This window comes from Ambystoma mexicanum, chromosome 6p (assembly GCF_040938575.1).
Source record: "Ambystoma mexicanum isolate Mex_15411 chromosome 6p, UKY_AmexF1_1, whole genome shotgun sequence".
Taxonomy (NCBI): domain Eukaryota; kingdom Metazoa; phylum Chordata; class Amphibia; order Caudata; family Ambystomatidae; genus Ambystoma; species Ambystoma mexicanum.
This window is the reverse complement of record NC_090935.1, coordinates 28,584,680-28,873,037: the sequence shown is the minus strand read 5'-3', so window position 1 is coordinate 28,873,037 and position 288,358 is coordinate 28,584,680.

Here is a 288,358-nt window from a genome sequence, read left to right as displayed (position 1 = left end):
CTTCTCAATAAAAGGAATATCAACAAAAATAGCTTCTTAAACATCTGTGGCAGTGAATGGAGTCACACCACGAGCACAGAACCATATTTTAATGAAGAAGCATATAAACAAAAGCAAACAAACCCAATTGCCGTACATAGTAGTGGACGAGGGTATGAAAAGCTTAATAACACCATTATGGAACAAGAAACTCTGCTCACATAAATATCCACAGAAAATTCAGAATCACCTTTCCATTCTACTGAACCAAAACGTCCTGTCTACAAATGGCCATGCACATCAATGTGTAACGTTGGCAAAAAATCTTTCAAATCTTCACACCAGATCCTCAATCAGTATGTAAAAAGCAATGACAAATTGAAAATGAAACTACTACAAAATATGGATGCCTGTCCAGTGCGCAAATACACAGGACTACAAGGACTTTAATTAGCCTACATTTCAGGACCTATTTGCAAAAGCACCTTCCATCATATTAAAATGATATTAACACATCATTAAACTATAAGAAATCTGGAACATAAACTCTACTATGCTAAAAGTCTGGCTTTAGCACAAGCCAATTTCAATAACAATCTTCTACATGGTACAGCCAAACAACTACTCGAAGAAATAGAGCATATCCAGAGAAAATATTTTGGAAATGAAAGCCACTTACAAAATGCAATAGCTTTACAACAAACTAGCAACTACTGTACAAATAGCAACCTTCTATTAAACACATACAAAAAGAAATACTAAAGTTTAAAAGTACCTCCACTGAAGTACCAACCCATGTGTGTGTGTGTGTGTTGCTGCAGGGATTTTTATAAAAGAAGCACAAAAACTGTAGACATAACGTACAAAATAGAAGACAGTGAAGATTCCAAATGTTTCTAATTAGCTCTCTAGCTTATAGCAGAAAACAAATACGAAATTACTGACCCCTTAATACTTTGCAATTACTGCACTGCAAAACTTGACAACAACCAAACACCTTCACGTGCTATCACAAATAACTTGGAATTATCGCCAACTACCAAAATCCCTGCAACAACTACATTTATATGAGAGCATCAAAATTCAAACAGTGCACCCATTTCAAGCAATAATACGCCTTCAACCATAAACAGCAAAATTACCTCCATTCGTGGCAAAGTAGTGTATTTACCATTAGATCTCAAAGAAAATGTACACACTCTAGGAGTGCAACAGCCAATAGATCAATCTTTAATTATCTTAGTAAATGGCATACCTACAAAAGACAAAAAAAATTGCCAACAACTCGTGGACTTACATAAAGTTAGACAAGCCCTGCAATATCTAAAGAACAACAATGAATACTACAAAGAAATTAATATTGAAGAAAACCTGAGAGAAACCATTGAAATAATTCAAGATTCACCAGAAACTGCTCAATTTCAACTTCTAAATCCTGCTACAGAATCCAATATTTTAGACCATTATACAATTCATCCTTATCCTTTACACTCTAAAGACCCTATAGATGATGCACTGGAAACGTACCAAATGCGACAAGCCAAAGGATCTCGAATCAGCATATGAGAAAAAAGTTATGGTTACAGGTAAAACTGAAAAACCCCAGAAATTCGCCAGTTATGGTAAGCTAAGCAACCATACCTTGCGGTACCACTGTGCACAGCAAGGACTAACACCCATGACTACAACGATGACATCACAAATGTCATTGATGACATGACTGCTGACATCACATGTGTACTTAGTTTTCATGAAAACCCTCCACAAGGGATTGCATTGTAATGTTGGCAGAAAACTAGCAGAGATCATTGAAAGAACTATTATGAGATAAGCAGTTCATTCACCAATGCATTTCTATAAATACCATTGCATTACAGAGTTCTTTCCAGTACATGACCCAACTCATGTAGAAACGTAGCATCATACAGGTGCACAATTCAAAATCTTCCCATGTTGGATAGTGAAATGATGAATGCTTCCCTTTCAAAGTTTTGTGTACTGTGCAACATGTAATAAGTAGCTACGAATGCCTCACTTACTACATAATGGTACTACTGTATACAAAACATAAAGAGACGACAATGCACACAAAAATGAGCATGTATAAAGAAATTACAGTTAGCAAAACAGTAGCAGAACTGCCAGAAAGTGTTCATCCCATAACTGATTATCTTCATGCACAGAAATGATTGTTGGGTTTCAAGTTTACTTCTTCCCCTATGTACATGTATCATATAAGGTGCGTGAACCCTGCAAAGGCCCAGTCCCCGTCTTATACGTGCAATGCAAAGAAGTAAGACACACCCCAACAGGGAATGAGATTAAGAGAACAGGCTGCGAGAGTTAGTTTTCTTTTATGTAAAATTGGCATCCAGAGAACTCTGCTGGCCGAGAGCGCTCTGGCAAACAATACACGTACAATTAATTATGAGAGCAAAAATCGTCATCAATGATGTCAGACATGAAGATTACAAAGTATGTTGTGGTTGAACACAAGTTTGCGTTGCCTATGGACATATAGGTGCTGCTCCTCCGTGGTTGGCTGCTTGGTTGGCGGGAGGGTGACCGTCACAAGGTCCATCTGTCTGTGTCCAGGCGGGGCCAGGTCGCGGTGAGGCAGGGCGGGCCCTGACTAAGCTAATGTGAGATACTACCATCAGACATGCACTAAATAATGACAACTACAGTTCCTTTGAATACATCATCATACATCTTATGAATCGAACACATACAATCACAGCATTACACCTAGTGGCTTATGTGGGGTGCCGGGGTTAGGGTCTTGGTCCGAAAGATAACATTGACTGTGGGGTGGATCCTGGCGCATCAAAAGGGGCTATAAGACATTCTGACATGTGTTAGTTCTAGGGTGCAATATACTATGACAGAGGTCTGATATTAGTTGGGGGCACACTGGGGCAGGCCTCACAACAGGGTTACGTGTCTGGTACATTAAGAGAATACCTTGCAGGGACACAGGGTTACACTGGAAGTAATTTTCCAACAGCGGGGGTAAGAGGGCACAGGGAGGTTTGTGGAGATGGATGAGCTACAAGGCATGGTTTGAGCCGGTTCACACATAGGACAGTGATCTCAGACAAAGGGCGAGATGTTACATTTGTCTTTTTCTTGCAATTATCTCCGGCTCAATCGTGAGAATGGAGCTGCAAAGCTTTCAGGCATAGTGAGAAAAGGTGGGGGCCATGAGCGCGGTGTGTGGTGCTGCAAAGGGGAGAGAAACCTTTTCGTATTATCACAGTGAGGCCTAATACAAAGATGGAGCCGAGGGTGCACAAAATGGATGCCACGTGTCTCTCGCAACAGCCCCACCTAAACCAATGCCAGCATAAGGCTAATGTTAGCATAAGGGCAATGGAGGCGTCCCCCATCATTGGTTGAGCAAGTGGTCCACGTCGTGCTGAATGTATGAGGGGGGTCCAAATGACCCCTCACTCCCACACAACCCTAAGGAAAGTAGTGTAAGACCATATGAGAAGGGTACGTTCAACAAATACAGTACCTTTTCAATTTTTAGTTCCTGACTCTCAGTGAACAAAAGCACCCGGTGTACATATGTCACTGAACAAAAAAGAGGGAGCCACACATGTGATGTCATCAGTCATGTCATCAATGACATTTGTGATGTCATCTTTGATGTCATGGCTGTCAGTCCTTGCAGTGCACAGTGGTAGTGCGAGTGATGGTTGCTTAGCTTACCATAACTGGTGAATTTCAGGGGTTTTCAGTTTTACTTGGAACCATAAAGTCCCTTCAAGAAAGTTTTTTTACTGAATTTAATAGGTTTTTAGTAGCGTAACTTAACCATAACGTCCCTTTAACAAAGTTATTTTTACTGAATATATATATTCTGGGTGTTAGTCTTAGCAGTGCGAGGTGGTGGCGTGAGTTATGATTGCATGGCTTACCATAACTGGCAGATTTCTTGGTGTTTTTTCAATTTTATATATGTTCAGTGCTTAAAGGGATGTTATGGTTACAAGTAAAATCGAAAAAACACCAAGAAATTTGCCAGTTATGGTAAGCCATGCAATCATAACTCACGCCACCACCTCACACTGCTAAAACTAACACCCAGGACATCAAAGATGACATAGCAAATTGTATCATTGATGACATCCTTGATGACATCACATATCATATGAATTGTAATCAAACGTCCCTATAAGGGGTTCTGTTTCGAGAGTTGCCACTTACATGTCAAGTGTGATCAGGAGGCCTCTCATAAACTACTCCTTGTATCAAAATTGTTCTCATTAAAACCAAAACATTATATTGAAGTGTTGCTGTTAATACAGCAACGCAATAATACATACACATAGGCAATGGCCGCAGCATGCTCCACAGAAGTACAGTATTTTTAATCTGGTAATATTGGCCAGTAAAATAATAAATGCAAACCTATCAGAATCTAACTAATGTTAGAATTAACAGCTAACAATACAAGACTTACGACACACATGTTAGTACAAACAATACATAGGAAGAGCTTCAATGCATACAAAAGTAGTAACTAGAAAAAAAGTAGGTGTAATGATCAACTATTGCCCTAAAAAGGAACCATAAGTCTGGGAAGTACAAAAGCAAATGACATCAGAGAAGTAATGAAAGTAACAGAAGTACCAGTAGAGTCAAGAGTAAGCACAAGGGCAACAAGAGAGACAAACAAATGCATTGAAAAAATAGGTGCCTTGAGAGCATGTGAACTCAATGAGTTATTGTCCTGCCTGGCAACTTATCTAATCGAAACTGTACTTATGCCAACAACAAATACCAAAAGAAGTGAGGTACCAAATGTTCCAAAAAATAACCCCTATCTAGATGACAAAATTATTATACAGGCACAAATTTGTGCACCTCCTGCTAGTAAGAGTTTAACACCCAAGGCAAGCTCATCAATCATAAGGTGTCCTTGTCCAATGAACAGACACAAGGAGACAGTAGACCCAGCATCAGAAGAAAATAACATAGAGGCCAATATATCATTATCAGATGTAACATGAACATGAATATGTGCAATGCGAAAGCCAAGAGAAGAAAACAACTGAAACAATTGATCAATGGAGACAATGGAGACATATAACGTATCGTCTCAAATCCAAACCATGACTATGATATTTGAGGATCCCAATGAGAATCTCAATGAGAACCCAAATGAAAACCTTGAGACTTCAAACATCAGCACAACGAGCATGAGGTTTGAAATAGTTGAAATCTTGCTCGTCATTCAAAATACTAAATGAAAAAGATTAGAAAGAAAACTTGATGTCCAATCCCTATTGCTCCATAAGAGGATACATCGCACTAGAAGAGTGTACAAATATACTGCAACAAACACCAATGTGTGAATCCAAGAGACCCAATCACGGCTAGAAATAGTTGAGACTCAAGAGATAAATAGCCAAGTAGTAACTCAAAGTAAAGCAAACAATGACAAAAAAGTGTTAAAATGTAAGAAAACAGTGACAAGAAAAAACAAAGTAAATGAAAATAAGGATGCGAATAAAAGAGTGGAAACAAATATAGTACAGAGACCCTCTACTATATCTAAAAGTAAAGGAAAATTAATTGAAAACCAAAAAGCAAGTAATAGCTCAAGCAATAACGTATACCTCGAAGGGCCAGTCGAAAAGGGTGAATGGATATATTCATAAAGAAGAAGTAAATGCAACTAAGATAACACAAGAAATCTGGAAGATTGAATGTAATGATAGTATTCCACTGGGTGGACATAGTATACACAATGAGAAGCACATACTAATTCATGAAACTGAAATAAACACAAATAAATCTGCCTTAAGTAAAGAACACATTTCCCAATATGCTATTTGAAAGTATATGTTTAAGCTCATGTCTGTATCTCACAAGCAACTGAATAAGGACCACACCAAAACCGTAATTGAAAGTGAAAAAGAGATCAATAAGAATACATGCCACCTGAACCGTGTGGTGTGTGAAAGCGAAGTGCTATTGATACACAGAGCACGACAAGTAAAAGACGCCAAAAGAAAAAGTTAAGAATATGCTTGTACATGCAAATACCATCCCTAGTGGACCAATGAAACCAATAACATCCCCTGATAAAACATTGAACATTTAGGACAGTAGGCAGAAAATGACTAGCGATAACGTAAATAATATAGAAAGTAAAAAGCTAGCCACAATACAAGAACCAAGTGAAGAAACCAATGCTGACAATGACCCTATTAAAATAAGAGCATTACAATTAAACTCAGTTATGGGGATTGATAGACATCCTCCCCTAAATAGAACAACGGTGTTATGAATATTACATGAGATTATAACCCTTAAAGTAATAACAACAGAAGATATCCAAATCATAGATCAACTGGATGACAAAATGAATATTCCATCCAATATCTGGCTAAAATCGCAACTTATAATGTGTTATATCTTTCAGTATGAGGATGAATTCTTCAAATTGGGATGCTGTTGCAAAGGAATTGAAATGAAAAAATGAATAGATAATCCAAAGGCTACTAGTAGGACCAGCACCGCCAAAATCCTAGCCCAACCTAGTAGCTGTACCCTGCTACAAAAGCCTCAGACGATTACGATTGAAGCTAATATACTTCCAAATATAGCAACTAAGGCAGTGTAAATCGATGAAGAACGTGGGATAAAGTGGGATATTGGCAATGGCTACCCACTGTCTTTAAGGCCCATTTTGAGAAATATCACGATAGCAATAGCGTACTGTGTTCTTGGAATACAAGAGGGTTTTTCGTACCTTTCAGCAAATGGAGGGCTTTTGGATAAAATTGATTTGTTTAAGATAGTAGCAGTGCAAGAGACATGGATGACTAAACCCTGTGAGATTGATGGGCGTAGCACACTCCAAGTGTTGGCAACCAAGGGGCCAAAGGGTAGACCACGTGGTGGGCTACTTGTGACAGTACGCCATCCATGAGTTCTCACATCCATGCGCAATACATCGATAGTACAAGCAGTAACAATCAGTTCTCACATAGAAGGGTGTGATTGATTGCTATTAGTAAATATCTATGACCTTCCTAACTATATAGCAGCAAAATGTAACATTGAAAGAGTGAAAAGAATTCTAGAATCCACGAACAGAGAAAGCCCAGTGTTAATTATGGGAGACCTCAACGCCCGAATAAATGCCCCAATGGACTGTCCATTGACGTTAAGCAAATCTGGACCATTGAACATATGCAAAACCAGTAGGCGAGGCAATAGCTGGATTGAGTTGTTTCATTTCTTTAACTTCTCAATGCTTAATGGCAATTGTAAAGGCGATTCTGATACAGCATTTACAATAATCAGTGGGAAAACTGCCTCAACCATCAATTATGTATTTACTAATGAAGTGGGAAGAAATCTTGTGAAGGACAAGGCTATATTACACCGCGAAGAAAGCAATCATCTCCTGCAGTGTGTATTGTTGGATGCATGTGAGAGCCACAGTGAAGTCGATTTACACGGTCATATCTTTCTTAATGCCGGTAATAACCGCATATGCTGGAATCCTGTTAACCTAGAGGAAGCTTGTCTAATAGCTGAAAAATCTCTCCCCCATTTCACAGATCGCTGGCAAAATGAAACGAAAGGTAAAGCTATGTTAAGCAATTTTTCTAACATAATTGAATCTATAAGAACAGTCAATCAAAAAGAGAAACAGTCTTAAAACCCCAAGTGAACGGTGAAACCATGCCTTGGTGAAAAGAGACCTTCAGGCTTTTTGGGAACTAATAAACTATCAGGACTTCCCAGCAATAATCAACCAGTTGAATGCGGTCTCGGAACCCAATGGGTTCGCTTCTTCACAGATATATATATGGCCCCAATACTATTAGAAGCTGAGAAATTGGAAGTTATGAATGCCAAAGACACAGCAGGTTGGAAGTTGAACATAGTTTATGAGGAGGTATTAAAGCTCATTCAAAATATAAAAAATTGTGGGGCGGCTGGTCCAAATGTGTTAACCAATAATACCTTCAAAGGGATTCCAGACGCCTGGGCGAAGATCCTCACGGCCCTGTATAAAAGTATCGAAAGAGATGGAGCCATACCCAGCAGCTGGCAAATTGCTTATGTAGTACCCATTTTTAAGTGAGGGGAACGGGATCAAAACAGAAATTACCGGCCAATTTCCTTAATAGACGCAGACTGTAAGATGGTTGCGTCTCTGCTATTAGTACATGTCAATGACTGGATGGCTAGATCTCACCGTCCAAGCAAACAACAGACAGGATTTAGAGTGGGACATTCAATGAACTTGAATGGGCTGGTGATAAGGGCAATGCAGGAATCCGCCTGGGATTCCCCGGGAGCAGAGATATATGCAGCATCAATTGATCTGTCAACAGCATTTGACCGGGTGATTCAAAGCAGACTCTGGGCTAAATTGACCAAGTGGGGCATGCCAAGTGGCCTGATGAATATTATTATGGCCCTCTATGAAAATGCTGGTATATGTGTCCACCTAAATCTTGAGGGCAATCTATCCAGGCGAATAGGTCTTAGGCTGGGATGCTCTCTAGCTCTGTGTCTTTTTAATCTGTATGTATCAGATGTTGGAGACTTTTTGCAGGAGGCAGGCTTGGTCACACCCAAACTAGGGAACCTACATATCTCTTGGCTGGCTTACGCCGATGATTTCCTTCATTTGGACCGGACTAGTGTCGGGCTGCAGAGACTGATAAATAAAAGTGTGGAATATGCAGTCAGAAACCGACTTACTGTAAAGCCTAGAAAGACCTGTGTTCTGATATTTTCTAAAGGTAAAAGAAAGAATAAAATGGGATGGAATATTGGTGGAGTTCCCATAGAAACCACCACAGAGGTAATGTACTTGGGCTTCGCATTAATGGCGCAACCATCCATTGGCGGACTACGAGTTTTTCTTAAACAAAAAGCCGAGCCGCTAGCTAACCGACTGATGAAATTAGACTATAGATGTGGTCCCTTTTCGATTAAAACTGCTATTATCTTTTATGAGGGGAAAATAGTTCCAAAAATTATATATAGACTGGAGCTACATTATAATGAATTGTTAACAATTTGGGAAATTCTGGAGGGTAGGCTGTGGAGGTTAGACCCTCGGGGTACCTCAAAATACCCCATGGCTGAAAACAGATTGGAACTTGGCTTGGCCTTGTTGCAGGTCCGGGTCGAATGGTGAATGATGTCACTATTCAGAAACATCATTGCGCCTTTGAAAAATACACTATACGAAGAGCTGAACAGGCTCTCTCTACTGGCATGATGGGATATTCCCCTTGTAAATATTTGACCATACTCCAGGAATCATGCGATAAGTTGTTTGTGGATCTGGATATGGACAGATTCACCTTGATAACGAACCCTGATAAAGTTAAATCACTACTATATGAAAGGAATTGGATTATCACAACAGAGAAATTACACACATATCCGTCTCTTAGCCATTTACAGTGGGACAACAAACATTGTGGGGCTGCCTCCTTTTTGATGACCCAATTCCTGAACCAACATATCTTAATCTATTACTTAGATTACGATGGAACATTTTGCCAATGAGAGAGGTTCTATATAGGAGGAAGATGGCATACGTGGTGAACGCATGGTGCCGTTATTGTGAGAAAATAGGAGAAACAGAATCTTTGGAACATTTGCTACTACATTGTCCAGCACTGCAGGCAAGGAGATTGACTTATCTGGAGAAGTTTATAGAGTGGGGGACAATGGAGGATGTCAATTACATTTGTAGCAGATGTATTAATATTCAGAATATATCAGAAGGCCTGGCAGTAGCATCCTTCATTAAATCCCTAAACCTCTCAATGGCCTTGGAGCAGATATAAGAAATAGGTCTTCATCTCTCTATGAAGCTCTCTCTGTCCTGATTATCAATGGTGGTGGGGCAAAAGTATGAGGGTTTTTAACTACCTCTAAATTTAATTCGAACGCCAAAATAACAGCCAAATCCTCTTAAAGACTCCTTGATATCATCACTGTCATAATAATATGTGATGTTTTGCACGATATTGCTTCATTAACTTCGTTTTACTGAATGTTATGATACTGCTGCTGTGCTTTTAATAGGATCATAGTCTACAATCTTTTTTTTCTTTTTTTCTCTCAGCATACTGTACGTCACGAATTTGCTGCTTTTTTATTAGGATTTTAGTTTTACAATTTGTTTTCCCTGTTTTTCTTTTTCTTTTTTTATGCCTGATGACTGTGCTTGGATTGACTTATGCGTTTTATATGATGTGATTTATATATATATATATATATATATATATATATATATATATATATATATATATATATATATATATATATGTTCAAATTGATGTGATATGTTATAAAGGTTTCTTTGTAAACCATATACAATAATAAAAAAAAGTAAAACTATGCTAAGCGATTTTCTAACATAATTGAATCTATAAGAACAGTCAATCAAAACAAAAACAGTCTTAAAACCCCAAGTAAACGGTGAAACAAACCCCAAACAAAATATATGCAACATGACCATAACATCCAATTGGCAAAAACATTTTTTAAGAGAAGATATCTCACATGCACTAAAAAGTGAGCGACAAGACAAATTACAGCACGACATACTAAAAACTATTAAAATCCTTAAAATGAAATATCGTAGCTGGCTGCGTAGAAATAGAGCAAAAGCTACATCCGAACTTTGGATGAAGCTTGCGCACCATGCTAAGATGAATAATCATACAGGAATCTGGACCACATTGAGAGGAGCTGAAAAGAAAAACATGCTGATAAACAGTGTCCCGGAAGATGGTTTATGGTGCCACATTAGGAACACCTTAGGGGCCACGTCACCGCGAGATGAGGAACGTATAGTGAAAAAAGCAACATGAACCTGCAAATCATCCATCGATAACATCTTGATGATGATAGCTTAATTACCCACATCTAGGGCAACAGACCCTGACGGCACATGTAATGTCTTCCTTAAACTCTCCCCCCATCTCTGGCCGAAAAGGCCTTCATTCACTATTCAGTAAATTAGGTTCCAGTGGAGCTGTGCCAGACTCATGGAACGAGAGCACAATCCTCTCTGTGTACAAAAAAGAAACTTCCATCTATTTATCGCATGCTGGCCATGTTGGATATTCCAGCAAAAATTTTGCATGTATCCTATTGAAGGAACAGAACCAGTGGATAAATGATCACCAGATCCTACACTCTAACCAGATTGGTTTTTGGCCAAAATCGAGTACCAGCCATAATTTAATATGCCTGACCTCACCCATCAAATATGCCTGGGAAAAGCGTAAACTCCCAGTGTATGAGGCATGCATTGATATTAGAGCAGCATTTGACACAGTCATAATGAATAAATTGTGGAACAAATTAGTGACATGGAAAATTCCACATGGCCTGTTATACACCATTCAGCTGCTCTACACGGATACCAAGTTCCGAGTTTGAGACAATACTACAAGGCGAGGAGTAAAACAGGGTTGTATTTTAGCTGGAACTCTGTTCAGTCTCTATCTGGCTGGCTTAGCAGAGGCACCAAGACTAGAAGAGCCACCTCCAGTAAAACTTGGGGCATTTACTTATAACTGGTTGGGTTATGCAGACGACCTCTTGCTCATAGACTGAACGCCAAAAGGTCTGCAAGCATTGTTAAATGCTCTGGGAGATGAAGCCACCAAAAATGACCTTTGATAAATATTTTGAGAAAACAAACATAGTATCATTTTTAGGTAAATCCAAGAAGAAAAAGACACCTAACCAAAAAGGGACACTAGACGAAAAAGAGGTTGAATGTGTAAAGTATTACAAATACTTGGGGATACCCATTGAGAATGAGCACAGTTGGTCACAACAAAGGACAGCGAACAGCAAACAAAGCAAACTGTATGAGAATCACACCTGCACTAAGTTACTTCATTGGAAAAGAAGGAGGATGTACTATCAAAACAATTATATTGCTTTACTCCTCTAAAATTATCCCATGTATGATATATGGATCAGAAGAGTGGAGTTATAAATATCGAACTGAACTCGCCAAACTTGAGGCAAAAATCTTGCGATTATTATTCAGGATGCCCAAGTCGTTGTCCTTTGAGTATGTCCTACTAGAGTTTGACTTCCTGAAAGTAACGGGAGCAATTGACCATAAAATGGTGATGAGCAGCGAGAAATTGCGGCAAATTGAGAATGGCACCATAATTAGTAAACTCATTCTTGGTAATAGATATAATCACAAAAATTTGGGACACTTGGACGGCTGCACGAAATTCATAGTCTCTGGCTAAAAAAATGTGTTCAAGTTGATATTCCATGTTCCCATATGATGATAAAGATGAAAACAAAAGAAAAAATAAAATATGTATACCTAGAAATTGACATGGTTAAACTGGGAACAAATGTTAACAGTGGCACCTTTATCTTATATTGGATGAACCCTACTACGAAGCCAAAATATATAGATGCTCATGCCAACACAGCACCATACGCAACTATCTGCTGTGCACATTTTATTGCTCGGAGGTACTTGAAATAGTATGAGCAAAAATTGGCATACTGCGTTGGTTGCGTTATTGTCCCTTTGTGTGGGGAGATGACTACTGAAACGGCCGAACATTTTTTGTGTGATTGTAATAGTCTAAAAGCGCTAAGAATACATTTTACCGAGCATACTCTGAGGATGACAACAAGGATTCACTATGGGCCCAAAAAATGGAGGATAATGATGCTAACTTAATTCACCATATCATGGCATTTTATACAGTAAGCATGAAGCTTTTAGACGAAATAACTAATGAACAGGGTGTACATATTTTAGGGTCTATGCTGAATTACATATTAATGATGAAATGCCAGGAGAATCATTGTTGTAATCTTATTAATCCTTGAAAATTGTAGATTTTGACAAAATGTGTATTGTCTGCAGGATACACAAAGCTTTTAGCAGAAGCATGTATGAAAAGGGTTTTTAGCGATTAGGCTGCATTTTCCATTTAATGATGAAATGCATGGATGTAGTATTTGGAATTGTTCTTACCCCATGTAAATGTAAGATGTATGTAAATTGCCTGTTCTATACAAAGTCATGGTTGGCTGTGTGTACAATGCAAAAAAAAATTTAAAAAAGCAATGCATATAAATCTGAGACACTTATAGGGAAACTCCAGTAAGGAGAAAAGAAACAACATCACCAGAAAATGGCAATAACATTTCATCATCTATATAAATATATTCACTGTAAACGGCAAATAACTGTTAAAGGGACGTTATGGTTAAGTTGCACTAAGAAAAACCTATCAAACTCACTGAAAAAGCTTTGTTAAAGGGACGTTATGGTGAAGTTGCACTAACAAAAACCCTTGAAATTCAGTGAAAAAACATTGTTAAAGGGACGTTATGGTTACAAGTAAAACTGAAAAACCCTTGAAATTCGCCAGCTATGGTACGCTAAGCAACCATAACTTGGGCCACCTCCGGGCACTGTTAATACTAACACTGAGGACATCAAATATGACTTCACAAATGTCATTGATGACATCACTGATGACCTCACCTATCTAGCCCACTTCTTTTTGTTCACTGACATACGTAGGCCATGTAATTTTGTTCACTGATAGAGAACATTAAAAGGTGTCACATATGTACACATTACCTTGTATGTTGCTAAGGCACTTTCCTTAGGATTTGGCCTCAGCTCATGGTGCACATACATGGGGAACTAAGCAAGCCTCAAACACACAATTCATTTGTATACTTGATGGTAACGTCTAATGTTACTGTCATATTTTAGTGGTGTTTCTTTCCTCCTTACTGAAGTTCCCCTGTATGTGCCTTAACGTTTTAGGCATTGTAGGTCTTGATATGTATTATTTGTAGTAATATAAGTATGTAGTAAGTCTTCAATTATTAGCTATTAGCTATTTATTCCATGATTGCCATTACTCAAAACTCTGATAAGACACCATTAACTTACTATCCAAAATAACCAGATTAAAAATATTGGACTTCCATAGTTCATGCTACAGCCATTGACTAGGTTTTTGTATGATTAAGTTCCTATATTAACAACAGCACTCTATTATCATGTTTTGTTCAAATGAGTACATTCTTTAATACATTAAGTAGTTAATGATAGATCTCCCGATCACCCCTAACATTGTGTTACTAACATTATAAACATAACCACTTTTAGAGATTTTTATCAAACTTAATTTCATATGTGATGTCATCTTTGATGTTGTGGGTGTTAGTCTTAGTGATGCACGCTGGTGGCGTGAGTTATGGTTGCTTAGCTTACCATAATTGGCGAATTTCAAGGGTTTTTCGGTTTTACTTGTGACCATAATGTCCCTTTAACAGCATTTTCGCAGTGAATTTCATAGGTTTTTACTAGTGTACCTTTAATCTGCTACAAGTTCCTTATATAATACTTCCGCCATGTTGCAGATATGTAGTCCGCGGTCAGTGCGGCAGTCCGCAGACATCGGACTGCATTCACAGAACTCAGAATCATAGGTCTAAGGAACACATGGTGGCAACAGTAAAGACATACACAAGTGATCACAGTTCAAGGGTGTTTATTGAACCTTATAATGGGCGAGATAAACACCTAATCTAAACCTAATCTAAGATGGGAGCAAGCTACAACCGTCAAATAATAATAAGGCAGTCCTAGTGGCGTCTTGTCAAAATAATAAGGGCCTATGCAAAAAAAAAAACAACTTCTTAATTACAAAAAGAGTGTGGGGAAATGTTCACCTGAAAAAGAAGAAGTGTTCACAAAATGATAAGTCAGGATGGTGTGGCTGGTTCTCCCTTTCCCATGTTTGGAGCACAGGTCAAGGTGTGACATTCAAGCACAGCACACTCCTGGGACTTGTCAGCAGGAGGTTGATAGTTCAGTTCAACCATATCAGAACCCTTGAGAGGTTATGTCTCTTTCTGTCCAAACTCTCTCACCTTGAAAGGTTTGCTGATTTAAAATAACAAACAAACAAAAGTTCTCTCAGTGTTTTATCACCTTGGGAGACTGTTCTTCGCCCCGATTTCACAATGACAAACAAACAAAAGTTCTTTGGGCGATTGCTCTCTGCCCCTGGGATCACCCTCTGCCGGACTTGGATCCTTCTTGCAAGAACGGACCTCCCTCCGTCAGTTTCGCTATGGCTTCTCAGATTGCGCTATTAATCTTTATGAGCTTTAATGTTCATTTAGACATACTGCAAGGTACCACACTTGTTTATACACCATTCTTGGATGTATTATTCTTCACCTCTTTTCACAGAATGGAAAACAATTGCTCTTCGCCCTTGGGATCTCCCTTTGCCAGGCTCAGACTTTCTTGCACAAACGTGCCTCCATCCTTCTGGGTTCACTATCGCCTTTCTTCAACACAGTTGATGCATTCTTAATACAGTTTATATATCACTCAGAAAGCTTGTTTCCTTTCTTCTCCTAGCTTTCTTTCCACAACCCTTCGTCAGGTTCACAGACTGACTACAATCCTAACATTCCAAACCTGGGACTCTGTAAACAGCACCATCTTGTATCTTTGTAAATAACTTCTTGTACATATTCTATGTCTTATTATGTAACAATGTGTTTGAATGTAACTTGATTTGTATGCAATGTAACTAAGACATTGAAATGCACCCAGATACCTCCGAGTTTAGTGCGCTTTATAAATAAATAAATAAACAAGCAAACAAACAAACAAACACACTTGCCATTTTCCACAGTTCACAATCCTGTTGGAAAGCGGGGTTCGCTTCCCATAGCTTTCCTTCTGGACTTTTGATTGTATACGGGATTCGATGTGACACTTATGGGACCACTCTGACGCCTCATGCCACCCTTTCCTAGAGCCTTCTAGTTCTTGTAGTTTCAAAAAACAGGTCTTGGCCAGAGTCTTTCGAATCTGCGCCCACGTGGTGCCGGACCCTCTGCACCTGGACCTCAACTGGGCTTTCTCTAAAGTTCAAACATACACAAGTACTTTCTTTTTGCGTTCAAAATGTTGCTACTCGCAGTCTTGGACTTCACACAGTTCAGTTCAGGTTGATGTCAGCTTTCTCTGACTCACCGGCTGTGCTGAACCCTTTGGCTTCTTTGTTCTCTGGAGTCAAGGTTAGTACCACAGTAGACATCTTGCCTCTCCACCTGCATAATCAACGCAGGAGGCCCCTGTGTACCATTGTTGTCTGCTGCTTTGCACACCGGCTGCAACTCCGGGTCTTAAGCTTTCCTTTTCGGAGGCTTTGCAGGATTGAGTGGAAAAGGGCACGGGGAACTCCTCCTTCGTCGTCCTTCCAGGTTTCCCTGCCTTTCTTCTCCATTTGAACTGCCGGTTTGGTGTAGCTGTCTCCTTGTGCGTTTGGCCTTGCTCTAAGTGTGTTCTTGTGCTCCGCCTTTTATCCCTGTGGGAAAGGTAAAGGGCCGTCCGTCAGCTGTGCATGGTTATTGTTAATTGCCTGACTTTGCCTGGTCCTTGTGTCGGGACAGGCCAGGAAAACCACTTTGGTTTTAGTCCGCTGTCTGTCACAGAGTGAGAAAGTGTTTGTAGTAAAAGAACAAGAGGGATTGTGGGAACGGTAATGTTTGGTTAAAGCAGACGGGGGCTCAGAAAATAATAATCAGAAGGACGGTGAGGAAAATTACTGGGAGGGTTAGAATAGACAACAGGAGGACAGGGATTCTGGGAGATGTAGTTTCCGACGGTCATAGGGTGTAGTTACCTAATAGGTTTACCAGGTGTGGAGGGGTTGTTGAATACAGGGAAGGGAGTTTCATTGGGTGGAAGGGAGGTTGATCTAGCATTACCTATAAAAACCTCAGAGACTATTCTTCCACGTCTTCTTCCCCTATGTCCTACCGCATCTCTCCTGGGGTCTTTTCACAAGTACATCCCGGGTGCCCCTAAACAGGTGATCCTCCCCCACTGGCCCACCCCCAGGAACTGGATCCAACAGCGTTGGCCATATCCTGGACACCTGGATAATGGATTTCTGGGTCCTACTCAGGAGACCACCCTTAGGTTTCTGACACAGGGGAGACCAGAAAAGGTTTTACCCATCAACCAACAGAGAGATGTACATATAATGATAACTAATGTTTATGTCAAGCAAATATACCTTTTTGTACAAATATTTACTTGAAAAAATATGAATAATTATTTTATTTAGCACACATTACAATGGAATGCACAAATCACAAACCATAACTGTACCCTTCATATAATCTCCTCACTACAACTCTGCATCTGCATACAGATTGAGAAACAGCAAGTGCTTATTGGACAACAAATTCTCACTAAATAGTAAATCTACTGTATTTATTTCTCTATTATTAACTTTAATTATATAAACATGTGTTATAACACAGAAGAGCTTTCCTTTCTCACAGAAATGGCAAGCACGCTTGAGTGGTTAGAGGAGAACTTCACAAAAGAGGAAATGGACGACGATAACATCTCCAGTGGTATACTATACATATTTTAATGAAAACAAATAATGTATTTTGTACACACCATACTAAAATAATAATTTCTGTTTTTCATACAGTACGTAGGTTTCATGAAGAAACCACGCCGCAGTTTAATTATCCAAAATCCCCAGATTCACAAACAGAAGCCCTATGCCCAATTGTAAATCATCAAATCATGAACTTTTCTAACAAATTAGATGAACCAAGTAATGATTTCAAATAACCTTTTACAGTATGTTAAAAATCATGTCAATAAAAATGTTCCCTATCACTGTCCTTTTTGCACCTGCCCCCTTTACCCCCAGCAATCACCCCCATCAAATTCTGAACATTTTAATCAAAGACGCTTTGATGAAACCTCACTCACTTCCTCCCCTCATGATTATTGTACAAAACGCACTAATTCTCCCATTTATGTTTCCCATTCGGATTTCCCATCCATTTCTTGAATAGATATAATTTGTTATAATATAAATGTTTTGTATACTGTTGTGTGAGATTTTATTTATGTTTTAAACTCCCCTTATGAGTCCACAGACACTACGACTGTCCGGGGTGTCCGCGCTCAAAATGTAGGTACGAGGTCTGGACATGCTCGGTTTTGTGCCTGTTCTACGGACACCTAGTGCATGCGCCCTTCGATTCTCACCCAAAGAGTGTCTGCAGACGGCCATGGATATCATCATGTGACCGCACCCATGTGGCGTGAAGGGGTGTCCGCGAACGGTGATCATGACTGCGGACAGTTTAAAAGTGCAGTTTGTTACGCCAATCTAGGGTGTTTCAAGCAGAAGCTTGACCCTTCCAAAGCTCCCAGTCCCATTCTTGGTTGATCTTCCAACGTTTTACAACTTTTTAAGGCCTTTTAGCGACTCTGTAGTTTGCGGGCACCACATAAATTCACGGACAGTTCCTCTGAAGGGACCCAGCCATTATTTTTCCGCATTCTCAATCTGGCTATCCAGGAAAGAGCACTTGCTTTACTGCTTTGCAGATTTGTTTTGCACAAGTTATTGGAGACCATGTCATCTTTTATGGCCATGGCTTCTTCCCAGTCACGCCCACCACCACTGCCACCATCACCACCTGGAGGGTCTGGTTATACAGAAGGAGCGAATAACAAGGAAGAAGAGGATGAGGTGGAGGAAGTCCCTGTCACCAGTACTAGGAGTTAGTCCTGAGAGTGGCTATTTTTTACTACCGCTGGTAATGTTCCAAAGGCTTGTGCAAGCAAGGTTCGATGCACTGAGTACAAAGTTCTACTCAGTCGCGGGAAACCTGGCTTGGCTCCTACGGGACAATTTCCAAAAGGCGCCACACCAAATCTTACCACCCAACTGCTCTGAGAAAGGCGATACCTTTCTCAGGTAGGGTAGGATGTCTTCCTCCACCCCATCATCTTCATCTGCTCCTGTTACCACTAAGGATACTCCTCTGGGGCAGAGAATCCCAGCAGCGGCTTCACAGGCCATACACAATGCTGTTGACCCTTACCTTTTGAGGGCCACAGTGCTATGTTTGTACTGTGAAGCACTGATCTGTAGGGGGGAAATGTTTCAGAGCGCTTTTGGGGCTGCAGTCAGGGAGCATGGGAAAGACTGCCACCTACCTGATGAAGGCCCACCCAACATCTTACTCTCTCCACCTGCCCCTTTATCCCTTTGGTTGGTGCCCCCTCACTTCTCTCCCCTTCCTTGCCTCTCCTGTAAATAAAAGCCAAATAAATTACAAAACCAAAAAACACACAAGCCACCTTTCACAGTTAAAAATTAGAAGTGAGAAAATAAGTCACAGGCCCCCCATGAAGCCTGCACAGTCCACGCACAGCTCAGTAGTCTGCAGACTTCCAAAATATTCCAGGCTTGGGGTGGGACACTTGAAATCATTTTAATTGTTTTTCATGAAAAAATTGTGACTTTTAAAAGAACCTTTTTTCTGTTTTTGGCGTTTATATTTTTTTAATTTTTGGTTTTACACACTGTACTAAGAAAACATTTTACTGAATTTAATTATTTCTTTTCACTATCACAAAAACTGCTTCATAGCATTTTGAATGTTTTCCATGATTATCCAGATCAGTTAGATAGACTCCATCTCTCCGAAAAATGTTAGCACTATCACATTTAATGTTCTCATTATCAAATGATGCCAACATCTCACAGAAAAGCACACACAGCTTTATTGACGTTGTGCCTCGCTTTTTCCATTTGCAGAACAAATGAACTTGAGCGCATCCACATCTGTGTCTGGGCAATGCAAGAAAACAATATTTTCAAATTAGGGACCATTTCCTTCAACTTTCCCAATGTCTCCTTCTTTGAAAACTACAATGAAATTCCAGTCACGTTCCCCAAACTGTTCCCTCCACAATGAACAATAATAATGTCTAGATGTTTCAATTGAAGCAAATTTGCACAAAATGGGAGCAAGTCCATCCACTTCATGTCTCGCACTCCATACCAGAACACTTCCAATCCAGGAATCCAAGATTTTTGGCTATTCCACAATGCTCAGCATAAACCGTCAACCAATATACCCAAGAGTCCCCCAAAAGGAAACCCTCTGCCTGCTATGGCCATTTTCCATCCTCTCACAACTCCTACTAACAAAACTCCTCACACCACACCCAGGAATCCTGATTGGCTGATCCTTTGATGTCTGCGGACACCATTACTGTCCGTGGTCTCAGCAGTCCCCTTTCCATGCCAGGAAACCTTTAAAGGCCCGAATGTAACATGTGCTATCCGCGGATTGGCACGGTGTCCGCGAACGTCACAGCCACTCAGAGGGATGTGTGGGAAATGAAACACAATTTAAGTAATGTAATCTTTAGTGGTGGCTCTGAAAAGAACCATTTTTTGTGGGAGTTTGTTAACAAACAACTTATCTTTCTATTTTCTGTTTTGCTGATATGTACAGTACTACTGTACACACTACATCTTTCCTCAGAATTTTCTTACAGGAACTTTTTCAATGCATTCCCAACATTGTAAAGGAAAATTGCATTTCTGACATCTGTGACAAAACAAATTCATACCATCAGAAATTATATTGTCATTCTCAAAAGATAACATTCATGCAGCATATAAAAAAGCAGATACAGCTTTATTGACAAGCTGACATGATTCTTCCATGCAATGAGAGGAGGTTTGTAATAATGAACATTTGATAAGGTTATGCATTCCAAAAGTGTGTAAGGAACATGTAAATTCAGTTCATGAAGAATCTTTGGTGCGAGCGCAGTGAGCGTTACGGTCTGACTTACGCCAAGACCATGGGAAAGCTGAATATAATGTACGTTTGATTTTGACAATTGTATACCGGAACGAGCATTAACTTATTACTATGTGAAGATTCATTTTGGGTTATATTCTATTCGTCTGTTCTGTGTGGATTATTTCAATGAAACGCAAGACATATTAAAAAACACAACATTGCACTTGTTAAACTTATCAAATACTGTCTGGGGAGGTGAGGGTTGATGCGGATGGGATGGGATATGGCAGCAAGAAGCAAATAACGGGTGTTTTTTTGTCACGAAAGTCAGACGCTACATTTGGAGGTGTTCCACAATATAATGTGCGTAAAGTACAGGCGAAGGACTAATGTGTCTGTGTTCAAATGTATTTAAAATAATAATGGAGTCAGACTGCCGCCCCCTAGAGTCTGGCATCTGAGGCAGCCACCTGCAGTGTCTGATACAAAGAGCGGCCCTGCACGTGTGAGAATAACAGTTCTCATGGACGCGGTGAGCCTTGTTGTTGCAAAGTGAGAATGTATTTAGATTCTGAGTGAAGGTCACCAGCTTTGAACTTTTGGTTGCGAGCTAAGGAAGCCCACGAATGGGACACAAAGTGTAAGGTTCAATTGTTTTTTGACCTTGAGAGAAAGGGACTATTCCGTGAGAGGGGGTTTGTAGTAATGAACATTTGATAAAGTTATGCATTCCAAAAGTGTGTAAGGAACATGTAAATTCAGTTCATGAAGAAGCTTTGGTGTGGTGCGAGCGCAGTGAGCGTTTCGGTCTGACTCACGCCAAGACCATTGGAATGGTGAATATAATGTAAGTTTGATTTTGACGATTGTATACCGGAACGAGCATTAACTTATTATTATCTGAAGATTAATTTTGGGTTATATTCTATTTGTCTGTTCTGTGTGGCTTATTGCAATGAAACGCAACTACCCTATTTTTGTGTAGTTCTCTTTTTTACGTGGTTATGGGTTATGGGTAGTGCAGCATCGAGATGCATGTAGACCACCACTAGGTTCACCCAGGTTCAATGCTAATATTTCATTAAAATGTTATGTATGATCATATCGAATTGTGTATCAGTTTCCACGTTGTTTTTGTCTTTGTTGAGATTGTTTGATGTCTGTGCTAATCGTTAGTTTAAACGCTATGCCGAATTAAAAAGTCAATAGATACATTGTAATAAAGTTCGGGTATTGAGACACATTTTCTGTTATGTTTTTGAAATAGCTACATCCTGCCTTTCTGCGATTGTCATAGATTCCAGATGCCAACTGACGGATTCTTTAATAGGTAGCTGCACATAGTTGTCAACGCCTGGATCACAGTGACTGTTTTTTGGGACGATCGCCCAGGGCCAATGTGCCCGTACGCTGTACTAGCGATTAGGAGCAACATAACATCCTTTATGGTGGTCTAGGCCCAAGTTGATGCAGAAGCCCTGGAATTCACTGTGCGAACCAAGTGGTACTTTTATCAAAAACAAACACTTTGTGTACGGAAAAAGAACTATGTGTGCCTCACGATTAACATTTTTGATCACGAGCGAAGAAACAAATTTGCAATTTGATTGCATATGGCAATATTCAGATGTTCTCGGAGCGTTTATTGTTAAATAAAAGTACTTTAGAAATTGTACAGTGTTATTGTTTTCTTTTAAAGTACGGTTTAATATTCCGAATTGTGAGGTGCTGTGTTGTTAGTGGATGTGTGTTCATTTTCGGGTTCTGCGTCACGTCACGTAGGTGATGACTGGGCGCGTTTGGCCACACTGAAGAGGAACGTCACTGAGAAAGGTGTAGAATATCACCAGGGTTGGTGATGTGAGGCTCAGGGGCGGGGCATATGATTTAGTGACGTCAGGGCAGTTTACCTTAGGCAGATGCAGCATTGGATAAGAATAGCACAAGATGGATGCGCCCTGCTGCCAGATTTCGTATGTTTTCAAAAGAGGAAAAGTGAGGTAAGGTGAATTGGAAATGTTTGAGATAGATCCACGTATGTATAAGAATACATGGCCGAACCCTCGGGACAATAATATTTTTTAGTATTGCACTTGTGAAATTTATGAAATAATGTTTGGGGAAGTGAGGTTGATGATGATGGGTGGGATATTTCTGACATGATTTCAATTGAGTTTACAAAGTTTGGTGGGATTTTGTGCAGAGCTTATATGACGATTGTATGTGCATTCATTTGACAGTTTTGAAAAAATAAAACATGGGTAGATTTCTAGCAGTGATGTCATCAATGATATTTGTGATGTCATCTTTGATGTCCTGCGTGTTAGTCTTAGCAGTGCACAGTGGTGTCGCGAGTTATGGTTGCTTAGCTTACCATGAATGGCGAATTTCAGGGGTCTTTCGGTTTTACTTGGAACCATAACGTCCCTTTAACAAAGTTTTTTTACTGAATTTCATAGGTTTTTAGTAGCACAACTTAACCATAACATCCTTTTAACAATGTTTATTTACTGAATATATATATATATAGGGTTCTTGCTACTTACCCTATAAGACACTTCTCAGTAAGCATATTCTCATTTTAACCATAGCCAGAAATACAACAATATTCCAATCTTGGCAGGCAGACTGTTAAAGCTGGAAGAAATCTCCCCTACAAATGATATCCCTTTTCTTAGTTGTTGCACTCTTCTGTGTATGTGGAAATCACTGACACGTCTGTCAACTATTTGCAGCATCCATCTGCGTAGAGTTGAACTACCTGAATGGGGCTCTGCAGAAAATTGGGTATTCATTGAATGCACCTCCGCATCCGTGGCAGAGCTAATATGTACATGTATCGATAGCCTGAACTCTCTGGGCTTCTGCCTCACTACACCTAAGAACGGAAGAGAACACAGGGAACAGGGACCACCGATAACATATGAAAATGGACTTGTAGGGAGGAGCTTTGTTACTAATAGTGAGGATGTGACTGCTGTCAATAAATGTGCGTGTGTGATTGGTCAAGCACTTATTAAGGGAGACTTACCTCTGCCCAATGCTGGGCCCGTCCTCTGAATATGCTGGAATACTCGTGGTTTCAGATCATTCCTTTTACATCCATTTAAAATTGATGGATATGATATATTATATTCCCATGCAAATAAAGGTGACAAAGGTCGACCTCGTGCTGGGTTGGCTATTGGAGCCCAGGTCAAATACTCGCTAGCACCATTCAATGCAAAAACCACCTCTCCTTTTATCATGGCTGCAACACTACTGGAAGGAACTGCAAAGACCCTAACTATCAACATTTACAACCCACCAGGGGGAATTTTCACCAAATTAAATTATTAACAACATTGAGTACATTCTTGAAAAATTTTATGAATTATGCCCTAATGTCAAAATTGTGGTTGGTGGAGAATTTAATGCTCCTAAACTGATACACTCCTTATCTACCATATCGGAGGATACTGTTAATCAGTGTGGCAAGGGAAAGCTGACTGCATATACTGTGGGATCTAAGAAGAATAAAATATTTGAAACGTATTACTTATTGTGCTTAAAAATCAAAAATAACAATATTGCTGCTCCCACACTGACTTGGAGTACTGGGGTAGCTCTGCATGTATTGATTACATCCTGGTTGATAGAACCACTGAAGATAACATCATTCATTTAAATACAACATTAATTTACCTTAGTGACCATGCCATTGCTAGCTGGTCTACCAGGTCTATCACACACAGAATCCTGCGATACATCAATACAGGTGCCACTGCTAATATACAGGTCTCCCAAGTCTATCACACACATAATCCCACGATACATCAATACAGGGGCCACTGCGAATATATAATGGTCTCCTAAGTCTATCACCCACAGAATCCCGCGGTAAATCAATGCAGATGCCACTGCGAATATACAGGTCTCCCAAGTCTATCACGCACAGAATCCCGCGGTACATCAATACAGGTGCCAATGCTAATATACAGGTCTCCCAAGTCTATCACGCACAGAATCCCGCGGTACCACGGTGAATATACAGGGAAATGGTATTATTTGGAGTGAAATTAACCGGTCTAGAATAGGTAACTTTGTGCATCATAATGAACCGCTCTCGCCGAATGTCTTGAAGGTCAGAGTTGGGATGTTTCTAAAATTATGCCTATGCTGATTAGCAGGATAAATTTGCACCATCATAGTTCCTTTTCAAGATCCAACCACACCAACAACTCTGATGCAGCTATTCTCCATGCAAAAGAAAATCATCGTCAGCAATGCACTAAAATAAAGAGAGCCTATTCTTATTCCACACAAGAGAAACATATCTTATTAACTCATCTCTCAACGAAGTATAAAAACTGGTTGCGTAACAACAAATCCTCTATCAGATGTGGCAACTGGAAGCTTGTATTTATATTCCTTCAAAGTAATGATAATAGAAAGTTTTGGAATATGGTTACAATATTTTTAGATGGCCACCGTGAAATGTAACTTAATCCTATCAGTATGTGCAGATGGTGTGAAGCTATTGCAACACTTTTCTATAGTCCCAAGTTTACTGAGAAATCTAATTCTTATACGCCTACCCCTTACTTCATGACTGGTTTTGGGGCAGAGGATATTGAAATAATAATAAAGTCCTTGAACGGTTCAAAGATAATACTCCCTTCTGTTCCATTGTACTGGAAAAATTGTATTGTAGGATATTGAAATCAGGGTTGATCCCTGAAAGTTGGAGGTAATCAATACTTATACCCATCTATTAGAAGTGGGATCAGACTAATCCTAATGATTTCAGATTACTAGCCATGAAAGATATTAGATCAAAAAACCTTTCTACTATCCTCTCGAAGAAACTCTCTAAGTGGGCCCTTTCAATTAACCTACTTTCCCCATTCCAAACTAGATTTTGGAAAGGCCCTAGTACACTCCACAACATAAGTGCACTACGCGCTATTATATCATCGTATCTCAATGACACCAAAGGCAATTTATATATTTGCTTGGTGGATTTCACTAAAGCCTTTGATACTGTGTCACTTTCCAGACTTTGGCCTAAATTGGGCAACAAACCCACACTGCTGTATTTTTTTTAACTCTCTTTACTCTGAAACATCAGTGATGGTGCGAGCAAACCAGTCAGGTGAACTCACGGAAACTGTAATCACCAATATCGGTCGCAAACAAGGATGCGTATCGCTCCATTGCTCTATAATCTGTATGTCTGCGATATGGGCTTAATCATTGAATCCTCCCAAAATGTTCCTCCCCACATCAATCGAGTTTCAGTTTCTTGGGTATGCTGACAATACCATTCTCCTTGACAGAACCCCCATTGGATTACAGTGGCCATTGGACTCATTAGCTATCTATGCTGAGGCTAACTCTCTTAAAATCAACAGTTCAAAAACCAAAATTATGGCATTTGGAAAGAAGCCTACAAAAATAAGAAGACATTTGTTTGGACTGTGAATGGCTCTCACTGAGAAATTGTTGATAGCTATATCTACCTGAGTGGCCCTATTCCTAATAAACCGACACAGAATTATTATGGAGACATTGTGAAGACAAAAATCTGGAAGAAATTACTGGTATTAAGACGTTTTATCAACAATAGGGATGGGTATAATATTGAGGGACTCGTCTCTATTTACCAAACTAGTATTTTACGGGGGATCATTTATGGCTTGGCAGTCCTTCGTGAGCCTATGCTAAGGTGTATAGAGGTTAACATTTTGTGCTCTCTTCTCAGAATGCCCCCCTCTGTCCCTGTGGAGGCACTACGTTGTGAGCTTGGTGTCCCCTGTATTCGCTCCATGTGGTTTCTCCAGCACTTACAACTTATTCTGGACATCTACATGCCCCCCCCATGCGAATAATATTTTTAGTTACCGTGCAAGATTTTACCGACAGACTGGCTCTAATCCATTTTTAATCCAATTAGGAGCAATGGCTAATAATAATTTTAACAAGATTGATGTAGAGCTTGATGAAATTATGTTAATGCCTAACTTATGTTTACAGAAGAATATTAGTGATGTTGATTTTATATCTAATATCGACTATTTAAGTAATAAGTTAATCTATGAAATGTACAGTACTCAGAGCTTCCGACCCAATCATCTCCATAATTATCTGACTGTACTATGCTTGTATAATAATAGTGGATTCATCACATACTTGCCATTTAATTTCTTCCGTCTAGGGAACATACCGGGCTATGGACTAAATTGGCACATAATGATAGGATCTGCCATCTATGCAAAATGGAGATTGACACTGCCCGACATCTACTTTCCTTGTGTCCCTCTCTTGTGAACTGTTATATTAGAGGTTACAGTGGGATAGTCTCTGATGTCAGATCTATTGAATGCAAACAAATGTGGAGTATGATGTTTGTGGCTGAAACTATTGTTACTTCTGCAGCGGCATACTGCAGAAAGAAGCTGAAAGTGCCATCTCTTCTCTCACTCTGATTTCTTAAATACTTAAATTATATTTGTCAATTTTATTTGCTGAAGACTATATACACCAAGTAAAAAACAGTCTAGGAAATGCCATGCATTGCAGCATTCAACACCTGCTCACATAAAGCAGCAAACAATTACAATGCTCTGTGTTTCAAAATGTTTCTTTTTACAAGCATTGTGATGGAAGTTAAAAAATGCATATGTGTATGTACAGCAGCACTGCGTCACTTTTTCATAAAAGAAAAGAAAAGCACATAAAAGAGATCTTGCCACCATCTTTAAGTGGCACTTACAGGCCGATTCATGGAATTAATGTGCGCTGAAAATTCCCGCGCAAGCATGCAAAAGTGTGCGAATCACAGTGCAACTGCGAAAATCACAGCGAAACCCGCGCACATCGATTCATGGAAGTCTGTGCGCGTGTAAATACTGGGATGTGCGCTGAAAAACTGCGGTGCACGCCGGCGCACAGGTCATCTAACGGCGTGCGCTACGCACACAGCGAAAGCACACATAGCGCGGCACACACAACAAAAGTAGGCGTAATACGGGGCGTGACACGTGGAATGGGAAACAACGCATGAAAATGTGGGCGTTATGGGGGAAGTACAGGAGGCAAGTGCGCCGAACGCCCACACGCTCGCTAACAACACGTATTCATGGAATCGAACGGGGCTAATGCGTGCGCCAAAAAAGACGCGCTAATCCAGAAAGATGTACGCCAGCAGGAAGCAGGCGTACGTGGACCCGCGCAGCATAAAAGTGTGTGCAAACGCCAGGATCAATATACCGTTCCTAGCAGCAGTGACCGTGGGATACCGCAGGAGGAGGAGGATAGTCAGGCCCAGAATTTTTACACCCAGAACCAGCCTTTTTGGGAGGTGTATGGGAGGTACGAGTTTCCACCTCACATAATACTCGACCTGGTGAGTGAGTGGGAGGATGACCTCACATCACCCACCATGTGCTCCCAAGCACTCAGCCCCCTGGAGAAGGTCCTTAATATACTGCACTTCTTGGGCACTGGATCATTTCAGCGGAGAAGTGCCATAGTGGGGGGGGTCACAGGCCACACAGTTACGCTGCCTACACCAGGTGTTGGCCATCATCACTGCACGCCCATCAGTCCGCAGGCACATATACCTGCCCAGAACACCTGCAGAAAGGCAGGCTGTCGTCCAGGATTTTTACGGGGTGGCACACTTCCCCAAAGTGCTAGGTGCCATTGACTGCACCCATGTGGCTCTACGTCCTCCCAGGGCATCTGAGCACATCTACAGAAACCGCAAGCACTGGCATTCCATCAACGTCCAGGTAGTATGTGATGCCAAGGGAATCATCACCTCAGTATATGCCAACTATCCAGGGTCCACCCACAACAGTTTCATTTACAGAATGTCAACCCTAAACCGGGACCTAGAAGCTGGGCGGCATGGCGATACATGGCTGCTTGGTGAGTATAAATGCCACTGCACATGCATGCATTTCAGAAACTGAGTAGTGCCACAACCCCACTAATGATACCCATCACCACCTCCCCAGGGGACAGTACCTACCCTCTGAGCACCCACATGATGACGCCAATTCGGAACCCCACCAGACCACACGAGGTAAGATACAACACAGCCCATATTGCAACCCAGGGCATAGTGGAGCGCACATTCGGAGTGCTGAAGTCACGCTTTCGCTTGACCGTTCTGGTGGGCAGCTGCTATATGCTCCCCCAGTAGTGTGCAGGATCATAGTGGCAGCATGTGTCCTACACAACGTTGCAACACGCCGGGGCCTGCCGGTGGACATGGTGGTGCCCCCACATCCCCAACCACATGCACGCCCGCTGCGCATGGGAGGTGAAAGGGCATGTGGTGAGGCAGCCTGTACGCAGCTGGTGGCCAATTACTTCACATAAAATCACACCCCTGTGGAGTGCACACAGCCCTGGCACATACCAGCTGACAATCACTGATGATGACATAAGGGACCGTCAACTGTCACAACCATACCAGCCTGAGATTGTTCACCTGGAAGTGTTACATTGTGTGCATCCCTACCTACCGAAACACCACCAATGCTGTGTCATCAAAAGACACACATCTATGCTGCAAAATTGATTACCCCCTTGCAAAATACAACATGAAAACAGTGCCATGTCACCCAAACCCTCCTCAGCTCCCCCACCCAACACACCATGGCATGTCATGCAATGTGAAAGCAAACAAAGCAATGCACAACAACTGACACAAGTGTTACAATGTACACTGTCCCAAATGAAAACAGGCCACAGACAATATGCTCCCAGTAATCAATAACAAACAGCACACATGACCAAATACTTACCACCACCCCAATGCACCAACACATCCTTAAAAATTGCAAAAACATGACAGTACTAAGTGAAAGTAGTTGTAGTCATACAACCTGAATAAGCCAGCACATCGACCCCTTCCAACTGTAGAGTGTTGCTGCCACGCAAATGTGCCAGTGTACTGCATATAACATGAACTCCATCTGCAAAGTAGACGCCCTTGTGAAGACATGAGGAAGGAACCTGCAAATTAGGAGGAAGACATGGATGCACAAGCACATATCAATACACCATGCAGTGTACAATACAACAACAATATACACTAGGGATGTCTACACAGTATTGACTACAGACTGCCCACACAGCTCATGGGAGCCCAATGTCACTGTGTATGTCACTGTCACTTGGTCACACCCTTTGCAAGCCCATGGAAACGGGAAGCAGGAGGGTTGTGTGTGTCACAAACCCAAGCATCTAACCCAAACTCAGGACAAGCCAGCATGTGCCCAGCCGGAATACAGTGGAGGCCCACGGGAGCCACACAAGGCAACACACTGTAAAAAAAAAAAAATCAAAAATCAGAAATGGCCATGTGGGCGGCAGGGGGGTGGGGGAGGCCACCCAGGAGGTCTGAGGAGAGGCTACACAGCAACAGCCACCTGTGTGGATGTTGGGGAAAAAAACACCTCCATGGGCTCATGGCCTGCACGGCTACGCTAGTTTGGGAGAATTGCTGCTGTCGCTCTCATCACCCTCTGCTGCTGCATCAGGAGGTGGTGGCGCTATGGGAGGCAGCCCACGCAAAGCCCTGGTATGGTCCTCCATGACAGCAAGCTTGCAGGTCTGGAAGGTCTGATTCAGGAGGATTAAAGTGTGGAGATCCCCATGCAGCACCTCACGGGTTGCATGCATTTCTGCACGCATGGCCTCGCGTGATGCCCGGATCTCCTCCCATGTTGCCTGCAGCTCAGCTGAGAGCGAACATGTGAGCCGCTCCAGCTGCTGTTCTGTCCTGAAATTAGTGGAAGCCTCAAGGTCAAGAAGAGTCTCCCTGAGGTTATGGAGTTCTACCCTCAGGGCTTCCCTGTGGCCCTGGGACTCTAATGATATGGATTGGCGCAGAGTCTCCAGTAACGCCCGTTGGTCCCTGTCAGACACCAACATGTCTTCCCTGTGTGATTGGCAAATGGAGTCTGTTGCCTGCTGTAGTTGCCCCATCTGCCTTTCAGGGGGGACAATGGAAGTGACCACCCTCTCCATTGCTTGAGCCATCATCTCAACTGATGCTGCCTGTTGGGTTCCCATACCGTACATGGATTGTTCCCATACGGTATTGCCTGGTGGCGTACGGCCACCGCGTCAGAGGGTACCACACCTGTTTGGGGCAAGGCGATCTGCGCCTTGCTGTGCCGGCACTGCCTGAGGCTGCAGGACTGCATTCCCCCTCTGATCTGCTGGCCCAGGAACAGGATCAGATGTTGTGGAGTGTGACCCTGCATCCATAACCGCCAAAGGCAGACTTACCAACACTGACATCCCCATAGAGGGTTCTACCCCTGGTGCAGGTGGGTTGGACAGAACAGAATCCCTGCCAGAAACACTTACCTGCGATGGCACATAGGTCTCATCATCCGAATCAGCACCTGAATAGAGGTCTGGGGAGGTGCACCCAGAGACACCCCTGGACAGAATGGTCTGCGGCAAGATTGGGTTCTCACCCCCCACCACACCACGTCCCCCACTGGTGTCCAGTTGTGCCTGAGATTCCTCCTGGGTCTGCACCATCTCCTCAACCACAACAGCATCAAGTGCGTCATCACCTGCAAAAACATGAAAGACAAAAAATGGAAACAGGCATTAGCACCATAGCACACAAATAGGCCTAACAAGCTAGAGGACCAATACATGATTTACACATGTCCCACATGACTATAACCCTGCCATGAATGCACTGTCACTGAGTTGGAAGGGGAGGCAAAAGGCAGACACTGATGACACCAAGATGGAAGAGCAACACATTTGCTGCATGCTGGGTAGCACTGGCATCACACATTGGCCTGTGAGTGGCATGTCCAAAACACATACATGACACATGGAAGCACACAGATGGCATGTAGCATAGCCATGGTACATTTGCCAAGTACATCCATATGTCAGTGAATGAGTACTGTCACCCATTCATGTGAGATGGACATGATGAGATGAAAAATGCTACATAGTGTTACAAAATACACATGTGCCACTCACTGCAACACATGCAGCTTACAAGAATACAGTGATTGCAGGCAGAAGTACACATCAATGGTTGTTCACTTAAACTTCCCATTAAACAACTATCATGTACCACATACAAACAGGCCCTAAAAATCAATGTTAGCAGGCCAATACTCAATCAGCCTGAATGCTCTACTCATTCACATGACAGGTCTGCCAGTGTGCCCTACGTTGACCAGGTGTGGTCTTGCACCCTGCAGTCACCACCTTTTTGCGGCTATGTGCTGATACATAGGCCACAAGTGCATCAAGTTCCGGCGGCTCATTGAAGGTAGGCTTCATTGACGTGCCGGAGTGTGTAGCCATGTCTGGGGTCTCAGCCTGTTGTGCCAGAGCACCCTTCTTCCTCTTTTTCAAAGGTGGAGCTGAGCCTGAGTGGCTTACGCCGCTCTGGTCAGTAGGGGCAAAAGCGCAGGTGGACTGGGTAGTAGGAGTGTGCGAATGCACAATGACCACAGGACTTGGTGCAGGCATTGGCTGAAGTGTGAGGTTGGCAGGGGGAATATCAGTATGATGGACATGGACCAACACCGTCCTGGCTGGGAGAATCAGAGCTGGGGTGGATAGAGCTGCAGCTGCCCCTGCAGCCTCCCCACCCTGCCTACTTGGGGCAGCAGATGACATAGCTGCCCCAGATCCACGTGGCCTGGAGACACCAACTTGCACCGCCACACGTGGCCTAGACTTGCTGACCTGGAAGTCAGCCTGGGAGTCATCCTGTGCCAGGTCAGGTGCCACAATGGGCTGGTCTAACAAGGGCTGAGCTAGGATGGTGTCAGCCACGTTTCCCTGAACCATGGGGGGGGCATGGGCATCCCTGATTTCTCCTCCACACCTGGGGGTCTAGGGTCACCCTGCAAATCCTGGCCACGTCCCCTACCGCACCCACCACGCCCACCTTTTGGAGGTCGGCCACCTTTGCCTCCCTTACCACTTGGTCGCCTCCCTACCATGGCACTGATGTTGTTGTGCGTATGGGAGTTGCAGTAAACTATTGTCCTGGGCAATTGGGGGTCAAAGGGGTAGGGTACTAGATGGAATTCGTACCCTGGTGCTCTAGCAAGGCTTCTGTGACCCCTGGGGGAAGATGACAGGTCACGCAACACACAGGCACCCCAAAAACAAAAAATAACGTGCATGCAACCCCTCGTAGACCACGTGTGTGGAAAAAAGAACCCGCACTACACTGTGGCACCCAGAAACACAAAAATAAGCGTATGCGTGTTACACGCAGCCTACAATGACCTCTGAAGGGGTACGCGACCACGGGTCAAGCACAGTTGGTAAATATGTGCGCAACTCACCATCTGCCTGGAAAAAGAGTGTGAAAAAGACGCGCGTGTGCGCGTTGGCAACACCCCCACCAAAAGAAGAATTGTACGCTGTCTGAGGAGACAGGACAGAAGAAGAAGTGAACGCTGTTTGAGGAAACAGGCCCAAAAAAAGAACTAGAACGCTGTCAGAGGTAACAGGGAGTACGAACTTGAAACGCTGTGAAGTAATCGCGTGTGAACCGACAAGAAGTACAGAATTCACCCACTCGCTCTCCACGAAAAGCACGTACAAGGAAATGGCGTCCTACACATACCTTTTAAACTGGCCCACACGTCCAACGTCACTTACGTGTGTACGCGCTAAGGCCCTTTCCTCCAATTACACGAGCTGACACTCGGAAGTGCAGTTTTTGGATGTGTACGATGAACATGCACCCGTGTTCAGGGAAACGCCCGCGCGCGTCACGTCACAGAAGCGCTTACGCGCTAAGGGCCTTTGGTCCAATGAAATCGCGTACGTGTGCTGATGCGCTTACGCGCTAAGGGCCTTTGGTCCAATGAAATCGCGTACGTGTGCTGATGCGCTTACACTCTAAGGGCCTTTCCTCGAATTACATGCTGACGTGCAATTTTTTCACGTGCCAAATCACTCCATATCAAGCTGGCCACGCGAAAACACACAGAAGACCACACTCCTGCCCAGAAGGCCAAATTACTGCCCCCCCAGAGCCCCGAGCACGCTCCCACCTGCCATCTGATGCTGCCTGACTGCCTGCTGCCCACGTGCACTGCTATTTGCTGCCTGCACGTCAGCCAGGGGTGCAGTTGCTGTGACCACCCCTGCTGGAACCAAAGACTCCTGACTGGGATACCATCGCTCTACAGCCCAGCCCCAGGACCCAGTTGCCCACCCACTCCTGCCTCTGGGGTTGCCATGTCAGGCACAACACCATCTGGCACCACTGGCAACCCCCAGCCAGAGAAGCAGAGGGCCACCAGCTTCACTGCCAGGGAAGTTGGTGTCCTGATGGAGCAAGTCCTGGGGCAGTATGAGGCCCTCTTTGAAAGTTTGCGCGCCGACTATGAAGGACGGACCAGGATCTGGATGGACATCGTGACTGCCATCAACGCGGAGGAGGTGGCAGTCCGCGACTTACAACATGTCAAGAAGTGCTGGGAGGACTTCAGGTCCAGGACCCTCAACAAGGCCCGGCACCTCTCGAAGGCAGTGGATGCCAAGGGGCACCAGGGTCACCTGTCTGAAAACCAAATGAGGGTCCTGGAACGCATATGCCCAGCGCTCCACGTCCAAGTCCTTGAGAGGCAGACCCGTCTGGAGTCGAGCGGTAAGTGTACATGCATACTGATTGAACGCTGTGCGCGTCGTGGTGTGCCAGTAGTGTGCAGGTTGCACATGTGTTTTTGTAGGGCCATGTAGGGATGTGTATGAACATGGGCGTGAGGCTACCACATGTGAGTCCTCTCAGATGTGAGACACATTGATGGTGTATGTGTTGGTAAGCATGCTGGGCAAATACAGGTGTGGGAGCACACAAGTTTGCATTTCTGTGTATGTATGTTGGCATGGTTGTGGTGTCACACATGGATGGTGGTTCCTGCTGCATGTATCTGCACTGTGTACATGTCCATGTGTGTGTATTTGACAAGTGTGCAACTGTGATGCAACATGGATGCATGTGACACTGACATGCAGAAGGCAGAATGCCAGATGTGACATGGATGGGGATGTCATGACTGCGACAGTTTGTGGACATGTACACATGCATGTAGGTCTGGTGGAGTTTGTTCATGTGTTGTGCACTCCCCGTGTTTCATGTGACGTCAGGCTCACCTTCGGCTGCTGGTGCTTTTGTTTGTGTATGGATGGTGCTGCCTGGTGCAAAATTGCTGTTGAATTGCTCATGTGTGTGAGTTGAAATGACATGTGTGTTGGGGAGTGTGATGCCATGTCTGAAGTTTTACACTGCCACTCATGTACAACTGTCATGTGTGTATCAGTCCATTGTACAGTGCCCTGATGCCTGTGTTCTATCTCTCCTTGTCTGCAGCGTCAACTGATGAAGTGGTCGGAGAGGGTGCTGTGGAGCAAAGCGGCAAGGATCGGACCACCAGCCGGAGACGCAAGGCCCGGCTCCCCTCCCAGATTGTCATGTAATCGGTGAGTGAGGAGTCTGGTGCCGTGTCCCAGGCCGCAGCTGCCGAGGGTAGATCCAAGAGGCAGAGGTCGGAGATGGACTCCTCGGCAGCAGAAGGGGCAGCTGAGACCCCACAGGGTCCGACGGAGGAAGATGGCATGGAGTCATCCAGGTTTGTGGGGGGTTTGGTGGAGGAGGAGGTCGTGGAAAGAACACACACAGGGTCTGGAGGTGGGGATTCCACTGGTGCTAGTGGTGCAGTGCAGGGGCAGGGCCAGGAGGCTACACACGCCACCACAGAGGTGTCTGTGTGTAATCCTGTCCCCGATCCTGTGACTTCATCATCCTGCACCAGCAGGGATGCCTACGTCCAGACCCGTTTTCAGGGAGGGAATCCGCTTACAACAACTGGCCTTCCTCTCCCTGCGGACGTGGCTATCCGGGACCGGGTTGAGCCAGTCCTGAGTGGGATGGCATTGCGTCAACAGGGCATGCAAGGTGACCTGCGGTGTTTTCGTGAAGACACTGCACGTCATCTCGAATGCCTCGTTGGCTGTCCAGTCATTTGGTCGACAGACAAATGGTCGACAGACAAATGGTCGACGCAATTTGGTCGAAAGACAAATGGTCGAATTTTTTTATTTATTTATATATATATTTTTCAGGTTTTCATTGAGGGAAAAGAAGGGTTTTTTAGCAAAAAAAGGGGGTTAGCAAAAAGTGAAAATACAAAAAAAATGGACCATTTGTCTTTCGACCAAATTGCGTCGACCATTTGTCCTGTCGACGATTTATCTTCGACCAAATGACCTGTAACTGCGTTGACCTACTGGGACTGGTCACCAGGGCTGGATTCCTCCGTATGCTGGACCTTTTTCCGAACCCCTCCTCACCTGAACCCCCTACCTGCCAGTCGTCCTCCATGCCATCTTCCCACCCATGTATCACCTGGGTACCCTGTGGATCTGCCTCTGACCCATCGACCAGGCTGGTGGAGGACACATCCCTGCCATAGTCGGGAGTCAAACGTCCAGCAGGGGTGGTCACCACGACAACTGCACCCCAGCCAGAGGAGGACGTGTAGGCAGCAAGAGCCAGGGCAGAGGCACAGGCACAGCAGCAGCAACATGGTGGGAGCAATGATGGCTCGGGGCCTTCAACATCGGAGGGGCAGGCATCGGCCGTAGGGCAGGAGGACCCAGGTTTTCAAGTGTCTTTCGTGTGGCAGCGGTTTGGCCATGCCATAGAGGCGGAGTGGCAGTGGGCGGAAGAGGCACAGCTCACAATGGTCAGGGTGGAGAACTCCATGCAGAGGGCCCTGAGGCGGGCCGAGTGCCTCGAGGCATTTCGCAGGGAGTGCCCCTGCCATTGTATATAGTTAGTTAGTGTTAGGTTTCATTTTTGTTTTCAATATTTTTTGGGGCGCTTGGACAATACCCCACTTTTTTGTATATAGTTCTTCATTAGTTAGTGTATTTTTGTAGGTTTCATTTGGACAGTTGGGCTCATGGACCCAGGATTTCATCCTTGTAAATAGTTGAAGTGTTGATTTGTGGACATTTTCATTTTATTATTTTTCCATGGAGCAATGGATATTACTTTATCAGTTTGGTTTGGATTTGCTTTGTTGGAGAGAGACTTTGGAGACATTTTTGATTTCATATTTTTTGGATTCTTATTTCCTTTTTTTATAATTATTTGACGTTCTACATTGTTTTCCTTATGTCCATAGTTTGTTGTTTTAATTTGTTTCACCACAGTTTTTTTGGACAACACATTTTTTCACGTACTTCAATGTCTGGTATTGTCTCATTGTTCTCATGCATGTCACGATGTGGGTTTTCACATTCGCTGGCACCCATTGTGTGTGTGTAACGGACATGTGTTGATGTACATACATGCCGTTTGGGATGTTTCATGTCATGGCCATTTCAATGTGGGGTGTATGTTATGCTTGGTTGGTTATTTGACCAGGGGTGGCGTGTGGTGGGATTTGGGTGCCATGAGGGCCTTGATTGTGTGTCATGCTGACGTGTTGGGGGGTGACATGAGTGGGGTCCTGCTGGCAGGTGCTCCTCAATGCTGGGGTGTGGGGGTGCTGGGGGACATGAGTGGGGGCCTTCTGGCAGGTGCCCTTCACTGCTGGGGGGTGGGGGTGCTGGGGGACATGAGTGGGACATGAGTGAGGGCCTGCTGGCAGGTGCCCCTCACTGCTGGAGGCTTGGGGTACTGGGGGACATGAGTCGGGGACTGCTGGCAGGTGCCCCTCAGTGCTGGGGGGTGGGGGTGCTCGGGGACATGCGTGGTGGCCTGCTGGCCAGTGCCCCTCACTGCTGGGCAGTGGGGGTGCTGGGGGACATGAGTGGGGGCCTGCTGGCCGGTTCCCCCACACTGCTGGGGGGTTAGGGTACTGGGGGACATGAGTGGGGGCCTGCTGGCAGGTGCCCCTCACTGCTGGGGGTAGGGGTGCTGGGGGACATGAGTGGGGGCCTGCTGACAGGTGCCCCTCACTGCTGGGAGGTTGGGGTACTGGGGGACATAAGTGGGGGCCTGCTGGCAGGTATCCCTCACTGCTGGGGGGTGGAGGTCCTGGGGGACATGAGTGCGGGCCTGATGGCAGGTGCCCCTCACTGCTGGGGGGTGGGGGTGCTGGGGGACATGAGTGGGACATGAGTGGGGGCCTGCTGGCAGGTGCCCCTCACTGCTGGGGGGTGGGGGTGCTGGGGGACATGTGTGAGGGCCTGCTGGCAGGTGCCCCTCATTGCTGGGGGGTGGGGGTGCTGGGGGACATGAGTGGGACATGAGTGTGGGCCTGCTGGCAGGTGCCCCTCACTTCTGGGGGGTTGAGGTACTGGGGGACATGAGTGGGAGATGAGTCGGGGCCTGCTGGCAGGTGCCCCTCACTGCTGGAGTGGGGGTGCTGGGGGACATGAGTGGGGGCCTGCTGGCAGGTGCCCCTCACTGCTGGGGGGTGGGGGTGCTGGGGGACATGAGTGGGGGCCTGCTGACAGGTGCCCCTCACTTCTGGGGGGTTGGGGTACTGGGGGACATGAGTGGGGGCCTGCTGGCAGGTGCCCCTCACTGCTGGGGGGTTGGGGTACTGGGGGACATGACTGGGGGCATGCTGGCAGGTGCCCCTCACTGCTGGGGGGTGGGGGTGCTGGAGGACATGAATGGGGGCCTGCTGGCAGGTGCCCCTCACTGCTGGGGGGTGGGGGTGCTGGGGGACATGAGTGGGGCCTGCTGGCAGGTACCCCTCACTGCTGGGGGGTGGGGGTGCTGGGGGACATGAGTGGGGGCCTGCTGGCAGGTGCCCCTCACTGTTGGGGGTTGGGGGTGCTGGGGGACATGAGTGGAACATGAGTGGGGGCCTGCTGGCAGGTGCCCCTCACTGCTCGGGGGTGGGGGTGCTGGGAGACATGAGTTGGTGGACTGCTGGCAGGTGCCCCTCACTGCTGGGGGGTGGGGGTGCTGGGGGACATGAGTGGGGGCCTGCTGGCAGGTGCCCCTCACTGCTGGTGGGTTAGGGTACTGGGGGACATGAGTGTGGGCCTGCTGGCAGGTGCCCCTCACTGCTGGGGGGTTGAGGTACTGGGGGACATGAGTGGGACATGAGTCGGGGCCTGCTGGCAGGTGGCCCTCACTGCTGGGGGTGGGGGTGCTGGGGGACATGAGTGGGGGCCTGCTGGCAGGTGCCCCTCACTTCTGGTGGGTTGGGGTACTGGGGGACATGACTGGGGGCCTGCTGGCAGGTACCCCTCACTGCTGGGGGTGGGGGTTCTGGGGGACATGAGTGGGGGCCTGCTGACAGGTGCCCCTCACTGCTGGGGGGTTGAGGTACTGGGGGACATGAGTGGGACATGAGTCGGGGCCTGCTGGCAGGTGGCCCTCACTGCTGGTGGTGGGGGTGCTGGGGGACATGAGTGGGGGCCTGCTGGCAGGTGCCCCTCACTTCTGGTGGGTTGGGGTGCTGGGGGACATGAGTGGGGGCCTGCTGGCAGGTGCCCCTCACTGCTGGGGGTGGGGGAGCTGGGGGACATGAGTGGGGGCCTGCTGACAGGTGCCCCTCACTGCTGGGGGTTGGGGTACTGGGGGACATGAGTGGGGGCCTGCTGGCAGGTGCCCCTCACTTCTGGTGGGTTGGGGTACTGGGGGACATGACTGGGGGCCTGCTGGCAGGTGCCCCTCACTGCTGGGGGTGGGGGTTCTCGGGGACATGAGTGGGGGCCTGCTGGCAGATGCCCCTCACTGCTGGGGGGTGGGGGAGCTGGGGGACATGAGTGGTGGACTGCTGGCAGGTGCCCCTCACTGCTGGGGGGTGGGGGTGCTGGGGAACATGAGTGGGGGCCTTCTGGCAGGTGCCCCTCACTGATGGGGGGTGGGGGGCTGGGGGAAATGAGTGGGGCCTGCTGGCAGGTGCCCCTCACTGCTGGGGGGAGGGGGTGCTGGTGGACATGAGTGGGGGCCTGCTGGCAGGTGTCCCTCACAGTTGGGGGGTGGGGGTGCTGGGGGACATGAGTGGAACATGAGTGGGGGCCTGCTGGCAGGGGCCCCTCACTGCTGGGGGGTGGGGGTGCTGGTGGACATGAGTGGGGGCCTACTGGCAGGTTCCCCTCATTGCTGGGGGGTTAGGGTACTGGGGGACATGAATGGGGGCCTGCTGGGAGGTACCCCTCACTGCTGGGGGCTGGGGGTGCTGGGGGACATGAGTGGGGGCCTGCTGGCAGGTGCCCCTCACTGCTGGGGGGTGGGGGTGCTGGGGGACATGAGTGGGACATGAGTGGGGGCCTGCTGGCAGGTGCCCCTCACTGCTGGGGGGTGGGGGTGCTGGGGGACATGAGTGGGGGCCTGCTGGCAGGTGCCCCATATTGCTGGGGGGTGGGGGTGCTGGGGGACATGAATGGGACATGAGTGTGGGCCTGCTGGCAGGGGCCCCTCACTGCTGGGGGGTTGAGGTACTGGGGGACATGAGTGGGACATGAGTCGGGGCCTTCTGGCAGGTGCCCCTCACTGATGGGGGTGGGGGTGCTGGGGGACATGAGTGGGGGCCTGCTGGCAGGTGCCCCTCACTGCTGGGGAGTGGGGGTGCTGGGGGACATGAGTGGGGGCCTGGTGACAGGTGCCCCTCACTGCTGGGGGGTTGGGGTACTGGGGGACATGAGTGGGGGCCTGCTGGCAGGTGCCCCTCACTGCTGGGGGGTGGGGGTTCTGGGGGACATGAGTGGGGGCCTTCTGGCAGGTGCCCCTCACTGCTAGGGGGTGGGGGTGCTGGGGGACATGAGTGGTGGACTGCTGGTAGGTGCCACCTCACTGATACGGGGAGGGGGTGCTGGGGGACATGAGTGGGGGCCTGCTGGCAGGTGCCCCTCACTGCTAGGGGGTGGGGGTGCTGGGGGACATGAGTGGGGCCTGCTGGCAGGTGCCCCTCACTGCTGGGGGGTGGAGGTGCTGGGGGACATGAGTGGGGGCCTGCTGGCAGGTGCCCCTCACTGTTGGGGGGTGGGGGTGCTGGGGGACATAAGTGGAACATGAGTAGGGGCCTGCTGGCAGGTGCCCCTCACTGCTCGGGGTGGGGGTGCTGGGAGACATGAGTTGGTGGACTGCTGGCAGGTGCCCCTCACTGCTGGGGGGTGGGGGTGCTGGGGGACATTCGTGGGGGCCTGCTGGCAGGTGCCCCTCACTGCTGGGGGGTGGGGGTTCTGGGGGACATGAGTGGGGGCCTGCTGGCAGGTGCCCCTCACTGCTGGGGGGTTAGGGTACTGGGGGACATGAGTTTGGGCCTGCTGGCAGGTGCCCCTCACTGCTGGGGGGTTGAGGTACTGGGGGACATGAGTGGGACATGAGTCGGGGCCTGCTGGCTGGTGGCCCTCACTGCTGGGGGCGGGGGTGCTGGGGGACATGAGTGGGGGCCTGCTGGCAGGTGCCCCTCACTGCTGGGGGGTGGGGGTGCTCGGGGACATGAATGGGGGCCTGCTGACAGGTGCCCCTCACTGCTGGGGGGTTGGGGTACTGGGGGACAAGAGTGGGGGCCTGCTGGCAGGTGCCCCTCACTGCTGGGGGGTTGGGGTACTGGGGGACATGACTGGGGGCCTGCTGGCAGGTGCCCATCACTGCTGGGGGGTGGGGGTTCTGGGGGACATGAGTGGGGGCCTGCTGGCAGTTGCCCCTCACTGCTGGGGGTGGGGGTGCTGGGGGACATGAGTGGTGGACTGCTGGCAGGTGCCCCTCACTGCTTGGGGGTGGGGGTGCTGGGGGACATGAGTGGGGGCCTGCTGGCAGGTGCCCCTCACTGCTGGGGGGTGGGGGTCCTGGGGGACATGAGTGGGGCCTGCTGGCAGGTGCCCCTCACTGCTGGGGGGGAGGGGTTGCTGGTGGACATGAGTAGGGGCCTGCTGGCAGGTGTCCCTCACAGTTGGGGGTTGGGGGTGCTGGGGGACATGAGTGGAACATGAGTGGGGGCCTGCTGGCAGGTGCCCCTCACTGCTCGGGGGTGGGGGTGCTGGGAGACATGAGTTAGTGGACTGCTGGCAGGTGCCCCTCACTGCTGGGGGGTGGGGGTGCTGGGGGAAATGAGTGGGGGCCTGCTGGCAGGTGCCCCTCACTGCTGGGGGGTGGGGGTGCTGGGGGACATGAGTGGGGGCCTGCTGGCAGGTGCCCCTCACTGCTGGGGGTGGGGGTGCTGGGGGACATGAGTGGGGGCCTGCTGGCAGGTGCCCCTCATTGCTGGGGGGTGGGGGTGCTGGGAGACATGAGTTGGTGGACTGCTGGCAGGTGCCCCTCACTGCTGGGGGGTGGGGGTGCTGGGGGACATGAGTGGGGGCCTGCTGGCAGGGGCCCCTCACTGCTGGGGGGTGGGGGTGCTGGTGGACATGAGTGGGGGCCTACTGGCAGGTTCCCCTCATTGCTGGGGGGTTAGGGTACTGGGGGACATGAATGGGGGCCTGCTGGGAGGTACCCCTCACTGCTGGGGGCTGGGGGTGCTGGGGGACATGAGTGGGGGCCTGCTGGCAGGTGCCCCTCACTGCTGGGGGGTGGGGGTGCTGGGGGACATGAGTGGGGGCCTGCTGGCAGGTGCCCCTCACTGCTGGGGGGTGGGGGTGCTGGGGGACATGAGTGGGACATGAGTGGGGGCCTGCTGGCATGTGCCCCTCACTGCTGGGGGGTGGGGGTGCTGGGGGACATGAGTGGGGGCCTGCTGGCAGGTGCCCCTCATTGCTGGGGGGTGGGGGTGCTGGGGGACATGAATGGGACATGAGTGTGGGCCTGCTGGCAGGGGCCCCTCACTGCTGGGGGGTTGAGGTACTGGGGGACATGAGTGGGACATGAGTCGGGGCCTGCTGGCAGGTGCCCCTCACTGCTGGGGGTGGGGGTGCTGGGGGACATGAGTGGGGGCCTGCTGGCAAGTGCCCCTCACTGCTGGGGAGTGGGGGTGCTGGGGGACATGAGTGGGGGCCTGGTGACAGGTGCCCCTCACTGCTGGGGGGTTGGGGTACTGGGGGACATGAGTGGGGGCCTGCTGGCAGGTGCCCCTCACTGCTGGGGGGTGGGGGTTCTGGGGGACATGAGTGGGGGCCTGCTGGCAGGTGCCCCTCACTGCTAGGGGGTGGGGGTGCTGGGGGACATGAGTGGTGGACTGCTGGTAGGTGCCGCCTCACTGATACGGGGAGGGGGTGCTGGGGGACATGAGTGGGGGCCTGCTGGCAGGTGCCCCTCACTGCTGGGGGGTGGAGGTGCTGGGGGACATGAGTGGGGGCCTGCTGGCAGGTGCCCCTCACTGTTGGGGGGTGGGGGTGCTGGGGGACATAAGTGGAACATGAGTAGGGGCCTGCTGGCAGGTGCCCCTCACTGCTCGGGGGTGGGGGTGCTGGGAGACATGAGTTGGTGGACTGCTGGCAGGTGCCCCTCACTGCTGGGGGGTGGGGGTGCTGGGGGACATGAGTGGGGGCCTGCTGGCAGGTGCCCCTCACTGCTGGGGGGTGGGGGTTCTGGGGGACATGAGTGGGGGCCTGCTGGCAGGTGCCCCTCACTGCTGGGGGGTTAGGGTACTGGGGGACATGAGTTTGGGCCTGCTGGCAGGTGCCCCTCACTGCTGGGGGGTTGAGGTACTGGGGGACATGAGTGGGACATGAGTCGGGGCCTGCTGGCAGGTGGCCCTCACTGCTGGGGGTGGGGGTGCTGGGGGACATGAGTGGGGGCCTGCTGGCAGGTGCCCCTCACTGCTGGGGGGTGGGGGTTCTGGGGGACATGAGTGGGGGTCTGCTGGCAGTTGCCCCTCACTGCTGGGGGTGGGGGTGCTGGGGGACATGAGTGGTGGACTGCTGGAAGGTGCCCCTCACTGCTGGGGGGTGGGGGTGCTGGGGGACATGAGTGGGGGCCTGCTGGCAGGTGCCCCTATCTGCTGGGGGGTGGGGGTCCTGGGGGACATGAGTGGGGCCTGCTGGCAGGTGCCCCTCACTGCTGGGGGGGAGGGGGTGCTGGTGGACATGAAAGGGGGCCTGCTGGCAGGTGTCCCTCACAGTTGGGGGGTGGGGGTGCTGGGGGACATGAGTGGAACATGAGTGGGGGCCTGCTGGCAGGTGCCCCTCTCTGCTGGGGGTGGGGGTGATGGGAGACATGAGTTGGTGGACTGCTGGCAGGTGCCCCTCACTGCTGGGGGGTGGGGGTGCTGGGGGACATGAGTGGGGGCCTGCTGGCAGGTGCCCCTCACTGCTGGGGGGTTATGGTACTGGGGGACATGAGTGGGGGCCTACTGGCAGGTGCCCCTCAATGCTGGGGGTTGGGGTACTGGGGGACATGAATGGGGGCCTGCTGGCATGTACCCCTCACTGCTGGGGGCTGGGGGTGCTGGGGGACATGAGTGGGGGCCTGCTGGCAGGTGCCCCTCACTGCTGGGGGTTGGGGGTGCTGGGGGACATAAGTGGGACATGAGTGGGGGCCTGCTGGCAGGTGCCCCTCACTGCTCGGGGGTGGGGGTGCTGGGAGACATGAGTTGGTGGACTGCTGGCAGGTGCCCCTCACTGCTGGGGGGTGGGGGTGCTGGGGGAAATGAGTGGGGGCCTGCTTGCAGGTGCCCCTCACTGCTGGGGGGTGGGAGTGCTGGGGGACATGAGTGGGGGCCTGCTGGCAGGTGCCCCTCACTGCTGGTGGGTTAGGGTACTGGGGGACATGAGTCGGGGCCTGCTGGCAGGTGGCCCTCACTGCTGGGGGTGGGGGTGCTGGGGGACATGAGTGGGGGCCTGCTGGCAGGTGCCCCTCACTGCTGGGGGTGGGGGGCTGGGGGACATGAGTGGGGGCCTGCTGACAGGTGCCCCTCACTGCTGGGGGTTTGGGGTGCTGGTGGACATGAGTGGGGGCCTGCTGGCAGGTGTCCCTCACAGTTGGGGGGTGGGGGTGCTGGGGGACATGAGTGGAACATGAGTGGTGGCCTGCTGGCAGGTGCCCCTCACTGCTGGGGGTGGGGGTGCAGGGAGACATGAGTTGGTGGACTGCTGGCAGGTGCCTCTCACTGCTGGGGGGTGGGGGTGCTGGGGGACATGAGTGGGGGCCTGCTGGCAGGTTCCCCTCACTGCTGGGGGGTGGGGGTGCTGGGGGACATAAGTGGGGGCCTGGTGGCAGGGGCCCCTCACTGCTGGGGGGTGGGGGTGCTGGTGGACATGAGTGGGGGCCTACTGGCAGGTTCCCCTCATTGCTGGGGGGTTAGGGTACTGGGGGACATGAATGGGGGCCTGCTGGGAGGTACCCCTCACTGCTGGGGGCTGGGGATGCTGGGGGACATGAGTGGGGGCCTGCTGGCAGGTGCCCCTCACTGCTGGGGGGTGGGGGTGCTGGGGGACATGAGTGGGACATGAGTGGGGGCCTGCTGGCAGGGGCCCCTCACTGCTGGGGGGTGGGGGTGCTGGGGGACATGAGTGGGGGCCTGCTGGCAGGTGCCCCTCATTGCTGGGGGGTGGGGGTGCTGGGGGACATGAATGGGACATGAGTGTGGGCCTGCTGGCAGGGGCCCCTCACTGCTGGGGGGTTGAGGTACTGGGGGACATGAGTGGGACATGAGTCGGGGCCTGCTGGCAGGTGCCCCTCACTGCTGGGGGTGGGGGTGCTGGGGGACATGAGTGGGGGCCTGCTGGCAGGTGCCCCTCACTGCTGGGGAGTGGGGGTGCTGGGGGACATGAGTGGGGGCCTGGTGACAGGTGCCCCTCACTGCTGGGGGGTTGGGGTACTGGGGGACATGAGTGGGGGCCTGCTGGCAGGTGCCCCTCACTGCTGGGGGGTGGGGGCTCTGGGGGACATGAGTGGGGGCCTGCTGGCAGGTGCCCCTCACTGCTAGGGGGTGGGGGTGCTGGGGGACATGAGTGGTGGACTGCTGGTAGGTGCCGCCTCACTGATACGGGGAGGGGGTGCTGGGGGACATGAGTGGGGGCCTGCTGGCAGGTGCCTCTCACTGCTAGGGGGTGGGGGTGCTGGGGGACATGAGTGGGGCCTGCTGGCAGGAGCCCCTCACTGCTGGGGGGTGGAGGTGCTGGGGGACATGAGTGGGGGCCTGCTGGCAGGTGCCCCTCACTGTTGGGGGGTGGGGGTGCTGGGGGACATAAGTGGAACATGAGTAGGGGCCTGCTGGCAGGTGCCCCTCACTGCTCGGAGGTGGGGGTGCTGGGAGACATGAGTTGGTGGACTGCTGGCAGGTGCCCCTCACTACTGGGGGGTGGGGGTGCTGGTGGACATGAGTGGGGGCCTACTGGCAGGTTCCCCTCACTGCTGGGGGTTTGGGGTGCTGGTGGACATGAGTGGGGGCCTGCTGGCAGGTGTCCCTCACAGTTGGGGGGTGGGGGTGCTGGGGGACATGAGTGGAACATGAGTGGTGGCCTGCTGGCAGGTGCCCCTCACTGCTGGGGGTGGGGGTGCAGGGAGACATGAGTTGGTGGACTGCTGGCAGGTGCCTCTCACTGCTGGGGGGTGGGGGTGCTGGGGGACATGAGTGGGGGCCTGCTGGCAGGTTCCCCTCACTGCTGGGGGGTGGGGGTGCTGGGGGACATAAGTGGGGGCCTGGTGGCAGGGGCCCCTCACTGCTGGGGGGTGGGGGTGCTGGTGGACATGAGTGGGGGCCTACTGGCAGGTTCCCCTCATTGCTGGGGGGTTAGGGTACTGGGGGACATGAATGGGGGCCTGCTGGGAGGTACCCCTCACTGCTGGGGGCTGGGGATGCTGGGGGACATGAGTGGGGGCCTGCTGGCAGGTGCCCCTCACTGCTGGGGGTTGGGGGTGCTGGGGGACATGAGTGGGACATGAGTGGGGGCCTGCTGGCAGGGGCCCCTCACTGCTGGGGGGTGGGGGTGCTGGGGGACATGAGTGGGGGCCTGCTGGCAGGTGCCCCTCATTGCTGGGGGGTGGGGGTGCTGGGGGACATGAATGGGACATGAGTGTGGGCCTGCTGGCAGGGGCCCCTCACTGCTGGGGGGTTGAGGTACTGGGGGACATGAGTGGGACATGAGTCGGGGCCTGCTGGCAGGTGCCCCTCACTGCTGGGGGTGGGGGTGCTGGGGGACATGAGTGGGGGCCTGCTGGCAGGTGCCCCTCACTGCTGGGGAGTGGGGGTGCTGGGGGACATGAGTGGGGGCCTGGTGACAGGTGCCCCTCACTGCTGGGGGGTTGGGGTACTGGGGGACATGAGTGGGGGCCTGCTGGCAGGTGCCCCTCACTGCTGGGGGGTGGGGGCTCTGGGGGACATGAGTGGGGGCCTGCTGGCAGGTGCCCCTCACTGCTAGGGGGTGGGGGTGCTGGGGGACATGAGTGGTGGACTGCTGGTAGGTGCCGCCTCACTGATACGGGGAGGGGGTGCTGGGGGACATGAGTGGGGGCCTGCTGGCAGGTGCCTCTCACTGCTAGGGGGTGGGGGTGCTGGGGGACATGAGTGGGGCCTGCTGGCAGGAGCCCCTCACTGCTGGGGGGTGGAGGTGCTGGGGGACATGAGTGGGGGCCTGCTGGCAGGTGCCCCTCACTGTTGGGGGGTGGGGGTGCTGGGGGACATAAGTGGAACATGAGTAGGGGCCTGCTGGCAGGTGCCCCTCACTGCTCGGGGGTGGGGGTGCTGGGAGACATGAGTTGGTGGACTGCTGGCAGGTGCCCCTCACTACTGGGGGGTGGGGGTGATGGGGGATATGAGTGGGGGCCTGCTGGCAGGTGCCCCTCACTGCTGGGGGGTGGGGTTCTGGGGGACATGAGTGGGGGCCTGCTGGCAGGTGCCCCTCACTGCTGGGGGGTTAGGGTACTGGGGGACATGAGTTTGGGCCTGCTGGCAGGTGCCCCTCACTGCTGGGGGGTTGAGGTACTGGGGGACATGAGTGGGACATGAGTCGGGGCCTGCTGGCAGGTGGCCCTCACTGCTGGGGGTGGGGGTGCTGGGGGACATGAGTGGGGACCTGCTGGCAGGTGCCCCTCACTGCTGGGGGGTGGGGGTGCTCGGGGACATGAGTGGGGGCCTGCTGACAGGTGCCCCTCACTGCTGGGTGGTTGGGGTACTGGGGGACAAGAGTGGGGGCCTGCTGGCAGGTGCCCCTCACTGCTGGGGGGTTGGGGTACTGGGGGACATGACTGGGGGCCTGCTGGCAGGTGCCCATCACTGCTGGGGGTGGGGGTTCTGGGGGACATGAGTGGGGGCCTGCTGGCAGTTGCCCTTCACTGCTGGGGGTGGGGGTGCTGGGGGACATGAGTGGTGGACTGCTGGCAGGTGCCCCTCACTGCTGGGGGGTGGGGGTGCTGGGGGACATGAGTGGGGGCCTGCTGGCAGGTGCCCCTCACTGCTGGGGGGTGGGGGTCCTGGGGGACATGAGTGGGGCCTGCTGGCAGGTGCCCCTCACTGCTGGGGGGGAGGGGGTGCTGGTGGACATGAGTGGGGGCCTGCTGGCAGGTGTCCCTCACAGTTGGGGGGTGGGGGTGCTGGGGGACATGAGTGGAACATGAGTGGGGGCCTGCTGGCAGGTGCCCCTCACTGCTGGGGGTGGGGGTGCTGGGAGACATGAGTTGGTGGACTGCTGGCAGGTGCCCCTCACTGCTGGGGGGTGGGGGTGCTGGGGGACATGAGTGGGGACCTGCTGGCAGGTGCCCCTCACTGCTGGGGGGTTATGGTACTGGGGGACATGAGTGGGGGCCTACTGGCAGGTGCCCCTCAATGCTGGGGGGTTGGGGTACTGGGGGACATGAATGGGGGCCTGCTGGCATGTACCCCTCACTGCTGGGGGGTGTGGGTGCTGGGGGACATGAGTGGGGGCCTGCTGGCAGGTGCCCCTCACTGCTGGGGGTTGGGGGTGCTGGGGGACATAAGTGGGACATGAGTGGGGGCCTGCTGGCAGGTGCCCCTCACTGCTGGGGGGGTGGGGGTGCTTCGGGACATGTGTGGGGGCCTGCTGGCAGGTGCCCCTCATTGCTGGGGGGTGGAGGTGCTGGGGGACATGAGTGGGACATGAGTGTGGGCCTGCTGGCAGGTGCCCCTCACTGCTGGGGGGTTGAGGTACTGGGGGACATGAGTGGGACATGAGTCGGGGCCTGCTGGCAGTTGCCCCTCAATGCTGGGGGTGGGGGTGCTGGGGGACATGAGTGGGGGCCTGCTGGCAGGTGCCCCTCACTGCTGGGGGGTGGGGGTGCTGGGGGACATGAGTGGGGGCCTGCTGACAGGTGCCCCTCACTGCTGGGGGGTTGGGGTACTGGGGGACATGAGTGGGGGCCTGCTGGCAGGTGCCCCTCACTGCTGGGGGGTTGGGGTACTGAGGGACATGACTGGGGGCCTGCTGGCAGGTGCCCATCACTGCTGGGGGGTGGGGGTTCTGGGGGACATGAGTGGGGGCCTGCTGGCAGGTGCCCCTCACTGCTGGGGAGTGGGGGTGCTGGGGGAAATGAGTGGTGGACTGCTGGTAGGTGCCGCCTCACTGATAGGGGAAGGAGGTGCTGGGGGACATGAGTGGGGGCCTGCTGGCAGGTGCCCCTCACTGCTGGGGGGTGGAGGTGCTGGGGGACATGAGTGGGGGCCTGCTGGCAGGTGCCCCTCACTTTTGGGGGGTGGGGGTGCTGGGGGACATGAGTGGAACATGAGTAGGGGCCTGCTGGCAGGTGCCCCTCACTGCTGGGGGGTAGGGGTGCTGGGAGACATGAGTTGGTGATCATTGGCTGGGGGGCTTGCCCATGGTGGATGGGCTGCCTGCGGGACATGACCAGGGGTGCAGGGTAGACCCCTGTGGTGTGGGCTGGCTGCAGGGGCCGTGGAGGGGGTAGAGGGGACACCTGGGAGGACCCACACTGCCAATTCATGTGTAGGACACCCCGCACACCCCCGAAATACGCGTTCCCGCTCGCCCAAGGATTATCGCGTGTGAAACTTCACGCGAACCCCAGAAATTACATTGCAGACAATTATACTGCACTTGCAAGATATGTCACAGCCTAGCTCACCAAAGCTGAGAAAACAGTGCTAAAAGACCTCTGGGATGACATATCATCTGACAAATCACTATCATAAAAATTCTACAGCTTCAATATAAAAATGCTTCCACATAGAGAATGCGGGTGCTACAAAGCTGCAGACCATTTGACAGGTACAGTCTTATATGGAAAATCTGAACACATTGGGCCTCATTACGAGGTTGGAGGTAGCTGCCTCCAAAACACTTCGACTCCTCCCAGATGAATGGAGCAATTACCGATTCAATCCGAGGTCAGAGGGACCGTTAATTCCCCATTCACCAGGGCCATTCCCCATTCCCATTTTAGACCCCATAGGGCTCAATGGGAATGGGGAAGGCGCTAATAACGGTACCACAAATTGCGGTACCGTTATTAGTTCTAGAGTCCCTTTGCAGGTCCCGTCCTTAACACCTGCAAAAACCAGGCATTAAGGAAAGACCTGCAAAGGAAACTTGTAGTAGGGAGGTAAGGGATTACCGGCACCGGTGCCCTTACTGGTGCCAGTAATCCCTTACCTCCCACCTCGTAATGAGGCCCATTGTCTGGCAGAACCTTGGACCAGCTTCATCCCAAAGTAGAGTACTATGAGCCTACCAAGAGATAGAAATCATAGCCACAAATGATTCAATAGTGAGGACATTTTAAAAAACAATGTAATTGACACATACCAACATGAGTCTGTACGACATTGCCCAAAACTACGCCTGCAAAAACAATGTCACACCAAATGAGACAACTGGTAAATAATCAGTCTTAATTTGTGAAGGAAGCCCAGTGAAACTCACCAAGCCCGGTCTAATTAATGATATTAAGTTATTTAAATCTCCACAACATAGAGAACTATATTACATGGCCCTACTCCAACTTTTTAAACCTTGGAGAAAAAAAGAATTACTAGGTGGCTATGACTAATTTGAAGCTGCTTTCAAAGCAAATGAAAGCAGGATAACAAATGACAATTTCAAACAATACAAAGAAATGTTGGACAAAGACCGCCAACAAGAGGAAGAAATTGAAGCTCAACTAGACAAAGACAGGGCTGAGGGCAGACAACCTTCCCTTACAGGAAGCCAAGAACCACTTTGAGGACCACTCATTCTAAATGAAGCAGAAAGAGCCATGACTAAGATAGAAAATACCAGTATCAATATAAACAATCTGAAGACTTGTAAGTGCTCGAATCACAGCTAAATAATTAACAATTCACCATTTATCTAGAAGTCACTCAAGAAATTGAACATGGTTTCAAACATGAAACTAAAACCTGTAGTTGTAAAAGTTATACACCTCTGCTCATGTATTTAAGTGGTGAATCTGGTTCTGGTAAAACATTCTTAATTAAAAGAATGAGTATATTTCTATGAAACTTAACAAACAGCAGTCTTTCGGCTGCAGTAAGAGCCCCCATGGGTTTAGATGCCTACAACATCCGAGGTGTAACTTTACACCAACTACTGCTCCTAATGGTAAAACAACAAAATAAAATAAAATACTACAAATTACCAGCAGAAGCTGCTACTGAAATACACAGAATTCTAAAACAAATTAAAGTACTCCTGGTAGATGAAATAAGCATGTTTTACAACCTTGTATTGGCCTTAATTCATCGCAGAATGCAAGAAGTCCTAAAAACCAACTACTAAGAACTTTTTGGATGAAAACATGTTATTATTTTTGGAGACCTCCTACAGTTAACACCAGAGAAAGGAAAACCTTTTTTCAAAACCGTAGGACACAAAAAATGCAGCAATACCATCTTCAGCATTGAAAATGTAAATCTCTGGCAACCTTTTCACTACAGAGGACTAACTCAAAATATGTGTCAGTCTGCATACCTCACATATTCTAACATTTTAAAAAGCAGTACAACTGGTCTGCTTACTGAAGTTGCAAAATCCATCTTAAATAGTAGACTAAATCATGAGCTTTATGGTTGAAACACATCTGCTCCTCATGTCACAGAACAATTAACTCAACGAAATCTAAAATGCATGTCCTTAATGCCAACCCTTGCAAGCTGTGGTCAATTCAACAAGACAATGTTGAAAAATGAAATGCAACCCATAAGGCATATCAGCTCCACAGACAAACTAGAAGTGCAAGGCATGACACTTCCTATGTGTCAACAAGCAACCGCACAACTAAATAGCTTAGCAAAATGCATCTCCAGCTGGATTGGGGAAAATATTGACTTTGTGTCTAAACTGGAGAGTAACTCTAAAACTTAACAATGATGTAGAACAAGGTTTAGAAAATGGAGAAATTGGTACAGTTGTTGGCTTCCAAACATATCCACATGACAACAACATTCAGTTTGTCAACAACCACTTCGACAAACTCTCAGAAGTTAAATAAATGGGCCGGGCAATAGCACATTTCCTTCTTTTCATAGACATGTATGTATGCAGAGAGCAATTTTCTCTATCTCTGGCATATGCTGTCACTTTTCACAAATCACAAGGTCTAACCCTAGATCAAGCATTGATTGACATTGGAAGCACAGTATTTAAATAATGCATGAGTTACGTAGCACTTTCACATCTGTGTACACTCAATGGTCCATTCCTAGTTAACTTTGATGCAAACAAAGTCAACGTGGGCATTACTTGCATCCTGGAATACAACAGGCTATGGGCACTCTACACCCCCATCTCAATATGTACACTGTACCTCAAATAAAAAAAACATTAAAAAGACAATTAATGTAACACAAGTGGCTTTAGATTGAAGCTGGTCTGTTTGCGACACCTTATTTCAGATTCCTGGTATCCTCTTGTAAAGGCTTTTTCCGCCTACTTGTGACTTGTATACAAATGTTCTGCATGTCGCACCTCTGCGGGGTTGTTGCGGTGTAAACCCAAACACTGCCAAAAATGTAAACTGAATAAAGAACTCCTGGAGGTTTGCGCCAGTTGGTTTTAACAATCTTTAATTTGCATTTAACAAAATGCCCCTTCTCGTAGAAAAGTGCCCTTCATAACGCGTTTCAAAGGGAACTTTTTCAAAAATGGGCATTTACAAGATCATTGTTCAATTCAAATTATTCACGAACTTGAATTGGTCATGGGTCAGATCCCTTAGCTCCTTTCACAATCTTGCGCGTCAGCTGTCCACTCGTGGACTGGAAAAGTGCCCTTCGAAACGAGTTATGAAGGGCACTTTGCTATGAGGAGGGGCATTTTGTTAAATGCAAATTAAAGATTGTTAAAACCAACTGGCGCAGACCTCCAGGAGTTCTTTATTCAGTTTACATTAAAAAGACAAGTAATACAAACAGAATCTATAACAGATAACAACCAACCCCTTCTGCATCAAAGAATACAACCACAAAACTGTCTAGTACAAAGTCAACTACACATCCATCAGAAAACAAAGACACAAATGCGTCTTCTCCAGTAAAATCTGCTGGCCTATCAAACGATCCACACACAGAACTCTTTGCTTTGGTCCATTTAAATTTAGCAACACAACTGGAGTAAATTGTTATGCTAATGTAACAATGAATCTTCTCCTTCAATTGCCACCAAGTATTCACAACATTTACTTAAACAGCTCAGACCAGTTGTGTTTGCAAATGCTCATTCTTCATAGAAATGCCACAAATAATCCTGACAACACTTACAGTGTCTCAGGTATAAGTCAAGAATTTGACTACTGTGCAGGAAAGGTAGAATTCACCATAAACACACAGGAAGATCCACAAGACTGAGATTCTACTCATCGGTACTCCCACTCCCTCCTTCCCTGCAGCTCTCTGGCCTGCCTCCCTTGGCCCCCTCCCTGCTCCTACCTGCAAGGAAAAAAACCTTGGGGTCATCTTCGACTCCACACTCTCCTTCTCTCCTCATATTTCTGACGTCGCCAAGAGGTCACACTACTAGCTGCACCTCCTCAGAGGTATTCTTCCCTTCCTCTCCTTCCCCCAGAAGCTCACTGTCTCCCGAGCCCTGGTTCTCTCGAAGCTGGACTACTGTAACAGCCTCTATCTTAATCTGCCTGCCTCCACTCTCCGCCCTCTGCAACTCATCCAGAACAGAACTGCGAGACTTGTCCTTGGCCTCAAGCCCAGGGACCGTATCTCTCCAGGACTGAAATCTCTACACTGGCTCCCAGTGGCTGCGAGGATAAAGTTCAAAACCCTCTGCATTGTCCACAAGGCCTTCTGGGGCCTGGGTCCTAAATACCTTCAACTCTCTCTTCCCAAATATCTTCCTTCCCGAGCCCTTCGCTCATCCGCCTCCAATTCCCTCAGGGTTAGCCGCTTCTCGAAGCAACGAGCTGGGGGTAGATCACTCTCCGCGGCAGGGGCCTCCCTCTGGAACAGCCTTCCTGCCTCCCTGAAACTTGAGGAGAACCATCTCCGGTTCCGGAAGCACCTCAAAACCTTCCTCTTTGCTTCTGCTTTCTCTCTCCCTCTCCCCTGCTGAACAGCTAATTAATTCTTCACTGAAACTGCACTTATCCTGCAACTGGACCACTCTAGACGGCCTCGGTCCTTGGCCCAGCCACTCTCCTCTTGAACTGATGCCCTGGAACCCCTTTGCACTGCGGGACTGTCTCTGTATCCCTACAGCCCCCCCCTTCCCCAGCACTTGCTCTGCACTTACCTCGCACTTGCCACCAGCTGGCCCTATTTATTTATTTATTTATTACTTTACGCCACTTACCTTGTACTGCACTTCCCCCCCTCCCCTTCCCCTTGCACTTTTCCCCCTCCCCCACCCCTGCACTTGCGCGATCTGAATGACACCTGGCCTAGTAGGATCGCCTTGTCCCTCCCCTCCCTGCCTCGTCGCGCCTTGAAACACCTGTGTATAGGCGCGTTACAAATACCATATCATATCATATCATAACAAGAATTTCTAATGTACTTACTACAAGTACTGGAAATGAAAAACATAATTATAAATGAAATCTTCCAGATGTCATACAAGTGGAAACATACATACTCTCTCAGCAACCATGCTTCACAAGACCACATCCCTAATTAATGATTTGTATACGTATCCATTCTGAATCCATTCCATTTCACCAGCTTCTGCAGAATGTGAATAATGGCATATTATGCCCTTTTTGCAATTCATACAATTGTTCCACCATACAAAGAAACTCACATAGCCAATATGTTGTACAAATGCTTCTATGGTACAATGCAGATGGTACCAAAAATAACTGTAAGCTTACAGACTTCACAAACGGCCAAGTGTCTCTTGGAAAGAAAAACTTCACAACAGTAGGTATAGCCCACACTGATGTCACAACCACTTCAGGGCACTACACTGCATATATCAAAAAAGAAGTGGTTGGTTCAAATGTAATGATACCTGCATTACTCCAAAGCATAGGTTACCAGCAAATTTAACAAATGCATACTTAATATTCCTTCAAATAAAATGTTGTCACTAAACTAGAGCACAACTAGCAGTTAGAATACACCAACAGGTATCTAACTGCATCCATAATACTACAATAGTACTTTTGAAAGCCAATCTAGTTAGAATACGCCAACAGGTATCTAACTACTTGAAAAATACCCTTCGTTCCAAAACACTTCAAATACACCATCGCAATTCTTATACAGCAAAACATCTTCTAACCTCTTATGTACTTAGAATACACCAACAGGTATCTAACTACTTTAAACATTCCCTTAATCACAACATATCTGTAGTGATACCTGCTCCTGCAGTCCCTTGTGAAATGCCCCACCTTAAGCAATGCCAACATTGAGACTGTCCGAATCCACTGCCCCTGGGTACAAACCCTCCTCCCCCTGCTCCTCGAAATCCCTCCCTTCCTCACTGTGCCCCCCCTTGATGCAACTGTGGGCCGGGGTACTGTTGCCACCAACCCACTGTCATTGTCATCTTTCAGCCCAGAGCGCCGCAATAGTGGACCTCACCACTTGCTGGGTACTCTATGTTCCTTCCCCTGTACTGTCATCAGTTCATGCACCTTTCCCCAATTATTTCTCCACCAATTTTGCTTCTTCTCCCTGGCGTCTTCGGGCTGTTTCCTTTTCCCACTCCTTAATCCTTTTACAATGATGCACTATTATACACTGTATTTCCGCCCCCCTTCGCCTCAATACCCATGATCTTATTCAACGCCTTCTGCACTTCCTTTGGAAAGCCCCTCTTTTCAATAACATAGAAGAATAGTATTGATTGATCCCATGGCCCACCTGTCTCAGCTCTCCACTTTTCTTGCATTTTTAGAATACATCGAGCCGGGTCCTCATTATCACCCAGAGTATACTGCATCAAGGACTGTAAATCAGGGGTATCTGGGAAGGCGCTCCCTAGTGCATCCCATACCAATGCTCTAACTTCATTGAATGATGCTCCATCATGTGCATCGTTTCCCAAAGTTACTCTCGGGGATCCGGCCTTAACCCACACGTCCCCAGGTTGGTCCCCAATTACAGCAACCAGCAAGCATTTAAGGTCCCCTATTGCCAGGGGCACACTTGCTGTTTGCTTTTCAAATTTGTACATCAACTTACTCCCACTGTGACCTTGGAGAGTGCCTTAATTATCCATTTGGGGCCAGGGCACATACTGTGTCCTCCCCGACCCCTCATGTATGAGCAGCATTTGCATCTTTGCTCTACTTCCCAAACCCTTCCTCACAACTCCTCTTCTCTTTGCTAATGCCATCCAGCCGGCTCTGTTCCTCAACCTGCCCCCTGTCCATAGACATTCTACTTGTGGGGTATTTTCAGCAGCCTTTTCACCCCTCCCTTTTCCTTCACTCTGATCCTTAGTAAACGTATCAGCATCTCCTTCCTTCCCATTCTCTCCCAACACCGTATTCTCCTCTCCCTGGATAATCCACCCACCCGGGCTTCTTTCTTTTTCAACACCTTCATGTCTTATTCCTTCATTTTCCAACTTAGCAGCACTTACTGTTCCTGGGGATGTCTGTATGCTCCTCAATTCTGTTATTATCCGTGTCAACCTATCCTCGAACTCCCTAGACTTGTAAACCGCTGATGCCAGTACTTCCAGCGGGTGGGCATACGGAAGCATACGGAGGTGGGGGAGCGGTAGCCTGTGGTATTACCAGCACTGCAGGAGACCCTACCACAGCAGAAGGGGTCCCTATTGCAGTGGGTACATAGCTTGGATTAGTATACCCTTATGCTGGATATGTTGTTAGGGGATATAATCCCCTACCCTCCACTGGCACCCCGTCTTCTCCTTCTCCCTTTCTGCACTTCCCATCTTCCTACCTCTGCACCTCCACTCCATTCCCTTGATCTTCTGTGTCTTCGAACATACGCCAGAGATCAAGAATTTATTTTCTCTTCTGTAGCTACTTCCCCTTATATTTTGCTACTAGAAATGTGGAAATGTGCTCCAAAATGCTCTTGCTGTGTGAGCCCTGCCCTGGCCACGGGCAGGGCATCCCCCTCCTCCTGTCTCCACTATCCACTGCTTATGATACAGTGGCAGGCCCTTGTACCCGTGTTCTATTGGTGTTCCTCCCCCCATGCTAGTGATGTCTATCACTTACTGACTCCGCAAAGCCCCTCATACGCGCTGCACACGGTGTTGCTTGCTTGTAACAACAAAACAAGAAAAGCAACCCCCACCATTCTCTATCACCCTTCCTTGCGTGCACACACCATTCCACAAGATCATCCATCACCACACCACGATGCACACAATTACTGTCCCTTCTAGGGCCTGTTCCTTACCCAAAAAGCATGAAGACAATAAATCAAAACAATACGCTAAACTAGCAACCACTGCTTGTTCCAGGCCTCCTGCTTATACGAGACCACTACTCTTATTTTTATATTCCTCCTTTAAATAATGTTATCCTGTAGTACCACCTTCCCTCGCCTTCTGAGGAGGGGCTCCCTCCCTTACCTTTGCCTTACCTTATAATTCCTTATCTTTTAATACGTTACCGAAACACTCCAATCATAATACGAATCTTAACAAATAACCCTGACCTCATCCACGTCACATCGATGACCTCGCTCTCCACGTACTCACACCTTTCACACTTCCCCATGCATCTGTCGCCTACTTGTTATCTCTTACAAGAGTCTACTCACGTGTGCGTGCTCACCTGAACTACTCTGTCACAGGGTTCCAACACCGGCCTGCACTCTCCTCGGAGCCACGCCCCGCTTCAGAGAGCAGAGCAGACTTTTCTCAAAATGGCTCCTGCTAAACCACTCGATCTTGTAAGGATAACAAGTTTTAATCTCACGCAGATGAGAGCAACAGTGAAGAACTCTGCTGCTAAGAACGTTCTGCCAAAAAGATGTACAAGCAGAATCTTATATAGGAAAACATTGTCGTAGACGAAGCAATACATACAGTGAAAACCCATGCGACTGATTGGATGGACCCTACACAGGTACCACCTTTACCCATAAGGGATTGCAGTTTATTGGTCCCAGACTGTCCGTTCATCTTCTATCACGTGGGCGCTGCAGGGCTCATCTACTTCTCGGGTGGAAGGTCAGAAAATAAATTAATTATACTCCTACTATACAGCTTATATTACTGTGCATTTGGCAGGCCTTAATACAGACACACTGGAGGTTCTGGGACACTCTAACCTTCACACACAAATTTCACTCCCTCTCTCAATGCCATCCAGCTTCAAAGTCTCCACCCTCGTTTTGATCTATAATGTTTCCCTCCCAGCACCTCGCAATATAAATCACACGATTGTCACTTTGCCAATGTGTCCTATCCGTCCTCTTTGAACATTTCAGGACTTGTTGCTTTGGGGTTGGTGGTCAAAGGGCCCCTGGTTGCATGGAATTAAGCGGTCTTAAAGTATAGTCAGTTATATGGGTTATAATTCATGGTCACCCGAGAGTGAGCTGGGTCATGCTTTGGCCAGTGGGAGATAAAATGCACACCAGGCAAATGTCTGTGATCGCAGATCCTCGGTGAAATAACACCTTTTTGCAACACTTTTAGAACAATTAATAGACTTGTGGTGGTTGGGGGTGTGAACTGTCCTTTTGGGAGCTCAGGCAAGGCTCAGGATTTCTGTGGTCTCGAAAATTGGGGCCTAGTACATGCAATGCCGGATTTACCGCACAGGCCATCCCTTCTACCTATCATTATTAAGAACTACGCAAAATAGTGATGTCGCTCGCGCCATATACTATACTTTGTAGTTAAACTATATTTAGTTATACTGAAGTAAGGCCCTGTTAAACAGGAAGGCGTCCCTCCCCCCTGGCCCATCATAGGGCCTCATTACGACCCAGGCGGTAAGTTACTGCCTGGGCCGTGACTTTACCACCATGGCGTAAACTATGTTTACGCCATGGTGGTAGGAGGACTTACCGCCCCATTCCAACCTTGGCGGGGCGGTAAATCCCCATTTTCCCATTTTCCCTTCCCCATTCACATTTTGCCCCATAGGGCATAATGGGAGTGGGGAAGGCGTTAATTACGCCACCGTAAATTACGGTGGCGTAATTAACTCCATGGTCCCTTAGCGCCATGGATTTTAACACCTGCTAAAAGCAGGTGTTAAGTCCGCCATGGCGCTAAGGGACCTCGTACTCAGGCGGTAAGGGTCGGCGCTGTTTACGCCGCCGTAAAACCCTTACCGCCTGAGTTGTAATGAGGCCCATAGTGTTTGAATGCATATTGCCTCACTCTAAAACACAGAGGGAGGGGGGCGGGGCTGACCCCTTCCCAACAATACGTATCCATGGGAGAAGTGCAATCCAATGAAAGACCCCTTGACCACAGGAACCCCTGCCATGCGTGAGCAGATCTTGCATGAGACCTATCCATGCGAGAAGTGCAAACCAATGAAAAACTCCTTGACGATTGGAACCCCTGACATGCCACATTTTCTGATTTCTTAATTCTGTGGGGCATTTTGTAAGGAGATGTAAGTAGTATCCTTGAATGTTGGTAGTAAATGGCAAGAAGAAAATGAGGACATACAAAACAGCATATATTTACCCCCAAGCTAACCTGAATCCATGGTTATAACCCCTGCAACACAAGCACAGTACCTTTGTGTCAAGAAGGACAAGTCTACCTTGCCTGGTTCAACCATCAACCTATTACCTTCCAGTGCTTGAGATCCTGCTGCAAGCTCCCGTCAACACTGGCCGTTCCAGACATGAAGCCTGATTGATGCATGCTGTGTAAGGCGTGCGCCAATGCATAGACAGCAGTGTAAACTTTGAAGGGATATCGAAAGTTGGTGACATCGTACATGTAGGTGCCAACGCTTCTCATGCTCTCATTTCCAGAGCAAAACTCTAGATTAGAAAAGTATCTGCTGTTTAAATTATTTCGACTCTTCAGTTTACAATGAAACCATTTCTGCCATAAAATTTCCAGAGCGTCATGTTCTCGAAACATTGAGGGATTGACGTCATAGAGGAAGTCCTGAAAGCCGAGAATATCCCCTTTCTGGATAGAAAAGGACAGCGTCCCATTGAATATGTACACATTACTCTTATCTTCAACTTCTTCTTCAAACGGTGTATTCCCATATATGATCCATGTTTTATGAGGAATGTCTTCCATTAATGCCATCAACAAGAATGATAACATTGATGGCCCGCTACCATATAGAATAATGACCTGAGCTGTGCATTTCTTGATAGATTTAGTGATCTTGTAAAGCTTTATGATTGAAGAAATCGAATCAGGTATCGTAACGGAGAACTCAATGCAACCTCCACTCTGGTGGACTGCATTCAGTAGTCCACGTAGACCTCTCTCCCCGCTTTCATCTCCGGAAGTCACAATCCCAACCCAAGTCCAACTAAAATGCTTCAACAGCTGAGTAATTCCTGCAAACAGCGAGAGCTCACTTGACACAGTCCGATAAAAGGAAGGAAATCTCATTTTGTCACTAAAGATAGAATCTTGTGCCCCAAAACTGATCTGAAAAAAAAGAGATTAAAATGAGTGATCTGGTGAAATGTTTCAGAGTACCCATAAATAAACATTTCTATGGTACTTTGACTTATACCATGCACCATTACCACCACTGGGGCGGTCTTCAGATGCTCATGTGACTCTGCAAGAAAGAGGGTGGGGTGGGTTAGTGAGGGAAGAGTGATAGGATACGTCCAGAACCAGGAGAAACTGGTGTCTGTGTGTGTTGGCTTGCAGATGGATTGATTGTATTCACTGTGTGTGTGTTGGCTTGCAGGTGGATTGCTTGCATGCACTGTGTGTGTGCTGGTTTGCAGATGGATTGATTGCATGCACTGTGTGTGTGCTGGCTCTCAGATGGATGGATTGATTGCATGCACTGTGTATGTGTTGGCCTGCAGGTGGATTGATTGCATGCACTGTGTGTGTGCTGGTTTGCAGATGGATTGATTGCATGCACTGTGTGTGTGCTGGCTTGCAGATGGATGGATTGATTGCATGCACTGTGTGTGTGTTGGCCTGCAGGTGGATTGATTGCATGCACTGCGTGTGTGTTGGCTTGAAGGTGGATTGATTGCATGCACTGTGTGTGTGTTGGTTTGCAGATGGATTGATTGCATGCACTGTGTGTGTGTTAGCTTGCAGGTGGATTGATTGCATGCACTGTGTGTGGTGGCTTGCAGGTGGATTGATTGCATTCACTGTGTGTGTGTTGGCTTGCAGATGGATTGATTGCATGCACTGACTTGTTGTATCCTTAAGTGTGAGTTCCAATGCATGGGTGTTTGTTGTATGTGAATGTTTGTTATTTTGCTGTATGTGTGTGTGTTTCATGTGTAGTTTGGCCATTAGTTTCAATGTTCATACTGGCTTGGTGTATCCATAGTGGTAAGGTCCAGTGCCCGGGATCGTTTGTTGTATGCAAATGTTGGTCATTATGGTGCGTGTTTGTGTGTAGGGCATGTATAGTATTTGGAAGGTATGTTGGAGGGGGGCAGGAGCGGGTGTTTAGTACATTGGCTGCTCTCAAAGTTCTTCCAAGTGTATCCGCAGAGCTCATCTAGTTGCAACTCAATAGTGCAAACCATTTCTTCAACGTACAATACACTGCCTTCCCACCTCCCCTCCGAGTTCAGTCTACTAGTGTAAGGAAGGAGGGGGTCAGTTTAGCACCCCCCATACATTCTACACTAAAAGGACCACCTGATCTTGTACTAGTGGAGGGACGCCTTCCTTGCCCTTCTGCGGCCTCAGGGGACAAGTCCCTGGCACATGCAGAGGTGGGGCTATTGCTTTTTTTTTTATTGGTTAAATACACATTTTCAACCTTTAGTGACCTATCCCATTCCCATTCCCCACCCTTCACTCGGGACCTCGCCCTGCTCTCAAGAATCGTTGTTGTCCTCTTTTAGTCCTTTTAGAATTGATTCTATAAATCTTAGCGCTTCCAGGGTGGGTCCAATTTTTTGAACTGTCGAAATTCTTTCCCAGTATTCCTCGTCCGTTGACATATTTATATTTATCACCCACTCTCCTAAATATATGTTCCTTTGGGTGTTTAATACAGGACAAGAAAACATCCAATGTTTAATTGATTCCATCGTCTCTGGGTCCTTGTAAAATCGACAGGTAGCCTCTTCAACTGGGAATTGTTTCCTTGAGTATTGAACCTCCCTGGTTGGCAAGATGTTTAGCCTACATCTCATCAATAGGTCCCTGTATTTTGCTGAGGAAACCTACGGCAGGTGGTCATTCAAGGCCTATCGTTCCCAGATAATGTTATGACAGTCGGTATTTTTGCCTCTTTAGATTGTCTGTTACTTCCCAGTCTTTTTCCCGTAGAGTTTTCTTTGCTTTATCCGTGTTGTCTTTAAGCGTGTCCGTTTTGATATTGTAGTGCTCTAGAATTTCAAGGCAATTCTGTTTCCAAGTGTTGAGATTGGGATCTGCATTTCTTACCTCTTTATTTGCCAACACTTCAAACGAGATAGGCGGTTTGTCTAGGATACACTTTCGAAACAACGAGAGTGTCTTCCACAGCACTATTGACTCCATCGATTGCAGTCTCAGTTCATGCCTTATTGTGGATACAAAGAGACAATTTGGAAGCCTAAGTACCTTCCTCCAGAAAAATGCCTCGAGGACCCCCCACATCTTCCAATGTAGAGTTAACAAGGATTCTGCTCCTTAAGTCAATATCGCCACAACCTTTTGTTTATAGAATAGAATTAGCGGCATCATTGAAAAGGTTCCGTAGCATCGATGGAGAACGCGGGCTTGATTAGATAGTTTAGTGAGTTTTTCTTTGATACAACTCAATTGAGCCTGCTCATTGATATTTTTGTTAATTTGGACTCCGAGGTAAACTGTTGAGTCAACTATTTCAAGAGGTTGCTTGTCCAGTGACCAGGTGAATCCTTTTTTTTTTGTTGTAGTTTTGGATCCTCGAGCTGACTGCATTATTAGGACCATAGATTTTTTCATGTTGACTTTTAAGTGATTTTTACTTAAGAAGGTCTTGAATTCCATCATTCGTCTTTGTAGACCTATTGGGGTTTGGTCTATAAATACGACGTCATCTGCATATAAGATCCATTAGAGCTCCTCGTCCTGAAATACTGGGGGAAATGCTCGTATTTGTTCCTGGGATTCCTTCATGTATGCTAAATACAGAATGGACAGAAACGGTGCCAAGGCAGACCCTTGCTTTATGCCTTTGGAGGTCAGGATCTTTTCTGTCAGGTCACCGCCTTTGGAGACCAGTATTTGAACTGAGGTGTTTGTATAAAGTTCTTGGATAGCCTCAATCAAATCCTCCGGACAGTTCCATTTTCTTAATTTAGCCCAGAATAGGTCCCTACAGATCCCATCAAAGGCCTGTTCGAGGTCGATGAAGCCCAGGTATATGTTCTTTTTCTGCTTTAATGCCTGTAGTTTTTTTTAGCATATTCAGGATAAATAAATTCAAAGATGTTCTGACACCACTCATAAATGCTGTTTGCTGCTTATCTAGGATTCCAGACTTTATTGGCCAGCACTTTAAATCTCTCAACAGGATGGGGCAGAACAATTTTCCTATGGAGTCTAGGGGGGCAATTGGCCTGTAATTCCTCGAGTTATTATGGTCCCCTTTTTTGTATATCGGCACAATTAGAGCCTCTTTCCAGGACTGTGGAATTGTTCTGGTTTTTAGTATCTGATGGAATAATACTAAGATAAAGTCTGCCCATTCCTCCTTATTTTCCTTTAGCATGCAGTTCGAGATACCGTCTGGGCCGGCAGCTCTTGATGAGATCAGCTTTTGTATCCTTAGTAATATGTCTTCCTTATCAATGTTAATACGCCACTCATTCCCAGGTCTTTGCTTGGTCTTAATTGCCTCCTTCTCCTGGAAGAGATCCGTGTAGAATTTTACCCATTGCGCCTTTGGCACATTACTAGATGTTAGTGCTGTCTGGAAGTCGTCCCCCTTGTTAATTATCTCCCATAGGGACCTTGAATTAGATGTACTTATTGCTGCCATCATTTTTTCAGCATCTGCTTGTTTTCTCCACACTCTGGAGGATTCTAACCAGTTTTTGTAGGTCTGCTTACACTGCCTTATGGATGCCTCTTTATTAGGGTGGGTGCTTTTGTGAAGGCATCTCAGTGCTGAACGATATTCCCTTCGCTTTTCCACCAGGGCTTTGCTATATGCATGTTTCCTTACAAGGACATTATTTTTGTTTGTTCCTCGCTTGGTTACGAACTCCTTCAGTAACCAGCCATATTCTACTGTTTCATGCTTCTCTTCAAAGTTGTGAGAAAGCCGTTCTGCCAGTTCTGGAATTACCTGTGCTTTTATTTGTAGCCTATTTCTTGCCCATGATACTTCCATTTCGGGGACAGTACGATGTTTCAGCTCCTCAGTCTTCCAAAGGAGTTCTATTTCTAGTAATGCATGGTAGCCTGCTTTCTGAGGGATTACTTTGAAGGAATTGATCCATGGCAGGGTGTTTCTAGCAGCAAAACAGTAATGCAGGCAAGCACATGTTGAGTTTGCAGACCAAGTGTCGGACCCTGGGATATCACCTGTTGTTTGGCAATTTAACATTGACAGCTCTCTGATGTTCATTTCAACTAGCCAACGTTTTTCATTAGATGCCAGGGTATTTCTTCTTTTCAGCAAGCCCTTTTTATCCAGAAGTTTGATGTTCAAATCACCATATATGATGATTAGTTGGTCATCATCCTCGAGCATTGATGCATCAATAGCCGCCAAAATATCCGCTAAATATTTACTTGTTTCTGATTCTGGGGTACTCCAGTATGTATTTAATAGGAGTAGTCTCTTTTCATGCCGCCCTCTATTTTTCACGATTCTAATAACCTGTAGAAGAGGGTTTGGAGTCCGATGTTCTAAGACTTGGAGTTGGCAATCATCTTTCACTAGGGTTATAAGCCCCGCACGGGGTCTCCCTAAGGGTCCTTTCTGCGCCGGATTTATATAAACCTGATAGCCTTTGCGCACAGGAGTTGTCCTAATCCAGCTCTCTTGTAGGCAAATTAGTTCATATTTACCTAGAAAGTTGCTTTCTCCCGAGTATAGGTGGCCAAATCCCTGTGTATTCCATGAGGCCAAGAGAGGTTTATTCCCCTCTCCACTGTAAATGGCCTATTGTCTCTTTTTCTCCATTGTAATACTTGGGGTACGTGGTCGCATTTCATCTTTCTTCTATGTCACATCGATGTCTCCTACTCATTTGGCCTTCTGGCTAAAATTATCAATCGTAAATCTCAGCTTTGTTAGCAGGTTATCCGTCAATTTTCGGTATCCATTTGCTTTGTTCGATTGACCTGCGCTGAGGTCTACTGTGTCGTGCTGGTATTGTATGGTTCTTGAGTTTTCATTAGGCCTCTCATCCTGTCAGGCCTTAATAGATTTACTTTCAAATGTTTTCATGATTTTTTCAACCCTCTCTCTACGGGTCTGGGAGCCTTGGCCTCGCGCCGATCTCTTTTGCGCTCGGGATCCGCAAGCCTATAGCCCCAGGCCCCCAGCCTGCTCCTTGCGCCCCACAATCTTTCTTTAAGTTCACTTGTCCTCAGATGTAACAAGATCACATCCGGCTTTTGTCGTCGATAAACTCAACGATTACCACATCGTCACTGTAGATTCTTAAGGTTTGTGGTAGATCGTTAAGTATCGCCATCAGTCTAGTCCTGTTCAGCAGTATTCTTTTTTTGTCTCTCCAGATTCGTTCCATTTTTAGTGTATGGAGGCCTCCGGGTGGCCCCATTTCGCCCCCGCTCTCCCCTTGCTGATGTTTTGTCATAGGCTTTTCCAAGTTCCTGTGTCTTGAGTGCCTACGTCCTTGCGAGCTCGACTGGGTGTCTACACTCATCTGGAGTCGTAATCTCCGTCTGGCTTCCAGCTGTTTTAATAGCTCTAGACTCTTTGTTGCACTGTGGGTGCTTCTTCTGCAATCTGAGGAAGTTGTTCTTGTATCTTGGATCTTGACGTCTTTCTTTTTTTCTTTAAGATCTTTTGGCAGGTGGTCCCGAGATTTTGCTCTCCAATGGCGTCTTTTATCATGGTACCTGTCACTTGGACTCCTTTTGGCATTCCAACGTTCCTCTTTCGGGTACTGGGACCAATCCTGACCCTGTTTGGCCCCTTTGTTTTTCGTTATTTTTTCCTTAGATTTTTTTTATGTAGTTCTTCCTTTGTTTTTGTTTTTTGTTTTTTTCCTATCGGGACACGATCTAGCTGCTTATCTATTGCTTGCCTCTCAGATAGGCTAATATTATCCCATTGTTCGTCCTCTTTGATTTCCTCAATTGTTTCTATGAAGTCACTCAGACAGTCACTTGTGTCCAAATCGTTTTCATTCTGTGTATTCAATTCCCCAGCTTGAGGCATATTGTGTTTGTTTCCAACTTTCTCCTTCGGTCCACTCAACAGGTTTATTTCTCTCCTAGGCCTTTTGGGAAAAGGCTCTACAACGTCCTCTGTAGGCACTTTAATATTTCTTAGGACGGCTCGCGAGCCATTAGCTTTGCGTTTGATAGCCTGTTTTTTGGTTTTATTTTTGTTTAGTCCTTTAGGTTCTTTTTGTGCTGGGTCTTCTAAGCCAATGTTCTTTTTCTCATGAGGCTGTGTGGGTTCCTTGAAGATCGCATAGCTTGATTTAATCTCCTTTTCATCCAGAATCAACAGACAATCTGAGTTAGTCGGCTTAGGTACTTTTAGATCCTTCGCTAGAACTAGGGGTCCACCAACCTTTTGCTTTGATTTGTCTGTTTCAAGATGTTTAGTCCTCGGATCTATCTGATCCTGCTTTCTTGTAGGATTCTGTTTTGGATCTATAATCAGTGAGGATTGCTGATTGAGCTTTCTTATCCACTTATGATCTTCTAGGATTGCTTCCATTAAGAGTTGCTTGTCATTTTATTCCTGACGCGCTAGATCACACAGGCAATTTTGCCATTGGTGTGACAGGTCTGACTCATTCTGCAGTCTCGCTTCCAAATGCTTCGTAAAAGAAACTATGTTGCCCAGCCCCTCATCAGTTTTCAGAGTTAAGGTGTGTAGTGACTGCAGAGTTTCATTAATAGATTCATAGAGTTTCAGAATTGGGACAAGTGTGATATTCAATGCTGCCATCACCACATTCTGAGTGTGGGCAAGATCGTCCATCCTCCCCTTCCAGCACAACTAACTTATTTTCCCCAGGGAGATGTTATCGATCCCCACTGTCTTGGCCTTGTTGGGGTCCCCCTGGGGAGTTGGCCTCCATGATCCATCTGTCTGAGGCTTGAATTTTGATGTACTTTGCACCATAATTGTGAGGGGATTGAGTCAGGTTCGTCATCGAGCGCAGCCAATTTGTCTTTAATAAAAGAGAGGCTTCTCCTTTTTTCCCTTACTATTTTACCTGTAAGGTTTGAGATATGCTGAATTAGTTTGGAGGCGAGGCTAGAGTTGCTAGAGGTTTCATAAGCCTTGTCATTAAGGCCAGTTTGAGAGACGATGTCCAACTGGGACCCGCCCCCCTGCTCACTGCTGTATTCCCCACTTGGCTCTGTATTATTGAAGATATCAGGAGTGCCCCCAGCACTGGTGTATTACTGCCGGCATGATTTTCCTCCGGCTTCTTCAGCCCCTCTTGGGGATGCAGGTGGCCTGCCGGGCTTCTGGATTTATCTTGGGAAGCAGATTGCAACTGGGGTAGGTCTTTCACTGCGGTTAATGCTTCTTTCACCAACCCCTTCTGATTAGTGTTTACATCAAGATTGTCTATCATTCCCTTTGCTTGTATATGGGATTCTTCTAGCCTTACTGGATCACTCAGCACTTCAGGGTCCATAAGTGGAACTTGCTCTTGTAATTCCAACCCTGGAGGCTTTCCTTCTATGTCCCTGCTTGACGGGGCCTCCTTACTTGGATACTCGCTAGTCGGGTTCTCCAAGTGTAGCTCCAGCATGGGACAGCTCTCGCTTGCCTCACCTACCAGATCTTCCCAGCCATGCATCTGCAAACTAGTAGGTTCGACCGGGTTCGGGCACCCCTCCGTCAACTTTGAGTGCTGTGACTTGTCCCCCATATCATTCTGTGGAGTGTGCTGGCTTGTAACCCCCAAGGTCATGGCAGCCCCTGATATGAGTTTTACAGGACCAGGTGAGACCTGTATGATTGTTATTTCAGGCTCATCCCCCCTACCTAGAGAGTCTGTGGATGAGCTTTCTTCAGTATCTGGCATAGATATTGAGGGCAGGCCCTTCTCCTACGCTTTGGATAGGAAGGCAAGGCGGCTTTGTTTCATGCACTTGTCCGACTTCAAGGGTCCTTATTGCCTTAATTGCTAGACACATTTGGACTCCATTTTTTGTACCCACAACTCCATCTTTGGATTAGGCAGCATTCTGATATTGCGAGGTCTCCTCTCCCCTCAGCAGTGCTGCGCACAGCGAGCACTGACAGCCACCACCTTTTTCCTCCATGCCTGTGCCTCCCAAGTCCCTTTCTCACGGATGCTCTGAGACAAGTTGTTGCGAACAAACAGTGTATTCTTTTCACCCTTCCTCTGAGATCACTGTCCTGTGTGTGACCGGGCCGAACCATGACTTGTGGCTCATCCATCTCCACAAACCTGCTCCTGCCCCCTCACCCCCACTGTTGGAAAATTACTGCCTGTTCAACCCTGTACCCCTCCAGAGCTATTCTTTTGATGTAAGAGAAGTGTGACCCTTCCTTGCTGCCCACCCTAGAGTGCCCTCAATAAAACCAGATTCCTGTCACAGTATATTCTGTCCTAAACTAACACATGTCACTCCACCCCCTTCCGCTCTGAAATGCCAGACCTGACAGCTATCAATCCCACCCCCCACAGGTTACCTGAGGGGCAAGACCCCCACACTTTTCACCTCGCCAGTGACTAACGTAAGATAATGAGAACACATGTGTACAATTTATAGGCCTCTCGTAAAAACATTAAAGGAGTAATAATGGTCATTATTTACTGTATGTCTAGGATAAGTGTGTAGATTAGTTAAGCCAGAACCAACCACCTCTCCAGACCTGACCCAACCCTCACCTCACACGGACCGGCCCAGATGAACCACGTCATGCCCAACCTCCCACCAAGTCATCAACCAATCTTGCAGCTCTATACTCGCACCCCTACCCTAATTTATCAAACTGTAACTTGTAGCCTGTATAGAAATCGTCACAGATGATGCTGTAACCCTTTAAAATGTATTGTTTCTGTATTGTTTGCCAGAGCGCTCTCAAAGTAGCAGAGTTCTCTGGATGCTGAATCTTATATAAACCTTTAGTAACTCTCATTCCCTACTGGGATGTGTCCTTTATTCTGAGTTGTGTTGGTTATGTGGTGAGTGAGCGCCTTCACTAGCCACTCCCAGTAATTCCTCTAAATGCAAAAACATTGGCTAATCCCACTAGCCACTCTCTGCGCAGCAACAAATATCAGACACAAAGTGTGCTTCTGGATGCAGCAATATTAAACAGCTAATGTGAGGCATGGCTAATCTTCACCAATCTAAATGTGAGGCATGGCTAATCTTCACAATTCTATCTAGTGTTCCGCGTGGCTAATCTTCTTAATTCTATCTAGTGTTCCGCGTGGCTAATCTTCATAATTCTATCTAGTGTTCCGCGTGGCTAATCTTCACAATACTATCTAGTCTTACGCATGCTAATCTTCATAATTCTATCTAGTGTTCCGCGTGGCTACTCTTCACAAATCTATTTCATGTGACACATGGCTAATCCTCATAATTCTGTCTAAATGTGGCGCATGGCTAATCTTCAAAATTCTGTGTACATGTGGTGGATGGCTAATCTTCACAATTCTGTCTAAATGTGACACATGGCTAATCTTCAATATTCTGTCTAAATGTGGTGCATGGCTAATCTTCACAAATCTGTCTAAATGTGAGGCATGGCTAATCTTCACCTGCCTATCTAGTCTTACACATGGCAAATCTTCACCAATCTGTCTTAATGTAAGGTATGGCTAATCTTCACCAATCTATCTTAACGTGAGGCATGGCTAATCTTCGCCAATCTGTCTTAATGTGAGGCATGGCTAATATTCACCAATCTATCTTAATGTGAGGCATGGCTAATCTTCGCCAATCTATCTTAATGTGAGGCATGGCTAATGTTCACCAATCTATCTTAAGGTGAGGCATGGCTAATCTTCGCCAATCTATCTTAATGTGAGGCATGGCTAATCTTCGCCAATCTATCTTAATGTGAGGCATGGCTAATCTTCGCCAATCTGTCTAAATGTGAGGCATGGCTAATCTTCACCTGCCTATCTAGTCTTACACATGGCAAATCTTCACCAATCTGTCTTAATGAGGCATGTCTAATCTTCACCAATCTATCTTAATGTGAGGCATGGCTAATCTTCGCCAATCTATCTTAATGTGAGGCATGGCTAATCTTCACCTGCCTATCTAGTCTTACACATGGCAAATCTTCACCAATCTGTCTTAATGAGGCATGTCTAATCTTAACCAATCTATCTTAATGTGAGGCATGGCAAATCTTCGCCAATCTATCTTAATGTGAGGCATGGCTAATCTTCACCTGCCTATCTAGTCTTACACATGGCTAATCTTCACCAATCTATCTAAATGTGAGGCATGGCTAATCTTCGCCAATCTATCTTAATGTGAGGCATGGCTAATCTTCGCCAATCTATCTTAATGTGAGGCATGGCTAATCTTCACCTGCCTATCTAGTCTTACACATGGCAAATCTTCACCAATCTGTCTTAATGAGGCATGTCTAATCTTAACCAATCTATCTTAATGTGAGGCATGGCAAATCTTCGCCAATCTATCTTAATGTGAGGCATGGCTAATCTTCACCTGCCTATCTAGTCTTACACATGGCTAATCTTCACCAATCTATCTAAATGTGAGGCATGGCTAATCTTCGCCAATCTATCTTAATGTGAGGCATGGCTAATCTTCGCCAATCTATCTTAATGTGAGGCATGGCTAATCTTCACCAATCTATGTAAATGTGATGCATGGCTAATCTTCACCAATCTATCTAAATGTGAGGCATGGCTAATCTTCGCCAATCTGTCTTAATGTGAGGCATGGCTAATCTTCATCAATCTATCTTAATGTGAGGCATGGCTAATCTTCGCCAATCTATCTAATCTTACGCATGGCTAATATCACATACATATTTGCTATACATCTGTGCATACATTGCTTTGAAGGCAGGACATTTGTATTTGTATTTATTTTATTTTATTTGTATAGCGCTGATTGAGTAGGAGCTGAGTGTACGCAGAGTACTGTAGTATAGGCTGCATTTCTTGCCATTACAAGGTAACCCTCATCCCCATCCTCCACCACCTTCTCTTGATGTGGCTTGAAAAACTATTTTGTTATATAGCAAAATAATCAATCAATCAATAAATCCAAATATTCTGCCATGATCCAGTGATTAGTAGAGAAGGCAACGGATTGAGTCTTAATTGCATTATAAATCTTCTTAACTGTTTGTCAGAGGTGAGCAGTAAATAACTAGCAGGTGTTAGAAGCCAAAAGGACTGCTTTGACTATTCAGCAATGTCCAGTAGTGCAGAGTCAAGTCCATATTCCACTCAATAGTTTGATGAAAGTCAGCACATGAGTTTGTAAAGGTGGTAAGAATATTACTCTCCATGTTATTACCTTGCCATCAATACCTGCCAAGTAGGCTAAGAAGAGATGGCTTGCTATGAGTCAAGATTTTAAGTAAGAATAAACAATGCGTAATTGTTTATGGAGTTAATAATGAAAGAATGCCCAGTCGCGCCCTAATAGCCTCCACAGAGATGCCTGTGCAAAAACCCAGGATTGTTCATCAAGGATTTCCTTCGAGGACCTTGAGCCAGCAGACTTCTTTGATTTTTTATTAGATTTTATTTTTTTGAATATTTATAACACACTCATGATGGACTTAACAGCATAGTGGCACAGCTGATAATAAAAATCACCAAAGCAGTGTATACACTAAAAACATTTTTAGCAGCCAGAGTAGCCCCATAACATACCACTGCCCCTTTACTGTCTTTGGTGCTCTACGAAACTGGTGAAGCGTCTCAAGGATCCTTATCTCTCTTGGGATCTTGTTCCACGACTTTGGACCAAAAACTGCAAATCTTCTGTCTCCCCTTGATGCACACACTGATGGAGGAACAGTCAAGTGCAACAAATCTCTTGACCGTAGACTTCTAGATGGTTGCTAGCAAAAAACCTGGTCACTCAAATATGCAGGTGCCAGTCCACTTAAGCATTTATAGATAAGGCACGGCACCTTAAATTTAATACATTCCTCTATTGCCAACCATTGCAGTGCTCGACGGGACGGAGATACATTGGCTGATTGCCCCAGCCGGCAGACCTATCTAACGGCCCCATTCTGAGCTTTTTGGAGCCCGTACACTTGTTTACCCAGGATGCCCATGTACAGACTATTACAATAGTCCAAATGGGCATTCGTTAAAGCACCCACCACTGTCACATGATCTTCATCTTGCATACATGGTAGGACATGCTGTAGCAGTCGTAATGAATACAAAGTTGCCTGCACCTTGGCTCCTATCTGGCCCTTGCTGTCAAGGTTATTCTGCTAAATGCAGCCCACATTTTTAACCTTGGAAGCGAACCCCAGCTCAACGTCCAGGAGATTAGGGACTGACAGTTCTTTGGTGGCTGTGAGTAGATGTCTGGGTCCAAACAATACAAGCTCTGTTTTGGACGCATTCAACTGAAGCTGATTGACAGACACCCACTCACTAACCTCCTCCAGACGTCGTTTGACACTAATAAAGGTTTCCCATGAATTTCCAGTTTTGATGAAGATCTGTCTGTCATGGGCATATGAATGATAGTCGAATTCCTCTGTGTAGGAATTCACATAGAATACCAGGGGTAAAACTATGCTTGTATATTTTAATTATCCCCTCAATTGAGAAGCCAGTTGAGTGTTGTATACGGGTTAGAGTGGTGGAGTGTGATGGGAAAGAGTGGTGGGGTAGAGTAGTGGAGGAATGGGTAGAGTATTTGGGATAGAGTTGGGGGAAAGGTTGAATTATGAGGGGTAGGATGGGGTAGAGTTGGGTGCAGTGGCGGAAGGGAGGTATGGGATATTGTCGTGTGGGTGTATAGATTGGCTCGGTATACGAGTCGATAATGCAGTAGAGCTGTGTAGTGTGGTGGGGTGATGCAGAAAATTAGTATGATGGGATACAGTAGTGGATGAGCAAAGACTAGGTGGGTGTGAAGTGGATGGAGAAGAGTACTGAGGTTTGATGAGGTATTGTTGTGAAGTAGTAAGGGGAGAGTATTGGGATGGAATAGAGTGGGGGCAGTTGTGGGGTATGAGTACAGTGGTGGGTACAGACTAAAGTGGTAGGGTGGGGGTCAAATAGGGTAGGGTTAGAGTGGCATAGGTAGAGTGGCATGGGGTAGTGTTGTGGGATACAGTAGTGTTGTAGCCTGGTAAAGTTGTGGGCTGGGTTAGAGTAGGTTGGTGTGGTGAAGAGAAGGTGCTAACATGGGAGGTAGTTTAGGGGCATATGTAATTCCGTGGGATTTTGAATGAAGGGAAGTTATGAATACCGGGGGAGCATTGGAAATTAAACTTATAAACATTTATTACCAGGTGTTTCTGTTTGCTGTTAATTTTTCATGATTTCTAACATTTAGTTCCTTCTATTTTGTTAGAAGTGCTGGTAATTTAAGAGCAGTTGAAGCGTGACATTTGGTTAAATCTTCCAGTAAAATCAATTTTTTCAAAATGTCGTTACCTCCAGATTTCTAAAGTCATTTAAAAGTAGAACATCCACCATCAGCCAAACAAAGAAAACAGAAAACAGACTTTACAATGATTTTAGCTACAAACAAAAACAAGCTGATGAAGATACTGCAAGGGGAACAACATGCAGAGGTTTCAAACAATGTGATAGAGGTCATATTATATGTGCCAGAGCAAACATATTCAGCAGTTGTCCTTGACGGAATGGCAGAATTGCAAGCACTACAGAAACCATCATATGTGAAGACATGCCATGACCTTGCAATTGAATTCAACAAGAAAATAGAACCTTGGCTGCGCAAGTATGATGAAACTCATTTAGTATTTCATACATACCTAGAAAAGGCACTCACTAATTTCATGAGAAGGAAAAATTCAGGAAAAGCAACACCTGGTGAGTTCAAAATTGCAGATTCTACAAATATTGATTTTGTTCCATAAGAACCCTCCTATTTCATTCTAAAACTAAAGATCAGTTAACAGTTTACCTCTCGAATAAAGCAATTCTGCATGTGCAGAGGCTAACAGGAGCCTGGTAGCCAGTTGGAGAAATGAAGTCACGGCATCCAATGGAAATGATGTTGGAGACATTGAAAGCACACATGAGGAGGCAGACACAAAAAAAATCCCTCACTCCCTTCATGATTCATGCTACTACCCTCCACATTTCTTCTCCTGATACTGATGTTTTGTCCTCACCCTGTGGTGGTCACTGTTTTTCCCATCTGAGAGCATGTTTGTCACAGGAGTTGAAACTAATAGAAGATGTATAGATCTCAAACGTGTGTGCACAGGCTTGGTCTCTACAAAAGTGCAGGCTTTACTATGCATTCATGCTCTTTCAGGGTGTGATGTTACCAAGTACTTTACCAAGAAAGGCAAACTATCTTTGTGGAAGGTTTTCAAGGCTTCAGAAACAGAAATCCTTGAAGCTTTGAGAAGACTTGGATGTCCAGAAGAAATTAAGATGAAAGGTGAACGATTGATTGAGCTATTCATTTGTCAATACTCCTCCCCAGGAAGAAAGAAGTTGGACATTGGTCAACTGCGTTGCTGGATGTTCACAAAATAGAGATGCAAAGTGAAAATCTGCCGGCAACAAGATCCTCTCCAATGACATACATTTTAGGGACTTATTACCAGGTGATGGAGTGGCAACGCACTGATCAACAACACCCCAATCTCCAAGGGCCATCACAATTCAAGTGGGAGAAGGCACATAATCAATATTCTACTACTATGTGTACACTTCCATGTGCACCACAATCAATCAAACAGCTGTTATTTATTTATTTATTTGCATTTTTAAAGTGCTCACACAGCCCAGGGGCATCGAGGCGCTGTTACGGGAATATGCCTTTGTTGCATATTTATAACACGCTTAATACACAGAGGTTTCTAAAAGAGGACCCGGGGATCGCACCTGTGTTGCTTTGTGTCGTCTTGTTTAGAAGGCGAACACTTTGCCGCTGAGCTATCCTCCCGGGACAAGTTATGGTGCGCATGCATCAAAGGACAGTGTGCTGTGCCTTGCAAATTCTGAGCTCTGTCGCTCAGGTGCACAGGACTGTAAAAGTGTGGTGGCGACAGAGAGCTCTGTGATAACAACGCTTTTGTAGTTCATGAAAACTCAGAAGATGACCTGTAAAACCTTAATTTCTCTCTTCAAATGTAAATAGTTATTGTATATTTCAATGAGAAAGTTGAAAATTATTCAAAACTTTCTAATTTAGTGAGTATGCAGTCAAAGATTTTGATGAAGTAGCAATCATTTACAAGTCTATGGCCCTCATTACGACCTAGGCGTTGGACCATGGTGCTAATAGCACCATGGTCCATGCCGGTAACTTACCGACTCCGCCATGGCGGAATGGGGAATTACCGCCCCATTCCGAGGTTGGTGGGGCGGTAATTCCCCATGCCGCCATGGCCCTTCCCCATTCCCATTTTTGCCCCATAGGGCTCAATGGGAATGGGGAAGGCGCTAAGTACGGTGCCGCAAATTGCGGCACCGTACTTAGCGCCAAGGTCCCTTTGCGGGTTGGTTTTTTAACGCCTGTTAAAAGCAGGCGTTAAAGTGCCACCCACAAAGGGACCTCGTAATCAGGCGTTAAGGGTTTAATGGCGACGCCACCTTTTACAGCGCCGTTAACCCCTTAACGCCTGGGTTGTAATGAGGGCCTATATCTCGGAAACAGTAAAAGATATTATAGAACTCCTTATATAAATGTTTCGATTTCTTTGATCATATTTAACTAAAAACCTACCTAGCACATTTCTTTGAACCACCTTAAAAGCAGTGACAGCTGACAAACAAAATGAGTATCCGTAACGGCAGCCATATTGGATTAATGACATCACAAAGGTCCTCTGCCACAAATCTAGGCAAAATCCCTGGTAGTACATGAGTGTATGCTTCATTATCAAAGGCATTCCTAGTAGACATACCTTCCCTTCATTCAAAATCCCACAGACTAATTATTGTAACATATGCCCCCCAACTAAGGGGTTTGAGTCAGTAGAGTTATGAGGTGTGGTGGAGTTATGATGCAGCGTAAAGTGATGGGGTAGGAGTAGAGCATTAGATGGGTTAGAGTGGGTTGGTACAATACATAGGGTGAGGTAATAGTGATATGGGATTGAGTAGCTGGGTGTGGTAGAGTGGGTGGGGTGGAGGTAGAGTGTGGCACTACAGATTTAGAGAAGTGCTGTGGAGTAGAGTAATGAAGTGGAATATTGGGGTAGAGTAGTGGGGCTGTATAGAGTAGTGGCAGGATGTAGAATGCAGAGGCATAGACTGGGTGGGGTTGAATGAGTGGTGTGGAGTAGTCGGCTGGGGACGAGTAGTGAGTTTGGGCAGAGTTGTGAGGTGGGGAGAGTGGGTAGATGGGAATAAAGTAATGGGATGGGATAGAGTTGGGTGAGGTGAGGAGAGCAGCCTGAAGTTGGGTTGGATGGGTGGTGTAAAGTGGTTGTGTGGATGTACTATGGGAAATGGGTATAGGGGCAGAGTAGTGGGTAGGGTAGTGCTCTGGGGTACAGTGGTGGGATATGATATGATATAAGTCATTTATAACGCATCAGTACACAAGTGTTTCACAGAGAACCGTGGAGCGGGCCGCAGAGTGCAGTTGCTGAGTGTTGCAGACATTGGCTGTCTGTGGCAGGCAGGGGATGGCGTCCCGTTTCTGCCCTTGTCCTGTCTTAGCAACTTTGGCCCAAATAACAACACACATCTCATAGTGCAAGGAGCATAGACTTGAAAGACCCACCATGGCGACTTGCAGGGGAAGACCTGAGTCGCCTGAGTCGCCTAACCAGGAGGTTAGAATCCACCGGCAACAACAACGTGAGGAAACATCAGAGGAACCCACAGCTTTTTCACCCACAGTCACTGCAGATTTATTGGCCCAAAAAACCTTAGACCGGGCTGACATCTTAATGAACTCTGAACAAGAGAGCAATTTTGAAATCAGATCTAGTAATCACGATCAAACACCCCTTTTCACCACAACCAGCAAGAAAACTGATGGCACGATTTCATCACTGGGAAAACTGCTGGGAAAACATGTCTCACGGTGAGGGACGCCGTTGGAAGAATCGAGGCATAAAACAACATTAACACCAAACCGATCCCCAATGCCCACTTTATACTCTATTTGTCGTGAAATCCCGACCCGAGGAAACCCAATAAACGCACCCTCCGACCACCAAAAGGACAAACATTATTACAAACAAACCTGAAAACAGCTGCTGCAAAGTTATCAGCTGTCAGGAAGGTTGCCGTGGAGAGCGATCAGAGGGAGGGAGGGGGCCGTGGGTCTCCCCGATCACGACTGGAGGGAGAGCGTGGAAGTCCGGGCTGGAGTGGAGGTGCTCACTGTTGGGGGGCGGCTCCCTCCCGGCACCTCCCGCTGACGGAGGAGGCGGGGGTCAGGAGCTAGAGAGGGGAGAAGCCTCACTCCACGGTGCTGCAGAGGCTGCAACTGCAACTACACATGAAGCTGAAAGTGAGAAGTCCGATGCACGGCGAAGGCTATACACTCTATACTTGAGCCCCCCCCCCCAAAAGGGGGGGCTCAAACAAAGTTACTGAAGACAATGATATAACGTCTGGTCCTAATCCCGCAATAGTTCAGGCAATCAGGGACGAGGCACAAAGACCCACAGCAAACGATGCTGGACTACCCAGAGAAAGCCTTAACCCCAACCCTAGTGACATTCACAGCTCCCACACCAACGAATGCAGCCATGAGGAGAGTTCAAAGACTCCAACCCTGCTCCAAAAACCTAGTGAAAGTGAAACTAAAAACCTGAAGGAAGCGCAGTCCAACGCAGATATGCAAGTCCAACAAGGATGTGGCACTCCGGGGGGGGGGGGAGAAGACCCTGTCCCACCAAATCAAGACGTGGATTTACCTTTAAAGGAAAGCAATGATCTATCCACAGGAACGATAAGAAAACACAACATCTTCCTTAAAGGGAGATGCTTTACGGCAGGAAAACTTACAAAACAAAGCACAAACCACCACCACCAGAAATAAAATGGGTCCTAAACCCCTGACAGAGTACATCATCAAGGCAGATTTAGTATGAAATGTTTTCAAGAAACGCTCCTCCCACCTAAACACCACCGTGGTGGAAATATCAGATGGAGAAATGCTAGAAAGCATACTGATGATTTAAGAATCAAATCAAACTCCGGCAGATGCAAACAAGGTGATACTGCAACTGAAAACAACGGCCAATAGTGGGGAAAAAACCCCATCCCCTATTAGATGGCATTTCAAGAACCCACCGCCCGTGAACCAGGATCAGAATACGGACACGTTGAATTCACACACCCAGTCGACAACTGTACCTCCTGAATCCACACAAGTTAATCTGGAAAATCCGGCGAAGGCACAAAAACAAGGAGCGAGAGATCAAGAAGCGAATGCTGATTGGACCAAGCCACACATAACCTCCAAAGCCAGCGAAACTCGTGAAAATTTAGAGGTCAGAACACCTGCACCGAAAACCTCATCATCGGCTTCTTTTGAGATGGACCATTCAAAATCTCCGGAAAGGATTTGAATCCCAAGATCCAGGATCGAATTCACACCAGCTCGGACACAGCTTCCTTCCCCCACAACTCCAATCCCGTCCCGTCGATTAAGCAAACTACACCATGTAGGTGTAAAAGAGTCACCACATCCAAAGACCGACTTGATGTCTATAATGTCAACTGTCACCATCGCCCTTGCCCCGTTCAATAAATTGTATCAAGCCCTCAACGACACAATTCGTGACCAAATGTCTGTGATCACTTCTCTGAACACGAAACCGGAACACCTGGAAGGTTTCAGCATGGCTGGAGAAGGAAACAGGCAGTCATTAAATGACTCTCTAAGGCAACAAATCCGGCAAGATTGGGCTCAAACGAAAAGAGAAATGATAGAACACCTGGAAACTCAAGGGTAAAGACTTCACAAGGTACTCAAGGAAAGAAAGTGAAGACGTTCGGGATCATGCCAAAAATAATAGATGTGATAGCCCTCATGATAACCAAACACCCGGTTCCACCTCACAACAAGGTGACCTGGACCCAATGACAGAGATAATCACTATAATTGAAGCCGAAAAGGCCACAACCAAAAAACACTGGTAGAACCTTCCATCACCAGCAACAAAAATGTCTCAAAAAACCCTTTCTCTGTGCTACCAAAGGGATCCAACAAGGCACAGAAAGGAAAAGAAAGTGTTTCTAACTCACGCTTCTCATTTGGCATATTTAAAGAGACAAAGACGTTCTCAGGAAAACTTCCAACTGTATGCCCTCCAAATCATCCAATAACAGCTTCCAAAGCGGACAAGAAGGGACAGGATTCCCGGGAAGACGAACTCACCAATCGTCTCACTAAAAAAGACGACCGTCCCAAAAAGGGGCAAGTGCCTGTAAAACACGTTGTCCTAAAACTGAACGAAGTAGAGAAAACAAACATCTGGACGCAGTCGAACCTCAGACGGAATTCATCGAGTTCAAACTCGGAGTGGAGTACCTACACCATAGAGGAGTCAGACTCTGAGATAAATCCAGCGCCAAAGCAAAAGAGGAAAGCAGAAAGCGCACACAAGATAAGCGAGCTCCAGGAGCCACTGAAAACAGGGGTATCCTCTGGCCCCCTCGCTTTACAACGCCTATATCGCCGATTACGACGAGAACGAGGGAGGGAAAAGAATTTTCCCACCATCACTAGGCAGAGAGAAAGTATCAAGACTCCTTTACGCCGATCATATCATCCTCCTAGACCTTACACCGATTGGGCTGCAACACCAACTGGAGAATTTAGCGTCCTACTTGAAAAAGAATGATTTACAACTAAGCAAGAAGAAAACTAAAATCATGTTGATGGGAAAGAACAAAAAAAAGAGAAAGACATTCACCTGGAAGCTGAATGGTTTACCACTCGAAGAGGTTCCCAGTTTCAAATATCTGGGGGTCATGTTGTGCAACCACCCGAAAGAGCAAGACATGCAAGATGCGCCATGGGTGAAACGGAAATCTTTAACATCACAAGCTAAAGCCACTGACCGGAAATTCGGACGCTACTCCCTTATCCCGGTCATGAACTTTTTCAAGATGAAGGTAGTACCATCTTTACTCTACGGCATAGACACAATGCCATCGCTTCCGAACAGTATTTGGCAAAAAATGGAGAGCCATTTTTGGAGGTCAACCTTAGGCCTAACAAAATCTACACCAATGGCTCTAATCAGGAGAGAACTTTGCTTACCATCATTATCGACATCGAAAGCACAAACCTCACCAATGCTATTCATAAAACTACTGTGTCCACAGAAATTCAAAGCTCTGCAACTGATCAAAAAGGAACTCAACGATGATTCCAACAAGATGTTAAAAGGATGGAAGAACGAAAATCAGGTATTATTACAAAACTTGGACTGTTCAGAAGATCTTTTAATCACCAATCCAAACAAAGTGACAAAGAAAATGTATGAACTGGATTGGATCGACACCTTGGACACAGCAAACAGCTATTCCCTGACTGCATCCATTCCAGCACCGGCGATGAAAATACTCGAGGTAAGAGGTTACCTAAAAAAATGTCCAGACAAACGACTGAGCAGAATGTTTTTGAGACTACGTCTGAATCAATTGAAAACAAAGGAAATTCAGGCGTTAAGAAAACAATCACTCTCCAACCTTTGCCGGTACTGCAACCAGAACGAGAAAGTGGAAACCTCTAGACATCTGCTCCTGGAATGCATTGCTTTAACCAACGCCAGGACAAAATATCTAGCCAAGGCGCTATTTAATTACTCAACCCAGGAGGAAAGCGAATTATGGGTACTCCTGACGAGCAGGGAAGACACTAGATGTGTGATAGGTGTGGCCACATTCTTGAAACACCTGGACTTAAATGGCAGAGAACCAGTGGGGCAGACGTGCTGACTCGAATAAATAAATAAATAAATAAATAAATAAATAAATAAATAAATAAATAAATAAATAAACCAACATGACTCCCGTCAACAAAACAACGGGAGAAAAGCGCTTGACAGTTAAGGGAACAGATGAAATGATCTCAAAGAAACAAAAGCCTTGGATTTAAGCTTCTGCTTGGGAAAGGAGGACTTTTTAAAACAACGATATTGTAAAAAAGTGTTTCTAGGCGCGGATAATAGGTTGCGCTGGGATACTGTGGTGGGGTAGGGTAGTATGGTGGGGTATTGAAATGGGGCACTCAGATGGGTAAACTAGTGGGATGGAGATAGAATAGTGGGCAGGGGACATTCAGTTGCGATGGAGTGTATAGATTGCCTAGAGAGGTATAGTTGGGTAGAGTAGTGGGGTGGAATAGTGAAATAGGATATAGCGGGGTGGGTTTGAGAAGTTAGATAGAGTAGAGGAGGGGTAGAGCTGTGGGAAAAGGGGGGTGGGTAGAGTAGTTAAATAGGGTACAATCGGTGGAGGAGTATTGACTAGGATGGTGTACAGTTTATATTGGGCGTATGGCCAACTGTATTGGGGTGTGCAAGAATAGTGGGGTGTGGTAGAATGGGTTGGGGTAAGAGTAAGTCGATGGGGTTGAATGGATTGGGTTAGAGGAGGGAGAGGAGTGGTGTTGGGTAGATTAGTTGGGTAGAGTCACTGAGTGTGTAATGCTTAAGTGTGATAGAGTAAGCAGGGATACAGTTGGTGCTGGGGTTTGGCGTGGAGTAATGGAGGGTAGTCACCAAGGAATCTTCATTTATATTGGTGATATCGCCTGGATACAGTCTGCACTTCTCCCCTTCCTGGCCATCCTCATGGTGATTTCTCTTCAATTGAAGGGGTTGATTATTTTATTGGTGGACATGGGGGGGGTTGAACCTAATCAGGTGAGAAATATGGGGTTGATCGTCCATTGACATGTATTTCTGGAAAGAAGCCCAACATTCTGACCACTGCTCTACTTCAACATCCTACCTCACTCACACTACCCATCTTACCAACTCTGGCTCCACATAGCCCCACTCTATTTCACCTATGTCACTCATCCTACTACTCAATCCCCAACCCACTTCTCTGCCTCTACCCCACCACTCTATCCCACCTCACTACTTTAATGCTAAATGCAAACCACTGTCCTGTTAGCTCTAACCCCACTCCACCTTTCTTGAAAAGAAGGTGAGTGGTTTTTGGCTAATTCTGAACGTTGGCAGCTTAGCAATTTCATGTCCAGGGTTTTGATATGTCCCCTATGTCTCCCAAATTCCATCTAGCTTGCAACATGAACAATCCCTGGGAGCTAGTGACCACAAGGATGTGCCTTAACATCCAGATCATGTCCCCTCACAAGACTTGAATACTCTTTGTGGCCAGTAGTGTTCACCAGCAGTTCAGGGTCTTCCCCTTCAGCCTGTGTACATCCCCTCTGGTTGTTATTAAGCTCATTGCAGAGATCTCAGCTCAGCTGAGGCAGTAGAAGAGACGCATCTATCCCTGTTTAGATGTCTGGTTGGTCATTGCAGAGATCTCAGCTCAGCTGAGGCAGTAGAAGAGACACATCTATCCCTGTTTAGATGTCTGGTTGGTCATTGCAGAGATCTCAGCTCAGCTGAGGCAGTAGAAGAGACGCATCTATCCCTGTTTAGATGTCTGGTTGGTCATTGCATTGTCCCCTCATATCCCCACACAGGCAATTCAACAGGTGGTGGCACTATTGTTCTTAATTGGCCTCTCCACCAGTACCACCAAATCCGCCCTGTCTCCGTCACTAATGATTTCCTTCAAAAGGACAGTTTTGGTAACTGTCTGGTTTCAGGCGTTCCCGCTGTTGGAGAGACTGGAGCCACTGTGTTTGGGTCGTTATGGAATTCAGAACCTTATGTATTGCGTACCCATGATCCCAAACCTCAGACTCTAGATGTGATGTTTCTGGTTTCATCCGGCACGTCTTTGGTTTCAGGAAAGGGGCCGCCATTATTTTGTTATCAGCCTCACAACTCAAATCCTGGAAAATCCAGAAGTGTGGTCACTGGCGAGTCTACCGTCTTTGAGGGTATCGTATTCGTCTATCTGGAATCAGAGAACATCCTTATAATGGAGTCCTCCGAATTCGCTAAGAGATTTGAACCATAGACATAGGGCCCTTTAAGATGAGGTAGCAATACTTAGAGATAGATGGGGGTGCAGAATTTACTCAAACATTCAATAATCAAACTGATTCAGAAAGCTGGCAAAACTTGGTGCTGTTTTACTTGCAATTATCTAAACAGGGAGTTACAACGGACATCAACGGACGTTCGCTCGATATTTCTCTCAGCGCATATTATAAAAAACACAACTTGTATAGTAAGAACTCATCATCAGTGACGTCTACAAAAACCTACTTAGGGTTGTGATAGGCTTACAGGGAACATCTAAGTATATGTGCCATACTGATGGGGGAAGTGATTGGGTCTCTACTATCAGGTGGGCAACTAAGCCCATCCCTAGTGCAAGTCCTCCTCCGTGTCATACTAATACTCAACACTTTATTGATTACACAAACTATAGGGCTCTTTGATACGTGGCCCTCTAAAATTGGTTTGGCACCCTTGTACCCGTCTAGAATATTCCACACGCTAGCAGCAGGCAGGCTACCACTCCAGGTGCATTGAGGGTTGGCGTGGTTATGCCTCCCCTGCCAATTAGCCCAACATCTATTATCACTCTTGCAGTCTGCCAGTCAATTAAGGCTTTGAACTTGGCCTTGCATAAGCTCTCTGTGCCTGAGAATAAAAGGAGTATCTTCTTGGTTTCAGTACAGCTCGACCCAATGTCTATTTTGATCTGACCATGTGACTGGAGACCGCGTTATAAAGCTCTTTTCTGAATTTAAAACTATTAAATGATGAACTTTTAATGCCTTTAGTGTTTTTCCATTCCACCTCAAACAGAAGTTTGTTTCTTTCGCACATTCATGTAACTTCTGGATGGACAACCAGGCTCACAGTGGCCTCGACTTCTTGGTGCTGGGCAATCCAAGACTTTCTTGAATTTCTCCTCTTCCATCAGTTATTTTCTACTGTGCCACACTGAAAACCCTTTCCAATCACAGGGTTTCAAGCCTTGCAAAAGTGCGTCGTGAAATATCCAAGTTCTGTACATTCCTAGGTATATACACTGGCGCATTGCCGCAAACTATTCACTACGTAGCCAGCTTTAAGATCACTTTGTCTACTTGCGTTACTGCGTCTGTACAAGCCTAAACTGACTTTGCATTTTCTTTGGCGTTTCTGTAGCATGAGCATCTTCATCTCGAGCCCGAAATGTTGCTCATCTTCGACACCTCCTCTTCAAACTTTATAGAACGTCTTTGTTCTTTTGCCTCGTGCATCTTTTCTGGGTGACATCACCAGTCTTCTCCTTCATTCATTTTCACACTTCTTCCGGCACTTTGTCCAAAAGGCTATTATTTCTTTGTGAATACATATAGGGTTTTCTCAATGGATACCTTGTTTCCAGGATTCTCTGTGGTACAGGCACCCTCACTGGTACTGCACGTGTCTCAATTTCTGGCTCCATACATTTAGGCAACTTGGGGGCAGAGCTTTTGGTGGGGTACTTGACTCCTTCTCTACACTCCCCCCTCTGGGCGATTCATCGACCACTCTCTCATCAATCTTTCAGGTGAAGATCTTCTCGAGTCGTTGAAGAAAAGTGGTGAGGATCTGCAGGAGGGCTTCACCGGTCGTTTCAGATGTCTTCGTCTTCTCTCCTCTTTGGCTTCTTAGTTCCAGTGGTGACGTCTTGTTCTCCAGTCCTCAGGACCCTGCTTTTATGTAGCAAGACCCCCATTCATACAGCCTAGCTGTCACTCACACAGTGGGGAGGCTCTCCTGGCGGGAAAACCCCCCAGCCTATCAGGGCAGAGTGCGACTTGGGTTGCGTAGGCAACCCTGTCCAGGGTGCCTATTCTCCCTCCCACACATCCTGTCTACCCCAGATTCAGTGGCTCCTAGAGGAGGGCTTCTGTGCAGAATCCCGCCAAAAGGATGAACAAAGGATCCCCGACCTGGGTTAGGACTATAGAGAAAGACACGAGAAAGACATAAAATCAAAGTTCTGGCAATAAAAACTTACGGGGTGAAGTTAATATTAAAATAAACCGCCAGTATGTTAGAGGTTGTCAGTAAAAGTGGTAGCCGCGAACAATGGGAAAATCCCTTAGGGAAATATTCGTGGTTGAATATTTACAGTAGTATGGTATGCCCTCAAAAATGAACACTAGGGAAAAATGATTAACCCTTCCCAGTACCTTCATAGCAAGAAGGGTTGTACTGGTTTTGTTCATATTATTTGACTAGTAAAGTCAATGGGGACTTTACATGCCCTGGGAGACAGTAGTCAGTCCCAGGGTATGGAGTCTTTGTTTGAGGGTCGCTACGACACCCCTGTGGTACGGCATGGAGGGTGCTGTGTACCACACATGTAAAAAGATGATTCCTATGAGGGTGAGAAAACCCCATAGAGCATAAGCACACAAGATAGCCTAAAACATACACTAGCAATCTGTCTAAGAGTGGGAATAAAAAGGTATCACTCTTAACAGGAGAAAAAAAGAAACCCTTCAAATCCAGCAACGCTGCTGGGGGACTCTATAGGTAAGGGAAATTAGCCATAGAAGAGAATTCTCCCTAACACTCGCCCCCGCCCCCCCAGACTAAGGGACAGGAGGATCTAATCCACTCCTGGGTGTGTCTCATACCTCTAGTCGGTTAAAAACATCCTAGAGAGACCATCAGCATTTTGGTGGTGACATCCTCACCTGTGCTCAATGGTAAAATCAAACCCTTGGAGGCAGATTGACCATCCCAATAGTTTTGGGTTTTCCCCTTTCATTTGCATCAACCATCTCAAGGGTTGGTGGTCAGTCTGAATGGTGAAAATAGAACCATACAAGTATGGCCTAAACTTCTCTAGAGACCACACAATGGCAAAACATTCTCACTCAATAGTTGCCCACCTTGTCTCAGGTTCCTTCAGTTTCCTACTGATGAAGCAAATGGGGTGTTCCCTACCTTTCTTATTCAGTTGACTAAGGACTGCACCTATACCTGTATTGGAAGCATCTGTTTGCACAATGAAGGGTTGGTGGTAGTCAGGAGCTTCTAGGTGTTTTATCTGTGTCTCCTCCAGTACAGCCCTCCCCCTGGCTCCGACATTGGAAACACGCCTCCTTTCCACCAGGAAATGCCTTCAAATACTTGCGCACCAGCGCACCAGCGTGCGCACCAGGAAGTGAACAGCAAGTGCTGTTGACTGTTCGTCACTCTGCTCCTGTGGACTTCGTTTTATTTTTCAGGCGGAGGGAGGACTTAACTGTGACACACCCGGCATCTTGGACCTTCCCCAGAAGTAATTATCCCTCCTCCCTCCCTAGTCAACCCTGGTCACTCCCCCTGTCTCCGTGCACTACCCTCCCTTCCCCCCGTGTCCCTCCTCCTTTGTCCCCCTCCTGATAGCTTTAGCTGCGCCAGTGAAAACCCCCGCCCACACCGTGTGGTGCCTCTAACCTAGGTGTTTTCTCTGTGTCTCCTCCAGTACAGCCCTCCCCCTGGCTCCGACTTTGGAAACACGCCCCCTTTCCACCAGGAAGTGCCTTCAAATACTTGGGCACCAGTACGCGCACCAGGAAATGAACAGCAAGTGACTGTTGACTGTTCACTGGTCGCGGCGCGTGGTGCGCTGCCCGGTATTAGGATCCCTGTACCCCAGTGTCTCGTTTAAGATCAGATAGCTCAATTGGAGCTTTAATTCATTACTTTATTCGCTATGGATTTAAGGTCATCTAAAACTCCCCAGTTAGAGCGTGATACTGCCAATGATGCACACAGATATAAGAATAAGCCAGTTAAACAGCATGACCCAGTTAAAATTAGCCGGGCATGCAAAAGTAAGACCATTACACAGCCCGGCCTACTAACCAAAGGTAAGTTAGCTAACATGACCTCCTTTTTTGATCAAGTTGAAAATGTGCAGTCATCATTACCAATAACTTCCAAGCCCAGTATGACTGCAAACGATGTTGGCAACTCTGTAACAGAAATTATGGAGGACCTGGCAGTGGCTTTCCCGTGTATAAGCAGTAAATTAATTACACAAATGCTGATGCCTACTATATCTGATTCAATCTGCATAAGTGATGGTGAAGAACTTGACTGCCACATGGCCAAGACCCCAACTTTTGCTCCATTGAGAAATAGCCATGCCAACCACACTCAAAAGGAACAAAATAGAGCTAGTAAACTACCTGCCAGCCATGAAGGTGTGTTGCCTGAATATGCCACTGTGCAGGCTAGTAAAACATTGCATGAGGAAGTCACTGACAAATATGAACCACTCAACCCTGGTGAAAGGTTTGAAATAGACCCAACATCAGGTGTGATTGTAATAGGGAAAGTGCATCTGGCCATCGACAACAGTGAAAAAAAAGAACTGATAATCCTTACTGCAGTAAATAATGTGAGTGCCCACGTACATGATACTTCACAAGATACTAGCTTTGTAAGCATGAATACAGAAGAATTATTCCAGGCCTTAGAAAATGTGCTAGTCTCCTTGGTTGAAAAACGTGAAGCAATAGACAGCAAACTCGCTATTCACTCGTTGCTACTATACAATCTCAGTAAAAGAAATAACCTAAAACTATGTGATAGCAGCATGAACACAGACACAAGAATGAATTTAGAGCAAGACAAGCTTTACCTAAAAAATGACCAATGCAAGAAGATAGCAAGTAATCCAGATAATAATAACATTGAATATAATATAACAGAAAATAACATCAAAGAGTTAAATATGGAAGTAAATGAAACTGCAAACCTAAAAGAGAGGCGAGGCAGAAAATGTCCAACAAGAAAAAGAAAGTTAGCCAAGCATCATAGACGACAAGCTTACATGGAAGAAACACTGGATAGAAACTAAAAGGAAATGTATGACTGCAACTATGGCATTGAGTAAGTTTATAGGCAATCAGGGTACCTATTCCGTTGCAACAGTTGTGAAACTATATTCAGCCAAAATTGTTTCATGTTTGGTTTATGGTGCAGAAATCTGGAGCAGCAAATTTGACAACGATATTGATAAATTTGAAGCCAAGATGTTAAGAATATTGCTGCGAATGCCAAAAACACTACCATATGAATACATGATACTAGAATGCGATATACTTAGTATAAGAAGCAAAGTACAACTGTCCACTGCCATACTTTTTGCAAAACTTACACGACTTACAAACGATACCTTTATGGTACGAATGATGGAGCAATATAAGGGAATAGATTCCAAAATGGATTTTAAAACAATAGACAGATGGAGATTAAATTACCTTAAACTGATCAAAAATGAGACCCACTGCTGGCTGCTATATTCTGTAGCCCAGATAAAAAATAAATTGAAAAAACTGATTTTTGAAACAGACAGAGAAAAAATAGTAAATCTGGCAACTAAATCGAACAGTGGAACCTTTATAGAATATATCAGAATGAGGACGATGAAACCAAAATACCAAATGTCATACCCTAATTGCTCTACCATTCAATGGTACCTGTTGTTTAAATTTAATTCATGTGAGGTTTTAGAAATACTAGGGGCGCGAGTGGGAATCCCCCGCGAACTTAGATTTTGTCATCTCTGTGGTATTAATGTTCTTGAATCAGCATACCATGTTTTATGTGAGTGTGAAAGTTTACAAACAATACGTAGTCAATTTCTGATGAAATATGATAACTCCATGTTTATGTGCGGTATGCATAGCGTGTGGGTGAAGTTAGTGGAAGGAATCAACGCAAATTAAATTTTCTACTTAATAAAATTTTATGTGATGATTTTAGTAATTTTAAAAGACCTGTCTAAGGATATTTTATATTATTAAATATGCAATGAACTTGTGATATATATTTTAAAAAGATACATCTAAGAGATGTATATATTTTAGCAAGTTATTTTATGTGATGTACTGATAAAGAAATATGTAAAACTGAATTGTTATATACATATTATCAATAAATAAATAAATGAATGCTAGATCTTTACAAGCCCATGCCACAGAAATACATGACCTAATCTCCGACCTCGAGCTAGACGCTCTAGCCATTACAGAAACCTGGCTTCACGAAGCTTCTGGGCCAGCCATATGCCAGTCCCTCCCCCCCCCGGGTACATCGTCCTCCGTCAAGATAGACCAACACACAAAGGCGGAGGTGTGGCCCTCATAGTCAAAGAGACACTAAAGGCTAGACAAATTAAACCCATCATATCCGAAAACTCTGATCAGTAAAAATCTCCTTCTCACCTAACGACACCACCATGACAATGCACCTTATCTACAGGCCTCCAGGCCCAATTCTGAACTTCCAAGCCAACATCCTACACCTCCTAGGTAACAACATTAAACCAAATACTAAAGCCATACTCCTAGGAGATATGATTCTTGGACTCAACGACACAAAAGACAAACACAGCAAAACCCTTGCTAAAGCCCTCCTGGACCTACAATTCATCCAGAGACACTAAAGGCTGCAAACTAGACTGGCTAGTCGACCACAACTGCAAGGTAGATATCAGCTCAAACACGCCTCAACCTTGGACTGATCACCACCTCATCCACTTCTTCATCCCAACAAATGCAGCCACTTCTCAAAACCTTCCCATGCCAGCTGCCCTAGCCAGATCCAAAAAACTACTCACCAAAGAGAGAATCTGCCCACTCCTAGAAGTATCAGCACTAACATCACCCATCTCTAATAACTCTGAAGAACTAGTCGAACTTTATAACACCACCATTAAAGAAGTCATAGACACAATTGCCCCATTAGAGACTAAAACAGCAAAAAAACTCTTCCATGCCAACTCATGGTTTAATCAAGACCTACAAGACCTAAAAACACTCAAAAGACAAGCTCTTAAAAAATGGCAATCCTGCCCCTCCGCCCCTCTACGCGATTCATACCTAACTATTGTTAAACAATACAAAAACGCCATAGCCAAAGCGAAAGCTGCGACATATAATACTAGAATCGACAACGCCCAATCACACTCAGAAGAACTATTCGCTATCTTCAACGAGCTAGTCATACCTCCTACGTCCAAACATCAAACAGCCAAAGAGGAGAAATGGTGTAATGACATCCAGAAAGCTATGCTTGACAAATTAGATCTACTCCAAAAGAAAATCAAAACCAACCTTGACAATCTACCCAAGCCCCCTCACAAAACGTTGACCACCCCGAACCCTAAGCTTCCTACTCAACACAATAGCAACCCTCCACCGCCATTCACCTTCAGAAAGGTAACCGCCCCTGAGGTCTTACACATTATGAAACAAATAAAACCCTCACTCTGCAAAGGAGATATCTGTCCAGCAAACATAATCAAAGACTGCGCTGAGTCCCTAGCGCCGTTCATTGCAACCTTTATCAATGCATCATTTGCCAGTGGGCTCAGTACCCTCCTCACTTAAAGAAACCTGGGTTCGCCCACTGTTGAAAAAGCCCACACTAGATCCAGACTCCCCTAATAACTACAGGCCCATTGCAACAGTGCCATTTCTGCTGAAAATCCTGGATAAGGCCGCCTATCTACAGATACAAGCCTACCTCGAATCTCATAACATCCTAGGCAAGAGACAGTCCGGTTTTCTCCCACGCCATGGCACAGAGTCACCGCTACTCGACCTAAAAAACCAACTCCTAAAAAATATGGATAAAGGCAAATGTGCCATCCTCTTACTCCTTGACCTGTCGGCTGCTTCCGACCTAGTTGACCACAAAACCCTAAAGACACACCTCACCAATACAGCTCACTTCTCTACTGAAGCCACAACATGGATCTCATCCTTCCTGGAGGGCAGAGCTATGCGAGTCTACTCAGACCAAGCATCAGCTACCCCCTCCCCCATCAACTGCGGAGTACCACAAGGTTCCTGCACCTCCCCTACACTATATAACCTATTCACACTCCCCCTATTCAACGACTTAGAAGAATTCAGCACAACGTTCACCAATTATGCCGACAAAACACAAATTCTTCTCCCATTAACTGGTGATTACAACCAAGACCTAAAAACCCTACAACACACATATGCCATAATCCAGGCTAGGATGGCAGTCAATGGCCTCTGTCTCAATGGAGACAAGGCAGAGATCTTACTGGTGGGCCCCAAAGAATCCCTTAGCAAACTAGACAGCAAATATAGCACCTTCTTAATTGAGAACTCGGTCATCTCGGTCTCTTCTGCTGTAAAAACCTTGGGAGTCTATTTAGATTCTATCCTGTCCATGGATAGACATGTCAGTTCCATCTCCTCCTCAGCAGCCCTAACAACCAAAATAATCAATGCAGTAAAACCTCACCTATCCACTACAAACTGCCTCAACATAGCCCTGTCCTCCATAGGTGCCAAATTGGATTACTGCAACGTCCTCCTATTAGGCACCTCTGCCAAAAACATTAATAGACTTCAAATCACACAGAACAATGCCCTAAGAGCTGCCCTTAATATTCCTAGGAGGGAACAAATCTCCCTAGCAAGACAAAATGCCCACTGGCTCCCAGTCAAAGAGCGCATCCAGTTCAACACTCTGACCATTACCCACAGATGCATATCCCAATCTGCTGCCAGCTACCTTACTGAGCGGATACAACCAGTCCAGACAATCAGACCCAAAAGGGACCTGTCCGCGAACCAACTCTCAGTCCCCAACTTCAATAGAGTTAAAGCTGGCGGCTCGAGCTTCGAAGTCCTAGTGCCAAAAACATGGAACTGCCTACTGTCCAAACTGAGAGCGGAAACATCCCTCATTGCCTTCAGAAAAGCACTGAAAACCACCTTATTTAAGTGAATCCCTCTTATAACTCTATTGCAATGCAAATAATGTCTGTAATATACTACTGTACCAAAGTTCACTGTTCCCATGTAACCTCGTATCTTCAACCATGTTTGTAACCATGTCCACTGCCTTCATGATACTCACCTTTGCCAAGTAAACTTTCTTGTAACAGCGCCACGATGCCCGAGGGCAGCTGTGCGCTTTAAAAATGCAAATAAATAAATAAATAAGCTGAGAAGCTTCCTGGTGGCGAAGACCTTCCAGAGTTGGACATTCTCTTTGTCCTCTACTGAAGTCTGCCCTGTTGGGGCCACCTTCTGCCAGTAAAGACTGCAGTTCAGGATGGTCCAAAGGGTCCAGATCTCCAATAAGATCCTGGCCTCCTACTAGATCTGAATCCTCAGGCTCTAGTTCAAACACACAGGGTGGTACCTCCCTCTCAGCCTCAGCTGGACGTGAAATCACAGGTGTGATTTTTGCTAACCTAGGAGATTTCCTGGTTGGCAGCACTTTAGTGCTTTCTGATGGTTTCTTCTTAGAAGTCTTGGGTTTCCCCTTTGCTTCTGGTTGTCTCTGAATTGCAGTTAGGTACTCCAGTGTAGTAGGAGTAATTTCTTTTTCTATCATCTCCTCAGGAGAGCCTCTTAAGGTCCTCTCCCTTGCAGGTCTGGTGAGCTCCTGTAATCTCTTACTAGGAGGTCTGGGAGCACTTGACACTACTCCAAGATCTTTCAGATCATTGCCCAACAACACCCTTCCAGGTACTTCAGATTGGATACTAACAGGTCTTCTGACAGTCATGTCACTGCACTGGATGAAAGCTGGTAATTGGGGAAGCATCTGCACAGGCCCTACAGCTAACTTGGTGAGGCGTTTGGGTGCATTAGCAACATCCTCCACCTTGAAAAATGATTCGTCCACAACAGTTATGCTGGGCCCAGTGTCCCTAATGGCAGTGGTTTCCTGACCATTGACTAGGACACTGTCCTTATAATACTCTTTAGTATTATACAAATACTAAAATAAAATAAAAAAATACATTATTTGGGATAGAAGTATACACATCTAAATTCTGTTGTTCCCACAACCCCAAGGATACTAAAGATACACTAGCTGAGACTCGGATGGGGTCTTCAGCTAGTAGTTGAAAGTTTCCACTGGACATTGGTACTTCCTCATCTGGAGTGAAGGCTAAGGAGACCGTGTGGATCCCTGAAGGTTTACCCTTACATCTGGGATCCCCTTTCACATGATCAGTTGAACCACAAACATAACATTTCCCAAATGTCTTTACGAATAGTGGCTTGTTCTGACCCCCTTCTGGTCTGGGACCAGAAGGTACACTAGCCTGATTAGGTTTCCCTTGTGGCTTACCCTCAGAATTTTGTTTGTGGTCCTCTTTGTAATTGGAACTATTTTAATTCTCTTTGTTATCTTTCTTTGGCTGCTTCCCCTCATCCTTTTTCTGAGTGACCCCAGAATCCTTGTAGCCCTGTTGGCAACCCACAAGTCAGCAGCCTTAGCTAGTTTCTTGGAATCGAGTTCTTTTGAATCAGCCAAGTGCTGACTGAGCTCAGGAGAGCAGGCATCATAAATTGACTCCAACATTACAAGATTTCTCATTCCTTCATGCCGGTCAAGTGGCACAGCGAGTAGAGCGCTCGCTTTGACATCCGTGCAGAGCTTGCTGACGCAGGTTCGAATACCGTCAGGCCAAACTCAGCCTTTCATCCTTCCGAGGTCAATAAATGAGCACCACACACCGTGGGTAATAATAAGCAGAGCTCAGATACCTGAGGGTTTGTAGCGCTATATAAACGCCAAATTATTATTAATAATAATAACTTTTATTATTATTTATAATAACAACTAGAGAATACAACACGGGAAACAGAAGAAAGAATTAATCAAAGAAGATAACAACTAAAAGACGGTAATTTGAGCACCACCACGCTATGTTCATGGAACACCTGGGGAAATAGTCATCTATTCCAAGGAAAATATTCTATACTAGTATCGGCTGATATAATCTGCCTCCAAGAAACTTGGATAACAGCGCAACCAATATGCGACGGATTTACAGTATTAATGAATCCAGCAATCATGAAGAAAAAGGGCCGCCCATCATCTGGTCTCATAACGCTAATCAAAAACGGAAGGAATCTTTATCTGATAGAGTTCGAAAACATAAACCCATGGATTCAATTAATAATACTCAAATGCAAAACCGAAGAAACAATGAAAGAACTATCAACTAGACACCCCAGGGTAGAGAAAATATGGTGCCTAGCCAACCTTTACTGGAACCCAGCAAGTATAACTGACGAGAAATTCATAGATGCAGTATTCACGGCTCTGGACAATGCCAAGGAGAAACACCAAACCACCGAATGCATAATATGCGAAGACCTAAACATACACATATTTGACAAAGAAAGGAAAGAAATAGATAAAAACCACCTGCCGATGAGAGTTAAGAACTGGAATAAAGAAACAACATGCACGAACCTGATCAGGTCGGATACCGTGGACAGTACAACAGGAAAAAGGATGGAAACATGGGCAAGAGGCAACTCGTCAGCCACAATTGACTATATATACTTGACTAAAGGTATATATGATAATCTCAGTGAAACACAAAACATCCAAACCAAAATCAGCGACCACTTCATAATGAGAAGAACTTGGAACACTGCGAAATCGACCAATTGCAGAATGGAATCAATAGAATTAGAGATAAACAACGGAAGAAATAGATTAAGATTACGACAAAAAATGATAGAAGAACTTCCGAACATAATGAACAAATCAACATTACCAGACAATGAAAAGATTAACTATGAATGGTTTCTCTTGCCCTATAAGAGCCAGAACAGATCCTTGGATGAAGGATACAAGGTTAAAAAGCATGCCCATGTTTTCAATGAGAAAATAAAACAAAAAAAAGGAACTGAGAACTAAAATAAAAAAGATATTGAAGCAAAACACAAATGAGAAAACAAAACAACTAAAAGCGGCAAAACAACAATACAGAAACTGGATAAAGAACAACAGAGCGACAATAATGCAAGATGACGCTGAGAAGATGCTTCAGGTCATCAACAAAAACAATACAAGGCAACTATGGGCATTGCTACATGGCCAAACCCAATGTCATGCCTGCGCCATGGGCGCATACATTGGCGATCAATATATACTAATTGTTATTCATTTATCTGCGGAATACTCTTGGATCAACCGTTATTCACTTCTTGGACCTTATTTCCCATTTGCGAGACTTTGGTGCTTTTCTATTTTTCCCAACAAACTACACTTACCACAATGCACTTGGCTATAACTATCTATTCCTGGCTATTCCTATTTGTCATCATCGGAACTACAATCCCCAGAAGCCCTAGGGATCAGCTCTGCTTCCGCCAGCTCAGGAACAGAGAGGGAGGAGGCAGATTGCATGCAGGTGTGCTGATCCAGGTGCGACCAATTAGCCTGCCTCTGTGCTGGGCAGGGCGGTATAAAAGCTGCTGCCTGCAGGGGCTCAGTCTCTTGCATTAAGAGTCCTTCCAGCACCTTTTTTCTTCGAGCTACGGATCTTTGTATGCGGTTCCTCCTTACTCCTGCTTTGGATCCAGTACCCTGCCGGGCTCTCTGCATTGCAGCTGATCACGCTCTGCTGCTTTTCAGCCTCCACCTTGGCCCTTCCGGGCTCCTGCCTTGCAGCCGATCACGCTCCGCTGCTACCTTCCGCCCTTGCCTTCCTGGTTCCTGCCTTGCAGCCGATCATGCTCAGCTGCTACCTTCCGCCCTTGCCTTCCTGGCTCCTGCCTTGCAGCCGATCACGCTCCGCTGCTACCTTCCGCTCTTGCCTTCCAGGCTCCTGCCTCGCACCTGATCACGCACCGCTGCTACCTTCCGCCCTTGCCTTCAAGGCTCCTGCCTTGCAGCCGATCACGCTCCGCTGCCTTCAACCTACAGTCTTCATCCGCTGGATTTCCAGTCTAGCAGCCTTCTACAGTCCTCTGCAGCCTTCTACAGTCAGCGGCCCTGCTCTTCTGGGCTTACTCCTTGCTGCCCGGCCCTTCTGGGCTCCTTGCCGTGCAGCCTGCTTCACTCCGCAACCCTAAGCCCTTTCCCTCTAGGCTCCCTTCCTTTCAGCCCTGCTCCTTTGGGCGTGCTCTTTGCTGTCCTGCTCATCTGAGCACCCTACCTTGCACTGTTAGTGTCTTCTCTTGTACTGTTTGTAGACCCCGTTGTACAGAGCTTGTCTGTTGGTTTCCGCAAGGCAACCTCTGCCCCTTCCGTTGTCTTGTTTCTGCGTTACAGATACCCATAGCTGTTGTTCCAAGCCATGAGCAAACAGCGTGGGCCTCTGTTATAGCAAACTGTGCAGAAGGCTAGAGTTTTTCCTAAGGTCCGTGGAATACTCTTTTGCTATATCTGCATACGCCCCAAGAGGGAATCCATTCTGTTGTACCTTATTCCCTAGCTACACTTGCCTACTCTTCGTTTCTCTTTACTTTCAGCTGTGTGTGTACTTATCTGTCCACCTTACTTCGGCACAACCACCCAAACCCTTCCTGGGTGTCCTGTGCCACTCTTTACAGAGTGCCATCCTTGACACCCAAACACAGAATGCAATGATCAGTGATGTACCTGAAGCGAACTGGGCAGCATACTTTACAGAAATATATGGAAACAAAAAGGACGGGGAAAGAAATACTTGCATCATAAAAAACACAATATGGCAATGGGAATGGGACCCCGAAGATATACAAAAGGCAATCAGATCCCTAAATATATCGAGAGCCCCAGGCCCGGATGGTCTATCGAATACGATCATAAAACAAAACCCAGAAGTATGGGGAGCAATATGCGAGAGCATCTTCAAAATGATACAGAGCACCAAAACAATACCCAAAAATTGGAGGCAAGTGACGATAATACCCATATTCAAACACGGTACTATAAAGGACCCACAAAACTACCATCCTTTAGCACTGCTTGATCCGCTGGGGAAAATCTTCGCCAAATTCCTACTAGAAAATTTAAACAGATAGGCAACAAAAGAAAGAAAACAAATATGCTACTAGACAAACAGGGTTTGTGAAAACGATCAGCACCAACGTCAACCTCCTGATACTAAACATACTGAAGCATGAGGCCAGGAGAACGAAATCACGCTGCTTTCGTAGATTTAAGACTGGCTTTTGACTCCGTGAACAGAGAGGCCTTATGGGAGAAGCTCAATGCATGGAAGTGCCCAGACAACATCATCGAACCCATCAAACTCCTATATGAAAATACCAACATACGAGTCAGATTATCGAAAGATGGCACCCTGTCAGAACAAATTGGAACATGGAATGGGCTGAAACAAGGATGACCATTGGCCGCCACTCTTTTCCACCTCTACATGGCAGATCTAGAAGAAAATATCTACACACTGCAAATGAATCCGCCAAAAATACATAACACCGCAATACCGTGCATCTTATATGCTGATGACATAGTGCTGCTAGCAAAAACACCTAGAAGACTGCAGATTGCTCTACGAAAACTAGAAGAATATATGAGAAAGAACCAGCTAGAAATGAACACACAAAAAACGAAAATCATGACACTAAAGAAAGAAACAAGAAAAAACAGTAAAATGCTTTCCTTCCATATAGGGAAAGACAGAGTGGAGCAAGTAAAAACAATAAAATATCTAGGAGTATGGATATCTCAATTCCCCACTGAAGAAGACTGGATGCTGCTACTAAAAGATAAGACAGCCTCACTAGCGCGCCAGGCTAAAATATTACACCAAAGATATGGAAAATTCTCCCTCACTCCAATAGCCACTTTTTACAAGCAGAAAGTAACAGCAGTACTAACATACGGAGCAGAGGCGATGATAAACATTGACAAATCCATATGGACGCAATTGGAAGGAAAATTTTGGAAAAAAGTTCTAAACCTACCAATGTCCCTGCCTGCAACACGCATAAGAGCAGAACTCGCCCTACAATCACTTGAATCCATTGCATTATGGAAACAACTCGACTTTCCATAAATACTCAGATCCGATAAAAGCAACAATGCAGAAGACACCTTGCAATATGGAAAATAGCAATAGAAGCCGAAAGAAAAGAACAAGACATCTCCCTGGAATGCTGCTAGAAAGACCTCAAAAAGCAAATACCAACACCATATGCAATGTGCTCTTGACTCCAGAAGAATTAACCAGCTACCGGCGTATTTGACAATCTTCCCCTCCCCAAAAATAAGAGACACGTTCATGAGACTGCGCCTAAACATCCTCCCAACATGAGAAATAATGGCAGCGAGAAAACAAATTCCCAAAACAAAAATGTACTGTAGATTCTGTAAAATCAAAGAGACAACAGAACCCCTACACCACATAATCATGATCTGTCCTGCTCTCGACGAAAAAAGACAGCTATCCAGAGAATGGCTCATGAAAACCTCAAAGGTACTCACTCCGGAAGATCGCTGGGCAATGATGATAGCAGGAAACAAAAATCTTTGCGCTAATATCGTTCTGGAACAACATAATGAACTTAAAACAAACAGGCTAAAGAAACCCAAGCCAAAGCAAAGGTCAAAGTATAAAAGAAAGACAATGCCACCAGACAAAAAAAAACATACATCATAATTTTTTAGATGATTAATTAGAGTAAAAGGAAACAAAATGAGAGGTTTGAATGCAAACCAAAGCATTTTAATAAAAAACACAAAAAATAAGTGTTCACTCTGTAATCCTTAATCCATCCCTCTACGTTTTTCAAACACTCAATCACCCAAGTAGGCCAAGGGGTCCTATCATGCTTTTTGAGGGTCCTAAACCTCTTAAGGTACTGGGAAGGAGTCTTCCCAAATCTAGCTATCAAAGCTAGCTTTACACATTCATAATCCATCCTATCCACCTCCCCCAACTCCATTACCACATCAGATGCAACAGGGGGGAGCCTAGAGAATAACCAGGGGATCAACTGATTCCCTGTGATATCCTGGAGCCCATGATTGTACTCAAACATAGCAAGCTAATCTAATACATCCAACTTAGGTTCATACATACCCACAATCTCTTTAGGCATCCAGGGCTTTTTGGACTGGAAGATCTAGAGGATTCGGGGAGAGAAGCATTTTCCAAAGACAATTTCTTCATCTCTAGCTCATGGTTGAGCTCCATTTCTTTGAGCCTTAGTTCTTGATGTCTCTGTTCAGTTTGGGCACTAATTCATTTGAATTCAAGTTCAAGCCTCATTTTTTCTAGAGTGATAAATTCAGGACTTAATGTGGGACCTGACAATGGTCCAGTAGCCATAGGTTGAGGCCTTTGAGCTGGCAGAGGGCCAGAGGGGTGACATTGTTATCCTCCTCTTCCTGTTCTGCTTCAACAACAACATCATGAACATTACCATCCTCAATGTTTGCTACATTTTCTGGAGGGGTAGGCACTACAGCTCTACTCTCCAGTCTTTGGTGTTCTAACAATCTTTCAATCATTTCTGATTTCTTGCCTTTGACAGGAAGACTTTTCTGTCTACACAGATCCTTTAAATAATCAGCAGTATTTACCAGTAGGGTCTCCTAGCTATAGCTTTCCATCTTTGACGTTCTTTAAAATTAACTTTAAGTGATTGTTAAGCCTTGTGGTTAATTGAAACAAGGTACTAGCAACACTCTAAAATGTAAATCCAATACTTTTATCCTCACCGCTGTACACCAGTGTTAGGCAGAATCCTGTGCAGTTCCCTTAGGGAGTACTACAGGAGATTAGGACTACAGGTATGAGCAATAAATCCCCTTTGGTATCAGTCTGTACCACAAAGATTTAGTTGGTAGCTGTGGCTGAGCAGTCAGACTTATCTCAAGAGGGAGATGAGCAGTATTCAGGGTTTACACATGAGGCCTACAGTACTATGGAACAAGGAAACACTGACCAAAGCTTTGTATCAATAAGACTATATATATATTTATTTTACACACTCTGATGTTCACACACAAATCACTATTATAAAAGCAAGTTAAATCAGTCAAGAAAAGTATACACAACTCCCTATTTAAATTGTAGACAGGTTTGAGAAAGTGTGAAAACTGAGCAAAACGGCTCAGTGAAAACCAAGCAGAAATGGCACTCTAACAATTTCTCAAAAGGGAGGGAAAGGCCAAGTTATACAGGAATATACTCTTAAACACACCAGCAACGCTTCCCAATAAGATTGTGAACAAGTTAGGCAAGGCAGGACTTTAGCATGTATAATACTGAGGTGAAAACCAAGCAAAATGGCACTTCATAAGTTTAAAAAGAGGGAAGAAAAAGGTGGTTATAAGAGTTAGGTACACCAACACATTTCTAGGTGAGAAGCAATCTAGAGAAGGCAGTTGTAACAGATTTAGTCAGAGTCAATGGGCCTGTGCCAGAGTCAGTGGTACAGGGCAAAGTGCCAAGGAGCAATATGTTCTTGTAGCTGCAGTCAAATCTTTGTTAAATGATTCAAAAAGAGGTTGCAGAAGGTGAAAGACAATGTTAGATGATAGGGGAGGCCAACCCAGTAGGTAATTAAAGGATTTAAAACACCTTTAGCAGTACCCAACAAAAAGGGAGGCCTGGCAGAACAATGTACCTTAAAAGTGGAAGAGGATCCTGCGGTGGCGGTAGTACCTGGCAGTTCCTGCAGTTCAGGAGATCCAGCAGAGGAAGAGAGGCTCTCGTCGTGGAGGAACGTTGGAGTTAGTGCACTGCCCAGGGATGAAACCAGCCGCGGTGCTGCCCAACGAATAAAAGGTACGCTCCTTTAAATCGCGGTCCTGGTGGACGGGTGCCTGGCTATCCGGTCTCCTAGTGCTTGGCACTGGCGATTCGACCAAGGCAGGTCCTGGAAGGCGATTGCTGAACTAGTTGTCCCCACCAGCTCAAGGGAAGAAGACTCTTGCAGGTGAAGATCTTCTCGAGTCGTTGGAGAAAAGTGGTGAGGATCTGCAGCAGCGCTTCACCGGTGGTTCAGTCGTTGCAGATGTCTTCAGCTTCTCTCCTCTTCGGTTTCTTAGTTCCAGTGGTGACGTCTTGTCCTCCAGTCCTCAGGACCCTGCTTTTATTCAGCAAGACCCCCATTCATACAGCCTAGCTGTCACTCACACAGTGGGGTGGCTCTCCTGGCGGGAGAACCCCCCAGCCTATCAGGGCAGAGTGTGACTTGGGTTGCGTAGGCAACCCTGTCCAGGGTGCCTATTCCCCCTCCCACACATCCTGTCTATCCCAGATTCAGTGGCGCCTAGAGGAGGGCTTCTGTGCAGAAGCCCGCCAAAAGGACGAACAAAGGATCCCCGACTTGGGTTAGGACTATAGAGAAAGACACTAGAAAGAAATTAAATCAAAGTTCTGGCAATAAAAACCTACCGGAGTAAAGTTAATATTAAAATAAACCGGGGGTATGTTAGAGGCTGTCAGTAAATGTGGTAGCCTCAAACAATGGGAAAATCCCATAGGGAAATATTTGCGGTAGAATATTTACGGTAGTAACCACTGCCACCAGCCAGAAACTTTTGAGAGAGGGACTGTACGGTACCCCCTCGATAATGAACACTAGGGAAAAACTATTAGCCCTTCCCAGTACCTCCATAGTAAGATGGGTTGTACTGGTTTTGTTCATAAGATTTGACTAGTAAAGTCAGTGGGGTCTTTACATGCCCTGGGAGACAGTAGTCAGTCCCATGGTATGGAGTTTTTGTTTGGGGGTCGCTAGGACACCCCTGTTGTACGGCACCGAGGGTGTTGTGTACCACACATGTTAAAAAGATGATTCCTATGAGGGTGAGAAAACCCCATAGAGCATAAGCACACAAGATAGCCTAAAACACACACTAGCAATCTGTCTACGAGTGGGAAAAATGGTCTCACTCTTAGCAGGAGAAAAAAAGAAACCCTACAAATCCAGCAAAGCTGCTGGGGGACTCTATAGGTAAGGGAAATTAGCCATAGAAGAGAATTTTCCCTAACACTCGGGGAGAGAGCATCAAGTATCTCAATCCAGAAAGCTTCCCTTTGGGCTCTTTTCTTCTTATGGTTCACATGGTGTCCTTTTGTATCAACACTTTCTAGGATTTAAAATCTTAGTTGTGAGATTGCATGTCCCATCTCGGTAAAATGTCTGGCTACAGCTGAGGTTTGATTGTTGTTCCTAATACATGATTTATGTTCATTAAGTCTTAATCATACTTTTCTTGCTGTTTCTCCAACGTAATACTTCCTACAGGGGCATTTGAGACAATATATCGCGTTTTCTTTCATAAATGTGGCATACATTTGATCTTTTCTCTTGTTCTCGGGTGTAATACTGTGGGTCCTCTTATTACATTATTGCAATTTCCACATGACAGACATGGGTATGTCCCTAAATGTTTGACGGGGAGTTTGTGTTTCTTGCCTCTGGTGTATACCAACAGGTTTCTTAAATTATTGCTCTTCTGATACGTGAATACAGGTGTTTCAGGTAAAAGATGTTTGCTTCTATCATGACTTGTTATTATGTTCCAGTTCTTGGTTATGCTCTGCTTAATAGGTCTTCTCTGGGTATAGTATATTGATACATACACTAAGCCAGGATTTTCACGTTCAGTTTTCTTTTCTAGGAGCACACTGCGGTCTTTAGTCATTGTTTTGGACAGTGCTTCTTGTAGATCATCATCTGGATGACCTCTAGCTCGCAATTTCTCTTGCAGATTTTTTCTTTTTCTTTTTTCTATGTCGCTACTGTTCTGATGACACGTATGTATTGATTGTATCTTTTTGACTATTCATTATTCGAACATGTAAATGTTTTGGTGAGTTAAATCACCTCATGTGATTTTGAATTGTGCATATGAATCCTTGTAAATAATTTCTGCTATTACTAACAACATCACAATATGTCAAATATGGAACTATAATGATGTTGTGGATCCTTTGCATTGCCTTGATTTTAATGGTTGTATATTTTGGTACCTCGCACTTGGATGTGCCTTCACCACGATTGTAACGATTTCTGATTTATTTTGATAATGACCTCACCAGGCCCTGATGAAGGACCTTACTGTCCGAAATGCATTGGGCAAATTGAATGCATCTGCTGACCAAATCTAAATACACAAATATATGAAGAATAAACTACCCACCTTGGGTGAATACACTTAACTTGATGGAGCATTATTGAACTTGGTTCATGTTAAGATAGCCATTTTTGGCGACTGGGAGAGCAGCCCACACCACTGGCTCATAGCCAAGGTCCTTTTTTACATTTATCCACGTGTCCTTGCAGGGAGGCACTTTTACACTGGGTTTACACCCCAAACAGAGATATACGTTTGACCTAAAAACAAACATATTTCATTTTTGAAAATAGTGCAGTGCACACTCACCCCTCCCTCAGTCTAGTGCTTGCCACCACTTCAAATTCCCCATTGGCTCTTTGTCAGACCACAGCTGAACCTGAGTGCCTTTCTCCATCAGTTTGATCGATCTTCGAAGAACCATCAATAAAGAGAATCTCCCCAGCTGCTAGACCATTTTCCTTTACCCTTGGAATCTCGTCATAGAATTCCTTATAATTTGAGCAATCATGTGCTTGCTCATCCTCTGCCAGTGGTTCAGCTACAAACGTGGCAGGGTTCTCTATTTTACGCCTTACTATTTTGATCGATGTATTCGATATAACTAGTTCATAAGCAGAAGCTCTTTGAGACGTGAGTGTACCTTGAGTTTCTCCAAAACAGCAAACAAAGCATGCTCAACAAATAACGTCATGGAATATCCCATCACTATGCTGGCAGACTTCTCAATGGCGAACGCGGCTGCTGCCAACGATTGTTCGCAAGGGAAGTGACTCCTTATTACTGGGTGCAAAATCACCCTTAGACCAAAGAGAGTTGTGAATGAAAGCAGATGCCGCTCCTGGACATAAGTGCAAGCGTTAGCATTGCGACATACCAAAGGCAGTTGGAGCGGTAACATGAATGAGCAACCAAATAAGATGATGAATGCCGAGCAGGCCTCAACACATGGAGTGAGTAAACCCGGGCCTACCGATGCCACCCTCCTACTAGATTAGGAAAGCTTTCTGGGCTAGACTGCAAGGGACGCACAAAAGCCTGCCCGCCCCGCAAACCCACAGGGGCCACATAGGCAGCTGGTTGCCCAACTTGGGAAAGGTTATGCATATGAACAGATCCCACATTGGAAAGGGACCCTGAGTGTCGTACAACCCCTCAGCTGGACATAGACACAGAGACTCCCACACACCCCACCTGATTAGAAACATGGAAATTCAGCACCTCACTTCAAGACAGGAAAGCTAACTAACCAAACCACTAACAACTTCGCCCTCTTCATACACCTCTCAACTTCTAACCAAACACAACCGCAAACTTACAACACAACAATCTGCACAAACCTCACTACACTGCAACAACAAAACAAAGCACACACAGACCCGCACAACAGCACACGACGTCATCCGACAGTATAACACCGCAAGCCCAGCCAACGGAATTCCAGGCTGAGGTCGCCAACAGCATATCACTGCTCTCTTGCACTTCTCCAGCTCATCCCCACTAACTCGCCCCCACGCCTGCTTTCTTTTAGAACTGCCAGAGTGCCAGGGGACCACTCCAGTGGTGATAGTGTGCGTTAAAAATATCCTTCAACATCAACATTAACACTGTAATATGCTAAGGGTTTGTACCCCACTGTAGTTCTCTGCGTGAGTACTGCTGTCATGACTGCTCCATTCATATGCGAGAATAAAAAGAACACTTCAGAATAATCGGGATTCCCTAAAACTAGAGCTGGGCATATTGCCTTTTTTAATTCATAAAACCCCTCCTCCATTTACTCGGTCCATTCAATTTTTCCTGGTTCACCAGTGCCTTTTTCAGGGTCTGCAACAATGGTTTCGTGTATGAACTATAATCAAATACCCATGCTCTGACATAATTACACAGTCCTAAAACTTGTTGCATTTGCTTTATTGTGTGCGGTTTTGATGTTTTCAAAATTGCCTTAGCTCTTTCAGGCTTATCTTACTTTCCTTGATGTGAGATTAACTGTCCTATGTAAAACACCTCTTCTTGGTAATACAGCAATTTCTCTCTGTCCACCTTATATCCTTTCTCTGCTAAAATAATCATTAGCTGAATCGAGTTACGTCTGCATTCTTCTTCTGATGTGCTACAGACCAAAATATCATCTACGTATTGCTGCACGACACTTGTCAAATCAATATTGCTTAGGTACATCTGCAATGTATTGAAAATCGATGGAGACTCACAGTACCCCTGGGGCAAATGTGTACTTTTCTGCTTGGTCTGATGAAATGTAAACAATGTAAGATCTTGGGAATCTTTATGCAACGAGAAAAAATGCCTTTTTCAAGTCAATCACCGTGAAATGTCACGCCTCAACCGGGATACTACATAGGATAGTCACCGGATTCGGAACTAGAGGAAACTCTGCCTCTACAATCTGATTAATCAGCCTCATATCTTGAATTAAATGCCACAAGCCCCCTTTTTATTTTTTGATAGGGTACACTATGGTATTGCATGGTGACTCTGCCGTCACTAAGATGCCTAGATCCATCATGGCTGATATAGTCTTAGAAATTCCCTTGACTGCCTCTCGAGACATGGAATACTGCCTTGCTCAAGGTAAAATTGCTCCTGGATCCTCCATAAACTTAACTTCTCCCACCCCTTTTAACATGCCTACCTCATAGGGGCCCGTAGTCCATAAAGAAATTGGCACTTTCTCCATATCTTCATCAAAAAATGCGGGGCGCTGCCGCACTATCATCATTTTCTGTGGGACCTCCCGTCTTTCTGTCCTGATTCAATATGTAATGCTCATCTCGAACACAAGTTCGTCATCTGACGGGTCGTCTCTAAACATATCCTCATCAGTGACATCAGTCAATCTATATCCTTGCCCAATAGCAATCATCCTTCTCCATGGCCTTCCCCTATCCCAACCTTCAAGCATGGCCAATTCTCCTCACACTATGGCTTCCTGTAATTCCAGGGGTAAAACCCGTCCCCCCTCTTTGTCCATAGGTATTCATTAGGTATTCTCATAATCTTGCCCTCTATACCAGGTAGCCATGTTAACAAAACATAGTGACAAACTGCTGGTTCTAACGGCATTCCTTGCATGTCTATTTGTCCTGTAAATGCCATTATAAATGTGCCCACGTTTAAATAATGTATTCCTGGCGTTGAACACACTATGCCTTCATCAGTGAACGAGATTGTCATATTTAGCTTCGTCATTAGATCTCTGCCCATTATGTTAACTGGTGTCTGCCTTGAATACAACAATGGGACAGATATATCACATTCTCCTATAGAGACTGGCAATTTTTCATTAAAATGAACTCTACTTGTAGCTCCAGAGAATCCCTGAGCATTCATGCCATTTCCTGATAACGAAAATGTTCCCTCTCTTATAAATGAGCATGTTGCCCCTGAGTCTACTAAAAAAGAAAATAATTCTCCTCTTATGGTAATGTCAACCCTCGGTTCCTCTTGAGGACTGGGCATCACTGATAATACTGAACACATCAAGTCACCCTGTGGGCTGTCCTATTGTGGGTACATACTTATTTCCGAACCTGTAAAGGGATTCCCTCCCTTGACAGTGACACCCCCTGCTCTAGGAGTCAATAGCTGTCCTGTGTTTGTGCTCTGCTGTATTTGCATGGGTGCGTGCTGACTTCACTTGCAGTGGATTCAATGGTGCTTGCTGTGGTTGCAAAGCCTGCTGTGTTTGTTGTACCTGTGTTTGATACACTGTCTGATCTTGGGCGAACCCATCCCAACTTTGTGAGCTATATGCTGGGGGATAAGCTGCCCCCCCTTGAGAATTGCCAATTCTGCACATACCCTTGGCTCGCACATGACGGCGCGATGTGCCCTGTCATTCCCCATGTCCAACACACAGGAGGGAATCTCCTAACTTGCCCTGCATGCGTTGATTATCATTCTGCACATTCTGAAAAACACATTGGTTATTTTGAAAATGTCTCTGATTATTCTGAAAGTCACCTCTTCCGCAAAAGCCTCCCCTGCCTCTTGGCATAAATCCGTTCCCTCCTTGATCCGACTGCCATTGGTTATTCACCTGCGGCATACTACTGCCTGCTGTGCACCTGGCCCTTCTGCACTAGTCAGCGCCACCCCTTCTATAGCATACTTTGACAGCTTCTTCTGTACTAACTTAGCTTCCACGATCTTCCTAGTATCCTCTCTCTTTCGATTTTTCTCTTGAAACAATCGGCAATGGTGTGCAATGGTCAACTGTATTTCTGGCCATGGCTTTGCCTCCATACCCACCAGCTTCTTGAGCGCTCTCTCCACCTGGTCTGGCAATCCCTGATATAGTATATGATAGAATACAGGTATAGATTTTCCCCATGTCTCCCACGTTTCCCAAGACCACTGCTCTTGAAAATTCTGAATTTAAGCAAGCGGATCCTCCCCTTCCTGCATCTTACGTGCCATCATTGCACCCTTATCTGATGTATCAGGATACTGTACTCCAAGTGCTTTCCAGACTGCCGCTCTACAATTATTAAATGCGCACTATTGTGCAATGTGTTCTGTGATGTAACACTTCAGTAGCCTGCTCTCGTCCAAATGTCATCAGCCCTTCCCCCTAGGATAGCTGCTAGAAGACCCTTAATGTCCCTTACAGCTAACGTGTTTCCTCCTGTCATTTTTAATAATTCATAGATCCATTTCCCGGTGCCCAAAGTCCAACTCAGGAGCTTACACCTTAGGTTATCCTCGTCCATCTGGGGCCACAGGACATACTGTGGTCTGGCCCCTCCTATTTCTAACAAGGAAAACTATGAGATCCTAAAATCTCAATCATCTCCCATTGTCTGCCTGTTCATAGCAGGGACAACGGTTCCCGATTGCCTTCTTCCTGTAATGACCTTATCCTACTTACATAGGGTGCCAAGTCCCCCATCTCACTAAGCGGTCGCCTTTTAGGTCGCTCTGGCTGTGGCATTGGCTCTGGTGTCCTTTCTTTAGACTGGTCCAAATCTGACCACCTCACTTCCTTGTCTATCTGAAAACACCCCTCGGGACCACATGCACCACCCTCCTTACCACGGAAGGTTTCCCTGTCTTTGTCTGACATACCTTGCCCCCAACTCGTATGACTGTCCTCCTTCTCATCTCTGTTCAGAGTCAGCCTGTCCAAAGACAAGGCTCTATGCTCAAGGCTGAACAGGCCCCCCTCTTTGTCTTGTGGCAGGTCACATTCACATCGATCGTCTTCCCCTTAATTTCTTGATTCTCCTTTTGCTCTCATCTCTTGATAAGCTTTTTCGATTCTGTCTCTAATGTTTTCTCGGAATTTTCCTCTAGATGTACTCTAGACAGTCCTCGCATAGGTTCTTGTGATGGGAGGAACTCCTCTATGACCTCCCATAATACGTTTGGACATGGGTCCATTACCTCTCTTTCAATGCGATCAATTTCGCATATTATCTGCCTTCTCTTTCGTTCCATTTCCTCATAAAATTCTCTTTATTTCTTTGCTTCCTCCCTAACCCTTTCCTCTTCCTGTCTTTTTGCTTCCCTTCTTTCATTTGCCCTACGCACCTCGTCATCTCTGCGTCTTTGCATTCTTTTATCTCTAAATTTCTGTTCTTCCTCTTCTTCTCGCTTCTTTTCTAACCTGTCTCGTTCTTCGTTTGCTCTCTGCCTGTTGTCATATTTCTTTGCTCTTCTGTTCTTTCCTCCTTTCTTAACTGTTCTTCCTGATACATTTGCTCTCGCCTTAGTCTACTCTGATTTTTAGACTCGTCTTCTTTCAATCATTTCTCTTGTTCCCTGTCTTTTTTATCTTGCTTGTCTTGATCTTCCCTTGCCATACTTCCTCAATGCTCTTCCCATCAAGTTTAAACAATATCTGACCGCCCAATCATTCATTCTATATGAGCGCTATCTCGTCAGCTTTATCCTTTTTTTCCATTCCATCTCTTTATTTCTCGTTCTTTATCTAGAGTCATACTCGGTCGTTCACTTCTTTCTTTGCCCGTAAGACTTTAGAGATCACATCCCTTTCTGGAGTTTTTTCTGGACTCTCTTCACTACTATACGCAGGCGGCCCATGCGTTGGATTACTGTATCCTGCCGCTGCTTTAAGCTCCCTTAATGGATACACTTCTTCATCTTTCGTACTATCGACATTTACTTCAGGCGCGGTATGGGGAGCAGAAGGCTCAACACCCCCCTCTTTACCCTTGTTAAGCACCCAGTCTTCCAGAGGTGGGTCTTCCCATTCCTCCTGGTACATTTTCCAAAGCTCTAGGCTAGCTAACCTTTTTTCTAACTTCTTTCCTGTGTACGCTGCGTGCAGGTACGTGGTCATGTGATGAAAACTTCTTTTGACAGCGATCCTCCTTGTGGCCATGGCATGAACATTTTGTCTGCCGTGCCCTTAACTCATTCTGCACTATACTGCTTAAACCTGGGTGCATGTTTTGCCATCTGTTTGCACAGGTGCATGAGCGGAGTAAAATCTTCCATCATGATTAATCACACTTGACTGTCAATACTTACCGTTATTTTACTCAGAATTGTTTTCCAGAAAAAAAAACTGATATGAGCGTGCACCAATCATCGCAGCTCCAAACCTTTATGTCTCACTTTACTTCAATATACCTATTCAATCAATACCATTAGTTGACTAAATAAATAAATAAATAATTCACTCTCAGCCTTTTACCACAATCTATCAGTTGTCGCTCTTCGACATTTCATCATTTCCTTAACACATAAAACACATACAATATGAAAACAGACAAATTGGCCGGCCCCAACATATTTTTCTGCCAACGCTCCTCGTGGCTACTCTCCCCCTAAAATGACACCAGTTGGAGTGTGAATTGTTTTTTTTAAAATATCTATCAGTTTGTAGCCTATATATCAACTTCGTCATTCACTAAATACCCCACCAACCCTCCGTTACTTTCTTCCCATTATCACTTTCCCCATTTAATACGCAATTATATTTGCAACCTTTCTCAATCTACTCGCCATTCACTTTTCAGCTCCTGACCCTCCAGATCGTCTCATCCTCAACCGGCCACCTTTGCCTTCGGTCCGCTCAGCTGCCTGTAGAAAGAATTCAGTGAAAGAGGAACCCATCCCACCTGCTTCGCTTGTCTTGCAAGTTCCTGGTTTCGGCCGCTATCCACAGGAAGCCTTGCGGTCCTCCAGAGAAATAGCGGAGGACATCCAATATTTCCGAGACCCTTAAAAGCCTACTGACTCGATGGATCGAAACCATCATCTGCTACCACGTGAACTCATAGACCTAGGGACCTTTAAGGCGAGGTAGCAATACTTAGAGACAGATGTGGATGCAGAATTTACTCAAACGTCAATAATTAAACCAACTCAAGATTGTCATTGGATCAGTGTTAGGCAGTGATCGAAGTGAGCAGGAACGGTCGGGAGCAGCGTTCTACTACTTTTATTTTTTTCTGTTTACTATTCCTCTACTTTTTGTGACCATATTCAACATTCTATACATAGAATTTGCCTATTCATGTCCTTGTCCAAAATAGGAGCCTTGGTTACTAGTCACTTAGACTATTGCTATGCCCCTGCCGGAGCACTTGTCACATTTTGCACTATGCTTCCACCTACCCTGTCCCCTGCAGAGACCATAGTTCCACTACTTTGTTTGGTACATTTCTCTCACTGGTGATAGGTGTGCAACCTCTGGGAAACAGAGGTTACACACCTCTTCATCTACATTCTGGTTCCATTGAAGACCTCTCCTGTCCCCTCCCAGGCCCTCTGCACGGCACTGGCCTCTCACTTCATTTCAAAAACTCAGGACATCCTGGCCTCACTCTCCTCCTATCACCTCCCTCCCTCTATTCCCTGCTCTTCCTCTGGCCCTTCTGCAGCCATCCCTCCTCCCTTCTTCTCTGCCTTTCCCCTTTTCTCTGCTGACGAGGTTTCCAGACAAGTCCGATCTATGAAAGTCTCGTCAAAACAGGTTCACCCCTGTTCCTCCAAAACTATCAAGGACCATATTGACTCCCTGACTCCTGCCCTGGCTGACTTCTGCAATCACTCCTTCGCCTCTGGAGTCTTCCCATCCCCCTTAAGCACTCCCTTGTGCACCCTTTTCTTAAGAAACCCTCTTCCGACCCCTCCTGCCAGGCTAACTATCGCCCAATCTCCATCACTCCCTTCCTGGGCAAGCACCTGGAGAAACTGGCCATCTCCCAGATTAATCTCCATGCTGAATCTGTTGGTAGTCTTCATGACCACCAGTCTGGCTTCAGAGCTGCCAGAAGCACGGAAACTGCTCTCCTGACCTATTTTTGTTTGTTTGTTTGTTTATTTATTTGTAGCGCCCGCCAGACCCGAAGATATCAGGTCGCGAAGGCAAGAATACTTTAGGCTTACAAGATACAAGCTCACCACTGCAATAGTTTACGTGCACATGCTGCAGAGATCCAGATATATTCAGCTGTGCATGCGAATAGTGTAACTTAGGTCTTGAGGGTTCAAGCACCACAGGTGGTTACTAGTGATAACTTTGGGTGTGTCTTTGTTCAAGACTTGGGTTCTAGACTTGGGGGGGCACAAAGGGATCTGTTCGGCTAAGAGGATATGGGATAGTGACAGACACGTGTGGCTTAGATGGGCCTCCTGTCAAGTTTGGCAGTAGCCCTGCCGGTAAAACCGTCAGGCTGCCGCCAAACTTGCAATTTTGTCCGGCTCCCGCGAATGAGCAATAACTGTGTCATTACGGCCCTGCCGGACCCGGTAATTGTATATTCGGGGGCACCATAATGGAATGCTCTCCCTTCCCATTTGAGCCCCATAGGGCTCAATGGGAATGGGGAGGTTGGATGCACCGGCACCATTTATAATGGTGCCGGTGCATCCGACATACTCTGCTCATACCTGGCGGCCATAATGGCACCCACGAGCAGAACTCGGTACCGTAGTTCCTGGACCAGCAAACCTGAAATGACACCAACATGCATAGTATTTTCTGTTGCACTTTCCTTCTCTCCCCTGGTATTACTGACTCTGTTTGCAGTCTGGAGGCCTCAATGGTAAAAACCAATGCAGAAAAGGGGCTGTGCTCGGGCCGACCCATGCAGCCTCCAGAGCACAAATGGGGCTCATGGCAAGTGTCTGGAACAGGGAGGCAGGAGAGGAGGTAGGGAGAGGGTAGGGCAGGGGTGGCATGCAGTGGAAACAAAGGGAGCTAGGTGAGGCACCTCACAAAAATGGCAGTGCCAGAGAGCGGCTTTGCGGGAGAGTGGGTATCTGATGACGACCTGATGCTACTTCGCAATTCTGACAGCCCCATAGCACCAAAGCTCTTGGGTGTGTGCCATGATTCTGGTCACGCCTGATTCTAGGACTGGATGGGTAAGTCTAGGTAACTGTCAGTAACATTCCAGGGAGAAGGAATCTGCTCCGCCATCAGGAGTACTCTGGACTGTGTTTCCTAGACAGCCTCTTAAAGAGACGGCCCATGAAACACCACCCAGAGATTACCAACCAGGTGGGGTGCGCAACAGACCTGCAAGAAGAAAGCTGAGGGCACCAGCAGGGCAACTGGTAAATAATAGAGGCACACAGGGATCATGGCGGGGGCATGGCGGTGCATTGCTTGATTCAGGTGGGGGAGAGGGCCAGGCGCGGGAGCAAGCCATTGGGTGCTCAGTGGTACAATTTTTTGATGGGACCTAAAGAGCACATTTGGAGGCTGCTTCGAGACAACTGAAACAAGGCAGTTGTTAGTAGGAGCAGTTGCTAGTGGGCGGATTAATTATATGGAACCCTGCCAGCACTAAGGTTGTGTTCCCTACACCTATCTTCAACCAATGAGCTTGGTTGCCTGGCTCCTACCGAATTCACCTTGCTTCGTTTTAGTATGTCCATTGACATTATGGCAATCATTCAGGTGGGCAGGTGAATTTCTATACATCGACAGTGCAAGAGGAAGGAGCTGAATCCAAGCCATTGGAGGCCGGACATGAAGATCTGGGATGCAGGGGGAGTCCTACAGAACCAATTTAGCAGCTATTGGGGCTCACAGGAACTCTACTGAACCTCTAGGCCTTCTTCCCATGTTTTCCCCTTTTCGTTTTTTAGACTTGGGCATCGTCCTTTTGTTTTGGCTCATGCGACATACGGTGGGTTTCTCCAAGTACTTAAGGCATACGTTGCTTGCTGAATGTGTTTCAGATTTCCGCGGTCTTAGGCATGCACTAGGAGTACAGGAGTCACTATGGTGAGTAACATGTATTTAATGAAGGTCACCTTCCCCAATCCTCCAGCATAACATGTACTTGTGGGGGTCTGCTACAACACACCTACCTGGTGTGACTGGGACTCACACTGTCTGATCACCCTGCTTATTGTACAATGAAGAGCATTGTATCCCATGGCGTCATGTATGCTCACTCTGAATTAGTGATTTATTTTTTTTATTACTTGATTTCATTGTTTACAATTTTTTCAAGATTACAGTTTTCTTAACTTCTGTTATATTAATACCTGCTACATTCCCATGTGTTCTTAAAAAAGAAAGAAAAAAGGTAAAAGAATGGGAGAAACACAAGAAGAAAGGCGAAAAGGCGGGAAAGTCCTCCATTTAATGTCCTCACATAGTGTCCAACAGGAAGTATGTAGGATAACCATGAAGACTTTCCAAAGTCCGACCTCACATGGCAACTATGTTCTTAATTGTCTAAGGCTATTTTAGTTTCCTTCCTTTTTCGTTGCCTTCTTCTTTTACATTTGCTTTTGCCCCTACACGAACCATTGTCTGTTGAAGAATTTGTGCCACTGCGATCACCAGTGGTGTCTTCTCTCCACGCATCAATCGCGACCACCAGACTTCCTCCTCATATACTTCAAATGCAGAGAAATTGTGGTACAAATACATTTTTCTTGGTTTCTAAGGACAGGACAGCAGAAGGTGCCTCACTGTTTCTATCTGCTCCTGGTTTCCACAGTGGCGACACTTGTTTGATGTGGACAAGCCTCTTATGGCCAACATTTCATTAGTCTCTAATAGGTTTGAACAAGCCTTTAGAAAAACGCTTTGAAGGGCTCTGTTCGGGAACTTCTTCATATATTCCGGAATTTGATTTACTCTTTTTTTGTTGGTCGGTATGTGGGTTGTTCATTTGTTTGTGGCTGCAATTTCCAAGGTATCAATCCAGTGCCTTCCATTTTTGTTTTACCTTATTTGGGTTTTGCTTGAGTTCATCTTCCGTGCTGGCTATCTTTTTTTCTTTGTTTTTCATTTCCCAGTTGTTATGGCCTACCTTGATTTCGGTGTTGATTATCTCCAGTATTTTCCGGACTGCTCAGAAGAAGTGTCCTTCTATACAGCATCAGGCTGTCCCTGTCGATCATGGCCTGGACTGACGTCAAACTTAGCTCTCTTTGTATGCAGGCCATTGGTGTTGATTTTGGCAGGCCTAAGACACTCCGCCAATAGAAGCCCTCCAATTTCAGCCATATTTTGCCTTGATGTATGGTATGGCTTCTGCTCCATATGACAAGGACGGAATTGCTTTAGCTTTGTAGAAGTTGTTTATGGGTATAGTTGAAAATCGAGCACATTTTTTGTCCACTGCTTTTGTCTGTGCTGACAACTGTTTTACTTTTTTGAGCACAGCTCTTTGCATTGCTGCTTCTCTGATGTCATTGTCCAGTGTTACTCCCAGGTATTTAAATTCATTTACTCTGTCTATCTGTGTTCTGTCTAAATACCAGTGTAGTTTTTCACTTCTCTTGCTTGTTTTTTTGAAAGACAGTTTTGGCTTTGTTAATCTCCACGTGGTTAGTCTTTATGTATGCAGACAGATTGTCCAGTTGGCGTTGAAGACCGACTGCCATCCGGTCTAGCAGAATCAGATCGTCTGCATACATGAGACGTGTTATTTTTGTATGTCCTATATTTGGCGGAAAAGATCTTACCTTCTGTTCAGAGTTTTGGAAATCACCCAGGTATGCGATGAACAGCGCCTGGGCAAGTGGGCATCCCTGCTTTACCCCTCTCACTGTTGGGATCTCCTCAGATAATATGCCCTGCTGATTGAGTCGAACTCTCATAGAAGTTTCAGTGTAGAGGGCTTGTACAGGCTCCAGAATGGATGTGGGGCACTTCCAGGCTGTCAGGTTCTTGCATAATGTGCAGCGGTTGATCTGGTCAAAAGCCTGCACCAGGTCAATAAATGCTATAAAAACCCTTAGGTTCCCTTCCATGATTTTCCCTTTCGAGGTGCTAACAGCATTATGTTTGCTGTGGTTCACACGTTTTTTTATAAAACCCGCTTGCAATGGGTCAGCACAAGGTTCCAGCCTTGCCCATGACTGAAAGCGAGTTAATATTAATGAGCCGAAGATTTTGCCGATAACATCCAATAATGCTATTGGTCGATAGTTCTTAGGGTTATCTTTGCTGCCCTTTTTGAAAATTGGAACTACTGTTGATGTCTTCCAAGATTTTGGAATTGCACTTGTTTCGATGCACCTTTTGAACACCAGATGTATGAAGTTTGCCCATTCCTTTGGGTGGTTTTAAGGTCGATGTTAGATATGCCACCTGGGCCTGGGGCTCTCGAGGTGTTCAACTTTACAATTTTTTCCAGAATAGTCTTGCTGTCATGTGGCACATCCCAAGTAGTGTATGATTTATTTTCCACAGCATAGATTTACCCAGCCCAAATTATCCACCCATGTGTTCTGCCCTACATTGCCCTACATTGTTTTGTAGGGCGTTGTAGGTTGTACTTGCTGTTGTTCTTTCTAGAGACCAAAATTCTCTTGATGTACGTTCACAGATTGCTTGGAGCATCTGTTCTGAGTCTTGTTGGTATACATTTATTCAGTATCCTGTTAACCAGTTCTTGTATTTCTTTGCTGCCGACATGGCTTTTTCCAGGCTAGCTTGGCAGTTTGACCTTACCGCAATTCGCTTTGCCTTTCGCAGTTCACATCTTTTTTCCACCAAAATGTTGTTGTATCTGTGAATTTTTGGCCTTGAGCTATGCCCTGAGGTTTTCTTTTCTTTTTAGCATAGGGTGAGCAGCGGTCGGTAGTGAACTGTAAGATTTTCGGGCTCTGTTTTCCCAGATACGTCAATCATTTGATACGTCTTAGTCAGCATTTCCATATTCTTTGCTGTTAATCTTTGACAATTTCCAAAATTGCTATCTTCAATTTCAGTCATCATTTGGAAATGAAAAACTGTACATGTTTAAATGGCAATAAAAAGACGTTAAAATAAATCATTTTAGGTTTTTGATTTTTGAACAATTTCCCTGAAGTGGTTAACAAGTTATGGTCACTGTGTTTAGTCTTTTTTACTGCAGAAGTGGTTTTTAGGGGAAGAAAGTCTCTTGACACATAAATGTGATCCATTGTCACTTGTGACTCTTCCTGTTCCCATGTCGGCACTCGTTCACCTTGAATGAGTGACAGGTGTAAGTTGTGGAATTCTCTAGAGGTCATTAGAGTTGACCATAAGAATCCTGTCTCCTCTGCTGGTGATGTTTATTTACACTTTTTTGTTCTCCACCGCCTTTACAGCATGATGCGTTTAGGTCGCTGGATATGAGTATATATTTTGCCTGATGTTCTATATGTGCCTCGTCGATTACGCTCTTTACCTTTAACAAGTAACTCGGGCCCTGGTGGCACCAGCGTAAGAGTAGAGCCTGCAGAAAAAAGTTTGAAATTAGTGTTTTAAAGAATCGTATTCCGCTTCCAGAACGTAATGCAACTATTAGCCCCGAGGTCGGTCTTCCTTTTTCACCTTTTTGGGCTGGTGACATTAAAAGCTCATACCTGTCCATGTACGGCTTTTCTACTAGCAATGTCTCTTGGAGACATAATATATCGAATGTTCCCAAATTTACTTCTCTGGGGGGTGTCAAATGGGGAAAGCCTCTTGTATTCCAAGATCACAATTTCAATAGGGTTGGCTTTAGTTTAAAAGCTTCTGTTTTTTCCCCCTGTGACGTTTGGTGTTGAAAGGTCCTGCATTGCTATTTTCTCAGTTGAGTCGCCAAGGCCTTTCAGACCCAAACCCACATTTGCTGTTTGTGATCTGGTAGATTCTTATCCTGTGTGTTAGTTGGTATCGTGACTAAATCCGGCTCAATGGTTACTTTCATTTTTGCAAAGGGACCACGAGGAATCCGACCTGTTTATAGCTGATTGTTTTTTCATTGTCTCTTTTGTTTCCACTTTTGTCTTTTCTTTATTTTATCTTCTTATAGGGTGCCGGAGCCCGCAGCCATCAGAGCGCAAAATGATTTGCTAAGGCAACAGATCAAAGAATAGAGAAGAATTTACTTTATTTAAACAGGATTGTCTTCAGGCATTTCCTGAAGATGTGTAGATCGGGAATCATCCTCAGTTCCATGCGGCAGCTGACAGTGCTGCAAAAGAATGGCCACTGCCCTAGGCTCTTTTAGTATGGGGGCAACAGTGGAGCATGGTGTCATTTGACCAGGTAGTCCTCATAGATTGTTTCAATTGAATATTTTCCTGAAGGTATATTGGGGCTGGACCATATAGACATTTATGAGCGATGGTATTTATTTTAAACTTAATCCTCTCGTCAACAGCCAGCCAGTGGAGGTCTCTTCTGTGATCACTAACAGGAGCCCCTCTTGGGACACTTTTAACAATGTGAACTGCATCGTTTTGCAATACCTGCATTCTATGGATGCACCTTTTATTTGCGTTACAATAATCTAATCTAGGCATTAGAACTGCCCTTGTTAATGTGGTGAAGTTAGCCTGAGACCGATAGGACCCTGAGTAACCTGATATGGTTTTGTGCTTTTTTTTACAATACTACTGGTGGGGGGTTCTGAGCCCAACGAGGATTTGATACCGAGTGTTTTGACTTCAGTGGAGGTATGCATCGTGTGGGGTTTGATACGGAAACCTGCATATTCAGCATCCACCTTTGCTCTTGCTTGAGTGGATCCACATATAAGGAACTCTGCATAGCCCAATTTCCGTCATCCATGCCTTGATAGATTCGTAAAAATAAGAGACCTCCTCCCAGTTCTTGCTATAGTCCCCACTTGGTTCCATCACGAGCTGGGTATCATCCACATAGTTGGTAAAGCGGACACCCTCACACAAGGGCCGACAGAACACATTGAACAACCCCGGGGACATACAGGCCCTGTGTGGAACTCCACAGTCTATATGTTCTGGTTCAGAGCTTTCACTTTCCTCAGGGGATTCTGGACATTCTATTGCTATGAAATGAGTCCATTCATTTCATTACTGTTTCTGAACAGTGCCTACATTTCTAAGTCTTTTTATTAAGAGATTGTGTTTCACCAAATCAAAAGCTTCTGATAAAAGTAACATCCCTGATCGTTTTTCTTGCAAACTGTTATTAGCCTCTAAGCGTGCCTGAAACTGCATGGCTGCCGTTTTATCAATCATTTTTAACAAAAACGGCACGTTAGTAATAGGCCTCAAGTTATTGTAATTTCGATGATCCAACCCTGGCTTCTTTAACAATGGAGTGACCACCACCTTTTTATAACAGTCAGGAACTTCACCATATTTTAAAGTTGCGTTGGTAAAGCGCACCAGAAAAGGCGCAAAAATAGCAGCCTTTTTCAGTATAATCTTAACTGGAAAGGTACCTCCTGGACATGTTGTGGGCCTCATGGTCTTCAAAGTACGGATCATAACAGTTGTATCTACACTTTGAAAAGCAAAGTCAGGGATGTCAATGCTTCCAATTCTTTTCCTTACTAAGTTCTTTTGTGTCACTTTGTTTTTAGAACAACAATCTGCCATTTTTGCTTGCGCTAGCTGTACTTTAGTAGCAAAAGCTTTTTGGACTGCCATTCCGTCTTCTTTGATAGGAACAAACGGGTTGAGTTGGGCCTTAGTCTATTCTAGTCCTTTAAAGATTTCAGAAAGCTGTTTAGTACTAATATTGGCGTTTACTATCCAGGTGTTATCCAGCATTTTCCAAGAAGTTCTATTCTCTATGGTAGACTTTTTCCCCCCTTTTCTCTCAGCTCTTCGTTTTTCCTGCTTGCGTGCCATAAGAGCTAATGAAAGCCATTTTTGGTTTTTCGTCTATTCCCTGACCCTTACAATGCAGCTGTACGATCTAATAATTCAGTCAGGGCTGCCTTATATTTGGATGCTAGGTATTTAGGTGTCTCATCGTTGGATTTATATGACAGGAGTGTCTTCATGCAAATATCCATATCCTTATCCTTAATTTTCTTAATATTTCTATATCAAACCTTCTATTGTGTATCCTGTTTCTGTGTGGATACATATGGTAGAATGCATTCTAGATTAACCATAAAATGATCCGACCATAGACAAGGTGTGATTCCGGACAGTGTGACTGATATATTCCTTGTTATCGCCCAATCCAAGGTATTTCACTTACTATGTGTTGGTTCTTTTGCTAAAGACTGATAGCCAAAGTCCTTAAACAATTATTCAAGACTGATGGCTTCCTGATCCAAAGGGTTTCCCAACCATCTATTGAAGTCTCCCAATATGACAGTAGAATTAAAAGGCTTATCTATCTCTGCCAAAACAATAGACATCTCTTCGTAAAAAGAGGGGGTGTCTTTGAGAGGGCGATAAAGTTGAAGTATGTTTACACAGTTATTGGGAGTGGGTGGCATTTTCTCAAATACTGCTTCACAGTTTGTAAATGAGACTGGCACTTGAAAGAAAAACATACTCTGTTTAGTTAAAATGGCCCCTCCACCTCCTTTTTGTGTTGTCTATTCTGACTTATACATTTATATTCTGTAGATGTGGCAAGTTCAATGTTCGGGCCAGTTGACGCTTTCATCCATGTTTCGATGAGTCCCATATTATCAATATCATGGACTACTATGAAATCTTTAACATTTATGGCATGCTTATCCAGTGATCGAGTATTTAGAAAGGCTAATTTGTCCTTTTCATTTTCCCCATTGTCCTCATAAAAGGTCTTTGGCCATAATTTGAGGTGATACAATGCCCAGAAGTACGACTGACACACGGTAGCCAACTATGACTTATGATATGGGCATCAAAATTTCTTGAGAATAAGACTCAGCAATTAATCATTTGTGCTGAAATAATTTAAGCAACCTCTGCCGGAGAAGAGAAAAAGTATGATATAAGACTATGTAAAGGCTCACTCCCCGACTTACACATACACATCCCAAAAATATAAGACACCCCAATGGGGAATGAAACTAAGAGAACAGGTTGCAAGAGTTTGTTTTCTTTATATAAAGTTGGCATCCAGTGAACTCTGCTGCCTCGAGAGCGCTCTGGCAAATATTACAAAAACGTGCACTTATCAAGGGACAAAGCATCATCAATGACATCACTACATATGGGACTACAATTGCTTGGGATTGGATGAATGACATGGATGCATATAGAAACGTGTGCGCTGCTTCATCCGGATTGGTTGCTCCGTTGGCGGGTGGGTGAGTGTCATGTGGTCCGGCTGCCCATGTCCATGAGGGGTGAGGGTTAAGTTATAGTGAGTTAGGGTGGACACTAACTAAGCTAGCATGAAAAACTACCATTAGACTTGTAATGAACAAAGATCATTAGTATACACTTAAGTAAATCCTTGTAAACCTATAAATTGCATGCATATAATCAAAACATCATTTATTAGGACTTATATGGAGTACCAGGCTTAGGGGTCTTGTCAGTGTGATAACATTGATCATGGGGTGGGCCTGGGCGCATCAAAGCAACTATGGGGCAGGCTGACATTTGTTAGTTCTAGAGTGCAATATACTCTGACAGAGGTCTGGTTTTAGTAGGGGGCACACTGGGGTGTGCTTCACAGCAGGGTCAGACTTCTGGTACATCAAGGGAATACCTTAAGGGGCACAGGGTTATAGTGGCAGTAATTTTCCAACAGCCGGGGTGAGAGGGCACAGGCGGGTTTGTGGAGATGGATGAGCTACAAGGCATGGTTTGGGTGGTTCACACACAGGACAGTGATCTCAGAGAAAGAGTTAGATGTTACATTAGTATATTTGTTTCAACTGTCCCCGGTGCATCCGTGAGAAATGGAGCTGTGAAGCTTTCAGACAGAGTAAGAATAGGTGGGGGCCATGAGCGCGATGTGCGCAACGCTGCAGAGGGGAGAGAAGCCTTTTTGTATTATCGAAGGGAGGCCTAGTCCAAAGATGGATTTGAGGGCACACAAAATGGACGCCAAGTGTCCCTCACAACAGCCCCACTTATGCTAATGTTGGCATATGGGCAACGGAGGTGTCCCCCGCTATTGTACGAGCAAGTGGTCCATACCATGCTGAATGTGTGAGGGTGGCCTAAACGACCCCTCGCTCCACACAACTTCCGACCAGCCATCGTAATGAATCCCGTCAGCAAAGAATGTAAATGAGTCAATATGTTCCTGAATCGGTACAGCGGGCCGATACTAAACGTCTCCTGAACTAACCTGCGTCGTCGACTGAGACCAATTAGACTATACGTTTTCAAGCGGCCTCGTTATGCCATGGTTTAGAGTTAAAACATGCGCAAGGGGAGCTTAACTGAAGGGAGGATTGTGGAAATCAACAATAATCCACAGCTCCACAGGTGACACGGACCGACACAGACTGGCTAGTTCCTCACTGAAGGACTACAATACAAAACAAATGGGAATTGTAGTTCACAAAAGGTGAAAGAGCAGCTAATGTTAATTACACAACTAAAATGCTCAGTGCAGTATTTTCAAGCTAAGCTTCAGTTTTCTAGGTACAAGAACAGATTCTACACGATTCTGCACACAAAGAATGACACTTTGTTTTAAAACAGACGACATATCTTGATTCAGGTGACCCTTTCATGTTGCATGAACTTTGCCCAGTGTTCACAGTGGTTTTGATGGCAACATTACAAGTGTCGAGAGCAATCTTTCCAGAAGATGTATTTGTATTGATTGAACTCGGTTTTGATTGTGACAATGACATCATTCTCTGGGCAAAGAGGGGAAAGATGGCAGTAAAAGAATCATTCTGTGTTGTGGGTGCGGTCAATGAGCACCACCTTTCCAAACTGACCATTGGTTCTTCCTACCTGTGGATACTTGTAGATTCCGACAAGTTGAGCTATCGGGTAGGACGTCATTGATGACAGATCGCCGATGAAACCAGCAAGTCTGTCCTTCCTCCAACAGCTATAGTTTGGGACTGGAGTTGTTGTACCTGAGAGTATGCTCAGAGTTCCCTGAAGAGCTTTTATCACACTGGAGCATGAGTCATAAATGTGGTAACCCAGCGTGAGGTTTGGTAAGAGTTCAGGGTTTTGGTTGATCTCTTCTGTGGCGTAGATAAAAGCCAAGACGTGTCGAAGATAGTGGAAGGTTGCACTGATAGAGAAAAATGATAAAAGTATGCACATGGTCAACACACTTGTGTTCATTTGCACGGTTAATCAGTAGTGATTTAAAGACAGGTAACAAAAAAGTAGTTCATTAGATAAAATGTAGACTGCATGACAGCCAATCAGATTCCTCTGAATGTAGCCTCTAACTATTCATAAAGCGCTGGCATTGAGCAGTGTAGAATGTACTAAAGGGAAAGCGAGATGGAGGGCTACAAAGAGCGAGAGGAATACAGAGGAAGAAACAGGAAGAAAGGCAAGTCGTGGCAAGTTGGCACACTTAGTGGAGTAGCGGGTGGTGCAGTGGTGTAGAGAGAGCTGCAGGTAGAGGTGCAGAACGAGGGGAAGAAAGAATGAGAGATTGGGGAAGATGAAGGTTAGAGGACTAGGAGGAAAGAGTTAAGAAGAGATTGGATACATTGATGATTAAGGAGGAGGAGAGGAGAGCGCAGAAGAGATGGCAGGAGGTGAAGACCAAAGAGGTGCTGAGAACAGTACACATGAAGGTGGGGGAGGAACATGCTTGTGGTGGAGATGCAAGAAGGTTTGTCTGCAGCCAACACGACGGCAAGAACCCAGGTTGGGTGTCAGGGCAAAGACATGGGTGAGCAGCAGATCATTGAAGCGGAAAGTGAGATAGGGTTGGGTGGCAGCAGAGACCTGAGCTGAGACCTGACCCTCAATTTGGGAGCTTCCTAGCCCACCTCACCTCTAAGGGTCATTGCAAACATTGCTGTAACATACTATGGGGGTCATTCTGAGTATGGAGGTACCCATGCCGCTATCAGTGGCATGGCTACCCCATACCGGCTACCGGGTCCAGGTTACTTGAATGAGGAATTACTGAGCCATTCCGACTTTGGAGGGCCCGCTTATTCCTCATTCAAGGAACCCATTCCCATTCCCATTCGAGCCCCCATAGGGCTCAATGGAAATGGGGAGGGTGCTAACAACGGGCCTGTTCATAACGGGCCCGTTGTTAGCACCCTGGTCTGCTCCTGGGACCCGCTAAGGACGCCTGGTTTTACCAGGCATCCTTAGCGGGTCCCGCGAGCAGAACTCATAATAAGACGGTAAGGGGTTGACGCCTCCGGCACCTTTAGTGGCGCCGTTAACCGCTTACCGCTTACTGCTAAACTCGTAAGGAACTCCTTTGTATGTTCAAGATAGTCTCCTATAAACCGTAGCACCCCCACACCCAATGATATATGTGTACATAACCCCCAGTCCTGTTCCCCGTTTGAAGCAGACTTGAATCTTACACTCGTGTGCCACCCAGTTCTGTCCATGCTGCTAAGCCATTTGTGAGGAGGCTCATAACCTATAATGTTGATTGTTCACATTAAAACGGATGTTCATATTAGAGTGGAACGCCCCTTGCCCATCGCAGAACGCCTACATGTAAAGCTGTCAAGTAAATGTATATTCACATCTGCCATCACTGTTCAACGGCCATTGCCACTGTACACTGTTTACAAATAAGCAATGTATAACATTTCCATGCATAGTATGATTTTAAAGTGTGTAACATATATGCGCCACTTGAAGTAATTAGTCCCACCTGTTGTCAAATGGAATGTCGGTTAAAGTCATTGTTTTTATTCTTGGTCATGTTTATCAATCTGATCATAAGGAGAGCGTTGTAACTTGCTCCTCATGTTGACGTATACACCAACTGGGTTCTCCCTCACGTTTTATGCTAGCCTTCCCCATGTGCCCCCGTAGTACAATGAAGAACTACGAATGATGTGGTGTTAACAAAAGCCTTCTGTATTGTACGGAGTACCCAGGAACTATGATGAAGTGTAATCCAAATAATGGTGCTCATAAGCGCACGCAGTCACTGGTAGAGTTATAGGTTCATGCAAAGATATGGACACATCATTGTGCTGACATGGCTCAGCCTCCCGTCTTTACAATGCTGTGCATGTTACTCGATAAATGTAGGTTCACGAAAAAGCCACAAGGCCATCTCCCATTCCTAGCAAGCTGCAGGTTCAACTCCCACCCTCCTCCCTCCAAGGCCCGGCTGGGGCCTGAAGGTTCCTGGTTCATTGACGTTAGAATAATACAGATACACCTCCCTGCAATGATGTTGAGCTCATGCCAAGTTCACCTTCCGCCATGGCCCCCCCTGATACCCGATGCCACAATGAGACCGCCGTGTACCGCCATGCCCTGATCAAGAATAATTATGAGCAATACAGCCCCACTGCCCACCGCCTTTGAGGTGCCAGCTATGTGCCCTTCTCACCTGATGGTATTTCAGATCACCCTAACCTCGACTGACCATGGAGGTAGTGATTCACTCTTGTTCTAACCTATCGTAAAACGGTCTCTCATTATATCTAACAAAGTAGAATGATAAAGGTACCCCAACCCGTGCCCCCTGGTATGTCACCTGGACTCATGACTGTGGGTCCTCTGTTAACAGCGGTTTTATGATGATGTATTAAGAAATCTCAGAGTTGTATGCTGTTTCCCCCTGTCTCTTTTATGGCATTAGATCAAATAGGTTATATGTTAAATTGACATAGAGTTTAGTGATGAATGTGTATGCGTGGCCACAAGGGCAAAATGTTAGTGCAGCAGCAATGTATCCATATGGACAGCTCGGGACCTGATACTCCACCCTGATGAGCCCAGCTGACCCAAGCACTACACGATGCCACCACGTGGATCTTCACCAATCATGGATCGCCACACCTACATTATACATAGTAGCTAGTCGTCGCCATCCAATCCCCATGATTATGTGCCCCCTATAGCTTACCTCACCCATGACGTGTTTTTGTAATAAATGTGACTGTCTTTGCTATTGTCAGACAGAGCGCTCTCAGAGTTTGCAGAGTCCTCTTCATGCCCTATATCGATTTAGATAAAGCCTTTTATACCTCACCCACACTTGGTCCTGGTCTCATTCCCTGCTGGGGTGTGTCCATTATTGACTCCCACTGTTGAGTTTAACTGCCTTTTGTGGGACGCTCACGTTCAGGTGCCAAACAAAACAAAAGAAAGTTACAAAGTAAGTCACCTCGTTAGTATTCTCTGGTGTGATTGAAAAAAAGAAAGAGGAAGTATTGATGAAAAAACTCCCTAAAATCAACAGGCTCCTAAAAGGTCACGTAAATCCTCAGTGAAACACTTCTTTAAAACCATCTCACTGCCCAAGCGAAACACCATAATAGCATCCCAGGCCATTATAGAAAAATATCAGCAAATAGCACAGACTAAAAGGAATGATACGCTCAAGTTTGTCCCAGTACAAGCAATGGAATATCCCCCATTAGATGAGTTAATGGAAGTGCTAGATTTAAAGAAATTGGAGGGGAAGAGTGTTTGGAATCAGGAACCGTTAAGATCTCAAGGAGTATCTAGGCAAGACTCTCGGGAATGGTGGGGAGTGATTCAATATTGATTGCTCAAAGGACTGAAATCTGGAAAGTAGTCGATGCATACATGGCAGGGGACCACAATGCACTTGTTGCTCCACCCCTCGCGTCTAACATACGCGGAACCGATGTTGGTAATTTACAGTTGCCGTGTAATGTTGCAAATAAGGAAAAGGAGTGTAATAGACCCGAGTGCCAGAGGTGTAGAGAAGGGGAAAGCGATGAGAGGAGAACTGCCGTTAAGGAAGGGGAGAGGCAGTTGTAAGGCCCCCCACCTGGGGTTGTACAGTGCCACTCGCGACCATTAGAAGAAACGTTGCAAAACGATAGTGAGAGGTCCCAGAAGGATATGGCCAGCACCACCATTAGGTAAAGTGGTGGCGCAAAATTTGCAAACAATTCAGTCGGTCGCCAATGATAGATCACAGAAAGGGGAGGTCAGAAATGTAACAAACCCACCTAGGAAAGCTCCTGCACTTTATTCTCTCGTGTTAGCATGTAGACCCCCACCGGCCACCCAATATGATTTGAACAGAAGAGCTGTGATGGCCATATTTTCGGAAATTACACAACTGGAGGACATTGTTTCCTCCGATCTAGCACTAGTTGAATTCACTAGGAAGGGTTGTTTAAATTCAGTAAAACTCTGGATTAAATCCAGCGTAGAATAGAATTTAATCTGGCTGAGTAAAGAAGAGTTGTTCAAATTGGGGTTTGCTCTGGGTCTAGAGACAGTAGGAATGAGTGAGCAACAGTTGGGAAATGAGCGGGAGAGGGTACAGGTATTAATACCAGGTCGAACAAATATGATGAAGACATTTCAACTGAATAATGCCATGTGCCATGTGTGTGTGCTGTAGTCAACATAATCCGAAGTAACTAGAGAAAGAAGATTGAATATCTCTCTTGAGCTGGAACACAAGAGAGTTCAAACATCTCATTAATAATGACCAAAGTGAGCTAAACAAAAGGGACATAATACTTCTCCAAGAGACGTGGCTCTCAGAACTCCCTCTTTGGGAGAATCATGAAATTCACATAAATGCCGCCCTTAAACCAGTCTCTGGGTGCCCAAGCTCTGGCTTGTTAACAGCGGTAAAAATGGGCAGAGGGCTGACTTCTAAATTTTGGGCAGCACCAAATAAATATATGTTATTGATAAAGGTAATGTCTGCAAAAGACGGGGTTGTGGTATTAAATGTATACTGGAACCCGATTGCCATGTCAGAGTTCTTCCAAGACCTAAATTATTTATGGGATCGTGTAACGGAAGATCCAAAGATTAGTGCGCTGATCTTGGCTGGTGACCTAAATTTGAGGTGTTTGGAGAATCCAGATGTTATAAATAAGACAAGATATTCTAGATGGAACTCCTTAATTAAGGCAAGGGGCCTGTTTATGCTTAATGGGGCTCTGGCACTGGATATTCCACCAGTGGAGACATGGCATAAAGGTGACGGTAAATCGATTATCGATTACATATATTTAAATAGAGTGCTGTGGCCTGTGATGACAAAAGTTTTGCGTATTAAAATCAAACGCGAGTGATCATGACATGCTTACAACTGAATGGCGGGTGAGAGGTCCCCCCGAAACTAGCAAACTAGGCTTTGTGCAAAGGCTTAGTGTGGTGAATGCAGGTGGAAATCGCCTCTGATGATCAGAGCTAGAGACAGTACAATTGAATAATATGTTAAGTCTGACGCGAAGGAAACAGGGCAATCAGTCTGGAAAGATGAAACATGTGTACTTTGATTTAATACAGGTAATACAACAACAAAGTTATAAAGTAAAATCCAGTCGAGTTCACCTTCACACTTTTGACTTAGCAATTAGAGAAAAGAAAGTACAACTTAGGGCTGATTCGAGACATATAAGAAATTAGCCCAAGTCCCTTAGACAACAGCTATCCAATAGCCATAGAACGCGCTATAGGAATTGGGTGAAGATCCATCGAGCTACCATGTATCGCTAAGATGTTAAAAATATTGGCTAGTAAAAACATCTCCAGAATGTGGACTGCGATAAACCAGTCTGTAGTAGTTCCCCAGTTAGAAATGCAATCAACAGCATTTCTTACACATGTTTGGGTTGAACATTTTACGCAATTGTACGCCCAGGTAAAGAATGATCCAATAGTGGGGCAGTGGAACTCACGACCCGCCTTTCATCTAAAATTTGAATGGTCAGATATATTGGAGCTTATTAGAACAGCAAGCAATTCTAGAGCTAGTGGGCTGGAAGGGTTGTCAAATAACCAGTTGAAAAGGCATCCTGAGATTTGGGCCTCAATATTGTGTAAGATCTTCTCAATTGTAAACATCTCTCAGTCCTTACCGGAGACTTGGACACAAGCGATTATGGTTCCAATCTACAAAAAGGGAGAAAGAGAATCGCCGAGAAGTCATAGACCTATCTCCCTTCTAGATGTTCCTGGCAAATTATTCTGTAAGGTAATACTTAAACAGCTAAGCTACTGGCATGGGTGAAGAGTAAAAGCTTAATTGACCCATTGCAATCGGGATTCATGAAGGGTTTGGGGACTATTCCAAGTATCATCTCCTTGAATATGATCCAAGCACAGCAGGCAGAGCGGAAGCAGCCCTTGTACCTAGGGCTTATCAACTTCAGAGCGGCCTTCGACTCTATCAATAGAAACATCCTATATAAGAAATTAAAAAATCACGATTGCCCTGATACTCTCCTTTCGTTGATAATTCTTTTTCACACAAACACGTCAATGAGAGTTAGGATCACCTTAGATGGCAAGTTATCACCTTTAATTAGGATGCAAAGAGGGTTAAAACAGTGGTGCCCCTTAGCAGCCTTTTTGTTTAATTTCTTTATTTTGGATCTTGTGGAAGAATTCTATAACTGTATGGGAGACGCGCCCAAGCTGGCCAATCAAAAAATCCTGTATTTGCTTTACGCAGATGATCTCGTTCTATTGTCTTAAACACCTCAAGGCCTGCAAAGGATGTTGACAAAGTTAGGAACCTATGTGCAAGCAAATAATTTGGAAATCAATATCGAGAAAACCCAAACACTAAGATGCAAAAAGAAGCAGCGTATTCAGAGTAGAAAGTACTCTTGGAGGGTACATGAGGCACTAGTTCGGAGTGTGCCCCAGTATAAAAACCTAGTGGTATTTATCAACAATTTAAAAAATAGACAAACAGAAAAGGAAGTTGTAAGGAATAAAATACAACAACTTACTTCCCAATCACGATGGCTATTTAAAAAGTTTGGGAAATTTTCCCTGAAACATATAGCACTGTTCTATAAAATGAAGGTATTGCCAATTGTGCTTTATGGTATCGAGGGGAATTTACCAAAAATTAAGTACTATTGGGACCATTTGGAATAAAGTTGCTGGAAGCAGATACTACATTTACCAAGTAGTGTCCCAATGGCGAATTTGCGATATGAATTTGGACTCATATCTATGTATGCTCAGGTAACGTGGAAGCAGTGTGCATTCTTTCGCAAGTGTTTGCTGGGTTGGAAAAGTAATAACATCTTGAAGGTGATAGCTTGTCACATGTTAAAATCTAGCAGCGCATTTGCTATTGAGTGGAGAAAGCACGTACGGGACAAATTCGGCTGAAGCAGATATTACAACTGAGCTATTGCTATTAAAACCGGACGAGCAAAAGTGAAAATATATCTAGCGATTGGTCCGGGAAAATGAGAAGATGTTCACAATATAAAGATTTGAATTTCTTTTTATTTGGGATAAAAAAATACAGGGCCATGGCAATCCCGTCACCGAAAGTGAGAATGGTGTATCTGAGATTTAGATTAAATCTCTGGTACACGAGAGATGTACTTTGTAAAAGAAAAAGGTTGACACAGGAACAAAATTACTGTAGATACTGTGGTGTGCGACAACAAAGAGAAACCCTTCAACACTTAATAGTAGAGTGTGAAGCCCTATATGAAGTGCGGGCTAGATGTTTTGAGAGAGTGCCATGGAGAGTAACAAAATATGGCATCTACTGTTCTCAAGTACTTGTGCAAGGATCCAGCTAGCCTTAGTGCAGTATTTGCATATGGTGTTATCTGGGCTGGGAAACTAAAGGGAGAAATGAACTATCCTCTGGGTGTGGACGAGTAAGGGACGGCTTGTAATAAGTAGAGAAATCATCTCAAGATACGATGGTACCCTGTCTTTTGGGTTCTTTTTGTTTTGTTTTGGTTGTATCCTTTTTCTCCTTTCTCGCTTGAATCTTATGAATTTTAAGTAAAAAGGTATGTTTTAGATATTCCCTTGTGCTAAATTATAATGGTTACAATGAATTTTTATGTATTTCTTGTATGATAATCTAGTTTTGTGTTATTTACATAATTTGAATTGTTTTACAAAAATGAATAGATATGAATATAAAATAGGAAGTTTATGTATATGTTTAAAATTTGAAAAGTTGTCAACTATAACAAATAATAAAAAATAAAAAAAATAATTTAAAAAAAACGGAGTGTTCATGAGCCCTTCACTACTCTAGAGACCACTTTGCAACTTTGCAGCGACCCAAAAAAGACAACCCTTACTTCAATCTGCCTTCAAAGATGTGCTCTCCAAAGAAGCAGGCCTGCAAAGACTGCGCTGTACTTTGAAGAAGGATCGGGGCTCTTTCTCGCAAAGTACAGCAGAAACAACCCTACCACAAACTGCTGGCCCCACCCTCTTTAAAGGAAGGCATTAGATGTGGCACAGTGCATCTGATCACGGGACACAGTGGGAGAGATGAGACACAAGATCATGCATTAAGTTGTTTCTGCGGCCCAAGATATACCAGCAGATCAATCAGTACTGTGATGGCTATTCTGTAGTGAGAGGGCTGAGCCCCTATATAATCTCTCCCCGTTATCTACGCACCTGCTTTTGGATTGGGATGGATATAGTAGGACCACTCAAACCTTCAAAGAATGAAAATAGGTTTATCCTGCTAATTGTGGACGATCCCACCAAGTATCCCAATGGCTTCCCTTCAGAAATAACGCCACACAACACATCATCGATGTCAGGAATAGGGTCTGGGGCAAGCCCAGGAGACAGTATATTAGAAAATGAAGGGAAAAACTACTGTTCCCAGCATGCTTAGAGGCGGATTGTAGTCCATGGATTTCGCACCGTGAGACAGCTGGAGGCCATCAGGAGAGTATTTTGCCATTCACCGCCCATGCACAGGTGCTGCTAATTGATGATTGTGCAGCACAGGCAGCCATGATGGCGTGAATGGGGCTCCGGAGAAACTGACGGCGAGCATGCAGTCACGGCGGTGAGAGAGAGGAGTTTGCCGGCCCGAGCCGGCAGATCTTTCCAGGCTGCGGCGGTAACTCTGGAAGTCAACGCGGTTAACTTGGCAGCTCTCTCCGGGCTGCGGCGGTGAATCCTCTGTACACGAGCGGAGACGTTGGGGCGCGTCCTCCCTCTGAGCCGCTGCAGTGAGTGGCTCCTCCAGGCTATGCGCGGCAGTGGCTACAAGTGGCCACGGCGTCCCAAAGATGTCATGTCCTGATGTCCGGGTGAGCTCTCGAGTCACCGGGACCCTAAGATAAGTTCATCTAAAATATTTACGTTAACGCATCGAGCATGGTGTTTGAAGTTATACGTTCTAAGGGTATTTAATGAACTATTGTCAGTGTCCAGCACGGCAAGGTTGTTGGTAGCATGGTCTATACCTGGAGTATGAAGCAATACTCGCAGTGAAGAGTGGAATCTTTACCAGGTGGAAGGGGCAGAGTCTTCCATGCACATATCCACAGAAAAAGTCATGATTTATGTTTTGCTTACGTTAAATGTCAGCCCAGTGGGCCACGTGTCATGTTGATTCATGTAGGGAAGATTCCCTTGTTTGTGGCATACAGTTTGTGTTGCTTCATGTTTGCTATGTGTTATACAATACACGTACATGGTCATTTGGTATGGTAAAATATGATTATGATCACTAGGTGCTTATATAAGTATGCACAGGAGTAGGATAGGACAGGCAGCACCGAGTAGGGAGGGCATGATTATGAAGTTTCAGTATCAAGTTTATGTGTTAGATATGCAGGTTTTTCTTTTTTATTGATTTAGCTGATTACTCAACTTTTCAATTTATACAAAAAAGAAAAAAGGAAAATTTCTTAAACAGTTTGTTAAAAAGGTTAACAGATACTTAATTCATTTTCACCAGTTTTTCAAATAGTTAACCATTCATAAAATGTGCGATACATCAAAAACACAGAATCGCAAGAATACACACACATGTAATACTTAACCAACCTAAAACATTAAAACACAGCAAACATGTATAAATCATAACATAACATAACATGACATAGCATATTTCAAGTCATTGTTTAATTTCTTCTTATTACATTTCAGTGAGGATGGGTCTGGCTTCTAACTTTAAAGCATTCAGAAAGTTGGTTGTTGCTATGTATAAACTCATATTTTCAGTTGTGAGTATTTTTAACCATCTGTGTTCTGGTAATACATAGGACATATAGAGCAAATGGTTAGCATAGTGTATATCTCTCAGTTTGCATAGCGCAGTGCATTTCATAACAAGATGTTCAAGTGTTTCTTGAAAAGAAGGATTAAGTCAAAATCGACAGTCATTTTTTCCAAATTTAGCTGTTTTCTCTGCGCTTGAATGTCCCGAGTAGGCCATAAATTCAAGCGTAAACGTAGGATCGCTGAGCGTGTTTTGGGATTTGGAGCTTTAAGCAGTTAGGTTTCAGTTACTCCCATTTTTTTGTCCAGAAATGCTTGCGCATTGAAATGTTTGTATGAAAGACAGCTAGCATGAGTAGTTATCCAATCTTGCATGAAGATCTTTTTTTTGGCATGATCCGGATTATTAATCAGCATTTCCAGAGTGGCTTCAGCCTTGGCAGTATTGATATTACATTCTTTGCCCATTCTTGAGTGAAGCGATGTTTAGAACGGAACATATAGTCTGATACAGTTGCCAACAAGGTGTTATTCTTATCATAAATTATACATTTCCTGAAAAACGCGCATAATTGCCAGTGATATCTGGCGTGTAAAGATGTGAGTCCCAGCTCGTATCGTAACCAGGGCCCAGGTGTACATATCGGAACTCTTAATGATTGTCGCCAGTAATTTGCTTCAATTTTTTCAAAGAAAGAATTTTCAATAAATGTTCTGGTTTCAAGACCATACAGAAGAGTAGGCGTGATTTTTTGTCGCCAATACTGGATTGCCGGGGCTATTGAAAATTTGCCAAATTTAAACAGGATTATCCTGGTTTGCGATATGGCTGGGATCACTTTATTTTTGGGTGTCAATGTTAGGAACATCATCAAAAGCCAATCCTAAATATGTGTAGTTTTGAACAATATTAAGTTTAACATCTTTGATTTTCCAGTTCATTTTATTGCTCAGAGAAGCTTTTGGAACGTATTGTACTACTTGTGACTTTTTTAAGTTTATGATGAGTTCGTTTAGGTCAAAATATTGAGACAAAGCTGTCAAGAGTCTTTGCAGGCCACTAGGGGTTTTTGATATAAGGACAAGATCATCCGCATACCAAAGAGTTTGTATGATCACATTGCTTAACTTAGGAGAATCTGATGGTACTGCTCTGAAAATCTTCTTGATATTTTGAATATAGAAATTAAACAAGGCAGATGCTAATAGACAGCCTTGTTTTAAACCTTTATATTTTCTAATAGAGGCAGACAGTAGACCCATTATTGACAGTCTAATACATATTGATGTTTCAGAATGCAACGCATAGATAATATCAATCAAAGTAGGGGGGCATTCTTCTTCAATGAGCTTATTAATGAGTTTGATTCTAGAAATAGAGTCGAACGCTGCCTGTAAATCGATAAATGCAAAATATATAGGCATCTTGGTGTAATGTGCTTGTTTTTTTAGGGCATGTAATGTAATTAAATTGACAGCTGTTCCCATGCCTGGCACAAAGCCCGTTTGATTCGGTTCTCGATGTTGGGTCTCCAAAGTCCATTGATTGAAACCTCGCAAGACAAATCGACAAAATATTTTGCTCGGGGTGTCCAGAAGGGCGATGGGGCGATAGTTAGAGGGGGCCTCAGGATTGCCGTTTTTGAAAATTGGGACTATTAATGACGTACACCATGATGTGGGTATGGTTTTTGTGTGTAGAATTTGTTGGAATATCTTGTTTAAGATTCTAGCCCACAATTTTGGATGATCTTTCATCATTTGGTTTGTTAGACCATCAGGTCCCGCAGCTCGAGATGAAGAGGACTTATTTATGAAGTCTTCTATGATTTCCGCGGAAATATCAAGATTCCAAGATGCATTATTTTGTGTTAGATATTGATAATGCTCAACGTTTTCATCGTGGTATAGTTTAGAGAAGTGTTTTATCCATTCCCTCTCTGCAACACCATTTAGTTGTGTGTCGACTTGTTTGTGGACAACTGTTTCATTCAAAAGGGACCATATTTGAGATGTATTTTTGGTACGGGTTAGATACATAAAATTTTCACTGTCTCTTTGAAACATAGAGGCTTTGTGACCACGTATCCAATTCTTGTATTTGCATTTTAAGCTTCTTTTCGCTCGTTGTTGCTGATCTACAGGTAGAGAACGCGTCAATCTTAGTTCTTTTCTGTAAATAGATTTCACCTGCTGTAATTGGTGATCTTAGACGTGCTTGTTTTTTTTTGGAGAAATAAGATGTATATGGCGAACTTCATTGAACATATTCAAGACTGTTGGGTAAGAATGAAACGCAGGAGAATTTATCTGTGCTTGTAGTTCTCTTTCCATTGATTTTAGTTTGGCTTGGGTCCATTTAAATCTTGTTTTGGCATTATTAATTTGCAAATTTGGCATCATCCGATGTTGTGGATCTTCTTGGGATTCTGTCCATGGCCAAGTCAACAGCAGCATATTGTGGTCACTTGTTGATTGTTGGATGATTTCAAATTTTAGAGCCTTCATGAATATATCTTCAGAAAGGAATAGATAGTCGATAATGCTTGTAGATTTGCCTCTGTGCCACGTGGGCTGAGATGGTATGTCTCCTGGAAGAGAACCACTCGCGATATATAGATTCCACTCACTCATTAAATCTTGAGCTCTAATAGTATCTTGTGATAGTTTTTTTTTAGATGTGGACATATCATGCAAATTGAAATCGCCAGCAAGTATGATAGTTGAGATATCTGGGGTTTTCGAGATTATTTCCAAGAGGCTAGATAGATCTTTATAAAAGGTTTTGTCAGGAATTGCTGCTGGATTGCGATACAAGTTGATTAATGCAATATTCACGGAACCTCTCGAAATTTTGACTAACTGCATAACATTGTTTGGGGAGGCCCATGCATGGAGTTTAAGGCCTGATGTAGTTCTGACAGCCACCAATAAGCCTGACATAGGTCGTCCTTTTGTGGAGGCGATTGCTGGAAGATGTACCACGGTATGCTCGTCCCATATTGGGGTCTGTGTGATCCACGTTTCTTGAAGCGCTACAATTTCAAAGTTGTTTATGCAGTTCTGCTCTTTGTTCAGTAAATGTCGATAGCCTCGCGAATTCCATGAAATCAAGGAAACATTCTGTTTGGGCGGGCTCAATGATGGTTATGTTTTGGCTGATAAGTTGCAAAAGGCACATGTACATTCTTCTTGTCGTTGATTGACCTGTGCATTTTGTTTTTGATTTTATTTTTGCTCTTGTTGTTCGTTGTAGCTTCTTTCTGGGTCTTGTGCCAATAGAAATCCCATATCAAATAAGGCCATTTTTGCTCGCCATAGGGTGTTTAGCACTAAACCAGATCTAATCCACAGGCGGACGATAGAGAGATTACTATCGCACAAAAACTCCACTTGGTCAATGTCAGATGATGAATTATCTTCCAAAACTGGTAGTTCGCCAAATATGTTAAGAACGCTTGTTCTAGACAAGTCGTATTGGGCATGCGGAGCATTTCGACATTTCAAAATAAGAGAATGGAAATCATGAAATTTGTTCTTCTTGGTTTTTTTTTTGGAGGTACTATCTGTGTCTTTTTTATTGGTTGTTCAGGTGTTGTAAAATGGACTATCTTCTTATTCTGCACCTCATTAGCTGAGGTAGATCGTTGTTCTGTTGGATGATAATTCAATTGGGCTACTTGCGACCAATTTTTTTCTGCAGGGTAATTTTCATCCTGTATTTGTGAATGCGATTCCCAGTTTGCTGCTTGTCTAGAGTGATTGTATTAGGAAGTTGTAAACGTTGATGTAAATACTCGTCCACAGCTGCTTTGATTTCTTCAGCTCGTTCAGAAATATGATTTCGGTCAGAGATCGCACTGAGGGATGATTTTGTAAATGATGATGATGATGATGCAGCTGTGAAAAATTGCAACGGCAGATTTTTGGAGATAGGAACAGCATTCACTCGGGTATCTTCTGCTTCTTCAGATAAGGCAACCAAAGCGTTCAAAGGTGAGTGTGAAGGTGGATGGGCCAATCGAGTCTGAATCGCAGAAGTAGCTATCAGAGTGTCACCTGAGGGTCCAGTGTCTTTCGCCGTATTGCATTGTCTTAAAGCAGGAACCATAACAGCTGCTGTTGGTACTTGAAACTCATTTGGTTTCGCACTGGTTTGGCTTATTGTTTCTGCTTGTTGAATAGTAGAACTCGATTGAATATCAGTAGATGCGTTTTTTAGTATGGCATCATTCATTGCTAGGCGTGCTTTCACTTTCATCATTCGTCTTAATTTTTGTGTAGTATGACGTGGTTTTGAAATGAGAAGCCTTGGAGGGGGCCCCTGACAGGCTTGCTTTTTGAAGACATCGTAGGTTACTGGAGCCGTAGGGAGTGGACTTGTGGGTATTTTGTCGACACTAATCCATGATGCATTCGGGTCAGGGTTGATGAGATTAATACTCTCCACCGTCCGGATGATTCCAGTTACAACAGGAACTGCAGTAACTTGGATTTCATCCTCAATTAATATGGCCTGCGGGTGCAGATCCTCTGTGTTATTATTTGGTTTAGGCTGATTCATGTAGGGGTGAAATTGGATCCACGTTGCAATTTTTTCAATTTGCTTGGATTGATAGTTTATTTTTTGCTCGAGTGTTTCGAACATTCTGTATAAACTTTTGATTGTGGTGTTTACCGCTGTGAGGGTGATCTCCAGGAGGCCATTATTGGCAGATGTTGTCGGACGTTCAGAAGATGATAAGCGCCGTCGAGGAGTGGGTTGAATAAAAGAGGCTACTGAAGAAACACTGGAGTCCATCGAACAAGGTGCTCGGTAGTCAGGTATATTTGACATCCCTGATGAATTCTGGATCGTATTGGTTACACATGTCGGTGTATTAGAAAACCCTCCATTGTAGTCTTTGATGATTGGAGATTTAATGGTTTGCAAAATGGTATTGTCCGACATGCACTGTTCTTCGTTTTGCAAAGGCAGAGATTGTAACGGCTGCACTTGCTTTAGAATTGGGGAGGTATTATTTGAAGTCTTTTCTGACGGGGCCGAGGCCGGCACGGTGGCCTGCACATGACTTGAAGTCTGCGCACAGAAAGTGCGGATGTCATGCTTGGATAGAGGTGTTTTGGGCACCGGTGTAAGCATGATGCTTTGCCGAGTGGCCATGCGTTTGGCTTTTCCAGCTGCTTTAGAGGTATTGTTTGCTGGCGTAAGTGGTAAATCGGGTACTTCAGGCATATTTGTTTTCAGAGTGTAAGAGCGCATGAAAAGAAAACCAGCTCCAGAAGGGACAGAGCAATGTGTTAATTTTCACGGTGCTGCGTGCGTAATGGCACTGCTAACCACGGATGTTATGTAGCATAATCAATAAAACAAACAGAGCATAACATTATAAAGTGCCAAAATTGCGAGAGCAAAGTAAGCAAAATTTGCCAAGGTAAAAATAAATAAATAAATAAATCAAGAAACGTACCGCCACAACTCCGCAGCTAAGCGGCCAAGCGGTACTTGCACGGTACTTGGTACGGTGCGCGTGCGCAGTGCGCGCGCGCGTTGCGCGCGAGAGTCTCAATAAATACACGCCTTCAAAGGGGTGTGTTAAAGGTTGCCGCACAGCCTAAACAAACAAGATAGAAATAGCTGTAAGGAATTAAGTTCATATAATAACTTCTTTTAGTCCATACATGTATGATGTTCACCTGCTGGTAATCGAAGTCCTTTCGTGAAAAAGAAAATCCACGGAGAAACGAACCGCAAGCAGCGGCCAAGCGGTACTTGCACGGTACTTGGTATTGTGCGCACGAGAGTCTCAATAAATACACGCCTTCAAAGGGGTGTGTTAAAGGTTGCCGCACAGCCTGCTGGTAATCGAAGTCCTTTCGTAAAAAAGAAAATCCATGGAGAAACGAACAGCAAGCAGCGGCCAAGCGGTACTTGCACGGTACTTGCATGTTTTTTCTTCCCTACCTTTCCTTTGTCATTCCACCCCCTTCCCCTAACTCTGTCTTCCCCCCATTGGCTGCCACGTGGTTATCTGTGTATTTACATTCAGACGCCCGTGCCAACCACGGTGGGAGGGTCGATCTATTCGGCTTCTGTGGTTTGGGAGAGGGGGTCGATACCCTTTCATCCCTAAGTAGACTTGACAATCAACATATAGTTGCCTACTTCTCCCAGGTGAGGATTCTCTGAGAAATTGTGATGGACTAGGGAACCACTATCACTCTCAAACTCTTATCTTATCTAAAGAACATCATTCATATAGACACCTTAGGGACTTCCATCTATCTTCCCCAAACGGATGACTTAGTTCAAAGATTCAAGAAAACCCTTAAAAACCTTGCCAAACAGGACATACTGATACCGTGAGCCTTCTACACCATGCAGAAGCAATTTCTCACCATTTGAATTAGGGTCAAAGCAGAGAGCCCTTGTACATCATGGGCACGCTGTAAGAAGACTGGTAAATTCAGTAGACTGCTGGTCAACATCTCTACACTATGAGCAGGATATTCAAGCCTGCATCCAGTTGGTATGATCCTTAGGGAGAACGCATTTACAGAAAGCCTAAGAGAGGCAGTAATGGTTCCACAGTAGAGAAGCTCCCATAGGTGTTGCCACACGAGCATGCCATCATGTGTACTCATTTCTAAGTTTAAAGTTTGGGACATACACACTCTTTGCCCACTGTAGTTGTAAGGAACACACCCTGTTGGTCAGAGTGCTGTTGGTTGCTTGTTTGTTTCTTGTTGTATTTGTGGGCATAGCAAGCCAAAGCGTAATGAAGTCATGAGATACATCATCTGATGGTTGTATTGCTGTGGGATGCATTGTTGTTCCTTGTTTGCTGTTGCCGCTCTGCGCATGACAAGCCAGACTTTGTTGTAGTTGTCATGTGCATGCCATGGTGATATCAGTGCTGTGGGTAATTTTGTGCTTGTGTGTTTGCTTTTGTGGCAGTGGGCATAACAAGCCAGGGTATTTTGAAGTCAAGAGACATTGTCTCGGGAGGATAGCTCACGGGCAACATGCTCGCCTTGGAAGCAAGACGACCCGCAGCTTAGAAACCTCTGGGTATTAAGCGCGTCATAAATAACCTATCATATCATATCATAGTTCATATATTGTGAAGGCCCCTAGGAGTTTCTCATCACTCCTGATAGGATGCCTTCTTCTACATCTGGCCTATCGGGGAACCGGCAGGCTTTAGCCAGCCCCCTCTTCAAAGTCCCACCTCTAGGCCCTGTCTGCCCTGTCTGGACCTGGCTCAGTGTTGGGGCCCCACTTTCCATGACCCTCATCATGCACCTAGTCATTGGGGGCCTAACCTGCAGTGTTTGGGCCTTCTGATCGCCCCCTTCAGCAACTCACATAAGTGTGGACCTTTTTCTATGCTATCTGCATCATCCTCTGGACCTCAAGCTTCTCCTGACAATTTCCATAAACTATCCTGAGGGCACTTTTCTTCTCACTATTGTTTCACAGACCCCGAACCTGAACAGCCATGTCTTCCTGAGCTTTACCTCCACTGTTGCAGCCCTGTACTATCTTGCTATATACCTCTTGCCCTAAGGAAGCAGTGTGCACATCTGCTTCTCATGATAATGTGTTGACAAGTTCACCCACTCTGCACTCGCCCTAGTCTGCTACCTGTTCCCTCACGCTACCTCAGTTCCCATTGTCTCCCTGCCTTATCAACCTCCCTCCTCTTTCTGCACCAGCTCCTTTGGCAACCCTGGCACCTTGCCAGCTGTGGCCACAATGGCTCTGTTGCTGCATCCTAACCACCAATCTACCCTCACCACAGCCTCCTTGCCGCCGCCACACACATTGACAGTCCCTTCAGCCGCCTCCTCTTTGGTGAATTTACCAGCCACTAACACCATATCTGGGGCTCCCTTGTCCCCTGGGGCTCATACCGCTCCCTTCTCAACCACTACGGCCCCAGCTCCCTGGCTGGCCTTGGCTCCTCTGCCCCATTCTACCTCTGTCCTTCAGGCACTCTCATCACTTATGGGGGGACCATTGTCGCAAACTCCTCCCCCGTAAGTCTTTCACTGATGTCAATCTGCTCCACATCGCCACCCTCAACACTCGCTCAGCTGTCAAACACTCCTCTGACATTGGCAACCTCCTTGAACTCCTGGATCTTGATATTCTTGCCCTCACTGAAACCTGGTTCAAGGATTGCTCTGTCACGAGTTTTGACACACTTCCCCCAGAAGGCTACAAGATACTCTCTCTCTGCCTAGACCAAACAGACCAGGTGGGGGAGTTTCACTGATCTTCCCTAAATGTATCCCTGTATTTGTCATTCCCACTCAGGCCTACTAATCCTTTGAGTGCCTGGTCTGCAGGCTCTCCCTCCCTTCTAGCTCTTCACACCTTATATCGGCCACCTGGATAGCCCTCCCTCTTCCATCCGGAATGGGCTGACCTGGCCTCCTCACTCCTCGCCTCTGCTTCTCAACTCCTCCTACTGGGTGATCTCAACATCCATCTCGACTCACATGATTCCTCAGGACGTTTCCGTAATCTTTGTGGCTGTCTCTCTCTTTCCATCTTACCCTCTGTCCCAACGCACAGCACTGGACACACCTTGGATGCTCTCATTTCAACTGACATTCCTGCATCTATCACTCTGACTACTTCTCTCTCCTGGACTGATCACTCTCTCACTCTTCTGACTTGAAATTCTCTTCTCCTCTTGAATCGGTAAACCCGGCACTGCCTTCTATCTACAAGGTCATCGGACCCATGAAAAGAGTGTCAGTAGCTGCCTTTTATTCCACCTAATCTGCTCCTTCCACTCCTGGGGCTGACAACCACCCTGGCACAGCCCTCTCAAATGTTAACCTCTCTGTTTACAAAACTCTAGTCTGGCTTTAGAGCATCCAGAGGCACAGAGACTGCTCTTCTGGACACCTGTGAAGATCTGCTCTCAAATTTTGATTCTAACTCCCCCTCTGTCCTCATTCTACTCAACCTCTCCACTGCCTTTGATACGGTGAACCCCAACACCCTGATCGAACATCTCGGGATACACTGGGCATCACTGATCAGACCTTGGTGTGGCTAACATCCTTTCACTCCGACAGGCCATCCCAGGTGGAACTTGGGTCTTTCCTCTCCCCTATCACTCTTTCTACTTGCGGTGTCCCCCAGGGATCTGGCCCATCCCCCTGGATTTACAATGGCTACATGGCCCACCTGGCTCGGATGATAGCCACCTTCACGTCCAACGTTCAGTGTTATTCGGATGACACACAGCTCTCCTTCAGGCTACCCTCGGCCTCTTCCTCTTCCTCACTCATACCAGACTGTCTGTCTGCAATTCAGTCGTGGTGTGCTGGAACCGGCCTCTGCCTCAATGCCAGTAAGACAGAGATTGTCAATGGGACCCATGCTCCTGCCTTCCCTCTTTCTCTCCGGCTGGCCTCCCGTGTCCCTGCGCCTCCACCTACCAATGAGGCAAAAAACCTGGGGGTAATATTCAAATCCACTCTCTCCTTCTCGTCTGACATCATGTACATCTCTAAAAAGCCCCACTACCAACTGCACCTTCTCATAGGTATTCTACCTTTTCTCACCTTCCCATAGAGGTTCACTTGCTCCAGAGCCCTAGTCCTCTCTAGGCTGGACTACTGCAACAGCTGCTTTCTCAACCTGCCCTCTTCTACCCTCTGTCCTCTTCAATTCATCCAGAACAGAACCGCAAGACTTATTAACTCCCTTCGCTGGCTCCCCGTGGCTGCAAGGATTAAGTTCAAGACCCTGTACATTGTCCACAAGGCTTTCTGGGGCCTGGGCCCACTCTATCTGCAACGCTCTCTCCCTAAATACTCACCTTCCCGAGCCCTCCGCTCATCTTCCTCCACCTCTCTGCAGGTGAGCCATTTCTCCAAGCAGAGCTAAGGGGGTGCCTCCCTCTGGAACAGCCTCCCTGCCTCTCCCCGTCTTGAGCCGGACCTCCTTAAATTCTGGAAACTCCTCAAGACTTTCCTCTTTGCCTCCTCCTTCTCTCTCCCCCTCCCTTGCTAACCTCCTCTTCTACTCGCTCCCTCTCTCCCCTCTACTTCTTCTCAGTTTCGCTGATTGGCTGCCTGGTGTACCTCAGAGCCTCACACATCCCACCTTTTCCTCGTCAGTCTCCTGCCCTTGCCCCCGGGCCTTGCACCTGCCGCAGCACTACTGCACTTCGGCTACGACCCATGAGAGTGGTATCTCTCTGCACTTAACCCATGTTCTGACGGGACTGGGCGCACATGTCCCTATTGCCCCTGCATCCCCCACGCACTTCCTTTTCTGTTCACCTGCACAATCTGAATGGACCATGCCTAGTAAGACCGTTTGTCTTGTCCTCCTCATGTCTCCCCCCGCCCCATGCATGGTTGCACTTTGAAACACTTGTAAGCGTATAATAAATAAACATTGCACTTGCTTGTTTTCTGTTGTCGGTGTGGGAATGGTGAGCCAGGCTATTTTGAAGTCAAGAGATACATACCCGGGAGGTTGTAGTTTGTAGTGCTTTGAGCTTCATTGCAGTTGTTTGTTTTCTGTTGTGGCTGTGGGCATGGCAGCCATAATGTGTTGTAGTTGTGAGGCACATGCCATGCCAGTTGTAGTGCTGTGACATGTCTTGAGATGTCTCCCTGTTCATTGTGCATGTCTTTGTGTGTTTATGGAAGAAGGGACACGTGGGCCTCTTGCCTGTTTTATTTTCCCTCCACTCCTGGATAGAATGTTGATTGTGTGTGAGGTCATACTGTAAGATGAATGCTTGTCATGCTTAGTTTGTTTGTTTGTTTGTTTATTTATTTATATAGCGCGCCTAACCATGGGGTATCTGGGTACATTGCATATTACAAGGTTACTTAAGATTTTGCACAATGACAGTTTTTAATTTTTTATTAGAATGAGACAGTTTACATGATAAACGTTTCTTTTGTTTGCTTGGATTAGTTACACATTGAGAAAAATAACAGACAAAAGTTCAAGGAATACAAACAAAGAACGAAGACAAAACAAAAAAGAAAGATAGTAAAACTAAAAAGGAGGAATTTGCCCATCAATTTAGTACAGTGGTGGAGAATGTCCCACATTCCGCCTGGTCACGTCTTTTTCTTGTCTAGATCTAATATGTTAGTTAGGAACTGGGCAATTGTGTATATTATTTTTTTATCCTTTCCAACCAATATCTTTTCCCATCTGGTATCTGCGTCCATTTGTTGTGTCGAGATCTTCAGGGGGTAATTCATAGAATTCAGCGCACAAGTGGCGCACACGGCTGGCGCACAGTGTGCACGTGTGAATCCCTGCGCCAGCCACGTGCGCCAAAAGCCATTTCCGCGCACAGCGTATTCATGGATTCCAGCTACCAAAACCAGCCACGGCGCACGCAGCGACCCTGCAGCAGCGCCCCTTACGCCCCCAAGAACGCCTCTCGCGCAGGGAAAAGCCATCAAAATCCCCAATCCAGCGCAAAGGGCTGCGCTAACCCTGTACCAGCACGGCAATCGGACTACGTGTATCACTGGGGTGCGCAGGAAATACCTCACGTCATTTCAGCTGGGTACGTGCATTTCAGGGGTGCGCGGGAAGTTTCACACACGATTCCATCAGGTTACGTGTATTTCAGGGGTGCGTGGGAAGTTCGACATGCGATTTCAGCAGGGTACGTGTATTTCAGGGGTGCGTGGGAAGTTCCACACGCAATTTCAGCAGGGTACGTGTATCACAGGGGTGCGCTTGAAGTTCCACACGCGATTCCATCAGGGTACGTGTACATCAGGGGTGCGCGGGAATTTTCACACGTGAATTCAGCAGTGTACGTTTATATCAGGGGTGCGCGGGAAGTTCCACACGCAAATGTCCTGGCTACGTGTATCTTGGGGTGCGTGGGAAGTTTCACACGCGATATCAGCAGGGTACGTGTATTCCAGGGGTACGCGGGAAGTTCCACACGCGAATGTCCAGGCTACGTGTATTTCGGGGTGCGCGGGAAGTTTCACACGCGATATCAGCAGGGTACGTGTATTCCAGGGGTGCACGGGAAGTTCCACACGCGAATGTCCAGGCTACGTGTATTTCGGGGTGCGCGGGAAGTTCCACACACAATATCAGCAGGGTACGTGTATTCCAGGGGTGCGCGGGAAGTTCCACACGCGAATGTCCTGGCTATGTGTATTTCGGGGTGCGCGGGGAGTTCCACACGCAAATCTCCTTGCTACGTGTATCTTGGGGTGCGTGGGAAGTTTCACACGCGAAGTCAGCAGGGTACATGTATATCAGGGGTGCGCGGGAAGTTACACATGCGAATCTCCTGGCTACGTGTATCTTGGGGTGCGTGGGAAGTTTCACACGTGAAGTCAGCAGGGTACATGTATCAGGGGTGCGTGGGAAGTTACACACGCAAATCTCCTGGCTACGTGTATATTGGGGTGTGCAGGGTACGTGCATATCAGGGATGCGCGGAAAGTATCACACGCAATTCCATCAGGGTACATATATTACAGGGGTGCGCGGGGAGCACCACACGTGAATTGCACGTGTGGGTCCTCCCAGGTGTTCCCTCTACACCCTCCACGACCCCTGCAGGTGGCTCACACCACAGGGGCCTACCCTGCACATGTCCTGCAGGCACCCCATCCACCATGGCCATGCCCCCCAGCCAACCCACATGTCAACTTGCACTACTGCCCACCAACCATGTCCCCCTGCACCCCCAGCCACGAGGGGCACCCTCCACCAGGCCCCCACCCATGTCTCCCACCACCCACACCCCCCAGCAGTGCAGGGGGCAGCCTCCACCAGGCCCCCACCCATGTCTCCCACCACCCCCACCCCCCAGCAGTGCAGGGGCACCCTCCACCAGGCCCCACCCATGTCTCCCACCACCCCCACCCCCCAGCAGTGCAGGGGCACCCTCCACCAGGCCCCCACCCATGTTCCTCACCACCCCCACCCCCCAGCAGTGCAGGGGCAGCCTCCACCAGGCCCCCACCCATGTCTCCCACCAACCCCACCCCCCAGCAGTGCAGGGGCACTCTCCACCAGGCCGCCACCCATGTCCAACTCATGTCTCCACCACCCCCACCCCCCAGCACTGTGGGCCACCTGCCAGCAGGCACCCACCCATGTCCAACTCATGTCCCCACCACCCGCACCCCCCAGCAGTGCAGGGGCACCCTCCACCAGGCCCCCACTCATGTCTCCCACCACCCCCACCCCCCAGCACTGTGGGGCACCTGCCAGCAGGCCCCCACCCATGTCCAACTCATGTTCCCCACCACCCCCACCCCCCAGCACTGTGGGGCACCTGCCAGTAGGCCCCCACCCATGTCCAACTCATGTTTCCCACCACCCCCACCCCCAGCAGTGCAGGGGCACCCTCCACCAGGCCCCCACCCATGTCTCCCACCACCCCCACCCCCCAGCAGTGCAGGGGCACCCTCCACCAGGCCCCCACCCATGTTCCCCACCACCTCCACCCCCCAGCAGTGCAGGGGCAGCCTCCGCCAGGTCCCCACCCATGTCTCCCACGACCCCCACCCCCCAGCAGTGCAAGGGCAGCCTCCACCAGGCCCCCACCCATGTCTCCCACCACCCCCACCCCCCAGCACTGTGGGGCAGCTGCCAGCAGGCCCCCACCTGTGTCCAACTCATGTTCCCCACCACCCCCACCCCCCAGCAGTGCAGGGGCAGCCTCCACCAGGCCCCCACCCATGTCTCCCACCACCCCCACCCCCCAGTAGTGCAGGGGCACCCTTCACCAGGCCCCCACTCATGTCCCCACCACCCCCACCCCCCAGCACTGTGGGGCACCTGCTAGCAGGACCCCACCCATGTCCAACTCATGTTCCCCAGCCCCCCCACCCCCCAGCACTGTGGGGCACCTGCCAGCAGGCCCCCACCCATGTCTCCCACTACCCCCACCCCCCAGCAGTGCAGGGGCAGCCTCCAGCAGGCCCCAACCATGTCTCCCACCCCCCCCATTCCCATCAGCACTGTGGGGCACCTGCCAGCAGGCCCCCACCCATGTCCAACTCATGTTCCCCACCACCCCCACCCCCCAGCACTGTGGGGCACCTGCCAGCAGGCCCCCACCCATGTCCAACTCATGTTCCCCACCACCCCCACCCTCCAGCACTGTGGGGCACCTGCCAGCAGGCCCCCACCCATGTCTCCCACCACCCCCACCCCCAGCAGTGCAGGGACAGCCTCCACCAGGCCCCCACCCATGTCTCCCACCACCCCCACCCCCCAGCAGTGCAGGGGCACCCTCCACCAGGCCCCCACCCATGTCTCCCACCACCCCCACCCCCCAGCAGTGCAGGGGCACCCTCCACCAGGCCCCCACCCATGTCCAACTCATGTCCCCACCACCCCCACCCCCCAGCACTGTGGCCAGCAGGCCCCCACCCATGTCCAACTCATGTCCCCACCACCCCCCAGCAGTGCAGGGGCAACATCCACCAGGCCCCCACCCATGTCTCCCTCCACCCCCACCCCCCAGCAGTGCAGGGGCACCCTCCACCAAGCCCCCACCCATGTCCAACTCATGTCCCCACCAAGCCCCACCCTCCAGCACTGTGGGGCACCTGCCAGCAGGCCCCCACCCATGTCCAACTCATGTCCCCACCACCCCCACCCCCCAGCAGTGCAGGGGCAGCCTCCACCAGGCCCCCACTCATGTCTCCCACCACTCCCACCCCCCAGCACTGTGGGGCACCTGCCAGCAGGCCCCCGCCCATGTCCAACTCATGTTCCCCACCACCCCCACCCCCCAGCAGTGCAGGGGCAGCCTCCACGAGGCCCCCACCCATGTCTCCCACCACCCCCACCCCCCAGCACTGTGGGACACCTGCCAGCAGGCCCCCACCCATGTCCAACTCATGTTCCCCACCAGCCGACCCCCCAGCAGTGCAGGGGCACCCTCCACCAGGCCCCCACTCATGTCTCCCACCACCCCCACCCCCCAGCACTGTGGGGCACCTGCCAGCAGGCCCTCACCCATGTTCAACTCATGTTCCCCACCACCCCTGCCCCCCAGAACTGTGGGGCACCTGCCAGCAGGCCCCCACCCATGTCCAACTCATGTTCCCCACCACCCCCACCCCCAGCAGTGCAGGGGCACCCTCCACCAGGCCCCCACCCATGTCTCCCACCACCCCCACCCCCCAGCAGTGCATGGGCACCCTCCACCAGGCCCCACCCATGTCTCCCACCACCCCCACCCCCCAGCAGTGCAGGGGCACCCTCCACCAGGCCCCCACCTATGCCTCCCACCACCCCCACCCCCCAGCAGTGCAGGGGCACCCTCCACCAGGCCCCCACCCATGTCCAAACCATGTTCCCCACCACCCCCACCCACCAGCACTGTGGGGCACCTGCAAGCAGGCCCTAACCCATGTCCAACTCATGTTCCCCACCACACCCACCCCCCAGCAGTGCAGGGGCACCCTCCACCAGGCTCCCACCCATGTCTCCTACCACCCCCACCCCCCAGCAGTGCAGAGGCACCCTCCACCAGGCCCCCACCCATGTCTCCCACCACCCCCACCCCCCAGCAGTGCAGGGGCACCCTCCACCAGGCCCCCACCCATGTCCAACTCATGTCTCCACCACCCCCACCCCTCAGCACTGTGGGGCACCTGCCAGCAGGCCCCCACCCATGTCCAACTCATGTTCCCCACTACCCCCACCCCCCAGCACTGTGGGGCACCTGCCAGCAGGCCCCCACCCATGTCCAACTCATGTTCCCCACCACCCCCACCCCCACCCCCCAACAGTGCAGGGCACCCTCCACCAGGCCCCCACCCATGTCTCCCACCACCCCCACCCCCCAGCAGTGCAGGGGCACCCTCCACCAGGCCCCCACCCATGTTCCCCACCACCCCCACCCCCCAGAGTGCAGGGGCACCCTCCACCAGGCCCCCACCCATGTCTCCCACCACCCCCACCCCCCAGCAGTGCAGGGGCACCCTCCACCAGGCCCCCACCCATGTCCAACTCATGTCCCCACCACCCCCACCCCCCAGCACTGTGGCCAGCAGGCCCCCACCCATGTCCAACTCATGTCCCCACCACCCCCACCCCCCAGCAGTGCAGGGGCAACATCCACCAGGCCCCCACCCATGTCTCCCTCCACCCCCACCCCCCAGCAGTGCAGGGGCACCCTCCACCAAGCCCCCACCCATGTCCAACTCATGTCCCCACCAAGCCCCACCCTCCAGCACTGTGGGGCACCTGCCAGCAGGCCCCCACCCATGTCCAACTCATGTCCCCACCACCCCCACCCCCCAGCAGTGCAGGGGCAGCCTCCACCAGGCCCCCACTCATGTCTCCCACCACTCCCACCCCCCAGCACTGTGGGGCACCTGCCAGCAGGCCCCCGCCCATGTCCAACTCATGTTCCCCACCACCCCCACCCCCCAGCAGTGCAGGGGCAGCCTCCACGAGGCCCCCACCCATGTCTCCCACCACCCCCACCCCCCAGCACTGTGGGGCACCTGCCAGCAGGCCCCCACCCATGTCCAACTCATGTTCCCCACCAGCCGACCCCCCAGCAGTGCAGGGGCACCCTCCACCAGGCCCCCACTCATGTCTCCCACCACCCCCACCCCCCAGCACTGTGGGGCACCTGCCAGCAGGCCCTCACCCATGTTCAACTCATGTTCCCCACCACCCCTGCCCCCCAGAACTGTGGGGCACCTGCCAGCAGGCCCCCACCCATGTCCAACTCATGTTCCCCACCACCCCCACCCCCAGCAGTGCAGGGGCACCCTCCACCAGGCCCCCACCCATGTCTCCCACCACCCCCACCCCCCAGCAGTGCATGGGCACCCTCCACCAGGCCCCACCCATGTCTCCCACCACCCCCACCCCCCAGCAGTGCAGGGGCACCCTCCACCAGGCCCCCACCTATGCCTCCCACCACCCCCACCCCCCAGCAGTGCAGGGGCACCCTCCACCAGGCCCCCACCCATGTCCAAACCATGTTCCCCACCACCCCCACCCACCAGCACTGTGGGGCACCTGCCAGCAGGCCCTAACCCATGTCCAACTCATGTTCCCCACCACACCCACCCCCCAGCAGTGCAGGGGCACCCTCCACCAGGCTCCCACCCATGTCTCCTACCACCCCCACCCCCCAGCAGTGCAGAGGCACCCTCCACCAGGCCCCCACCCATGTCTCCCACCACCCCCACCCCCCAGCAGTGCAGGGGCACCCTCCACCAGGCCCCCACCCATGTCCAACTCATGTCTCCACCACCCCCACCCCTCAGCACTGTGGGGCACCTGCCAGCAGGCCCCCACCCATGTCCAACTCATGTCCCCACCACCCCCACCCAACAGCAGTGCAGGGGCAGCCTCCACCAGGCCCCCACTCATGTCTCCCACCACCCCCACCCCCCAGCACTGTGGGGCACCTGCTAGCAAGCCCCCACCCATGTCCAACTCATGTCCCCACCACCCCACCCCCCAGCACTGTGGGGCACCTGCCAGCAGGCCCCCACCCATGTCCAACTCATGTCCCCACCACCCCCACCCAACAGCAGTGCAGGGGCAGCCTCCACCAGGCCCCCACTCATGTTTCCCACCACCCCCACCCCTCAGCAGTGCAGGGGCAGCCTCCACCAGGCCCCCACCCATGTCTCCCACCACCCCCACCCCCCAGCAGTGCAGGGGCAGCCTCCACCAGGCCCCCACCCATGTCTCCCACGACCCCCACCCCCCAGCAGTGCAGGGGCGCCCTCCACCAGGCCCCCACTCATGTCCCCACCACCCCCACCCCCAGCACTGTGGGGCACCTGCCAGCAGGCCCCCACCCATGTCCAACTCATGTTCCCACCCACCCCCACCCAACAGCAGTGCAGGGGCACCCTCCACCAGGCCCCCACCCATGTCTCCCACCACCACCACCCCCCAGCAGTGCAGGGGCACCCTCCACCAGGCCCCCACCCATGTCTCCCACCACCCCCACCCCCCAGCAGTGCAGGGGCACCCTCCACCAGGCCCCCACCCATGTCCAACTCATGTTCCCCACCACCCTCACCCCCCAGCACTGTGGGGCACCTGCCAGCAGGCCCCCACCCATGTCCAACTCATGTTCCCCACCAACCCCACCCCCCAGCAGTGCAGGGGCACCGTCCACCAGGCCCCCACTCATGTCTCCCACCACCCCCAGCCCCCAGCACTGTGGGGCACCTGCCAGCAGGCTCCCACCCATGTCCAACTCATGTTCCCCACCACCCCCTCCCCCAGCACTGTGGGGCACCTGCCAGCAGGCCCCCACCCATGTCCAACTCATGTTCCCCACCACCCCCACCCCCTGGCAGTGCAGGGGCACCCTCCACCAGTCCCCCACCCCTGTCTCCCACCACCCCCACCCCCAGCAGTGTAGGGGCACCCTCCACCAGGCCCCCACCCATGTTCCCCACCACCCCCACCCCCCAGCAGTGCAGGGGCAGCCTCCACCAGGCCCCCACCCATGTCGACCACCACCCCCCCAGCAGTGCAGGGGTAGCCTCCACCAGGCCCCCACCCATGTCTCCCACGACCCCCACCCCACAGCAGTGCAGGGGCACCCTCCACCAGGCCCCCACTCATGTCCCCACCACCCACACCCCCAGCACTGTGGGGCACCTGCCAGCAGGCCCCCACCCATGTCCAACTCATGTTCCACACCACCCCCACCCCCCAGCACTGTGGGGCACCTGCCAGCAGGCCCCCACCCTTGTCCAACTCATGTTCCCCACCACCCCCACCCCCAAGCACTGTGGGGCACCTGCCAGCAGGCCCCCACCCATGTCTCCCACCACCCCCACCCCCCAGCAGTGCAGGGGCAGCCTCCACCAGGCCCCCACCCATGTCTCCCACCACCCCCGCCCCCCAGCAGTGCAAGGGCACCCTCCACCAGGCCCCCACCCATGTCTCCCACCACCCCCATCCCCCAGCAGTGCAGGGGCACCCTCCACCAGGCCCCACCCATGTCCAACTCATGTCCCCACCACCCCCACCCCTCAGCACTGTGGGGCACCTGCCAGCAGGCCCCCACCCATGTCCAACTCATGTCCCCACCACCCCCATCCCCCAGCAGTGCAGGGGCACCCTCCACCAGGCCCCCACCCATGTCTGCCACCACCCCCACCCCCCAGCAGTGCAGGGGCACCCTCCACCAGGCCCCCAGCCATGTCCAACTCATGTCCCCACCACCCCCACCCACCAGCACTGTGGGGCACCTGCCAGCAGGCCCCCACCCATGTCCAACTCCTGTCCCCAACACCCCCACCCCCCAGTAGTGCAGGGGTAGCCTCCACCAGGCCCCCACCCATGTCTCCCAAAACCCCCACCCCCCAGCACTGTGGGGCACCTGCCAGCAGGCCCCCACCCATGTCCAACTCATGTTCCCCACCAACCCCACCCCCCAGCAGTGCAGGGGCACCCTCCACCAGGCCCCCACTCATGTCTCCCACCACCCCACCCCCCAGCACTGTGGGGCACCTGCCAGCAGGCCCCCACCCATGTCCAACTCATGTTCCCCACCACCCCCACCCCCCAGCAGTGCAGGGGCACCCTCCACCAGGCCCCCACCTATGTTCCCCACCACCCCCACCCCCCAGCAGTGCAGGGGCAGCCTCCACCAGGCCCCCACTCATGTCCCCACCACCCCCATCCCCAGCACTGTGGGGCACCTGCCAGCAGGCCCCCACCCATGTCCAACTCATGTTCCCCACCACCCCCACCCCCCGGCAGTGCAGGGGCACCCTCCACCAGGCCCCCACCCATGTCTCCCACCACCCCCACCCCCCAGCAGTGTAGGGGCACCCTCCACCAGGCCCCCACCCATGTTCCCCACCACCCCCACCCCCCAGCAGTGCAGGGGCAGCCTCCACCAGGCCCCCACCCATGTCTCCCACCACCCCCACCCCCCAGCAGTGCAGGGGCAGCCTCCACCAGGCCCCCACCCATGTCTCCCACGACCCCCACCCCCCAGCAGTGCAGGGGCACCCTCCACCAGGCCCCCACTCATGTCCCCACCACCCCCACCCCCAGCACTGTGGGACACCTGCCAGCAGGCCCCCACCCATGTCCAACTCATGTTCCCCACCACCCCCACCCCCAGCACTGTGGGGCACCTGCCAGCAGGCCCCCACCCATGCCTCCCACCACCCCCACCCCCCAGCAGTGCAGGGGCAGCCTCCACAAGGCCCCCACCCATGTCTCCCACCACCTCCACCCCCCAGCAGTGCAGGGGCACCCTCCACCAGGCCCACACCCATGTCTCCCACCATCCCCACCCCCCAGCAGTGCAGGGGCACCCTCCACCAGGCCCCACCCATGTCCAACTCATGTCCCCACCACCCCCACCCCCCCAGCACTGTGGGGCACCTGCCAGCAGGCCCCCACCCATGTCCAACTCATGTCCCCACCACCCCCATCCCCCAGCAGTGCAGGGGCACCCTCCACCAGGCCCCCACCCATGTCTGCCACCACCCCCACCCCCCAGCAGTGCAGGGGCACCCTCCACCAGGCCCCCAGCCATGTTCAACTCATGTCCCCACCACCCCCACCCACCAGCACTGTGGGTCACCTGCCAGCAGGCCCCCACCCATGTCCAACTCATGTCCCCACCACCCCCACCCCCCAGCAGTGCAGGGGCAGCCTCCACCAGGCCCCCATTCATGTCTCCCACCACCCCCACCCCCCAGCACTGTGGGGCACCTGCCAGCAGGCCCCCACCCATGTCCAACTCATGTTCCCCAAACCCCCTCCCCCGCCCCCCAGTAGTGCAGGGGCAGCCTCCACCAGGCCCCCACCCGTGTCTCCCACCACCCCCACCCCCAGCACTGTGGGGCACCTGCCAGCAGACCCCACCCATGTCCAACTCATGTTCCCCACTACCCCCACCCCCCAGCACTGTGGGGCACCTGCCAGCAGGCCCCCACCCATGTCCAACTCATGTTCCCCACCACCCCCACCCCCACCCCCCAACAGTGCAGGGCACCCTCCACCAGGCCCCCGCCCATGTCTCCCACCACCCCCACCCCCCAGCAGTGCAGGGGCACCCTCCACCAGGCCCCCACCCATGTTCCCCACCACCCCCACTCCCAGAGTGCAGGGGCAGCCTCCACCAGGCCCCCACACATGTCTCCCACCACCCCCACCCCCAGCAGTGCAAGGGCACCCTCCACCAGGCCACCACCCATGTCCAACTCATGTCCCCACCACCCCCACCCCCAGTACTGTGGGGCACCTGTCAGCAGACCCCCACCCATGTCCAACTCATGTCCCCACCACCCCCACCCCCCAGCAGTGCAGGGGCACCCTCCACCAGGCCCCCACCCATGTCTCCCACCACCCCATCCCCCAGCAGTGCAGGGGCACCCTCCACCAGGCCCCCACCCATGTCCAACTCATGTTCCCCACCACCCCCACCCCCCAGTACTGTGGGGAACCTGCCAGCAGGCCCCCACCCATGTCCAACTCATGTTGCCCACCACCCCCACCCCCCAGCAGTGCAGGGGCACCCTCCACCAGGCCCCCACCAATGTCTCCCACCACCCCCACCCCCCAGCAGTGCAGAGGCACCCTCCACCAGGCCCCCACCCATGTTTCCCACCACCCCCACCCCCCAGCAGTGCAGAGGCACCCTCCACCAGGCCCCCACACATGTCCAACTCATGTTCCCCACCACCCCCACCCCCCAGCACTGTGGGGCACATGCCAGCAGGCCCCCACCCATGTCCAACTCATGTTCCCCACCACCCCCACCCCCCAGCAGTGTGGGGCACCTGCCAGTAGGCCCCCACCCATGTCCACCTCATGTTCCCCACCACCCCCACCCCCCAGCAGTGCAGGGGCACCCTCCACCAGGCCCCCACTCATGTCTCCCACCACCCCACCCCCCAGCACTGTGGGGCACCTGCCAGCAGGCCCCCACCCATGTCCAACTCATGTTCCCCACCACCCCCAACCCCCAGCAGTGCAGGGGCACCCTCCACCAGGCCCCCACTCATGTCTCCCACCACCCCCACCCCCCAGCACTGTGGGGCACCTGCCAGCAGGCCCCCAACCAGGTCCAACTCATGTTCCCCACCACCCCCACCCCCCAGCACTGTGGGGCACCTGCCAGTAGGCCCCCACCCATGTCCACCTCATGTTCCCCACCACCCCCACCCCCCAGCAGTGCAGGGGCACACTCCACCAGGCCCCACCCATGTCTCCCACCACACCCACCCCCCAGCAGTGCAGGGGCACCCTCCACCAGGCCCCCACCCATGTTCCCCACCACCCCCACCCCCCAGCAGTGCAGGGGCAGCCTCCACCAGGCCCCCACCCATGTCTCCCACCACCACCACACCCCAGCAGTGCAGGGGCATCCTCCACCAGGCCCCCACTCATGTCTCCCACCACCCCCACCACCCAGCACTGAGGGGCACCTGCCAGCAGGCCCCCACCCATGTGCAACTCATGTTCCCCACCACCCCCACCCCACAGCAGTGCAGGGGCAGCCTCCACCAGGCCCCCACCCATGTCTCCCACCACCCCCACCCCCCAGCAGTGCAGGGGCAGCCTCCACCAGGCCCCCACCCATATCTCCCACCACCCCCACCCCCCAGCAGTACAGGGGCACCCTCAAACAGGCCACCACCCATGTCTCCCACCACCCCCACCCCCCAGCACTGTGGGGCACCTGCCAGCAGGCCCCCAACCATGTCCAACTCATGTTCCCCACCACCCCCACCCCCCAGCACTGTGGGGCACCTGCCAGCAGGCCCCCACCCATGTCCAACTCATGTTCCCCACCACCCCCACCCCCCAGCAGTGCAGGGGCACCCTCCACCAAGCCCCACCCATGTCTCCCACCACCCCCACCCCCCAGCAGTGCAGGGGCATCCTCCACCAGGCCCCCACCCATGTTCCCCACCACCCCCACCCCCCAGCAGTGCAGGGGCAGCCTCCACCAGGCCCCCACCCATGTCTCCCACCACCCCCACCCCCCAGCAGTGCAGGGGCACCCTCCACCAGGCCCCCACCCATGTTCCCCACCACCCCCACCCCCCAGCAGTGCAGGGGCACCCTCCACCAGGCCCCCACCCATGTTCCCCACCACCCCCACCCCCCAGCAGTGCAGGGGCACCCTCCACCAGGCCCCCAGCCATGTCCAACTCATGTCCCCACCACCCCCACCCACCAGCACTGCACCTGCCAGCAGGCCCCCACCCATGTCCAACTCCTGTCCCCACCACCCCCACCCCCCAGCAGTGCAGGGGCAGCCTCCACCAGGCCCCCATTCATGTCTCCCACCACCCCCACCCCCCAGCACTGTGGGGCACCTGCCAGCAGGCCCCCACCCATGTCCAACTCATGTTCCCCACCCCCCCACCCCCCAGTAGTGCAGGGGCAGCCTCCACCAGGCCCCCACCCATGTCTCCCAAAACCCCCACCCCCCAGCACTGTGGGGCACCTGCCAGCAGGCCCCCACCCATGTCCAACTCATGTTCCCCACCAACCCCACCCCCCAGCAGTGCAGGGGCACCCTCCACCAGGCCCCCACTCATGTCTCCCACCACCCCCACCCCCCAGCACTGAGGGGCACCTGCCAGCAGGCCCCCACCCATGTCCAACTCATGTTCCCCACCACACCCACCCCCAGCACTGTGGGGCACCTGCCAGCAGGCCCCCACACATGTCCAACTCATGTTCCCCACCACCCCCACCCCCCGGCAGTGCAGGGGCACCCTTCACCAGGCACCCACCCATGTCTCCCACCACCCCCACCCCCACCCCCAGCAGTGTAGGGGCACCCTCCACCAGGCCCCCACCCATGTTCCCCACCACCCCCACCCCCCAGCAGTGCAGGGGCAGCCTCCACCAGGCCCCCACCCATGTCTCCCACCACCCCCACCCCCCAGCAGTGCAGGGGCAGCCTCCACCAGGCCCCCACCCATGTCTCCCACGACCCCCACCCCCCAGCAGTGCAGGGGCACCCTCCACCAGGCCCCCACTCATGTCCCCACCACCCCCACCCCCAGCACTGTGGGGCACCTGCCAGCAGGCCCCCACCCATGTCCAACTCATGCTCCCCACCACCCCCACCCCCCGGCAGTGCAGCGGCACCCTCCACCAGGCCCCCACCCATGTCTCCCACCACCCCCACCCCCCAGCAGTGTAGGGGCACCCTCCACCAGGCCCCCACCCATGTTCCCCACCACCCCCACCCCCCAGCAGTGCAGGGGCAGCCTCCACCAGGCCCCCACCCATGTCTCCCACCACCCCCACCCCCCAGCAGTGCAGGGACAGCCTCCATCAGGCCCCCACCCATGTCTCCCACAACCCCCACCCCCCAGCAGTGCAGGGGCACCCTCCACCAGGCCCCCACTCATGTCCCCACCACCCCCACCCCCAGCACTGTGGGGCACCTGCCAGCAGGCCCCCCCCATGTCCAACTCATGTTCCCCACCACCCCCACCCCCAGCACTGTGGGGCACCTGCCAGCAGGCCCCCACCCATGTCCAACTCATGTTCCCCACCACCCCCACCCCCAAGCACTGTGGGGCACCTGCCAGCAGGCCCCCACCCATGTCTCCCACCACCCCCACCCCCCAGCAGTGCAGGGGCAGCCTCCACAAGGCCCCCACCCATGTCTCCCACCACCCCCACCCTCCAGCAGTGCAGGGCACCCTCCACCAGGCCCCCACCCATGTCTCCCACCACCCCCAACCCCAGCAGTGCAGGGGCACCCTCCACCAGGCCCCACCCAAGTCCAACTCATGTCCCCACCACCCCCACCCCCCCAGCACTGTGGGGCCCCTGCCAGCAGGCCCCCACCCATGTCCAACTCATGTCCCCACCACCCCCATCCCCCCGCAGTGCAGGGGCACCCTCCACCAGGCCCCCACCCATGTCTGCCACCACCCCCACCCCCCAGCAGTGCAGGGGCACCCTCCACCAGGCCCCCAGCCATGTTCAACTCATGTCCCCACCACCCCCACCCACCAGCACTGTGGGGCACCTGCCAGCAGGCCCCCACCCATGTCCAACTCATGTCCCCACCACCCCCACCCCCTAGCAGTGCAGGGGCAGCCTCCACCAGGCCCCCATTCATGTCTCCCACCACCCCCACCCCCCAGCACTGTGGGGCACCTGCCAGCAGGCCCCCACCCATGTCCAACTCATGTTCCCCACCACCCCCACCCCCCAGCAGTGCAGGGGCACCCTCCACCAGGCCCCCACCTATGTTCCCCACCACCCCCACCCCCCAGCAGTGCAGGGGCAGCCTCCACCAGGCCCCCACTCATGTCCCCACCACCCCCATCCCCAGCACTGTGGGGCACCTGCCAGCAGGCCCCCACCCATGTCCAACTCATGTTCCCCACCACCCCCACCCCCCGGCAGTGCAGGGGCACCCTCCACCAGGCCCCCACCCATGTCTCCCACCACCCCCACCCCCCAGCAGTGTAGGGGCACCCTCCACCAGGCCCCCACCCATGTTCCCCACCACCCCCACCCCCCAGCAGTGCAGGGGCAGCCTCCACCAGGCCCCCACCCATGTCTCCCACCACCCCCACCCCCCAGCAGTGCAGGGGCAGCCTCCACCAGGCCCCCACCCATGTCTCCCACGACCCCCACCCCCCAGCAGTGCAGGGGCACCCTCCACCAGGCCCCCACTCATGTCCCCACCACCCCCACCCCCAGCACTGTGGGACACCTGCCAGCAGGCCCCCACCCATGTCCAACTCATGTTCCCCACCACCCCCACCCCCAGCACTGTGGGGCACCTGCCAGCAGGCCCCCACCCATGCCTCCCACCACCCCCACCCCCCAGCAGTGCAGGGGCAGCCTCCACAAGGCCCCCACCCATGTCTCCCACCACCTCCACCCCCCAGCAGTGCAGGGGCACCCTCCACCAGGCCCACACCCATGTCTCCCACCACCCCCACCCCCCAGCAGTGCAGGGGCACCCTCCACCAGGCCCCACCCATGTCCAACTCATGTCCCCACCACCCCCACCCCCCCAGCACTGTGGGGCACCTGCCAGCAGTCCCCCACCCATGTCCAACTCATGTCCCCACCACCCCCATCCCCCAGCAGTGCAGGGGCACCCTCCACCAGGCCCCCACCCATGTCTGCCACCACCCCCACCCCCCAGCAGTGCAGGGGCACCCTCCACCAGGCCCCCAGCCATGTTCAACTCATGTCCCCACCACCCCCACCCACCAGCACTGTGGGGCACCTGCCAGCAGGCCCCCACCCATGTCCAACTCATGTCCCCACCACCCCCACCAGGCCCCCATTCATGTCTCCCACCACCCCCAACCCCCAGCACTGTGGGGCACCTGCCAGCAGGCCCCCACCCATGTCCAACTCATGTTCCCCAAACCCCCTCCCCCGCCCCCCAGTAGTGCAGGGGCAGCCTCCACCAGGCCCCCACCCGTGTCTCCCACCACCCCCACCCCCAGCACTGTGGGGCACCTGCCAGCAGGCCCCCACCCATGTCCAACTCATGTTCCCCACTACCCCCACCCCCCAGCACTGTGGGGCACCTGCCAGCAGGCCCCCACCCATGTCCAACTCATGTTCCCCACCACCCCCACCCCCACCCCCCAACAGTGCAGGGCACCCTCCACCAGGCCCCCACCCATGTCTCCCACCACCCCCACCCCCCAGCAGTGCAGGGGCACCCTCCACCAGGCCCCCACCCATGTTCCCCACCACCCCCACCCCCCAGAGTGCAGGGGCAGCCTCCACCAGGCCCCCACACATGTCTCCCACCACCCCCACCCCCAGCAGTGCAAGGGCACCCTCCACCAGGCCACCACCCATGTCCAACTCATGTCCCCACCACCCCCACCCCCAGTACTGTGGGGCACCTGTCAGCAGACCCCCACCCATGTCCAACTCATGTCCCCACCACCCCCACCCCCAGCACTGTGGGACACCTGCCAGCAGGCCCCCACCCATGTCCAACTCATGTTCCCCACCACCCCCACCCCCAGCACTGTGGGGCACCTGCCAGCAGGCCCCCACCCATGCCTCCCACCACCCCCACCCCCCAGCAGTGCAGGGGCAGCCTCCACAAGGCCCCCACCCATGTCTCCCACCACCTCCACCCCCCAGCAGTGCAGGGGCACCCTCCACCAGGCCCACACCCATGTCTCCCACCACCCCCACCCCCCAGCAGTGCAGGGGCACCCTCCACCAGGCCCCACCCATGTCCAACTCATGTCCCCACCACCCCCACCCCCCCAGCACTGTGGGGCACCTGCCAGCAGTCCCCCACCCATGTCCAACTCATGTCCCCACCACCCCCATCCCCCAGCAGTGCAGGGGCACCCTCCACCAGGCCCCCACCCATGTCTGCCACCACCCCCACCTCCCAGCAGTGCAGGGGCACCCTCCACCAGGCCCCCAGCCATGTTCAACTCATGTCCCCACCACCCCCACCCACCAGCACTGTGGGGCACCTGCCAGCAGGCCCCCACCCATGTCCAACTCATGTCCCCACCACCCCCACCAGGCCCCCATTCATGTCTCCCACCACCCCCACCCCCCAGCACTGTGGGGCACCTGCCAGCAGGCCCCCACCCATGTCCAACTCATGTTCCCCAAACCCCCTTCCCCGCCCCCCAGTAGTGCAGGGGCAGCCTCCACCAGGCCCCCACCCGTGTCTCCCACCACCCCCACCCCCAGCACTGTGGGGCACCTGCCAGCAGGCCCCCACCCATGTCCAACTCATGTTCCCCACTACCCCCACCCCCCAGCACTGTGGGGCACCTGCCAGCAGGCCCCCACCCATGTCCAACTCATGTTCCCCACCACCCCCACCCCCACCCCCCAACAGTGCAGGGCACCCTCCACCAGGCCCCCACCCATGTCTCCCACCACCCCCACCCCCCAGCAGTGCAGGGGCACCCTCCACCAGGCCCCCACCCATGTTCCCCACCACCCCCACCCCCAGAGTGCAGGGGCAGCCTCCACCAGGCCCCCACACATGTCTCCCACCACCCCCACCCCCAGAAGTGCAAGGGCACCCTCCACCAGGCCACCACCCATGTCCAACTCATGTCCCCACCACCCCCACCCCCAGTACTGTGGGGCACCTGTCAGCAGACCCCCACCCATGTCCAACTCATGTCCCCACCACCCCCACCCCCCAGCAGTGCAGGGGCACCCTCCACCAGGCCCCCACCCATGTCTCCCACCACCCCATCCCCCAGCAGTGCAGGGGCACCCTCCACCAGGCCCCCACCCATGTCCAACTCATGTTCCCCACCACCCCCACCCCCCAGTACTGTGGGGAACCTGCCAGCAGGCCCCCACCCATGTCCAACTCATGTTGCCCACCACCCCCACCCCCCAGCAGTGCAGGGGCACCCTCCACCAGGCCCCCACCCATGTCTCCCACCACCCCCACCCCCCAGCAGTGCAGAGGCACCCTCCACCAGGCCCCCACCCATGTTTCCCACCACCCCCACCCCCCAGCAGTGCAGAGGCACCCTCCACCAGGCCCCCACACATGTCCAACTCATGTTCCCCACCACCCCCACCCCCCAGCACTGTGGGGCACATGCCAGCAGGCCCCCACCCATGTCCAACTCATGTTCCCCACCACCCCCACCCCCCAGCAGTGTGGGGCACCTGCCAGTAGGCCCCCACCCATGTCCACCTCATGTTCCCCACCACCCCCACCCCCCAGCAGTGCAGGGGCACCCTCCACCAGGCCCCCACTCATGTCTCCCACCACCCCCACCCCCCAGCACTGTGGGGCACCTGCCAGCAGGCCCCCACCCATGTCCAACTCATGTTCCCCACCACCCCCAACCCCCAGCAGTGCAGGGGCACCCTCCACCAGGCCCCCACTCATGTCTCCCACCACCCCCACCCCCCAGCACTGTGGGGCACCTGCCAGCAGGCCCCCAACCAGGTCCAACTCATGTTCCCCACCACCCCCACCCCCCAGCACTGTGGGGCACCTGCCAGTAGGCCCCCACCCATGTCCACCTCATGTTCCCCACCACCCCCACCCCCCAGCAGTGCAGGGGCACACTCCACCAGGCCCCACCCATGTCTCCCACCACACCCACCCCCCAGCAGTGCAGGGGCACCCTCCACCAGGCCCCCACCCATGTTCCCCACCACCCCCACCCCCCAGCAGTGCAGGGGCAGCCTCCACCAGGCCCCCACCCATGTCTCCCACCACCACCACACCCCAGCAGTGCAGGGGCATCCTCCACCAGGCCCCCACTCATGTCTCCCACCACCCCCACCACCCAGCACTGAGGGGCACCTGCCAGCAGGCCCCCACCCATGTGCAACTCATGTTCCCCACCACCCCCACCCCACAGCAGTGCAGGGGCAGCCTCCACCAGGCCCCCACCCATGTCTCCCACCACCCCCACCCCCCAGCAGTGCAGGGGCAGCCTCCACCAGGCCCCCACCCATATCTCCCACCACCCCCACCCCCCAGCATTACAGGGGCACCCTCAAACAGGCCACCACCCATGTCTCCCACCACCCCCACCCCCCAGCACTGTGGGGCACCTGCCAGCAGGCCCCCAACCATGTCCAACTCATGTTCCCCACCACCCCCACCCCCCAGCACTGTGGGGCACCTGCCAGCAGGCCCCCACCCATGTCCAACTCATGTTCCCCACCACCCCCACCCCCCAGCAGTGCAGGGGCACCCTCCACCAAGCCCCACCCATGTCTCCCACCACCCCCACCCCCCAGCAGTGCAGGGGCATCCTCCACCAGGCCCCCACCCATGTTCCACACCACCCCCACCCCCCAGCAGTGCAGGGGCAGCCTCCACCAGGCCCCCACCCATGTCTCCCACCACCCCCACCCCCCAGCAGTGCAGGGGCACCCTCCACCAGGCCCCCACCCATGTTCCCCACCACCCCCACCCCCCAGCAGTGCAGGGGCACCCTCCACCAGGCCCCCACCCATGTTCCCCACCACCCCCACCCCCCAGCAGTGCAGGGGCACCCTCCACCAGGCCCCCAGCCATGTCCAACTCATGTCCCCACCACCCACACCCACCAGCACTGCACCTGCCAGCAGGCCCCCACCCATGTCCAACTCCTGTCCCCACCACCCCCACCCCCCAGCAGTGCAGGGGCAGCCTCCACCAGGCCCCCATTCATGTCTCCCACCACCCCCACCCCCCAGCACTGTGGGGCACCTGCCAGCAGGCCCCCACCCATGTCCAACTCATGTTCCCCACCCCCCCACCCCCCAGTAGTGCAGGGGCAGCCTCCACCAGGCCCCCACCCATGTCTCCCAAAACCCCCACCCCCCAGCACTGTGGGGCACCTGCCAGCAGGCCCCCACCCATGTCCAACTCATGTTCCCCACCAACCCCACCCCCCAGCAGTGCAGGGGCACCCTCCACCAGGCCCCCACTCATGTCTCCCACCACCCCCACCCCCCAGCACTGAGGGGCACCTGCCAGCAGGCCCCCACCCATGTCCAACTCATGTTCCCCACCACACCCACCCCCAGCACTGTGGGGCACCTGCCAGCAGGCCCCCACACATGTCCAACTCATGTTCCCCACCACCCCCACCCCCCGGCAGTGCAGGGGCACCCTCCACCAGGCACCCACCCATGTCTCCCACCACCCCCACCCCCACCCCCAGCAGTGTAGGGGCACCCTCCACCAGGCCCCCACCCATGTTCCCCACCACCCCCACCCCCCAGCAGTGCAGGGGCAGCCTCCACCAGGCCCCCACCCATTTCTCCCACCACCCCCACCCCCCAGCAGTGCAGGGGCAGCCTCCACCAGGCCCCCACCCATGTCTCCCACGACCCCCACCCCCCAGCAGTGCAGGGGCACCCTCAACCAGGCCCCCACTCATGTCCCCACCACCCCCACCCCCAGCACTGTGGGGCACCTGCCAGCAGGCCCCCACCCATGTCCAACTCATGCTCCCCACCACCCCCACCCCCCGGCAGTGCAGCGGCACCCTCCACCAGGCCCCCACCCATGTCTCCCACCACCCCCACCCCCCAGCAGTGTAGGGGCACCCTCCACCAGGCCCCCACCCATGTTCCCCACCACCCCCACCCCCAGCAGTGCAGGGGCAGCCTCCACCAGGCCCCCACCCATGTCTCCCACCACCCCCACCCCCCAGCAGTGCAGGGACAGCCTCCACCAGGCCCCCACCCATGTCTCCCACGACCCCCACCCCCCAACAGTGCAGGGGCACCCTCCACCAGGCCCCCACTCATGTCCCCACCACCCCCACCCCCAGCACTGTGGGGCACCTGCCAGCAGGCCCCCCCCATGTCCAACTCATGTTCCCCACCACCCCCACCCCCAGCACTGTGGGGCACCTGCCAGCAGGCCCCCACCCATGTCCAACTCATGTTCCCCACCACCCCCACCCCCAAGCACTGTGGGGCACCTGCCAGCAGGCCCCCACCCATGTCTCCCACCACCCCCACCCCCCAGCAGTGCAGGGGCAGCCTCCACAAGGCCCCCACCCATGTCTCCCACCACCCCCACCCTCCAGCAGTGCAGGGCACCCTCCACCAGGCCCCCACCCATGTCTCCCACCACCCCCACCCCCCAGCAGTGCAGGGGCACCCTCCACCAGGCCCCACCCAAGTCCAACTCATGTCCCCACCACCCCCACCCCCCCAGCACTGTGGGGCCCCTGCCAGCAGGCCACCACCCATGTCCAACTCATGTCCCCACCACCCCCATCCCCCCGCAGTGCAGGGGCACCCTCCACCAGGCCCCCACCCATGTCTGCCACCACCCCCACCCCCCAGCAGTGCAGGGGCACCCTCCACCAGGCCCCCAGCCTTGTTCAACTCATGTCCCCACCACCCCCACCCACCAGCACTGTGGGGCACCTGCCAGCAGGCCCCCACCCATGTCCAACTCATGTCCCCACCACCCCCACCCCCTAGCAGTGCAGGGGCAGCCTCCACCAGGCCCCCATTCATGTCTCCCACCACCCCCACCCCCCAGCACTGTGGGGCACCTGCCAGCAGGCCCCCACCCATGTCCAACTCATGTTCCCAAAACCTCCCCCCACCCCCAGCAGTGCAGGGGCACCCTCCACCAGGCCCCCACCCATGTCTCCCACCACCCCCACCCCCCAGCAGTGCAGGGGCACCCTCCACCAGGCCCCACCCATGTCCAACTCATGTCCCACCCACCCCCACCCCCCAGCACTGTGGAGCACCTTCAGCAGGCCCCCACCCATGTCCAACTCATGTCCCGACCACCCCCATCCCCCAGCAGTGCAGGGGCACCCTCCACCAGGCCCCCACCCATGTCTGCCACCACCCCCACCCCCCAGCAGTGCAGGGGCACCCTCCACCAGGCCCCCAGCCATGTTCAACTCATGTCCCCACCACCCCCACCCACCAGCACTGTGGGTCAACTGCCAGCAGGCCCCCACCCATGTCCAACTCATGTCCCCACCACCCCCACCCCCCAGCAGTGCAGGGGCAGCCTCCACCAGGCCCCAATCATGTCTCCCACCACCCCCACCCCCCCAGCACTGTGGGGCACCTGCCAGCAGGCCCCCACCCATGTCCAACTCATGTTCCCCACTACCCCCAACCCCCAGCACTGTGGGGCACCTGCCAGCAGGCCCCCACCCATGTCCAACTCATGTTCCCCACCACCCCCACCCCCCAACAGTGCAGGGCACCCTCCACCAGGCCCCCACCCATGTCTCCCACCACCCCCACCCCCCAGCAGTGCATGGGTACCCTCCACCAGGCCCCCACCCATGTTCCCCACCACCCCCACCCCCCAGAGTGCAGGGGCAGCCTCCACCAGGCCCCCACACATGTCTCCCACCCCCCCCCCCACCCCCAGCAGTGCAAGGGCACCCTCCACCAGGCCCCCAGCCATGTTCAACTCATGTCCCCACCACCCCCACCCACCAGCACTGTGGGGCAACTGCCAGCAGGCCCCCACCCATGTCCAACTCATGTCCCCACCACCCCCACCCCCCAGCAGTGCAGGGGCAGCCTCCACCAGACCCCATTCATGTCTCCCACCACACCCACCCCCCAGCACTGTGGGGCACCTGCCAGCAGGCCCCCACCCATGTCCAACTCATGTTCCCCACTACCCCCACCCCCCAGCACTGTTGGGCACCTGCCAGCAGGCCCCCACCCATGTCCAACTCATGTTCCCCACCACCCCCACCCCCCAACAGTGCAGGGCACCCTCCACCAGGCCCCCACCTATGTCTCCCACCACCCCCACCCCCCAGCAGTGCAGGGGCACCCTCCACCAGGCCCCCACCCATGTTCCCCACCACCCCCACCCCCCAGAGTGCAGGGGCTGCCTCCACCAGGCCCCCACACATGTCTCCCACCACCCCCACCCCCAGCAGTGCAAGGGCACCCTCCACCAGGCCACCACCCATGTCCAACTCATGTCCCCACCACCCCCACCCCCAGTACTGTGGGGCACCTGCCAGCAGACCCCCACCCATGTCCAACCCATGTCCCCACCACCCCCACCCCCCAGCAGTGCAGGGGCACCCTCCCCCAGGCCCCCACCCATGTCTCCCACCACCCCCATCCCCCAGCAGTACAGGGGCACCCTCCACCAGGCCCCCACCCATGTCTCCCACCACCCCCATCCCCCAGCAGTGCAGGGGCACCCTCCACCAGGCCCCCACCCATGTCCAACTCATGTTCCCCACCACCCCACCCCCCAGTACTGTGGGGAACCTGCCAGCAGGCCCCCACCCATGTCCAACTCATGTTCCCCACCACCACCACCCCCCAGCAGTGCAGGGGCACCCTCCACCAGGCCCCCACCCATGTCTCCCACCACCCCCACCCCCCAGCAGTGCAGAGGCACCCTCCACCAGGCCCCCACCCATGTCTCCCACCACCCCCACCCCCAAGCAGTGCAGGGGCACCCTCCACCAGGCCCCCACCCATGTCCAACTCATGTTCCCCACCACCCCCACCCCCCAGCACTGTGGGGCACATGCCAGCAGGCCCCCACCCATGTCCAACTCATGTTCCCAACCACCCCCACCCCCCAGCAGTGCAGGGGCACCCTCCACCAGGCCCCCACCCATGTCTCCCACCACCCCCACCCCCCAGCAGTGCAGGGGCAGCCACCACCAGGCCCCCACTCATGTCTCCCACCACCCCCATCCCCCAGCACTGTGGGGCACCTGCCAGCAGGCCCGCAACCATGTCCAACTCATGTTCCCCACCACCCCCACCCCCCAGCAGTGCAGGGGCAGCCTCCACCAGGCCCCCACCCATGTCTCCCGCCACCCCCACCCCCCAGCACTGTGGGGCACCTGCCAGCAGGCCCCCACCCATGTCCAACTCATGTTCCCCACCACCCCCAACCCCCAGCAGTGCAGGGGCACCCTCCACCAGGCCCCCACTCATGTCTCCCACCACCCGCACCCCCCAGCACTGTGGGGCACCTGCCAGCAGGCCCCCTACCATGTCCAACTCATGTTCCCCACCACCCCCACCCCCCAGCACTGTGGGGCACCTGCCAGCAGGCCCCCACCCATGTCCAACTCATGTTCCCCACCACCCCCACCCCCCAGCAGTGCAGGGGCACCCTCCACCAGGCCCCACCCATGTCTCCCACCACCCCCACCCCCCAGCAGTGCAGGGGCACCCTCCACCAGGCCCCCACCCATGTTCCCCACCACCCCCACCCCCCAGAAGTGCAGGGGCAGCCTCCACCAGGCCCCCACCCATGTCTCCCACCACCACCACACCCCAGCAGTGCAGGGGCATCCTCCACCAGGCCCCCACTCATGTCTCCCACCACCCCCACCATCCAGCACTGTGGGGCACCTGCCAGCAGGCCCCCACCCATGTCCAACTCATGTTCCCCACCACCCCCACCCCACAGCAGTGCAGGGGCAGCCTCCACCAGGCCCCCACCCATGTCTCCCACCACCCCCACCCCCCGGCAGTGCAGGGGCAGCCTCCACCAGGCCCCCACCCATGTCTCCCACCACCCCCACCCCCCAGCAGTACAGGGGCACCCTCAAACAGGCCACCACCCATGTCTCCCACCACCCCCACCCCCCAGCAGTGCAGGGGCAGCCTCCACCAGGCCCCCACCCATGTCTCCCACCACCCCCACCCCCCAGCAGTGCAGGGGCAGCCTCCACCAGGCCCCCACCCATGTCTCCCACCACCCCCACCCCCCAGTAGTACATGGGCAGCCTCCAACAGACCCCCACCCATGTCTCCCACCACCCCACCCCCCGGCAGTGCAGGGGCACCCTCCACCAGGCCCCCACCCATTTCTCTCATCATCCCCACCCCCCAGCAGTGCAGGGGCACCCTCCACCAGGCCCCCACCCATGTTCCCCACCACCCCCACCCCCCAGCAGTGCAGGGGCAGCCTCCACCAGGCCCCCACCCATGTCTCCCACCACCCCCACCCCCCAGTAGTACATGGGCAGCCTCCAACAGGCCCCCACCCATGTCTCCCACCACCCCCACCCCCCAGCAGTGCAGGGGCACCCTCCACCAGGCCCCCACTCATGTCCCCACCACCCCCACCATCCAGCACTGTGGGGCACCTGCCAGCAGGCCCCCACCCATGTCCAACTCATGTTCCCCACCACCCCCACCCCACAGCAGTGCAGGGGCAGCCTCCACCAGGCCCCCACCCATGTCTCCCACCACCCCCACCCCCCAGCAGTGCAGGGGCAGCCTCCACCAGGCCCCCACCCATGTCTCCCACCACCCCCACCCCCCAGCAGTACAGGGGCACCCTCAAACAGGCCACCACCCATGTCTCCCACCACCCCCACCCCCCAGCAGTGCAGGGGCAGCCTCCACCAGGCCCCCACCCATGTCTCCCACCACCCCCACCCCCCAGCAGTGCAGGGGCAGCCTCCACCAGGCCCCCACCCATGTCTCCAACCACCCCCACCCCCCAGCAGTACAGGGGCACCCTCCACCAGGCCCCCACCCATTTCTCCCATCACCCCCACCCCCCAGCAGTGCAGGGGCACCCTCCACCAGGCCCCCACCCATGTTCCCCACCACCCCCACCCCCCAGCAGTGCAGGGGCAGCCTCCACCAGGCCCCCACCCATGTCTCCCACCACCCCCACACCCCAGCAGTGCAGGGGCAGCCTCCACCAGGCCCCCACCCATGTCTCCCACCACCCCCACCCCCCATAGTACATGGGCAGCCTCCAACAGACCCCCACCCATGTCTCCCACCACCCCACCCCCCAGCAGTGCAGGGGCACCCTCCACCAGGCCCCCACCCATTTCTCTCATCACCCCCACCCCCCAGCAGTGCAGGGGCACCCTCCACCAGGCCCCCACCCATGTTCCCCACCACCCCCACCCCCCAGCAGTGCAGGGGCAGCCTCCACCAGGCCCCCAACCATGTCCCCCACCACCCCCACACCCCAGCAGTGCAGGGGCAGCCTCCACCAGGCCCCCACCCATGTCTCCCACCACCCCCACCCCCCAGTAGTACATGGGCAGCCTCCAACAGACCCCCACCCATGTCTCCCACCACCCCCACCCACCAGCAGTGCAGGGGCACCCTCCACCAGGCCCCCACTCATGTCCCCACCACATTCACCCCCCAGCACTGTGGGGCACCTGCCAGCAGGCCCCCACCCATGTCCAACTCATGTTCCCCAACACCCCCACCCTCCAGCAGTGCAGGGGCAGCCTCCACCAGGCCCCCACCCATGTCTCCCACCACCCCCATCCCCCAGCACCGTGGGGCACCTGCCAGCAGGCCCCAACACATGTTCCCCAGCCAACATGTCATCACAGTCTAGATCCCTGGTCCCTATGGTCAGCCTACAAATGCAAAACACCCACCCGAGTATTGCATCCTCCCACTCAGAAATGGCAATTACATGACAGAACACCAATTGCAAGTTTCGAAACAAACACATGTCCCTCACATACACTCAATGGGTGTCAGTGAATCTCAAAACCCATATCATGATATGCATGAAACCAATGAGATGATACTACACATTGAAGTTCGATAAAAAAATATGTATTAAAGGAAACATAAATAGATGAAAAAATAAAGAAACAGAAATGGGAATGTACAAAAATGAAAAGAAGCATTCCTGTGAAAAAAAGCAAAACCAAAAATCATAATCTAAAGTAATGGTGTCCAAAGTCACTGTCCACAAAAGAAAATGCAATGGGAAATAATAATTGAAAGCCGTTGCTCCATGGGTAAATTGTGAAAGAAAAATAAAATCCAACAGTGAACTATGTACAGACGAACAAGCCAGGGTCCATCATCCCAACAAAATAAAGGAAACCTATCTAACTACACTAACTAATAAAATAAACTATATACAAAAATGTGGCCAATGTCCAAAAGGTCCAAAATAAATCAAAAAACAAAGGAAACCTACCACTACCTACATAACTATGTACAAGGGCAGCGGGCTAGTCTGACGGCTCACTTTTGGATGTCCCGGGCCAAGGCATCATCGAACTCCTGCTCAATGTCCCGGAGGCGGTCCTCCTCCATGGCCCCGAGGGTCCGCAGGGCCATCGCCATGTCCACCTCCAACCCCCTGCGGATTGCCTCGAGGCACTCGGCCCGCCTCAGGGCCCTCCGCCTGGAGTTCTCTGCCCTGACCATTGTGAGCCGTGCATCTTCCGCCCGCTGCCGCTCCGCATCTATGGCGTGGCTCAACCGCTGCCACACGGAAGACACTCTCTGTCCTGGGTTCTCCTGCCCTCCGGCCGATGCCTGCCCCTCTGATGTTGAAGGCCCCGAGTCTTCATGGCTCCCACCACGTTGCTGCTGTGCCTCTGCCCGTGCACTGCCTCCTGCTGCCTGCACATCCTCCGCCGGCTGGGGTGCAGTCGTTGATGTGGTCACCCCTGCGCGACGTCCGACTCCCGACTGTGGCAGGGATGCCTCCTCCACCAGCATGGCCGCACCGTCAGAGGCAGCTCCACAGGGCATCCAGGTGACTGATGGGTGCGAAGATGGCACGGAGGACGACTGGCGCGTAGGGGGTTCAGTTGAGGAGGGGGTCGTAGCAAGCCCCATCAAACGGAGGAATCCGGCCTGGGTGACCTGTCCCAGTAGGCTGACGTGGTCAACGAGCCATTCGAGATGACGTGCAGTCTCCTCATGAAAAGACTGCAGGTCACCTCGCATGGCCCGTTTACGCAACGCCACACCAGTCAGGACAGGCTCAACCCGGACCCGGATAGCCACGTCTGCAGGCAGAGGAAGGCCAGTTGTCGTTTGCTCATCCCCTGCCTGAAAACGGGTCTGGACGTAGGCATCCCTGCTGGTGCAAGATGATGCAGGGACAGGATCAGGGACAGGATTGCACACAGGCACCTCCGTGGCGGCCTGTGTTGCCTCCTGTCCCTAGTCCTGCACTATACCACTAGCACCAGTGGGATCCCCACCTCCAGACCCCATCTCTGTTGCTTGCACGGCCTCCTCCTCCACCAAACCCCCCACCAACCTGGAAGACTCCGACCCATCTTCCCCCGTTGGGCCCTGTGGGGTCCCAGCTTCCCCTTCTGCTGCCGAGGAGTCCAACTCCAACCTCCGCCTCTTGGACCTCCCCCCGGCAGCTGCGGCCTGGGACGCGGCACCGGACTCCTCACTCCCCGACGAGATGACAACATGGGAGGGGAGCCGGGCCTTGCGTCTCCGGCTGGCGGTGGGAATCCCGCCGCTGTGCTCCACAGCACCTTCTCCGCCCTCTTCATCAGTTGACGCTGCAGACAGGGAGAAATAAAACACAGGCATCAGGGTGCTGTACAATGGACACATACACACATGACAGTTGTACATGAGTGGCATTGGCAAACCTCAGACATGCCATCACAATCCCCAACACACATGTCATTTCAACTCGCACACATGAGCCATACCACAGCCATATCGCAACTGCCAGCACCATCCATACACATACAACAGCATGAGCAGGCAAAGCTGAGCCAGACATCACATGCAACACAGGAAGTGCACCACACATGTACACACACCACCACACTTGCATGCTTGTGTACACCTCTGCCAAGTGTCGCAGTGTTCAGATGGGCATCCATGTCACATCTGCCAATCAGGCTTCCACATCCCGCTGTCACATGCATCCATGTTGCATCACTGTTGCACCCTTGTCAAATACACACAAATGCACATGTACACAGTGCTGATACATGCATCTGAAAACAAAATACATGCGTGACATCACGGACATGTCTACTTACATACACATTCATCCAAACATGTGTGCCCACACAACTGCATTTGGCATGCAAGCCTACACACACAAGCACCATCCATGTCTCACACATTACAGCCCTTGCATGTGTTAACCCCATGGCCCTGTACACCCCCACCCATACTCGACCCCATACAAACAGATGTGCAACCTGCACACTACTGAAACATCACCACACGCACAGCTCACAATCAGGATGCATGTACACTTACCGCTCGACTCCAGACAGGTCTGCCTCTCAAGGACATGGACGTGGAGCGCTGGGGATATGCGTTCCAGGACCCTCATCTGATCTTCCGACAAGTGGCCCCGGCGCCCTTTGGCATCCACTGCCTTCAAGAGGCGCCGGGCCTTGTTCAGGGTCCTGGTCCTGAAGTCCTCCGAGCGCTTCTTGACATGTTGGAAGTCGCGGACTGCCACCCCCTCCGCGTTGATGGCTTTCACAATGTCAGTCCAGATCCGAGTCCGTCCTTCCTTGTCGGCGCGCACACTTCTCCACCAGGACACCAACTTCCCTGGCACTGAAGCTGGTGCCCCTCTGCCTCTCTGGCCGGGGGTTGTCAGTGGTGCCAGATGTTGCAGTGCCCGACATGACAACCCCAGAGGCAGGTGTGGGTGGGCAACTGGTTCCTGGGGCTGGGCTGTGGGGCGATGGAATCACATGCCCCAACACCCCAGCCCCAGGTTAGGTTCCAGCAGGGGTGGTCACAGCAACAGCACCCCTGGCTGATGTGCAGGCTGCAAATGGCAGGGCACGTGGGCAGCAGGCAGTCAGGCAGCAGCAGATGGCAGGTGGGAGCGTGCTCGGGGCTCTGGGGGACAGTAGTTCGGCCTTCTGGGCAGGAGCGTGGTCTTCCGTGTGCTTACGCGTGGCCAGCTTGATACGGAGTGATTTGGCACGTGAAAATTCGGCACGTCAGCGTGTAATTCGAGGAAAGGCCCTTAGCGCGTAAGAGCGTCTGCACGCATACGCAATTTCATTGTTGGACAGAAGGCCCCTCAAGCGCAAGCACCCCTGTGACGTGACGTGCACAGGCATGCATGGGCATTTCAGCGCACGTGAAAAACTGCACGTCCGCGTGTAATACGAGGAAAGGGCCCATGCGCATAAGTGACGTGACGCGCGCGTGCGTTTCCCCCAGCATGGGTTAAAGGTGAGCGGGTCCAGCAGTTCGCTGTACGTGCCTTTCGTGGAGACCGACGTGTGTTGCTGCTTCCTGTTGTTTTGCGCGCCATCACAACTTCATAGCTATCAAGGACGTATCTCTTGTTTTGGCGGGGGTATTGGCTACGTGTGTTTTTCTGCATCGCGCTAGTCAGACGGTGAGTCGCACACGCTCTTTTTCCCACTGCGGGTGCCCCGGTGTATCGCACCCATTTTCGATGTCATATTAGCCTGTGTGTCCCAACGCGTACGCGTTATTCGTGTTACTGGGTGCCACCACGTACTGCGGGAGGTTGAATCCACGCACATAGGCTGTTAACATCTTGCTTCCCACCCCCTTCACCCCAATTGCCCAGGTCAATTGTGGTGTACACCTCCCATTGGCACCACTCCATCTGTGCCGGCACTAATACATCTGTGCCATGGTTGGGAGGCCACCAAAGGTGAGGGGCGCCTCAGCTTGGCGTCCTCCTCGTGGCGGGCGTGGTCGGGGACGTGGCCGTGGTGACCAGGGAGTAGGGGGACTCCAGGGTGTCCAGGGCGGCCACAGAGGGGGAAGAGGCAGAGGTGCGCCACTTGAGCACAACGTTGTGCCATGTGTCGGTGCAGTCATGCCACCACCCCCTGTGGTTCCGGGGGATGCAGCTTCTGCATCTGGCACTGGCGCCCGTGTGACCCGGCAGTCCGTTCCATCGACTGCCACGGGCCGAAGGGTAGTGGTAGCTGCAGGTGCAGCTGTGGACACCGCCACCCAGGCTCGGGGTCTGCCAGCGCAGGCTGAGTTGGCACTTGAAGAGCCCTTGGTAGATCTCCAACAGGCCAGGGGGGAAACCATAGGGGCAGGCCGGGCTGCTCAGACCAAGACACGTGTCCCTGGGGCAGTCATGTCATCTGCTGACCCGAACAGCCGGGTGTTGGCAAGTGCAGGGGCAGATGCACCCAACAGCACCCCGGTTGTGAGTCTGCCAACCAGGACCGTTGCGGTCAATGACCCTGCCACAGCTGATGTTGCTGTGCAGGGTCCATTAGTGGGCACCCAGCTGCCACTGACACAAGTCAGGCCTTTGGTCATCCCTCCACCTGCCACTCCCTTGGCTCAATCCACCGAACCCACTGGCCATACTGGTCAGGGCGGCATTAGCCAGCCAGGGTCTGCGCCACAGTCATAGAGGAGGAAGGTTGCACCTGCAGCACAGGCTGGGACCCCACACACAGCCACGACCTCCTGCACGTCGAGGAAGAAGCCTTTCTGTAAGGAGGAACTGGACTTCCTCGTGGACTACGTGCGGAGCCACAGTCGTGGCATGCTAGTGGGTGCCAATAGTCAGACTACGGCTGCCCAACGTGACACCCACTGGAAGCATGTTGCGGAACATGTCAGTTCATTCGGCCATGAGGTGAGCATGGCGCAAGAGTGCAAAAAGCGTTGGAATGACTTCAAACGCAGCACTAAGGCTAAGCGTGCCTCTAATTACAACTTGACTCTGGTGACTGGCGGTGGGCCTGCACCAGAGGAGGAAGAGCTCACTCTGCATGAGGCACTCGTTGCGGAGTTCATACCACCTGAATTGGTCGAAGGAGTGGGAGAGATGCTGGACTTTGATGCCCAGTCCAGTGAGTGTTGATGCGTGTTTGTTGAGGACGTGTGTTTGTTTCACTTGTGGGATGTTTTGTGCATGATTGCCGCTACATGTGACGTGTACATGGTTCTGATGTGTAAGTAATGCAATGCTTCCGTCATGCATGTCTCCTCTGCCTGCATGCGGGGCCTCCATGTAGCCATGCTCCCTTGCCCCTCCTCCGCCACTCTGCACCCCAGTTCCACCTTTGCACTGGTGTTCTTCAATCTTGCCAATGTGTACTTTCTTGTTCATGCGTCCTGTGTAGATGCTAACTTCCAGCGTAGAATCTGCCAAACATATGCCGTGTGGTACAGCCTTGGTACGTGATGCAGGGTATCTCACTTGTACTGTGAATAGGTCAGATGTCCCGCAGTGACATGAGTGCCCATTCATGCTCCATGTGCATTGCACGCATGCCCCTATGTGTCCTTGAGTGGATGATCACTGTAATACAAGTCCTTGGTTACATACATTGCCTGCCATCTCATCAGCCTTCCCATGTCAACTGTGGCTCAGTCCTGCGTTGCACACATGTTTAGGGTCTGACAATCTGTGTGGCTCACAGGCCTCAGCCTGTTCAATGGCCAATGACTCTGTCCAACTGTTGTTGTGTCTTCTTCACACGTGGGCGGCCTCCAGAGTTTTCATCATGTGTCCTGCTTACTGTCCCATCATCATTTGCAGTGTTGTCACTTGAATCACATTAAGCTGTTGATGCCAGTCAACACTGCCTATCAATACACAGGTGTATGGTCAGCCTTTTGATACCATGCTAGGCATCCCTGCTTTGGTATTGTGGTGGAGGGGTGCTTGGCTTCTAGATATGGTACACATTGAATGCACAATGCACGTGATGTCTGAATTTGACATTGCACTGCCTTCACATTTCCAGGCACACACCATGGAGTCCTTGTACATGTAGGTAGTGAGTGGCGTACACATTTTCTGCACTGCATAGACCCACTTCCATGGAAACTGCCACCTTTCAACAGGTCTGATCACAGAAGCAATTAAAAGTTGACCCAGCATGCATGCCAGGTTATATGTTGTGTGTCACATGTCTGCCTGATGCGTTTGCTGTCGGTGTGTGTGTGTTGTGTGCTTCTGACATGTGTAGTGACCTTTTTTCTATCTATTTTTCAGGTGATGACGCAATGGAGTCGGAGGATGGTGTTGTCATGCCAGACACAGGGTTGTTACCACTACATCAACTCGGCACTAGTGGGGGTCGTGGGGTGGTAGGCCACGAAAACCCCCAAGTGCTACAGTCCATCTTGTCTCTGGCTGCCTATGAGTCCAGCCTTGATGACGACTCTGACGTCCATGTTGAGTTGGATGAGCATCAAGTCCATGTGTCAGGGGTGAGTGATTCTGATGTGGACATTCCTCTGTCTGTGACACCTGCACTGAGGGATCAGACAGTCTTGGTTCCTCTGCCCGTGGTGGATCGGCACGCAGGGTCACCCTCCACACCAGTCACTGATGTGCCTGGGACATCACGTCGACGGGGGCATGTATTTGTGCAGCCGCGGGCGGCGCCAACACAGCGAGGACCCCCAGTCCTTGGGTCCCGCAGGGGACAAGCCCGGCAACGCGGTCGCCGCGCACAACCGCAGTATACTGAGTGGGAGCAAGACATGACTGCCAATTCAGAACGGCAGGGGGCAGCAATGGAGAACATCGCTGAGAGCATGGAGTGTGTGGCCCGATCTGTGCTCCCCCCTGCTAGGCAGGTGCTTCTCCAGCAGCAGGCGGCACGGTCCACGGCCCGCTCGCTCAGGCTGGGCATGGCGGCCTCAGACAGGGCACGCCAGGCTGAAATGTCATCTCTGCGTCAAGCAATTGCTGCTCATGCAGAGGCGCACCTGGATGCCCTGAGTGAGGAGTATGCTTCCCTCAGATCCACTTTGGGTGTCCTTATGATGTCCCAGAGGCAGCAGGCAGAGGAGAGGTTTGCACAGCTTGAGCGTACCATCTCGGCTGAGCTACAGGCTTGCCGGGAGGTGCAGCGGATGTCCAGCCAGGCCTTGCTAGAGGAACTCCGTGTTACACGTGCTACCTTGCAAGAGGAAGCACGTGTATCACGTGAGGTTCCGCATGCAGACCTACGTCACATCGCCACACAGAACCAGGCTCACCCGTCCGGCAGACTTGCTGCCGACGAGGGGCAAGCTGCGGCTAGGCATGGCCAGGCTACTGTGCCACATCCTCCTTTACAGGATGAGCCAGACTCGGATGACCATCTATCTCCCACATAGGTCGGGCTGTGCAGGCGTTGAGCCCATGGAGGTTTTTTTTTTTTGGCTCAGCATCATCGCATGTGGGTGTTGAGCAGTACCCTGTACCTTCCCCCTCCTGGGTGCCTCCCCTCCCCCCCGGGTCATATGTGGCTATTTTTGATTTTTCTTTTAGTTTAGTTAGTTAAGTTTCTGTTTGATAGTTTAATTAGGTAATGTAGGTTTTCCATAGTTAGTGTAATTAGTTAATAGTTAATATAGTTTAAAATTGCTTGTCTATTGTGCTTTCATGTGACGGTGCGGTGCTTTGTGGCTTTTGTAGGCATCCACTGTCTGTTCCAGCTGGGCCCTTCAGGCTTGTCTTGTGTATGTGTTTGCTGCTTGGGGTCCTTGACTCACATATTCCACTCCTTCCTCCCTTATCCATGGGCTTGCAAGGATGGTTCGGTGTGTCACGGCTCGCTCTCTTCGCTCCCGTTCTCGCTCCCTTCGTTCCCGTCCCCGCCACTTGGGGGCATGTTCTGGGGTTTATTCCTTACTGAACATTTCCTTCGAACCCTATGCTACAGTGTTCTGATGAATTGGGAGCGTTGAAACCTTATTTTCCCAGTTACTTCCCTTCCGGATCCATTCCTGGTTTTTGGCAGCCAGCATGCTATTTAAATCAAATGACTATGTTTCCCAGAATGCCTTGGCTCACTGTTTCACCTCCTGCTTCCCAGAATGCCTGGCTTACTGCTTCATCTCCTCCCTGGCATCCGGCATGCTACTTAAATCAAATGACTATGCTTCCCAGAATGCCTTGGCTCACTGCTTCACCTCCTGCTTCCCAGAATGCCTGGCTCACTGCATCATCTCCTCCCTTGCAGCACAACGCTGGGAGGAGGATAGGCAACACCTGTGGCTGCAGGTGCAGCAGGCGGCACGCCTGAGGGGTGTGCTCGTTAAGCAGCTTTAAAAGCCTCAGTTTGCTTCAGTCCGGCGCTGGTCATTGTAGCAGTGTTCCTGTTGTGACTAGTCCCTGTTTCCTGTACTTAGTTTCTGTGCCTTGTACCTAGTTCCAGTTCCCTGTTCATAGATATTGAGCCAAGTATCTATTTCCAGTTCCTTGTTCCTAGTTTCTGTGCCTTGTACCTAGTTCCAGTTCCTTGTTCATAGATATTGTGCCAAGTATCTAGTTCCAGTTCCTTGTTCCTAGTTCCATGCCTTGTACCTAGTTCCTGTTCCTAGCTTTGTGCCCAGTTACTAGTTCCTGTATCTTGTTCCTCTGTCCTGGATTTCGGATTTATGCGCTTATTTGATTTAGGCTTTCTGAATTTCCCTTTCTGTCTTCCTCTGTCTGCAGACAGCCTTTCTCTGTGCTCTACTATTTGATGCAGCCCAGTTTGCCGGTGTTTTCTGTCCCTTTATGCTGTCCTGGTTACTGAAAAACATGATGTATTAATATTTACTTTCGTAGAATTAGTTACTGCCTTTTCTCCTTGGATTGGGTGGGAAAGGTTTCCTTTTGTGATATCATTTTCCCTGCTCCTGATCCTACTTTATTGAGATTCCACTCCATGTTTTCCATTGCACTTCTGCATTCATTTTCCATTGATTATTAGGTGTGGGTTAGTTGTTACAAGTTCCAGAGTGTTCCCCTTTTAGTTTTCCTCACGATTTATTATCACAATTCAGACTTGCCTTTTACTAGGGTTTATGTATTTTGTTATCTTTAACCCTTTGCTTTTACAGCCTTCTGGGTCCCTGTTTGATCTACAGGGTTTGTGAAATTACTGACATTCAAGTGGTCTTTCCGGTCCTCGTGAGTACTGTTTATAATTTCCTTATTCAGTATTCTACAGATTGTCAGTTCACAGAATCTGTCCTTGCTTGCCCGCTACGTGGGTTTAGCGCTGTCAGTATCTGTAAGAGCATAGTGGGTAAAGAGTTTGCCGACTTTCCTTTCAGTCATAAGGAGGTCCTAAGTGTTTACCCCACATCCCTTTTCCTATATTGGTAATACTGTTTTACCTTATTGACGTTCCTGGGTTTTACATATATACACAAGACTTGGGTATTATATACATGTTGTTAGATTCAGAGTTGTTCACAGTGCAACTGTGTGCATTTTCCCTTTTGCCATAGTATACCTTCTTCCTTTCTTAACACGGTGTCACAAACATTTACACAAGGGCTTTGGACTGTCATCTCTGTGGCATGTCTGGTGCTGTGTGACTTGTGTTTACACCCCTAGTGGGGATGATTTTGGTGTTATTGTCCACTGTTCAGCTTTTGCTAGATGGGGTGTTTCATGATTAATGTGGACATTGATTGCTATGCATTGTGTAGTATGTTTCTTATCTTTACTGTACACGTGCTTGTTGCAATTCATGCTGTAGATAGTGTGTTCCACACTTTGGATGTGAAAGACGGACTGATGGTGTGATTTATGATGTGACTCTCTGACATGGTCAAGTAATGAGATGCCTGAAGAGACACACACAGATGACTTTGAAGCATTAATCATGTGTTTCATGCCCTTTCTGCAGGGGGATGAGCCTGCAGAGCACCTTTGCCAGCAGACATGGCCCATTGGACGACGGAATTCTGGACACGTTTGTTGGTGCCCACATGCACATGTGTGCACAAGCAGAGGCACAGGGATTGCAGACCTACATCCTAGAACTGCTGACGTGTTCCAAGGAACTCCAGGCAAGGTGAGCAGCACAGGGGGGTCACAACACAGCAAAGCTTGCACCAGGCGAGTTGCACATGCAGGCTTAGTCACAGCACAGAGGGTGAGCTTGGACGAATATTGGTGTTGAAGCACACAATGCAGCTCAGATGTGTTGGTGGACTGATGGCTGTTGATTGTAAGGTTGTCTGGGACACCTGCAGGGGCAGTGGCACATACCCTCAGGTACACCAAGGTCCATTGAGGCACTTGTATCAACCATGTAGCCTTACGAGACATGGAAAGAGGCAGCTCACAGGGACATACAGCAAGGGACATACTCGGGTGCAGTGCATTTCATTTCCATGTACTTTATGATAAATGCACTGCCAACTTTGTTTCGGTCATGGTGGTACGCAACTTGCTCTGAAGTCATGGCTTGCTATATGGGTCTGTGTGCTTACCCAGGGAACATTGCATGTTGTGTGAATTGTGACACATTGGTGTTCCATTTGCCACGCACCCACCGGCGGCTGACTTACTGCATTGACTGTGTATGACCCGTCACAGGGGAATGTTATATATGGGTACGAAGCATCTACACCAGATTGTCTGTTTGTAGAGTAGTTTGTTGCTATGGGGCATGTTTGGTGGTGTGTTTTTGTGTAATTGGCACATACAGGTTGTTGACTGTGGCTCTCTTTGCAGCATTGCAGTGCTCCTGTAACCGGACCTGAGAGTGCGCAGGCAGGAGGCCAGCACTCAAAACCAGAGCTAAATGTCTTGTCTTTTTTCTTTCAAACTGCTCTTCATAGGCTTGCTGGGGGGTGCACTAATGCACGGATGTATGTTTGATTCAATTTGGTATGTTTTTTTCCCCCTAATCACCCGGAATCCTATGCAATTTTGAACCCTGTACCCTCTACACGGTGGTCCTGCTTCCCGTACCTATCCAAGCAACGTTCCCTAACCCTCTTTCCCCGCTGGGGTTGCGGATGCCTGTGTAAGCCCCGAACTTGCAGGCGCCAAAACCCTAGAGGGGGTGGTTGGTTCGTACCACTCCTAAGCCTGGACTACAGAAGGCCATGACAATGATGTCCAAGTTTGTTTGGATTGTGTATGTGTTCATGCAGGTTGTACATTTTCGTGCATTCCCTAGTTTCATGTGTCATTCCTCCTCCCCTCTCCTGCCACTCATTCCAGTTATCCAGTGTGCCAACACCTGTCCCGACTGCATATCCGTGACCCTCCTTCCCCACCAGGGTCTCAGAGGCCTGTGTGAGTTTGACCTTGCAGGCACCCGGGACATGGTGGGGGTGGTTGTTTCGTGACACTCCCACGCCTGTGCACGGGACCTGTGACAGTACACATCCGTTCATGGTGCATCATCCTATGTTATGTACCACACATGGTTCACATCCTGTTGTGACATTGTTTTACTCTGCTACCTTGGTTGTTGCATCATTGTGGTAGTACTTGGCCTTTGTGAGGTACTGCTACGTCAAGTCATCTATTGGAGGGTGTTCTGGTTCGTTTTTATGCCTTGGATTTTGTGATTTTGGAAATGAGTGTGGATTCTGAGGGTGCAGGCCCCTTTTTACACACAAGGTGGGAGATGGTGACGAAGGGTAAAGGTGATCCTGTGGCCAGGTGGAATGGAGGGTTGAAGGCTCCATGACACAGGTGCAGTTGTACAGTGGGTCATGGTCATTTGTGAGGGAGGGGGGGTTTGTTGTTGATAGTTGCCTTGCCCTGCAGTGTGATGGGAACCCTGACATTGTAATGGTGGTATCCTATGTACATGTTGTGTTCTGCTGATCAATGCCTGTTCATGTCTTGTGTTTACCTTTCAGGTGTGAGGGGATAGTTGTGGTTTGACATGCTGGGGTGTACACATGGTGAATGTTCACATGTGATGTGTAGAGAACACTGATGGTCACTTGAGTGCACATGCATATGTTGAGTGCATGTCCTTACTGACCCACACACTTGCACTCTGATGCACTACATGTACTCCCACCCTTGCATATCCACGTGTACACTGTTTGCCTTCTGGTGCCCACTGTGTCCCGGTAGCACATGTTCTGTGACCGATCATGGATCCAGTACATGCCTAATTTGATGTTTGACGTGGTCTGTCACTTAGATGTGATGCTCAGGGTGTGCATCACACACAATGGCTGTTCACTGTGCTGTGCTCTGAGCAGTGTGATGCAGGAGTAGGACACTGCACACATGAGCTGCAGTGTTGATTTTGCAATGCATAATGTGCATGTAGACAGGCATTCATTGTGATGTTACGTCTACGACTGTTGTAATGCATTTGGAAATGACTTATTTTGGGTGGGAGGTTGTTGGTTTGTCAATTCATCTGATTCCGGGTCAGGCAGCAGTGTCCGATGCCACTGTGCATTTAGGACATGGCAATGTGTACCTTATCGTTACTGCATTGGTGTATGGGTATTGCTTGCCATGTCATGTTGTGGTTTGGGAGGGTTTGAGTGACATAACAGTGATGGCCATGGCCTGTATTGCAGGTGTGTGTGATGCACACCTTGCATGTCAGGGTCATCCGCTTCTCAGAGCAACTTTCTGGGGGTAGATCTCTCTCCGCGGCAGGGCCCTCCCTCTGGAACAGCCTTCCTGCCTCACTTGAACTTGAGGGGAACCATCTCCGGTTCGGGAAGCACCTCAAGACCTTCCTCTTTTCTTCTGCTTTCTCTATGCCTCTCCCTTGCGGAATTCCTCACTGGAACTGCACTGGATCTGCAACTGGGCCACTCCCACCGACCTCGGTCCCTGGCCCAGCCACTCTCCACTTGCGCTGCCTCCCTGGCAACCCCTGCACTGCAGTACTGTCACTCTATCCCTACAGCCCCCCCTTCCCAGCAGTTTTATGCACTTACCTTTGCAGTTGCCACCAGCTGACCTATGTATTTGTTTTTTGGTCTACTTGCCCTGTACTGCACTCCCCCCCTCCCCTTCCCCTTGCACTTTTCCCTTCCCCCTACCCCTGCACTTGCACAATCTAAATGACACCTGGCCTAGTAGTACCGTTGTCTGTCTTCCCTTGTTCCCCCCTCCCTGCCTCATCGCACCTTGAAATACTTGTGTATAGGCCATACCATGTCATATGTCATATGTGTGCCTTTTGGTCACACAGGATAGCTTGTGTTTAAGTAGCTAGGGATGCAGACGATGTGGCACTTCGATGGAAACTATCTCAGGGTGGTAGGGTTGTGACAGTTGACTGTCTCTTTGTCATCATCGATTGTCACCTGGTATGTGCCAGGCCTGTGTGCACTCCGCAGGGGTGGGAGTTCAGGTGAAAAATGTGGCCACAAGCTGGGTCCGGGGTTCCTCGCCACGTGCCCTGTCCCCTCCCATGGGCAGCGCCTGTGCCTGTGGTTGGGGATGTTGGGGCACCACCATGTCCACCGGGAAGCCCTGCCGTGTTGCAACATTGTGCAGGACACATGCTGCCACAATGATCCTGCACACTACTGGGGGTGCATAGAGTAGTTGCCTGCCAGAGCGGTCAAGGGAGCGGAAGCGTGACTTGAGCACTCCGAATGTGCGCTCCATTATGGCCCTGGTTGCAATATGGGCCGCGTTGTATCTTACCTGGGGTGGGGTGGTGGGGTTCCGGATTGGCGTCATCATGTGGTTGCTCAGAGGGTAGGCACTGTCCCCTGGGGAGGTGATAATAGTTGAGATTATTAGGGTTTGGGTATTTGTCTGTGTGTGACTTGCATGCATGTGCAAGGGCATTTGTACTGACCTAGGAGCCATGTGTCGCCATGCTGCCCAGCTTCCAGGCCCCGGCTCAGGGTGGACATTTTGTATATGAAACTGTCATGGGTGGAGCCAGGGTAGTTTGCATAGACAGAGGTGATGATTCCTTTTGCATCGCATACCACCTGTACATTGATGGAATGCCAGTGCTTGCGGTTTTGGTAGATGTGCTCAGTGGCCCTAGGTGGACGTAGGGCCACATGGGTGCAATCTATGGCACTGAGCACTTTGGGGAAGTGTGCCACCCTGAAAAATTCAGGACAACGGCCTGCCTTTCTGCGGGTGTTCTGGGCATGTATATGTGCCTGCGGACTGAGGGGCGCGCTGTCATGATTGCCAGTACCTGGTGTAGGCAGCGTGACTGCGTGGCCCGTGTGACCCCCCCCCACTATGGCAGTAGTCTGCTGAAATGACCCAGTGGCCAAAAAATGCAGGACATTGAGCAGCTTCAAGGGGCTCAATGCTTGGGAGCAAAGGGTGGGGGATGTAAGGTCATCTTCCCACTCTCTGACCAGGTCTAGGATGATATGGGGTGGAAACCTATACCTGCCATAGACCTGGTTGTCAGGCATCCCAAAAAGGCTTGTCCGTGGTGCGAAAATGCATGCCCTGGCTATTCTCCTCCTCCTGCGGTGTCCCACGATCAGTGCTGCGACAAATGGGGCATTCATCGTAGCTGTATATACGTGTTTGTTGTTTGCGTGCACTTTTTTACTGGGCGCTGGGACGCTTCCGCTTGCCTTCGTGTGGCAGACGCGTTGACGCCTGTGTGCGTCTTTTGCCGTGCGCGGGTTTCCCGTATTCGGATCCATGAATACGGGTTGTTCGCGTACGTGTGGGCGTTCCGTGTAGTTCCCTGCAGTACTTCCCCAGTTAGGCCTTCTTTTTTACGCGTTGTTCCCCATTCCGCGTGTTACGCCCACTGTTCCGCCCACTTTGGTTGTGTGCGTCGCGCTATGTGTGCTTTTGCTGTGCGCGTAGCGCACGCCGTGTATGCCTGCGTGCGCCATGGCTGGATTGGGCGCACGGACAGCGGGAAACACGCGCAGTGTCTTCCTTGAATCGCACGCGTGCGCGTGCGCTGCGTTTCTCACGCTTGCGCTCCCTTGCGCCTGCTTGCGCATGGATTTTCCGCGCAAGTTTGTTCCATGAATCGGCCCCTAAAATGTTCGCCAAATAGTTGTCTCTTTTCAGTTAATGCCGAACACACCATTAAAATATGGTGTAGTATTTCTTGAGTTTCTTGATTTAGGCAAAAACAACAATATTGTTCTGATGTATTAATTTGTCGGGTTTTCGCTAACCTGTATCTTGTCGGAATCGTGTTCATGCAGACTTTCATAAATATTTCTCAGATTTTCGGATCCAGGAATAGGATGAAATAGTTTGGCAATTCATTAAGTGCCCCTATGTCTATTTCACAATGTATGGTCATATCTAGTGCTGTTTTCTCTAGTGCTGTTTTTGCCCAATCGTTCTTCTGGATTTTTATTTTCGCATGCTGCGGACGTTGAACTAGCAACGAGATGTCTTGTTCTATCAGTTGTTGTTCCATCTCATATCTCCATTCATTTAGTATGGTATTGTTCATTGCATTCGCAATGTTCTGCAGAATTTGCACCGATGGAATTTTGTCGTTATTTATTAGTTTGCCAAACAGGTTGAGTTGTTTCCAGAGAGCAATTGATGTAATCGACTGTGTGGCAATTTCAAATCTTATTCTGGAAATTGGATAGTTTTTGGCCAGTGCCAGGATCTTTCGCCAAAACGATGCTTCGTCGCGCTTGTGCCATTTGACATGCGCATGAACAGTTATTTGCAATATTAGCCACTTACCAAAACATGACATGATTAAAAGGTGACAATACTAAAGATATTTTCCAACACTATGTATAGGCAAGCATGAAGTGCAGGAAATGAAGTCACGTTAGGCATGTCATTTGTAATCGTCAGCACGCCATCATGCCGATAGCCAATGAATATACTGTCTTGCTTGGGAAATGTACACTGGAAGGTTATGTCATTACCAGCAGAAAGGAGGAGATGCTGCAATTTTTCACATGCACAGTTGCTCGCCGGCATACAAGCTAGCCGATAGTACAGAAACCAGGATAGTGTCCAGGTTTGGCAGTCTAGCAGTGACCTGGCTGGTCTGTACCAATGGGTCCATCTTCTTCTGTCTTTACCATCTCAGGGGAAGACCCAGTCTAGTCTCTGCTGGACCTCCATTTCCCAACACTTCACGTTTAGTTTTTCATGCTAGCACACATGCATGCCTAGAATCGTGCCAGCAGAAGTGGGCCTGTGCGTTAGCGGTACAAGGTGGGCTTCTTTTCATCTTTCATGTTTTTGTGGAAGGATCACTGTAGGCAACTCTCTCTTCTGGTATAATTCCTACAAAGTGCAAACACTATGAGTAACCTAAGGGAGTCCTCACTTCTTTTGCCCCTGTGTCCTCCTCTCAGGTTGCCAGGGAAAGGCCATCACTTTTGGATCCGTACCCTGGAGGTGAATATGTGAAGGAGGATCACCTGGGTGGCGGTAACTCGCAGAGTGGGGACAGGACGTCTTTATTTTATTTATTTATTTATCTTAATTCTTATAACGCGCCGCATGCCCGTGGGCCTCAGGGCGCACAAAGAGACCAGGACAAGACAAGACAACAAAGAAGCCAGTAGGAGCTGAAAGGGGGTCATAAAGATGACTCCATATTAAAAAGGTAGGTTTTTATGGCTTTTTTTAATAGGAGGTCGTTTTGGAGCTGTCATAGCCCAGCCGGCAGGGCGTTCCAGAGTAGAGGACCCTGAACGTCAAAAGTGCTGCCACCAAATTTGGCAGTCTTAAATCTGGGAGGAGCCAGGACACTAGCAGAGGAGGAGTGAAGATTCCTTCCATTGCTCTAGATGTGAATGCGTTCAGACAGGTAGATGGGGCTGCTGAGAGAGAGGCATTAATGTGTCGTAGTGAGCATTTTGTGTGAAATGCGATGATTAACAGTAAGCTTCCTCCTGAAGATGGAGATATGGGAACGGCGAGATTGATTGAAAATGGTCCGTGCAGAATTGTTCTGTGCCACTTGTAAGGATTGAATATTTGCGGCTTTAGGTGAGATGTGGTATACCCACGTCCCTTGTCATATTGAACCCTCAATCCCTCAAGACTTTGTAGAATGCTGTCAGCCCTTTCTATTCTCTTCCTTCCAAACTGTTCCCCAGAAACAACACCTAAACACTGGGAAGAGGAAGAGATCAATCAAGTAGACACCGCCTCATTGGGTTGAGACAAATACATATCACCCTCAGTTTAGTCATACAGGCACAGTTCAGCCTCCTATTGCTAAAACAGACACACATTAGTCAGGGACTAAGACAAAGAAGATGTTTTTAATACTGACACATGTCAGCCTCTTTTTTGATAATGCAGACAGTTTTCAGCCTCAGCTGTGTACTAAGATGAGAAGGAGGACAACACGAGTGAAACGGAACCACCGCTTCAGTGGCGTGCCTTCGAGATCTTTTTGGAGGAATAATGGAGGCGAGAACTTTAAAAGGAGAATCAGCTGAGGAAACAGCAGCAGCTGTGGAGGCTGAGCCAGTAGCTGTGGAAGCAACTCCAGGTCAGTGGTGTGGCATGTGGAGCGCTCGAGACGCAAGTGCAGATGCAGGGTGTATGCAGCAGGAAGCAAAGCCAGGGAGTGCTGGAAGCCGGTAGCAGCCCACGAAAGGGAGACCGGTGTGACCAAGTGAGGCAATCAGGAGAATCCTGACCTGCAGGTGGAGCATCGCTGGGCAGCCACGCCATACGGAGCTCTGGGAGAGAAAGGCAAGGAAACACATGGGAAAGCAGAGACTTGTGGCGGCAGAGAAATCACAGCACAGTAAGCTCCAACCGGTGAGTGTCGGAAACACCGAGTTGGCAGGCAGATGTGCAAAGAGCATTATTTTAAATACCGAATGAAATGAAAAACATGTACCAGTGCTTTTGAATATCGAGCAGAGAGATTTCAAGCACTTTTTAAGAATGAACAAACTGAGCGTTATTATTGAATACCGCACAGAGAAATTGCAAGTACTTTGAATAACGAATCAACCAATAGTCATTCAAACTACTGTTCAATGCTGAGCAGAACAATGTTTGAGCGCTTATAAATGAAGTGAAAGAAAGCTTGTGAAATTAACTGATACCACGAATGGTATTTGATGAAATACAAGTGTTGGGAAAATTAAGATAACACCCTGAAGGGTATGGTGTGAGAAACCAGGGACTGGCCAAGGTCAAAATAGTTAAAGGAACTGCATAGTATGAGAAAGCATTGGCAAGAGCCAGGAGAAGCCAAGGAAGGGGACTCGGTTGCGTGACCTGTAATGGGTGGACCATGTGGTCTGACAACTGCGCGTAGACCAAGTGCCCTGTTTTGAGAAGTCACTGAAAGTATCCAAGAAGAAGTTTGTGTTTTGGCAACAACCTTTTTATGTGATTTTGAAATACAGACATTAAACTGCTTGTGTGAACTGGTGAAAAGAACCAATATCAGAAGAGCCGGGAAGCGTCCCAAGGAACTGTAAACTCTTGGGGAAGTGCTCCACAGTCTGTTGTGAAATATTTTGAACTTGGGGACGGGGAGGCTGAATATAAGCCACGAGCTGGAAGAAGCTCTGAACACTATGATGGAGACTATTTATTTTGACGCTGACATCTCTACACATTGCATGAAGTTAGTTGAGAGGGCAAGTATACGTTTTGGACACAGACTGATTTTGATTCGATGTCAAGACGGAGGCAAGCATTATGCTTCATCTTCCATTTATTCCTGACTCCAGCAGTTTCAACAATAAAACAATTTTGTAACTCTCCATATGGTAAAACACATTTTTTAAACTTTTTCTCCCAAAAACGACATTTCCCTTGAATTCCCAGGCCAACTGTAGTCCAATGTCCTGACCACGTGATCCTAGTCCTTCCACTTCCTGTATTCTATCTCTTCTTTCCTGCTCTCCATGCAGATAAGTTGTGTTTATTACTAGCTGCGTAATGCCTGTGCGTTTCTAGAGTGATCTTTAGAGACAGTTAGTCATTGAAGAGTGAAAGCGCGCACAACTCTGTATAATAAGCATTAGAGGAGCCTGTGGCGCGCGTGTGTGTATTTACATAGGTATATTTAATTAGAATTATTATTACGGAAGACGGCAGCCCGTTGCCGCATTTTCGCCACATTAGGGGCTTGTCGCCCTTCCCACACATGCAGAGAGACCCCCTCCTTTGGAGAGGAGGAGTCCAACTCACACGGACAACGCAAGCCGCCGTGAGCAGCCCCCCACGTTTGGAGGGGCAGAGTAAGGGGCGCGTGTGCCCAGAAACGCACTGAGACAGCGTAAGGAGTAGCAGAGTGCCCGTTGGTTCAGTGGGGAGCCCCCACCCTTGAACAGGAGGGGCTTCCCCACACGGGAACAACAACAAAGCCCTTCAATACAAAAGGAATAAGCGCTCATAACGCGCAGCCAAGCACAAGCTGACTCACATTGAACTTACTGAATTACATATGAAGCCTGCGCAGCAGGATAAAGGGTGCAGCCTCATCCTACATACACTATTCATTTTGACGCTGACATCCACACACATTGTGTACAGTTAGTTGTGAGGGCAAGAATAAGTTATGGACACAGACTGATTCTGATTGTGACTTCCTGACCCAGACTTTCCTTAGTTTTCTTTCAGTAGGGAAATCCCACCTTAGCATAGGATAAGTTAGGCCTTACTCCAACCTGATTTTTAGTTAATAAAGTTGTTTGTAAAAATACTATTGTCTATGTCTAAATACCGTCACAACACCCTCAGCCAAAATGACTTCCCCATGCCAAAATCTTACCTGGCGGTCCTGCCAAAAACTCTAGCAGGCATACCATGGTACAGTGTAGCACTTAGTATCAACATAGTCTATGGTCAAGTATAGGGCAGTACAGTTTATGGAATAGTTCAGAATGTGGAGGAAGTATAGCATAGTATAGTACCACCCATGACCTGCTCATACTCTTCATCACTGAATATTGGCTCAGCCCCTCTTTGACCCATATCTTTGATGGCCTTCCCACTACAGCTACAGCATTCAACATATGGACAAGCTAAAGGACACTGAGAGAGAGCTTGCCATCATCTACAAACCTTCCTATCCTTGCACCGTACTAGAAGTAGCCACTATCAGCTCCTTCAAAGCCCTTTCTTGCTACTTCCCTCTCTTACCCATTGAAACCATCACCTTCAACCGCTTCAACAGGACTCTCAAACTCAGCACCTCCTTCAATGACCTTGCTGGCCTGGCCATCACAATGTCCCACAGATGCTCTAGGAACGCCCTCTTTGAGGACTTCAACCTTCCTGGCAGCACAGTCACCGGCACTGTGAAGGAGACACTGCTCGGCTCATTAGACTCATCTACCACCTCTCGCTGGAACTGCCTCCCTCCCGCCTCAGACTTGAGCCAGATCTTCATAAGTTCTGGAAACTTCTCAAAACGTTCCTTTTCTCCTCTTCCTTCCCACACCCCCTGCCGTGCTCACTCTATGTCTGCTGCTGTGACTGGGGATTGGTCCCCTTGGAGTCAACAGGGGCCAGACTATCCCCTACCAGTCCTCCAATATCCTTTATCAGCACTTGCCCTCATGCCCCGTTTCCCGTACAAACCCATCCTGGTCCTCTCTGGCCACTGCACACATCCTCCCCCATTGCCCCTAGCACTTGCCACCTCAGCCCAAGCAGCACAGATCCCATCAAGCTTGGGGGTACTGCACTCCTGCAATTCTCCCTCCACTCCCTCCCCTTGCACTTACCACCTTGTCATGCACTTGCATGGTAGGATTGCCACAAGGCCAATATTACCATTTCTTTGATGTTATACTTTTCAATACCCATGTTCCCCCCGCACTCATCTTGTCATGTAGCACCTGGAAACACCTGTGTATAGACACCATACAAATGTCCAATGAATAAATAAATAAAAAGACACACTGAAACCTCAACCAGCACAAAACTGACCAAGATAGGCACTCCTGATAATCCTTGATCTCTCTACAGTCATCGACACAGTGGATCATTAAGCTTCAGACTCAGACTCAGATTCAGACCCAGATGCAGCACAGACACTGCAACAATCCAAGTGGTAGACCATGTTCTCTGAATGCATGATGATGGGCACCCCTGACTCTGGACACTCCTTGATCTCTGTGCAGTTTTTGACACAGTGGATCATCAAGCATTCATTGACATACTACACAACCACATGGGGATTGGTCAGACTGGCTTCCTTGATCTTGGTAGAAGACAGGTATCAGTTCGTCCAGATGGATACCTCCAGATTACCCCAGCTACCTTCCCCCTGTGGAGCCTCCCAAGCATCCATCCTCTCATCCTTGATCTTCAACAGCCACCTGGCTCCTGGATTCTCTCCTTTCCAGACACAGAATTCATATTCACCAAAAGGCAGATGCTACTCAATTCTACCTGACATTTCAAGCAGCTTAAGACCTCTCTCACACTGATACAATCCTGGATGTTTAGCGCATACCTCAAACTGAACCCTGGCAAAATGGAATTCCTCCTCCTCTCAAATAACAGGGAACACACACAGATCCAGACCTGACTGTCCACCGTGGACTTAGATGATTTCTCCCCACAGCTGACACCAGTCCCGGAAATTCCACATCTCTCCGTTAGAATGCACAGAGCAAGGACAATCCAGACAACTGGGTACCAACTAACTCAGTCAAATGATGGCCAGATTTCACAATTCCATTCCTCTCATTTACCTCTGCCTTCTGATGCTGTTGCAGGCCTGGGTTTCACATTTTCCTCTACTTGCATAACGAGGTGCTTCTGCTGGTCTGATTCATAGTGCAATGCATCTTCTCTGAGCACAACTGTACTTTTGGGAACTACCTCACATTCATAAGAATGTGTGTTTAGTTTTTGCCACCATCAGAACTGGTGGCAAATTTCATCCACTTTGGCTCAATGAAGGGGTGGTCAAAAATGTTTGTTGTTGTCGTGAATTTAAAAAATGGAAAATGTACAACTTAGCTTAGTTTCAAAGTCAGGAACTTGAAACTCTCTCCCTACATGCCCAGGAGCGCAAGAATGGGGTTCAGACACTATGCCCATTCAATGGTTGAGCTCGCTGTGAGACTACCCAGTGGTGGCACTCTGACATTAAAATACCTCTGAACAGTGCAGGTACTGCACCATTAGTTATTGCAGTCCAGCTGAAACATGTTTATACTGTGCTGTGTAGCAGAATTGCTATGCTATGGGAAGCTGCAGTATGATCTATCATACATGTAGGCCTCCAATCCTCCCTTTTGCCTTTGCCTGACGCCTCCCTCTGCACTCAGCTCCTCTGACAGGCCCAAACCCTGCCTGGTGCAGGTTAGACCAAGACCCCATAACCAGGCAAAAGGACACGCCAGACCTTCTCTTCTGTTTGCACTCTACCAGTGTAGATTAACACCATGTATGGTAGATAGCAGTAGAGTTTCTGAGAATACTGCTTATCCATAATAAAACACAATGGGCCCAGCCCATGTACTCGCAATGCTTCGTCACAAGTCAGATGTTGACAGCTATTGCCAAATGCCTGCAATGTCATGCCAAGTACCACCCACCATTGTGGAAATGTGATAAGATATTAGTGATTGCTCCTGCTATGCTATATAACCTGCGCTCTAAGGGCGTTCCCTTCAGAGATCCATGTGACCACTGCCGGGACACTCGCCCTTCTGTGTTTTCCTACTTATCAGCTGATCATTTCTCTGTATTCTGTTTATTTTCTTTCTAATTACTAAAGCTTGGTTTATCCATCAGTCTGGTGTCCAATCTCCTTATTGCTGCAAGCTGAGGATGAGGCAAAGGTGGCCCTTGTGAAGGGGCCCGCCTTGGCTACCACAGTGCTCTTGAATGAATGTCATTTGTGCTGAACAGTGCTGATGTATTGATGGTCTTGCAGAGAAGAGCCAGTACGGCCATATGGTATGATACTGCATTTATAACACACCTATGCACAAGTGTTTCAAGGCGCTACCAGATAAGGAAGGGGGAACAGAGGGAAGACAGACGACGATCTTACTAGGCCCAGTGACAATTACAGGGGAGGGAGGAAGGGAAAAGTGCAGGGGGAAGGAGGAGTGGTCAGTGCAGTTCATAGGATAACAGGAAAATATATAAATAAAGAAAGGCAATAAATAAAATAAATAAAAAGCACGGCCAGCTGGTGGAAGTGCAAGGGTAAGTGCAGACATCAGGTGTCAAGTGCTGGTGGAAGTGCAGGGGTAAGTGCAGACATCAGGTGTCAAGTGCTGGTAGGGGGCTGTAGGGATACATAAACAGTCCCCGAGTGCAGGGGTAAGTGCAGACATCAGGTGTCAAGTGCTGGTAGGGGGTTGTAGGGATACAGAGACAGTCCCTGAGTGCAAGGGTAAGTGCAGACATCAGGTGTCAAGTGCTGGTGGAAGTGCATGGGTAAGTGCAGACATCAGGTGTCAAGTGCTGGTAGTGGGACTGTAGGGATACATAAACAGTCCCCAAGTGCAAGGGTAAGTGCAGACATCAGGTGTCAAGTGCTGGTGGAAGTGCAGGGGTAAGTGCAGACATCAGGTGTCAAGTGCTGGTAGGGGGCTGTAGGGATACATAAACAGTCCCCGAGTGCAGGGGTAAGTGCAGACATCAGGTGTCAAGTGCTGGTAGGGGGCTGTAGGGATACAGAGACAGTCCCTGAGTGCAAGGGTAAGTGCAGACATCAGGTGTCAAGTGCTGGTGGAAGTGCATGGGTAAGTGCAGACATCAGGTGTCAAGTGCTGGTAGTGGGACTGTAGGGATACATAAACAGTCCCCAAGTGCAAGGGTAAGTGCAGACATCAGGTGTCAAGTGCTGGTAGGGGGCTGTAGGGATACATAAACAGTCCCCGAGTGCAAGGGTAAGTGCAGACATCAGGTGTCAAGTGCTGGTAGGGGGCTGTAGGGATACAGAAACAGTCCCCGAGTGCAAGGGTAAGTGCAGACATCAGGTGTCAAGTGCTGGTAGGGGGCTGTAGGGATACATAAACAGTCCCCGAGTGCAAGGGTAAGTGCAGACATCAGGTGTCAAGTGCTGGTAGGGGGCTGTAGGGATACAGAGAACAGTCCCCGAGTGCAAGGGTAAGTGCAGACATCAGGTGTCAAGTGCTGGAAGGGGCTGTAGGGATACAGAAACAGTCCCCGAGTGCAAGGGTAAGTGCAGACATCAGGTGTCAAGTGCTGGTAGGGGGCTGTAGGGATACAGGAACAGTCCCCGAGTGCAAGGGTAAGTGCAGACATCAGGTGTCAAGTGCTGGTAGGGGGCTGTAGGGATACATAAACAGTCCCCGAGTGCAAGGGTAAGTGCAGACATCAGGTGTCAAGTGCTGGTAGGGGCTGTAGGGATACATAAACAGTCCCCGAGTGCAGGGGTAAGTGCAGACATCAGGTGTCAAGTGCTGGTAGGGGGCTGTAGGGATACAGAAACAGTCCCCGAGTGCAAGGGTAAGTGCAGACATCAGGTGTCAAGTGCTGGTAGGGGGCTGTAGGGATACATAAACAGTCCCCGAGTGCAAGGGTAAGTGCAGACATCAGGTGTCAAGTGCTGGTAGGGGGCTGTAGGGATACAGAAACAGTCCCCAAGTGCAAGGGTAAGTGCAGACATCAGGTGTCAAGTGCTGGTAGGGGGCTGTAGGGATACAGAAACAGTCCCCGAGTGCAAGGGTAAGTGCAGACATCAGGTGTCAAGTGCTGGTAGGGGGCTGTAGGGATACATAAACAGTCCCCGAGTGCAAGGGTAAGTGCAGACATCAGGTGTCAAGTGCTGGTAGGGGGCTGTAGGGATACAGAAACAGTCCCCGAGTGCAAGGGTAAGTGCAGACATCAGGTGTCAAGTGCTGGTAGGGGGCTGTAGGGATACATAAACAGTCCCCGAGTGCAAGGGTAAGTGCAGACATCAGGTGTCAAGTGCTGGTAGGGGGCTGTAGGGATACATAAACAGTCCCCGAGTGCAAGGGTAAGTGCAGACATCAGGTGTCAAGTGCTGGTAGGGGGCTGTAGGGATACATAAACAGTCCCCGAGTGCAAGGGTAAGTGCAGACATCAGGTGTCAAGTGCTGGTAGGGGGCTGTAGGGATACATAAACAGTCCCCGAGTGCAAGGGTAAGTGCAGACATCAGGTGTCAAGTGCTGGTAGGGGGCTGTAGGGATACATAAACAGTCCCCGAGTGCAAGGGTAAGTGCAGACATCAGGTGTCAAGTGCTGGTAGGGGGCTGTAGGGATACATAAACAGTCCCCAAGTGCAAGGGTAAGTGCAGACATCAGGTGTCAAGTGCTGGTAGGGGCTGTAGGGATACATAAACAGTCCCCGAGTGCAAGGGTAAGTGCAGACATCAGGTGTCAAGTGCTGGTAGGGGCTGTAGGGATACATAAACAGGCCCCGAGTGCAAGGGTAAGTGCAGACATCAGGTGTCAAGTGCTGGTAGGGGGCTGTAGGGATACATAAACAGGCCCCGAGTGCAAGGGTAAGTGCAGACATCAGGTGTCAAGTGCTGGTAGGGGCTGTAGGGATACATAAACAGTCCCCAAGTGCAAGGGTAAGTGCAGACATCAGGTGTCAAGTGCTGGTAGGGGGCTGTAGGGATACAGAAACAGTCCCTGAGTGCAAGGGTAAGTGCAGACATCAGGTGTCAAGTGCTGGTAGGGGGCTGTAGGGATACAGAAACAGTCCCTGAGTGCAAGGGTAAGTGCAGACATCAGGTGTCAAGTGCTGGTAGGGGGCTGTAGGGATACATAAACAGTCCCTGAGTGCAAGGGTAAGTGCAGACATCAGGTGTCAAGTGCTGGTAGGGGGCTGTAGGGATACATAAACAGTCCCCGAGTGCAAGGGTAAGTGCAGACATCAGGTGTCAAGTGCTGGTAGGGGCTGTAGGGATACATAAACAGTCCCCGAGTGCAAGGGTAAGTGCAGACATCAGGTGTCAAGTGCTGGTAGGGGCTGTAGGGATACATAAACGGTCCCCGAGTGCAAGGGTAAGTGCAGACATCAGGTGTCAAGTGCTGGTAGGGGGCTGTAGGGATACATAAACGGTCCCCGAGTGCAAGGGTAAGTGCAGACATCAGGTGTCAAGTGCTGGTAGGGGGCTGTAGGGATACATAAACAGCCCCACGGTGCAAGGGTTGCCAGCGGGGCAGTGCAGGTGTGCAACTGGCGGGGAGAGGAACTGGCCAGAGATCAGAGGGTAGCCAGTTAACCAGTGCAGTTTCAGTTTCAGCCAGGAGATCAGCAGAGGAGAGGAGGAGAGAAAGCAGAAGCAAAGAGGCAGGTCTTGAGGTGCTTCCGGAACCGGAGATAATTCTCCTCAAGTTTCAGAGAGGCAGGGAGGCTGTTTTTAGAGGGAAGCCCCAGCAGAAGAAAAGATCTACCACCAACACGTTGCTTGGAGAAACGACTAACCCTGAGGGTGTTGGAGGCGGATGAGGAAACAGCTCAAGGAGGAAGATATTTAGGTACAGAGAGTTGAAGGTATTGACGCCCCAGGCCCCAGTAGGCCTTGTGGACAATGCAGAGGGTTTTGAACTTAATCCTCGCAGCCCTGGGAGCCAGTGCAGTGAGTTCAGACCTGGAGAGATACAATCCTTGGGCTTGAGGCCAAGGACAAGTCTGGCAGTCCTGTTTTGGATGAGTTACAGAGGGCTGAGAGTAGAGGCAGACAGATTTAGAAAGAGGCTGTTGCAGTTGTCCAGCCTAGAGCAAACCAGAGCTCTGGATACAGAGAGCTTCTGAGGGAAGGAGAGGAAAGGAAGAATACCTCTGAGGAGGTCCAGCTGATAGTGTGACTTTTTAGAGACGTCAGAGATGTGAAGAGAGAAGAAAAGTGTGGAGTCAAAGTTGACCCCAAGATCTTTAGCCACACAGCTGGGAGCAGGAAGAGGGTCAAGAGAGGCCGGCCAGAGAGTGACAGGAAAGGAGAATCTCTGTGTTACTGGTATTTAGGCAGAGATCATAAATCATATTGAAAGAGTATGGTAGACTTGGTGGTGGGTATTGAGACACTAAATTATAGGTGCCATTTAAGGAATTGCAGGTATTGCCACGTAAAAGGTATAGTTATCCCGCTAAAACGTGATGGTAGCTTTTCACACTGTATGCCAGTATGCATTATATAGTGTGACACCTCACAATGTACACCCAGTTGATCCTTACTCTACTGGCTGAAACTTTGATCAGCTGTATTTACATTGTCAGACATGCCATCTATGCAAACAATGGACACAGCACATTTTCATATTAAAAGCATAAAAGCTTTTCAATATAAAAACACATGCCTGTCTTTGGTGCGAGTTGCATGTGCTACATTTAAGAGACTTCACACATGACGTCTTCCTTACACCCTCTCCTGGACAAGCACACATCAAGCTACAAGATGCCGTCCCTTTGCTTTACAGTCAGAAAACATGCTTCAAAGTCAGCATTTGCCTCTGCTCTGCTTCTGACCTGTCTCCAGGCACCAAGTGGTGCTGCTGCACCCCTATTTCTCCTGTGTCCTGGACCCCCTTTAATCACCCAGACATGCATGATATTATTATCAGTTCTCAGTGTTGCCGGTCCTGCAGTGCCCTGCACTGCCTTTAATCACCCAGACATGCATGACATTATCAGTTCTCAGTGTTGCTGGTCCTGCAGTGCCCTGCACTGCTTTTAATCACCCAGACATGCATGACATTATCAGTTCTCAGTGTTGCTGGCCCTGCAGTGCCCTGCACTGCTTTTAATCACCCAGACATGCATGACATTATCAGTTCTCAGTGTTGCTGGTCCTGCAGTGCCCTGCACTGCTTTTAATCACCCAGACATGCATGACATTATCAGTTCTCAGTGTTGCTGGCCCTGCAGTGCCCTGCACTGCTTTTAATCACCCAGACATGCATGATATTATTATCACGTGTCCATGCTTCGGATCCTGCAATGTCCACCGGTGACATTAATCACCCTGGGCCTTAATGATTATCATCATCTGCTAGTGCTCCAGTTCACCGGAGCATGTATGATGTTGCCATGTGTCATTGCTGCAGGTGCTGCACTGTCCTGCACTGCTTTAATCACCCATACATGCATGGCATCATTATGTGTTATAGCTGCTGGTTGTGCACTGTTCTGCACTGCCTTTCATCACTGGTGCATGTGTAAAGACTGGAGGGGGTATCTGTACTTCTGCCCTCTATATGGTTGGGAGAGAGGCACAGAGCACCCCAGCCAAGGCACTCAATTGGTAACGTTGGGCGAGCAGCGAGGCTTAGACTCATGGGAGGTGATGCAGGCTGGTTCTTAGGTACAGTGAGTCCCCAAGCGCCCACAAAGGAATGGCCACACACTATGCTAGGTGATAACACAGCTTCCTTGTATAAAATAAGGTTCAGCAAAATATATTCATATAAATAATAACACTTTGCACTTTGGTAATACTATTGTAATTGTCATTGTTTATTTGTACAGCGCTTATACACAAGTGAAGTGCTTCAAAGCGTTTCAAGGCGGCAAGGGAGCAAGGGAATACAGCAGTCATTCTTAGGCCTTGAAGTTTCCGAATGATCTAACAAAATTAACTAGCATACTAGGCCTGAGGCATTTCTACTAGTGCAAGTGCATGACAGGAGGGAACGAGAGAAGGGCGGAAGAGAAGGAAAGAGCATACAATCAATAAACTGCCGTACTAGGCCTAATGACTTGTCAGATAGTACAAGAGCATGCCAAAGAGTGGGGAGAGAAGGAGGGGGGTGGGTGAAGGGGACATACAGAACAATAAACTAACTACTAGGCTTGGCGACATTCAGATTGATTGATGATAGGTCATCATCGATAATGCGCCTATGCACAAATGTTTCAGGCGCAACCAAGCTAGAGAGGGGAGACAAAGGGAGGACAGGACCGCGACATTGCTAGACCTAGTACATTCAAGGTCGTGCAAGTGCGCAGACAGGTAGTGCGAGGAAGGAAGAGGGGGAACAAGTGTACCCTGTCCATCCAGGGCTTGGTTTAAGTGCAGAGAGGTTGCCCCTGACATGGAACATATTCCGAGTGCAGTAGTGCAAATGCAGAGTACAGAGGCCTTGAGGCAAGTGTTGGACCGACTGGCGAGGGAGCCTGGGACCTGTGAGGGTCTGGAGGTGCACCAGGCGACCAGTCAGCGGGACTGAGCAGTGTTGGGGAGGATAACGGAGGAGGGAAGCAGGAGAGAGGACAAAGGAGGTTAGCAGGGGAGAGGGAGAGAGAAAGAGCAAGAGAACAGGAAGGTCTTGAGGAGTTTCCGTAAATTGAGGTGGTCCAGCTCAAGACAGAGAGAGGCAGGGAGGCTGTTCCAGAGGGCGGCACCTGCAGAGGATAAAGATCTACTGCCAAATCTCTGTTTGGAGAAACGGCTCACCCGCAGAAAGTTTGAGGAGTCTGAGCGGAGGGCTCTAGAAGGAGAGTGTTTAGGAAATGAGCGCTGTAGGCAGTGAGGGGCCCACCCCCAGAAAGACTTGTGGATTATGCAGAGGGTTTTGAACTTGATCCATGCAGCCACAGGGAGCCAGTGGAGGGATTTCAGTGCCAGAGAGATTCAGTCCCTGGGCTTGTGGCCAAGGATAAGTCTTGCGGTTCTGTTCTGGAAAATTGAGAAAGAGGCTGTTGCAGTAGTCCAGCCTAGAGATAACCAGGGCTATGGGGATGGTAAGCTTCTGGGGGAAAGTGAGAAAAGGTAGAGTACCTCTGAGGAGGTGCACCCGGTAGTGGGACTTTTTATAGATGTCCGATATGTGAGAAGAGAAGGAGAGAGTGTTTTCCCTGGCTCACCTTGAGGATTAGTTGGGCAAGCTTTCCATCCTGCAATTAACAGGGATGCAATTCTTTGGGGGCAGGTGGTCCGGGTGCCCCTCTTGTGGGTCTTTCCTTTGTGTTTTTAATGAGTTCTTAAGGCTGCTCGCGTTCTACGTTGGGACGCTGTTTCTAGTTCACAGCAAAAACACCCCGGAATGCTGCTGCGGGGTGTGTGGAGGGCCAGTTACTTCACTGGTACTCCTGAGCCGACTGGTTAAGCAGGTAAGTGTCTTTTGATCCAGCCGGGAGTGGTTCAAAGTGTGACGGATGCGCTATGCAGGTAAGTGTCATTCAGGTTTCGCACCGCGTTAAGGGGTGCAGGGTTCTGCGGAGCGCGTCTGATTGTTGTTTGTATTTCACATGTGCAGCAAAGTTCACGAGAAAAAGGAGTAGCGTGTGCGGTCTGGCGGCTACGAGTCCGGGTGAGTATGTGCTGCGTTGGGCTGACTCAGAAGTCTGCGATTGCAAGAGCGCTACCTGACTTTCTTGTCTTCTCTCTTCACAGGACCAGCTGGGGCGTTCTTGCGATGATCCGGTGTGATGATCCGATGGCTGGAGACTGAGACCGCGCGTACGTGGGCTGGAAATTCTTCCGACGACAGGAGCGCAGTGAGCGTGTTGCTTGTAGAGCTTACAGAAAACAACTCGAAGCGCTGAATGGTCTTCGGGCGTAGCTTATAGCCAGCCACGCCCAATAACTAGAGCGCAGAGATTGTTCAGTATACTTCATCAATGGCCAAGTGTAAATAACAGGAAATGAACAGGAAGTGGGCAGGAAGAGGTTATACCCTGAACCCCGACAGACATGAAAAAAAGGATGCATGATTACAAGGGTGCTAGTGAATGGTATATGCCTCAAGTGTGCAGAAGGGGGGTCATGCTTTTATGCAGTATATGCCAAACCTGCCAGGCCCTTACCCTCCCCTTGCCGCAGCCAGGCACCCAGCATTCATGACAATATCCCCAGAATTAAGGGTCTCAAAGGCAGAATTTGAGTGAACAACTCTAACAAACTTGATCTTTTCAATCTTTTAGGACTGTGTCTTTGCTTGGTGACATCTCATCCAATGATCCTTTGTGACACGTGCGCCAACTGTCTCCTCCCCGATGTCAAATTCCCCTTTGCAGCACACCTTAATACGTGTTTGCATGTCGGCAAAAGGATTTCGGATTCATTGTTAGATCCCAAAGGGAAAAATATTTCTGTCATCTCCACTATCATGCCCAGACCGTTATCCACTCTAGGATTAGGCATGATGTTAGGCCCCAATCGAGGTGGTAGCCTCCACCAGCGGGGTTCGTGAGGGACGATTGTTACATTTGGAACTATCTGTTCTCATAGTCCAAAATGAGGCTATTTTGGACTAAATACCATTACCCAGGTCTTCAATCTGGTCAGAGGATACACCAATCATCTCTCTCCCAGTACGTTCATTTCCGGACCCCGATTGGATATCACCAACCATAGACACATGGTTATTTCTTGCATTGCCCAATGCCTGTCGCTGCACCATTGGACTAGTGAGCTGATCAACCATTGTGCTGATCCTGTTGGCATTGGGGGTTTGTAGCCAAGTCTTGCACATTGCCTGAAAGTGGTTTTCTCGGCCGCACTGCATTCACATTTGTTCTATGGCTGGGCACTGTCCTCGATGGGGAAATTCAAACCGCCTCTGTAGCACTGTTTATCCCCTTGATAAATCTGGTATGGGCCGCTTTGTCCTGCCCTAGGAGGGCTGCTTTGATTCCAGAAGCCTGGTGCTGACATGGCCTGAAGGGCGGCCAAACGGTCTGATTTCCTCAGATTCTCTACCCTCTCTACCCTCTTGTACACCTGGGCCAGGTCCAGGATATCCAGTGGTGACAGCATTTATTTCGGCAGATGCTTTCAAAAAATGGATGATGTGCAACCCTCCATAATCCCGAGTCGGATAGCCTCATATTCTGAGGGGTTTGCAAAGTAGCAGGAGGTGATTTTCCTTGGAAGTCCAAAGTCGTGTGGTAGTTGGGCACACTGATTGAAGGAGTACCTCTCGAAGTCCCGGTTGGGTAGCACGATCCGTTTCCTGTTCACTGCTACAATCATCGTTCAGAATGTGTTTTTTTCTTACGGTGGAATAGTCTTTATGATGCCCTTTATTTCTTTTCTGGCCAGGTTTGATAAATATGGCAGACATGTTGGGTGAGACTTGTGGCCCTTATTAATTCATTACATTTCTCCACCCATTCTTCTCACCTTTGGCCTTGGTCATGTTGAGGTTATAAGGAAAACAGTCCTGGTCGCCTTAGGAATGCTGCCCTTGATGACATGCCTGCCATGATGCCTGATTGTAACTCTGCCCTCGCCTGAGACCCAGGGTCAGCAGCTGCTTGAGTTGTCCAACATGTCTTCTCGTGGTCTGGGGCCTCTGATGACTCGACTGTTGTTTGTGGCTTCTAATATTGTCTGAGGCTGTACTTGCACTTACAGGCTGTTCTGTTCTCCCTCGTGATCTGGGGGCCCAGCTGGAGTTCTTTTAACGAGCGTTAGCTCTCCCCTCTTCTTCCACTTCACTTTACTTTTGGCCGGCGCTAGCGTGGACCACCTGTACAGGTGCGCACTCACTACTGTCTTGGCAGTGCCTTCCTGGAGCCACTTCTGTCGGTTGTTGGCCTTATTCGGTTGACGCTGGGGCCTGTGATGTGCTTCTCCTCAGCAGTCCGGTGGGTGCAAGTATAGCTGTGTATTAACCATTGGAGCTCCATTTTGACCCAGACTATGTCCTACATGCACCCCCTTTGTGCTCTGGATCCGTTTGCCAATGAAACACTGAGTCCCTCCTTTGCCCAAACAATATAACAGAACACTGGGGGTCCCGCCTTGGGCCCAACAATATGACAAACATATATATTTCACTTTATGGTCTGTACTAGTGCTACCTAAACCCTGAGACCCCTCCTTGACCCAGTCAATATTACATATAGTTGACTCTGTGTGCTTTGCTATTGGGATGCCCATCTTGTATTTCTTCTCTGAGTGGGCTGAACTCTCCTCCTTGCTTCTTGCCTCTCTCTCACTGTGGCCACTATCTACAGGCCACATGGCCAGGTCGCCCTCTTCCTCTCTGAGTGGGATGAACTCTCCTTCTCGCTCCTTGCCTCTCTCTCACTGTGGCCACTATCTACAGGCCGCCTGGCCAGGTCCCCCTCTTCCTCTCGGAGTGGGCTGAACTCTCCTCCTCGCTCCTTGCCTCTCTCTCACTGTGATCTTCCTGCCTCTACTCTTCGACCTTTATAACTTATCCAGAACAGGACTGCGAGATTTGTCCTAGGCCTCAAGCCAAGGGATCATATCTCTCCAGCTCTGTAATCTCTTTGCTGGCTCCCTATGGCTGCAAGGATCAACTTCAAGACCCTCTGCGTCATCCACAAGGCTTTCTCTACCTCCAACTTTCTCTTCCAAAACATGTTTTTTCTTGAGATCTCTGCTCATCCACCTCAAACTCTCTGAGGGTCCGACGCTTTTTGAAGCAGAGAGGTGGGGTAGATCTATTTCTTCGGCTGGAGCCTCCCTCTGGAACAGCCTACCTGCTTCTCTAAAACTTGAGCAGAACCACCTCTGGTTCCGGAAGCAACTCAAGACTTTCCTTTTCACTTCTGCTGTCTCTCCTCCTCTCCCCTGCTGATGCACCTGACTACTCTGCGCACTGGTCACTCTCTGAACTTGGGCCAATGCTCCTGCATGTCCAGCTGCCCTTGCACTACCTCCGGGCTCCCTCAGCACTTAAGGGTCTGTATCTGCAACCCTACAGTCACTCCTCTCTGCACTCTCCTCTCCTCTCCGCACTTATGAGCCACCCTCTAGCTGTACTTGTCAGTTAACTGCACTTCCCCCTTCCCATCCCCCTAACACTTCTCCCCTCCTCTCTTCCCTGCACTTGCATGATCTGAATGACACAAGGCCTAGTAGTATTGTATTTTGTCCTCCCTGTGTTTACCCCTCCTTGTCTTGTCGTGCCTAGAAACACTTGTGTACAGGCGTGTTATAAATGCCACAATGTCCTGTTACTTTTCTTTCTCTTATTTAAAAAATAAATTTCTCCAGTGGCACTGCTCCTATGACTGTGCATGCATCCCTCCTCAGAGCAGAAGCTGCGTGCTGTCATTCTAAACTAGCTGAACGCTGTGTGCCTCCCTGTGTGCCGCTCCAGGGTACCGAGAGTATCGCTTGCCTGTGGGCAGTCTCCTTGCCGCCTGTCTTCGGCCTGATCCACCACCGGCTTCGTGACGCGCGACAGCACTGATGTCCCAGGCCAGCCCAGCATGACACGCGCGGGCCGCCTCACTTTCTCTCTACACTCTCCTTAATGCCCGCTCCGATGTGCCCCCCAACCGTCTCCTCCCTCCCCAAAGCCCCGCACCCTGTTTCCTCCACAACAGTAGCCACAGACCTACTCACTCCATTATACATGTGGCAGGAGCAGACCCACCTGCTCATTCACCTGCACATCAGCTCAGAGAAATGCAGGGTGATGCTTTCTGATAAAATCTTAAGGATTGGAGGACTTACCTTTTACAGAGCCATAAGTCCTCCTTTTTTATGGGTTCATAAAAGAACACCCCTGGTACGTTTCCTCCACAGATTTGAACGATTCCTCCAATCATAATGTCTCCTTCCTTGTAGAAATTCTGATCAATCCCACAATTCAGGATACAGCTGGGGTTGGGATTTAATACTTCCTGGGAATTGCATTGAGGAGACGGAACGAGCAATAGAAAGCACAGCCACATTACCACATTTAAAGGAGGGTCCAGGAAATGCATTGCTTATGTCGTGCAGGATTATGAGGAAAGAAGGATTGATTTCAATTCAGTGTGGAGTCTGTTGACTCTGTTATCTCAATGAAAGCCTCTTCTCTCGGCTACAGGCAACAGTTTTCATGGCAGCTTCTTCAATCTGTCAATATAAAAATAGACACGCAGATGAGGGACTTGTGCTATTGAGTATGATTGGGAATTCCGTGCATTGCCCAAACCCTTCCCCCACACAAACCACTCCTAGACGCCCCTTTCTGAGAGCCGTGAGCTCCTGAACAAATGAAAAGGACCTATGCAAAGACTCAGAGGTATGCTTTCTCCTGGGCTCCTGGCTATCATCCAAGCTCTGTAACACTCCCATGGACCCCTATCCGAGAGCAAGGAGCTCCTGGACCAATGACCATGAGTTACAGAAACACACAGTTGTGCTCTTTCGCTTGGGCTCTGGGCTTGCGTGCAGGCTCTGTAACACTCCCATGAACCTCAGTCTGGGAGCCAGGAGCTCCTGGACCAATGATCATGAGTTACACAAACACAAAGCAGCAGTCTTTCTCCTGGGCTCTGGGCTTGCGTCCAGGCTCTGTAACACTTCCATGGACCCCTGTCTGAGAGCCTAAAGCTCATGGACCAATGATGCTGAGTTACACAAACACACAGCAGCGCTCCTTCTCCTGGGCTATGGGCTATCATCCAAGCTCTGTAACACTCCCATGGACCCCTATCCGAGAGCCAGGAGCTTCTGACCAATGATCATGAGTTACACAAACACACAGCGGCTCTCTTTACCCTGGGCTCTGGGCGAGCATTAAGGCTCTGTAACACTCCCATGGACCCCTGTCAAAGCTCATGGACCAATGATCATGAGTTACACAAACAAACAGCTGCGCTCCTTCTCCTGGGCTCTGGGCTTGCGTGAAGGCTCTGTAACACTCCCATGAACCTCCGTCTGAGAGGCAAGAGCTCCTGGACCAATGATCATGAGTTACACAAACACACAGCAGCGTTCTTTCTCGTGGGCTATGGGCTATCATCAAGCTCTGTAACACTCCCATGGACCCCTATCCGAGAGCCAGGAGCTCCTAACCAATGATCATGAGTTACACAGACACACAGCAGCTCTCATTCGCCTGGGCTCTGGGCTTGCGTGCAGGCTCTGTAACACTCCCATGAACCTCTGTCTGAGAGCCAGGTGCTCATGGACCAATGATCATGAGTAACACAAAGACACAGCAGCAGTCTTTCTCCTGAGCGCTGGGCTTGCGTACAGGCTCTGTAACACCCCCATGAACCCCTATCCGAGAGCCAGGAGCTCCTGGAACAATCATCATGAGTTACACAAACACACAGCTGCGCTCCTTCTCCTGGGCTCTGGGCTAGTGTTAAGGCTCTGTAACACTTCCATGGACCCCTGTCTGAGAGCACAAAGCTCATGGACCAATGATCATGAGTTACACAAACACACAGCAGCGCTCCTTCTCCTGGGCTCTGGGCTAGTGTTAAGGCTATGTAACACTTCCATGGACCCCTGTCTGAGAGCACAAAGCTCATGGACCAATGATCATGAGTTACACAAACACACAGCAGCGCTCTTTCTCCTGGGCTCTGGGCTTGCGTCCAGGCTCTGTAACACTTCCATGGACCCCTGTCTGAGAGCACAAAGCTCATGGACCAATGATCATGAGTTACACAAACACACAGCAGCGCTCTTTCTCCTGGGCTCTGGGCTAGTGTTAAGGCTATGTAACACTTCCATGGACCCCTGTCTGAGAGCACAAAGCTCATGGACCAATGATCATGAGTTACACAAACACACAGCTGCGCTCCTTCTCCTAGACTCTGGGCTTGCGTCCAGGCTCTGTAACACTCCCATGGACCCCTGTCTGAGAGCCAGGAACTCCTGAACCAATGATCATGAGTTACACAAACACACAGCAGCGCTCCTTCTCCTGGGCTCTGGGCTAGTGTTAAGGCTATGTAACACTTCCATGGACCCCTGTCTGAGAGCACAAAGCTCATGGACCAATGATCATGAGTTACACAAACACACAGCAGCGCTCTTTCTCCTGGGCTCTGGGCTTGCGTCCAGGCTCTGTAACACTTCCATGGACCCCTGTCTGAGAGCACAAAGCTCATGGACCAATGATCATGAGTTACACAAACACACAGCAGCGCTCTTTCTCCTGGGCTCTGGGCTAGTGTTAAGGCTATGTAACACTTCCATGGACCCCTGTCTGAGAGCACAAAGCTCATGGACCAATGATCATGAGTTACACAAACACACAGCTGCGCTCCTTCTCCTAGACTCTGGGCTTGCGTCCAGGCTCTGTAACACTCCCATGGACCCCTGTCAGAGAGCCAGGAGCTCCTGAACCAATGATCATGAGTTACACAAACACACAGCAGCTCTTTCTAACGATACCGGCAGTAGCCGAGCCGGTAAAACAGGCACAGCTGACGCTGGTATCATTTTTTTTTACTGGTTTAGAGGAGGTCCCAGATATGGCCTGCACCCCTTGCCCCCCATTGTGAGTTGCCAGTAAAATACTCGCCAAGGTACGTGACGTATGAGGAGCAGATGAACCAACAGAGAGCCGCACTGGGACTCTGCCCAGTGTATATAAGAAGATCAGCACCGGTTGAAGCAGCCATAACCCGACAACCCTGGGCAGCACGGTACCCTATCAGACAACCGTACCAGCCGCTGATACGAAATGAGGAATACCTGCACATGGTCCATGAAGAGACCCCAAAAGCCATAATGGAAGGCCAGTGGAAATGAAACGAGGACCGGAGCAGCTTCAAGAACGAACTGAATTGACTACTGAAGGCAAGCATGCCAGTACTAGTAACTGCAAGGATAATTGTAATAGACACAGGGGAGAGACACTGTTAAAATGTAAGGGAACGGTGCCACAAGACAAGATAGAAGCAACCGCCCTGTTAAACGTATGTAAATGGGCTTGAAACGCAAGATGCTGAGAAATTGATACTGCTTGCAATGCTTAGTAGAAAACAGAGTGGCAAGCGCCAACAATATATCTACCTCAAGAAGACACATTGTACAAGAGCAACTCCATTTTGTGAAAGCAGAAACGTACCCAGGCGGCGAGAGGCCTGACAGGCCGAGTTTCGAAACCCAGCAAAGACCAGAGAAGGAGCAGAATCGAAACTCAACAAAGAGAGGCTCCTGCCGGGGAAATCGAGGTCAACCAGAGAAGGGGAGGTGAGCATGAGCTCACGAGACTCCAACTACAGAGCATACCAGCCCACCCGTGAAGGTCAAGATAAGAGAGGCCCATGCATGGGGCTAGGCTAACACAGAACTAAATGCACAAAAGGTTGGAAACTGAAGCAGATTCACAGTGAACCAACACTTGACCAGCCAGGCGCGAAGATGTACCACCACCTGATGTCATCCAGAACCCGAGGATGCCATAACTTTTCCTGATCAGAGACTACAGATCCGAGGCCATACCCAGCCAACTAATTGCCACATAGCCCTAAAACACTCATTGATGGAAAGGAGGAAGGGTGAATCTTGGGGCACTAGGCACCTGGGTGTCTATTCTGCATGCTGCTAATTAAAATGGAGATTTATGTTCAGGGGTGTAACTTGCTCAATCACAATGGACCATGTAATCTAGGGTCCTATAGACACTGTAACCAATGAGACGTCGTACTTGTAGTGACGTCAATCACGTGTGTTTTAGAGGGATGGGCGTAGATGCCCACCTGATATGAGTTATCCAATCCACATGCTTTATTTCTATATACAGATATAGCACCTTTCCCAACCAATGATATCCCATGATGATTTTGTGTATAAGTAGACGTCAGTGATGACGATGTTAGCCTATAAGAATTGCTGTTCTACCAAAGTTCGGGGAAGTCGGGGCGAGGCAGGTATTCGTGATGTTGCTGATTTCCATTTGCTGATGTATGTATCATTAAACGGACTTCCCTTTGCCAACTTATTGAGCCCTGGTTATTGAGTCGTGCTGGAGTATGTGAATCCTGCACTCTGTCCTCGCATGATGCAGCTATCTTGTATTACTAGTTCTCGAGGGTGAGTACTGATCAATGGGCCCATCAGTAATTTTCTCTCCTTGTCGACACTGGCACCCGGGAATGGGTAATTACCAGGTCGTTACGGCCCTGCCGGACCCGGAATTTGCCCATTGCCGGGCACCAGTAAAAAATGCTCCCCATTCCCTTTTGAGCCCCATAGGGCTCAATGGGAATGGGGAGGCCGGATGCACCGGCACCATTCAGAATGGTGCCGGTGCATCCGGCATGGTCTTCTCGCGGGTGCAGGTCAGTCCTGGCGGGCGGGTAGGCATCCGCAAGCAGAACCCGTAGTTTGCCGGTACGGTAACAACGGTACTGGCAAGCTTACCGGTACAGTTGGTACTGTACCGGCAAACCTGAAATGAGGCCCATTGTGTAAGAATGTGTCTGGAGGTTTAAATTTTTAGGCCACATTGGCAACAAAGCCTTTCTTCCCTTGGAGTCCGAGTCCAGCGACCAGTATGTTCAACAGTTGGTAAAATGTTATACCATAAATAATTATGAATCTTCTAACTTGTTTATTACACATTTTGGTAAGATATGCATGTGGAATGCCCAATTTGAAAGACTGTGTACTATATTCCTTATACATAATATGCTTAGATAAGTACTCAATATTCAAAAACCTTTCATACTCTTTTGCTTTCTTCTTGATATGATATGATATGATATGATATGGCATTTATAACGCACCTATACACAAGTGTTTTAAGGTGCGACGAGGCATGGGAGGTAGAACAAAGGGAAGACAGAGACAACGATCTAGGCCAGGTGATATTGAGATTGCGCAAGTGCAGGGGATAGGGGTGAGGCAAAGTGCGAGGGGAAATGGGAGGGGGCAGTGAAGTACATGCAGTGCAGTACATGAGATCAAACTATAAATATTCTTCTTAATAAGATTCATTTGGTTAGGATTCGTTAATATCTCCCCGATATCTAAATCATGAAGCTCCAGATAGTCCTCCACAGATTCTTTCAGATTAACCAAAAATGGGTTATTACTATTATTCTTGTATTGTTCCAACATGAGTCCAAAAATCCACCGAAATTAGAATGATACTAAAATATAAAGTGCATTTTTTAATCAATCATATGGTTTTGATAGAAGTGATACCTAGTTCCATACGAAGCGCAGTTACCAGGACTTTTGAAATAGTGTGCATAATTTTTGCTTCTAAGGTCACGATTCCATCTAAATTAATTTAGGTATAGTCGCGAGTCCGTATGTAATTCTAGGGATAATACTAGTAGTATAAACCTTTATCAGACCTCCAATGTTGTTACCACCTTTCTTATACATAATACTCCTAAAAAGGAGACAGTTTTTCAAAATCTTAGAACATACATGGGTGCAGTAAAACTCCTACAAGCAGCATTTTTAATAGGAACTCCTAAGTAGTTATACATATCGACTACCTCCAGTTTAACACTATTAATATACCAGGCAGATTTAACTGCTCTTCTGCTATGCCCAAATGTTACTAGTTTAGTTGTTTTGAGCCATTTATTTGGAGATGTTTATTATGGGTATATTCAACTAAAGCATTAAGTGATTGTTGCGACCCAATAAGGGTGTGATCCATGATGATAGTATCATCAGCATAGCTAATCCAAGGCACTGTGGTGGTCCCAATCATAGGTGGAAAATTACTGACTTTATTAATAAATTGATCCATATCTGCTATACACACATTATATAAAGTAGGGGCTAATACACACCACTGCTTAATGCCTGTATTAGTAGGAATCTCAGCAGTGAGTGCACCTGCTCTATTAACCTTAATTCTAACAGTTGTGTCAGAATATAATGAAATAATACAATTTAATAAAATAGGATTAATCCCCCATTTTCTGAGTTTTTCCCAAAGTTACGGTCTAGAAACTGTGTCAAAGGCTTTACTAAAATCTATAAAACAAACACATAAGCGATTCTGCTTTTTCTGTTTAGTGGCAGCAATAAAGTAATTGAGTCAGCTGATCTTAGTCAGTGTATTCATACCTCGGCGAAAACCACTATGACACTGAGGTAGAATATCATTATCACAGATCCACTTATTCTTAAGAGCAAAGCTGCAAAAACCTTTTGCCTGGCGTCAACCATGGCCAATAATATATAATTGGCAGTTTTGGTGTTGTCTCCTCCTTTAAAGACAGGTCTCATTATAGACCTCTGCCAGCTAATTGGATTTTTTCCATCTGGTAGTATGTGTTTGAATAATTTTTCAAGTACAAGTGCCCAAAAATGCAGGTTAATTGTGTTTGGGATCATATCGGGCCCTGGCGCTCGTGAGCTATTAATTGAAGATAAAATAATCAAAATATCTTTCATATCGAAACCTTCTAGAAAATAACTGTTGGGTCTGTAAGAATCGATATGGATTGAAGGAAGCTGTGCTGTGAAATATAGCTCAGTCACTGCTTTAATCCAATCTTCTATACTGATCGAGTTGGTTTCCATATTGGATAAGGAATGACTATTAGTTCTGATCATGCACCATAATCTATTTTTATCCCTATTATTAAATATTTTAAAAATATATATTCAATTATCATTAGTAATTGAAGATTTATGCATTTTCATCCATTTTTTATATCTAGTTGATGCCAGTGTTTTAAGCTGCTGCTTAGTCTCCTTACTAAGTGAGACATTTTTGTCAATCGCTCACCATCGTCTTCGATAATGGGCCTCATTACGACCCAGGCGGTAAGTTACCGCCTGGGCCGTGACTTTACCACCATGGCGTAAACTATGTTTACGCCATGGTGGTTGGCGGACTTACCGCCCCATTCCGACCTTGGCGGGGCGGTAAGTCCCCAATCCCCATTTACCCTTCCCCATTCCCATTTTTGCCCCATAGGGCATAATGGGAGTGGGGAAGGCGTTAATTACTCCACCGTAAATTACGGTGGCGTAATTAACTCCATGGTCCCTTAGCGCCATGGATTTTAACACCTGCTAAAAGCAGGTGTTAAATCCGCCATGGCGCTAAGGGACCTCGTACTCAGGCGGTAAGGGTCGCCGCTGTTTACGCTGCCGTAAACCCCTTACCGGCTGGGTCGTAATGAGGCCCAATGACTCTTAACCAACATGATCTCTCTATCAAAACCTGTTTGTGCCCCCAACTTGTACACAATTTAATCCAAGATGTGTCTTTAACATCATCGTCAGCTCATTCAGATTCCAATAGTTGTTCTGGAGCCAGGAGAATAACCAAATAGCATTCTCCTCGATAAATCGATTCAGTTTATCCAAGTTTTTATTGCTCCATGTGATCGCATTCCCCATGGAATTTACATGAACTGGTTCATTATAATAGATATTCTCATAAGATTTAGAGATCGTCAGTGACCATGTCAAAACCGCATGCTCCCTAAGAGCCTTAAATGAAATGGTTAGTGGGTCACATCAATTTCAAAGATCGTGATTCACATGAACGTAATCCAAAATAGAGGCGCTAATGGCACTAGACCAAGTGATACCATCAGTGTCAGAGGCGGCACCCTTGTCATTAAGGCATGGAATATCACAGATATGGAAGAGCTGTGCCCATTTCCTCCCAGTATCCTTCATAGAGGATATCAAATCCAGATGGTACATAGGATCAGACCGTTCATTCTGTATCAGATTACATTTCTTCAGATTGGGAGCATTTAGATCTCCCACAATTAAAATGCTTTCATTAGGGAACTATGTATACCATGTATTAATAATATTATCAATTTCCACTACAATTTCATTAATGTTTTCATCACTGGGAGCTTAATATATATTGACAATCAATATATCTTTAGGGGAAAAGTGTAATACGACAGACAAGACATATTGGTCATTAAATTCCAAACAATGCTGAGTAATCGATAAAAAAAGATTGTTCAGCTAGTGCTAGGACCCATTGGTCTCCATCGTGGGCCTTTAGTTGCATCATGGGTTAATAACTGTATATCCATCAATTATGAAGTCTTTTACTACCCATGTTTCTTGTAATAAGAATATGTGACTAGAAGCAATAAGAGCCTGACCTTCTGCATATTTAAGGAAGGAATTAAACCCTCTTGTGTTCCAGCTTAGCCATTTAATTGAACCCAAGTTATTAAAAGGTCAATTGAATGCAGAGATTAACCCATTCCCTTTAAGTTTTTTTTATATTTGCTTTAATTCCTCGCCTTAAATTTTGCAGTACAAACTTTATCATTTAAAGAATGGTCAATCCTAAGCAACACGAGACAAACTTGAGATCTCGAGAGAAAGATCGTCAAAGATTTAACAGACTTCAGCCAGAAAGGTGGGTACCTACCAACTATCGCTCACGGAACGAGAGCAAAAACAAAAGAAGTAACAGACAAATACTCAACAAGACCTATGAAAGTAAACAGATTACTAGTTTCCAAGTGATTTTGCCACATCGGGACAAGCTGGAGACAACAAAAGGACCTCCGCGATTAGACAACAAGAACAGTTTACCTAGAGTCACATCGACCGACCAAAGTGAGAAGAGAACCCCGAGGGGCCCATGGAAATGGTTACAAGCAGCCCTAAATACAAACTCTGGCAGATAGCAACTACAACCTAAGGACACACTAGGGTTTGTGTCAGCCCAGCAAGATCTGAAAGACGCCTCCAAAAAAGCTCTAAGCAGGGGCTCATGGAACACCAGAGGACATGCTCACTTAACCAACCCAGAAAACCAAGACTTGGGGGCCTTTGACATCTTGTGCCTCCAAGAAACCTGGTTGGTGGAGAAGCCCTCCTTAGACGGCTTCTCTATTGAGATATCACCTGCATCAAAAGGCCTGCTTTGCCGCCCTTCATCCGGCTTACTGCTGGTGGTTCGCCTGGGATCAGGGTCATCAAGAAGCTGGTAGAATCGTATGGAATCCGCACAGTTTTAACATCATGGTACCATCATGACCCACGTTCCAAACACTGGACCACAACACAATTAGCCATTATCAATCTATACTGGAAACCCGCAGAAAATATTTACTACAAACTTCTGCACTTCAGTGGCAGACGTCATCAACAACATCTGCGTTGACCAAAATATCACGCACACAATTATATGTGGAGACTTAAATGCCAAATGTACAAGCCCCATTAGTGTCACCAATAGTCAGTCTACGCACTCCTCGACGGAAGAAAGAGGAACGACATGGTTGAACTTAATGGACTCTTGAAATGTTCATAACGTGGCATAGCTGAAAGCTTGGCAACCCATGCTACCGACATGGGAACGGGACAATTCAAAAAGCAACCCTTGACTACGTTTTCATCTCCCACGGTTTACTTTCATACATAGAGTCGTTTGAAGTTATAAGAACTAAAGAAAGCGACCACAATTTGTTAACAATGTCTTGGTCCTCCACCTGTCCACCGAATAAAATGTACAAATCGAATGTAGAAGCGAATAACCAACAAACACATCTTCACCTGACTGCTTCAAACATAAAAGAACTAATGGAGAAATACAGAAAAGAAGCACCAATCAAACCAGCCCTTTCAAAGGCAGAAAGACCTGACTACCTGCCTTTCTTGATGAAATACAAGGTGGCAATGAAAGGAGGAAAGATAGTCCCTACCAAGACTAGCCACACGTATGACAAAAGCGTGGTTGAAAAAAGAAGAATCCTGAGGAAACTGAAAAGAATTGCCACTACGCTTAACACAGAAAAGGCCTAGTTTACCTGGTACCAGGAGACAAATCATGGTTAAAAAACTACAGAAACAACCTTTACCAAAGCGATGCTGAGGCCATGTTAAGGACACTTAGCACCAAGAGATATCGTGACTTCTGGTCATTAATAAAAAAAAAAAAATCTGACTCCTTGGCCGAGAACAAGCTTTCCAACATTCTTCTCAGAACTGTTTGCTGTTCCTCCCACTCGAACTGCGAATTTCGAGTCGGACACAGAAGCACCCTGGATTGACTTAACAAGCAAAGACGACATTAGAGGAGCAATATCGAAACTTAAAACATCAAGATCACCAGGCCCAGACGGCCTAACGAACATCGATTTAAAACAACATACTGAGGAATGCACCAACTTTATCAGCAAGATCTTCACTCACTGCACGAAAGTAAAGTGAATCCCGAGCTCCTGGACGCAAGCAGTTGTGGTCACTATTTTCAAGCGGGGCAATAGAGAAGACCCGGCTAATTACTGCCCGATTGCCCTTCTAGACATTATCGGAAAGATATTCGCCACCTTGCTACTTAAACACTTTCAGAACTGGGCCAGAACATTGCCGAGCTCAGATGCCTTTCAAATGGGCTTCCAAAGAAATGCAAGCACGGCAGTAAATATTCTACTTTTGAACATACTAAAATCAAACATCAAGCAGGAGCTCCAAAAGTCTTTTTGGCCTTTGTAGACTTGTGTCAGGCATTTGACAAAGTGAACAGACGCATATTGTGGAGTAAACTGAAAATGTGGAACTGTCCCTCCACAATTTTAGAGCCGGTGATCGCTCTCCACACAAACACCAAACTACGTGTCTGTCTGAACCGTCAAGACTTACTGTCAGACGAAATACCTTTGGAACATGGAGTAAAGCAGGGCTGTCCTCTAGCACCTGCCCTCTTTGTCGCCTTTCTGGGTGACTACAAGGACTCAGAAACCACGATGAGGGCCTTTCCCCTCAAAATAGGCAAAGTGACTGTATCGCGCATCCTATACGCTGACGACCTGATCTTACTAGATCAGACACACATTGTTCTGTAATGTCAGCTAATAAATATCGCGCATTACATGGAAGCAAACAACCTGGAAATTAATAAATCTAAGACAAAGATCCTGGTCTTGGAAAAACACCCTTCTAAGAACAAAAATAACTTAAACTGGTTTCTGGACAGCACCAAAATTGAAGTTGTGCCTTACTTCAAGTACCTCGGTGTGTTAATTGATGGCTCTGAAAAAGGAGCATAAAATGCAGCAGGTCTTTTGGAAAAAAATTAGAAACCTAGCAGCCCAAATGAGAGCAATCGATAAGAAATATGGCAGATTTTTTCTACTCCTTGCCATCCAGTTCTAAAGGGAAAAGTTGTGCCGACTTTAACATACGGGATGGATGCTACTCTAAACATGCCGTCCTCAGTCTGGCCTAAACTAGAAGGCCACCTGTGGAAATCAGTTCTCGGCCTGCCTAATTCTGTCTCAATGGCAGCAAACAGGCGGGAGACAGTGGAGCAGAGTACTATGCAACTATATAGGAAACCTCTGCTTCCTGACAGCGTACCTATATACAGGCTGATCGCTGAAGAGATTAAAAGCCAACACTGTAAAATACTCAACACATTGGTGGAGGACCAAAAAGCCAAATTGAGTGATATAGCTTGCACTGAAGATGACCTGAAAGCAAACCCGCAAAGAGTCAAATTCAAAATGGAATGCCAAAACTGGATTGCAACATCTGAAAAAGCAGAAGCCAACAAACTTCTAAAACATCTGCCAACAAACTTCAACAGATTAAAAACCCCTTTGGCCTACTGCATTAAATTTCCAAACAAACCGTTGATGAAAACCTTTATGAGAGCACGTCGGAATTTTCTCCTAACTCACGAAATGTTAGCCATTAGGCTACAGACTAATATCAATGAGTGCAGATTATGCGAGACTCCGAAACAAACAGAAACTCTAACACCTTCTGATGCAATGCCCCAAATGAGACAAGAGAAAGCAGCGTACCTGACTCTGCTATGTGCAGACCTGTCCATCGCAGAAGAGGAAGTATGGTGGAATCGTTTGATTGCTGGGGAAAACACAAAATGGACCATTGATACGGCGAAGCTGCTTGAAATTGCTTTTAAAAAGATTAAATAACAACCAAACTCATCAGACTAAACATTTTGGGGGTAATTCAAAGAATTTGGTGCACAAGTGGCGCACACGGCTGGCGCACAGAGTGCGCGTGCGGCAGCCTGCGCCAGCCGCATGCGACCTATCCCATTTAGGCGCACAGCGTATTCATGGATTAATAAATCCATAAGCAGCCGTGGTGCAGCGACCCTGCAGAAGTGCCAGTTACGCCCCAAACCCGCGTCGTGCGCCAAAAACATTGCACAAATCCAGTACATTGCGCAAAGGCCAGTGGACCAGCATACAGCCCCCAACCATGAAAACACGTGTAAATCTCCCCGTGCACCCCCAGAATACACGTACCCTGCTCGCGCCAGCAAAAACGCGTGTAAAAGTCCCCGCGCCCACCCCAGAATACACGTACCCCGCTCATGCCAGGCCTATCGTGTGTAAAACTCCCCGTGCACCCCCCAGAATACACGTACCCCGCTCGCACCAGGCCTATCGCATGTAAAACTCCCCACGCACCCCACAGAATACACTTACCCCCTCGCACCAGGTAAATTGCATGTAAAAAGTACCCCCTGTGGTGTGGGCTGCCTGTAGGGCATACCGAGGGTGGATGGGCTGCCTGCGGGGCATTGGGAGGGTGAGTGGGCTGCCTGTGGGGCATGCCCAGGGTGGATCGGGTGCCTGCGTGTATTCCGGGGTTATGCAGGGAGTTTCAAACGTGATAGGCCTTGTGCGAGCAGGGTACGTGTATTTCGGGGGTGTGCAGGAAGGTTCACACGCGATAGGCATTGAGCTTGCGGGATACGTGTATTTCGGGGGTGTGCGGGGAGTTTCACATGCGGTAGTCCTGGCAAGAGCGGGGTACGTGTAGTTTAGGGATGCGCAGGGAGTTTCACACCCGATAGTCCTGGCAAGAGAGGGGGGGTACGTGTATTTCGGAGGTGTGCGGGGAGTTTCACACACGATAGGCCTTGGGCGAGCGGGGCACGTAAATTTGGGGGGTTCGCAGGGAGTTTCACACACGATAGTCCTGGCGAGAGTGGGGTACGTGTATTTCAGGGGTGCGCAGGGAGTTTCACATGCAATAGGCATTGGGCGAGCGGGGCATATGTATTTCGGGGGTGTGTGGGAAGTTTTACATGCTGTAGTCCTGGTGTGAGCGAGGTTCATGTATTTGGGGGGTACGTGGGGAGTTTCACACACGATAGTCCTGGCGACAGCAGGGTACATGTATTTGGGGTGTACATGGGGAGTTTCACACGCGATAGTCCTGGTGAGAGCGGGGTACGTGTATTTTGGGTGTGCACAGGGATTTTCACACGCGATAGGCATTTGGCAAGCAGGGTACGTGTATTTGAGGGATACGTGGGGAGTTTCACATGCGATAGTCCTGGCGAGAGCGGGGTATGTGTATTTCGGGGGTATGCAGGGTGTTTCACACGCGATAGGCCTTGGGCGAGCGGGGTACATGTATTTGGGGGGTGCGCAGGGACTTTAACACGCAATTTGGCATTGTGGGCCTCCTGGGTGTGCCCTTTCCGCCATCCCCATGCCCTGCAGGCAGCCCACACCACAGGGGTCTACCCTACACCCCTGATCATGCCCTGTAGACAGCCCATACCACAGGAGACTACCCTACACCCCTGACCATGCCCTGTAGGCAGACAACGTGGCACCATGCACTTGTGAGCCCCAATTCATGTCCCCACCCATAGACGGGCACCTGCCAGCAGGCCCCGACTCATGTCCTCCACCCAAGCACCCACCCACCATTGATGGGCACCTGGGGAACCTAACCCTAAAGAACTATGTACAAAGGCAGCGGGCAAGTCCAACGGCTCACTTGTTGATGTCCCGGGCCAGGGCATCATCGAACGCCTCTTCAACATCCTGGAGGCGGGCCTCTTCCCTGGCCCGAGGTCTTTCAGGGATGCAGCCATGTCCTCCTACAATTCCCTGTGAGTTGCCTCGAGGCACTCAGCCCTCCTCAATGCCCTGCGCATGGAGTTCTCCGCCCTGACCATAGTGAGCCATGCCTCTTCCGCCCGCCGCCGCTCCGCATCTATTTGCCGGCCCAACCGCTGCCACACGGACGACACTCCCAAAACAGGGTCCTCCTGCCCTCTGGCCGATGCCTGCCCCTGTGATGTTGATGGTCCCGAGCCATCATCGCTCCCACCTTGAGCCTGCTGCTGCCGTGCATGTGCCCTGCCTGTCGATGCCTGCATGTCCCCCTCCTGCTGGAGTCCAGTTGTTGGGGTGGCCACCCCTGCTGGCCCTCTGACTCCCGACTGTGGCAGGGATGTGTCCTCCACCAGCCTGGCCGCTTGGTCAGGGGCAGCTCCACAGGGTGCCCAGGTGATACATGGGCAGGAAGATGGCACGGAGGACGACTGGCGAATAGGGGGTTCAGTTGAGGAGGGGGTTGGTAGAAGGTCCAGCACACGGAGGAACCCAGCACTGGTGACCCATCCTGGTAGGTCGACGCGGTCAACGAGGCATCCAAAAAAATGTGCATTGTCCACACGGGAACCATGCACGTCTTCCCGAATGCCAAATTGACGCAACGCCACCCCAGCCAGGACAGGCTCAACACGGTCCCGGATTGCCACGTCTGCAGAGTGAGGAAGGCCAGTTGTTGTTCACACATCCCCTCCCTGAAAACAGATCTGGACAAAGGCATCCCTGCTGGTGCCGGATGATGCAGTCACAGGATCAGAGACAGGATTACACACAGGCACCTCCGCGGCCGCCTGTGCTGCCTCCTGTGTCTGTGCCTGGACTGCACCACTAGCACCAGTGGAATCCCCCCTCCAGGCCCCTTGCGTGGGCCTTCCACGGCCTCCTCCTCAACCAAATCCCCCAACAACCTGGATGACTCTGTGCCATCTTCCTCCATAGGCCCCTGTCGGGTCTCAGCTGCCCCTTCTGCTGCCGTGGAGTCCACCTTCGACCTCCGCTTCTTGGACTTACCCTCGGCAGCTGCAGCCGCGGGCACGGCACCAGACTCCTCACTCCCCGAAGAGATGACAACCCAGGAGGGGAGCTGGGCCTTGCGTCTCCGGATGGCGGTGGGATCCCTGCCTCTGTGCTCCACAGCACTGTCTCGCCCTCTTCATCAGTTGACGCCGCAGACAGGGAGAGACAGAACACAGGCATCAGGGCACTGTACAATGGTCTGATACACACATGACAGTTGCACATGAGTGGCAGTCTCAAACTTCACAGATGGCATCACACTCCCCAAAACACATATCATTTGAACCCACACACATGCGCAAATTAATAGGAATGATGCAGCAGGCAGCACCATCCATAAACATACAACAGCATGAGCATCCAAAGGTCAGCCTGACGTCACATGCAACACGGGGAGTGCCGAACACATGCACACACAGCACCAGACATACATACATCTGTACATCTCCACAACCTGTCACAGTGAAATCATCGGCAACTATGTCACATCTGCCAATCAGCCTCCTACATGTCGGTGTCACATGCATCCATTGTGTATCACAGTGGCACACATGTCAAATACACACACATGCACATGTACACCGTGCACGTACATGTGTCACACCTCAACCATGCCATAGTACATACACAGAAATGTAAATGTGTGTGCACCCACACATGCATTTGGCCATCATGCATTTGAACACATACACCATTGATGTGACTCACACATGACTGGACTCACATGCGGCAGGCTCATGTCCCTATACATACACATCCATACATGACCCTTTCAAGACATATGTCCAACCTGCACACTCCTGGGACACCTCAACATGCACTACGTCCAATCAGTACGCATGGACACTTACCAGTCGACTCCGGATGGGTCGGCATCTGAAGGACCTGGAGGTGGAGCGCTGGGTGTATGCGTTCCAGGACCCACATCTGGATGTTGGAATGGCGGACCCGGCACCCCTCTGCATGCTTTGCCTTCAAGAGGTGCCGGGCCTTGCTGAGGGTCCTGGACCTGAAGTCCGCCCAGTGCTTCCGGACGTGTTGCATGTTGCGGGCTATCACCCCCTCCACGTTGATGGTAGCCACGATGTCCTTCCAGATCCTCTTCCGTCCTTCATTGTCGTCGCGTGATCTGTGATCTTCCGAAGAGGGCATCATAATGCACCAGGACTTGATCCACCAGGATACCAACTTCTGCGGCACTGAAGCTGGTAGCCCTCTGCCTCTCTGGCTGGGTATTGCCAGTGGTTTCCGATGGTGTTTCCCCTGACATAGCAACCCCCGATGCAGGTGTGGGTGGGCAAATGGGTCCTGGTGCTGGGCTGTGGAGCGATGGAACTTCAGTCGGGAGTCTTCTGTTCCAGCAGGGGTGGACACAGCAACTGGACCCCTTCAGATGGCTGACGTGAAGGCACCAAATAGCAGGGCACGTGACCAGCAGACAGGCAGGCAGCAGCAGATGGCAGGTGGGCGTGGGTTCAGGGCTCTGGGGGGCAGGAAAGTGGTCTTCTGAGCAGGAGTGCGGTCTTCCATGTGTTGTTGCATGGCCAGCTTGATATGGAGTGAATTTGCATGTGAAAAAATAGCACGTCAGCATGTAATTCGAGGAAAGGGCCTTAGCGCGTAAGCGCAACTGTGACGTAAAGCACGCAGGCGTTTCCCTCGTGATGGGTGCATAGTGAATCAGCATGTGAAAAAACAACACGTCCGCATGTTAATGCGTGTAATTCGAGGAAAGGGCCTAAGTGTGTAAGTGAAGTGACGCATGCAGGCGTTTCCCTCAGCATGGGTTAAAGGTGAGAGGGGCCAGCAGTTCGCTGTACGTGCCTTTCATGGAGACCGATGTGTGTGTTGCTACTTCATGTTGTTTCGCGCGCCATCATAACTTTACAGCGGATCAAGGACGTATCTCTTCTTTTGGCAGGGGTATTGGTTACGCGTGTTTTTCATTATCACGCTAGTCTAAAGGTGAGTCGCGCACGCTATTTTTCCCAATGCGGGTGCCCCTGTGTACTCGTTTTCGAGGTCATAGTAGCCTGCGTTTCCCACGCGTATGTGTTTTTCGTGTCCCTGGGTGCCACCGCGTACTGCGGGAGGTTAATTCCACACACGTGGGCTACCAGCGGCTGCATGCACGGTTTTACTGCAGTTTTGGGGTGCCTGAGCGTAGTGTGACCTGTAACTTCGTCACCGGGGTCATGTACAGCCTTGTAGGTGCACAGGGGTGCTGGTAACATCTTGTATCCCACCCCCTTTACCCCAATTTCCCAGGACAATTGTCGTGTACACCTCCCATTGGCACTACTCCATCTGTGCTGGTACTACTCCATCTGTGCCATGGCTGGGAGGCCACGAAAGGTGAGGGGCGCCTCAGCTGGGCATACTCCACCAGCGCCACTGCCCATACTGATTAGGGCGGCATTTCCCAGTCAGGGTCCGGACCACAGTCCAAGAGGAGGAAGGTTGCACCTGCAGTAGAGGCTGGAACCCCAGACACAGCTCCGGCCTCGGCACCTCGAGGAAGAAGCCTTTCTGCAAGCAGGAACTGGACTTCCTTGTGGACTACGTGCGGGACCACAACCGTGACATGCTAGTGGTGCCGAATTGTCACACTACGGCTGCCCATCGTATGTCCCACTGGAAAGCAAGTTGCGGATAGAGTGAGTGCATTCGGACATGAGGTGCGCACAGCTCAAGAGTTTAAAAAGCATGGGGATGACCTCTGACGCAGTGCTAAGGCGAAGCGTGCCTCCAATCATGACTGAGATGACTGGCGGTGGGTCACCAGCTCAGGAGGAAGACTTCACTTCGCACAAGTCAGTCGTTGCGGGGTTCATACTGGGAGAATTGGTCAAAGGAGTGGTAGAGATGCAGGACTTAGATGCCCTGTCCAGTGAGTGTTGTCGCGTGTTTGTCCAGACCATGTGTGTTTTGATTGTGTGATGTGTTGTGCTTGACTGCCACTACATGTCATGTGTACATGGTTCTCATGTGTGAGTCATGCAATGCTTCACTGATGCGTGCCTGCTGTGCAGCATGCTGGACATGTAGAGCAGACGGGGACTGTCCTCATTACCACACTTGCACCCTACTCACATGCTACTCACCCGGCTGCACCTCCGGTCCATGTTCCAGCTCACTGGCCCTTCTGCATGTAGCCTGGGGTGTCTTTCCTCTCAGCACTGGGACTATGTCATAGCGTGACTGACGGGCATGTGTGTTCTGCCTGCATGCGGTTACTCCACGTAGGCATACTCCCTTGCCCCATCCACCCCCCTTCACCCCACCATGGCACTTGTGTGTATCGTGTTGGAGTACTGCAATGGCATTTTCAAGGTTCCTGTATACATGCACACTTCCCCCTGCCAACCTGCCAGACACATACAGTGGTGTACATCCTTTGTCCTTGATGCAGGGTGTCTCACTCGGACTGTGCAGATGGCAGATGCTCCGCAGGGACATGAGTGCGCATTCATGCTCCATGTGCATTCCATGCATGCCCCTATGTGTCCTTGACTGGATGATCATTGTAGTACGTGTCCAGGATGACCTACATTTCATGGCATATGATCATCCATTCCATGGCCACTCTGGCTCAGTCCTGCATCACGCACATGTTTAGGGTGTCACAGTCTGTGTGGGGCACAGGCCTCCCGGCCCCCTGACTCTGTTCAACTGGTGTAGTGGCTTCTGCACACATGGGTGTACTGCTGAGGGTTCATCATGTGTCCTGCTTACTGTCCCATTATCATCTGCTGTGTTGTCAGTTGACTCAGATGATGCAATTGACGCTAGTCAACACTGTCTGTCAATACTTAGGTCTCTGGTCACCCTTTCGCTGCCATGCAATCCCTCCCTGCATTTTCACTTGGGGGGGGTTTGCTTGTAGCCATGCAACCCATTGCATGCACATTGCACGTGATGCCTGAACTTGCCCTTACACTGCCTTCACGTTTATTGATACACATCATGATGTACTTGTTCATGTAGATAGTGGGTAACGTACACATGTTCTGCACTGCATCAACCCACTTCTGAGCCAGGTTAAACCCTTCTACATACCTACTCACTGATGCAATGTCAAAGTCACCTGGCATGTATGGTCAGATTTTCATCCCTTCTCTGTCATTAATGCCACGGACACAGGTGCATCCTGTGACACATGTACTCAGTAATGGAACTCCCTAGTGGTTGTTTAGCAAAGTTGATTGGTCAATCTGCGGCCTACACCAACTGGCATAGGGCGCAGATTGAATGTGGCCAGCCAATCGGGTTGTAATGACTGTCGAGCTGCCTTCGCGTGTTTATGTGTACACTTCCACATACATCAAAGCAAGCAGCGTTGTAGCTGCTTGCTTTGCTGTATTGGATGCTGTTCATGTTCACAATACAGGTGTACAGGGCAAGGGGTGTTTTTAAATGCTTTCACATGTACATATGCAAGCAGCTTCTACGTTGTGTAGTGCAACATTGCGACTACTCACTTATGTGTGTGTGAAAGTGTTCATTTACCCATGTGTCTTCCGCAGCTTTTTTGTTGACTGACTAATATGTAGTTAATTGACGTTAATGCTGGTGAGATATCTGCATTGTGCACGTTATGTTTAACTGGCATAATCCTGAAGGTGCACTGTTGTGCAGTATGTGTACGCCCAGACCCATTTATCTAATATGGTGGTGCCTGGCCATGGAGATTTTACACAAGGAATGATGGAATAGGGCACATTCATACCACATACCAGCAGTGGTCAATTTGCAGTTCAGACAAGTCTAGCCCAGATGATCACTCCGACGACAATGTCGAGTTGGATGTGCGTCGGGTCCATTCGGCAAGGGTGAGTGATTCTGATGTGGACGCTCCTCTGTCCACGACACCTGCACTGAGGGGCCAGACGGTGGTGGGGCCTCCGCCTGTGGTGGATCGGGACGCAGGGTCACACTCCACACCAGTTGCTGATGTGCCTGGGACATCACGTCAACGGAAGAATGTAGTCCTGCTGCCGCGGGCGGTGCCACCCCAACAAGGACGGCGGCTTCTTGGGCCCGGCAGGTGTCAAGCCCAGCAACGCAGTGGCTGCACGGCACCACGGTATAGTGAGTGGGAGCATGCTATGGTTGCCAATTCCGAACAACAGGGGTCAGCAATTGATCACATCGTTCAGAGCATGGAGCGTGTGGCCCAATCCATGCTTCCCCTCTGCTAGACAGGTGGATCTCCAGCAGCAGGCGGCACAGTCCATGGCCCGCTCGCTCAGGCTGGGCATGGTGGCCTCAGACAGGGCAAGCCAAGCTGAATGGGTGTCTCTGCGTTAAGCAATTGCTGCTCAAACAGAGGCACACAGGGAGGCCCTGAGGGAAGACCATGCTTCCCTCCAAGCTACTCTGGGTGTGCTCTTGATGACCCAGAGGAAGCGGACAGAGGAGAGGTTGGAGCAGCTGGAGAATACCATCTCGGCTGAGCTTCGTGCTTGCCGGGATGTGTACCAGATGTCCAGCCAGGCCATGCAGGAAGAATTCTGTGTTACACATGTTACCTTGCAAGAGGAAGCACGCGTATCACGCGAGGTTCTTCATGCTGACCTACGTGTCATCGCCACACAGAACCAGGCTCACCCATCCCGAAGACTTGCTGCCGATGCGGGGCAAGCTGTGCATAGCCATGGACAGGGTACTGTGCCACGTCAACCTTTTGAGCCAGAGGGCAAGGAGGACGACGGGTTATCTCCCACACAGGTCGGGCTGTGCAGGTGTTGAGCCCATGGAGTTTTTTTTTATCTCAACATCATCGCATGTGGGTGTTGAGGTGCACCCTGTACCTCCCCCCTCCTGGATGCCCCCCCTGGGTCATATGTGGCCATTTTTGATTAATTAATATCATTTTTTATAGTTAGTTGAATTAGTTAATATCATTTTTTATAGTTACTTTAATTAGTTAATATAGTTTAAAATTGCTTGTCTATTGTGCATTCATTTGACGGTGTGGTGCTTTGTGGCTTTTAAAAGCATCCACTGTCTGTTCCAGCTGGGCCCTTCAAGCTTGTCTTGTGTATGTGTTTGCAGCTTGGGGTCCTGGCTCACATATGCCACTCCTGCTTCCCCTATCCATGGGCTTGCAAGGATGGTTCGGTGTTACAACAATTTACACAAGGGCATTGGACTTTCGTCATATCTGTGGCCTGTCTGCTGCTGTACTACTTGTGTAGACACCCCTAGAGGGGTTAATGTAGTTTTTCTCCACGGCATGTCTGCAATCAATTTTGGTGAGTCCATAATTGATGTGTCCATTTATTGATGTTGATTGTGATGTGTGTTCTTTTGTTGCCTGTATATGTGCTTGATGCACCTCATGCTGTAGACAGTAGCCTGCCCCCTTGGCTGTCAAAGTCACACTGATGGTGGTAGGAGGTTGGATGTACGTCTCAAACATGGCCCAGTGAGAACCAGCATGAATACACACACACACAGGGACCTTTCCGGCCTTATTAATAGCTTTTATGCACTTTCTGCAGGAAAATGAGCCTCCAGACTACCTTTCCCACCTGACACGGGGCCAAGAACTACAGAAACCTGGCCACATTGGGTGGTGTACACGTGCCCATGCGTGCGCAAGCCGAAGCACAGGGCTTGTGCTCAAACGTCCGACAGAAGCAGATGTGTTTCCAGGAGCTCCAGGCAAGGTGAGCAGCACAAGGGGCCACACCCCAAGCGACCTTTTCCAGGCCCCTTGCACATGCATGCTAAGTAGCGACAGTGCTGGGGAGTTTGGCCACGCATTGGGGAAGTAGCACACAGTACAGCTAGGCCGCGTTGAGGAACAAATACCAAGTAGCTTTACAAGTTGTCAGGGGCACACGCAGGGGGCATTGCCCATATCCTCGAGTCCCCCCTGCTCCATAGAAGCTGAGTTGTTAGCGCAGTAGCGTTCCTAGACAGAAACTAATACAGCGCACAGGGGCACCCAGCGCCGTACAGACTCAAGTGCAGTGCATATCATTTTCATATGCAAATTTCCACATGCACTACCTATTGAAATCCGTGGCTGGCAGAACACGACTTGTACTGAAGTCGCAGCTCGCCAAACGCGTCTAGCAGCTCACCCAAGGACCATTCTTTCATGTGTGATTCTTAACACATTGGTCTTCCATTTACCACGGGGCCACGTGCGCCTGCCTTACTGCATTGACAGTGTATGAACCATCACGGGGGGAAGCAAAAGTATAAGAACAAAGCAGCAGACAAGAGTGTTTCTTTGTGGAGAAGTCACTTAGTTTGAGGCATGAATGGTGTTGGGTGTGTGCTGAAAACACACACAGATTAGTAACTCACACTCTCTTTGCAGCATTGAACTGCTCCTGTTACCGGACCTGAGAGTGTGCAGGCAGTAGGCCAGCACTCACCCCAGAGATAAGTCTCTCTTTGGCTTGCATTTGACCCATTTTGTACAATGTGCATGAAGAACATGGTTTCTCTGATTGAGAATGTGTTATTGTCAATAGTTGTATTTAGTATTTTGTCTGATTTCCCTTGCCCATTCAACACCCCTCTCATGCCCCTCTTTCCGGTTATCCTGAATACCAATGGCTGTTCAACCAATGGATCCCTGACCCTCTTTCCCCGCAGGGGTCTCAGAGGCCTGTGTAAGTTCTACCTTGCAGGCGCCCAGACCGAGGAGGGGGTGGTTGGTTCGTGCCACCCCTTTCCCTATACACCTGTATATTGTGTACTGAAAATGCTACCCATCCTGTTGAACCATTGTTGAACTGTGCTACCTTGGTTGTTCTAGCATTCTGCTTGCACATGTGCTTGGACATTTTCGGTATCTTCAAGTCATCTACTGGAGACTCTTCCAGGGTATTTTTCTGGCTACAGGCTTTTTTCCTGGTTTGGGGGTTTGGCTCCCTGGAGTTCTCTGCGATTTGTTATTTTTACCAGTCAAGGTGGCCTCTGAGGGGGCTGGACCCTATTTACATGCAAGGTAGAATATGGAAACCAAGGGATAGGGGTATCCTGAAGCCAGGTAGACTAGAAGGAAGAAGGCTACAGAGCCCAGACACAGTTCTTCAGAAGGTCATGATGATGTGTACATGAGGGAGGGCCTTTTGTTGTTGGACAGTAAGCTTGGCCTACAGTGTTTGGCCACTCTCTGACATTGTCATTGTGGGGTACTATGTACATGATGTGTTCTGCTGGTCAATGCCAGTTCCTGTGCTGTGTTTCCTTTCAGGTGTCAGGGGATTGTTTTGGTTTGACATGATGGGGTGTACACATTGGCAATGTTCACATGTGATGTGTACAGGACACTGAGGGTCACTTGATTTCACATGCATATATTGAGTGCATGCCCCTACTTACACACACTTACACAATGCTCCACCACATGTACAACCACACTTTCATGCCCACACGTGCACGCAGATACCCTTCTCTGGCACGCTGTGTCCCTGCAGCGCATGATCAATTACCATTTGGGGACTGTGTACATGCGTCAATATGTTATTTTTGTTGCTTGTCCTTTTTATGTGATGCTCAAGGTGTATCCCCAACACAATGGCTGCTCACTGTGCTGTGTGCTGATCAGTGTGTTGCAGGAGACACACATAGCACATGGGTTAGGGTTTAGCGGATTTGGCTTGGACAATGTGCATGAGAACAGGCATTCAGTCTTTTGTTGATGCTACCATTGGTGGCAAGCATTTGTGTATGACTTTGTATGTGTGGGAGGTTGTTGGTCAGTCATTGCATCTGATTCCATGTCAGGTGTGATTGTCTCAGGCCTCTTTCCATTTATCACATGTCACTTTGTATCTAATTGGTCATGTGTTGGGCTTTTGCTGTTGCATGCCATGTCATGGTGTGGTGTGGCAGGCAAGGGTGATTTGGATTGGGAGGGTTTGGGTGACATACCAGGGATTGTCATGGCCTGTTTTGCAGGGGTGTGTGATACACACCTTGCATGTGTTCCTTTTGGTCACACAGGATTGGTTATGTTTAAGTAGCTAGGGATGCACACAATGTAGCACTTCCGTGGCAACATTCTCAGGATGGTGAGGTTGTGACAGTTGACTGTCTCTTTGTCATCATCAATTGTCACCTGGTATGTGCCAGTCCTGTGTGCACACCACAGGGGTGGGAGTGTAGGTGAAAAATGTGGCCACAAGCTGGGTCCGGGCTTCCTCGCCATGTGCCCTTTCCCCTCCCATGGGCAGCGCCTGTGCCTGTGGTTGGGGATGTGGGAGCACCACCATGTCCACCGGTACATCCCGCTGTGTTGCAACATTGTGCAGGACACATGCTGCCACAATGATCCTGCACACTACTGGGGGTGCATATAGTAGCTGGCCGCCAGAGCGGTCAAGGGAGCGGAAGCGTGACTTGAGCACTCTGAATGTGCGCTCCACTATGCCCCTGGTTGCAATATGGGCAACGTTGTATTTTACCTGGGGTGGTGTGGTGGGGTTCCAGATTGGCATCATCATGTGGTTGCTCAGAGGGTAGCCACTTTCTCCTGGGGAGGTTAGGATGGTTGTCATTAGTTGGGTTTGTGTATTTGTCTGTGTGTGACATGCATGCATGTGCGCAGACATTTGTACTCACCAATGAGCCATGTGTCGCCATGCTTCCCAGCTTCCAGGTTCCGGCTCAGGGCAGACATTCTGTAAATGAAACTGTCACACCTTCAAACAAGATCAGGTATCCCAAAACGTCAGATGGGTATTACACCCATATTTGAAGGTGAGTTCTTACCGAGACTTCTGGCAGGCATGGCAACCTTGTATCAAGGTCTGGTCTCACATACACATCTGGCAGATATGACACTCTTGGGTCAAAGTCAGGTAACCACTAGACCTCTGGAAGGAATCACACTTATGTTTCAAGGACAGGTCTCAAAACCTTTGACAGGCATGAAACCCTGGTGTCAAGGTCAGATCTCCCCATCAACACTGACAGGTATCACACCCTTGTATCAAACTAAGGCTTCTCATAGACTCCTAGCATGCGTGACAGGCTTGTATCAAGGGCAGGTCTCTCCTAGAGGTCTGGCAGGCATGACATCCTTGTATCATGGTCGGTCAGGTCGCCTCTATACTACTGGCAGTGGCACACCTTTCTTTAAATGTCCATTATCCTCTAGACCTCTAACAGGCATCACACCCTTATATCAAAGACAGGTCTTCCGTAGACTTCTGTTAGGCATCACAAGCTTTTATCAAGGTCAGGTCTCATCTAAACATCTGGCTGGCATGACAGTCTTGTATCAAGCTTAAGTCTCCTCTAGACCTCTGATAGGTATCACATCCTTGAATAAAGGTCAGGACTTCTCTTGACCTCTGACAGGCATCACACACTTGCATCATGGTCAGGTCTCCCCTAGACCTGAGGAAGTCATGACACCTTTGTATCAAGTCAAGGTCTCCTCTAGACATCTGACTAGCATCCAACCCTTGTATCAAGGTTGATCTCCCCTAGACCTCTGACAGACATGACATCCTTGTGCCAACGTCTTTTCTCCTCTAGACCACAGGCACGCATGCCATCTGTAAAGGAGGGTCAAGTCTCATCTGGACCACTGACAGGCATCACATCCTTTTAGCAAGGTGCATCTGCCCTAGACCTCCAGCAGACATGACAACCTTGTATCAAGGTCAAGACTCTGCTAGACATCTGGCATGAATCACATCCTTGTATCACAGTCTGATCTCCTTTAGACCTATGTCCAGAAATGCATCCTTGTATCAAGGTAAGGTCTCCCCTAGACCTATGGCCAGCATCACACCCTTGTACCAAAGTGAGATCTCCACTAGACCTCTGGCAGACATGGCATCCTTTTAGCACATCAGGTCTCCCCTAGAGCTATGGCAAGCATCACACACTTGTACCAAAGTGAGATCTACACTAGACCTGTGGATGACATGGCATTCTTTTATCAAATAAGGGCTCCCCTAGATCTATGGCAAGCATCACATTGTTGTATCAAGGTCAGATCTCCACTAGACCTCTGGCAAAAATGGCATCCTTTTATAAAATTGGGTCTCCCCTAGACCTATGGCAAGCATCACACCCTTGTATCAAGGTCAGATCTCCACTAGACCTCTGCCAGAAATGGCATCCTTTTATCACATCAGATCTCCCCTAGACTTATGGCAAGCATCACACCCTTGTATCCAGGTCAAATATACACTAGACCTCTGGCAGACATGGCATCCTTTTATCAAATCAGGTTTCCCCTAGACCTATGGCAAGAATCACACCCTTGTATAAAGGTCAGATCTCCACTAGACCTCTGGCAGACATGGCATCCTTTTATCACATCAGGTCTCCCCTAGATCTATGGCAAACATCACACCCTTGTATAAAGGTCAGAGCTCCACTAGACCTCTGGCAGACATGGCATCCTTTTATCACATCAGGTCTCCCCTAGACTTATGGGAAGCAGCACACCCTTGTATCAAGGTCAAAGCTCCACTAGACCTCTGGCAGACATGGCATCCTTTTATCAAATCAGGTCTCCCCTAGACCTATTGCAAGCATCATATCTTTGTATCCAGGTCAGGTCTACACTAGAACTCTGGCAGATATGGCATCCTTTTATCACATCAGGTCTCCCCTAGACCTATTGCAAGCATCACATCTTTTTATCCAGGTCAGGACTGCACTAGACCTCTGGCAGACATGGCATCCTTTTATCACATCAGGTCTCCACTAGAACTATGGAAAGCATCACACCCTTGAATCAAGGTCAGGTCTCCTCTAGGCTTCATGCAGGCATCACTTCCGTGTATCCAGGTCACATCTACTCCAGTCCCCTGACAGACATGGCCCTGTGTATCAAGGTCAGGTCTCCTTAGGAGGAGCCGTTCTCCCCTAGACCTGCGGAAGAAATGGTAACCTTCCAGTTAGGTCAAGTATCCTCTAGACCTCCAGCAGGCATAACAACCTTGTATTAAGATTTGTTCTTCCCTAGATCTGTGGCAGATATCACAAGCTTCTATCAAGGTCAAGTCTGGTCTATACCTCTAGCAGGCATCACATCCTAGCATCAGGGCTAGGTGTTCTCGAGATGTCTGATACCTATGATTCAACTTCAGGTCTCCTCTAAGCCTCTAGCAGCATAATACCCATATATCATGGTCTGAGCAGTAAGTAACGTCTCCAGAAAAATGGCCCACTTACCCCAAGTAGCACTCTGGATATCCTTGTCCCTGTCATGATGATCCGCTTGAAGCACAAATCCAAGTGCAACTCTTGGTATGATTCCGACATCGCCACCCTTTAACGCAAGTGTATGGTGGCGGAGAGGAAGTGGAGTGCCTCGGGCGCAACCCCTGACAAACTGGTCTGTTGCCTGCTACAAAGGCAGTCCAGACTCTCTGTCCTCTCTAAGAAGAGAGCCTACAGCCAAGCCTGTATCTCTGCGGCATCTAACAACTCGGCCGAACCTTTCAAAATCTGCAAAAAGCTGGCTAATCCTGCTGCAATCTCGATCTCTCCTGTTCCCTCTGAGGCCCTCTGCATGGCCTTGGCCTCTCATTTCATGACTAAAACGCAGGACATCGCCTCTTCCACTACCTCCTCTTCCTAAACCACACCTGGCCCATCTGAGGCCGTCTCTCCTCCTCCTTTCTCCTCCTTTCCCCTGTTCACGCCTGACGATGTTTCTAGACAAGTCCGATATATGAAAGTCTCATCAAACCAGGTTGTCCCCTGCTTATCCAGAACTATCAAGGACCACAGCGACACCATTGCTCCGGCCTGGGCAGATTTCTGCAATCACTCCTTCGTCACTGAAACTTTCCCCTCCCCATTAAGCACTCTCTTGGGCACCCCCTTCTAAAGAAGCCCTCAGCGGATCCTTCCTCTCCGGCTAACTATCGCCCGATCTCCATCACTCATTTCCTGGGCAAACTCTTGGAAAACCTGGCCATCTCCCAGCTTGATCAACATACTGAATCTGTTGGTTGCTTCCATGACCACAGGTTTGGCTCCAGAGCTGCTAGAAGCATGGAAACTGCTCTCCTGAACACCCGTAAAGACATGCTCTCCAATGTTGACTCTAATCTCTCTTCTGTCCTCATTCTCCTTGATCTATCCTCTGCTTTTGACACAGTAATCCATGCCACCCTGCTCAATCGTCTGTGGGACAATCTTGGTATTAATGATGAGTCCCTGGCCTGGTTGACCTCCTTTCTCACCAACTGACCCTTTCAGGTCCAACTGGGGTCTTTCCTATTTTCTATCTCTCTCTCTACTTGTGTTGTTCCAGAGGGGTCGAACCTTTCTCCCTGGCTCTTCAATCGCTACCTGGCACCTCTTGCCCACTGTATCGCTACTTTCTGCACCAATTTTCAATGATATGCGGCTGACACTCAGCTCTCCTTCAGGCTCCCCTCAACCACCTCTGCTTCTCTCATACCAAACTGTCTGGCCGCAATGCAGGAATGGTGTGCCGCCAATGATCTCTGCCTTAATGCCAGTAAGACTGAGATCCTCCTCATTGGGACATCTGTTCCCTCCTTTCCTCTCTCTCTGACTGCTTACTCTGGGCCTTCTTCCTGCTCCTTCCTGTGAAGCTAAGGACCTTGGTGTCATCTTCGACTCCACCCTCTCCTTCTCTCTTCACATCTCTGACGTCTCTAAGTAGTCAAACTATCAGCTGCAGCTCCTCAGAGGTACTCTTCCTTTTTTCACTTTCCCACCGAAGCTCACTGTCTCCAGAGCTCTGGTCCTCTCTAACTATTATAACAGCCTCTTTCTAAATCTTCCTGCCTTTACTCTTCGACCTTTACAAACTATCCAGAACAGGACTGCAAGACTTGTCCTTGGCCTCAAGGCCAGGGATCGTATCTCTCTAGCTCTGAAATATCTTCACTGGTTTCCTGTGACTGCAAGGATCAACTTCAAGATCTTCTGCATTGTCCATAAGGCTTTCTGGGGCCTGGGACCGCTTTACCTCCAATTTTCTCTTTCAAAACATCTTCCTTCTCAAGCTCTCCGCTCATCCATCTGCAATTCTTTGAGGGTCAGACGCTTCTCCAAGCAGAAAGTTGGTGGCAGATCTATCTCCTCAGCTGTGTTCCTCTAGGCATGGATGCTTTTTAATGGGGGCAGGGTTCATGAAGACAGTGTTCCTCTAGGCTTGGATGCTTTTTAATGCAAGGATGGGGTCAGAGTACATGAAGACAGTGTTCCTCTAGGCATGGATGCTTTTTAATGGGGGCAGGGTTCATGAAGACAGTGTTCCTCTAGGCATGGATGCTTTTTAATGGGGGCAGGGTTCATGAAGACAGTGTTCCTCTAGGCTTGGATGCTTTTTAATGCAAGGATGGGGTCAGAGTACATGAAGACAGTGTTCCTCTAGGCATGGATGCTTTTTAATGGGGGCAGGGTTCATGAAGACAGTGTTCCTCTAGGCTTGGATGCTTTTTAATGCAAGGATGGGGTCAGAGTACATGAAGACAGTGTTCCTCTAGGCATGGATGCTTTTTAATGGGGGCAGGGTTCATGAAGACAGTGTTCCTCTAGGCTTGGATGCTTTTTAATGCAAGGATGGGGTCAGAGTTCACGAATACAGTGTTCCTCTAGGCATTGATGCCTTAAAATGCAAGGATGAGGGCACAGTTCATGAAGACAGTGTTCCTCTAGGCATAGGTGCTTTTTAAGTGCAAGTGGTTAATAATAATGATGTCAGTTAATCAGCTTTGAAACATCAGTTGTGCTTGTAGATAACACACTATATTACAGGGCCTGTGGCAGCTGCCCTGTAGTTATGGTTCAGTTGCTCAACTCATAGGAATAGCACTATTTGGGTAGCTTATAACTTTTCTCCCCCTGGACGAATCCTTACCAAACTTTGCAAGTATATGGCCCCATCTGAATTGATCTGGCAAGTTTGGTGAGGTTTCATCAAGGGGCAGCAAAGTTGTACGGGGTCCCATAATTTCTTTTTTTGCATAGACACAATGGAAAAAAAAATGTGCTCACGTCTTCAGCCCAAACCGCTGGATGGATTTTCACCGGATTTGCAGCAGGAGCGGCGGCTTTGTCCCGAAAGCGTGCTTTTGTAAATTTGGTGTAAATCTGTCCAGTAGTTTTCTTTAAAATAGGCCAAATGTAGGTCAAATAAAATTAGTGATATCTGGGTTCAGTCCGCAGACTCACATCCCTATTTGCTCCACAGACGGGCCTTTGATTGGTCCAGGCGCCGACGTGATGTCCGCGGACATCAGGTGTGTCTGGTGATTGGATGGTGAAAAGTGTGAGGTGCGTCATATTATCCAAATTGCCCAACTGTCGCAACTGACAGTGTGCAGCGCGGTGGAGAAAAGTCTGGAAAACAAATTTTTGGTCATTTGGTGTTGAAAAGGGGCTGGGAAGGGTGGAGTGAAAATAAAGATGATATGGGGCTGTTTGTTTAGGTGGAATGAGAGTGTACAGGTGGCGCTGTAGTCCACGGACAACGCTGTTGTCTGCGGACAGAGTCGTGGACGGGCAGCTTGAGAAACACATTTGGGGTTATTTGGTGAACGAAAGAGCATTTGGGCGGAACAGCTTGGGTTATTTGGTGACTGAAAGAGGTCTTGGTGAGTGTAGGGGAGTGGAATCTAGATGATATGGGGATATTTTCATAGGTGAAAAATAGGGTTGGCGCTCCATTTTGATGTCTGTAGACGTCATTTGTATTGGGAGGTTCAGGGCAAGTTGTAGTGTGGTGGTTGTGGCCAGTGGCCTACAACCATGCATCCAAACATCTAGCCACTGGCCACAACCATTATGATAATATGTCTACAGAAATAGAAACCGGCCATTGGATACAACCATTATAATAATATGTGTCTAGTAATTATAGATAGTGTGTGGGCAGTATATAGTATTTGTAACATGGTGACACAATACAATTGAAGTGCAAATACTACTTATGATTGCTGTACCATTGCGGGTACAGGTTGAGTTTGTTGTACATGTTAATGCAGGAGAAATCAGTGCTTTTTTTCTGGGGAAGAAACACAGTATAATCTGTTAGCTAGGATAGTTTACAATGTCTCATTTCATACAATCTCACATATTCAGGTACTCTTTAGACCCTCATAATCAATACATTCTAAGTACTATGTTTGAAACAACATTACTGTGCGTTCTGCACAGTTGTTGTTTCTGTTTGCATAATCATTGGGTAATTGGGCGAAAATTCTATACAGCATTAAAAAAACATACTACGTTTATGTGCATTTAACTTTCAGAGCAGTTTGTTTGTTTGAAGTGTGCAGTACATAACGGAATGTTAAAATGCACTCAGTGTTGATAGGTTCACAGGTCAGTGACTAAAATAAGATTTAAGGAATATTACGTAGGCATCTGTTAGATATGCTGGCAATCTTTTTTTTAGAATAGTGGAAGTGTTGTTGCATTGAAACCAACCATATATTTTTTTAATGTGTGCAGTATAGTGAACTGCACTGGTTGTGGCACCAGTGTGGTAGATTATGCCTACTGTTGTGTACATTTTCTTGCCAAGAGATACTTGCCCATGTGTGAAGCTAGTTAGCTTGCAGTTGTTTTTGGTACCATGTGAGTTGTACCTTTAAAGCATTAGTATTACATATTGGCTATGTGAGTTTATGTGCAAAGTGGAATGATTGTCTGAATTGCAAAATGTGCATAGAATGGCATGATTTGTATTTTGCACCAGTTGATGAAATGGAAATGGAATGGATTCACAATTTAGTATAGATACATACAGAAATCGTTCATTAGGGATGTGCTCTTTTGCAAAATGGTTGCAGAGAGTGCATGTATATTTCCACATGTATGAAATCTGGAAGATTTCACTTATAGGTGTGTTTTTGGTTTCCAGTACTTGCAATAAGTACACTAGACATTCTTGTGGATCTTCATGTGTGTTTATTGTGAATGTTACCATTCCTGCACAGTAGTCCAATTCTTGCCTTATTCCTGAGACACTGGGCCTCATGACAAGTGTGCCAGTCTGGTAACAACGGTGCCGGTAAGCCTACCGGCACCGCTGTTACCGGACCGGCACACTACAAGTCTGTGGGTGGGGGCCATCCCAAAAGTCAGGGCTCGACCTGGTGGGTGGCATGGCACCCGCCCGCAGACATTCACGGAAGCACTGGCACCGTTAATAGTAGTGCTGGTGCTTCCGTGCCTCCATTCCCATTGAGTCATATAGGACTCAATGGGAATGGGAAATTAACATTTTCCAGCGCCTGACTTCATGGACCGCTGTGGATGTGATGCCCCAGTGTTTCTGGCAAGTCAGACGCCACAAAAATGTGCAAGTCCGGCAGCAACCTGCCGGTTCTACCGGCACAATTACCGCCAGACTTGTAATGAGGCCCCCTGTAAGTGTTCTCTGGATTATTTGTGGCATTTTTATGAAGGAACAGTATTTGTAAACTCAACTGGTCTGAGCCGGTCAAGTAAATGTTTTTAACATTTGGTGGCAATTGGAACAGAAGATTGATTGCTACATAGCAATTTACACCAGTCTGTAAATGGACCAGAGAGTTATGTCTCTATTTCATTTTCTGGACATCCACTTATTTATTTAGATCTACATGATGGAATAGCAGTTTTTTTAAGTTTCTTTGGTGGTATTGCTGGGAGATCTGTTATAAATTCTGTTTGCATTTTTTTTCTTTTCATATCGAGATGGAGTGTTTAGGGTGCACGTAGTCTGTTATACTCTAGGATGCAAGGAATGTCAGACTTGACTTTGTTTGCATCAAAATTGACTAGAAATAGTCCTTCAAGTGTATCTAGATGTCAAAGTGTTACATTACCCATACCTTCTTTAAAGACTTTGCTGCCAATGTCATTCAATGCCTGATCTAGGGTTAGACCTTGTGTTTTGTGAATAGTGACTGCATATGCAAGAGACAGAAAGAATTGTTCTCTGTTATATACATATCTTGGAAAAGAAGGAATCGTGCTGTTGAACGTCCTATCCTTTTAACTTCTGAAAGTTTGGCAGCATGGATGTTGATAAACTGAATGTTGTCATGTGGATATGTCTGGAAGACAAGCACTCTACCAATTGCTCAATTGACTAAACCCTGCTCCATGTCAAGGTTACATTTCAGAATTATTCTGCGGTTTAAACACAACATTAACATTTTCTCCAAACCAGCTCTGTTGGAGATGCAGTTTTCTAAGCTATTTAGTCGTGCTTTTGCTTGTTGACACATAGGGATTGTCATGCTGTGCACTTCCAGTTTGTCTGTGGAGCTAATATGCTCTATTGGTTGCATTTGTTTTTTTAACATTGTCTCATTGAATTGCATACAGCTCGTTTGGGTTGGCATTAAGGACATACATTTTTTTGTGATAATTGTTCCATGACATCATGAGCATAAATGTCATGCCCATATAGCTCATGGATGAGTCTACTGTTTTAGATAGATTGTGCGTCTTTAGAGAGAAGACCCGTCCTAATGCTTTTTAAAATGTTGGCATAGGTGATGTCTGTAGACTGATGCATGTTTTGAGTTAGTTCTCTGTACTGGAAATGTTGTCAGAGATTTACATTTCTTATGCTGCAAGTGTTTTGGCACTGTTTGTATCCTAAGGTTTTGAAAAAAGGTTCACCTTTCACTGGTGTTAATTGTAGAGATCTCCAAAAACAATAACGTGTTTTCCTCCAAAGAGTTTCTCGTTGTCCGGTTTAAGGACTTCTTGCAGTCTGAGGTGAATTAAAGCTAACATTAGGTTGGAAACCATGCTTACCTAATCTATTAGTACAATTTTCATTTGCTTCAGAAGTCTGCGTACTTCAGTAGCATCTTCTGTTGATAGTTGTTAGGCAGGATTATATGCAGTATTCTTTGGGAACACCACACACAATTAAGACTACAAGTGTCAGTACAATCTCACCTTTGGTACAAGCCTGTATTACACAGTAAAGTAGTAGAGATGGCTGAACAGCCAGATTTATCTCAAGAGTAAAGTGAGCAGTACAAGAGGTTACACAAAAGATATCAATTACTATAATTCAAACAAACACTGATTCAAGGTTTCTGAGTAAAAGAATATACATTTATTTACACCATCAGTTATAAAACAGTTCACTATTATAAGGCAGCAGAAAATCACAATCTTAATACACTACAACAACACCCAATCAATTCTGGACAAGTTAAGCTCAAAAGGAAGTGTGAGCAAAATGGCACTCCGGCAATTTAAAGGGGAGGAGAGACAAGGTTATTCAAAAGCAAAAACAGCAACAAGTGATAGGCAGGGCAATCTAGAAAAGGCTTACTACAACTAGGATTCAAATCAATAGGCCTGGGCCAATGTTAATGGTCCAGAGTATTTGCAGAGGATCACACAGTTCAATGTAGTTCACGGTTAAGTCTTTGTCAAGAGTTCAAAATGAAGTTGGCCGGAGAAAAAAACTATTCAAAAGAGAAGAGAAGGACAAACCTTCGGCGAGGTGAAAGATTTAAAACACTTTCACCGCGGTCGGACGGAACAAACAACCAGATTTGAACAGTACCTTAGAGGAAGAAGAATGCTGTAGCTGAGGCGGCAGTTCCAGGCAGTTCCTGCAGGCACATGGTTCCTGAAGTGACTGTCGGACTGACAAGAAGGTGGAAGACTGGGGTCCAGCGCTGCCCAGGGAAGAAGCCAGCAACGGAGCAAAACGTTGTATAAAAGGTGCGCTGCTTAAAAGCACAAAGGGACTCTCTCAAGCTGGCTATCCGGTTTCCTGTGGCACAGCAAATTCAACCAGGCTGAAGAAGAGGTCAAGGGGCTTTGTGAGCTGGTTGGTCCCACCAGGCTCAAGGGGAGAAGACTCTTTGCAGATCTCCTATGTCGTCAAATTTTCAGGCGATTCGTACCTGCAGCAGGGCTTCACTGGGATGTCCAGTAGTTGCAGCAGTCGTCTTTCTTCAGCTTCTCAGTGGCGATCTGCCTTCCAGTCCCAGAGACCACCTTTTTATGCACCAAATCCCCCATTTACACAGCCTGACTGATCACACAGCAGGGTGGCTGACCTGGCTGGACAGTCACCTAGCCAATCATACCAGAGTGTGACATGGGTCTCCAAGGAGACCCTGTGCAGGGAGTCTCAAACACCTCCCTCACATCCTGTCCCCTCAGACATTCAGGCGCCTAAGGAGGGCTTCTGAATAGAAGCCCGCCAAAGGACAGCGAACAAAGGAACCAAATCTGGTTTGGCGCGCAGAGCAAAACACGAGAAAGACCTTTACAAAAAGAAATGGTGAATAAACCCCACCGGACCAAATAAAAATAAAAGGGGTCCAGTGGATTTAGAGTTTGAGGCTACCACCATAGCCTCTAACTATACCAAGGCTATTTTCATAGCTTGCGGTAGAAGGAAAAGGGTAGATACCACTGCCACCAGAAAAATCTTAGAGAAAGGGGAACAAAATAATGTTCCATGTGAAACAGACAAAAAGGGATAACTATTAACCCTTCCAGTATTCTATGGAAGATAGTTTGTACTGGGTCTGTACATTTAAAAAGACTAGTAAAGTCAATGGCAACTTTACATGTTCTGGGAGACAGTAGTCAGTCCCAGAAAATGCAATCTAAAGTCGGAAGTCTGAAAAAGACAACCCTTTGTCACTGCACTAAAAGTGCTGTGTGACACACAGTAAAAAGATTATGCCTATAGAGCTGGTGAGACTCCATATCCAGGAACACAAAATGTACATTACACAGCAAAAACACATGCAAGAGTGGGAAAATAGGCTCACACTCTAACCAGGTAAAAAATCCAGCAAAGATGCTGAGGGACTCAATAGGTGAGGGAAATTAGCCATTCTGGAGAATGGTCCCTAACAATAGTTTCAGTATCTTACTTGTTTTGGTGTTCGACTGGAAATAGCAGTAGTCGGTGTAAAGTAATACCTCCTTTGTTGTAGGCAGCTAAACCTGTGGGTGCTGTTACAAGAGCTGAAAGATTGTTGTTTGTTTGCTTTTGTATGAATTTGCTGATGATTTTAATTAAGAATGTTTTTCCAGAACCAGCTTCGGCATTAACATAGAGGAGTATAGGTTTATAATTTTGACAGGTACAAGTTTTACTTTCATGCTTCAAACCATGTTCAATTTCTTTAGTCACTTCTAGGAAAATGCTAAGTTGCTGATCATTTAGCTTTGATTTCAGCATGGACATGTTGTCTTCTGATTGCTCATATTGATACATGGTGTTCTCTACTTCAGCCATGGCTAATTCTGCTTCATTTACAATGAGTGGCTCTTCAGGTGGTTCTTGGCTTCCTGTAACAGAAGGTTGACTGCCCTCAGGAATGGGTTTATTTAGTTTTGCTTGAACTTCTTCCTCTTGTTGGCGTTCATTGTCCAACATGTTTTTGTATTGCTTGAAATTGACATTTGTTATACTGTTTTCATTTGCATTGAATGCAGCGTCAAATGAGTCATGGCTACCTAATAAATCCTCTTATTTTCCCCATGGTTTAAAAAGTTGCAGTAGGGCCATGTAGTAAAGTTCTCTATGTTGAGGAGTTTTAAGCGATAAGTTCATATGATGAATTAGTCTTAGTTTGGTACATTTAACGAGGCTTCCTTCACAAGCTGAGATCACGTATTTTCAACTTTTTTCATCTGCTTTTACATTGTTTTAGTAGGAGAAATGTTGGGCTATGTGGTACAGGCACATCTTTTCCAAAGCATTACTTTTGTTTGGGTAGTGCGTGTCTAATAAATTGTTTTTTTTAAATATCCTCGCTGTTGGGATAATTTTTTGCTATTGTTTCTATCTCTTTGTTGGATTTGATTACTCTTTTTCTGATACAGTTGGACCAAGGCTTAGCCAGACTATCTGTTCAGATTTGCCATATAAGGTTGTACCTGTTAAACGCTCTGCAGCTTTGTAGCACCCGCATTCTCTATGGGAGAACATTTTTATACTGAAGCTGTACAATTTTTGTGACAGTGCTTTATCAGATGATATGTCAGCCCAGAGGTTTTTTAGCTGTGTTCTCTCAGCTTTGGTAAGATAGGCTGTCACATATATTGCAACAGCAGTGGAATTGTCTGCCATGTATTGTATTTCTATATTTGCATTCCACAAGAGGGCAATGATAGCATTGTAATCATTGATATACTTGGATGCTTCATTCCTTTTAATGTTGTATGTGGTCTTAGGTGATTGGCCTTTCACACTGTGTCTAACAGAAGACATGAAGCTGTTTACTGATCCTTTTGCTGAAACTGGTATAGGGAAACCGAAGCAGCATTTGGTGTAGTATTTTCCTTTGTTCTTATATCTGCATCGGCAGATTTGCCACACTAATGTTTTTGGAAGCGTAACAAAAACATCCGTCCGTAGGTCAGTATCTGTGGTTTCTGAACGGATGTCGCAGGATATGTATTTGTGAAAACACTGCAAAACAGTGGCATCACTGTCATGACCAAATTAGGAGCATCTTTTATCCGCAAAAGCATGTGGATGTGTGGTGTTCCTCTGGATTGATATTCTTTTCTCCAAAAGAAGTTTCCACTTCTCTGAGGGGAGGGATATGTTTTATTACAGATGAAGTGCAGCACGGCAATAAAGAGGTGGTGAAAGTATCTTGATACATTTACAGGGTCAAGAGAACAGAGTTCTTGTGGTGTTTTTATGTCTATTCCATCTTTGTTTTGGTTTGCTATGCGTAAGAAGTCATGCAAGTCATCCCATGCATATTCTGCACAACTCAAAGTAACAAACCACGTGGGTGGCCCAAGGTTCTTTAGCATACACTTTACATCAGCGTGATGTCGGAACCAGTATTCTTTTGTACCATGCATGTTTGCCAAGAGATTTGTTATACTTGATTGCAAAACTTCATCTTTGTCTTTTATCTTTTGAAATAGTTGAGTAGTAGACATGTTTAAAAAATTGGAGCCTGTTTTCACTATGTGTGCAACTCCGTAACATAGAGTTGATAGTTCACTTTCAAACAGAAGATGGAATATGTATTCAGCATTTTGTCTCAATCTGGGGTCTTCGGAATACATTTGCAAAGAGCGGTATTCTGATTCTGCTATTTGTGTGGATCTTTCATCATATCTTCCCCCTTTTCCTTTAAGAAAGAGTAGAGGAAAGGTTCATGCTTCTACACTTTTCTCCCATATGCTGATTGAAGATCCTTTGGCTTGACAATTTTGATATGTTTCTAATGCATTGTCTATGGTGTCTTTGGAGTGCAGTGGGTGAATTGTATACCGGTCTAAAATATTGGATGCACTAATATGATCTACAAGTTCAAATTGGCCAGTTGGTAATGCATCATGAATTATGTGGGTGGTTTCCCTTAAGATTTGTACAATGTTTATATCTTTGTTATTTACCTGTATATGCACTGAACTCTTCAATTGTATTTGAATCCTGACTTAGGTATACATATTGGTTCTGGAAATGGGTAACTTGAAATTTATGATTTGAATTTCGCATTCTGACCTTTACTTAACTATGTGTTGATAATTCAATTGTTTAATGTGTCATACTAACATTATCATGAACAGTGCCCTAGCCCTGAGGACGGACTCGCTCCGAAATGCATTGGAATACCACACCAGTGGCACTGACTTTATTGGATGCAACTATTTATCCTCCAGGCAAATAAATAATTAATAATTGACACCACCACACTGAGGATGTGTTGGCCTTTTGTGTGAATTTCTGAATGGATTGTGAATGACCGCATGATTAAATATGATTCTAATGAAACTTTCCGGCAACTCTAATGGAGAGCTAAGCGTGAGCACATCTTGAACTGGATTTATTTCTAGTTCTACTTTTAGCTTATATCTTTGTTGTACTCATTGTTTTCTTTTACATATTGCAGGGCTTTTCTAACTTTGTTTAAGTTGGCTAGTTGTTGCCAATTGTTTTGTCTTTCGTTGGTGCACCATTAACTAGGATAATCAAAGATTGATCTATTGGCCGTTGCACTCCTAGAGTTTCTACATTTTCATTAAGATCTAATGGCAAATATACTACTTTGCCACAAATGCCCTTTAGTAATTCAGAAGGAGTCAATTTGGCTGTTTTGAGTTGAAGGCGTATTATAGCTTGAACTGCATGTACTGTTTGGATTATAAGGCTCTCATACAAATGAAGCTGTTGGAGAGGTTTTGGAAGTGGGAATATTTCAAGTTATTAGTTACAGCACGTGAATTCATTTGGGTATTATCAAGCTTTGTATTGCAGTATGTATAAAGTATTGAGGGTCACTTATTTTGTAATTATTTTCTGTTATAAGATATAGAGCTAATTGAAACCATTGGGATTCCTGATTGTCTTCTATTTTGTAAGTCATAGCTACAATTTTTGTGCTCTTTATTTTAAAAGTTCTGTGGCAACACACACATACTTGGTTTGGTACCTCAGCAGATGTGTTTCTAAACTTTTCTATTTCTTTTTAGTATGTGTTTATTAGAAGATTGGTATTTGTAAGGTTTTTTCTAATGTTCTCTAAGGTTACTGAATTTTTAAGTCATCTTCACTTCCAAAATATTTATTTTGGATGTGTTCTATTTATTGAAGGAGTTATTTGGCTGTCCCATTTAGGGGGAATTCTATTAAAATGTTACAGTTGTAAAGCAGGAATTTCTTGCATAGTGCAGTCTCTGCAGAAGATTCCTTATAGGGGAATGGGGTGTTTCTAACATTTTGTTGTCGTGGAAGGTGCTTTTGCAAGCGCATCCCGAAATGTAGGCTAATGAATGTCCTCACAGTCCAATGTAGTTGTGCACTGGAGAGGAGCCCATGGTTTGTAAAGTTTTTATCCTAATTTTGTCTTTTACTTTCACATAGTGTTTGAGAAATTGTCATAAAGATTTGAAGGATTGTTGCCGTATGTGACACATTGAGCTGCATGTCCATTTGTAGACAGGACGGATTAGTTGGGTGGAAGGAACAGTTGATTGCAAGTTTGTTGGGGACGTTTTTTCAATAAGGGTTTCTTGTGCCATGATGGTGTTGACTGGCATTTGATAGCTTTGGCCATTACTATGTACGGCAATTGGGCTTTTATGTTCTTGTTTATAAGCCTCTACATTGAAATATGGTTCTGTGCTGCTTGTATGAATCCATTCAGAAGTTTGCAAAGGTATCTATGTTGACATTGTGCATGTTAAGAATTTTTTTTGTAATTTACTGATTATTTTTTTTAGTGGTTTTATTCTGGTTAAAATTGATATAAACAATTTTCTTTTGAGCAGAATTCTGCGGTCAATGAGAGATTTCAGGATTAGTCTTCTGTGGTAATTTATAAGGGTCAAGGGTGACTTTTCCACTGTTTTCATAAGATTGTGAAGTACTCTCCGGTGGAATATTTTATTGTAAAATCAACTTTTGGAGTGCTTAACTGTGGCTACGTTAACATAGGTAGATATAGTGGTAGGATCATTAGCAGTTTTATGCTCCATGCATTTTTTTAATTTTTATTTTTTGAAAGAAGGGGCCCTAGTTTTTTTAGTGGGGCTGGTTCAATTTTGTTGACTGATGTTATTAGCAGTTTTGTTTGAATATTTTCTATACATTGCTTTAGAGCAGGATGACTATATGGCATGCTTTCATTTTTATGTGCTCTACTTTTTCTTTGTTTTCTATGGAGTTTTTTTTAGTAGGCATTCTGTTCTGTCTGTTGGAGAAAAGGGGACATTGTGGGTTTGAAAGTTGTGGAATATGTTTGCGTGTATTGTGAATGAGTGTGTGAATATGAGGCAGACATGAATAGAGGGCTGTGTGATTGTGCAATGGGCTGCTAGTTATGGTTGGGAAAGTTGTAAGAGTAGCTGTGTGTGTAGATGTGTGAATTGCTTGGGTTACTGTGTGAGAGAGTGGTAGTGTGCATGAATACGTAAGAACATGACAATGTTTTCAGGATAACAGTGGGTGTAATGATAATGGTGTTCAGATGAGAATGCAACGAGTGTACATGTTGAGGTGTAATGATTAAGAGTGAAAGGAATCTTGTAGGCAATGTAGGGGAGGACTGGCCGCGAGGCCCTCCTCACCTGCAGCCTTCTCCCCAGGTGAGGACCATGACTCGGTGGCCGTCCCCTCATGCCACCCGGGCCCAGGTGGAGGAGGGGTCACCCGCCGACGACATTGCCCACACATATCCGTTCCCTGCATATACCTAAATTCAGTTAGGTCTAGAAGCCATCTTGTTTAGCAAACATGGCGTGAGTTCAGCACACTGTAACGAGGCCCCCACCTTTGGAGGACCTTTCATGCATCTCTGCCGCCGCAGTAGCCCTGGTAGATCCGCTGCGAGCGCGTTCCCATGAGAAAGTCGGATATGAGCTAACCCGAGATGCTAACACTGTAACATTATTTTCGTCCACAATGTAATATTGCACCCTGCATGACTTGGTCCGCGAGGCCGGGGTGACGGGAAAAAAGCTGAAGCATCACTATCTGAAGAAAGTAGAAAATAATTCAAGTATTGGTATTAACGAACTACCTCGGTTTAAACAGATCCTGTAAACTGTGAATAAACCATAAAGATGTAACGTTACATGATACCACCCCAGGTCTGGACTAGTGCTGCTACAACCACAGAGAAAGATGTCGACCAAATGTATAGCCTTTATTTACTCATATATGTTTTCTTAATCACCTAAAGCAGCGAGCATCAATTTCTGTAGGCCATAACCTAGAACGACCTCGTGTAACGGTTAATGTACATAAAATAATCACATCATGTAGTAAATATAATGTTAGGTAACGAAAAGGTACTCGGACCGACTGTATTAAAGAAATGTGTAACGAAATGAAAATATATATGTGTGTTTAAATAACATCAAAATAAGGCGGAACGTTATAAAAGTTCTGCATTCAAAAGTTAGCAACGCACGAGGAAAAAACCTTTGTGAGTATATGCAAGGCCATTCTCCCTCCCACCATGCCAAGCCCGCCAGATAAGGAAGCTAAGGCCTGTGCCGCGCTCCCTCACCTCCCCCAACCAAGCTGGAGCCGCTTCAGAGAGTCAGAGGCCCCGGTACCGCACCCAAGGCCACAGCCCACCACCTGTGTTATTTACAGCACGGTAATAAACCCACGTTTTTGAATCCACTGATCTACCAGCACCCTCTCGTAAAGTCCACAACCCTCCCCCTAGACCACCCCAAGAACGACCCCCATCACTGGGACAAGACACAGAGACCCATTTATATAATAACTTCTAACGCGGCAGACAGGCATGTACCAGTCGGCTCAGGCCCCAGAACTCAGCCCCTCGACCTAAAATACCGGTCAATAGGACACAGGTAAATCTCACCCTAACCGACAATCACCGGACCTCTCAAGAGGTGCATTCCTCATGTGTTGCGTTTATTTTATAAGACAAACTGCCGAGCGATTTATTGATGAACTTAGATGTCGTTTCTTGAATAACTGCAGTGTGCATGGCCTAGGGCAAACGAGTCAGGAAAGGTATTCATCTTTGTCACAGGCTGCCCCAGCATACCAACACCGCTCGGATGACCTCAAGCTGGCCTGCCAGGCCCAACCCAACCCACGAGGCTGACCAGTGACGTCCTCACGCCAAGACCAACCACGCTGCAGCAACACCTATAGTTAGTCGACGCCACCCAATCCCAATTAACTTGTGCCCCCTATAGTGTGTAGGTTCTGATGACGTTTTTTGTATTAGAAATACGCCTGTCTTTGCTATTGTCAGACAGAGCGCTCTCGGAGGTTGCAGAGTTCTTTGCATGCCCTATTCTTTGGATAAACTCCCACTTACGCTCACCCGCACTCTGTCTTGGTCTTATTCCCACTACGGGAGAATCCCTTATTGTCTCTCATTGCGGGGAGGATCGTGCTGAAATTGGGGGCGCTTCCTTTCAGCAACTATGCGGCTACACTGTACTGTATGAGTAATAGACAGAACTACTACACTAGTACACTTACTTTGTAGGATGTGAAGAGTAGTTTTCTTCAGGTTGTTGTCTTCCAGGAGGTTGTTCATCATTGCAATTGCAAAAGAAGACAATTAGTGGGTATGTATGGTAATGGTGAAGTAATTGTAGTACAAGAAGACATTATTTATGAATGTAGGAGGAGTTGTTGGGAAGAAAAGTTAATAACATTGGACCTCATTACAATTATGGTGGTAACCCTGCCATTGCTGCAGATGGGTTGTCACTAGATTCCTAATAATTTTTGGCAGCTAGCTTCCCGATGCCACCAGGACATTACAGGTCTTGTTGGCCTGGAAAGTCAGGTGCCAGAAAATGTTGGCCCCTATTTCTGTGGAGTTGCATATGACTCTATGGGAATGCGGACATGGCAGCACAGGCAGTGTTGCTAATGGGGCTGGTGGTCCTGTGATAAGTATGCCTAATGGGGCTGTAGCAAGAACGTGCCACATTTTTATACAATTCAAAATGGAAAATGCTGAGCATTTAAAAAGCTTTTTCTTCTAAAACAAAGAAATGGAGATGAAAATAATAAATACTTGTAGAACACTCTTAAGTGGCACTTGTGTGAAGGTTTGTTATGTAGTCAGTACATGCAAACTTGCAAATGGGATTCATTGAATTGTGTAGTTGCTTATTAAATGATGGTTGTTTTGTTTGTATTGTGCGAGTTGTGGTTGCACCATGTGCATTAGAAAAGGTGCACTGCAAGCCCCAGAATGCAGAGAAAAACCGAGCCAATAAGCACGTACAGATTAGAAAGGGAAATGTTAGCAAGTATGCATGTGCTGAAATGTTAATGAAATTGCACACACTGAGTGTTATTGCAAAATGTTGGATACATTGTTTCCATTTTCTTTAATTTATTTATTAAAAATTACACACAGCGCTGTTGTAAATGTATCCATGCATTTATTTGTTTTACTTGAAATGGTGCTGAAATAAATATTTGTATACGCATTGCATTTTGCCATTTTTCATTCCAGGTACATGCTATGCTTTGGTAATATACATGCAGTTTTCCTTTTGAGTTTGCATTGTGGGAGTTTTAGTGCAACTTTGTTAGTGGGAGAAGTGGTGTTTAAAGTGACAGAATGAATGATAAAAATAACACTTGGTAGATTATAATGGGTCATATTGGCAGATAGGCATGTACCGGTAATGTATTGAACTTTGACACAGGATTTGGCACTTAAACATGCTGTGGAAATGTTTTAAATGTAGTTTTTTTTTCTTCCACAAAAAAGACACAGAGAGTGCTGGAAAATTGCAAATATTTGTTTTGAAAGTGTTATGAGAATCCTCATTAAAAGAAAATTTGCAAACACACAGCATTGTAGGTAACTGCCACTTGATGTCACGAAGTGGAACAAGGGAGAGTGTGATTATTGAGTAGGTTAATGCAGGGTAAATGGTAGGATATATGCATACCTTACTTTGTCTTGATAGATGCAGATGTGGTTGAATCTGCAAATAGAAATCTTGGAGATTCTTACAGTGGTTTTTGATGCAGGTGCTTGGGAGTAACATGAGACATGTACTCTGAGTGTTCTGCAAAATCGGGGTTGTTTGCAATCACGCTGTGCACACAAACTGCAGTTAAGTCCAATTCGTTAAGATTTTCATTGAAATACGAGGTAGCCTGACACGTGTTTCGAGCTAGAGAGCTCTTCTTCTGAGACTGCATGTTGATTGATAGTTACAATTAAACATTGCATTTGATTTTAGAACATACATTATGTACAGATCCCAGACACATAGCACAATTGGTGGTTATTTCGACCAATTCACAGGCCAATCAGGAATTCCATACAGACGACAAATGTGTTCAATTAAAAACATATTAACGAATTATGAATATTAGAAAAAGGATATAGGTTGCCCGGATGCAGTTACCATATACCCAGTTCAAGGTAAGTACGTTGACAGGAAGAAGATAGACAAAAAAATTAATTAAGAAATGGCTGAATTAGCATGTGTTCCATTGTTGGTCAAACAGATAGGCTTGTGATGTACTAATGAGATAAATTATTTATGGTGTATCTTGGAATCTTGAAAAGTCGGTACAGGTCACTGGAGAGACATATATTTAATATATTATGTTATGCAACTCAAGTGGTACTACAGCTACAATTGCCAAGGAGTTAGATGATATACCTCACTTACCCATGCATTCTGCATTTACAGTACATCTGAAGTGCTGAACTGAGATGGCAGAGTTAGATGTAGAGTTTTTAGATATGAGTGGTGGATGGGTATGTGACTGCTTGAAAGTAGCAAATGAGAGAGTGCTACAAAATTAAAGTGGAAAGGGAAGAAGGGCTGTCCTGTGTTATGGGGTCTGCAGACAGCACAGTAGTCTACGGACAGGGTGTGACACATCTGGGTCTTTTAAGGATGCCTGGCATGGAAAGGGGACTATGGGGATTAGCCAATTAGGTCTTCTGGTTGTGCTTTATAGGAAGAGAGGGTAAAAGTTATTTTCATTGCTATGTGTAGGCAAGATGGCTGTGGTTATTCAGATGAGAAGGCTTACTGTGTTGCTGGTTTGGAGATTCCCGGATGGTGAATCTTAAAAAGTACACAGAAATCTATGGCATTTCTGACAACCTTGGATTGGAGGGAGTGGGTGATTTTTGGTGTGGTGTGGTATGGCTGGGCAGAACTGGGAGACTTTATTTGCACATTGCAAAAATATGTTTTATTTCCAATGTCCAGATATCATTGTTATCCATTGCGGAGGACATCTTTTGAGCGACATCAGTGGAATAACTTTGCAGATTGCATTGACAGATATGCTGAAGGCACTAATGGAACTGTTTCCATGTGTAAAGGTTATCTTTTCACACATACCACCCAGGGCACTGTGGAGATGCACCAATGTCTTTTGTCCTCAACAAGACACAAGAAGGTGCCTTGTGAAAAAAGTTGTATGTTCATTTTTGCATGGTGTTGGGATGACATCCATCCCAAATGAGAACATTCTGCTGGATGATGGACATACTTTGTTCAGTGATGGCATCACTTTTACTGATTGTGGCAATGGAAGCTTTCTTGACAATATTCAAAATGCACTCAGAAAGCTCTTGTAAAAATGATGTAGAGTACATGTGAGTAGTTGTAGGAAATAAATCTGAAAAGCCCCCCCCAAAATCAAAGCACAAAAAAAGTTTATTTTCAGAGCCACCACTAAAGATTAATTAACTTACATTGCGTTTAATTTCTCTCCCCACACACTTCATTTTGCCGATATGCCTGCAGACACTGCGGTAGTCTTTGGTGGGGCTTACCACATCCTCATCTTTTGAGGATGCCAGGCATAGAAATTGGACTGTGCAGCTCAGGGGATAAGCCAATAAGGTTTCCTGGGTGTGGTATGCAAGGAGAGAGATTGGAAGAAGATGCGATTGATGAGAGGAGTGCAGAAGCTATGGCTATGGCTATATCTTTCAGGAGGCAGTGTATGGATTTTGGGGGACTCATAGATCCATTGGTTGAAGGTGTATGCAGAGCAGTGTGGAGTGGGTGAAAATCTTGAATTTCATTATGTTCTTGTGTAATGGTATGGAGTGTGCGGCATGAAGTGGGTGGACTGCTCCTATTTTGTGTCAATTTGGTCACACTGCATCATCCGGACATTATCATTCTACCTTGTAGAGGGAACAGTTTAGGGCATGTCACTGGATTTTTACTGCAGTTTGCAATGAATGAGACATTGGCAAATTGAATGAAATGATACCGATTTCTAGACTGATTTTTTCTCGCATTGCCCAGAGACAGATGTGGATGCGCTCAGGTTCATTTGGTCCACAAATGAAGAAAGCGAGGCGCAATCTCAACAAGGCTGTCTATGCATTTTTAGGAGATGTTGGCATGATGTCTTTCCATAATGAAAATATTACATTTGACATTGCCAATATTTTCTGCAGAGATGAAGTACATCGTACTGATGCTGGTAATCAGGTTTTTCTGCAAAGCATTTAAAATGCTTTGAAGCACTTTTTGTAAATATCGAAAGCATTTTCCAGTAGGTGAAAGCATGGCGAATACAATACGGCTACTGTTTTGCAAGTTGGAAGTAAACGTTTAGTTTAGTAGAATGTTGCTTAGTGTACTTTAAAACTTGAAAAAAATAATATAAAAACAAAAAAACAAAAAAGGATTCCACGTAAAAGATTTCAATGTTTTTGATGCCACAACTACCCACATTTTTACCTGTCTGCAGACTACCGAGCTGTGCGCGGACTCTGCAGGCTGAGTAGTCGCCTTCATCCTTTTTTGGTACTTTTATTTTTGAACTGTGAAAGGTGGCTTTTTTTCACAGGAGCGACAAGGGAGGGGAGGGAAGGGAGGGAAGGAACACCAACCACAGGGACAAAAGGGCTCGTGGAGAGAGGAAGATGTTGGGTAGGCCTTAATCAGGTAGAGGACAGTGTTTCTCGTGCTCCTTGACTGCAGCCTCAAAAGCACTCCGAAACTGCTCCCCTCTACAGAGCGGTGTGTCACAGTACATGCACAGCACTTTCACCCTCGAAAGATAAGGGTCGAATGTGTTGCGGATGGCCTGTGAGGCTTGTGCAGGGATCCTCTGCCCCAGAGAAGTGTCCCTTGTGGTGGCAGGAGCGGATGATGAGGGTGAGGTAGTGGCTGTCAGCCTACTCGTACCTTCGAAAGGTACGACCTTTCGCACTGCTCACTTGTGATTTGATCTGAGGTGGCACCGCATGGAGGTGGTCCTGCAGCTTTATAGACCAGGTTTTCCATGACTGAGTACAACCTTGCACTCTGTGCATCAAACCTTGTCTGCCCTAGCCTTAGGTACACCCCAACGGTGGTAAAAAGCTGCCACACCCAAGATTTACGTCGGGAGCTGGAGAGAGGGACTTTCAGTACCTCATCCTCATCCTCCTCTTGATCCAGTTCTGTATCACCAAGCCTGTTCCCCTCTGCAGGCCCTCCAGATTTTGGTGGTGGTGGGGCAGCTGCAGTGGCCATGGATGCCATTATCTCCTACAAGCACAGAAGCAGAGATAGCTAATAGCAAAACTAGCAGCAGGTGCTCTCTCCTGGACAGCCAGAAATACAATGAGGAGCAGTAGTGGGTGAGTCCCTTTAGAGATGCTGTCCACGGACGGCGCGACTGTCCGCGGACAGTCAATCCACAGATGTGGATTAAAGAGTTATACAAAGTTGCCAGATCAACTAAGACATAGCCTGGAAGCTCTGCAAGGGTAACGTTTCAGCTTTAAACACCCTGGATTGGCCAAAAATACAGTTTTAAATTTCCGGGGGTACGGACACTGTCCGTGGATACTCCCAACATGCAGCGTGGGTGCGGTCACATGTGACGTCACTGGATGGCCGCGGACATGACGGCTGTGCGGACACCTATTACGTAGGAGATGGTGTGCGCATGCGTACTGGTGGGTTATGGGTGAAAGGATCGAATACAAAGGATCAAAATGCAATACATTCGAGTCAAAAGGACCGAAGATTAATTTTACCTATACCAAAATCCCCCAAAAAAAACCATTAAAAAAAGGCATTCAGTCTTTTTTGTGCGGTCCTTTTCACTCGAATGTATTGCATTCGATCATTTTGTTTTTGAATGAATACTGGACACCATACTAGTGTCCATAGAACAGGGGTGGAGTTCCTGAACTAATTTAAAAGTGTGACACGTGCGACCCGACATGTCCAGACAAGCGAGGTGCCCGGGAGGCACAATGAGATCAGGTGCGTATGTGTACCAGTGTCTGCAGGACAGGGGCAGAGTCCTCAAACTAATTAAAAGTGTGATGGACCACCAGGGGGCGCAGACGTGATGGTTGCTTGAACCGTCGTCTCCCTCTCCAGGCAGCGAGAAATGGCAGAGCATCCTGTAATTGTTATATCCCATGGCTGTTTCAATACATGTGCTGGACACCAATCCCATGGAGCACATCATGGTTGAATGGTGGGAGAAATCGTGCCATCATTCGATGTGAATAACGACCTGGATTGGAGCATTGCAGGGATCCAGAAACGGGAAGCTAAAAACATGGCAGACGCAGTTTGAACATCGCAGGAACCCCCGACCCATCAAAGCCCAGTGGGAGAAGAGGACCCACTACTGGGATAAGAGATGACGATCCTTTAGCCAACCGGTGTTCGGCGAGTGGAGGGCCGACTTTGAGAGCACTGATAAGCAAAGATCTGGCTTGTTGGCAGATAGCCTGAAAGAAAAGGAGAAATGGACACTGCAGCCGGTAAGCAAAGCACACACTAGCCCACACTCAGCACCCGATCACAATAAACGTAATCGTCCCCCCTTCACGGGCAGCGCGGAAAGTGTTTTGGAAGGTATATTTCAGTGAAAGAGAAGGGGACTCCGATGCTGCAACGACGAGCAGGAAGAAAAGGTTTATAATTACGTAGCTGTGCATCATCCCCGCCTGGCCCCATATGACTGCGCACACAACCCTGCAAAGTCTCTGATTAACGTGGAAAGCTCAAATAAGAGCTGCTTAACAATGGACAATGCACAATATTATTATTAACACAGCTTTCACTAACTGTCAGACACAATGAGCAAACACGCTCCAAAGCAGCTAAGTCACCGGCAGTTCATAGAATATCACAGAGAAAAGCTGCCAGCACTGCAGCACGGCACAATCCATTATCAATGGGAAGAGGTTGCAGATGTAAAAACTTTAATAGTGCATAGCACAATCACAGGAGGCACCAAGCTCAGTCAAACTCCTTGGAAGGGTAAAAGTGTCTCAGAGGTGATGGAAAAGGAGCAGTGACGATAGAAACCTCTGTTGGGTCACGAGAGCAGAGTGAACAATTTGAGAGGACCGTTATTAGTGTGACTATCGCAGAGGTCAACAAGCATAGAAGTGAGGGCAAATCCTTTCGCTTGCCTGCACCCTGGATCTGCGCACAGCCCTCAGGTTATGCAAATTCCACTACGACTCAGCAACTATGGACCGTGAGCAAGACCTGAGCTTGCCTGAAATATCAGCCGATGACTACGACAGCTCAGCTAAGGCGGACATTCGGCTCTTCCTAGGAGAAATTCGATCAATAAAATCCAGCTTGACTGAGAAAGTCACCGACTTGCAGACCAGAATGGTCAAAGTAGAAGATTGGATCGAGGCCTTGGAAAATAACCAATTGTCTAGTGACCTTGCAGTAATGAATAGTGAAACCAGGTTGCTGGAATTGGAACAAATAGAGAGGGACGTTGAATTGACGCTGGACAATCTAGAGGACCAAGAACGAAGATCAAATATAGATATAATGGGCCTAAGTGAGAGACAGGGGAAACCCCAACTTCATTGGAGAGCCGAGAGAAGGCCCTGGTGATATCATTGTTCGACTCCGCAGACGTACCAAACTTCAAATTTGATAGGATAAACAAAGCCGGATGCTCACCAAATGGCTCAAGATCGGTCCTCGCTAAATGCCATTATTTTAGAAAAAAACAGGAAATTTTGCAGAAGGCGAGAGAGAAAGAACCTATTGACTTTGAAGGATCCAGCGTAAGAATATTTCAAGACGTGTCGGCTACCACACTTAATAACAAAAGTGACATATATATATATATATATATTCAGTGAAAAAACTTTGTTATAGGGACGTTATGGTTACTTGTCACTAATAAAAACCTATCCAAACCAGTGGAAAAAGTGTGTTTAAATGATATTATGGTTACAAGTAAAATTGAAAATCCCCAGAAATGTGGCAGTTATGGTAAGCTAAGCAACCATAACTTGCGCCACCACTGTGCACTGCTAAGACTAACACCCATGACATCAAGTATGACATCACAACATCTCGCAAAAATGCGCAAACAGCCTTGTTGACATTGCGCCTCACTTTCTCCATTGAATGAAGTAGAGTGCAGCCACATCTGGATCTTTGCAATGCGAGAAAAAATTACTCTGGAGTTTGGAAACATGTCTATGACTTTCCCAAGTGCCTCCTTCATCGCCTCTCATGATCACATGCAAAGGAATCTCCCACTATCCATACAGTAAGTCTATGCATCTCTCGACCACCGGCCATCTTCACTACACAACCAATACACAATCCACGGACCCCGTAACACAGGGGCAGCCCTTCTTCTCTTTCCACTTCACTCTTTGCAGCACTCCCTCATTGTCTACTGTTAAGCAGTCACACAACATCCATCAATCACATCCAGGATCTCTACATCTAACTCTGTCATCACAGTTCAACACTTTAGATGTACTGTTGAAGACTCAGAGTATAGGTCTCCTGTTATTCCCAAGCACCTACATCAAAGACTAGTGTAAAACTCTACAATATGTCTACTTCCAGATTTATCCACATCTGCACCCAGCAACACAAACTACAGGTATGCATATATTTTGTAGAGTACATTTGCAACTCTTTAACAAATGCATATGAACAGGGTGCCTGACACCCTGCATAACCTACTCGATGATTGTACTCTCAATTGCCACATCTGCTGACATCAAGTGGCAGTGACTTACAATTCTGTGTGCTTTCAAAGTTTTCTTTTAATGCCTACTTGCAGAACAGCTGCAAACTACATATTTTAATGTTATCAGCACCCTCTGTGATGCTTTTGTAAAACAAAAAAATAAAACCACGTTGGGGACATTTTGACAGCAAGTTCAAGTGCCAGATCCAATGTAAAATTCCCAGAATGTACACAGAAAAGGGAAACTACATGTATGTTAGCAAGGCATGGCAAGTACAAACATTGCACAAATAACAAAATGCACCATTGGCAGGCAAGCAAAGTAATTCATGTGTACATTGGCAACAGTACTATCTGTAAATTTGGATAAGTAATTGAAACAACAGGAAAGGATTTCTGCACTCATGTAGCAAGCATCTATTTGCGAGAAAGTTAATAAAATTCCACATGATAACATTCTTCTTTCTAATCTGTACATCTTTCTGGGCTTTTTCTCACCCTACTAGGACTTCCGCTAATGAATTTCCAAAGCAATTAGTGTAACAGCAACTCACACACTTGCAAAAGTGCAGCACCATAGGGCACACTTTTCACTACACCATTGGCCCCCATAGCAGCGATGCTGATGCTCACAATTCCCCATTCCCGTGCAGTGCTGCACAATTGGACACACACACTAACTCTTCCTTCCAACAAATCCTCCTACAATTAAAAGAAATATGCTCTCGTAGTGCAATTACTGTGCCATTAAAGCACATTCCCACTAACTTCCTTCTTTCACAATTGCAGTGAAGAACAGCCTCCTGAAACACAGAAATGTCTCTACTGGAAGATAAATCCCAAACGAAACCTACTCTTCACATCTAACAAAGTATGTGCAGTACTGCAGTAGTGTTCTGCCTGTTACTCAGACAGTGCAGTGTTGTGCTATTGTAGACTACAAAATTATATTCAACACAACAGCAATTGCTTCACTCTTACTCATTGCACCTCTGCAGGTCCACTCTTTGTATTGTCATCTGAACACCAGTATGGTAACACCCACTAGTTTTGAGACAACATCGTAATTTCCTTACTTATGCATGCACAGTACACTGTCATACACACTGAAGCAAACCTTTCACACATCAACACACACAGTACAACCTTCCCAACCATAAGTAACAGCCCATGGCACAATCACACACCCCTCTATGTATGCCTACCCTCATATTCAGACACTCATGCACAGTGCACACAAACACATTAAACAACTTCCAAACCCACACTTTGCTTTATTCTCCAACAGACACAAGAAAATGCCCACCAAAAAGCAACTCCATAGAAATAGAGCCGACAAAACTAAAAGCATGCAAAATAGCCATCCGCCTCAAGCAGAGTTTGTACAAAAGTTCAAACAAAACAGCTAATACAGTCACTGAGCAAAACTGAACCAGATAGCAGGAAACCAAGTGTGACCACTCTTCCAAAATGTAAAACTAAAAAGAAATGTATTAAGAAGAATACAACTACCAGTCGTGCTAACACTCCATCTACCAATGCTAACGTACCCACAGGTAAGCATTCCACAAAATTAATTGTACAAATATTTTTCCACCATAGAATCTTTCAGAACCTTACAAAAACAGAGGAGAAATCACACTCAACCCTTAAAACTTACTGCCCAAAACTGATGCTGGAAGCTCTCATAGACAGTGCAATGCTCCTTCTATGAATTTTAAACAGAATGAAACCACTAACAAAATTAATTTGTAAACTACAAAAAGTACTTCGCAACATATGCAATATCAGCACAGATACCTTTGCAAACTTCTGTGTAGGTGAGTGGATTCACAAAACCAGCACAAAGCCATATTTCAATGAAGAGACATACAGATAAGAGCAAAGAAACACAATTGCCATACATAGCACTGGTCAAGGGTATGAAATGGTAGACAATACCATTATGGCAGGGGAAATGCTCATTGAAAGAATATCCCCAACAAACTTACAATCAACTCTCCATTGCACTGAACCAATCTGTACCCTCTACAAATGGCTGTGTACCTCAATGTGTAACGTACAAAAACAATCATTTAAATCTTTATGGCAATTCCTCAATCAGTATAAGAAAGCGAAAGAGAAAAGGAGAATGAAAATGTTACAAACCATGGACTCCTGTCCAATGCGCACATACACAGCACTGCGAGGACATTCATTAGCCTGCATTTCCGGGCCTGCTTGCAAAAGCACCTTCCACCACATCAAAATGTTAGAAAAAATGAAAAGAGAAAGCAGGCGACAGGAAAGGTGGACAATACAGAAACACCCAGACGCAAAATCAATGTAACATGGACTAATAACTTATGCTTTTTCTTTTTAAGATTTTGAAAATGGGGCGGGGGACGTTTCCCGCCAGTTGTTGTCTTGTAAAAATTGTAAACCAATTGAATCAAGTAATAACAAATAACCAATAAATGAAATGTTTGCAACACTCCATTCCATTGTACGCGCGCTCATTCAGAGACTGCGCTCATTCAGAGACTGCGCTCATTCAGGGACTGCGCTCATTCAGGGACTGCGCTCATTCAGAGACTGCCCTCATTCAGGGACTGCGCTCATTCAGAGACTGCGCTCATTCAGAGACTGCGCTCATTCAGGGACTGCGCTCATTCAGAGACTGCGCTCATTCAGAGACTGCGCTCATTCAGGGACTGCGCTCATTCAGAGACTGCGCTCATTCAGAGACTGCGCTCATTCAGAGACTGCACTATGCAAAACGTCCTGCTTTAGAACTTGAGCATTTAAATCACATTCTCTTACATGGCACAGCCAAAGAACTCCTGGAAGAAATAGACCTACAAAATCCAGTAACATTAGAAAAGATTATCAACAAGCTCACAGATGGCAACCTTCTAATAAACACACACAAAAAAAGAAAAAGAAAAGTTTAAAAGCACCTCTGCTGAAGTACAAAACCAGGTATGTGTGTGTTGTGGCAAAAACTTTTATACAAAGAGCACCAAATCTGTAGATATAGCGTAGAAAATAGAAGACAATGAGGAGTCCCAATGGTTGCAATTAGCTCTCTACCTTATAGCAGAAAACAAACATGAAATTAGTAACCCCTCAATGCGTTGCACATACTGCACTGCAAAGCTTGATAATAAGCAAATGCCTTCACGGTCTATCACTAATAACTTGGAAATATGTCCACTTCCAAAACCACTCCAACAGCTAAATATGTATGAGAGCATTATAATCCAAACAGTGCCCCCATTTCAAGCTATAATGCGCCTTCACCCTAAAACAGGAAAGTTACCGCACTCTGAATTACTGAAAGGCGTTTGTGGCAAAGTAAAAAAAAATGCCATTGGATCTTAAAGACAATGTGGACACTCTGGCAGTGCAACAGCCAATAGATCAGTCTCTGATTATCCTAGTGAATGGTGTACCTACATGTGGGGAAAAAGTGTAGAAGCACAAGCCTTTCCTCTCCTCTTTCCTACCACTAAAGGGGGAAGGAATGATGAAAGATGCACCCAAATAACAGCATCAGAATACCGCTCTTTACTAATGTATTCTGAAGACCCCAGATTCAGACAAAACGTTGAATACATATTCCACCTCATGTTTGAAAGTGAACCAGCAATTCTAATGTTATGGAGTTGCACACACATTGAATACAGGTTCCAATGTTTTAAACATGTCTGCTACGCAACTACTTCCAAAGGTGCAAGACAAAGATGAAATTTTGCAGTCAAGTTTCACAAATCTCTTGGCAAACCTGCGTGGTCCGAAAGAATACTGGTTATGATGGCACGCAGATGTACGATATATGCTACGCAACCTTGGCCCACCCACTTGGTTTGTCACTTTAAGTTGTGCAGAGTATGCATGGGAAGACTTACACGACTTCCTGCGCATAGCAAATGAAAACAAAGCAGGGATAGACATGAAAACACCAGGAGAACTCTGCTCTCTGTAACCTGTCAAAGTGTCAAGGTACTTCCATCATCGCTTTATCACCATGCTGCACTTCATCTGTAATAAAAGAATTCCTCCCCTCGGAGAAGTGGAGCACTTCTTTTGGAGAAAAGAATATCAAGCCAAAGGAGCACCACACATCTGCATGCTTTGGTGCATAAAAGATGCTCCTAAATTTGGTCAAGACAGTTTTGCAGTTCATTCACAAATATGTGACTTGCAAAATCCCTTCTAAAAGCGCAGATACTGAGTGACATGCACACATTTTGCGGTTTCAAAGACATAAATGTGGGAAGTATTGTCTATGAAGATATAAAAACAAAGACAAATACTACTCCAAATGCCGCTTTGGATTGCCTAGACGAGTCTTTGCAAAAGAACAAGTAAACTGCGTCATGTCTTCTGTTAGAAACACAGCCTCATCACGAGTTTGGCGGTATTCCAGTGGATTTTCCGTCAAGCGCTATTTGCACTAACGCCACGCTGCCTGCAGGAAAGTACACCAGATCACGAGTTCACGTGCACAGGGACATGGCGTTAATGGAAATTAGCGTTTGGCCTAAAAATTGCCTAGGAACCCGTAAATCCATCGCACTCTGCGCTACCGCCGAGCCACGGCGCTATTAGCGCACCTAATAGCATGCGCTAATAGCACGCAGGAAACGCATCACCGCCGGAACAGGAAATAAAGCGACTCCCATTTTGGAAATCACAATCCACCAAAAAATCACTGCACCTGCAAGCCATCCACCCCAGTGAACATCGCAACATGTCTCAGGAACGCAGAAGGGGCAAGTCAGCCGTGTACAGGGTTAGAAATCCGAAATTCAGTGACCAGGAGCTAGCCATACTGGTGGAGCAGGCAGTGGCCCATCAGGAAGAGCTGTATGGTGCACTGCAGCGCAAGACAACTGGCCAGTGTCGAGCGCAGATATGGAGGGACATCATCCAGTGGGTGTCTGGGTGGGCCGCGTGCCCCGGGATTAAGAGGACTGCCGCAATCGCCTCAATGACTTGCGGGTCAGAGAACATGGCCTACTCTCCCAGCACAGGTGTGCAAGCATGGCGACTGGAGGAGGGCCAGCACCACCACCACCCGAGCTCACCCCCTGGGAGGAGGAGATGACAATGCTCATCGATATGGGCACCATTGAGGGAGTCGGAGGAGCGGAGGCTGGCACCGGAACCCAGGAGGCTGCAGGTGTGATCCCCCTAAAATTGCATGAACCTGTAAGTGCCACGCCTCCAGACCCTGAGTGAATGTATGTGCATGCAAAGTGCGTGAGGCACCGCAGCCACCCATGACTGACCCCTCATACCACCGTACGGTAGCGCCCCCTAGCCCCCTGAGTACGTACACGCATGAAAACAAGGCCCAGGGGATAGACATCCATGCTCATGGCGCAGCAACATGATGTGTGAGTGTGCATGAAACCCGCCCAGCAATATATGTGCCGTGCATCCCCAGCAGACATCTGAAGATGTCCAACACGTCCAAGCAGTGTCCCTCCCCAGTAACACGTTGCACCAATCATAACATGGGGAGTCAACAAAATGGCGAAGTATGATTGATACTGTCCAATCCCACTGTAAGGCATGATATTCATGATACAAATCTAAGTTGCCCTCAACTCATACAACACCGTATGTACCCCAAAGGCACACATCGCTCATCACAGGCCGATGATGATGGTGAGGAGGCTATGACATCCAGCTGCCAGATCCGGCGTGCTTCTACCAGCACCAACACCCCGCAAAGGGGCCTGGCAGTAACAACACAATGCCAGACACATCCAATATCACCCCACCGTAGCCCACGGGTGCACCATCCACAAGGCCACAGGGGCCAGCGCATCATACACCACCAGACACCATGGAAACTGTGGATGTTGAGGGAGCCACCAGTGGGGCCGAGCCTAATGTGGAACAAACACCAACATCTGCACGTGACACTGCACTGTTGACTTCATCAAGCCTAAGTGTAGCATACGAAATAGGCACACCCCAGGGAAGACCGGAGCCAGCGAAAAAGGATGCACATACTTCATATGGCACACCTGAGCCAGACATGGATACACCATCCTAGGGTACCCCTGAGGATAGACACTCTAACCTCAGCACCCCCAACCAAGGTGGCAACATGTCCCCCTACAGCCCTCCTCCCAGGCAGAGCAGAGCTGTCAGCCCAATCCCCGGGCCACCCGAAGTATCACTCATCATGGGAGCTGCAGTGATGGGGCGTCTGGTTTTCATTGAGGCCAGACAGATGCAAATTGAGGCAATGTCCACAGTGCACAGCACCCACATCGAGGCCATCAGCTGTGCCATACAGAATGTATCTAAGAGAATGGCCCGTGACAATGCACAGACCCGTACAGTGGTGGAGGGATGCTAAGCGGCCCTGACAGGTTTTGGGCAGAGGGTACGGGAGTTGTGCGAGGCCCTATCCGCGCATTCAGAGCAGATGAGGGAGTCGAACAATCTGCTCTGCCAGCAGATGCAGGTTCCCAGAGCCATTCCATCGACCTCGACTATGCCCACGGAGGGATCCCTTGAGCCATCACCTAGGCGCTGATCCATGCGCAATATTAGACACCGCTCACCAGAGAGTCCCGGATTTGGAAAGCGCCCACGACCATCGTAGATGGACATGGCAGAATAGTGGCGGGCCTCGGGCACATGCACCTAACTGCACTGTTTTGGGGAGTTCACTGGGGGAAGGTGGGATTGTGTGCTGGGAGTTCACTGGGGGAGGGGTATTGTGTGCTGGGAGTACACTGGGGAAGGGGGGATTGTGTGCTGGGTGTTGACTGGGGAGGGGGATTCTGTACTGGGAGTTCACTGGGGGAAAGGGGATTGTGTGCTGGGAGTTCACTGGGGGAGGTGGGATTGTGTGCTGGGAGTTGACTGGGCTGGGGGGATTGTGTGCTGGGAGTACACTGGGGAAGGGGGGATTGTGTGCTGGGTGTTGACTGGGGAGGGGGATTCTGTACTGGGAGTTCACTGGGGGAAAGGGGATTGTGTGCTGGGAGTTCACTGGGGGAGGTGGGATTGTGTGCTGGGAGTTGACTGGGCAGGGGGGATTGTGTGCTGGGAGTTCAATGGGGGGATTTTAAAAACATAATAAATCACGTTCAAAATTCATACACAGCATGGACAGTCATGATTCTGATAAAATGCTCTTTAATGTTCAAGTGATATGTGTCAAATGTACCCATCACCTGTATCAAAAATAATTATCAATCAAGCCCTGTCTGGCCAACCTCCCCTCCCTCACCCCATCCCTGTGTACACATGCACCAGCTTCTGGCACATCATCATCTTCACTCCCATCCCCAGGTGGCTGCACATCAGCATCGGGGGGCAGTGGCAAATTTCTGTGACAGCAAATGTTGTGCAGCATAGCACATGTAAGTACGATTTTGCCCACTTTTTCAGGTGCATATATCAATGCCCCTCCCGTGCATACGGCCTAGGCACCGGAAGCATGCCTTCAGCAGTCCAAATGCCCTCTCCACGCAGATGCGTTTACGACCATGGGCAATGTTGTATGCCCGCTCTGCTGCAGTGTGTGGATGACGCACAGGGGTCATGAGCCATGTGTACTGGGGATATCCAGAATCACCTGTAGGGTAGACAATGAAGGTATGAGGACAAGGTTGGTTCAGTGGGTGCACAAGGCTCAGTCATCAGTGACATTGGCAGCAGAATCAACTTTGTGTTGAAGAGGTCATGCTATCTCATTGCAATGTTGGCACACACCCTTCGCCTTCCGGGTCATGCATGGTCTGAGGTTGCCATGCAGCTGTGTATCAATGTATATGTGAGTGCTTATGTGTATCACACTCATGTACTACATGTGCATTAGTTATCATTTGTTCACTTACATTGTGGTGTGTGCTGTGCTAGGGGCAGCATTGATTGGATGGACTACTTACTGGAACCACCCCTGTGTCTAAATGTAACAGTACTCTGTCCCTTGTCACTAGAGGAGGGGACCCTTGTATGTGCTTGTGCATGCACCATGTTGTTGGCCCATGTGTCATTGGCATTCCCTTTGGCTGCTGTTGCGTTTGCTGATTGGCACAATTATGTACAGTTCTCCAGGCATGTGATTGGCCAATCAGGGGTCGGTGTTTCAGGGATGTACATAGTCGTGATTCAAACTACTCGTGTGTAGTGCTTTTGTGTATGTACCTACTTTCGGGCACCATTGGCAGGATGGTCAGGCGGCCAAGGTGGGATGTCTCTTCTGTGTCAGGGTGAGAAGCAACACTGTGACACACACAGGAGGCTTTGTGGTAGTTGGGCTTACGTATGTGACTGTGCTCCCACATGTCTTTGCCATTCAGATTGGGTGTGTTCTGCTGTGTTACACATGTCCAAGGGTTCTCGTGCGAGGTACATCCATGGGAATGTTGCAGTGCTGGTGCTGCATATGTCTCCTGCTGGCAGGCAGGGATTTCACTGTGTATGTCCAGCCCCCATCAGCACCTACACCGGACTTGTGATGGCTCTGTAATAGAGCGAATGGGTACTGGTGCTGATACAGCCGGCACTATTACAGCCAGCTGTACTTACGCCGGCTTTAATAGCACCGGCGGTATTTGTACTCATGATCCGGCAGAGCGGTATTGGCAGCGCTAATACCGTTACCGCCAGATTTAAGGGTTCACCCCTCGTGATTAGGCCCACAGTGTGAAAGGCAAATCACCTAAGAACACATACTGCATTAAAAGAAGCAAAGCATCAAAGTACATCAATGATTACAATGCAATCATTGCCCTCTTGTGGAATGTAAACATAGATGTGCAGTACATTGCAGACAATTCTACTGCTGTTGCATGATATGTCACAGTCTACTTAACCAAAGCTGAGAAAACAGAGTTGAAAGTCCTCTGGTTTGACATATCATTTGACAAAAACACTGTCACAAAAATGATACAGCTTTGGCATAAAAACGCTCTCCCACAGAGAATGTGGTTGGTACGAAGCTCGAGACCATTTAACAGGCAGAGCCTTATATGGCAAATCTGAAAACATAGTCTGGCTAAGCCTTGGTCTGGCTACATCCAGAAAAAGAGTACTCAAATTGTACCAAGACATAGAAACAATAGCCAAAAACAATCCCAACAGCCAGGACATTTTGAAAAACAATCTATTGGACACATGCTACCCAAATAGGAGTACTGCTTTGGAAACCATGTGTCTGTACCACATAGCCCAAAGTTTCTCGTACAAGAATAATAATAAAGCAGATGAAAAAAAGGTAAACACATAGCCACAATTTGTGAATTCAGCCTGCTTAAACTTACCACACACAGCCTGATTAATCATATGAAGCTATTATTTACAACTCCTCAACATAGAGAACTGTACAACATGTCCTTACTACAACTTTTTAAACCATGGAGAAAAGAAAAAGATTTATTGGACACCCATGACTCCTATAAAGATGCTTTCAATGCAAGTGAAAGCAGTATAACAGATATGAATTTCAACCAGTACAAAAACAAGTTGGACAATGAACGCCAACAAGAGGAAGAAGTTCAAGCACAACTAAATGCAGACACTTTCGAGGGCAGTAAACCTTCTCTTACAGGAAGCCAAGAACCACTTGCAGAGCCACTCATAGTATATGAAGCAGAATTAGCCATGAATGAAGTAGAAAACACCATGTGTCAGTATGAGGAATCTGAAGAAAACTTTGCTCTACTGAAATCACAACTCAATGATGAGCAACGTAGCATTTTCCTGGAAGTAACTAAAGAAATTAAACATGGTGTACAGCATGAAACTAAAACTTGTAGCTGTCAAAATTATAAACCTGTACTCTTGTATGTAAGTGGCGAAGCTGGTTCAGGACAAAAATTCTTAATGAAAATCATCAGCAAGGTCCTTAAAAAATGTAACAAAACTAACAAGCTTCAAGCTGTTGTAACAGACCCCACAGGGTTAGCTGCCTACAACATAGGCGGTGTTACTTTATACTGATTGCTAATCCTTCGAATAGAACACCAAAACAAATTACAGTACTACAAACTTTCAACACAAGCTGCTTTGGAGCTACGCAGAATTCTGAAACAAATGAAAATGTTTCTAATAGATGAGTTGAGCATGGTCTCCAACCTAATGTTGGCGTTGATTCACCTCAGATTGCAAGAGGTCCTTAAAACGAACTACAAAGAACTATTTGGAGGAAAACACTTTATTGTTTTTGGAGATCTCCTACAATTAACACCAGTGAAAGGTGAAACTATTTTTAAAACCTTAGAACACAAACTGTGCTGTAACACACTTGGCTGCATAGGAAATGTAAATCTCTGGCAACATTTCCAATACAGAGAACTAACTGAAAACATGTGTCAGTCTGCAGACCTCACCTATGCAAACATTTTGAGAAGCATTCGGATTGGTGTGCTTTCTAAGGATGCAAAATCTATCTTAAATAGTAGACTCATTCATGGGCTATACGGGCATAACACATCTGCTCCTGATGTCATGGAACAATTAGCACATAGAAATGTGAAATGTATGGCTTTAATACCAACCCTAGCAAAGCTCTGCACAATTCAATGAAACAATGTTCAAAAAAGAAATGCAACCAATAGTGCAAATTAACTCCACAGACAAACTGGAAGTGAACAATATGAACCTGCCTATGTGTCAACAAGCCACAGCTCGACTAAATAGCTTAGAAAACTCTATCTCCAACACAACTGTTCTCAAGAAATGTTAACATTGTGTTTGAACTGTAGAGTAATGCTAAAACATAACCTTGACATGGAGCAAGGTTTAGTTAATGGAGCAATTGGTACAGTTGGTGGCTTCCAGACATATCCACGAGACAACAACACTCAGTTGGTCAACATCCACTTTGACAAACTTTCAGAAGTTAAAAGGATAACACGTTCAACAGCCTGATTCCTTCTTTTTAAAGACATTTATGTATGCAGAGAATCATTTCTCTGTCTCTTGCATATACAGTCACTATACATAAATCTCAAGGTCTAACCCTAGATCAGACATTGATTGACATTGGCAGCACAGTCTTTAAAGAAGGTCTGTGTTATGTGGCACTGTCACAGCTACATATACTTGAAGGACTATTTCTAGTCAATTTTGATACAAAGAAAGTCAAAGCTGACATTCCTTGCATCGTAGAGTACAACATACTACGTGCACTCTACACACCCCTTCTCGATATGTACCCTCTTTCCTCAAAAAGGAAAACTTGTTAAAAGAGAATTAATGCAAACAGACCTTATAAGAGATCTATCAACAGTACCACCAAAGAAATTTAAAGCAGCTGCTACTCCATCAAATAGCACAACCACAAAACGATGTAATGAAAGCACAAATGCACATTCAACAGCACAACCAAAGAGAAGTATGTCTTCAAAACAAACAGGTGGAGCTCCAGCAAATAACTCAGAAACAGAACTGTCAGGTCCATTCAAATGTTCCAACACAACTGGTGTAAATTGCTATGCAAATGTAGCAATCAATATTGCCATTGCCACCAATTATTGAAAACATGTACTTGAACGGCGCAGACCAGTTGTGTTTGCAAATGCTACTCCTTCAAAGAAATGCAACAAACAATCCTAACACAACTTACAGTGTCTCAGGAATAAGGCAGGAATTGGACTACTGTGCAGGAATGGTGAGATTCACAAGGAAATCCACAAGAATTTCTAATGTACTTACTACAAGTGCTTGAAAGTACAAACATACCTATAAATGAAATCTTCCAGATTTCATATACGTGGAAACATACATGCACTCTCTGCAGCCATGTGGCGCAGGAGCAAGTCCCCAATTAATGCTTTGTCTATGTATCTATACCCAATTGTGAATCCATTCCATTTCAGCAGCTGCTGCAAACTGCAAATCATGGCATATTATGCACTGTTTGCAATTCAGACAATTGTTCCACCTTACAGCTAAACTCACATAGCCAATCTGTAATAGTAATAGTAATGCTTTTAAGGTACAATGCAGATGGGACCAAAAAGAACCGCAAGCTTACTAACTTCACAGACAGCTAACTATCGATTGGGAAGAAAACCTTCACATCAGTAGGCATAATCTACCACACAGGTGACACAACCAGTGCAGGTCACTATAATGCATACATTCAAAAGAAATCTTGGTGGTTTGAATGCAACGATACTTCCATTACTCTGAAGCAGAGATTACCAGAAAAGCTATCAAATGCCTACTTAATCTTCCTGAAACCAAGATTTACTATAACAATAGCATAGCCTACTGCCCGATAGCCACCAAGAGGTATGTAACTGCAAAGGAAAAATACCCTTCTACCCTGTGAAACTGTAATAACTTAGCATACACCAACTGGCTGTAAGTACATCACTTGCGCTGCTGTGCAGTTATTTCCCCAATGACCCAATTATTATACACACAGAAAAACAACTGTGGAAAACACAGACTAATATTGTTTCACCATAGTACTTAAAAAGTACTGAATATGAAGGCCTACAAACTGACCTCACTAACCTGTAACACTATCAACTGTTACAATAAGCCAACTGCAATGAATATAGCAACTTACATCTAACTGCACCCATAATACTACAATGTCACTTAGCAATAGTGGAAAAACTTAAATCCGCCAACAAGAGTAAAGGTGCTTCAAAACATACCCAGCAAAACTGTGAAACTGTGAACGGTTATAATACGCCAACTGGTATCTAACTGCAACCTCCGGCCATGCACCCAAGAGTCTAGTGGCTGGCCACAACCACCACAGCATAATACAGCCATGCACCCAAGAATATGGCCACTGGCCACAACCCACACACATAAGCCAGCCGCCAGAGGCCCTATCCATTTCTGTACACATACTATTGCCGCACTTGCAACCAGTGAGTACCCAAGAGTCTAGGGGCAGGCCACAACCACCACGGCATAATACAGCCATGCACCCAAAAATCTGCCCAGTGACCTGAACCCACACACATAATCCAGCCGCCCAAGGCCCTGTCCACCTCTATGCACATACACATACTATTACACTATTTGCAGCCAGTGGGACTCTTGGGTGCATGGCCACTCCCCTACCCAAATGAAGCCTGCCTCCCATCACTAGATAAGCCAGCCGGCCGAGGCCCTGTCCGCGGTCTACACAGTCCTCTTCCACCTAAACAAATACATCATATCAACCATCTTTCACTCCCCTACCCTTCCCAGCCAGTCTTCCCAACATCAAATGCCCGAAAACATGTTTCGCAGCCCTGTTCTCCACCGCGCTATCCACAGATATCCATGGATACACCATGGTGGGTGTTTTGGAAAAATATGACGCACATCACGCTTTCCTCCAGCCAATCAACGGGCCCGTTGAGTGTCTGCGGACATCACAACGCCCTCTGGACCAATCAGAGTCCGGTCTGCTGAGCAAACAGGGAAATGGGTCTGCGACGCAGCCCCAGATATCACTAATTTTTGGGGACCTACATTTTCCTGTTTTAAAAAAAAACTACTAGACACATTTCCACCAAATTTACAAAAGCACATTTCGGGACCAAGCTGCCGCTTCTGCCTCAAATTTGGTGAAAAATCCGTCCAGCGGTTTGAACTGTAGACGTGCGCAACATTTTTTTCCACTAAATATATGTCAAGAAAATGTTTTGCGGACCCCTCTACAACTTTACCCCCTTCACGAAACCTCATCAAACTTGCCAAAACAATTCAGAGCGGGCCATATACTTTTGTGGCAAAGTTTAGTAAGGTTTTGTCCTGGGGAGCAAAGTTATAAGCCGCCCAAAAAGTGCTCTTACTTTGAGTTGAGCAACTTAACCATAACTACACGCCCGCTACCGCAGGCCATGTGATATATATTCAGGGAAAAAACTTTGTTAAAGGGATGTTATGGTTACAAATAATGCTGAAACAAAGACAGAAATACGCCAGTTAGGGTAAGGTAAGCAACATAACACACGCCACCACCGTGCACTGCTAAGACTAATACCAAGGACATCAAAGATGACATCACAATGTTCAAGTCCTTACAAGGGGTTCTGTTTATAATGTTGGTAGCTAGGTGTTAGGTGTGATTGGGAGATCTATGCTAAACTACTTAACGTATGAACGGATGTACTTATGTGAAGACAACATTATATTACAGTGTTGTTCTTAAAACAGGAAGCTGATCATACATACAAATAAGAAATGTGTGCAGCATACACTGTAGAAGTATAATATGTTTATTCTGGTAATTTTGCTTGGTAAAATAATGAAAGATAACCTTGTAGAATTTTCAGTAATGTCATGCATGTAATACATAGGTAAAACATCAAGACTTACTACGTATGTGTGTTAGTACAAACAATACATATAAAGACCTACAATGCATACAAATTAGAGGCACATACCGGCAAACTATAGTACAGAAGACAGAAACAACATCAATACAAAATGTCAATAACGTCATAGTTCATCATCAAGTACTGAAATTAATTGTGTGTGTACGGCCTGCTTATTGTGTGTGTACGGCCTGCTTATTGTGTGTGTACGGCCTGCTTCTTGTGTGTGTATGGCCTGCTTCTTGTGTGTGTACGGCTTGCTTATTGTGTGTGTACGGCCTGCTTATTGTGTGTGTACGGCTTGCTTATTGTGTGTGTACGGCCTCTTTATTGGCCCAGTAGCTGGGTGACACCGAACTCTAAGGAAAATACTTCTACAATATACAAGAAGGTTAACGTCTTCTACATATATAGCAACCTTTCCATTTAAACATTCTTAAAGTCAGTGAAGAAAACCGGTTGGCTTTCATATGTCAGTGAACAAAAACAAGTGGCCCAGATTTCTGAGGTCATCAGTGATGTCATCAATGAAAATTGTGATGTCACCTTTGATGTCCTGGATCTTAGAATTAGCAGTGCACAGTGGTGGCACGAGTTATGGTTGCTTAGCTTACCATAAGTGGTGAATTTCTGGGGTTTTTCGGTTTTACTTATAACAATAACATCCCTTTAACAAAGTTTTTCCACTGAATTTGATACAATTTTATTAGTGCAACTTAGCCATAACGTCCCTTTAACAAAGTGTATATATGATAAATACACATGTCTATTATGTCACTTTTGTTATTTACAAAATATTACACTATTTTACACACATTTTATTACAATGGCTCAGCATATTGTTTGGCTCATAGGGCCAAGCCATACTTCCGGCTTGGCACTCCCTGTGAATCTCTTGGCTTGCCCACCTCTACTGCACATTCATAACAGTTCCCCATTATACAGTTTCAGCTCCTACCTGCCAGTTCAGTGTAAGCTTCAGGAAGGCTAAGCCAGCAAGGAAAGGATAAAGGAAGAGGAGAGGATTCAGAGGGGAGGGTGGCAAGTCTCTCTAGTCTTGGGGATGCCAATGCATCTGTGACTAGCTTGCTAAGTGCTGCTAAGTGCCACTTTTACTTCCTGTCAGGCTCCCTGATTGCCAAAACAGACATGTGCAATGCCTCACATTAGGCCCTCATCCTCATGCCAGACCACCCGCTGGAGCTCTGGCAGGACATGAAAAGGGCCCCATCAAACTGATACTACACAAAAAAAGTGAGTCTTTCTGTTTTTCTTTATGCAACTCTGACCTGCCTTTATACAGCCACTGCCACATGAGAACTCACTGATCCCACCTGACAACTGAACTCCTGGGCAAGAGCATAGGTTGACTAGTGCTTAGACCCCGGTCCTGTGAGTAGTGAAACCTGCTAGAGAGTGAATGAAGACCCCTCTGAATAGTCGAGGCGCTCAAAGACTGATGTTTCATGTTAGGAGTGAAGCCTGTCAGAGAGTGAATGAAGACCACTGTGATTAGTGGAGGTGATCACAGACTGAAGTTTCATTTTAAGAGTGAAGCCTGCCAGAGTGTGAATTAAGACCCCTCTGAATGGTGGAGGCGATCACAGACTGAAATGTCATTTTAGTAGTGAAGCCTGCCAGAGAGTAAATGAAGACCAGTGTGAATAGTGGGGTCAGTCAAAGACTGAAGTTTAATGTTGGTAGTGAAGTCTGCCAGATAGTGAATGAAGACCCCTCTGAATGGTGGAGGCAATCACAGACTGAAGTTTCATGTTAGTAGTGGAGCCTGCCAGAGAGTGAATGAAGACCACTGTGAATAGTGGAGGCGGTTGTTAGGTTTTTGGACATTTGTAATCTTTATTAGGGCGCATATATATATATGCATTATGCACAGCTTATAACTTATTAAACAAATTTTTCTTTTGTTTCTAATTTATGTGAGCTGCGCCCTTTTTTTTGGATATGGATTCACGGAGAGTGCGGTCCGTCCCCTCTCCTCTTTTTCTTTACATATATATATATATATATATATATTCAAAGTTCATACTGTTTAAATATGTATTATGCTTTTACACTGCAGTTCATGTTTAAACATTAGTATCAAGAACTTCTGGCTTGCATTTTGAAGTCAGAGGGGCTTTGGTTCATAGAATGTTTTCTTAGGAGTGGGAGTTCCGGAATAATAGGAGTTTCAGTTGGCAGAGTGGCTGGGTACCAGTGCCTGCTTTTGTATGGATTATACTTAATAAATATTCCTATACTTCCTGCTGCCTCCGTCTTGATTCAACATTGGCGACGAGGGTCCTGGACCGGCGTGTGGCACACCGTGGTATCCACTTCTCTGATCCTGCTTTCCGCCTGACATCCCGACGGTGGATATTGCCCTGCCAGCAAGCCCGGGGAGCGTGGAGCAATGAAGGAGACATGACAGCAGGCACCTGGACGAGGTCCGGAGGGCGGAGAGCCGACGAGCCCCATGATAACCCCTCGGAGGGGCCCAAGCCAGCCAGCGCCTGTATGCATGAGTTGTGAAGGAGGAAGGGCTTAGCATCGTGTGTCTAGTGCAAATAGGGCCTTGCCATGACACCGCGCCTGTGAGGGGGCTTAAGTGGTTGGCCCCAGCTTGTGCACGGCAGTGCGAGCCAAGCCTCAACATTCACGCCTGAAGGGGTCGTGGTCAGACCATCAGATTTACAATCCAGCTGCTTCCAACAAGCATTGTGACGTCGGTTGCTAGGAAGCTATTGCCACAGCACGGCAGTGATCTCACAAAGGAAAGGCTCTCACAAGGAAAAGCTCCCTGTCCAACAAAGGCTGCAAAACGTTGTGGTATTAAGACTCATCAGCTAATTATTCAATAACTCCTCTTACACAATTGAGACTTTTCCAGCCACACTGCCCTACAGAGAGCCTTATAAAACCTCAAAAGTACCAAGCATCAACACCCTGTCAGCCTGGAATCAGAAGTGATGGCTGCAGCCATTCCACCACCCACGCCCTTTTTAGCTGAGCCAGGTCGCCCTGCCATCAGATGGGACAGGTGGAGGGGCATATTTGAAAACTACCTAGCGGCCATATGAGGGGATAGATTCAGTGCAGCAAGAAAAAAGGCACTATTACTGCATAATGTGGGGCCAGAAGGACGTTGTATCTTTCAGAATCTGTTGAGTCCTACATTGCAGCTCTCAGAACACTAAGTCACACCTGTGATTTTGAGACATTGACTGATTCTTTAATTAGGGATCAACTTGTGAGGTGTACCAACAGCATGAGGATAAAAGAGAAGCTGTAAGCAAAATATGTCACACTGGAACATGCCATTGATCTTGCCAGAAGTACCGAGCAGACTACACAGTATATTAAAGAAGTTAAAGTTGACAAACAAGTGCCACATGCTGTGTGTGCTGTAGGCCCAAGAAGGAGGCCGAATGCTGGCACTAACAGAAGATATGGGTGCAGTCAAAGATGTGCTAAATGTGGGAGTCCGAAACATGGTTAAAATGTTCCTACATGTCCTGCCAGGTTCGCTGACTGTTTCAAATGTAAGCGCAAAGGCTATTTTGCAAATGTATGCAGAGACTCATCAATCAATTTGGTGGAACAAAGGGAACATGAAATGAGTCGGATGAGCATGAGTACACCTTCTCCAGCACCCACTCAGGAAGTAACGCCAAGACACATTTTTGAAATTTCAGCGGTTACTGGAGAACAGAGTGGACCAATTGATGAGTTAATGATTGAAGGGTGCAGTTTAAAGATGAAAGTGGACACAGCGTCACCATGGACCATTATATCAGAGAACACCCTGAAGAACAGCTTAAGGAAGGGTCCAGTAATCTCAAACCAGCGAATGTCCAACCCTGTGGGTATGGTGAATCAGCTATCGATATAGTGGGACAATTCCAAGCACAAGTTTCCTATAAAGGTCGGAAGTGTTCTGAATGCATCTTGGTTGCCAAAAAGGGCACCTCATTATTAGGTTGGGAAGAACAGAGGAAGCTAGGTGTGAGAGTGCAAGCTAGTGCTCCAGAACCAGTGACCATAGCGGAAATGGAAGATAAATGGTCTAGGGAGTTTCCGGAAGTATTTACAGAGAAGTTAGGGAAACTCAAAAACTTTGAACACGACATTAAACTCAAAGTGAATGCTCAACCCATGATTCACAAAGTTAGGCCAGTACTTTAAACATGAGGGGACAACTATGTGAAGAATTATCTGAATTAATTAGAAAGGGAGTTATTGATCGAAAGTAACATGCTTGTTGATCGACGGAGCAATCTTCACACTTTTCGTTTGTGTTTGCATGACAGTAGTTGAATCAGATAGATTGGAAGATGCATCGGCAAATTGCACAAGCGTGAGGCTAAATAAGCGTCAATACTTGCTTTGTAGTCGAAGCGAGCATCCATGATAGCAGGAGGAATAGGAGCAGTCAGTAAATTAGGAAAGGCCTGAGATGGTAGGATTTGTGAAGGTGACGATATTGTCAGAACAACTGACTGGTGTGGTTGTTCATGATGTTCGATGGATTGAACCAGATGGCTAAGTGGAGAAAGGGAGACTGGATGAGTGACCGAGGGAGAGGGAACTACTCTTAAAGTAGAAGCTGGCGGCTCCGTGTTAATAGGAGCAGAAGAGGGTTGCAATTGGAGTGTCACCGAAGGAGTAGTGGGGGGCGCAGTACATGTAGAGGACTGTCCTAGAGCTTTGAAGAAGGCCATGAGAGTGTTTTAGAGTGTTTTAGAGCAGGCAAGTGTTTGGTTTTCTTGATTGCCGGGCGCATTCTTCGATTTGATGGCTTGACAATGGGAATTGCAGTTGAATTTGTGGTGGCTGCAGAAGAGGAGGCTGAGACAAGATTTTCAGAAGGTATGTGTGTTGGATTGAGCTGGAAATGGGAATCGAAACTGGTTCAGGGGACAAGAGGGGAACAGGTTTGGGATCCGGTATGAGGGTGTGAGGAACAGGTAAAGCCAAGACAGTGGAAAGAAACTCAGGCGCGGAAGCAGAGTGGATGGGTGGTGAGAGCGCGGGGCCACTAGGGGCGTCCTGAGAAATTGGCACTGTTGGCAAGGGAGGAGCAGCAATGGGTCTAATTATGCCTGGGATAGAGGGGAGATGACTCGTCAAGGGAACAATAAAACAATCTAAAAGTGGTGAGTGAGTTCTTGCACATGTTCAACAATACTCTCAGGTTGAGTGGTAGACCGTATTTGGGAGAGACTAGAAGGAGGACTGGTTGTAGATGAAGAGCCATGTGCATGTAGCCATTTGGCAAGGTCTTCAAACAAAGCAGATTGATTTGAAAGTTTGTGATCTATGGTGTCATGGTATACACGCATTTCGTCGCCTGTATTTACATCGTGGGACTTTTCATCGCCGACCCTTTCATCGCCAATTTTTTTTTTTTAATTTCTTTTAGGGGGGGGTGTTTGTGCGGATTGGGGTATGTTTATTTAAGTAAGGGGGGTTGCGGGGGTGCAGCCCCCCCATAAAAAATAAAATAAAAAAAATAATTTTGGCGATGAAAGGGTGGCGATGAAAAGTCCCACGATGTAAAATCAGGCGGCGAAATCACGTAGAACCGGTGTCATAGAGTTTACTCATAGTTGAAATTGCAAGATTGATTGAGGTAAGAGCAGCTTGGATAAATGCGAGTTGTTGGGGCAGAGCAGCAGAAGATGGTGTTTGTAAGGCTCTTGGAGTGGGCATGGCAAATGAATCGATCAGCGAAGTTGAGCAGTTGGCTGAAGAATGGATTGAAATCTGAACAGGGCTTTCTTCATCGGTAACTTTAGACTTTGAAGAAATAGAGACAGAGCTCAAAGAGGCGTGGAAGGAGATATCTGAGACATCAGGCTGTAAGGAGGAATATTTGATTGATGAAAGAACAGAACTTTTATGTGGAAACAAGGAATGGGGATTGACTGAGTTGAGCGTTGTGATGTCAGATAATGGATGAATGTTCATATGAGGCTGTGGGGATTGGTGAATAGCTAGAGATTTGTTCGCGTTGGAAAAGGGGGCGTTGAACTCACAGGTATTTGAGATCGGAAGCTGGCTCAGGTTTGGCAATTGAGAGGTCTCATTGGGTGCTGGCGGAAAGGGAAATTTAGCAGGCACAATTGGGCCATTTGTGCGAGGTGCTAAAGTCGGAGTCAGCGCGATGGCTGTAAAAGATCTTGGTGAATGAGCTGGCACTTGGTCACAAGTAGTGAGGTTGAGGAGGGCACAAGCATTATGGGGCATGTTTGTGGTAAGTTTATAAGTATTAAACACCATACAACAACAATTATAACATAATTAAACAATAGTTGTAGTGCTAAATAGGACAGTAATGCAACTGCAAAGTTTTACTCATGAAACAAACGACAAAAGAAATTAACAATGAATATGGAAAATAATAATAATAAAAAAACACAAAAATTAAAAGGCAACAAATCCAGATCGAAAAGCAGTGGAGTGTAAACAATCCGATCAAACAATATGCATTAACCAGTAGATAAAAGCACCAAACAAACCGCAATCGCAGACCGCAGCTAACGCGGAAAGCGAGAAAGCGGTCCTTTAGCCGGTACTTTGCCCGTGTGCGCGTGTGCTGTGCACGAGCAATATGTAACTAGCAGGCTATCGTAGGCTAACAGCAAGAGCCAATCCCTGCAAAAGTGAGGCGGGATTACTGAAAGCAATGTCAATCACTCTGAATGCAATAGCAGAGTAGCCGCTGATAGTGCGCTGAAATGGAAAAGGGGGCAGCGTCAGTATCAGTCACTGGATCCGAGCCAAGTGTTAGGTAGAAGGAGTCACGAAAGTTCAACTTTCTTTGAAGATTGCTGGACCGGGTGAAATCCAACAGCGTAGCAGAGAGTGCAAGCGAGAAAGCGGTACTTAACCGGTACTTTGCCCATGGAATCTACTCAAAAAAGGGATTAATTTCAAATGGTCAGAAGATTGCCAAGTAGCATTCACAAATATAAAAGAGGGAATAGCCAAGGCCCCATCAATAGGTGGATTTGTGTCAGGAAGGAAAACCACACTATCGGTAGATGCCAGCATGCTGGGTTTGGGTGACACGCTAAGACAATATGACTCAGGCAAAACTGAGCATGTCATAGCATTTGCCACAAGGCCATTGAGGGGGGCAGAGAGAAATTACTCTGTGATTGAGAGGGAGGCATTAGCAGTATCCTGGGCGATACTTCATTTCAAGTTTTTTTATGGGGCCAAACATTCCAAGTGAAAACAGACCATAACCCGTTAGTGCAACTCATGAGCAGTTCGGATTGGGCCAAAGGTTCACCCAGAATAGCCAGGTGGATGGTAGGGTTGTTAGGTTATGATTTTACTATGTGTTATATACCGGGCAGGGAGAACGTATTGGCGGACATTTAGGAATGGGCGGCACCAAAAGACTATTGAGACAGTCTTTTTGGTGGCCTGGCATGGACAGTGAGGTTGAAAGGAAGGTTCGACATTGCAAGGATTGTGAGAAAAGTGACAAGGGAAAATGTGTGAGGGAAGTACCTCTTTCTCCTGTAAATGTACCCAGTGAGCCATGGGAAAAAGTGGCGATTGACTTGGTGGGACTTCTACAAGGACTTGGAGAGGGGTACAAGTATTCGGTAGTAATGATAGATTACCATTCCAAATGGTTAGAGTGGAGAGCACTCAGAGAAGCTACCACCATGGAAATGTTATCTTTCCTTGAAGATATTTTTTATAGAGAGGGATTCCCTACTGAAATAGTCACCGACAATGGTGTACAATTTTGCACCGACAAAATGTTGAATTTCTTAAGTAAGTATAGTATCAAACATGTACGCACAGCATTATATCATCCAAGAGCCAATGGGTTAGTGGAGAGAGCTAACAGATTTATAAAGGGTGGAATTCAATTGGCATCCGCGGCAGGTTTGGAGTGGTCAAAGGTTCTCAAAGAGATGGTTTGGAATTACTGTACTACCCCTCATTCGACCACAAAGATATCGCCACTTGTATCATTAAAAGGCAGACAACCTGGGACCAAGTTGTGTCCAGGTTGGCTGGAGATGTCAGGTTGTGTGGAGATAAATCGCCAAGAGATTATGAGACTTATCAGGGAGGCACAAGACACATACAAACAGAGATTTGATGAGGTCATTAAAGCTAAAGAAACTAATTTTGAAATAGGTGATTATGTTCTGATAAAGAATCCGCGTTTGGGATCCAAGTGTGTGGAGAGCAAATTCGTACATCCTAGGAAGATTTCAGCTGTTCGGGGGAATGTGGTGATCCTAGAAGGCGGTGAATGTTGGTCCAAGTCAAAATTAGAAAAGAGTTCATCCAATGTGGGTGAGGATGGTATTGTGAGGAGTGAAAGTGACATGCATGATAAGATTACAGGTGGTGAGGAGGAAATGGAACATAGTGAAAATGTAGCTGTTGCAAATGGAGCGGATGGCATTATCAAAGATGCAGGTCCTGTAAAGGTAGAGCTAGGAAAAGACCAACACGGTTCAGAGATTATTGTCTTGAATAAATGCTGAATGTTTCCTAATGCAAAGGGAGGAGATGTGTTAGGTTTTGGACATTTGTAATCTTTATTAGGGCGTATATATAGTCATATATTCAAGGTTCATACTGTTTAAATATGTATTATGCTTTTACACTGCAGTTCATGTTTATACATTAGTATCAAGAACTTCTGGCTTGCATTATGAAGTCAGAGGGACTTTGGTTCATAGAATGTTTTGGGTCATAGAATGTTTTCTTAGGAGTGGGAGTTCTGGAATGATAGGAATTTCAGTTGGCAGAGTGGCTGGGTACCAGTGCCTGCTGTCGTATGGATTATACTTAATAAATATTCTTATACTTCCTGCTGCCTCCGTCTTGATTCAACAGCGGTCACAGACTGAAGTTTCATGTTAGTAGTGAAGCCTGCCCCAGAGTGAAATAGCCATCACATGAGAAGTGGAGTCAGCCAAAGGGTCAAAGTCCCTCTGAATAGTGGATCCTGGGGCAGAACAGTGTGAAGGTCCATGTGAGTAGCGCAGTCAGCCACTAAAGAGTACAGAAAGACCCCTGTGAGTATTGTATGTAGCCAAAAGGTCATGAAAGCAGCGCCTGCCAAAGAGTGAGTGAATTCCTTTGTGAGTAGTTGAGGCAGTTAAAGAGTAAATGAAGAGCACTGTGAGTACCAGCCTGTCTAATAGTTGGACTCTCATCACTCACCTTCATGCGCTAATGACCACTGCACACAACGTCTGAAGCACTTTCCGGCACTTTAGAGCATTCTGTAAGTGCTCTTACCATAACTTAAGAGTAAACATGACCCGGCATCTCTCTGAGGTTAAGGGTGCTAATAAACCAGTGAGCACTTTGTTTCACATTGTTGTAACATCTGAAATCCATGATCCTGTCATTTCACTGAATGCTCCAAGACCTGCACCTGTACACGCTCCTCTGGGCCTGTGCGCTCTGTTCTCGCAGATTGAAAGCCTGTCTTCTTCCAGTAGAAACGTTGGGGGCTGTGAATTCTGGGGGTGGGAGGGGTGGACAGTGCTGGTCCTTGCCGGTGCCCTGTACTTATAGAGGAATCTATTTGGATGTCAGAATATGCTGCATTATAATTATGAACTCCAGCTTCTTCTATGAATAGATTCTAAACATAGAAGTCAGAGCCATAATTAAGATTTGATTGTGATGGAATAACAAAGCAATTATACGCTCCTGTAGAGCTCTGATGAGAGAAATGCACAAGCACGATAAACATGTTTAAACTTTGCTATTTGCAGAGATATGTGAAGTTCTTGTTGCAAACATACCATATTTTCTATCTGTGGTTTATACATGCTCTAGTCTTCTAAAAACCTATAGATATTACTATTCTATATGTTCAATATGTGCGGCAGAATGTCAGCCGTGGGATGGGTTTAGTGCCTTGAAGCCCATTGGATCTCTAAGTGCATGGCCCTGATATTTGCTCTTGGAATTGAAAATTGCTGATTTTCTGTAGGCAGCACAGATAGTGGTTGGAGCAGTGATGACGTAGGCAAGTCTACAGTGAGCAACTGGGCCAGAGGTCACCTCCCTGTTCTCCCGACTCCATGGTGATCCCCTCGAAACAAAGGGCATCTCGCTGGTGTCATGACTCTATAATGATCTCCCGGGATACCAGCCACCTAGCTGGTGTCGTCACTCTGTGATGATCTCCAGGGGACAGAGAGCACCTAGCTGCTGTCCACTCTCCATGAAAGCTCCCAGAGACAGAGAGCACATAGCTGCTGTCCTCACTCCATGATAGTCTCCCAGAGACAGAGAGCACCTAGCTGCTGTACTCACTCTATGATAGTCTCCCAGAAACAGAGGGCATCTAGCTGCTGTCCTCACTCCATGATAGTCTCCCAGAAACAGAGGGCATCTAGCTGCTGTCCTCACTCCATGATGATCTCCAGGAGACAGAGGGCATCTAGCTGGTGTCCTCATGCCATGATAGCCTCCCGGAGACAGAGAGCACCCAGCTGGTATCCTCACTCCATGATAGTCTCCCAGAGACAGAGAGCACCTAGCTGCTGTCCTCACTCCATGATAGTCTCCCAGAGACAGAGAGCACCCAGCTGGTGTCCTCACTTCATGTTAGCCCCCCAGAGACAGAGATCACCTAGCTGGTGTCCTCACTCCATGATAGTCTCCCAGAGACAGAGAGCACCTAGCTGGTGTCCTCACTCCATGATAGCTCCCAGAGACAGAGAGCACCTAGCTGGTGTCCTCACTTCATGATAGCCCCCCAGAGACAGAGATCACCTAGCTGGTGTCCTCACTCCATGATAGTCTCCCAGAGACAGAGAGCACCTAGCTGGTGTCCTCACTTCATGATAGCCCCCCAGAGACAGAGAGCACCTAGCTGCTGTCCTCACTCCATGATAGTCTCCCAGAGACAGAGAGCACCTAGCTGCTGTCCTCACTCCATGATAGTCTCCCAGAGACAGAGAGCACCTAGCTGGTGTCCTCACTCCATGATAGCTCCCAGAGACAGAGAGCACCTAGCTGCTGTCCTCACTCCATGATAGTCTCCCAGAGACAGAGAGCACCTAGCTGGTGTCCTCACTTCATGATAGCCCCCCAGAGACAGAGATCACCTAGCTGGTGTCCTCACTCCATGATAGTCTCCCAGAGACAGAGAGCACCTAGCTGGTGTCCTCACTCCATGATAGCTCCCAGAGACAGAGAGCACCTAGCTGCTGTCCTCACTCCATGATAGTCTCCCAGAGACAGAGAGCACCTAGCTGCTGTCCTCACTCCATGATAGTCTCCCAGAGACAGAGAGCACCTAGCTGGTGTCCTCACTCCATGATAGCTCCCAGAGACAGAGAGCACCTAGCTGGTGTCCTCACTCCATGATAGTCTCCCAGAGACAGAGAGCACCTAGCTGGTGTCCTCACTCCATGATAGCTCCCAGAGACAGAGAGCACCTAGCTGCTGTCCTCACTCCATGATAGTCTCCCAGAGACAGAGAGCACCTAGCTGGTGTCCTCACTTCATGATAGTCTCCCAGAGACAGAGAGCACCTAGCTGGTGTCCTCACTTCATGATAGTCTCCCAGAGACAGAGGGCACCTAGCTGCTGTCCTCACTCCATGATAGTCTCCCAGAAACAGAGGGCATCTAGCTGCTGTCCTCATGCCATGATAGCCTGCCAGAGACAGAAAGCACCTAGCTGCTGTCCTCACTCCCTGATGATCTCCGGGGGACAGAGAGCAACTAGCTGGTGTCCTCACTTCATGATAGCCCCCCAGAGACAGAGATCACCTAGCTGGTGTCCTCACTCCATGATAGCTTCCCAGAGACAGAGGGCATCTAGCTGCTGTCCTCACTCCCTGACAGTCTCCCAGAGACAGAGAGCACCTAGCTGGTGTCCTCACTCCATGATGATCTCCAGGGGACAGAGGGCATCTAGCTGCTGTTCTCACTCCATGATGATCTCCAGGGGACAGAGAGTGCCTAGCTGCTGTCCTCACTGGGAACCTTTGAAGACGACATAACCAGCATCATAACCAACAATACTAAAGTCCACGCTCAAATACTATTACTGGGAGACTTTAACCTGGGCTTTAATGACAGCAACGACAAACATGCCCTATCTGTCGCATCACTCCTGAATGACAACGCCCTATCTCAAAAAGTCTCCTCTCCTACTCATGCCAAAGGCAGAACCCTAGACTGGGTTGCTGATCGGAACTGTAACATCAGTATTACCAACATAATACCACAATCCTGGACTGACCACCACTTAATTGTATTCAATGCCTCACTAGACCTTACCCGGCCCAAACCCATACTCATGGCCCCGCCACTTCCCACCAGAAGTAAAAAAGACATCACATCAGAACAACTCCTACCCCACCTTCTCCCTACTCTCAATAACTTAGACAACATTACAGACCCTACGTCGCTTGTAGAAGCTTACAACAGTTCTATGATCAAGGCACTTGACTCGATTGCCCCCACCAAGCTGCGCAAAAGCAAACAACTCTGTCACCTTAACAACTGGTTCACGCCACACCTGAAAGACCTTAGAATCCAAAAAAGAAAGTTGCAGTCTATCTGGCAACACTCACCCACCGAGGAGAACAAAACCAAATTAGCCACCCTTGCCAAACAGTATAAAAAGGAAATTATAAACACTAAAAGAAATACCTTCAATGACAGAATCTCTAAAGCCAAATCAGACACCAAGGAGCTATTTTCCATCCTCCGTGAAATGGAATCACCCATAACCCCACCTGACAACATTCCCAAAAACAAGTCCTGGTGCACTAATATACAAAATGCCCTGGCGGGTAAAATTAGCTCGCTCCAATCTAAAATTGCTAACAAAAAAGCTTCCTTGCTCCTGCCAACAGAACCCACATTGCAACCTCAGCTCCCCCCAAACCAATCTAACACCCCTCACCTATTTAGCTTCAGAAAGATATCCATATTAGAGACAGAAAAAATCATACTATCTCTAAAACCCTCCAACTGTAAAGGTGACAACTGTCCGGCCCAAATTATAAAAGATGCAGCTCGAGACCTAGCACCTTTCATTTCAAAAATCATTAATGCATCCTTTAAGTCTAATCTAGTACCGAACAACCTCAAACAATCCTGGGTGCTTCCCTTACTAAAAAAACAAACACTTGACCCTGCTATACCAACTAACTACAGACCCATCACTACTGTCCCTTTCTTACTTAAAATCATAGACAGAGTAGCATACCTGCAAATCCAGGACTACCTAGAAACTAACAATTTACTAGGTTCACGGCAATCTGGCTTCCGTCCCCTTCATGGCACTGAAACAGCCTTGATTGACCTCAAGACCCAAATTGACGAGTTGAAGGACAATGGTAAAACAGCGATGCTACTCCTCCTTGACCTATCTGCTGCCTTCGACCTGGTAGATCATGCAGTCTTATGCAATCACCTAAGCTCAGCCGCTCATTTCTCAAGTGATGCCATAACTTGGGTACAATCCTTCCTTGCAAACCGGACAATGAGAGTCTTCTCACCTTCAGCAGCCGCTGATCCCATACAAGTTTCATGCGGTGTTCCCCAAGGATCATGTGTTTCTCCGACGATGTATAACATCTTTACTAAGCCCCTGTTTGATAAGTTGGACAGACTGGGTGTTGTCTACACTAATTACGCAGACGACACTCAGATTCTAATCCCCCTTTCGGGTAACTTCTTGGAAGACACGGACTTAGTAAATAAGATATATCTCCTCATTCAGGCTTGGATGGCATCCCATGGCCTCTGCCTGAACGACGACAAGACGGAGCTACTGATCATTGGCTCAGCGTTGGCTATCAAAAAACTTGACCCCAACTATGCCTCATTCAACATTGACAATAACGTCATTAAAGTGATGCCTGCAGTCAAAACCCTCGGGGTCTATCTTGATTCAGCGCTCACCTTCAAAAAGCAAACGAACTCGCTAGCATCCTCCACGGCATATACTTGCAAATTGATCCGAGCATGCAGACCTTTCCTAACTGAGACTAGCTGCATCACATTAGCCAATGCTCTCATCATATCCAAGCTGGATTACTGCAATGCCCTCTATGCAGGCTCTAACAAGTATATCCTTGACAAACTACAAACTCTCCAAAATAACGCTATCAGAGTAGCTTTAAACATTCCTAACAGAGCCCACATCTCCACCTTTAGGAAAAATATCCATTGGCTAAAAATCAAAGACAGGATCACCCTTAAAATACTCTCCCTCACATCCAAATGTCTTAACAACATTGCCCCCCCTTATCTGGCCAACAGAATCCACAAGAGAACCTCTAACCGTCCCACTAGACTGACCAACGCCTTCACCTTAGTGATGCCTAGATTCAAAAAGAGTACAGCCGGCGGCTCTAGTTTCCCAATCATAGCTGCGCAAACTTGGAACAAACTCCCCTTGGATCTCAGAATGGACCAACCTTACTCGAGTTTCAGGCGAAAAGTCCTCACTTGGATCCGTGCCAATGACACTTAGCTTGACCTTCCCCTCCCACACAGACACTAGATGTCTGCAACCAGCTGAATGACATCCGATCAACTAGACTGAACCGTAGCTCTGCATTTTTCTTCTTTTTCTTTTTTTCTTCTTTTCCCTTTGCTTTCTCACTATACTTACCGTTGATCTAATGTGAACTGTATAAACTGCACTTTCTTGATTTAATTGCGAACTGTATAACGTGTATTTCTCCTGTAAATAAGTTCTTAAGCAACCTTGTACTGTTTGCGCCCAGCTACCCCTTCGGGTTTGGTTTCTGCGCTATACCAAATAAACAAACAAACAAACTCCATGATTGTGAAGACCGGTGGGGGGGTCTGTACTTCCGCTCTCTATATGGTAGAGGAGAGGCACAGAGGACCCCAGCCAAGATTCTCTAATACGGTAGCGATGGACGAGCAATCAAGGCCTAGCTTCTCAGGAGGTGATGCAGGCTGGTTCTTAAGTACAGTGTATCCCCAAGCCCCCCACAAAGGAATGTCCACACACTGTATTACTGAAAACACAGTCTTTATATAATTAATATTCAAGGGTTATGTACACTTATCACAACAACGCACTTTGTGCTCCGGAAAACCAATAATGATAAATATCTACAATTCTAAAGTGGTACCACTAATATTAGACCTCATTAAAGTGCATTCACAATACTGTAAAAATGGCACACAGATCAATAAGAAGGAAACCAGCAATAGAGAGAGGAGAGATAAAAGATGGTTGAAACAATAGGCAGAATACTGGCCCTAGCTACTGGACACAGTTCTGTGTGGAGATCCCCCCACCTGGGCAACCTGTAAAATAAAGGGATATGACACAAGCCCAGTCCATATATTGTTCAACAGTCTTATTCTCTCCTACAATGTTTTTACCCCCCCAATGTACCTGGTGGAGTCGAGTTCTTCGAAGAGGCGTCGACAGATCCTTCTTGAATGACCCCCTTTTAAGCAGGAGTCACGGATCGTCGAGAGGCGTCGAGAAACGTCGAAGACCTCGGGGTTCGGCGACGGGGAATCGACGGCCCTTCTTGAATGCCTTCCCTTTCAAGCGGGAGGCACGGGGCGTCGAACGTCCGTCGACAAACGAGGTAGAACGATGTCGAAGAGGCGGCAGCTTCGTCCGAGCGGTGCTCGTCGGCGTCGGGGCGTCGGCGTCCTGCAAGGCGGAGGTGTGCGGGGCACCTCGATGACAATAGTTCTGGACCGCAAAGATTGTAGAGACGGGAGCCCAGCAAGGGCGTCGAGTCGCTCGAGTCTTTGGGATCGTGAGGTGGCGGGAAACCCACCGGCGGATTCTCCTCGGCGCGTTGGTCGTCCTCGACTTTCTCCGGCAGGGCAAAAGCGGTCGACGGTGCGGACGAGGGAGTCCTTCGAGTCAAATGTTCTTAGGCAAGGAGCGGACGGCTCCGGTCGTCGGCGGCACGGCGTCAAGTGGTTCCCACGGCTGGGCAACACAACTTCGACGGGCCTCCAGCGGTTACACAGACCTGCGAACCCTGGTCGACGGCAATGGACTTCGACAGCGTCGAGGTCCGGGTGCTTCACTTCGATCTCCTCGGCGGTCCCGTCTCGGGTCGGCAGCCTTTCGAGGGTCTGACTTCCAGGGCGCTTCGGCGAAGATTCAGCGGTGCTCGATGGTCCCTCGGAGCATGGGAAGAGGGCGCCTAGCCAGGTCCTCTCTCGGGTCAGTCCTCGACGATGTCGACAACCTTCAGTTTCTGTCGAAGCAAATGCCACAGCAAGTCTTCTTCTTCCAGTTGGACGTCGAGGATCAGCAAATCCAGTTACTCTTGAGTGGAGACTCAGCTTCTGAATGCTTCTGAACAATTTCCAGTGGTGAGAGGTCCCCAGATATACTATTCTGTCTCTCATCCACACTGCTGGCACACACACAGCAGCCAATCACACAGAAGGGCATTCATGCAGTCAGTCAGCCAATCAGGCACACAGTGCATTCAGGCCACACTCCTCCCTTTCAGACACTCACAACAAGGAATGTGGATTGGGACAAGTACCCAGCCATTCAACACTACCCACTGCATTCAGGCCAGTTTCGGGCAGGGCTGTCTCAGTCTTTGTCTCTCATGCCAGAAACCAGACAACCACAACAAGGAGTGTATATTGGTCACACACTCCATTCACCCAGGTCCCACCCACAGGAGGTACCCATAACATACAGTCACTGGGAAGGCTCCAGTCAGTCTAGCTGGGCCTTCACAACAACACCATATATGGAACTTCCACCCAACAGCCAGTCAGGGGGAAGGGACAGAGTCAGGGCTTCCCAGGACTTTGGGAAAAACAAGATAACAGGCAATAGAAAGCAAGAGGCCACAGGGGCCATCTTGTTTCCTATCAGGAATCAACTGATTCCAATGGCAGGGCCTGGGTATCCCAAAATGGAGGACACCCAGAGCACCTGTCAAATTCAGCATGGAGCTGCCACCAGCCCATACCCTGCTCTGTGGGCCACCCACAGGTGCCCAAAAACATACACTAGGGGCACAGGGTTGTACCCCTACCCATGGGTGCCATAAGGGTATCCCATGGGTCTGTTCACCAAACCAAAAGAGAGCTGCACTGCCAGGAGTCCCTCATGGACTCCTGGGCAGAAAACATGACAGAACACACGGTAAAAACAGAAAAAGGACAAGGATTCAGAGGCCCTGTCCCTCAGATGCATTTCCGGCATCACAGTCGCCCCCCCCAGACTGAGGTGGAGGGTGCCTAATCTCCCACGGGATAGACACCCTCATCCAGACGGTCAACATACCTTCTGGAAAGGCCATCTGCATTATCGTGACTCTTCCCTGGTCTGTGCTCTATGGTGAAGTCTAGCCCTTGTAGGCTAATCGACCACCTGAGCAATTTCGGATTCTCACCCTTCATCTGCATAAGCCACTTCAGGGGCTTATGATCTGTTTGGACCTTGAAGGTGGACCCCGTAAGGTAGGGCCTAAAACGCCTAAGGCTCCAAACTATACTAAAACATTCCTTTTCAACAGTAGCCCACCTAAGTTCTCTACCCTTGAGTTGTCTACTGATGAATATGATAGGATGTTCTCTCCCTTTGTCATCTAACTGGGACAAGACAGCTCCAATTCCGGTGTCGCAGGCATCCGTCTGGACGATAAAGGGTCGGCTGTAGTCAGGCGCACTCAACACAGGTGCCCTACACAGACTTTCTTTCAAGCCATCAAAGGCCCTCTGACAGTCTTCAGTCCAATTAACCTTCCTAGGCTGTTTGGGTGAAGTTAGAGCTGTCAGGGGTGCAGCTATGGTTCCATAGTCTGCCATGAAATTGCGATAGTACCCAGTGAGGCCCAAAAAGGCTCTCACCTGGGTTTGAGTAGTGGGAGTCTCCCAGTTCTGTACGTCCTGTACTTTACTGGAGAGAGGTTGGATTCGACCCCCTCCTACCTCATGACCAAGATAGGTAACTTTCCCCTGAGCTATCTGGCACTTGGTGGCCTTGATAGTGAGGTTAGCCCTTTTCAAGGCCTGCAACACCTTATCCAGATGTGTCAAATGCTCTTCCCAGGTGGAACTGTAGACGGCAATGTCGTCTAAGTAAGCCACACAAAAGGCTTCCAGCCCACTGAGCGCATGGTTGACCAATCTCTGGAAGGTGGCAGGGGCATTCTTCAACCCAAAGGGCATGACCCTAAACTGGTAGAGTCCCTCAGGTGTGGAGAATGCCGTCTTTTCCTTGGCATGGTCCGTCAGAGCTATTTGCCAATAGCCTGAGGTAAGGTCAAAGGTTCTCACAAATTTGGCAGCACCTATAGTGTCCACGAGCTCATCAGCCCTGGGCAATGGGTGCGCGTCAGTTTTGGTGACGGCATTGACTCCTCGGTAGTCCACACAGAACCTCCAATCCTTGGTACCCGCCGGGGAACTTGCCTTGGGGACAAGGACCACTGGACTGGACCAGGGACTGGTGGAGGGTTCAATAACACCCAGATCCAACATCTTGGCGACCTCAGCCTGGATGTGGTGTTTGACGGTATCTGACATACGATAGCTCCTGCTTTTGACAGGCACACTGTCACCAGTGTCAATTTCGTGCTTACACCACGGTGTAAGGCCCGGTGTCAGTGAAAACAGAGGGGCATACTGCTGGAGCAAAGCCCGGCAGGCCCTCTGCTGCTCTGTTGTCAAATCGGGAGAGAGTTGTACTCCCTCCACTGAGCCATCCTGAGGGTTGATATGCAGCAAATCAGGAAGGGGCTCACTCTCATCCTCTTCTTGCCCTGAAGCTAGCAAGAGACATGAGACCTCTGCTCGCCTGTGGAAAGGCTTGAGCCTGTTGACATGGAATACCTGGGGGGCTACCCCAGAGGCTCCCATGTCCACCAGATAATTGACTTCGCCCATCTTGGAGATGATCCTGAAGGGTCCAGTCCACTTGTC